This window comes from Paralichthys olivaceus, chromosome 20, assembly GCF_024713975.1.
Source record: "Paralichthys olivaceus isolate ysfri-2021 chromosome 20, ASM2471397v2, whole genome shotgun sequence".
In the NCBI taxonomy this organism is placed as follows: Eukaryota; Metazoa; Chordata; class Actinopteri; order Pleuronectiformes; family Paralichthyidae; genus Paralichthys; species Paralichthys olivaceus.
The window spans coordinates 3,095,748-3,342,649 of NC_091112.1; the positions used below are offsets into that span (position 1 = coordinate 3,095,748).

The following is a 246,902-nucleotide window of genomic DNA, read 5'->3' on the forward strand; positions in this document are numbered from 1 at the left end:
CTAGGGTTAGGGTTAGGGTTGTGATTAGGGTTAGGGTTAGGGTTGTGATTAGGGTTAGGGATGAATACCCATTGGAGATCAAGATATTCTTCCATAACTTTCTTTCTGAAGGTCATAGAGACTTGGAAGTTGGTTCCATCTCCACTAATGTGGCTATGCCCGATCCATTGGTACCACCCCCGAGCTTCTGCGACCTTTGGAAGGGTTAGGGTTAGGGTTGTGATGAGTGTTTGTTTTTTGGGTTGTGATTAGGGTTAGGGTTAGGGCTGAAAACCCATTGGAGATCCAGATATTCTTCAATAACTTTTTTTCTGAAGGTCATAGAGACTTGGAGGTGGGTTCCATCTCCACTAATGTGGCTATGCCCGATCCATTGGGACCACCCCCGAGCTTCTACGACCTTCGGAAATGGTGAAACCACCAAATCTAAAAATAAAAGTAGAAGATATTTTTGAATAACTTTTTTTCTGAAAGTCATAGAGACTTGGGCATTTCGGGGTTAATAAAGGGCAACCTGCCACGCAACCACACCAAATTTCAGCACGTTTCGAGCAAGCAGCGCGGAGTTATTCACCCTAATGTGAATTAGGGTTAGGGTTGCAATGAGGGTTAGGGTTAGGGTTGTGACTAGGGTTAGGGTTAGGGTTGTGATTAGGGTTAGGGTTAGGGTTGTGATTAGGGTTAGGGATGAATACCCATTGGAGATCAAGATATTCTTCCATAACTTTCTTTCTGAAGGTCATAGAGACTTGGAAGTTGGTTCCATCTCTACTAATGTGGCTATGCCCGATCCATTGGTACCACCCCCGAGCTTCTGCGACCTTTGGAAGGGTTAGGGTTAGGGTTGTGATGAGTGTTTGTTTTTTGGGTTGTGATTAGGGTTAGGGTTAGGGCTGAAAACCCATTGGAGATCCAGATATTCTTCAATAACTTTTTTTCTGAAGGTCATAGAGACTTGGAAGTGGGTTCCATCTCCACTAATGTGGCTATGCCCGATCCATTGGGACCACCCCCGAGCTTCTACGACCTTCGGAAATGGTGAAACCACCAAATCTAAAAAAAAAAGTACAAGATATTTTTGAATAACTTTTTTTCTGAAAGTCATAGAGACTTGGGCATTTCGGGGTTAATAAAGGGCAACCTGCCACGCAACCACACCGAATTTCAGCACGTTTCGAGCAAGCAGCGCGGAGTTATTCACCCTAATGTGAATTAGGGTTAGGGTTGCAATGAGGGTTAGGGTTAGGGTTGTGACTAGGGTTAGGGTTGTGATTAGGGTTAGGGTTAGGGTTGTGATTAGGGTTAGGGATGAATACCCATTGGAGATCAAGATATTCTTCCATAACTTTCTTTCTGAAGGTCTGGAGACTTGGAAGTTGGTTCCATCTCCACTAATGTGGCTATGCCCGATCCATTGGTACCACCCCCGAGCTTCTGCGACCTTTGGAAGGGTTAGGGTTAGGGTTGTGATGAGTGTTTGTTTTTTGGGTTGTGATTAGGGTTAGGGTTAGGGCTGAAAACCCATTGGAGATCCAGATATTCTTCAATAACTTTTTTTCTGAAGGTCATAGAGACTTGGAGGTGGGTTCCATCTCCACTAATGTGGCTATGCCCGATCCATTGGGACCACCCCCGAGCTTCTACGACCTTCGGAAATGGTGAAACCACCAAATCTAAAAAAAAAAGTACAAGATATTTTTGAATAACTTTTTTTCTGAAAGTCATAGAGACTTGGGCATTTCGGGGTTAATAAAGGGCAACCTGCCGCGCAACCACACCGAATTTCAGCACGTTTCGAGCAAGCAGCGCGGAGTTATTCACCCTAATGTGAATTAGGGTTAGGGTTGCAATGAGGGTTAGGGTTAGGGTTGTGACTAGGGTTAGGGTTAGGGTTGTGATTAGGGTTAGGGTTAGGGTTGTGATTAGGGTTAGGGATGAATACCCATTGGAGATCAAGATATTCTTCCATAACTTTCTTTCTGAAGGTCATAGAGACTTGGAAGTTGGTTCCATCTCCACTAATGTGGCTATGCCCGATCCATTGGTACCACCCCCGAGCTTCTGCGACCTTTGGAAGGGTTAGGGTTAGGGTTGTGATGAGTGTTTGTTTTTTGGGTTGTGATTAGGGTTAGGGTTAGGGCTGAAAACCCATTGGAGATCCAGATATTCTTCAATAACTTTTTTTCTGAAGGTCATAGAGACTTGGAGGTGGGTTCCATCTCCACTAATGTGGCTATGCCCGATCCATTGGGACCACCCCCGAGCTTCTACGACCTTCGGAAATGGTGAAACCACCAAATCTAAAAATAAAAGTAGAAGATATTTTTGAATAACTTTTTTTCTGAAAGTCATAGAGACTTGGGCATTTCGGGGTTAATAAAGGGCAACCTGCCACGCAACCACACCAAATTTCAGCACGTTTCGAGCAAGCAGCGCGGAGTTATTCACCCTAATGTGAATTAGGGTTAGGGTTGCAATGAGGGTTAGGGTTAGGGTTGTGACTAGGGTTAGGGTTAGGGTTGTGATTAGGGTTAGGGTTAGGGTTGTGATTAGGGTTAGGGATGAATACCCATTGGAGATCAAGATATTCTTCCATAACTTTCTTTCTGAAGGTCATAGAGACTTGGAAGTTGGTTCCATCTCTACTAATGTGGCTATGCCCGATCCATTGGTACCACCCCCGAGCTTCTGCGACCTTTGGAAGGGTTAGGGTTAGGGTTGTGATGAGTGTTTGTTTTTTGGGTTGTGATTAGGGTTAGGGTTAGGGCTGAAAACCCATTGGAGATCCAGATATTCTTCAATAACTTTTTTTCTGAAGGTCATAGAGACTTGGAAGTGGGTTCCATCTCCACTAATGTGGCTATGCCCGATCCATTGGGACCACCCCCGAGCTTCTACGACCTTCGGAAATGGTGAAACCACCAAATCTAAAAAAAAAAGTACAAGATATTTTTGAATAACTTTTTTTCTGAAAGTCATAGAGACTTGGGCATTTCGGGGTTAATAAAGGGCAACCTGCCACGCAACCACACCGAATTTCAGCACGTTTCGAGCAAGCAGCGCGGAGTTATTCACCCTAATGTGAATTAGGGTTAGGGTTGCAATGAGGGTTAGGGTTAGGGTTGTGACTAGGGTTAGGGTTGTGATTAGGGTTAGGGTTAGGGTTGTGATTAGGGTTAGGGATGAATACCCATTGGAGATCAAGATATTCTTCCATAACTTTCTTTCTGAAGGTCATAGAGACTTGGAAGTTGGTTCCATCTCCACTAATGTGGCTATGCCCGATCCATTGGTACCACCCCCGAGCTTCTGCGACCTTTGGAAGGGTTAGGGTTAGGGTTGTGATGAGTGTTTGTTTTTTGGGTTGTGATTAGGGTTAGGGTTAGGGCTGAAAACCCATTGGAGATCCAGATATTCTTCAATAACTTTTTTTCTGAAGGTCATAGAGACTTGGAAGTGGGTTCCATCTCCACTAATGTGGCTATGCCCGATCCATTGGTACCACCCCCGAGCTTCTGCGACCTTTGGAAGGGTTAGGGTTAGGGTTGTGATGAGTGTTTGTTTTTTGGGTTGTGATTAGGGTTAGGGTTAGGGCTGAAAACCCATTGGAGATCCAGATATTCTTCAATAACTTTTTTTCTGAAGGTCATAGAGACTTGGAAGTGGGTTCCATCTCCACTAATGTGGCTATGCCCGATCCATTGGGACCACCCCCGAGCTTCTACGACCTTCGGAAATGGTGAAACCACCAAATCTAAAAAAAAAAGTACAAGATATTTTTGAATAACTTTTTTTCTGAAAGTCATAGAGACTTGGGCATTTCGGGGTTAATAAAGGGCAACCTGCCACGCAACCACACCGAATTTCAGCACGTTTCGAGCAAGCAGCGCGGAGTTATTCACCCTAATGTGAATTAGGGTTAGGGTTGCAATGAGGGTTAGGGTTAGGGTTGTGACTAGGGTTAGGGTTAGGGTTGTGATTAGGGTTAGGGTTAGGGTTGTGATTAGGGTTAGGGATGAATACCCATTGGAGATCAAGATATTCTTCCATAACTTTCTTTCTGAAGGTCATAGAGACTTGGAAGTTGGTTCCATCTCCACTAATGTGGCTATGCCCGATCCATTGGTACCACCCCCGAGCTTCTGCGACCTTTGGAAGGGTTAGGGTTAGGGTTGTGATGAGTGTTTGTTTTTTGGGTTGTGATTAGGGTTAGGGTTAGGGCTGAAAACCCATTGGAGATCCAGATATTCTTCAATAACTTTTTTTTCTGAAGGTCATAGAGACTTGGAAGTGGGTTCCATCTCCACTAATGTGGCTATGCCCGATCCATTGGGACCACCCCCGAGCTTCTACGACCTTCGGAAATGGTGAAACCACCAAATCTAAAAATAAAAGTAGAAGATATTTTTGAATAACTTTTTTTCTGAAAGTCATAGAGACTTGGGCATTTCGGGGTTAATAAAGGGCAACCTGCCACGCAACCACACCGAATTTCAGCACGTTTCGAGCAAGCAGCGCGGAGTTATTCACCCTAATGTGAATTAGGGTTAGGGTTGCAATGAGGGTTAGGGTTAGGGTTGTGACTAGGGTTAGGGTTAGGGTTGTGATTAGGGTTAGGGTTAGGGTTGTGATTAGGGTTAGGGATGAATACCCATTGGAGATCAAGATATTCTTCCATAACTTTCTTTCTGAAGGTCATAGAGACTTGGAAGTTGGTTCCATCTCCACTAATGTGGCTATGCCCGATCCATTGGTACCACCCCCGAGCTTCTGCGACCTTTGGAAGGGTTAGGGTTAGGGTTGTGATGAGTGTTTGTTTTTTGGGTTGTGATTAGGGTTAGGGTTAGGGCTGAAAACCCATTGGAGATCCAGATATTCTTCAATAACTTTTTTTCTGAAGGTCATAGAGACTTGGAAGTGGGTTCCATCTCCACTAATGTGGCTATGCCCGATCCATTGGGACCACCCCCGAGCTTCTACGACCTTCGGAAATGGTGAAACCACCAAATCTAAAAATAAAAGTAGAAGATATTTTTGAATAACTTTTTTTCTGAAAGTCATAGAGACTTGGGCATTTCGGTGTTAATAAAGGGCAACCTGCCACGCAACCACACCAAATTTCAGCACGTTTCGAGCAAGCAGCGCGGAGTTATTCACCCTAATGTGAATTAGGGTTAGGGTTGCAATGAGGGTTAGGGTTAGGGTTGTGACTAGGGTTAGGGTTAGGGTTGTGATTAGGGTTAGGGTTAGGGTTGTGATTAGGGTTAGGGATGAATACCCATTGGAGATCAAGATATTCTTCCATAACTTTCTTTCTGAAGGTCATAGAGACTTGGAAGTTGGTTCCATCGCCACTAATGTGGCTATGCCCGATCCATTGGTACCACCCCCGAGCTTCTGCGACCTTTGGAAGGGTTAGGGTTAGGGTTGTGATGAGTGTTTGTTTTTTGGGTTGTGATTAGGGTTAGGGTTAGGGCTGAAAACCCATTGGAGATCCAGATATTCTTCAATAACTTTTTTTCTGAAGGTCATAGAGACTTGGAAGTGGGTTCCATCTCCACTAATGTGGCTATGCCCGATCCATTGGGACCACCCCAGAGCTTCTACGACCTTCGGAAATGGTGAAACCACCAAATCTAAAAAAAAAAGTAGAAGATATTTTTGAATAACTTTTTTTCTGAAAGTCATAGAGACTTGGGCATTTCGGGGTTAATAAAGGGCAACCTGCCACGCAACCACACCGAATTTCAGCACGTTTCGAGCAAGCAGCGCGGAGTTATTCACCCTAATGTGAATTAGGGTTAGGGTTGCAATGAGGGTTAGGGTTAGGGTTGTGACTAGGGTTAGGGTTAGGGTTGTGATTAGGGTTAGGGTTAGGGTTGTGATTAGGGTTAGGGATGAATACCCATTGGAGATCAAGATATTCTTCCATAACTTTCTTTCTGAAGGTCTGGAGACTTGGAAGTTGGTTCCATCTCCACTAATGTGGCTATGCCCGATCCATTGGTACCACCCCCGAGCTTCTGCGACCTTTGGAAGGGTTAGGGTTAGGGTTGTGATGAGTGTTTGTTTTTTGGGTTGTGATTAGGGTTAGGGTTAGGGCTGAAAACCCATTGGAGATCCAGATATTCTTCAATAACTTTTTTTCTGAAGGTCATAGAGACTTGGAAGTGGGTTCCATCTCCACTAATGTGGCTATGCCCGATCCATTGGGACCACCCCCGAGCTTCTGCGACCTTTGGAAGGGTTAGGGTTAGGGTTGTGATGAGTGTTTGTTTTTTGGGTTGTGATTAGGGTTAGGGTTAGGGCTGAAAACCCATTGGAGATCCAGATATTCTTCAATAACTCTTTTTCTGAAGGTCATAGAGACTTGGAAGTGGGTTCCATCTCCACTAATGTGGCTATGCCCGATCCATTGGGACCACCCCAGAGCTTCTACGACCTTCGGAAATGGTGAAACCACCAAATCTAAAAAAAAAAGTAGAAGATATTTTTGAATAACTTTTTTTCTGAAAGTCATAGAGACTTGGGCATTTCGGGGTTAATAAAGGGCAACCTGCCACGCAACCACACCGAATTTCAGCACGTTTCGAGCAAGCAGCGCGGAGTTATTCACCCTAATGTGAATTAGGGTTAGGGTTGCAATGAGGGTTAGGGTTAGGGTTGTGACTAGGGTTAGGGTTAGGGTTGTGATTAGGGTTAGGGTTAGGGTTGTGATTAGGGTTAGGGTTAGGGTTGTGATTAGGGTTAGGGATGAATACCCATTGGAGATCAAGATATTCTTCCATAACTTTCTTTCTGTAGGTCATAGAGACTTGGAAGTTGGTTCCATCTCCACTAATGTGGCTATGCCCGATCCATTGGTACCACCCCCGAGCTTCTGCGACCTTTGGAAGGGTTAGGGTTAGGGTTGTGATGAGTGTTTGTTTTTTGGGTTGTGATTAGGGTTAGGGTTAGGGCTGAAAACCCATTGGAGATCCAGATATTCTTCAATAACTTTTTTTCTGAAGGTCATAGAGACTTGGAGGTGGGTTCCATCTCCACTAATGTGGCTATGCCCGATCCATTGGGACCACCCCCGAGCTTCTACGACCTTCGGAAATGGTGAAACCACCAAATCTAAAAATAAAAGTAGAAGATATTTTTGAATAACTTTTTTTCTGAAAGTCATAGAGACTTGGGCATTTCGGGGTTAATAAAGGGCAACCTGCCACGCAACCACACCAAATTTCAGCACGTTTCGAGCAAGCAGCGCGGAGTTATTCACCCTAATGTGAATTAGGGTTAGGGTTGCAATGAGGGTTAGGGTTAGGGTTGTGACTAGGGTTAGGGTTAGGGTTGTGATTAGGGTTAGGGTTAGGGTTGTGATTAGGGTTAGGGATGAATACCCATTGGAGATCAAGATATTCTTCCATAACTTTCTTTCTGAAGGTCATAGAGACTTGGAAGTTGGTTCCATCTCCACTAATGTGGCTATGCCCGATCCATTGGTACCACCCCCGAGCTTCTGCGACCTTTGGAAGGGTTAGGGTTAGGGTTGTGATGAGTGTTTGTTTTTTGGGTTGTGATTAGGGTTAGGGTTAGGGCTGAAAACCCATTGGAGATCCAGATATTCTTCAATAACTTTTTTTCTGAAGGTCATAGAGACTTGGAAGTGGGTTCCATCTCCACTAATGTGGCTATGCCCGATCCATTGGGACCACCCCCGAGCTTCTGCGACCTTTGGAAGGGTTAGGGTTAGGGTTGTGATGAGTGTTTGTTTTTTGGGTTGTGATTAGGGTTAGGGTTAGGGCTGAAAACCCATTGGAGATCCAGATATTCTTCAATAACTTTTTTTCTGAAGGTCATAGAGACTTGGAAGTGGGTTCCATCTCCACTAATGTGGCTATGCCCGATCCATTGGGACCACCCCCGAGCTTCTACGACCTTTGGAAATGGTGAAACCACCAAATCTAAAAAAAAAAGTACAAGATATTTTTGAATAACTTTTTTTCTGAAAGTCATAGAGACTTGGGCATTTCGGGGTTAATAAAGGGCAACCTGCCACGCAACCACACCGAATTTCAGCACGTTTCGAGCAAGCAGCGCGGAGTTATTCACCCTAATGTGAATTAGGGTTAGGGTTGCAATGAGGGTTAGGGTTAGGGTTGTGACTAGGGTTAGGGTTAGGGTTGTGATTAGGGTTAGGGTTAGGGTTGTGATTAGGGTTAGGGATGAATACCCATTGGAGATCAAGATATTCTTCCATAACTTTCTTTCTGAAGGTCTGGAGACTTGGAAGTTGGTTCCATCTCCACTAATGTGGCTATGCCCGATCCATTGGTACCACCCCCGAGCTTCTGCGACCTTTGGAAGGGTTAGGGTTAGGGTTGTGATGAGTGTTTGTTTTTTGGGTTGTGATTAGGGTTAGGGTTAGGGCTGAAAACCCATTGGAGATCCAGATATTCTTCAATAACTTTTTTTCTGAAGGTCATAGAGACTTGGAGGTGGGTTCCATCTCCACTAATGTGGCTATGCCCGATCCATTGGGACCACCCCCGAGCTTCTACGACCTTCGGAAATGGTGAAACCACCAAATCTAAAAAAAAAAGTACAAGATATTTTTGAATAACTTTTTTTCTGAAAGTCATAGAGACTTGGGCATTTCGGGGTTAATAAAGGGCAACCTGCCGCGCAACCACACCGAATTTCAGCACGTTTCGAGCAAGCAGCGCGGAGTTATTCACCCTAATGTGAATTAGGGTTAGGGTTGCAATGAGGGTTAGGGTTAGGGTTGTGACTAGGGTTAGGGTTAGGGTTGTGATTAGGGTTAGGGTTAGGGTTGTGATTAGGGTTAGGGATGAATATCCATTGGGACCACCCCCGAGCTTCTACGACCTTCGGAAATGGTGAAACCACCAAATCTAAAAAAAAAAGTACAAGATATTTTTGAATAACTTTTTTTCTGAAAGTCATAGAGACTTGGGCATTTCGGGGTTAATAAAGGGCAACCTGCCACGCAACCACACCGAATTTCAGCACGTTTCGAGCAAGCAGCGCGGAGTTATTCACCCTAATGTGAATTAGGGTTAGGGTTGCAATGAGGGTTAGGGTTAGGGTTGTGACTAGGGTTAGGGTTAGGGTTGTGATTAGGGTTAGGGTTAGGGTTGTGATTAGGGTTAGGGATGAATACCCATTGGAGATCAAGATATTCTTCCATAACTTTCTTTCTGAAGGTCTGGAGACTTGGAAGTTGGTTCCATCTCCACTAATGTGGCTATGCCCGATCCATTGGTACCACCCCCGAGCTTCTGCGACCTTTGGAAGGGTTAGGGTTAGGGTTGTGATGAGTGTTTGTTTTTTGGGTTGTGATTAGGGTTAGGGTTAGGGCTGAAAACCCATTGGAGATCCAGATATTCTTCAATAACTTTTTTTCTGAAGGTCATAGAGACTTGGAGGTGGGTTCCATCTCCACTAATGTGGCTATGCCCGATCCATTGGGACCACCCCCGAGCTTCTACGACCTTCGGAAATGGTGAAACCACCAAATCTAAAAAAAAAAGTACAAGATATTTTTGAATAACTTTTTTTCTGAAAGTCATAGAGACTTGGGCATTTCGGGGTTAATAAAGGGCAACCTGCCGCGCAACCACACCGAATTTCAGCACGTTTCGAGCAAGCAGCGCGGAGTTATTCACCCTAATGTGAATTAGGGTTAGGGTTGCAATGAGGGTTAGGGTTAGGGTTGTGACTAGGGTTAGGGTTAGGGTTGTGATTAGGGTTAGGGTTAGGGTTGTGATTAGGGTTAGGGATGAATACCCATTGGAGATCAAGATATTCTTCCATAACTTTCTTTCTGAAGGTCATAGAGACTTGGAAGTTGGTTCCATCTCCACTAATGTGGCTATGCCCGATCCATTGGTACCACCCCCGAGCTTCTGCGACCTTTGGAAGGGTTAGGGTTAGGGTTGTGATGAGTGTTTGTTTTTTGGGTTGTGATTAGGGTTAGGGTTAGGGCTGAAAACCCATTGGAGATCCAGATATTCTTCAATAACTTTTTTTCTGAAGGTCATAGAGACTTGGAGGTGGGTTCCATCTCCACTAATGTGGCTATGCCCGATCCATTGGGACCACCCCCGAGCTTCTACGACCTTCGGAAATGGTGAAACCACCAAATCTAAAAATAAAAGTAGAAGATATTTTTGAATAACTTTTTTTCTGAAAGTCATAGAGACTTGGGCATTTCGGGGTTAATAAAGGGCAACCTGCCACGCAACCACACCGAATTTCAGCACGTTTCAGCAAGCAGCGCGGAGTTATTCACCCTAATGTGAATTAGGGTTAGGGTTGCAATGAGGGTTAGGGTTAGGGTTGTGACTAGGGTTAGGGTTGTGATTAGGGTTAGGGTTAGGGTTGTGATTAGGGTTAGGGATGAATACCCATTGGAGATCAAGATATTCTTCCATAACTTTCTTTCTGAAGGTCATAGAGACTTGGAAGTTGGTTCCATCTCCACTAATGTGGCTATGCCCGATCCATTGGTACCACCCCCGAGCTTCTGCGACCTTTGGAAGGGTTAGGGTTAGGGTTGTGATGAGTGTTTGTTTTTTGGGTTGTGATTAGGGTTAGGGTTAGGGCTGAAAACCCATTGGAGATCCAGATATTCTTCAATAACTTTTTTTCTGAAGGTCATAGAGACTTGGAAGTGGGTTCCATCTCCACTAATGTGGCTATGCCCGATCCATTGGTACCACCCCCGAGCTTCTGCGACCTTTGGAAGGGGTAGGGTTAGGGTTGTGATGAGTGTTTGTTTTTTGGGTTGTGATTAGGGTTAGGGTTAGGGCTGAAAACCCATTGGAGATCCAGATATTCTTCAATAACTTTTTTTCTGAAGGTCATAGAGACTTGGAAGTGGGTTCCATCTCCACTAATGTGGCTATGCCCGATCCATTGGGACCACCCCAGAGCTTCTACGACCTTCGGAAATGGTGAAACCACCAAATCTAAAAAAAAAAGTAGAAGATATTTTTGAATAACTTTTTTTCTGAAAGTCATAGAGACTTGGGCATTTCGGGGTTAATAAAGGGCAACCTGCCACGCAACCACACCGAATTTCAGCACGTTTCGAGCAAGCAGCGCGGAGTTATTCACCCTAATGTGAATTAGGGTTAGGGTTGCAATGAGGGTTAGGGTTAGGGTTGTGACTAGGGTTAGGGTTAGGGTTGTGATTAGGGTTAGGGTTAGGGTTGTGATTAGGGTTAGGGATGAATACCCATTGGAGATCAAGATATTCTTCCATAACTTTCTTTCTGAAGGTCTGGAGACTTGGAAGTTGGTTCCATCTCCACTAATGTGGCTATGCCCGATCCATTGGTACCACCCCCGAGCTTCTGCGACCTTTGGAAGGGTTAGGGTTAGGGTTGTGATGAGTGTTTGTTTTTTGGGTTGTGATTAGGGTTAGGGTTAGGGCTGAAAACCCATTGGAGATCCAGATATTCTTCAATAACTTTTTTTCTGAAGGTCATAGAGACTTGGAAGTGGGTTCCATCTCCACTAATGTGGCTATGCCCGATCCATTGGGACCACCCCCAAGCTTCTACGACCTTCGGAAATGGTGAAACCACCAAATCTAAAAAAAAAAGTAGAAGATATTTTTGAATAACTTTTTTTCTGAAAGTCATAGAGACTTGGGCATTTCGGTGTTAATAAAGGGCAACCTGCCACGCAACCACACCAAATTTCAGCACGTTTCGAGCAAGCAGCGCGGAGTTATTCACCCTAATGTGAATTAGGGTTAGGGTTGCAATGAGGGTTAGGGTTAGGGTTGTGACTAGGGTTAGGGTTAGGGTTGTGATTAGGGTTAGGGTTAGGGTTGTGATTAGGGTTAGGGATGAATACCCATTGGAGATCAAGATATTCTTCCATAACTTTCTTTCTGAAGGTCATAGAGACTTGGAAGTTGGTTCCATCGCCACTAATGTGGCTATGCCCGATCCATTGGTACCACCCCCGAGCTTCTGCGACCTTTGGAAGGGTTAGGGTTAGGGTTGTGATGAGTGTTTGTTTTTTGGGTTGTGATTAGGGTTAGGGTTAGGGCTGAAAACCCATTGGAGATCCAGATATTCTTCAATAACTTTTTTTCTGAAGGTCATAGAGACTTGGAAGTGGGTTCCATCTCCACTAATGTGGCTATGCCCGATCCATTGGGACCACCCCAGAGCTTCTACGACCTTCGGAAATGGTGAAACCACCAAATCTAAAAAAAAAAGTAGAAGATATTTTTGAATAACTTTTTTTCTGAAAGTCATAGAGACTTGGGCATTTCGGGGTTAATAAAGGGCAACCTGCCACGCAACCACACCGAATTTCAGCACGTTTCGAGCAAGCAGCGCGGAGTTATTCACCCTAATGTGAATTAGGGTTAGGGTTGCAATGAGGGTTAGGGTTAGGGTTGTGACTAGGGTTAGGGTTAGGGTTGTGATTAGGGTTAGGGTTAGGGTTGTGATTAGGGTTAGGGATGAATACCCATTGGAGATCAAGATATTCTTCCATAACTTTCTTTCTGAAGGTCTGGAGACTTGGAAGTTGGTTCCATCTCCACTAATGTGGCTATGCCCGATCCATTGGTACCACCCCCGAGCTTCTGCGACCTTTGGAAGGGTTAGGGTTAGGGTTGTGATGAGTGTTTGTTTTTTGGGTTGTGATTAGGGTTAGGGTTAGGGCTGAAAACCCATTGGAGATCCAGATATTCTTCAATAACTTTTTTTCTGAAGGTCATAGAGACTTGGAAGTGGGTTCCATCTCCACTAATGTGGCTATGCCCGATCCATTGGGACCACCCCCGAGCTTCTGCGACCTTTGGAAGGGTTAGGGTTAGGGTTGTGATGAGTGTTTGTTTTTTGGGTTGTGATTAGGGTTAGGGTTAGGGCTGAAAACCCATTGGAGATCCAGATATTCTTCAATAACTTTTTTTCTGAAGGTCATAGAGACTTGGAAGTGGGTTCCATCTCCACTAATGTGGCTATGCCCGATCCATTGGGACCACCCCAGAGCTTCTACGACCTTCGGAAATGGTGAAACCACCAAATCTAAAAAAAAAAGTAGAAGATATTTTTGAATAACTTTTTTTCTGAAAGTCATAGAGACTTGGGCATTTCGGGGTTAATAAAGGGCAACCTGCCACGCAACCACACCGAATTTCAGCACGTTTCGAGCAAGCAGCGCGGAGTTATTCACCCTAATGTGAATTAGGGTTAGGGTTGCAATGAGGGTTAGGGTTAGGGTTGTGACTAGGGTTAGGGTTAGGGTTGTGATTAGGGTTAGGGTTAGGGTTGTGATTAGGGTTAGGGATGAATACCCATTGGAGATCAAGATATTCTTCCATAACTTTCTTTCTGAAGGTCTGGAGACTTGGAAGTTGGTTCCATCTCCACTAATGTGGCTATGCCCGATCCATTGGTACCACCCCCGAGCTTCTGCGACCTTTGGAAGGGTTAGGGTTAGGGTTGTGATGAGTGTTTGTTTTTTGGGTTGTGATTAGGGTTAGGGTTAGGGCTGAAAACCCATTGGAGATCCAGATATTCTTCAATAACTTTTTTTCTGAAGGTCATAGAGACTTGGAAGTGGGTTCCATCTCCACTAATGTGGCTATGCCCGATCCATTGGGACCACCCCCAAGCTTCTACGACCTTCGGAAATGGTGAAACCACCAAATCTAAAAAAAAAAGTAGAAGATATTTTTGAATAACTTTTTTTCTGAAAGTCATAGAGACTTGGGCATTTCGGTGTTAATAAAGGGCAACCTGCCACGCAACCACACCAAATTTCAGCACGTTTCGAGCAAGCAGCGCGGAGTTATTCACCCTAATGTGAATTAGGGTTAGGGTTGCAATGAGGGTTAGGGTTAGGGTTGTGACTAGGGTTAGGGTTAGGGTTGTGATTAGGGTTAGGGTTAGGGTTGTGATTAGGGTTAGGGATGAATACCCATTGGAGATCAAGATATTCTTCCATAACTTTCTTTCTGAAGGTCATAGAGACTTGGAAGTTGGTTCCATCGCCACTAATGTGGCTATGCCCGATCCATTGGTACCACCCCCGAGCTTCTGCGACCTTTGGAAGGGTTAGGGTTAGGGTTGTGATGAGTGTTTGTTTTTTGGGTTGTGATTAGGGTTAGGGTTAGGGCTGAAAACCCATTGGAGATCCAGATATTCTTCAATAACTTTTTTTCTGAAGGTCATAGAGACTTGGAAGTGGGTTCCATCTCCACTAATGTGGCTATGCCCGATCCATTGGGACCACCCCAGAGCTTCTACGACCTTCGGAAATGGTGAAACCACCAAATCTAAAAAAAAAAGTAGAAGATATTTTTGAATAACTTTTTTTCTGAAAGTCATAGAGACTTGGGCATTTCGGGGTTAATAAAGGGCAACCTGCCACGCAACCACACCGAATTTCAGCACGTTTCGAGCAAGCAGCGCGGAGTTATTCACCCTAATGTGAATTAGGGTTAGGGTTGCAATGAGGGTTAGGGTTAGGGTTGTGACTAGGGTTAGGGTTAGGGTTGTGATTAGGGTTAGGGTTAGGGTTGTGATTAGGGTTAGGGATGAATACCCATTGGAGATCAAGATATTCTTCCATAACTTTCTTTCTGAAGGTCTGGAGACTTGGAAGTTGGTTCCATCTCCACTAATGTGGCTATGCCCGATCCATTGGTACCACCCCCGAGCTTCTGCGACCTTTGGAAGGGTTAGGGTTAGGGTTGTGATGAGTGTTTGTTTTTTGGGTTGTGATTAGGGTTAGGGTTAGGGCTGAAAACCCATTGGAGATCCAGATATTCTTCAATAACTTTTTTTCTGAAGGTCATAGAGACTTGGAAGTGGGTTCCATCTCCACTAATGTGGCTATGCCCGATCCATTGGGACCACCCCCGAGCTTCTGCGACCTTTGGAAGGGTTAGGGTTAGGGTTGTGATGAGTGTTTGTTTTTTGGGTTGTGATTAGGGTTAGGGTTAGGGCTGAAAACCCATTGGAGATCCAGATATTCTTCAATAACTTTTTTTCTGAAGGTCATAGAGACTTGGAAGTGGGTTCCATCTCCACTAATGTGGCTATGCCCGATCCATTGGGACCACCCCAGAGCTTCTACGACCTTCGGAAATGGTGAAACCACCAAATCTAAAAAAAAAAGTAGAAGATATTTTTGAATAACTTTTTTTCTGAAAGTCATAGAGACTTGGGCATTTCGGGGTTAATAAAGGGCAACCTGCCACGCAACCACACCGAATTTCAGCACGTTTCGAGCAAGCAGCGCGGAGTTATTCACCCTAATGTGAATTAGGGTTAGGGTTGCAATGAGGGTTAGGGTTAGGGTTGTGACTAGGGTTAGGGTTAGGGTTGTGATTAGGGTTAGGGTTAGGGTTGTGATTAGGGTTAGGGATGAATACCCATTGGAGATCAAGATATTCTTCCATAACTTTCTTTCTGAAGGTCATAGAGACTTGGAAGTTGGTTCCATCTCCACTAATGTGGCTATGCCCGATCCATTGGTACCACCCCCGAGCTTCTGCGACCTTTGGAAGGGTTAGGGTTAGGGTTGTGATGAGTGTTTGTTTTTTGGGTTGTGATTAGGGTTAGGGTTAGGGCTGAAAACCCATTGGAGATCCAGATATTCTTCAATAACTTTTTTTCTGAAAGTCATAGAGACTTGGAAGTGGGTTCCATCTCCACTAATGTGGCTATGCCCGATCCATTGGGACCACCCCAGAGCTTCTACGACCTTCGGAAATGGTGAAACCACCAAATCTAAAAAAAAAAGTAGAAGATATTTTTGAATAACTTTTTTTCTGAAAGTCATAGAGACTTGGGCATTTCGGGGTTAATAAAGGGCAACCTGCCACGCAACCACACCGAATTTCAGCACGTTTCGAGCAAGCAGCGCGGAGTTATTCACCCTAATGTGAATTAGGGTTAGGGTTGCAATGAGGGTTAGGGTTAGGGTTGTGACTAGGGTTAGGGTTAGGGTTGTGATTAGGGTTAGGGTTAGGGTTGTGATTAGGGTTAGGGATGAATACCCATTGGAGATCAAGATATTCTTCCATAACTTTCTTTCTGAAGGTCTGGAGACTTGGAAGTTGGTTCCATCTCCACTAATGTGGCTATGCCCGATCCATTGGTACCACCCCCGAGCTTCTGCGACCTTTGGAAGGGTTAGGGTTAGGGTTGTGATGAGTGTTTGTTTTTTGGGTTGTGATTAGGGTTAGGGTTAGGGCTGAAAACCCATTGGAGATCCAGATATTCTTCAATAACTTTTTTTCTGAAGGTCATAGAGACTTGGAAGTGGGTTCCATCTCCACTAATGTGGCTATGCCCGATCCATTGGGACCACCCCCGAGCTTCTGCAACCTTTGGAAGGGTTAGGGTTAGGGTTGTGATGAGTGTTTGTTTTTTGGGTTGTGATTAGGGTTAGGGTTAGGGCTGAAAACCCATTGGAGATCCAGATATTCTTCAATAACTTTTTTTCTGAAGGTCATAGAGACTTGGAAGTGGGTTCCATCTCCACTAATGTGGCTATGCCCGATCCATTGGGACCACCCCAGAGCTTCTACGACCTTCGGAAATGGTGAAACCACCAAATCTAAAAAAAAAAGTAGAAGATATTTTTGAATAACTTTTTTTCTGAAAGTCATAGAGACTTGGGCATTTCGGGGTTAATAAAGGGCAACCTGCCACGCAACCACACCGAATTTCAGCACGTTTCGAGCAAGCAGCGCGGAGTTATTCACCCTAATGTGAATTAGGGTTAGGGTTGCAATGAGGGTTAGGGTTAGGGTTGTGATTAGGGTTAGGGTTAGGGTTGTGATTAGGGTTAGGGATGAATACCCATTGGAGATCAAGATATTCTTCCATAACTTTCTTTCTGAAGGTCTGGAGACTTGGAAGTTGGTTCCATCTCCACTAATGTGGCTATGCCCGATCCATTGGTACCACCCCCGAGCTTCTGCGACCTTTGGAAGGGTTAGGGTTAGGGTTGTGATGAGTGTTTGTTTTTTGGGTTGTGATTAGGGTTAGGGCTGAAAACCCATTGGAGATCCAGATATTCTTCAATAACTTTTTTTCTGAAGGTCATAGAGACTTGGAAGTGGGTTCCATCTCCACTAATGTGGCTATGCCCGATCCATTGGGACCACCCCCGAGCTTCTACGACCTTCGGAAATGGTGAAACCACCAAATCTAAAAAAAAAAGTACAAGATATTTTTGAATAACTTTTTTTCTGAAAGTCATAGAGACTTGGGCATTTCGGGGTTAATAAAGGGCAACCTGCCACGCAACCACACCGAATTTCAGCACGTTTCGAGCAAGCAGCGCGGAGTTATTCACCCTAATGTGAATTAGGGTTAGGGTTGCAATGAGGGTTAGGGTTAGGGTTGTGACTAGGGTTAGGGTTAGGGTTGTGATTAGGGTTAGGGTTAGGGTTGTGATTAGGGTTAGGGATGAATACCCATTGGAGATCAAGATATTCTTCCATAACTTTCTTTCTGAAGGTCATAGAGACTTGGAAGTTGGTTCCATCTCCACTAATGTGGCTATGCCCGATCCATTGGTACCACCCCCGAGCTTCTGCGACCTTTGGAAGGGTTAGGGTTAGGGTTGTGATGAGTGTTTGTTTTTTGGGTTGTGATTAGGGTTAGGGTTAGGGCTGAAAACCCATTGGAGATCCAGATATTCTTCAATAACTTTTTTTCTGAAGGTCATAGAGACTTGGAAGTGGGTTCCATCTCCACTAATGTGGCTATGCCCGATCCATTGGGACCACCCCCGAGCTTCTACGACCTTCGGAAATGGTGAAACCACCAAATCTAAAAATAAAAGTAGAAGATATTTTTGAATAACTTTTTTTCTGAAAGTCATAGAGACTTGGGCATTTCGGGGTTAATAAAGGGCAACCTGCCACGCAACCACACCGAATTTCAGCACGTTTCGAGCAAGCAGCGCGGAGTTATTCACCCTAATGTGAATTAGGGTTAGGGTTGCAATGAGGGTTAGGGTTAGGGTTGTGACTAGGGTTAGGGTTAGGGTTGTGATTAGGGTTAGGGTTAGGGTTGTGATTAGGGTTAGGGATGAATACCCATTGGAGATCAAGATATTCTTCCATAACTTTCTTTCTGAAGGTCTGGAGACTTGGAAGTTGGTTCCATCTCCACTAATGTGGCTATGCCCGATCCATTGGTACCACCCCCGAGCTTCTGCGACCTTTGGAAGGGTTAGGGTTAGGGTTGTGATGAGTGTTTGTTTTTTGGGTTGTGATTAGGGTTAGGGTTAGGGCTGAAAACCCATTGGAGATCCAGATATTCTTCAATAACTTTTTTTCTGAAGGTCATAGAGACTTGGAAGTGGGTTCCATCTCCACTAATGTGGCTATGCCCGATCCATTGGGACCACCCCCGAGCTTCTGCGACCTTTGGAAGGGTTAGGGTTAGGGTTGTGATGAGTGTTTGTTTTTTGGGTTGTGATTAGGGTTAGGGTTAGGGCTGAAAACCCATTGGAGATCCAGATATTCTTCAATAACTTTTTTTCTGAAGGTCATAGAGACTTGGAAGTGGGTTCCATCTCCACTAATGTGGCTATGCCCGATCCATTGGGACCACCCCAGAGCTTCTACGACCTTCGGAAATGGTGAAACCACCAAATCTAAAAAAAAAAGTAGAAGATATTTTTGAATAACTTTTTTTCTGAAAGTCATAGAGACTTGGGCATTTCGGGGTTAATAAAGGGCAACCTGCCACGCAACCACACCGAATTTCAGCACGTTTCGAGCAAGCAGCGCGGAGTTATTCACCCTAATGTGAATTAGGGTTAGGGTTGCAATGAGGGTTAGGGTTAGGGTTGTGACTAGGGTTAGGGTTAGGGTTGTGATTAGGGTTAGGGTTAGGGTTGTGATTAGGGTTAGGGATGAATACCCATTGGAGATCAAGATATTCTTCCATAACTTTCTTTCTGAAGGTCATAGAGACTTGGAAGTTGGTTCCATCTCCACTAATGTGGCTATGCCCGATCCATTGGTACCACCCCCGAGCTTCTGCGACCTTTGGAAGGGTTAGGGTTAGGGTTGTGATGAGTGTTTGTTTTTTGGGTTGTGATTAGGGTTAGGGTTAGGGCTGAAAACCCATTGGAGATCCAGATATTCTTCAATAACTTTTTTTCTGAAAGTCATAGAGACTTGGAAGTGGGTTCCATCTCCACTAATGTGGCTATGCCCGATCCATTGGGACCACCCCAGAGCTTCTACGACCTTCGGAAATGGTGAAACCACCAAATCTAAAAAAAAAAGTACAAGATATTTTTGAATAACTTTTTTTCTGAAAGTCATAGAGACTTGGGCATTTCGGGGTTAATAAAGGGCAACCTGCCACGCAACCACACCGAATTTCAGCACGTTTCGAGCAAGCAGCGCGGAGTTATTCACCCTAATGTGAATTAGGGTTAGGGTTGCAATGAGGGTTAGGGTTAGGGTTGTGACTAGGGTTAGGGTTAGGGTTGTGATTAGGGTTAGGGTTAGGGTTGTGATTAGGGTTAGGGATGAATACCCATTGGAGATCAAGATATTCTTCCATAACTTTCTTTCTGAAGGTCTGGAGACTTGGAAGTTGGTTCCATCTCCACTAATGTGGCTATGCCCGATCCATTGGTACCACCCCCGAGCTTCTGCGACCTTTGGAAGGGTTAGGGTTAGGGTTGTGATGAGTGTTTGTTTTTTGGGTTGTGATTAGGGTTAGGGTTAGGGCTGAAAACCCATTGGAGATCCAGATATTCTTCAATAACTTTTTTTCTGAAGGTCATAGAGACTTGGAAGTGGGTTCCATCTCCACTAATGTGGCTATGCCCGATCCATTGGGACCACCCCCGAGCTTCTGCGACCTTTGGAAGGGTTAGGGTTAGGGTTGTGATGAGTGTTTGTTTTTTGGGTTGTGATTAGGGTTAGGGTTAGGGCTGAAAACCCATTGGAGATCCAGATATTCTTCAATAACTTTTTTTCTGAAGGTCATAGAGACTTGGAAGTGGGTTCCATCTCCACTAATGTGGCTATGCCCGATCCATTGGGACCACCCCAGAGCTTCTACGACCTTCGGAAATGGTGAAACCACCAAATCTAAAAAAAAAAGTAGAAGATATTTTTGAATAACTTTTTTTCTGAAAGTCATAGAGACTTGGGCATTTCGGGGTTAATAAAGGGCAACCTGCCACGCAACCACACCGAATTTCAGCACGTTTCGAGCAAGCAGCGCGGAGTTATTCACCCTAATGTGAATTAGGGTTAGGGTTGCAATGAGGGTTAGGGTTAGGGTTGTGATTAGGGTTAGGGTTAGGGTTGTGATTAGGGTTAGGGATGAATACCCATTGGAGATCAAGATATTCTTCCATAACTTTCTTTCTGAAGGTCTGGAGACTTGGAAGTTGGTTCCATCTCCACTAATGTGGCTATGCCCGATCCATTGGTACCACCCCCGAGCTTCTGCGACCTTTGGAAGGGTTAGGGTTAGGGTTGTGATGAGTGTTTGTTTTTTGGGTTGTGATTAGGGTTAGGGCTGAAAACCCATTGGAGATCCAGATATTCTTCAATAACTTTTTTTCTGAAGGTCATAGAGACTTGGAAGTGGGTTCCATCTCCACTAATGTGGCTATGCCCGATCCATTGGGACCACCCCCGAGCTTCTACGACCTTCGGAAATGGTGAAACCACCAAATCTAAAAAAAAAAGTACAAGATATTTTTGAATAACTTTTTTTCTGAAAGTCATAGAGACTTGGGCATTTCGGGGTTAATAAAGGGCAACCTGCCACGCAACCACACCGAATTTCAGCACGTTTCGAGCAAGCAGCGCGGAGTTATTCACCCTAATGTGAATTAGGGTTAGGGTTGCAATGAGGGTTAGGGTTAGGGTTGTGACTAGGGTTAGGGTTAGGGTTGTGATTAGGGTTAGGGTTAGGGTTGTGATTAGGGTTAGGGATGAATACCCATTGGAGATCAAGATATTCTTCCATAACTTTCTTTCTGAAGGTCATAGAGACTTGGAAGTTGGTTCCATCTCCACTAATGTGGCTATGCCCGATCCATTGGTACCACCCCCGAGCTTCTGCGACCTTTGGAAGGGTTAGGGTTAGGGTTGTGATGAGTGTTTGTTTTTTGGGTTGTGATTAGGGTTAGGGTTAGGGCTGAAAACCCATTGGAGATCCAGATATTCTTCAATAACTTTTTTTCTGAAGGTCATAGAGACTTGGAAGTGGGTTCCATCTCCACTAATGTGGCTATGCCCGATCCATTGGGACCACCCCCGAGCTTCTGCGACCTTTGGAAGGGTTAGGGTTAGGGTTGTGATGAGTGTTTGTTTTTTGGGTTGTGATTAGGGTTAGGGTTAGGGCTGAAAACCCATTGGAGATCCAGATATTCTTCAATAACTTTTTTTCTGAAGGTCATAGAGACTTGGAAGTGGGTTCCATCTCCACTAATGTGGCTATGCCCGATCCATTGGGACCACCCCCGAGCTTCTACGACCTTCGGAAATGGTGAAACCACCAAATCTAAAAAAAAAAGTACAAGATATTTTTGAATAACTTTTTTTCTGAAAGTCATAGAGACTTGGGCATTTCGGGGTTAATAAAGGGCAACCTGCCACGCAACCACACCGAATTTCAGCACGTTTCGAGCAAGCAGCGCGGAGTTATTCACCCTAATGTGAATTAGGGTTAGGGTTGCAATGAGGGTTAGGGTTAGGGTTGTGACTAGGGTTAGGGTTAGGGTTGTGATTAGGGTTAGGGTTAGGGTTGTGATTAGGGTTAGGGATGAATACCCATTGGAGATCAAGATATTCTTCCATAACTTTCTTTCTGAAGGTCATAGAGACTTGGAAGTTGGTTCCATCTCCACTAATGTGGCTATGCCCGATCCATTGGTACCACCCCCGAGCTTCTGCGACCTTTGGAAGGGTTAGGGTTAGGGTTGTGATGAGTGTTTGTTTTTTGGGTTGTGATTAGGGTTAGGGTTAGGGCTGAAAACCCATTGGAGATCCAGATATTCTTCAATAACTTTTTTTCTGAAGGTCATAGAGACTTGGAAGTGGGTTCCATCTCCACTAATGTGGCTATGCCCGATCCATTGGGACCACCCCCGAGCTTCTACGACCTTCGGAAATGGTGAAACCACCAAATCTAAAAAAAAAAGTAGAAGATATTTTTGAATAACTTTTTTTCTGAAAGTCATAGAGACTTGGGCATTTCGGGGTTAATAAAGGGCAACCTGCCACGCAACCACACCGAATTTCAGCACGTTTCGAGCAAGCAGCGCGGAGTTATTCACCCTAATGTGAATTAGGGTTAGGGTTGCAATGAGGGTTAGGGTTAGGGTTGTGACTAGGGTTAGGGTTAGGGTTGTGATTAGGGTTAGGGTTAGGGTTGTGATTAGGGTTAGGGATGAATACCCATTGGAGATCAAGATATTCTTCCATAACTTTCTTTCTGAAGGTCTGGAGACTTGGAAGTTGGTTCCATCTCCACTAATGTGGCTATGCCCGATCCATTGGTACCACCCCCGAGCTTCTGCGACCTTTGGAAGGGTTAGGGTTAGGGTTGTGATGAGTGTTTGTTTTTTGGGTTGTGATTAGGGTTAGGGTTAGGGCTGAAAACCCATTGGAGATCCAGATATTCTTCAATAACTTTTTTTCTGAAGGTCATAGAGACTTGGAAGTGGGTTCCATCTCCACTAATGTGGCTATGCCCGATCCATTGGGACCACCCCCGAGCTTCTGCGACCTTTGGAAGGGTTAGGGTTAGGGTTGTGATGAGTGTTTGTTTTTTGGGTTGTGATTAGGGTTAGGGTTAGGGCTGAAAACCCATTGGAGATCCAGATATTCTTCAATAACTTTTTTTCTGAAGGTCATAGAGACTTGGAAGTGGGTTCCATCTCCACTAATGTGGCTATGCCCGATCCATTGGGACCACCCCAGAGCTTCTACGACCTTCGGAAATGGTGAAACCACCAAATCTAAAAAAAAAAGTAGAAGATATTTTTGAATAACTTTTTTTCTGAAAGTCATAGAGACTTGGGCATTTCGGGGTTAATAAAGGGCAACCTGCCACGCAACCACACCGAATTTCAGCACGTTTCGAGCAAGCAGCGCGGAGTTATTCACCCTAATGTGAATTAGGGTTAGGGTTGCAATGAGGGTTAGGGTTAGGGTTGTGACTAGGGTTAGGGTTAGGGTTGTGATTAGGGTTAGGGTTAGGGTTGTGATTAGGGTTAGGGATGAATACCCATTGGAGATCAAGATATTCTTCCATAACTTTCTTTCTGAAGGTCATAGAGACTTGGAAGTTGGTTCCATCTCCACTAATGTGGCTATGCCCGATCCATTGGTACCACCCCCGAGCTTCTGCGACCTTTGGAAGGGTTAGGGTTAGGGTTGTGATGAGTGTTTGTTTTTTGGGTTGTGATTAGGGTTAGGGTTAGGGCTGAAAACCCATTGGAGATCCAGATATTCTTCAATAACTTTTTTTCTGAAAGTCATAGAGACTTGGAAGTGGGTTCCATCTCCACTAATGTGGCTATGCCCGATCCATTGGGACCACCCCAGAGCTTCTACGACCTTCGGAAATGGTGAAACCACCAAATCTAAAAAAAAAAGTACAAGATATTTTTGAATAACTTTTTTTCTGAAAGTCATAGAGACTTGGGCATTTCGGGGTTAATAAAGGGCAACCTGCCACGCAACCACACCGAATTTCAGCACGTTTCGAGCAAGCAGCGCGGAGTTATTCACCCTAATGTGAATTAGGGTTAGGGTTGCAATGAGGGTTAGGGTTAGGGTTGTGACTAGGGTTAGGGTTAGGGTTGTGATTAGGGTTAGGGTTAGGGTTGTGATTAGGGTTAGGGATGAATACCCATTGGAGATCAAGATATTCTTCCATAACTTTCTTTCTGAAGGTCTGGAGACTTGGAAGTTGGTTCCATCTCCACTAATGTGGCTATGCCCGATCCATTGGTACCACCCCCGAGCTTCTGCGACCTTTGGAAGGGTTAGGGTTAGGGTTGTGATGAGTGTTTGTTTTTTGGGTTGTGATTAGGGTTAGGGTTAGGGCTGAAAACCCATTGGAGATCCAGATATTCTTCAATAACTTTTTTTCTGAAGGTCATAGAGACTTGGAAGTGGGTTCCATCTCCACTAATGTGGCTATGCCCGATCCATTGGGACCACCCCCGAGCTTCTGCGACCTTTGGAAGGGTTAGGGTTAGGGTTGTGATGAGTGTTTGTTTTTTGGGTTGTGATTAGGGTTAGGGTTAGGGCTGAAAACCCATTGGAGATCCAGATATTCTTCAATAACTTTTTTTCTGAAGGTCATAGAGACTTGGAAGTGGGTTCCATCTCCACTAATGTGGCTATGCCCGATCCATTGGGACCACCCCAGAGCTTCTACGACCTTCGGAAATGGTGAAACCACCAAATCTAAAAAAAAAAGTAGAAGATATTTTTGAATAACTTTTTTTCTGAAAGTCATAGAGACTTGGGCATTTCGGGGTTAATAAAGGGCAACCTGCCACGCAACCACACCGAATTTCAGCACGTTTCGAGCAAGCAGCGCGGAGTTATTCACCCTAATGTGAATTAGGGTTAGGGTTGCAATGAGGGTTAGGGTTAGGGTTGTGATTAGGGTTAGGGTTAGGGTTGTGATTAGGGTTAGGGATGAATACCCATTGGAGATCAAGATATTCTTCCATAACTTTCTTTCTGAAGGTCTGGAGACTTGGAAGTTGGTTCCATCTCCACTAATGTGGCTATGCCCGATCCATTGGTACCACCCCCGAGCTTCTGCGACCTTTGGAAGGGTTAGGGTTAGGGTTGTGATGAGTGTTTGTTTTTTGGGTTGTGATTAGGGTTAGGGCTGAAAACCCATTGGAGATCCAGATATTCTTCAATAACTTTTTTTCTGAAGGTCATAGAGACTTGGAAGTGGGTTCCATCTCCACTAATGTGGCTATGCCCGATCCATTGGGACCACCCCCGAGCTTCTACGACCTTCGGAAATGGTGAAACCACCAAATCTAAAAAAAAAAGTACAAGATATTTTTGAATAACTTTTTTTCTGAAAGTCATAGAGACTTGGGCATTTCGGGGTTAATAAAGGGCAACCTGCCACGCAACCACACCGAATTTCAGCACGTTTCGAGCAAGCAGCGCGGAGTTATTCACCCTAATGTGAATTAGGGTTAGGGTTGCAATGAGGGTTAGGGTTAGGGTTGTGACTAGGGTTAGGGTTAGGGTTGTGATTAGGGTTAGGGTTAGGGTTGTGATTAGGGTTAGGGATGAATACCCATTGGAGATCAAGATATTCTTCCATAACTTTCTTTCTGAAGGTCATAGAGACTTGGAAGTTGGTTCCATCTCCACTAATGTGGCTATGCCCGATCCATTGGTACCACCCCCGAGCTTCTGCGACCTTTGGAAGGGTTAGGGTTAGGGTTGTGATGAGTGTTTGTTTTTTGGGTTGTGATTAGGGTTAGGGTTAGGGCTGAAAACCCATTGGAGATCCAGATATTCTTCAATAACTTTTTTTCTGAAGGTCATAGAGACTTGGAAGTGGGTTCCATCTCCACTAATGTGGCTATGCCCGATCCATTGGGACCACCCCCGAGCTTCTGCGACCTTTGGAAGGGTTAGGGTTAGGGTTGTGATGAGTGTTTGTTTTTTGGGTTGTGATTAGGGTTAGGGTTAGGGCTGAAAACCCATTGGAGATCCAGATATTCTTCAATAACTTTTTTTCTGAAGGTCATAGAGACTTGGAAGTGGGTTCCATCTCCACTAATGTGGCTATGCCCGATCCATTGGGACCACCCCCGAGCTTCTACGACCTTCGGAAATGGTGAAACCACCAAATCTAAAAATAAAAGTAGAAGATATTTTTGAATAACTTTTTTTCTGAAAGTCATAGAGACTTGGGCATTTCGGGGTTAATAAAGGGCAACCTGCCACGCAACCACACCAAATTTCAGCACGTTTCGAGCAAGCAGCGCGGAGTTATTCACCCTAATGTGAATTAGGGTTAGGGTTGCAATGAGGGTTAGGGTTAGGGTTGTGACTAGGGTTAGGGTTAGGGTTGTGATTAGGGTTAGGGTTAGGGTTGTGATTAGGGTTAGGGATGAATACCCATTGGAGATCAAGATATTCTTCCATAACTTTCTTTCTGAAGGTCATAGAGACTTGGAAGTTGGTTCCATCTCCACTAATGTGGCTATGCCCGATCCATTGGTACCACCCCCGAGCTTCTGCGACCTTTGGAAGGGTTAGGGTTAGGGTTGTGATGAGTGTTTGTTTTTTGGGTTGTGATTAGGGTTAGGGTTAGGGCTGAAAACCCATTGGAGATCCAGATATTCTTCAATAACTTTTTTTCTGAAGGTCATAGAGACTTGGAAGTGGGTTCCATCTCCACTAATGTGGCTATGCCCGATCCATTGGGACCACCCCCGAGCTTCTACGACCTTCGGAAATGGTGAAACCACCAAATCTAAAAAAAAAAGTAGAAGATATTTTTGAATAACTTTTTTTCTGAAAGTCATAGAGACTTGGGCATTTCGGGGTTAATAAAGGGCAACCTGCCACGCAACCACACCGAATTTCAGCACGTTTCGAGCAAGCAGCGCGGAGTTATTCACCCTAATGTGAATTAGGGTTAGGGTTGCAATGAGGGTTAGGGTTAGGGTTGTGACTAGGGTTAGGGTTAGGGTTGTGATTAGGGTTAGGGTTAGGGTTGTGATTAGGGTTAGGGATGAATACCCATTGGAGATCAAGATATTCTTCCATAACTTTCTTTCTGAAGGTCTGGAGACTTGGAAGTTGGTTCCATCTCCACTAATGTGGCTATGCCCGATCCATTGGTACCACCCCCGAGCTTCTGCGACCTTTGGAAGGGTTAGGGTTAGGGTTGTGATGAGTGTTTGTTTTTTGGGTTGTGATTAGGGTTAGGGTTAGGGCTGAAAACCCATTGGAGATCCAGATATTCTTCAATAACTTTTTTTCTGAAGGTCATAGAGACTTGGAAGTGGGTTCCATCTCCACTAATGTGGCTATGCCCGATCCATTGGGACCACCCCCGAGCTTCTGCGACCTTTGGAAGGGTTAGGGTTAGGGTTGTGATGAGTGTTTGTTTTTTGGGTTGTGATTAGGGTTAGGGTTAGGGCTGAAAACCCATTGGAGATCCAGATATTCTTCAATAACTTTTTTTCTGAAGGTCATAGAGACTTGGAAGTGGGTTCCATCTCCACTAATGTGGCTATGCCCGATCCATTGGGACCACCCCAGAGCTTCTACGACCTTCGGAAATGGTGAAACCACCAAATCTAAAAAAAAAAGTAGAAGATATTTTTGAATAACTTTTTTTCTGAAAGTCATAGAGACTTGGGCATTTCGGGGTTAATAAAGGGCAACCTGCCACGCAACCACACCGAATTTCAGCACGTTTCGAGCAAGCAGCGCGGAGTTATTCACCCTAATGTGAATTAGGGTTAGGGTTGCAATGAGGGTTAGGGTTAGGGTTGTGACTAGGGTTAGGGTTAGGGTTGTGATTAGGGTTAGGGTTAGGGTTGTGATTAGGGTTAGGGATGAATACCCATTGGAGATCAAGATATTCTTCCATAACTTTCTTTCTGAAGGTCTGGAGACTTGGAAGTTGGTTCCATCTCCACTAATGTGGCTATGCCCGATCCATTGGTACCACCCCCGAGCTTCTGCGACCTTTGGAAGGGTTAGGGTTAGGGTTGTGATGAGTGTTTGTTTTTTGGGTTGTGATTAGGGTTAGGGTTAGGGCTGAAAACCCATTGGAGATCCAGATATTCTTCAATAACTTTTTTTCTGAAGGTCATAGAGACTTGGAAGTGGGTTCCATCTCCACTAATGTGGCTATGCCCGATCCATTGGGACCACCCCCGAGCTTCTACGACCTTCGGAAATGGTGAAACCACCAAATCTAAAAAAAAAAGTACAAGATATTTTTGAATAACTTTTTTTCTGAAAGTCATAGAGACTTGGGCATTTCGGGGTTAATAAAGGGCAACCTGCCACGCAACCACACCGAATTTCAGCACGTTTCGAGCAAGCAGCGCGGAGTTATTCACCCTAATGTGAATTAGGGTTAGGGTTGCAATGAGGGTTAGGGTTAGGGTTGTGACTAGGGTTAGGGTTAGGGTTGTGATTAGGGTTAGGGTTAGGGTTGTGATTAGGGTTAGGGATGAATACCCATTGGAGATCAAGATATTCTTCCATAACTTTCTTTCTGAAGGTCATAGAGACTTGGAAGTTGGTTCCATCTCCACTAATGTGGCTATGCCCGATCCATTGGTACCACCCCCGAGCTTCTGCGACCTTTGGAAGGGTTAGGGTTAGGGTTGTGATGAGTGTTTGTTTTTTGGGTTGTGATTAGGGTTAGGGTTAGGGCTGAAAACCCATTGGAGATCCAGATATTCTTCAATAACTTTTTTTCTGAAGGTCATAGAGACTTGGAAGTGGGTTCCATCTCCACTAATGTGGCTATGCCCGATCCATTGGGACCACCCCCGAGCTTCTACGACCTTCGGAAATGGTGAAACCACCAAATCTAAAAAAAAAAGTACAAGATATTTTTGAATAACTTTTTTTCTGAAAGTCATAGAGACTTGGGCATTTCGGGGTTAATAAAGGGCAACCTGCCACGCAACCACACCGAATTTCAGCACGTTTCGAGCAAGCAGCGCGGAGTTATTCACCCTAATGTGAATTAGGGTTAGGGTTGCAATGAGGGTTAGGGTTAGGGTTGTGACTAGGGTTAGGGTTAGGGTTGTGATTAGGGTTAGGGTTAGGGTTGTGATTAGGGTTAGGGATGAATACCCATTGGAGATCAAGATATTCTTCCATAACTTTCTTTCTGAAGGTCATAGAGACTTGGAAGTTGGTTCCATCTCCACTAATGTGGCTATGCCCGATCCATTGGTACCACCCCCGAGCTTCTGCGACCTTTGGAAGGGTTAGGGTTAGGGTTGTGATGAGTGTTTGTTTTTTGGGTTGTGATTAGGGTTAGGGTTAGGGCTGAAAACCCATTGGAGATCCAGATATTCTTCAATAACTTTTTTTCTGAAGGTCATAAAGACTTGGAAGTGGGTTCCATCTCCACTAATGTGGCTATGCCCGATCCATTGGGACCACCCCCGAGCTTCTACGACCTTCGGAAATGGTGAAACCACCAAATCTAAAAAAAAAAGTACAAGATATTTTTGAATAACTTTTTTTCTGAAAGTCATAGAGACTTGGGCATTTCGGGGTTAATAAAGGGCAACCTGCCACGCAACCACACCGAATTTCAGCACGTTTCGAGCAAGCAGCGCGGAGTTATTCACCCTAATGTGAATTAGGGTTAGGGTTGCAATGAGGGTTAGGGTTAGGGTTGTGACTAGGGTTAGGGTTGTGATTAGGGTTAGGGTTAGGGTTGTGATTAGGGTTAGGGATGAATACCCATTGGAGATCAAGATATTCTTCCATAACTTTCTTTCTGAAGGTCATAGAGACTTGGAAGTTGGTTCCATCTCCACTAATGTGGCTATGCCCGATCCATTGGTACCACCCCCGAGCTTCTGCGACCTTTGGAAGGGTTAGGGTTAGGGTTGTGATGAGTGTTTGTTTTTTGGGTTGTGATTAGGGTTAGGGTTAGGGCTGAAAACCCATTGGAGATCCAGATATTCTTCAATAACTTTTTTTCTGAAGGTCATAGAGACTTGGAAGTGGGTTCCATCTCCACTAATGTGGCTATGCCCGATCCATTGGGACCACCCCCGAGCTTCTACGACCTTCGGAAATGGTGAAACCACCAAATCTAAAAAAAAAAGTAGAAGATATTTTTGAATAACTTTTTTTCTGAAAGTCATAGAGACTTGGGCATTTCGGGGTTAATAAAGGGCAACCTGCCACGCAACCACACCGAATTTCAGCACGTTTCGAGCAAGCAGCGCGGAGTTATTCACCCTAATGTGAATTAGGGTTAGGGTTGCAATGAGGGTTAGGGTTAGGGTTGTGACTAGGGTTAGGGTTAGGGTTGTGATTAGGGTTAGGGTTAGGGTTGTGATTAGGGTTAGGGATGAATACCCATTGGAGATCAAGATATTCTTCCATAACTTTCTTTCTGAAGGTCTGGAGACTTGGAAGTTGGTTCCATCTCCACTAATGTGGCTATGCCCGATCCATTGGTACCACCCCCGAGCTTCTGCGACCTTTGGAAGGGTTAGGGTTAGGGTTGTGATGAGTGTTTGTTTTTTGGGTTGTGATTAGGGTTAGGGTTAGGGCTGAAAACCCATTGGAGATCCAGATATTCTTCAATAACTTTTTTTCTGAAGGTCATAGAGACTTGGAAGTGGGTTCCATCTCCACTAATGTGGCTATGCCCGATCCATTGGGACCACCCCCGAGCTTCTGCGACCTTTGGAAGGGTTAGGGTTAGGGTTGTGATGAGTGTTTGTTTTTTGGGTTGTGATTAGGGTTAGGGTTAGGGCTGAAAACCCATTGGAGATCCAGATATTCTTCAATAACTTTTTTTCTGAAGGTCATAGAGACTTGGAAGTGGGTTCCATCTCCACTAATGTGGCTATGCCCGATCCATTGGGACCACCCCAGAGCTTCTACGACCTTCGGAAATGGTGAAACCACCAAATCTAAAAAAAAAAGTAGAAGATATTTTTGAATAACTTTTTTTCTGAAAGTCATAGAGACTTGGGCATTTCGGGGTTAATAAAGGGCAACCTGCCACGCAACCACACCGAATTTCAGCACGTTTCGAGCAAGCAGCGCGGAGTTATTCACCCTAATGTGAATTAGGGTTAGGGTTGCAATGAGGGTTAGGGTTAGGGTTGTGACTAGGGTTAGGGTTAGGGTTGTGATTAGGGTTAGGGTTAGGGTTGTGATTAGGGTTAGGGATGAATACCCATTGGAGATCAAGATATTCTTCCATAACTTTCTTTCTGAAGGTCTGGAGACTTGGAAGTTGGTTCCATCTCCACTAATGTGGCTATGCCCGATCCATTGGTACCACCCCCGAGCTTCTGCGACCTTTGGAAGGGTTAGGGTTAGGGTTGTGATGAGTGTTTGTTTTTTGGGTTGTGATTAGGGTTAGGGTTAGGGCTGAAAACCCATTGGAGATCCAGATATTCTTCAATAACTTTTTTTCTGAAGGTCATAGAGACTTGGAAGTGGGTTCCATCTCCACTAATGTGGCTATGCCCGATCCATTGGGACCACCCCCGAGCTTCTACGACCTTCGGAAATGGTGAAACCACCAAATCTAAAAAAAAAAGTACAAGATATTTTTGAATAACTTTTTTTCTGAAAGTCATAGAGACTTGGGCATTTCGGGGTTAATAAAGGGCAACCTGCCACGCAACCACACCGAATTTCAGCACGTTTCGAGCAAGCAGCGCGGAGTTATTCACCCTAATGTGAATTAGGGTTAGGGTTGCAATGAGGGTTAGGGTTAGGGTTGTGACTAGGGTTAGGGTTAGGGTTGTGATTAGGGTTAGGGTTAGGGTTGTGATTAGGGTTAGGGATGAATACCCATTGGAGATCAAGATATTCTTCCATAACTTTCTTTCTGAAGGTCATAGAGACTTGGAAGTTGGTTCCATCTCCACTAATGTGGCTATGCCCGATCCATTGGTACCACCCCCGAGCTTCTGCGACCTTTGGAAGGGTTAGGGTTAGGGTTGTGATGAGTGTTTGTTTTTTGGGTTGTGATTAGGGTTAGGGTTAGGGCTGAAAACCCATTGGAGATCCAGATATTCTTCAATAACTTTTTTTCTGAAGGTCATAGAGACTTGGAAGTGGGTTCCATCTCCACTAATGTGGCTATGCCCGATCCATTGGGACCACCCCCGAGCTTCTACGACCTTCGGAAATGGTGAAACCACCAAATCTAAAAAAAAAAGTAGAAGATATTTTTGAATAACTTTTTTTCTGAAAGTCATAGAGACTTGGGCATTTCGGGGTTAATAAAGGGCAACCTGCCACGCAACCACACCGAATTTCAGCACGTTTCGAGCAAGCAGCGCGGAGTTATTCACCCTAATGTGAATTAGGGTTAGGGTTGCAATGAGGGTTAGGGTTAGGGTTGTGACTAGGGTTAGGGTTAGGGTTGTGATTAGGGTTAGGGTTAGGGTTGTGATTAGGGTTAGGGATGAATACCCATTGGAGATCAAGATATTCTTCCATAACTTTCTTTCTGAAGGTCTGGAGACTTGGAAGTTGGTTCCATCTCCACTAATGTGGCTATGCCCGATCCATTGGTACCACCCCCGAGCTTCTGCGACCTTTGGAAGGGTTAGGGTTAGGGTTGTGATGAGTGTTTGTTTTTTGGGTTGTGATTAGGGTTAGGGTTAGGGCTGAAAACCCATTGGAGATCCAGATATTCTTCAATAACTTTTTTTCTGAAGGTCATAGAGACTTGGAAGTGGGTTCCATCTCCACTAATGTGGCTATGCCCGATCCATTGGGACCACCCCCGAGCTTCTGCGACCTTTGGAAGGGTTAGGGTTAGGGTTGTGATGAGTGTTTGTTTTTTGGGTTGTGATTAGGGTTAGGGTTAGGGCTGAAAACCCATTGGAGATCCAGATATTCTTCAATAACTTTTTTTCTGAAGGTCATAGAGACTTGGAAGTGGGTTCCATCTCCACTAATGTGGCTATGCCCGATCCATTGGGACCACCCCAGAGCTTCTACGACCTTCGGAAATGGTGAAACCACCAAATCTAAAAAAAAAAGTAGAAGATATTTTTGAATAACTTTTTTTCTGAAAGTCATAGAGACTTGGGCATTTCGGGGTTAATAAAGGGCAACCTGCCACGCAACCACACCGAATTTCAGCACGTTTCGAGCAAGCAGCGCGGAGTTATTCACCCTAATGTGAATTAGGGTTAGGGTTGCAATGAGGGTTAGGGTTAGGGTTGTGACTAGGGTTAGGGTTAGGGTTGTGATTAGGGTTAGGGTTAGGGTTGTGATTAGGGTTAGGGATGAATACCCATTGGAGATCAAGATATTCTTCCATAACTTTCTTTCTGAAGGTCTGGAGACTTGGAAGTTGGTTCCATCTCCACTAATGTGGCTATGCCCGATCCATTGGTACCACCCCCGAGCTTCTGCGACCTTTGGAAGGGTTAGGGTTAGGGTTGTGATGAGTGTTTGTTTTTTGGGTTGTGATTAGGGTTAGGGTTAGGGCTGAAAACCCATTGGAGATCCAGATATTCTTCAATAACTTTTTTTCTGAAGGTCATAGAGACTTGGAAGTGGGTTCCATCTCCACTAATGTGGCTATGCCAGATCCATTGGGACCACCCCCGAGCTTCTACGACCTTCGGAAATGGTGAAACCACCAAATCTAAAAAAAAAAGTACAAGATATTTTTGAATAACTTTTTTTCTGAAAGTCATAGAGACTTGGGCATTTCGGGGTTAATAAAGGGCAACCTGCCACGCAACCACACCGAATTTCAGCACGTTTCGAGCAAGCAGCGCGGAGTTATTCACCCTAATGTGAATTAGGGTTAGGGTTGCAATGAGGGTTAGGGTTAGGGTTGTGACTAGGGTTAGGGTTAGGGTTGTGATTAGGGTTAGGGTTAGGGTTGTGATTAGGGTTAGGGATGAATACCCATTGGAGATCAAGATATTCTTCCATAACTTTCTTTCTGAAGGTCATAGAGACTTGGAAGTTGGTTCCATCTCCACTAATGTGGCTATGCCCGATCCATTGGTACCACCCCCGAGCTTCTGCGACCTTTGGAAGGGTTAGGGTTAGGGTTGTGATGAGTGTTTGTTTTTTGGGTTGTGATTAGGGTTAGGGTTAGGGCTGAAAACCCATTGGAGATCCAGATATTCTTCAATAACTTTTTTTCTGAAGGTCATAGAGACTTGGAAGTGGGTTCCATCTCCACTAATGTGGCTATGCCCGATCCATTGGGACCACCCCCGAGCTTCTACGACCTTCGGAAATGGTGAAACCACCAAATCTAAAAAAAAAAGTACAAGATATTTTTGAATAACTTTTTTTCTGAAAGTCATAGAGACTTGGGCATTTCGGGGTTAATAAAGGGCAACCTGCCACGCAACCACACCGAATTTCAGCACGTTTCGAGCAAGCAGCGCGGAGTTATTCACCCTAATGTGAATTAGGGTTAGGGTTGCAATGAGGGTTAGGGTTAGGGTTGTGACTAGGGTTAGGGTTAGGGTTGTGATTAGGGTTAGGGTTAGGGTTGTGATTAGGGTTAGGGATGAATACCCATTGGAGATCAAGATATTCTTCCATAACTTTCTTTCTGAAGGTCATAGAGACTTGGAAGTTGGTTCCATCTCCACTAATGTGGCTATGCCCGATCCATTGGTACCACCCCCGAGCTTCTGCGACCTTTGGAAGGGTTAGGGTTAGGGTTGTGATGAGTGTTTGTTTTTTGGGTTGTGATTAGGGTTAGGGTTAGGGCTGAAAACCCATTGGAGATCCAGATATTCTTCAATAACTTTTTTTCTGAAGGTCATAAAGACTTGGAAGTGGGTTCCATCTCCACTAATGTGGCTATGCCCGATCCATTGGGACCACCCCCGAGCTTCTACGACCTTCGGAAATGGTGAAACCACCAAATCTAAAAAAAAAAGTACAAGATATTTTTGAATAACTTTTTTTCTGAAAGTCATAGAGACTTGGGCATTTCGGGGTTAATAAAGGGCAACCTGCCACGCAACCACACCGAATTTCAGCACGTTTCGAGCAAGCAGCGCGGAGTTATTCACCCTAATGTGAATTAGGGTTAGGGTTGCAATGAGGGTTAGGGTTAGGGTTGTGACTAGGGTTAGGGTTGTGATTAGGGTTAGGGTTAGGGTTGTGATTAGGGTTAGGGATGAATACCCATTGGAGATCAAGATATTCTTCCATAACTTTCTTTCTGAAGGTCATAGAGACTTGGAAGTTGGTTCCATCTCCACTAATGTGGCTATGCCCGATCCATTGGTACCACCCCCGAGCTTCTGCGACCTTTGGAAGGGTTAGGGTTAGGGTTGTGATGAGTGTTTGTTTTTTGGGTTGTGATTAGGGTTAGGGTTAGGGCTGAAAACCCATTGGAGATCCAGATATTCTTCAATAACTTTTTTTCTGAAGGTCATAGAGACTTGGAAGTCGGTTCCATCTCCACTAATGTGGCTATGCCCGATCCATTGGGACCACCCCCGAGCTTCTACGACCTTCGGAAATGGTGAAACCACCAAATCTAAAAAAAAAAGTACAAGATATTTTTGAATAACTTTTTTTCCGAAAGTCATAGAGACTTGGGCATTTCGGGGTTAATAAAGGGCAACCTGCCACGCAACCACACCGAATTTCAGCACGTTTCGAGCAAGCAGCGTGGAGTTATTCACCCTAATGTGAATTAGGGTTAGGGTTGCAATGAGGGTTAGGGTTAGGGTTGTGACTAGGGTTAGGGTTAGGGTTGTGATTAGGGTTAGGGATGAATACCCATTGGAGATCAAGATATTCTTCCATAACTTTCTTTCTGAAGGTCATAGAGACTTGGAAGTTGGTTCCATCTCCACTAATGTGGCTATGCCCAATCCATTGGTACCACCCCCGAGCTTCTGCGACCTTTGGAAGGGTTAGGGTTAGGGTTGTGATGAGTGTTTGTTTTTTGGGTTGTGATTAGGGTTAGGGTTAGGGCTGAAAACCCATTGGAGATCCAGATATTCTTCAATAACTTTTTTTCTGAAGGTCATAGAGACTTGGAAGTCGGTTCCATCTCCACTAATGTGGCTATGCCCGATCCATTGGGACCACCCCCGAGCTTCTACGACCTTCGGAAATGGTGAAACCACCAAATCTAAAAAAAAAAGTACAAGATATTTTTGAATAACTTTTTTTCCGAAAGTCATAGAGACTTGGGCATTTCGGAGTTAATAAAGGGCAACCTGCCACGCAACCACACCGAATTTCAGCACGTTTCGAGCAAGCAGCGTGGAGTTATTCACCCTAATGTGAATTAGGGTTAGGGTTGCAATGAGGGTTAGGGTTAGGGTTGTGACTAGGGTTAGGGTTAGGGTTGTGATTAGGGTTAGGGATGAATACCCATTGGAGATCAAGATATTCTTCCATAACTTTCTTTCTGAAGGTCATAGAGACTTGGAAGTTGGTTCCATCTCCACTAATGTGGCTATGCCCGATCCATTGGTACCACCCCCAAGCTTCTGCGACCTTTGGAAGGGTTAGGGTTAGGGTTGTGATGAGTGTTTGTTTTTTGGGTTGTGATTAGGGTTAGGGTTAGGGCTGAAAACCCATTGGAGATCCAGATATTCTTCAATAACTTTTTTTCTGAAGGTCATAGAGACTTGGAAGTCGGTTCCATATCAACTAATGTGGCTATGCCCGATCCATTGGGACCACCCCCGAGCTTCTACGACCTTCGGAAATGGTGAAACCACCAAATCTAAAAAAAAAAGTACAAGATATTTTTGAATAATTTTTTTTCGAAAGTCATAGAGACTTGGGCATTTCGGGGTTAATAAAGGGCAACCTGCCACGCAACCACACCGAATTTCAGCACGTTTCGAGCAAGCAGCGTGGAGTTATTCACCCTAATGTGAATTAGGGTTAGGGTTGCAATGAGGGTTAGGGTTAGGGTTGTGACTAGGGTTAGGGTTAGGGTTGTGATTAGGGTTAGGGTTAGGGTTGTGATTAGGGTTAGGGATGAATACCCATTGGAGATGAAGATATTCTTCCATAACTTTCTTTCTGAAGGTCATAGAGACTTGGAAGTTGGTTCCATCTCCACTAATGTGGCTATGCCCGATCCATTGGTACCACCCCCGAGCTTCTGCGACCTTTGGAAGGGTTAGGGTTAGGGTTGTGATGAGTGTTTGTTTTTTGGGTTGTGATTAGGGTTAGGGTTAGGGCTGAAAACCCATTGGAGATCCAGATATTCTTCAATAACTTTTTTTCTGAAGGTCATAGAGACTTGGAAGTCGGTTCCATCTCCACTAATGTGGCTATGCCCGATCCATTGGGACCACCCCCGAGCTTCTACGACCTTCGGAAATGGTGAAACCACCAAATCTAAAAAAAAAAGTACAAGATATTTTTGAATAACTTTTTTTCTGAAAGTCATAGAGACTTGGGCATTTCGGGGTTAATAAAGGGCAACCTGCCACGCAACCACACCGAATTTCAGCACATTTCGAGCAAGCAGCGCAGAGTTATTCACCCTAATGTGAATTAGGGTTAGGGTTGCAATGAGGGTTAGGGTTAGGGTTGTGACTAGGGTTAGGGTTAGGGTTGTGATTAGGGTTAGGGATGAATACCCATTGGAGATCAAGATATTCTTCCATAACTTTCTTTCTGAAGGTCATAGAGACTTGGAAGTTGGTTCCATCTCCACTAATGTGGCTATGCCCAATCCATTGGTACCACCCCCGAGCTTCTGCGACCTTTGGAAGGGTTAGGGTTAGGGTTGTGATGAGTGTTTGTTTTTTGGGTTGTGATTAGGGTTAGGGTTAGGGCTGAAAACCCATTGGAGATCCAGATATTCTTCAATAACTTTTTTTCTGAAGGTCATAGAGACTTGGAAGTGGGTTCCATCTCCACTAATGTGGCTATGCCCGATCCATTGGGACCACCCCCGAGCTTCTACGACCTTCGGAAATGGTGAAACCACCAAATCTAAAAAAAAAAGTACAAGATATTTTTGAATAACTTTTTTTCCGAAAGTCATAGAGACTTGGGCATTTCGGAGTTAATAAAGGGCAACCTGCCACGCAACCACACCGAATTTCAGCACGTTTCGAGCAAGCAGCGTGGAGTTATTCACCCTAATGTGAATTAGGGTTAGGGTTGCAATGAGGGTTAGGGTTAGGGTTGTGACTAGGGTTAGGGTTAGGGTTGTGATTAGGGTTAGGGATGAATACCCATTGGAGATCAAGATATTCTTCCATAACTTTCTTTCTGAAGGTCATAGAGACTTGGAAGTTGGTTCCATCTCCACTAATGTGGCTATGCCCGATCCATTGGTACCACCCCCAAGCTTCTGCGACCTTTGGAAGGGTTAGGGTTAGGGTTGTGATGAGTGTTTGTTTTTTGGGTTGTGATTAGGGTTAGGGTTAGGGCTGAAAACCCATTGGAGATCCAGATATTCTTCAATAACTTTTTTTCTGAAGGTCATAGAGACTTGGAAGTCGGTTCCATCTCCACTAATGTGGCTATGCCCGATCCATTGGGACCACCCCCGAGCTTCTACGACCTTCGGAAATGGTGAAACCACCAAATCTAAAAAAAAAAGTACAAGATATTTTTGAATAATTTTTTTTCGAAAGTCATAGAGACTTGGGCATTTCGGGGTTAATAAAGGGCAACCTGCCACGCAACCACACCGAATTTCAGCACGTTTCGAGCAAGCAGCGTGGAGTTATTCACCCTAATGTGAATTAGGGTTAGGGTTGCAATGAGGGTTAGGGTTAGGGTTGTGACTAGGGTTAGGGTTAGGGTTGTGATTAGGGTTAGGGTTAGGGTTGTGATTAGGGTTAGGGATGAATACCCATTGGAGATGAAGATATTCTTCCATAACTTTCTTTCTGAAGGTCATAGAGACTTGGAAGTTGGTTCCATCTCCACTAATGTGGCTATGCCCGATCCATTGGTACCACCCCCGAGCTTCTGCGACCTTTGGAAGGGTTAGGGTTAGGGTTGTGATGAGTGTTTGTTTTTTGGGTTGTGATTAGGGTTAGGGTTAGGGCTGAAAACCCATTGGAGATCCAGATATTCTTCAATAACTTTTTTTCTGAAGGTCATAGAGACTTGGAAGTCGGTTCCATCTCCACTAATGTGGCTATGCCCGATCCATTGGGACCACCCCCGAGCTTCTACGACCTTCGGAAATGGTGAAACCACCAAATCTAAAAAAAAAAGTACAAGATATTTTTGAATAACTTTTTTTCTGAAAGTCATAGAGACTTGGGCATTTCGGGGTTAATAAAGGGCAACCTGCCACGCAACCACACCGAATTTCAGCACATTTCGAGCAAGCAGCGCAGAGTTATTCACCCTAATGTGAATTAGGGTTAGGGTTGCAATGAGGGTTAGGGTTAGGGTTGTGACTAGGGTTAGGGTTAGGGTTGTGATTAGGGTTAGGGATGAATACCCATTGGAGATCAAGATATTCTTCCATAACTTTCTTTCTGAAGGTCATAGAGACTTGGAAGTTGGTTCCATCTCCACTAATGTGGCTATGCCCGATCCATTGGTACCACCCCCGAGCTTCTGCGACCTTTGGAAGGGTTAGGGTTAGGGTTGTGATGAGTGTTTGTTTTTTGGGTTGTGATTAGGGTTAGGGCTGAAAACCCATTGGAGATCCAGATATTCTTCAATAACTTTTTTTCTGAAGGTCATAGAGACTTGGAAGTGGGTTCCATCTCCACTAATGTGGCTATGCCCGATCCATTGGGACCACCCCCGAGCTTCTACGACCTTCGGAAATGGTGAAACCACCAAATCTAAAAAAAAAAGTAGAAGATATTTTTGAATAACTTTTTTTCTGAAAGTCATAGAGACTTGGGCATTTCGGGGTTAATAAAGGGCAACCTGCCACGCAACCACACCGAATTTCAGCACGTTTCGAGCAAGCAGCGCGGAGTTATTCACCCTAATGTGAATTAGGGTTAGGGTTGCAATGAGGGTTAGGGTTAGGGTTGTGACTAGGGTTAGGGTTAGGGTTGTGATTAGGGTTAGGGATGAATACCCATTGGAGATCAAGATATTCTTCCATAACTTTCTTTCTGAAGGTCATAGAGACTTGGAAGTTGGTTCCATCTCCACTAATGTGGCTATGCCCGATCCATTGGTACCACCCCCGAGCTTCTGCGACCTTTGGAAGGGTTAGGGTTAGGGTTGTGATGAGTGTTTGTTTTTTGGGTTGTGATTAGGGTTAGGGTTAGGGCTGAAAACCCATTGGAGATCCAGATATTCTTCAATAACTTTTTTTCTGAAGGTCATAGAGACTTGGAAGTCGGTTCCATCTCCACTAATGTGGCTATGCCCGATCCATTGGGACCACCCCCGAGCTTCTACGACCTTCGGAAATGGTGAAACCACCAAATCTAAAAAAAAAAGTACAAGATATTTTTGAATAACTTTTTTTCCGAAAGTCATAGAGACTTGGGCATTTCGGAGTTAATAAAGGGCAACCTGCCACGCAACCACACCGAATTTCAGCACGTTTCGAGCAAGCAGCGTGGAGTTATTCACCCTAATGTGAATTAGGGTTAGGGTTGCAATGAGGGTTAGGGTTAGGGTTGTGACTAGGGTTAGGGTTAGGGTTGTGATTAGGGTTAGGGATGAATACCCATTGGAGATCAAGATATTCTTCCATAACTTTCTTTCTGAAGGTCATAGAGACTTGGAAGTTGGTTCCATCTCCACTAATGTGGCTATGCCCGATCCATTGGTACCACCCCCAAGCTTCTGCGACCTTTGGAAGGGTTAGGGTTAGGGTTGTGATGAGTGTTTGTTTTTTGGGTTGTGATTAGGGTTAGGGTTAGGGCTGAAAACCCATTGGAGATCCAGATATTCTTCAATAACTTTTTTTCTGAAGGTCATAGAGACTTGGAAGTCGGTTCCATCTCCACTAATGTGGCTATGCCCGATCCATTGGGACCACCCCCGAGCTTCTACGACCTTCGGAAATGGTGAAACCACCAAATCTAAAAAAAAAAGTACAAGATATTTTTGAATAATTTTTTTTCGAAAGTCATAGAGACTTGGGCATTTCGGGGTTAATAAAGGGCAACCTGCCACGCAACCACACCGAATTTCAGCACGTTTCGAGCAAGCAGCGTGGAGTTATTCACCCTAATGTGAATTAGGGTTAGGGTTGCAATGAGGGTTAGGGTTAGGGTTGTGACTAGGGTTAGGGTTAGGGTTGTGATTAGGGTTAGGGATGAATACCCATTGGAGATCAAGATATTCTTCCATAACTTTCTTTCTGAAGGTCATAGAGACTTGGAAGTTGGTTCCATCTCCACTAATGTGGCTATGCCCGATCCATTGGTACCACCCCCGAGCTTCTGCGACCTTTGGAAGGGTTAGGGTTAGGGTTGTGATGAGTGTTTGTTTTTTGGGTTGTGATTAGGGTTAGGGTTAGGGCTGAAAACCCATTGGAGATCCAGATATTCTTCAATAACTTTTTTTCTGAAGGTCATAGAGACTTGGAAGTGGGTTCCATCTCCACTAATGTGGCTATGCCCGATCCATTGGTACCACCCCCAAGCTTCTGCGACCTTTGGAAGGGTTAGGGTTAGGGTTGTGATGAGTGTTTGTTTTTTGGGTTGTGATTAGGGTTAGGGTTAGGGCTGAAAACCCATTGGAGATCCAGATATTCTTCAATAACTTTTTTTCTGAAGGTCATAGAGACTTGGAAGTCGGTTCCATCTCCACTAATGTGGCTATGCCCGATCCATTGGGACCACCCCCGAGCTTCTACGACCTTCGGAAATGGTGAAACCACCAAATCTAAAAAAAAAAGTACAAGATATTTTTGAATAATTTTTTTTCGAAAGTCATAGAGACTTGGGCATTTCGGGGTTAATAAAGGGCAACCTGCCACGCAACCACACCGAATTTCAGCACGTTTCGAGCAAGCAGCGTGGAGTTATTCACCCTAATGTGAATTAGGGTTAGGGTTGCAATGAGGGTTAGGGTTAGGGTTGTGACTAGGGTTAGGGTTAGGGTTGTGATTAGGGTTAGGGATGAATACCCATTGGAGATCAAGATATTCTTCCATAACTTTCTTTCTGAAGGTCATAGAGACTTGGAAGTTGGTTCCATCTCCACTAATGTGGCTATGCCCGATCCATTGGTACCACCCCCGAGCTTCTGCGACCTTTGGAAGGGTTAGGGTTAGGGTTGTGATGAGTGTTTGTTTTTTGGGTTGTGATTAGGGTTAGGGTTAGGGCTGAAAACCCATTGGAGATCCAGATATTCTTCAATAACTTTTTTTCTGAAGGTCATAGAGACTTGGAAGTGGGTTCCATCTCCACTAATGTGGCTATGCCCGATCCATTGGGACCACCCCCGAGCTTCTACGACCTTCGGAAATGGTGAAACCACCAAATCTAAAAAAAAAAGTAGAAGATATTTTTGAATAACTTTTTTTCTGAAAGTCATAGAGACTTGGGCATTTCGGGGTTAATAAAGGGCAACCTGCCACGCAACCACACCGAATTTCAGCACGTTTCGAGCAAGCAGCGCGGAGTTATTCACCCTAATGTGAATTAGGGTTAGGGTTGCAATGAGGGTTAGGGTTAGGGTTGTGACTAGGGTTAGGGTTAGGGTTGTGATTAGGGTTAGGGATGAATACCCATTGGAGATCAAGATATTCTTCCATAACTTTCTTTCTGAAGGTCATAGAGACTTGGAAGTTGGTTCCATCTCCACTAATGTGGCTATGCCCGATCCATTGGTACCACCCCCGAGCTTCTGCGACCTTTGGAAGGGTTAGGGTTAGGGTTGTGATGAGTGTTTGTTTTTTGGGTTGTGATTAGGGTTAGGGTTAGGGCTGAAAACCCATTGGAGATCCAGATATTCTTCAATAACTTTTTTTCTGAAGGTCATAGAGACTTGGAAGTGGGTTCCATCTCCACTAATGTGGCTATGCCCGATCCATTGGGACCACCCCCGAGCTTCTACGACCTTCGGAAATGGTGAAACCACCAAATCTAAAAATAAAAGTAGAAGATATTTTTGAATAACTTTTTTTCTGAAAGTCATAGAGACTTGGGCATTTCGGGGTTAATAAAGGGCAACCTGCCACGCAACCACACCAAATTTCAGCACGTTTCGAGCAAGCAGCGCGGAGTTATTCACCCTAATGTGAATTAGGGTTAGGGTTGCAATGAGGGTTAGGGTTAGGGTTGTGACTAGGGTTAGGGTTAGGGTTGTGATTAGGGTTAGGGATGAATACCCATTGGAGATCAAGATATTCTTCCATAACTTTCTTTCTGAAGGTCATAGAGACTTGGAAGTTGGTTCCATCTCCACTAATGTGGCTATGCCCGATCCATTGGTACCACCCCCGAGCTTCTGCGACCTTTGGAAGGGTTAGGGTTAGGGTTGTGATGAGTGTTTGTTTTTTGGGTTGTGATTAGGGTTAGGGTTAGGGCTGAAAATCCATTGGAGATCCAGATATTCTTCAATAACTTTTTTTCTGAAGGTCATAGAGACTTGGAAGTGGGTTCCATCTCCACTAATGTGGCTATGCCCGATCCATTGGGACCACCCCCGAGCTTCTACGACCTTCGGAAATGGTGAAACCACCAAATCTAAAAAAAAAAAGTACAAGATATTTTTGAATAACTTTTTTTCTGAAAGCCATAGAGACTTGGGCATTTCGGGGTTAATAAAGGGCAACCTGCCACGCAACCACACCGAATTTCAGCACGTTTCGAGCAAGCAGCGCGGAGTTATTCACCCTAATGTGAATTAGGGTTAGGGTTGCAATGATCACGTGTTCTCTTGAACTTGACAGATCCTGGAGAGGGCCGGTCATCTGCCGTCAGCGGTTCCCTTGATCCCTTAATGTTTCTCCACAACAACAATCAACATCACTCGGCACAAACAAGAAACCTGAGTTCAAGTAAATCACTAACCAGATGTTCACACGTGTGGAAAAGTAAGATCCCTCACACGTTCGCTGATCTTTGTTGTTGTCGGATCAACAGGTGACGAAGACTCCCTCTACTCCCCGGTGAGTCCTGACTGAAACCCTTCATCTTCATCTCACGGTGGAGGAGACTCAACATCTCAGATCCAGACTGAAAAGAACATAAAGACACATCTGTGAAATCACACACTGTATTTACATTTAAAACCAAATATCTCACCCATTGGGCATGAATGTGGATTTTGTAAGTTAAATAAACTTGTGACTGTGATATTTGGGTGGAGTGTGGATTAACTTCTTAAGATAGATAGAAACATAATTCCAATGACAATATGTTAATATGTTAATATGAATTAATAAAAAAACGAAATAAAATGATTATTAATCGTAGCGGAGGTCAAAGTTTAAAATAATTGTGATATATATCCGAAGCTCTATCGCAAAAGCTTCCCGATGCTGAACTTTACAGAACAGTCCGAATTGCCATGGAAAGTTAATTTCACAAAACAAAGAAATTAAATTTAAAAAGACTAAAATAAAAACGGATGGTTTAATTATCTCTAGTAACTTTTATATATCTGATGCAATGATTGCTCAGAGGTTCAATTTAGGAGAAAGCATGCGTCCACATATTTTCGGCCGGATACTGTATTGAACTACTGTTCTCAAACCTGCTATGTTCTACCACTAGATGGCACTCGAGGCCTCCAAGTCACCAGAAGCTGACATCATGAAAACCACAGACACAGAAGAAAACTGTGAAACCATAAAATGTTTACCACCTCAGAGGTTCACAGGCGAGAACACTGCGGCAAATACGTATTTGTTGTGCGCGAGGGAGACGTTGTTTCTAATGCACTGTGGAAATGTTTGAGACGGGAACTCTGGCTCCTGATCAGGGGCCAACATAAACCATCAGTGCGTCCTGAAACCAGACCTGGCACGGCTCGTCCTGGTCCATTACATCTGCAGCAGCTGCAGAGCATCAACACTTCCTCCTGATCCAAAGCAATGCCCTGAATCAAAGTCACGTCCTGTTTCATAGAAGTAAATATGACAAACTGCCTCTGAGCTGCTATGAAACTTTCCGATGGGGGGGGGGTGGCGGTGGTGAAGACTGGGATAAACGTGGATTAGCTTCAGCTCAGTTAACAGAAGAGGTGGGAGCGATGATGCATTGGGCTGATAACCAGCAGAGTTGGGTGTTTTTACTGAATGGAAAGTATTTGGCAAGGGAGAGGATGAGTTGGGGTGAGGAGGGGTGAGGAGGGGTGAGGAGGGGTGAGGCCTCGGAGAAAGAGAGAAGTCGGCAAAGATGAAACGTGTCTGAGAGAATCATATATTTCACTCGAATTTAGTCCAGAGCCCTGCATCGAGATAAACAGGCGAATTAACGACCAGATCTCCTTATGAAACTCAATCTCTTTCACATGCCAGAGAATTCAGCACACACACACACACACACACACACACACACACACACACACACCACTTAACAGAGATTCCATCTTAAAGTATGCAGCATGATATATCACAGATCCTCCTCCAACAGTTTGCTTTTGTTTCGTTCTGCCCGGAAAGATTGATAAGTCAGAAACTAGAAATCTGTGGATTTACAGTCCTGATTAACATCAAGGGAGAGAACTGCGGTGCACTAGTATTTCAAGTAGCTTGTAGTATTTGAGGGATTAGAAGATCAACCCTCTGTTTTTACTTTGTTCATTAAATCAGTTACACACAAAGGATTACGGCTCCATAAGTCCGTAAGTTGCTTAAAGCGTCCCGACAACAGATCCTGCCCAAGTTTAAACTCTTGAACTCTGTTTGGTGCAGGATGCCCAGAGACCGTTGTACCCGCCTGCAAGACGACGCAGAGAACATACTAAAAACACGTGTCTGCTGCAGTTTTACGTTTGTCGTCATCAAGGGAAACTTTACATCAAGTATAAAACAATAAGAAGAGTTTGACCAGCACTTTTTTTGCACATGAGGCCAGAGTCCCTCCATCATTTGATATATTCTCCGATATATTCTTAGGTAAATGTTTGCTAATTAGCTTTTGACTGCGTGTCATGACCTTCTTCCGAGCGTGTGTCGCATAATTAAGGGTGATAATGACGACAAGTTGCAGAGAAAGTGATTTATCGAAGTCTGGTCACGCTGTAACTTTTTCTTTTTTTTTTTACCAAAATGCAGTTTTCCAGCGTCACAACCTTTTCAATGTCGGCCTCTGGATTAGTACAAATACTTCAAAGCAGGTTGAGACGTTGGGAGAAAAACACACTCTCACATGTGTAATTAGCGGGTTTTTTTTTTTACTTCACCGTGACCTTGAGGGTTCTGCTCTGGACTCGGCCTTTGTATTGGCACTGCTCTTTGACATGTTGCTGGATGGACGGCAGCCAGAGAAATGCGGTGAGGTCATCAGTTTAGGTAGAGCCCCACATGATTACAGACCTGAGAGAAAAATTCACTCCAGCTCATTAATCAAAAGTTTTTTTTTTTTTGTTTTTTTTTTCTTCCTCTGGTCAAGTAAAAGTCCTGAAGCCGTTAAATTCATCAGTGAATCTGCTGATTAGTCGCTCTCGGAGTGATTCAGCCTGTAGTCTGGCTGCTGCCGGGCTGAGGCTCGGCAGCGCTGGCGAGGCTCGGTAATAGTGTTGATTACTCGTCACTCATTAGGTTGCTCTCACTGCCGCTGCTAAGCCCTCATCAGGAGGCTTTTGGCTGAGCGGTCGAGTGGGGGCCCTGATCCAATTCACCTTTAGAGTTCAGTGGACCTGTCTGGTTGTCACGGGTCAGCGCGCCGCTCTCCATGCTGTGCTCTCCCAGAGAGGCCCTCATTACCTCATTTCCTGTCACTACTGTACCAGACGAGTGTTTGAATCTCATGGTTTAAAACTCTCGGATAAGACACTGAAGGCTCTGAGGAGAAAAACACGGGAACATATGGAATAAATACAACACAACGCAAACCAAACGTTTCAAAGAAAATGTAAATTGTGGCCCCTTTATGGCCCCTGTTTTAGAAAAATCCTGGATCCGCCACTGCTTTAAGTACATTTGTTTTACTTAAATATCTTTTTCATCGTGTTGTTGTTACTTTTACTCAAGTAATTTAATCTGATTACTTCTACCTTTAAACAGAACGCAGAATTGTTCCAGATTCACTTTTCTGATAAAGTATTATTCCATCTTCTTCTTCTTATTTTACGTTTTTCAGTTTGTTCTGTTCACGTTGTCGTGTTTCGCAGCTCGGAGCCGCTGCACGTTTCCCACATTTATTAGTCTGTATGGAGAAATGAATCCCCTCTTGAAAGCTGGACTGGCAGCGCAGCGTTTAGCTCATTAACCTTTTTTTTCTTCTTAGCACCTCGCTGCAGTTAACAGTCTGTGGCCTCTTCCCCACCAAGACACATTCATGTAGCTGCCAATCAGGTCAACGCTGCAATTAAGCTGCTTTAAACTTGTTCAGTGGTGCTTGGAGGCCGTAAAAATACTTCCGTTTGAGTGTCAATGGGAGCCTGTGGTGGTTAACGCTGCATTCATGGGAGAATACATTGTGTCTAGTTAATGTAAGTAGTCTGGTCAGTGGGTCAAAAGGTCGACATCACTGAGGGAGACGAGGAGGTGCAGTCGTTTCCATTTATTTGAGTCAAACACCACCAGTGTGATCATCCACATTCTCTGTGTGTGTGTGTGTGTGTGTGTTTTCTTATTTCCTCACTCGACTTACAGATTTCTCGAGCGACTAAGAATTTATGGACACGTTTCCTTGTTTGCCTCCGACCAGATGGACCGAGGTTTATGAGTGTGTGTGGTGCATGTTGGACAGCGGAGTTTTCTCTGCGAGCACCAGTCAGTCAGGACAGGCGTCATCAATCTTGGTCGTCGCTGAATGGCAGATTGGCTGCCATAAAGCGGGCCTGATTGCAGTGTGCTGTTCCCAGCGGAAGAGTTTTCAGTCCAAGGGAGGCATGGAAACAAAACCCCGCAGATACAAACAATGTGTGTGGGACAGTTTGAACCGTGCCACATTGTCAGATATCGTACACGTTTGCTTCAGGGCTGCACAGAAATGATTCATTTATTTATCTTTCTTGTCAATCAATGTGATCCTGTGACCATTTGTGATGGATTACACAATAAAGGTTTGAGACAGATGGATGAAGTTGGAGAATAATCAGAGAAAAAACACGGAAACTTTATGTACAGTTGAAGTTTGCTCTAAATCAAGGATATAAACACAGTTTAGGACACTGGGGTCTTGACCTCTTTATTCAGTTCTGGGGTTTTAAAGACTCAAGGGAGTTTGGTCGGTCATGGATATTTTATTACTTAAATATTACTTACTACAAATTAAAGTGGTTTAAATCTTCATGCTGCAAAGAAAATGTCACAGAAAATAAAAATGCATATTCAACACAATAAATTGAATAAAAAATTATGACAATTAACAGATTTTATTTGAGGTTTTAGGAAGGAGGAGCTGGATGATCTCAGTATTTTGATAATCCTTGTTTTATCAAATACAAGAACATGCACCCCAGTGTTGTTAATAAAACCCTAATCAATCTGATAACTGAGATAAAGAATGAATAAAATCTTGTTTGCAAAAACAAAATGCAGAAAAAGCAAAGCCAGAGTCGAAAAGACAGAAGCCTCACTGATGGTTTGCAGGTTGTACTCCAGCACCATGTGCCTAATTAACAAGATTAAACTTTTTAAAAAGCTCTCGGATCCATTGCTCAGAAACAATGAGCTGATGTCATTTGTTACTGGATGAAACCGTGGCGTCCGGTCAAAAATCCCTCAAGCGTGTAAACTGGAAACCAGAAAACTGTCAATTGGGCCGAGTGCGGTTCCAGCTGAGACACAAGAATGGAGTGGGTGAGGTCACCTTCGTATACCAGACAGCAGCTCATTGAACACAGACCTGTGTAAACTGTGTGTTCAGGTTGGTGCTGTTATTCTTCTGGTGAATGTTGTGTGGTTTTAAAAAAAGGCAGAGAGTGACGGGCCGAGCGTGTTTATTTTCCACAGTTGACTGTTTCGTTTTTTTCCCCCTCGGAGGACGTGGATTGATGGCACGGCGTACGTGATGGTGAGTGAGTGAGCTCAGACCGCCTCCAGTCGAGGAACCGTGTGTGTGTGTGTGTGTGTGTGTGTGTGTGTGTGTGTGTGTGTGTGTGTTTGTGTGTGTGTTTGTGTCCGGTCAGCCGCTCCATGCCACCAGCTTAACCCCTGGATTCCCCACATTCCAGCCCAAAGTCAGGCACAAGTCTCGCCGCTCGTCTGTTTAAGGTGATTGACATTATTTGCTACCATTAGGCACTACTATGTAATTGACCTTTGACCCCTCACAAGCGACCTGTTGAAACAGCTTTAAACCAGATCGTCTAATCTCCATGGGAAAAGCCCTCAATCTAGACTTAAGGCTCTAAAAGCAATCAACACCTAAAGGTGAAGGAGGGGAGCCAGGGTCACTGCCACCAGGTCGCTGTGATCCAGTCGGGGGTGGGGGGCGGGGGGGCGATGATGATCATTTTCTTGGTGAGCCACAAACGCACTTCATCAGATAAACAACTCAGGGCTTCACCTCCGTAATGATCCATGTGCACGTCCTAACACACCCGACATTTATAATTATTTATCGTCTGTGAAGCATCGACGGTCCAGACGAGCCATCGACGGAGTGAAAATCATCAGGTATTGAAATCTTAAACATTAAACACGTCACTGCTGAACAAAGTTAAAGTCATTTACATCTACAAGGATTTATACTTAAAGCCTCTTTCAGCCACTGCTCACAGACCGATGCAGTAGATTTCAAGATTCAAGAACTTTATTGTCACCGTGAGATCAGAGTTATGAGAGTGTTATAAAGATTCATATAAACATGAAAAAGTAAAGTAATGTTTTTCAATAAAATATAAGTGAACAGAAGTCGATGTGACGAGGATGCAAAGTGTCTGATGTAGATGAACGTGATAATATGAATATTATGTGTATTTAAGTGATTAGATTACAGTTACACAGTTTCCTCCAGAACTTCTGGAGCTGTTGTCGTGCTCTTCAGAAGTTTGGGTCACTGATGAAATTCGGATCGTTTCTGCGTAAACTGAAAGAAAAGTCTCCGCAGGCGTCTGAGTTCAGTCTGCTGCTGCTGCTACCATCGTGCGTTACATCACCAGCTCAGATTAGTGAGTCTGAAGACATGACACCAGCTCCTCCGTGCTCCACAGAAGAGCTTATCTCTCTCGCAGACCCTCTCTCTCTCTTCATCACTTAAAGGTTAATCTTCCATTTCATCAGCACATGAGACTTCACGCTGTGGCCTTTTGACTCCTACCGCTGATGAGTCGTCCACAGATCGTGGTCTGGCCTCTTTGTTTCTCTTCTTCGGGTAGGAAGACGTTTCTTGGGACACCTTCCTCAGCTGCTTGTTGTGGTTGTCCACTGTTCATAAAGATGGACGACATCGTCGCTTCACAAAGATTGAAGCCAAAGAATCTCATTCTGTTCCTGGAGGCCGCCTTCAGTATAAAACCAACCCCCTCCATGTTGGTGGATGGGACACTTTCATTTTATTCAGTTCTTGATGCATAAAAATGAGGTGAAACGTAATTGCTTATTTAGAGAATTATGTTATTTGGGTCAGTCAGTATCAGTATCAGACTGTAGATGTGAATATAACTCAAAGATACGTGGTAAAAATATAACCAGCCCTCGTCCGTAAGAAGCTAAGTCTCATTCTTGGTGGTGGCACAGTTACGTGAATATTTCAAAACACCTCGACACGTTGCATTTTTGGCCGCAGAGCCTCAGCGTGTGACTCCGGGCCACCTCTAAAATCCACTCTGGTCAAGTTTTTCCTCTGCAGATGTGATGCGAACTGACAGTTTTGGGCGGATTAACGGAGGTTTGACAACAAGACATTGTTTCAAATGATACTGATCAAAGTTCACTTTAATCCTGTTAATTAAAGCAAAGAATAACACTGAGCAAATCCACGACTTAAAAGAGAGGCTGGATAAAAGACTTCACGGAAGATTTTGATCTCAAAGTTCTCAGTTAATGCTTTAATTTCTGATTACATGATCTGCCGTCAGAAACGCTGCCGCTTCCAGCACGACTTCCAGAAATGTGCCACCGGCTGACAACCTTATCGAGGCCCGAGGAGCGAAGGAACTCGAGTAAACCTCCTTTATTAGATGAATGCACGCATGGTGGGAGGTCTGTCTGACTTGGTGTTAATGCCCACAAATGCTGACCTCTCCCATGCCATGTGCCTCCCAAATCCAGATATGAAAAGTGGCTTACATATCAAAATATGCTTTCATCACAGTGCTCACTGAGATAAAGGCAGAGTGAGCGAGAGGATGGAAAAGAATGACCTGATCTGTTCAGTGAAATCACAATGAGAATGGTGTGAACCACAGAAACTAGAAAAGAGACTCATTCACCTTTTCTTCACACAGCAGATGTGTGTCTGTGGGACACGATGTTTGTGAATGGAGTTACTGAGGGAAAGAGAAGTACAGTGGGATTAATGAGATTTATGAGAAAAGAAATCTGCGTCAATGAAAAGTAAAAAAAATACAACTTTTGTAAATCAACGATAAGAATGGTCGAATGGTTTAAAAGTAAAAAATGTGGTTGAAGACTGAATCCATTACAATTATTATTGTAAACAGCAAGTTTAATTTGCAAACATTCTAGGATCTGTGTTTACGTCTTTGTCGGACCCTTGACCTTTGACCTGTGTGCTCCTCAGCACTGATGCTCACTTTTTTAAAACACAACAAATGAGTTAAAATGTCTGAAAACCAGGAACCTTCCACATATTTGTGCTTCTGTTCGGGCCGCTGCTTGTTTTCCCATCAACGCTGCACATTTACAACCTCTTTGATTTCACTGCGTGCAGATACAACCCAGATCCAACAGTTTATTCCGTGTACAATGCTCCTCCATCAGGTCTGTGACATGTAAAATATTTCCTCTTGAAGTTACCACACATTTCCTCCAACTGCTCAAAAGCCATAATTAGAAACAGGCAGCTTTCTGTACGTCGGAGCCACAGTAGCCTGAAATATGTTTAAATCTTTATTGTTTTCTTTCGGGCTGCGTCCGGCGATGGGCATTTAGACTCTAATCAAAGCGCTCATGGGAAAAGCAATCTGGTAAATGTTGATTGGAGGGATCTGTCACTCTTCAGTCAGACCACGAGCTTCAGTTCAAACCGAATGTTTGTGTATGTGCTTCTTAAAGTATGCATGGGAAAGTGCCCCCGCTGCCGGCTCGGAGTGAACTGTGAATAAATTCATGAATTTATGACTCTCTGTGTGTGTGTGTGTGTGTGTGTGTGTGTCTGTGTGTGTGTGTGTGTGTGTGTGGCATGGCAGCGGGGCTTTTCCGTCTTGTCAATGGAAAACATTAGTGTCATGCCCCCACACACCCACCCGCCACCCCCCTCTCAGCCCCTCTCCCCCCCCCTTGTTTAATTCAGTCCATCAACACTTCCTCCTTTAGCCTGTTAGTGTCACACTGCATTTCCTCTCCGGCCTCAACCAGACCAGCTCACCACAATCGGCCCGGTTTTGGGTTTCCCTCAAACGGCGAAGGGCTTCAAAGTCTATAACTGCTTTTTTGATTTTTATTGACCCAAAGACTTGCTTCCCCCTCACCCGTGCCTCCCCCCCTCGCCCCCACGTTTCTTTAAGGGGAATAAATTACAGTAAGAATGGAGGTTTGAACGTGGTGTCGTCTTGCTGATTGCACCTGCAACTCATTTAGCAAGGTGTTGAAAAATGTCCAGCCGTCAGCGGCTCTGAGGATCCATGAATCTCACAGGAGCCGGGAAATTCTCCTCCTGAATAACCGGTCGATTTTTAAAGTTTGTTTGAGAAATTAAAACTCGATGAAGCCGAATGTCGAACGTTTTCCTGCCGTTTATGAACGCGTCTGACTGGAACAGTCTCCGGCTGCGTTCAGGCCAAACTCTGATCAGTTCAGTTTAAGATTACTGGACTCTAAGATTTCCTCGGTGGGAACTATTGAAGCTATTGAGTTGATTCAGCTCAACATCCTCTTACTTTCTCTGGACCTTGTCACGGAGATGGTTTATATCATGTGACCTCCATATGTGATTTTATGAAATACAGGTCTTTTATCTACAGTCATCTATCGTTTTTCTCTTGTAAAAGTCTTTTACTCTTAAAAAGGTCAACTTTTCAGGAACTTTGAAAAATACTGTTTCTTTTAGTTTCATGAGTTTTTATCTAAAAAGAAAATCTAGTATATAAAAACCTGTGTAAAACTCTTTCTGTCCCCATCCCCTCTCTCTTTCTTCTTTTGTTCTTCACTTGATCTGAAAGGATAAAACAAACACAGACACAAAGTTTTCACCAAAGAAAAAACTCAATTGTGGAAGCAACTTAACAATTGATTTAATCAGTAACATACAAATTAATTATGTTAGTTATAAAGATATCAGTTTATACCGATGATGGGAGGATTTTGTTAGTTTTGGTCAGGCTAACAGTTTCCCCCCGTTTCCAGTCTTTGTGCTAAGCTAAGCTAACTGACAGCTCGATATCTAACACACAGGTACGAGACAGTCTTTGCCAAATTCGATCCTGTAATTACATTCTGTGGCCACAGTCGGCGCTGCTCAGAAAAACTCTCACTTTACCTGACGGACGTGAACATGAAACATGGGTCCAGTGACAGATTCGGCGATGCACCGGATCAAATCGCTGCGACATTAAACCGTTCACCTCCACAAACTTTTATCACTGGGGCAGAATTTAAGAAACGAGGTTTTGTTTCACCGTATCGTCCCCCGCGGGTTTAAAGGCGGAGAAAGAACAGACAATCTGTCGGTAATAAAGCGCCCAATGACGGCCTCTGATCTTTTTGGGGAAATCGACTCACTAATGGCTCACCTTGTGTCCTGTGTCATTTCCTTTTGATGTGATCGGGCAGTGATGATCAGTGATCTGGCTGCGTGTAGTAAAGACTGCTCAGCAGGCACTTTTAATTACCGGGGGGGGGGGGGGGACAGGTTTTGGCCGAGGAACCCGCCGCGTCTGGTTTTTATTTCCAACTGCAGACTGACTGTAAAACAACACTACCAGCGCTGTCACCCAAAACCAAAGCGGCTCATGTACAAAAGCGGCCCGGGCCCTGATTATCATTCTGTGTCAGGAATGTGAGCGACAGTTTCTCTGTTTTTACTTACAGCCCCCCCCCCCCCACCTCTCCTCCCCTTCTCTCTTTCCTTTAAGTATCTTTCTGCACACATAAAAACTGATGTCAAGTGCACACGCTACATGCTCGATCTCAGACAAATCAGAGCCAGGTGTGTCCGGATGACAGAGTTCATATTAGAGAGATATTGCAAACATCTGTGTGTTCTGCGTGTCCTCATCATTTAGATCCCTGCATGACAGTAAAAGGCTGTGGAGAGGAGGAGAGGGGAACACCCGCTCGAAAGTAACTCTGCCGGTTTGTTCTGCTGCCAAAGGGCCTGACAGATGGGGCACTGCCGCAGGAGCCGACACGCAGACATGTGTTCCTACCATAGACTGTGGTTCCTACCCACCCAGCAGAGGACCGTCACACCACGACACCACGAGAGGACCAGTGAACGTTCAACTAAAACACACTTCTTCACAAATAACACGAGAGCAAAACACAAAACTACTACTACTTTTTAAAAATGGTCAAGTGGGGACTTGTAACCCTGGCTGATGTTCAAAGAGGGGACCTCCACTGTCTCTAACGAACAAACTGGGACATGAACACATTGACTTATTTCAAAAATAAGGTTAACGAGACTAATATTGTAAATTGAATGTTGCAATCTATCAGAGAAGCATTAACACCTGTAACTCAGAGCAGTATAGGAACAGGACACGCTGTCCCACTGCCAAAGGCTCCTTCTCTTCCCAAGCAATCTAACGATGCAGAGGTTAATTAGCTGTGCAGGTGGTTGAGCTGGAGACGGTGCAGTCTCCGTCCAGCTGGTGTTTCTGTCCCTGAACCTGTCCCCATCCTGAATAAAGATTCTTAAAACTGTGTGTGTGGATATTTGCAGCTCTTGGTCTGTATCTGCAGGATCTAAAAGCTGCACGGCTGCTCTCACATCGGCTGATTGAGCAGGTGCACAGGTGTTCCTCGTAAAGTGAGCGTCTCTTGATTACTCAACATGTCTCAGATACCAGGACACAAACATGGAGACCGCTCAGTGATGTTTGTTTGTCTTGACCATGAGCAGAGCTCCTCAGAAACAAACAAAAAGCGGTGAATATAAATACTGTAAATAAAACCCGGGCTCGTTACACGTAACAATCTGGAATAACTCACTGAGGGCACAGCTGTCAGTCAGAGGGAGAGCTGGGACTTCTCACTGAGTGATGCAGATAAAAGTCTGAGGTCCGTCAACAGCACTCAAACTGTAAACGATGAATAAACTGTAAACGATCACTCGCACACACATCCAGTGGAACCACTGGATTACTAACGAGGTGTTGATGGACTCGTGTGAGACATAGAACAACACAGAAACTGCTCTCAGCTGATCCAGGTTACAGCAAACAGCTGCGGGAAGTTTTACTGAAAAACATTTTCACTTGTTTGTCAAGTTCTAACATCCGAAACAGGGATTTTCCACCATCGCACTTTCACTGAGGTCCAGTTGCACAACACATGTTCGGTTTCCTGCCAGAGCAAAACTGAACACAACAGCCGAGACAAGAGTGTCTCTGTCAGCGCAACGGGGAAACTCAGGACGTGTCAGTTACCTGTGACAATTCTGATCACTGCAACACAACAACACAAGTCTGAAGATATTTTATCAATTCATTCAGTGAAGAAAGATTTTTAGAATTTAGATTTTCTCCTCTTGCAAATCTCAGGTTCCTTCTTTATTTAAACCAGCTGTTTTTTTTCAATTGTTTTGTCCACTCAATTTATATTTGCTCTGTAAACTATAATATATTTGAATATAACACAAACTGCAGCCTCCAAAATTACCATTAAGATGTATCAACTGCTCCAAGAACAGTTTCAATTAAAACTGAACATTAAAACCTTCATTCAGGAGGATTTACTGCAGAACTCTATCATCAGGCTGCATCGGATTTAACTGGATGTACCTAATAAACTGACACCCGAGAGTATGATTTGTTTTTTATTGATGGTAAAGTAATGAATGAGTTCCACCTGAGTCAGACACAACATAAAACTGTGAGAACATTTTATTAAAAAGTCAAAAGCGACATATTTATTGTTTTGATAGCATTTAATTGAAATGACATCACATACTAATAATTCCTAAATTGTTATTCCATAATAGCTTCATAGAAAATGTTACTTTTTATTCTTTGTTCATCCTGCAAATTAAATTGAATGGAAAAAAACCCAAAGGCTTTTTCTTGTTTGATTCAGTGTGACGGAGACTATTGGGGGTTTAAATGCTGGTGAAATCATAATTATATATTTTTAATGGTAATCAGGCTTTTAAAACTAAAACATTTGGAACTATTTTGATAAAAATAATAAAAAATAAAATTCAGTTAAACAGAGAGGATTCAGGGAAACTCAAAAAAAGAGGGAAAGTAGCATCAGATCAGTAGCAAACAAACTTAAAGAAAACTCTCTGTAAAGTTTACGTAACTAATCTGAGGAGTAACTTTCCTCGTGTCTGAGTCTCTGCGGAGTCACGGAGAGGATTTCCACTCTAAAGCCTCTCAGCTCGTGTTCACCAGAGCAAACACAGGGGTCGAGATGTCACGACGTCGCTTTTCCCTGCGACTACGAGCAAACAAGGGAGACGCGTTAGAATTATATCGTGTAAATACTGAGATTTCTTGGACACATACTCGTGCAAATGTTTCTGTGCTAATAGAAATCTAAATCTCGATCTCTGTCCCCGTATCCGATCCCTTCTTAGCCTTCCTCTCCTCCCGCCCGGACTCTGGACATGTGTGAAACATTTACAATCGCAGAAACACAAACAGAAAACCCAGAGCTCCCAGTTACCCCCCCTCCGCCGCCGCCCAAATCTAATAACCACGGCTGAATCCTGATCTCGATTTACACCCGTCTTTGTTTCCCCGGCAAATATTTTATCTCCATCTTGCAGCAAATCTGCCACAGAGGGACACAGCACAGAAACGCCTCCGAACGCCGCTATAGAGACGTCGCATTCCGGCCTTTTGTCCTCAGCTGGCTGCTCCGAGCAGCTGCTTCAAACCCGCCGCCCCTTTTTTATATCTCACCTTGTTGTTTGGGGAGCGACAGCGAGGCCCTCCGAGAGCATCGCACACATTCCTTCCCCTCCACCCTCCTCCTCCTCCTCCGCTGCCCTCCCCTTGATTGCGGCCCTTCTCTAAAAGGACGTGCACGTTGTTTAATGTCCACAGCCCCCGGAGACAATGGGCCACTTGACCTTTGACCCCGGTGAGGAAAGGACAGGTTTAATCTGATGTTGAGATCCTCGGATGCCATTGTCTGAGGGACAGGGGACCCAATGTGGCTCTCGACCAAAGGGGGGGGGGGGGTCACTACATCTGCCCACCAATTTGGTTGTCACATGGGGCACGAACCCCCCCACCCCCCCCCCCCGGCCCTCTCCGACCTCGGCCCACCCAGGGAAGATGGCGCTCTCCCTCCACTTGTCTGCTGACCCTGTGTTCACCCCGTCCCTCACCAGCGATGGAAACTATAACGACCTGACCACGTGTTGATATTGATTAAACTTCATTTCTTTACTCGGAGTCTCAGAGTTTTACTTTCTCACTAATGTTTGCTCTTGTTTCTAAAACTTCCTCTCTACGCCGACGAATGTTGTTTCTCTCTCTCTCTCTCTCTCTGCGCAGAGCTGCCTCTTAATCGACGAGCTCGTTCTTCGCATGCTAACCTCAGCTAGCATCAGCGTAACCAGATGGGGAAATGTTGAAGTGTCGCACCAAGGAGCAGGATCGATAAAATTTGAGACTGCAACAAGAAAATAAGGCTCAAAACATTTTTAATTTTTCCATTATTCTATTTTTTTTTTTTACAGTTTATAAGAATAGATTATTTTGGTTAAACAATTAAAAAAGGTGATTTTTACTCTGAAAAAAAAGTTACTAATTTACTTTTCTGCTGTAATAACGTGTCACGTTGTTTGACACTGGATAGCACAGAGACGATCACATCAAATCTAAACATGACACATAATCATTCATCCATCTTTCTGCATCAATCAGTATAATATATTATTTTCAGATTCCAGACCATAAAACAAAACAAAAAATGAAAAGGGTTAAAATGTGCTTCTAATGTTTAAAACAACAGCACAGCCTAGAAACGTGTTCGCCAAACACAAGCAACGTTATTTTTCCTTTGGCGATGAATTACTTCCTGTTTATAAGAACATGGACAACACTGATAAGACTCTAATATTTCACAGTCTGTGAGCAGAACATAGCTGTCACGTTTGGTTACAAAAACATTACCCACATGTGTTTATTTGAACCTGAACATCCAGATGTGTGACTCATGCCATCTGGAAGTTGTAACGGAACAAAGCGGACAATAAAAAAGCAATAACTTATTCATAGAACATAAATTATTTTCTTCCATATCAAATATTTACACATGGTACCTTTTTGAACATCAGTGCATTACAGACAAAATTATGTATCTCCTTCACAAAAAGAGGAAAAAAAAATAAAAAGATGATAAGTAACCTGGTGAGAAACCCTGCGGTGGAAATGTTCTGACGGAGGTTTTATCCAGGACGTTCCCTGAGTCAGAGGCCGCGTCAGGTGCGTGAAATCGGCTTTTAAATCTCGGCGGAGACGTCACTCAATGACGTCCGTTATGGGAGAAAAGCTGTTGATCTGAAGTTTATTTTAAAACGTTGGCTGCAAAAGTCTCATCAGTCAATTTATCTCGGTCCTAAATGTTGTAAATCTGTTTGAACGTAATGTGTAAAAGGATTTTTCACCATATTTGAGGTTTTAGTTGTATTTACTTCATATATTCTGACACATATTGTGTGAATTATAATTACGATGGTTCTAATTCATAAATCCATGTATTGCATACCCATATTAGTGATTTTTTTTTTACATAGTACTAGCAATTTAAAGGTAGTGCTAATGTCCTATGGGCAGAAAAGTAAAAATTCCTTGCATAGTTTTGTAAGAGCAGTTTCCTTTGTTTCAGCTAATGTGACTTATTTAAAGAAATCTAAGCATTTTGGGAAATTATTCTCGTCTTTCATTCAGTTGAGATTTAAATCTGGACGGTAATTATTTGAGACTTTTCTCCTTGAAAAGTCGACTTTGTGTTTCCTAAGACAGGAACATAAAGAAAAACCAAAATGTTTGAGGTATTAAGCACGACTGGTTTTTAAAAGATGCATCACGAGTTTTTCTTTGAGTCTCCACGTTGTTAAGTTCTGCTTCTTTCAGGTGCGGCCTGGCCACCGCACAGACTGTGATGCCGTTCGATTCCCACCAACCGGAGACGAACAGGAGACCGGTCAAGGTGAATCGCCCGTCGGCTCCACTACCTGCAGCCACAAGACTCCACGACCATGTCCTCGTACTGCTTGTAGACCACGTTGTTTCCTGAGTCGATGTAGAGGATGCTGATGGGGCTGAGTTTGGAGGGGGCGCAGCAGCTGGGCGGCATGTTGCTGGGGTTCATTGAATTCATCAGAGTCTGGATGATGGCGTGGTTGGTGGGCTCCAGGTGGGAGCGCAGGGGGAAGTCACAAACTCCCTCGCAGTGATACGCCTCGTAATCCAGCGGGGCGATGATCCAGTCGTCCCAGCCCAGATCTCTGAAGTTGACGTGCAGCGGCTTCTTGCTGCACCTGGATTTTGACTTTTTTCCGTGTCTTTTCCCGTGGCGGGTTTTGGACGCAGCCGTCCTCCTCCTCCTGCTGGCCTTGATGCCGGAGCCCCTCTCTTTGGCCTTCCTCTCCAGGCCCAGCAGCGCCCTCCCTTCCCTCCTCTCACTGAAGAGCGTCTGCCTCTTCTTCGACCGGGTGAACACCACCAGGATGGCCTTCTTCTGCTGCGGCCGGCTGTGCCTGTGCAAACCCAGAAGGTGCAGGTCCAGCTCCCTCTCGGGGTTGTCCAGCATGGCCCTGAGCTCCAGACAGAAGGGCTTCCCTGGGCTCAGGTGCTGGCGCTCTTTGAAAATTTCCCACACGTCCAACACCTCCCATTTCGGCCTGTGGGAATCCTGCAGGTCCAGCGTTCTGGAGTTGAGCAGCTGCTGGTCGTGGCAGGAGAGGAGCTGGATGTCGACAGGGTCTGTCTCGGATATCCTGAAATTCCCAGACACTTTGGTGTATATCCTGAGCTCGGCTCCCAGCACCTCTGCTTTTTCGGAGAGGGTTGAGACATCGAACAGATACTGCTGTCTCCTCAGAGGGGAGAGTGGGAGGTCATCTGTGGAAAGCATTAAAAAACGGCAGGGTCAGACGCATTCTCACGGAGATGATGTGCATACCACAGAATCTGACAGGAAAAAATCCCACTATTGTCTGCACTGAATTAATCTGGGAGAAACACTGAGTCATGGGTGTTAGGACGGCACTGCCAGCAAACACGCACACACACACACACACACACACACTGAGAGCTGAGAGAGTGTCCATCATTTCTGGACACGTCCAAAACTTCATAACTTTCCAGTGGTGCTCCACTGTCTGTCTTTAGAGGCAATTTAGCATCTGATCCTGGAACTGCTTCACCTGGGTTTTCCACAGTTTAGATCCCATCGCCTGCTTGTTGGTACAAAGATGTCTTTTTTGAAACCGTGGAAATCTGACTTTGACATTTGAGACGTGCTTGAAGGAGCTGATGGACATTTTGCACTTTGAAAGCCTGAGTTTCTCAAAATATGGAACCATGTGTCACACCAGGGGAACTTGTTTTTCTTCCAACTCGGAATGTTTAAGACTAATTATTCAATCATTTTTAGTTTCCTGGCTCATAAGCGTTCTTAATTTTCACGTCTTTTTATTTAACCATTCACCAACTCTGTCACTCACTGGTTGAATTGTCCCTTTTCATTTACTCCTGCGTAGTCAAATAGTTTGGCCCAGACTTGGCCCGCACCTCCAGTCCACAAACCCCGGTTTGCCAGATCTGGACCACAAGTGAACCAGAGCAACACCTCATGTCACCCAGAGGTGGTCAGCCTATTTCAGCCATATTCACTATTTACCACATTTAGCTTCCCATCCAGATTTCTCTTTGCCTGGAGCTCAGCTTGTTTGCCCCAAGAAAGGCCCAAGTTTGTTTTATGGTATTTGGGCCAGAAGAAGAAGGCCAGATAATCCGGATCAAGTGGCCCACATCTGTCTGCTAACCTGATTCAGACCGTTTTGTTTTCTCCTGCATGTAAAAGCACTAGAAATAAACATCTACACACACACACGTGTACAGTAGAGCTCCACGTACCTTGTCCACTGTCCACAAAACTTGCAATGGTGTTTGCGGCTTTTGAGGATCGAAAGAAACTCGCGTTCAGCCCCAGTTTCTCCGCCGTGGAGAAAGTTTTGTAAATAGACAACATGTAGTCGTGAGGCTCGATCAAATCTTTGTTCGTCGCTTTGTTGTGTCTGTCGATGGACGGCGGCGGCGGCGGCGCGTAAAACTCCTTGAAATACTTGGACGCCTCTTGTCCGTCAAAGATCTTCGTGACTTTGCTGCTCTTCTGCGCAGCGGGGGGGAAGATAGCCAGGGGCTGAACGCGGGGGGTCTCCCACACGAGCAGCAGAGCCCCGCAGAGACACGACCAGTGGAGGAGATCCATGCTCCCGCTCTGTGCGCTGGATCCGAGCCGGAGCCTGAGCTGTGGCCTGCGGGGGACCGACTCATCCACTCTGCATGCGCACAGTGCGCACAGCTCCGGGGGCGCAGGCGGTGCGAAAGTTTTAAAAGAAAAGGGGCCGAGAACACGCCCACATTGTGCTGTTATCGTTCGGGCTAAATGGAGGACGCAAATTAAGGCTGTAAAACTAATTGTTCCTCTGTCACCTCCTCCCTCCTCCTCCCTCCTCCTCCTCAGCTGGAGGAGGCAGATGTGCTGCTCAAAAGACGCGCATCATGGTGCAGCTGCGGACTCTTTATGTTTCTGCAAGAAAAGCAGCTTCTGCAAAAAAAAACTAAGAATCACGTCGATCCCTCGGTGATTGTTGTAGTTGTTGTGACTGTTCTGCAGAAGTTTGAAGCCTCTGAACAGAGACGGTGGATTTCCTGCGGTGTCTCGCGTCCTCTAGTGGAGGACAGAGCAACGAGAGGACACGACGAGCAGCCAATCGGCGTCCTTCAGCACCATGGACAGAGTCTGCATTAAAAAAATAATTAATCAACAAACACGGAAGTTACGTCACAACTAGTGACGAAACGAATCCTGATGGATAACGTCATGCTTTCAAGAAATCAATAAGCAATTAAATTCATAATTAAATCAACGATTCAATAAATAAATGATTTGTTTAAATGTCATATTTCTGACAAAGCAGAGAAGAGCCGAGCTGCATCTGTGTGGTTGTGAGCAGAGCAACAAAGACACTGAGGTATCACACACACACACACACACACACACGTGTTTAACGAGGAAAATTTGATTTTATTGAAAAGAAAATAGTTTTTAAAAAATCGTAAACAAAATGCAGACTTCACGTCTTCCTTCAGCTTGTTTGTGACTCAGGTCAGAACTATTGCACTTGTTTTAAAAGAGAAACGTTATATGGATCTTACACCTTTTTTTTTTTTTGTCACATAAAACACACACTCATATATACTGAAGAGAAATCACCCCCCCTTAAAAAAAACAGGTAATAAAATAAGGATTGTCAGGTACAGATAAAAAATAAAGATGCCTTCATATTTGCTTGTTTACCCCTAAATTTTAGATTTTACCTCACGTCAACCAATCATGTGATCATTCTGTTTAAATCTCATTATAAAAAAAGAAAACATCTTCATGTTAAAGTGAGTTTCCCTTCATCAAACCCTGTTAGCTGAGCAGCCCTCTCTCTCTCTCTCTCTCTCTCTCTAACATATGGGCGTCCCCTCGGAGCAGCATGCCACGGCGTAGATGACGCTGACCAGGCACAGGCTGCCGGCAGACACGGTGGGGCTGGAGCTGAAGATGCTGCCGTCTGTGGTGGTCTGTTCGGTTGTTGTGCTGCCGGTTGTTGTGGTGCCGGTTGTTGGCGTGGTGGCGTTGTTGCTGACTGTCGGGGTCTGAGTGGTCGGAGTTTCCTTGACAGAGAAGGCACGTGACTGAGCGCCCCACTCCTTCAGGGTGAAGACCATCGTCAGGTTCTCGCCTGCAGGAGGAATTAAAGAGGAGGCGTTTTCTTTAAAACAACCAAAACAAACAAAAAAAAAACAGTCAAGGACAGTTTTTAAAATTCCGGAAGTAAACGCACCGCTGTTGACGATGGACAGGTCGGTGAAGTTGGCCCAGCAGGAGCTGAACAGGATGGTGGTGTTGCCTTCAAGTCCGTCCACCCTGTTTCCACTTGCGTTCTTCAGACTGGCTGTAACGCTGAGAGTCGTCACTCCCACAGAGATACAGTTTCCCTGCAGACGACAACACACGTCAGCACTTACAAGATTTACAATATCTGTGTTTAAGTCACAGCATCAGATTTAACAGCAGCTGCTCAGTGAGATCGACGTCTCAGGTCCTCACCTCCTCGTCCACGGCCATCAGACTGGGCTGCTGGAGCAGAGGACCCACGAACTGCCCGGCGATCGGGTCCATCATCAGGAGCAGGTCGTTGACGGTGGACACGTAACTCACCTCAGGCTCTTTCCTCGTCACTTCCTTTGTGGCCTCCTGAGATTTAAAGCAGAGACGGAGCAGTGAGAAGACGTTTATCCAAACAGAGATTTATTTCATTGTAGATTTGTTACTTGAGCTTCACCTTATTCCAGTCGGGGTCAGATGATGGAGGCGGAGGAGGGACGACGCCCACCGAGGAGACGTTAAAGCCGATGGACCCACTGAGGTTTCCGGAAACTGCAGCTTGGCCGATATCATCAGCGATGTTCTTCAGCAGCTTAAAGTCCTCCTCATCTGAGACCACACAGACGACAGCAGAGGACAGGAGCATGAGGAAGAACGTTCATGTCAGGTAAGTGCATCAAACTTTGAGACTTGAATTTTGAATCTTCAGTTGGTTTTGTGGAAACTGTGGAAACTGTCTGGAAACGAACCATTGGTGCTGTTGGTGGTTTGCTGGACAGGAGGTTTCCTGATCTCCACCTCCACCTTCAGGCCAGTTGACCTCTTCCTGCGCCGGGAGCCCTCTCGGATGATGTTTGTGATCCGGATCATGTTTGGAGGAACTTTGAGGAAGGTGGCGAGGTTCTGGATCAGACTGTCTCCGAAGAACTCGTCATTAGTAATGGCGGGCAGCTCAAAGGAGAGGAAGAGAACCGGGGAAGTTCGGATCTCAGCCGGTTTGGAGCCTTTCAGTACGACCTTCAGCATCTTGTAATCTGCGTCAAAGTAGTTGGAGCCTTCGGTGGCGTTGAGCTGAGGGACGTATTGACCTGAAGAGATGAAAAGTAATTACACACAAATAAAAAAAACAATGAAAAGACACTGTTTGTCTTCACCGCTGGAAATGATTCAGTCACATTATCTGTGTGTGAACAGCTCGTACCTGCGGAGATGGGTTTCTTCAGGGTGTAGTCGGTGTTTTCAGCGTTCCACTTGGCGTTAGTTGGAGCCACGAGCTTGTTGTCGACGTACACATCCAAGCGCTGAGGTTTGGAGTAGAAGACTGACACCAGGACGCTCTGCACAGAGTGAAGAACAAAAAAAACTTAGATCCTGATTTGAGATAAACTGACTGAAGGAGTTGTATGAATACACAAATGAAAAAAGAGTCGATTTTCTAAGTGTCAATAAAAAGAAAACACAAATACAAAGGAGAAAATGTTCAATGTGCTGTGCTCTCTGACCTCGGTTGGATCTGCGTTGAGCAACATGAGGCGAAGCTTCTGGGGGCTGACGCTGGAGAAGAAGACGTCGAAGGAGTGACCAGTGGCCACGATGCTGTGGAAGAGCGACACTCTCTTCTGGCAGGTGTAGCCAGAACACCAGCCCTGATCCTGAGGGCCTGCAACACAGACGGACACACAACCGAACGTAAGACACATTCTCCCTGTTTCTTTTTTACTGATTTTAGAGAGATCACTGAGATTTTGCTCCGACCGTTGAGGAGATCCAGATATCCGCCTCCGAGCACGGCGACGGGGGACAGACGTCTGGTCTCTGTGTCGGCGTCAAGACTCTCAATCACCAGCATCTTGTAGTTCAGCCCTGAACACTTGTAGCTCTGCCAGGTGCTCATGTACTCACAGTCTTTCCTCATGACACCTGACGACAAATGAACATTTTAGAAACTAGATTATTTTCTAAAACATTTTCTCTTCCCAGCTGACGTCTAGTCGAGGAGTTTAATTTGGATTTGCATTTTCATTTTCCGTTACCTTTGTTGGGAGCGATCTGGTTCACAGGGATGCGGCTGCCGTTGAGGTACGTGAGCATGACCGTGGGGATGCGGTAGTCACCCAGTCCTCTCCGGGGATCCCCTCCCCACGCAAACTCAGAGTGAGGCACCACGGCTCCCACCTTCCCCAGGAACGAGCCGTCCAGGTCCTTCAGCAGGCTCTTCTTCTTGGCATCGCACTCCATGTCCACACAGTCCGAGGGGTTCACTTTACTGAGACACACACACACACACAGTGGTGATCCGATTGTCTGTAATACTTTGTTAAAACGGGTTCATCAGTTTAAATCACATATTAATGTAACAGTGAACTTGATAAACCTATTTTAATGATAATTTAGCATTTACTCATACATCTTACTGCTCGTTGCTAAGTGCAGCTAGCGTCAAAACACTTTTATGCTCAAATTAAAAACAGTTTTCCGTGATACTGATCATAAAACATTTTCTGTGTCTGTGTGTATAATTCCCTCACAGTGTTCTTGAGATATCATGTTCATGAGAGTGGGATGGACCCCCCTGAAAACATGCTGCATAAAATAATTCTCATTTACCCGAGATTTGCCCTGTGAATGAAAACCTTGGCGTTCTCTGTGCTGTCAATCATCTGAATGCCTGAAACCTGCACCGGGTGCTGCAGGTCCTCGTTGTTCGGGTTGGTCATGAACATGAAGTTCGTCTCACCGGAGCAGACGTTTCGGAAATTGACAAACATTGAGTCTGAAAGGAGAGAAAACAGACGACTGAAGCAGCACGTGATCACACACATAAATGATTTGAAAACGACTGCGAACCTTTGACCGTCATCAGCCCTTTGATGGCGTTGTAGTTGTTGTTGATGTCGTGCGGCTTCAGTGGAGCTTTGTTGTGTGAAGATCCAAACGTTGGCCAACAGACTCCAGATCTTCCACCTGCGCAGAGTCATGAAGGTAGAAGAAGATGATGATATACAAAGTTCATTCAAGACTTTTCAACGTCTGTAGAAACCTTTCGAACAGTTTGAACAGTTGTGTGTTTTGTCACACTGCACCTTTGAGAGGCCTGGGAGCTCGATGTGATTCACTGTTGGCGATGTTGTAGTCACTGACGGGCAAAGTGTCCGAGCAGTTGAAGTTCGGGCTGCTCCCGACAATCAAAGCATTCTGGGAAAAAGAGCAACATGCGGACTTGTCACAACAAATCTTTTAAATGATGCAGAGAAACAAATGCAAGAAAAACAAACTCTCACCTGGACTTGGGCCATTTTATCTGCGTACACGTGGGAGACGGAGGGAGGAGCAAAGATGAGCGGCATGATGCCCATCCCGTTGTCCACCAGGGTCACGTTGGAAATAACGACATTCATGATGGTCTGTGAGGAAGAGAGGGAGAAGAGGACGATGAGGAGGATCCACGCTTCAGAAGATTGTCTCTGGACGCATAAATCACACAGCGGACGTTCACTGTTCAAACCTGGAAGTAGATGGCGTAGTCATAGCTCCTCCAGATGAAGAAGCCCTGGATGAAGCTGCAGCCGGGCAGACCGTCTTTGTTCAGATAAACTCCGTACAAACCGCCGTGAGCCTCATTGTGAAGCCACTTCTCATTGTCATTCACGTTTCCTGCGCAGGCGGAAGAGAGTAAATCAGCTGGAATAAAAACTGGCATGATGGTTTTTACTGATCGATGAGAAGCTGAATTCACAAAGCCAGCACAGACACCGTGGTGTGAAACATCTGTGAGCTGTTACCTGGACACGGTTCCCCGTCGATGCGGTACGCCACCCTCTCGTAACCCGCCACGATGTTGTACTGCAGCACGACATTTGTCCCCTTGTTGACCTGCGAGAAAATAAAGACCAGGTCAAAAAAAACAGGAAAACACTTTAAAAAAAATGTTTTTTCTTATATTCTGAGAAGACGCACCTCGATGGCGGCGCTCCATTCGAAGTTGAAGGGCTCCTCTCGGTCCTGGTAGGATCCGGGCCACAGCGACATGGTCACCAGGTTCCTCCTCACTGTTATCTTATTCCCCCAGATTCTGATTGCTGCAAACGAAGACGTGTTAAAAAGCTCCTGGCGTCATGTTGAGTGTAAGTGCTATAAACTGTATTCGGTAACATATCATTCACCTTCTCCGACCGTGTGGTGGACGATGTTATCGTCAACGTTCAGCTCCTCTGTCTCAAAGACTCCGATGGCCGGAGAGAAGCCGTCGTGGAACGCACAACCCTGAATGTACGAGTCATTTCCTGTAACCTTTAAACACAGACAGAAACAACATTCGTTTTTCATATCAATCAATCAATTCAGTTTTATTTGTAAAGCCCATATTCACAAATAACAATTTGTCTCACAGGGCTTAACAAGGTGTAACATCCTGTGTGTGTGTGTGTGTGTGTGTGTGTGTGTGTGTGTGTGTGTGTGTGTGTGTGTGTGTGCGTGCTGCTCTACCTTCCCCAGGTTCAGGAAGGACACTGAGTAGCGAGGGTCGGTGGAGTCGGTCCATCCTTCCTGACCCGAGCGGAAGAACTCTACATTCCTGATCTGAGCTTTGCCTTCAGGAAGAAAAATATAAATTTAATAAGATTTAAAAAATCCAAAAACTGCATCTATATATATAATCTATAAATGTTTTTACGGACCTTTATAGTCGATTCCAGCCCAGGAGTAAGTACCAACCAGCAGTCTGGCCCCAAACGAGTCCTTCATCATGTCCGGGTACTCCTGACCGATGATCTTGATGTTTCGGGTCAGGAGGCCGACGTCAGCAGCCAGAGTGTAGGAGCGAGATGTTCCTGAGACTGAGTGAGTCTCACCTGTGCAGAGATGATAAACACAGAGTCAGTATTTTAATGTTTTAAAAACAGTTCAGCTTGTTTCAATGAAATCTAATAAAAATACAAATCTATGAAATCAGAGCCCTCACAAAGAGATGTTGATTAAATCCAGTGGAAATATGGAGGCAGCTAAATCTACAAATGTAAGTAAATAAGATTTATTAAAATAAACACTGCTCAGCTACTTGTTTGGTATTTGTGTGTTTTGGTTTTACTATTTCAAATAAAGTTTAGTCTGCAACCAATAAACATGTAAATGACAGGTTATCAGTTTGTGTAGCGCTCTCTGACCGATGTGAGTGTGGGTCAAAGAGTTGTTCAGGGTCAGGGTGCGTCCGTCTGGTGACACGGCGCTGATGTGACGTTTTTCCGTCTCCCAGGCGCTGTAGCTGGTGGTGGAGATGAGAACCTCGTCTCCGACCTGCAGAGGGACACAGAGGAACACGTGTGAATAAATCACAACACATTAAAAAGAGATTAAACTGTGATTGAATTCTCTCTTATGAAAGCACACAGACCTGCCAGTCGACGGACTGCGACAGTGTCAGCGTGTTGGATCCAGCCGACGCAGTGGCGGCGAGTTTTGTGTGATAAACATTATGAGGTTGTCCATAAAGCTCCAGTGTTCCAAACACACCTGATGCAGGATAAACACAGTCAGCTCCGACACGTTAATAAACCTTTTTTAAATGATCGACAATTACAGGTATTTATAAATGTGTGATGCACATATTTTTAACAAAGCTCGATCAGAGTTTCTGTTAGTTCAGGTGAGAAGTTGGTCCTGATGCTGATTTCTTACCCAGGACTTTGGATCCCTGGTTGGGTCCGTTGGGCAGAGGCCAGTCTGGAGTGCGGTGGTTCCCTCTCAGTTTAAAGTGCAGCTCCCCTCTGAATGGTTTGTCGTCCCATCCAGCGATCAGCCGCCCCCCCTGAAACAGCAGCAGACGTCACCTCGCTGAACACACGTTTTGACTGCACTGTAGGTGGCGCTCTCTCCCTTTCCTTCTAAGTCATGGTGAACCTGGTACTTGTTCTGCACCTGGATATCAACTAAAGCGTCTTCTGCTGCTACAGGCACATGAAACTCTCCAAACAGGAAACACAAAGGCCTCCAGGAACTTGCACATTAGGCGTTAGATCAGAAATAAAGATTATTGATGACACCGACCTGGATGGAGATGTAGACGGCGTCGATCACCAAGGTGCTGTACACTGGTGTGGATCGAGAAGTTCTGGTGGACGAGCTGTTCATGCTGTCGGGGATCTCGAGAACCCCGATGACCGTCAGCTTGTTGAGTTTCGGAGTGTCGCTGTCCAGAACCACCCACTTCCCTGTGGAGTGACGTCAACAATACGAGCATGAGAGCTGCCTCAAACAAACTTATTTTAGAGAGTCACTTGAATTCCCAGTCACTGACTCGTCAAACTTATCGCCAGACAAGACTGAAAGTGGGTTTAAAGGTCAATCGTATGTCCCTGCGTCCCTGAGAAGGACATCCTGACATTAAACTGCTCAGGTGGATGAAACGATGAACATCTCTTCAGCAGTTGTCTTTTCTTTTGGTTTATAGAAAATGAATTTTGTTTTCCTCTGGATGTATATTTACCTGCTGGGATGACCACATCAGCGCCATCTGCTGGTGCGGTGAAGTTATTTTCAGCTGAACTTCCCCAGAAGGAGGCGTTTGACCATCGACTGGAGAGAAACACACACAGAGACGCAACGTGTCACACAACAGAGACCAAACCACTGTCAACACAATCAGCGAAATTTAAAGAAGTTTTTAACTGCTCCAGCGATAAAAAGGTTTTCAGTGACTCTATATTATCGTAAAAAACCTTTTTCAGATCACATGAGATGCTTCAACCTGGTGCTGAGAATGTCTGATGGCTTCATCATTTATAAAAGTTCAAGAGGGGGTTAAACATACATGAAGTCGTCCGGCCGGCCGGTGGGCAGGGGGGCCAGTGTGGCTGGAGGCGCTGGAGTCGGTGGGATGCAGTTGGGGTAGAAGCAGCGGTAGACGGCAAAGTTGACCGCCACATCAAGCATGGAGCGGTCAACGCTGTTACGACGCCTGCGGCCGCTCTTCTTGCCGGACACTGAGAGGAAAGAGCAAAGATGCCTGATCTGTTAATTAACAACGACAACACTGCTAATTAAAACAATAACTTGTGTCTTTATATCCTGCACGATGCATTTGTCAACATACAAATCAGTGAATATTTCTAATGATAGTGTTACGTGATGACTCGATGTTTAAAATGAGCACTGTACCCAAATAGTAGAGGTTGTTGGAGCTTTCATCGAAGTACCAGTCTCCGTTGCTGTTGTTGCCGAAGCTCAGCGGCGCCGTTGATCCGTTCCTCCTATCGATTATATGGAAGCTGTCCGGACTCTGGGTGAAGTTGTGGTTGATGATCAGATATTGATCAGCCTGTGGGGAGACGTACGAGAAGATATGGAAGTGTAAGTCGGCAGAAAGACGTGATGCGTGTTGACGGAACTCATAGGAACTTGGATGTTTCATCACCTTGAAGCCGTAGAATTTGGACTGATACGTGATGTTGGTGATTTGGTCCATGTTATCGAAGTAAAAGTTGTATGTTTGCTGGGACGGCAGCAGAGCCATCCAGCCGAGCTTATGAGTCATTCTCTTCTTCAGATAGGGGACCACACTGGTGCCTGTAATAGTGAGCGCACACATTTACTGCAGTTTTCACAAACCACCAGCAGGGGTCAACAAAGATAACAGATATAGTAAGTCACCGCTCCTGTGGGTTTCAATACCGTGTGAGTTCGTGAAGATGGCGTCCTTGGCCTTCAGAGAGGTGGGCGTGGGATTGTTGAATGCCAAGCGATGGAACTGGACGGTGTGGTCGCACACTGCACCGGGGAACCCCACGCTCCACTCGGCACTCTGGGTGCAGTGAGCAGGGTCCAGCAAGGGGCTCATGGGAACGACTTTCTGGTTGATGGTTCCTGGAAGAGACGCATGGTCGTGATGGGAGTAAACAGCACGTGAGATCATTTATTAAGACATCTAGAGAACAAAACTTTTATTAATCTGTTACTGAATTAAGTCCAAATGATTTGCTGTATGATTAACTTAAGCTCAAACATACAGTCACAGACATGCTGGGAAGGAGTAGAATCATTTTCTGTAAGTTTGCACAAAGAGAATAAAAACAGACCTGTGAGGGAGCCGTCAGTGTCCTGCAGCTGCACCTCGTGCTCCCATCTGAAGCTGGCCTTGTTGGGTGAGTTAAAATATTGGATGCCTTTAAAGTTGACGCTCCAGCCGCCACAGCGATCCGCACATGTCCCGTCGATTTTGGTTACTCCGATGGCGGCACAGGAGCTGCGGTCAAAGTTGATGAACTTGGTGTTAAGGACACTCATGCCGTCGTCAAATGGCGTGATGACACCTCGGTGCGTGCAGTAATTGCTTCCCATTCCGAGCTCATCCACATGACCCACAATGGTGCTGTTGGACACTGTCGCCCCTCCATCTTCTCCAAAAGCAGACACTGCCCATCGCATGATCCGCTTGGCTTCAATGCCGGCTTTCTCATTGTTGGCCATGCGGAAGTCACTGAACTGCACGGCGCCCACGTTGACCCACTCAGCACCCTTCTCACAGTTCCAGGTGGTGAGGGACTTGAAGACTGCAGGTTCGGGGGTAGAGGAGCGGCAGCCTCCATTTTTCATGGGGAAGTAGTCGGCAAAGATCCAGATGCCGAACCAGCCCTGAGAGTGCACGGTGTTGTTGAAGAACTCCCCGAGGGGAACCCTCTTCTGGCAGATGTTTGGGTCGTAGGACGGGCCGTCAGGGTGCTCATGCATGCGGTACCAGAAACCAAAGTGGGTGCCCCCCGCAGCGGCATTGTGGCGGACGATGTTGTTGGGATTGGTGACCCAGTAGGCGGCGGGAGTGACGTCGTCGTTCAGCAGGCTGGTGCTTTGTTTGACGAACACAGCCAGGTTGTACTGCAGGATGTTCTCCGTCTCTATGCCGTCCTCGATGAAGAAGGCCCCCCCCATGATGTCGTAGATGACGTTGCGCTCCACCAGCAGCCGGTGAGTGTTGTGGATGGTTATGGCCCTGTTGTAAGTCTGATGGATCGCACAACCCTTCACGTACGACTTGTAGTCGACGTTTCCCATCAAATGCCAGTGGATGGGGTAACGTCCCAGCCTGAAGGCCTGTCCTGCGTTGTAGATCTGTGGCACGAGAGCATAAAGACTTTAAAAGTTAATGTTTGAATGTTAAGAAAAATAAAAGTATTCTGATCAATATAATTCGCTGCATGTAAAGAAGTTTTAGCAGGAAAAACATTTCACCTGAACATGTGCGAGTCTGCCGATCGCAAGATTCTTATTGGGTACGGGTGCGTGGAACATGATGGCGCCTCCAAACTGATCGCTGCCGACCTCCTCCCCAAACCGTCCTTGGAAACAGGTTTGAGTGGCAAATTCACCTGCAGCACAAGAGAAAGACGGACAATGTTGTTGTTATCCCACACGCATCCCTCTTAAATTAATTCTTGAATTTGAAAAGCTTCAAATTTCTGTTTATGAAACTGAAGTAGAGCCGAAATAACTGACAAAACTGATTTATCGACAAACACATATCATTTTTAAGCAAAATCTGTTTTCTGGTTCCAGTTAAAATATCATTATTTGATTTGATAACAACGAATGTTTCTAACTGGAAAATATCCAAACTAAATGCTGCTGATTGTGAAAGTTACTGTGAAAAACATTTTTGTGGAAAAAAAAATAAAAAGCCTCAGCACCTGTGTTGAAGCCTTCGGGACATGCTTCGATCTTGTCCTTCCACTCCTGGTGTTCAGCTCCTCGCACCACAACGTTCCTGGTGAGGAGACCCACCTCAGCTCGGCCCTCGATCACCGAGCCGTCCGGCAGCGTGACGGTCACTCCGAGATGAGTGTACTCCAGAGGTTTGGTCAGGGTCAGCGTCGTTTGATCAGCTGACACTGAGGCGATGTGTCTCACCTCGTTTTCTCTCTGACTGTGCCTGGAAACAAAAGATAAACGACGATATAGAGTATAATAAAATAAATATCATGGCCCTTCACAAAGCTTTAAACACAAGACAAGAGACAAGTGAACTTTATTGGGTGAATCATGTGTCGTCATGTGTTTGAGACTCTACCTGTCCCCGGTTGAGGCGATGACGATCATGTCTCCAGTTTTCCAGGTCACCGCCTTCATCAGGGTCAACGTGTTGGATCCCTTGGTGGCAGTCTGGGCCAAGTGGGTCCAGGTAACAGGAACATGGATACCTGGAGAAACAGGTTGTCAACAATGACTTGCTTCTATGGGGGCGCGTGAGGTGTCACTAATACTAACATTGCTGCGGGACGCACAACTCAAATTACTCCGTCATCTTTACATTACGGGACTTTGTGACATGTTATCTGGGTTTTGGAACATTTGGGTCACTGATTCTAACTAATTCATTTTTTTTTTTAAACAGCTCAGTCAGTGTTGTGTCTGCTTCTGGAAACAACATATATATATAAAAGATGAAGTGTCTGAACACTAATGTGTTTGTGTGTGTTTATACCATGGAGGTCCAGGATTCCCTCTCTGACACCCAGCGTCTTGGTGCCGTAAACAGGAAGTTCAGGTGAGCGCTGGTTTCCGTGCAGCGTGATGATGGCTTTATGCTGAAAAGGCGCATCCTCTGTTCCAATCTGCAGCCGCCCGCCGTCTGTGATGAGGATGTTTTCTGCCTGCAGCTCAAGGTCCGCTTCATCAAACACCAACGTTCCTCCTGAGAACAAAGAAACGTCACAGAACAAATAATGAGACAACAATGGCAGAGTGTTGTCTGGTGTCTGAGCAGATACATGTCTGCATATGTGATCATATATTATCTCACTGCACCAGTTACAACAAAACAGAATTCAGAAAATGCTCCCACAACAAACTGATCTAAAGTTAATTTCACTTCCGAGATGAGGAAAAGGAAAAACACATCTGACATCAAATCAGAATTTAACATAACTTCCGTCTGTCATTGCAAATCCATGATAGAAAGTGAATACCTTTGATAAGAAGCATTTTCAGCACAGGGGTGTTGGTGTCCAGAAGGATGGTCTGGCCTTTAGTGATGACGGCGAACGAGCCCCTCTCTGGTGGAGACAGACCGCCCCACGTGAACCTGGACGACCACACGTCGATGTAGAAGAAATCAGCGTTGTCCTGAAGAAAGAGACAGACATCAGACGAGACGCAGTGTCGATGTAGACACGAAGCAGACATGATGTGACGCCGGGTCTTCTCTCACCATCCTGGCGATGCCTTGGTCTCCGACGCTGACTCGGACTTTGGTTTCCTGGGACTGTCCCTGGGAGTTGGTCACACAGATGATGTGCGTGTTGTTCGTGGACTGGACGTCACACACGGACCCCGCGATGGTCACGGTGACTTCATTCATGTTTGTGCTGTAAGATGAGATTCAAAGAGGAGTTTAATTACAGATCAATGTTGCACAGATACATCATAGTGTGTTATTTTATTGTATGGATTTACTACATTATCATCTATAAAATTACATGTTATAATATTAGTTGTTCATTATAGTTTTATGTGCTATAGATATAATATATAATATAATGCTGTCATATGCAGGATTGTAATATACTTGAATAAAATAGAATGACATTTTTTAAAATAAACTCTGATTGTTTTATATTATATTGTGTATTTATTAGATTGTGTCTGTGTAGAACCACCTACAGGCCTGTACATACATTTCACTTTATTTAATTTATTTCAATGTTAATTTATCTGAAAGTAATAAATCAACCGATAAAGAATAAAGTGTTAATTGTTGGGTAATTATGTTTGCATGTATAACATTGTGCGTTGTAGTTTTTACACGATTGTTCTAATTACTTTGTAAATGTAATTATATGTCCTCACAATAAACCCACTTAGAGAAAAACATTCTGTGACACAAGAGGAATTGTGTTACGCAACTTAAGCATTTAATTCTGGGTGTGTCCATTGTATCGTGGAGGAGCAGCTCCTCTACCGCACCTGAAACCCGAGCCAGTGATTGTGAGTCGCGTGCCCCCGGCTGTGCCTCCTCTGCCAGGAGAAACCTCGGTGATCACCGGCGTCAGCTGAGATTTGTAAATGAAGCCGTCTGATACGTTGACGGCATCCAGCTGATTTATGACAGCAACCACGCAGCTCAGCTCTGACTGTGTGCCTGACAGGAGATGAGACACCCGCACGCAAACAGAAAGACAGAAAGACAGACAGACACATGCCACAACAAAACAATAGGAAGAGTTAAGATGCGTGCACAGAGATAACCGCCTGTCACATTCCTACAGGACATAGTCTGTCTCCATCGGAGCAGGTTTCATTCAGCTCGAACAAGACCTTGTCACTGTAGCCTAAAATGTGACAAACCAGTAAGAACACATTCTTTGTGAATGTACCCTCGGCTCTAACCTCTTAACCCTCAACTTCAAAAGAGTTCTAGCTCTGCGTAGATTTGGATGTGTCACACTTCTAAGAAAGTTCTTATCTGCCTCACTGGTCCTGTTGTGCAGCCCCCGAGTTAATCATTATAAATCATTTAACCAGCAACAGTTCGATACGTTTAAATCCTCTTATGGTTTGTTTTGTCTGGGTAAAATAAAGACGACTAGAAAGACTAAACTCACTGTTGTTGAACGGAGACCGGCAGTAGAGACGTGTGGATGTCGACACGTTTCTGTCGACGTCACACTGCTCCTCGCAGATCGTCACGGTGGAGTTGCGCGGGTCAAAGCCGGAGCCCTGGATGCTCAGCCGAGCTCCGCCACCAAAACTGCCTGATAACAGATGAGAGATTCGATTCGAGAAAGATTGACGGTGCATCAAAGCTTACGGCCTTTCAAAACAGGATTTCAACTTTTCAAAGAAGATAAATAACGACAGACGAGCAGTTTGCACTTTGTCACATTCGTGGACACGATGGACGTCACAGGAAACTACTGAGAGAAATGTTTGTTTTGCTTTGTGCTTTTGTTTTCATATTATTCTCAGATAGCCCATGACACTTGAGATGAATTATTGTAATAGAGTTTGTTCTTTATCTTTTATATTCTAAAAAAATGAGAGATTAAATCGCTGCAGTGAAGAAAACAAGAAATACATGGAAACATGTTTGGATGATGTGGGACCTGAAAAGAAAGAAATTCGGAAAATGGAGCAATGGTGTTTTTTCCTGTGTCTCTGCTTACCCTGACTGGGCTGCACGCTGCTGAGAGTCAGCTCGTACGTGAACATGACCTCTGACAGGGCGTGACCTTTGACCTGGTGATGCAGCGTGACCCCGTACGTCCCCCCGGGGTTGTCCCCCGCGGTGCACTGAACCTGTGTGTCGGAGACCGCGGACACATTGCAGGCCACGTGGTTTATGGTGACAGCGATGAGCTGAGAGTCGTTTCCAAACCCTGAACCGGTCAGAGTGACGACTGAACCGCTCGGCCCTGTGGGAAATAAACGGTGTAGTCAAGTTAATGAGTGGATTAGCTTCCTGTACTGCAGCCCCTGTTTATTGAACTAGAATGATCTCTCCACAGCACATGAAGAGGAGGAGGAGAATTACCGGTGGTGGGGCTGACGGAGCTGATGTTGGGCGTGTGGGCTGCAGAGTATGTGAAGCTGAGTGGAGGATACTCCACTGAGAGGACCTGGATGTTGACGGCCACCTGGCCCTCGCTGTGAGGAGGCGTCAGACAGCGAAGAACACCCGGCGTCACCTCCTCAATCTTGCAGTGTTTGCCGCCAACCGTCACGCTGGTGTTCCCCGGAGCGAAGCCGTTTCCCGTGAGGACAAGACGAGTTCCTCCTGCCATGCTGCCCTCGCTGGGGCTCAGGACGGCCTGGGCACTGCTGCTCAGGGTGGGCTGACCGGAGGCAAGGCCTTTGCTCCTCACAATGACCTTGACTGGGTGGTCGCCTGCGGGGAGAGCATCGACTCGTACCGTTACGTTGCTGTCTGACACGGCGGTGACTGCCAGGGCGATGCTGCTGGCGAAAACGACCACATCGTCCACACGGCTGCCGAACCCTGAGCCGGAGATGTTTACAGTCGTGAGGCCGCTGATGGTGTCGGGGGAAACGCTGGTGACGGTGGGAGTGATGGAGGAAGAGTACATGAAGAAGCAGTTTGAGTGACAGGAGCTTTGGATCTTGCCCGTCTGGAAGGTGACATCACCGGTGTGCGGCTGAGAGGGAGCGGTGTCGCAGACGATATGGGTGTAATTGACCGACACAAACACACAGGCCTCGCTGGCAACGGTCACTTGTCCCGCAGAGAAGCCGGAGCCACGGATGGAGAGTCTGGTGTGGCCCGTGGTGCTGCCGACAGGGGGCGAGACAGAGTCGACCACAGGCAGAACAACAAAGCGGCGGCCGAGCTCGTTGGGCACATTAATGATGGCACTGCCCAGGTTGTTGACTCTGACCGATACGGGGAGAGCGACACCGACGGCGAGCTCGCTGCTGGGGCTGAGCTGGCAGAAGATTGCAGAGTGCGAGCTGTTGATCACCTGACAGGGCTGATCTCCCACCGTCACCTGCAGGACGCACAATTACTCACTTTAATACCGAGGGACTGAACTCAAAGCTGAGAACACAATACAAGTCAAAATGATTTGGACTATTTTAATCATTTTAGAATGAAATTAACTTCAATTTAGTTTTAAATGTTCTCATTTGGAAAATGTTTTCATTTTATATTTATGTTCCTAATAATGTGTGATCTTCAAATCGCTTTTAACAGGCTGCTATTGTTTGTACTTCAATACTTTATAAATAATACTTAAAATATTATAATCATTATTATTGAAAAACAAGAGTCCTGAGAGGTCTTTATGTTTCATTATTTATTCTATCTCTATCTTAACATTTTATTTAACTTTATTTTAAACTGAAATGTACTGATTGCTATAAAAATCACCACAAAAATCTGCTTGTGTGGTTTAATTCAATAAATCACACTAATTACATAACATTTTGCTGTGAGCAAAAAAAAAACACAAAAAAAACAAAAACACTGCTAACCTCATTAGCGCAGGCGATGTCGCTGAGGCCGCTGCCCTGGATGTGGATGACCTGGTGATACGAGCCCTGGTTGGGGGAGATGGAGGTGACTGTGGGGGTGGAGCAGGTGGAGGTGCTGAAAGAAAGACCGCCCGCACTCTGATTGGTCCCCGGGCACTGGGGCGTGGCCACACACTGAGGGGCATCTCTGGCAACACGACGGGAACCTGGAGGGGAGACGTTTCATAATCTTTTAGTTTGAAATAAATATCTAAATTTAGCACAGTCACACCTTTGCTTTATTTTGTATTTTCAGTTTTACAGGAGGATAAGCAACTTTAATTTTATTCACATGTGAATATTTACCTCCCATCACGTGTCTGGCTTCTATCCCTCCCACGCTGACGGAGGCCTTGCTGCTCCTCTGCTGCCGAGGCTCGACCTTCACGACTCCCTGCAGCAGCTTGGTGTTAGCACCGTCTATGTAGCCGCTGCTGTAGTAATACACGCCGGGGGCAGTGAAGCGGTAGCCAAAGTACCCTGAAGAATGAGAGAGGGAGAGAAAGACTGTAATTATCTCACATCAAGTCATGAAGCATACTCGAACATGTGAATTTCTATAAAAGGTGTGACACACGATGAAGCACACATCAAATTCCTCGCGTGTCACTTATCTCGTTTGTCACGGCAAATGTTAAAGTGCTTTTTGATAATAGCATCTATGTGAAATGAGCCGTCAACTGTCAACAAGGCGAGGTCACGTTTCAACCGCAGCTACGGTGCAGATGGACCACAATGCATTGCAACTTAGTGTGAGCCGCATGTACGATAAAGCTTCACTGTTATTTCATCTCGTTTCTTATTCAGTTTCTGAATCATCCACAAAGGAAATGTGAAATGAGAATTACAAATAAAAGGCTTATAAATTAAATTCAAACTCGAGCACTAACTCGACCAGGTTCATCAGTAAAATGCCGCTTTATGTCATCAAAATTATTTCATCCCGGCTTCTTCATCGGTCTTTAATCGTTTTTAATCCCCCTAATTTCAGTTGTTCTACCTTTGCTGGTTTTGGTGTCTCCGCTGGTGAATGGTCCCCCTTCGTAAGTTGTGCCACTGGGGCTGGAAACACTGAAAACCCTGTATCCCACCTTCTGGAAGGCCGGCGCCTCCCAACGCCACATCACTGTGTCCCCGACGAACACTGTGACTGAGGCAGGACTCCACGCGTATCCCTGTCCGTAAGCTGCAACACGCAGACACATTTCAAGTTACTGACAGACGGATCAACACACATGAGAGATTTCATTATTTGAGCTTCAGCAAGGTGTCATTTAAACACAGTAAATCCGTTTTGAAATGTGGCTTATGATGGAAAAACACAGCTCGGACTGGTTTTTAAAAATAGGTGCCGTCACACTAAAGCTGCAGGTGACAGCTTCCTTGCTCGCAGCAGTTTTCTGTAAATAATCCTCGACCTGTTGTGCTCGATTTTCGTCTGCTCAGATTTAGTTTGACGGGCGAACAATGGATGGAAATGTAGACGTACCGCTGTGGGATCCCTGATTGGTGACGGTGTGGGTCTTCTCCTCTGACTGCATCACACACTGCAGCTCGTTGGCAGAGGCGACCTTCACTTCACACACGGCTTCTCCTGTCACACCGCGAACAAACAGAAAACATGTGTGAGCTGCTAAACAAAAACAGTTTTCCATATAAAGAGACATCACTGTAAAGTAGCTCTCATAGTTTCCCCTTCAGCCATAATTCTGATATCCAGTTCCACTGTTGTCCCACTTGCTGGTGTGGATTATTACCGTGTGCATTTTAATTACTGGGCTTCATGTTGCTCACCAATAGACACTTTGTTGTCAGACGTGCTGTTACTGAAACCAGAGCCAGAGACGGTGAGCCGGGTCCCTCCCATCAAGGAGCCAAACACCGGGGTGATGCTGTAGACCTCCAGGATGTACTCAATGGTGCCATTCGTGCTGTTGCTATGAGACAAAAAACAAAAAAAAGAGTACAGAAGAGACGCAAATGAAAGTATTTGTTCTGCTTTTCTGCAGATACTATGTGAGAGTATTTCTAAATCCCTAACCGTGGACATGTCTTTCTCGGGTATCTTTACCTTATCTGTGCAAAGCCCAAATTCTTGACCTGTAACTCCACCTTGTACAGACCAGGCGGCAGCACAGGCAGATGACAGCTGATGTTGTTTGCGGCCCAGTGCACGGGGACACACTCCTTTCCGCCTACGTACACGGCGCTTGCATTATCTCCGCTTCCCAGGGAGGAACCCTGGATGGTGAGAAGTCGGCGTTCTACAAACCGGAGCCAAACGACATCAACACGTTATCGCGTGGAAAAAGCTTCTACAGCTCAACTGGCAACATAATGATCACTTGTCACTCGACTAAATCCCCTTTGTTTCTTGAGCAACGCTCCACTGTTTGTTCTGTAGGTTTACACCTTGTCTGCGTTCTCCTGTATTGTCTGTTATAATTACAAGTGTCCTCAGCTCAGATTCTCAAGGTTTTTACAAAAGCAACGGAAGAAACAGAGAAAACCTGTGACTCAACATTACACAACTCGAGAAGCAAACTCTGGAGGTGCAAGCGACAACAAAAGATTTTGACACTTGACAACACTTTAAGCTCCTGGCGACACATGCAATTACAATTTCATTGTACACCCTGTTCAATGACAGTAAAGGCATTCTTATTCTCATTCTGATTGATGTAATGTTAGAGAGACATTTCACATGCGGGCTGATAACAACCGAACACTTCAGATTAATAGAGTGCTTGATTTTTAACATTATGAGCAACGTTACAGACAAAAACACAAAAATACTCTATATTCTTTAACATAGTTTAGTTGTATAGACTGAGTGTTTTGTTTTGTGAGAGAAGAACAGGAAATGACATCCTGTTCTTTTCATAAACAAAGGCCAAGCAGAGCACAAACTGCATCACATGCAGACAGATACAGTTTCCATTGACCTTCAAGAACAAAACCCATCCTGCCCACTAAACTCAAACTTCCATTTAAGTGAATAAAAAAGAAGAACATCCCAGTAATCTTCTGAGTTCACTCATCCCTACAACCACTTACTGCGTGATGATCTCACCTCACCGGGAGTTCATTACACATTTGACTCAACTCACCGAACACCGTGGACGTGAGCAGACTCAGGCCTGTGACAGTAGGAGTGAGCAAAGCGTCGTAGTTGAAGGAGCCGTTGGCCGTCTCACTCATGTTTCCCACCGTCACTGTCACCAGGTTTGATGGAGCAAGACCCTGGAAAAAGAAAATAATAAGCAAATATCCTTATTTAGAGCCGAAGTTCTTTGCAAACATTGAACCTTTAGCTTGATAAGATTTGGTCACACTGGTCTGAGATGTTAGGTAATGCAGAAGTATAACGTTCGTTAGGAAGCAGTGGTTTGGAGTCTGAACACGTACTGGTGGTGTTCTGCATTTCAGCTCAGTGTTACTGGTGTGAACCAGCGTGCACTTGACACTGCCGACGGTCACGGTGGTGTTCTGACTGAAGCCGAAGCCTTTCACCGTCAGCAGAGTGCCTCCTAGAAAAAAAACATTTGATGAAAAAGTGTGTAACATCATAATTTGTGGGTATTTATTTCAGTGCAGCTGGGTTTTTTTTCGGAGCTGTGACGTACCTCCTAAACTTCCAGACAGTGGAGAGAAAGACGACACAATGAGCCGGTAGGTGAAGTGGGTGATGTTGCTGTCTGCGTAGCGGGAGTTCCCCAGCGAGGGGAAGGTGACAGACACAGGGTAGGTTCCAGCGCTGGCACTGCCCAGCCTGCACACCTGAGAGGTTGCTGAAATAAAAAATTGATTTTATTTAAAGCTGGCTCATAATAATAATAATAATAATAATAACAACCTGAAGTTGTCACCTCTCAAAACGTGTCTCATTTACCTGTGGTCTGTTCAACATGGCACCTGACCTGTCCCACCATGATGGAGGCATTTTCGTTGGCGAAGTTCATCCCAGTAACAGTCAGAAGAGTCCCCATTGATCCTGAAATTCATAACCACATAGATACAGTACTCGGAGGAGGCCTGAGATATTTTACTGACATTTTTCTTCAATTATTAAATATTCAAGTGACACATTTATCATTTTTATTGAGAAAAAGCAACAAAAAAAGACAAAATTGTAAATCACCAAGCACAAATGTATTTAAAAACACATACGACCATAAAAAGTGACATATTTATGAACCTGCACTAGAAGTTTTTCAATATAGTATTTTGCGCTAAATCCTCCTCAAGTAGATTTTTTGGGGACCATTACATTTAAATGATTTATTGCGAAATAATTTTTACACAATAAATAATCAATCATTACCCAATAAAGCCGCACACATGTTCAAAGTTCACCTTGAGATGGGCTGATTCCAGTCACCACTGGAGTCTTCTCCTCGGACCATTCGAATCCACAGTCACCAGAACACTTTGAGGGAATTCCATTGATGGACACCTCCACCTGTGAAGATCACCGAGTACAATCAAGGACAGAATGTGAACCTGATACAAGAGTCATTAGAACAGTGCAGCTGTCAATCACTTCAACACAAAGAAAGTGGAATGAAATCCTGCCCGGAGGCACAAAATAAAAACGACAGCAAACAGAAAACCACGGGACTTGCTCTGCAGCATTTATAGAAGACAAACACAAGTAAAGTGAATGTGGTCAGACCGCGCAGTTGACAGGTGAATAAAGGCCAAACTAAAATCCACATGTGCCAGAGGCTGTTTGAATCATAGTTTTACCTGAGGTTTGGGTTCCCAGACACGGAAGAAATCTCCTCCCAGGCTTTTGATGTGCAGTCCTCCATTTGTCTTCGCTTGAGCTTTAATAGCTGCATTTTGACCCACGACTGAGGAGCTGTTGATCTGTAATGAGTGTACGACACAATCTGACCAAGCTGCTGCTGAAACATGTTAAATGATCAGCACAGGGGAATAAACACTGCAAATAAACAATATTCACATTCATATTTACACGTATTTAATGCTACAGGCACTGCAGCTTCTGCATTACTACTTCCACTGATACTGATAAAGGAATTACTAGTACTTTTACTGGTGTTCTGACCTGAATCAAAGGCTGGCCTCCAGGGTTTGTGAGCCACTTAACCCTCCACTTGGGCTGTCTGCAGGTTCTCTGGTACGTGACGCTGACCTGTCCCATCCCCGCAATTCCCTCCAGAGCGTACTTCAGGTCCTCCTCGCTGATGTCCACGGACAGACCTGAGAACGAGCACTGTTTGTGTTAGACACCTCCCTGCAGAAGTCACTCTGACACATGTTCTGCATGAAGGTAGAAGTGGAGGGATACGTGGGACTTGGAATCTTTAATACATGTTTTGCTGTCCCAATAAAGTGTTTTGGCACAAATACCACGAGTATCACATCCTACATAGTGAATTTTCTTCCTATGAATGATGCAGGACAGTTTCAGGTGTCACAGTCTGATCTACCTTCAGCTCTTCCCCCATAAATCTCCACATCAAATGTGCCGTTCAGAGGAGGCGAGGCTCTGTGCAGCCGAGTGATGGTGACGTTGGCCGCTCCCTCCCTGAACTCAGCCGTGTCCTCGCTGCTGTTAGACATCTTTGACATGGGGGAAAAAAAGAAACGGAGTTACAAAAGACACCTCTACCATTTGTGCTGTGAACAACCTTGTGTAGTTTTGTGTACTTGTTTAAAGGTTAATATAAGAAAGGACACTGCAAACTAGCTTAGGATGTAAAAGCTGAACTGGTCCGTACTTACTACTATGAAATTTAATCAAGAAATATTTAATCTTGTTTTTCAGCCCAGTTGAAATTCTATTTAGTATTTTCATGGGGAAGAAGTCAATGTTTATAGATACTGCAGAATGAGGTAAGGATGGACTGACTGTCATAGCAGTCGTCCCTGATTCTGTTGTAATCTTTTAGGATGATGACTGTTCAGGCTGTTGAGACATGACACACAACACAGGGTCATTGTGGCGCCTCTCCGAACCGCGAGTTATATCACATGGTGTGGCGCGCTGACTCATATTGGATTTTATTTCCCAAGACACAAAAGATTAGGCCAATTACAGACTCCACATTGTTGCTCCATCACACTCTGCACCAGAGTGAATGGGAAAGACCCGATCTTCTGTCACATACTTAACTCTTTTATTCAGTTTTTTTCCCCCCAAGGTTTGGAAAAAAAAAGAGGATTTCAACAGCTAAACTTTTATTCATGTGTAAGTTACTGAAATTTAAAAAAATATATTTTATCACATTGAGAAACAGACAATTAATCTACGTTTTTCCTGTGGTCGACTATTGCTCCAATGCAGGAATCTGCAGGCGACAAATCATTCATCTGACCCTGTTTCTCTCAATATGTCCGTTAATCCGTTACCTGCAGGAAGGCGACTTCTAGCATCTGGAAATCAAAGGCACACTCCACTGGTGTGGCTTTAATATTGTAGCTGATCTGTGCAGCAGCTGACGTGACTTTGGAAACAGAGATCGCACTGAAGAAACGTCCAAAGTGCTCGAACGGTGGAGGCCTCCTCCTGAGGGGAACAGCTGAGGGGAACAACACAGATCCGCAAAGTTAATTGTTGAACATTTATTGTGATGGTAACAAAAATATGTAATTGGATGCTGTTTCCTGGCCTGTGTGATTTCTCTTTGTTAATCTCCACTTTTGCACAGTCGACTGGGACGCTAAATAAAACTACTGTGGAGCTTTGTACCATTTTCATTAGTTGTGGTCGGTCTCTTTCCGATGTGAACGGCGTCCACGTAGAAATCTGCACCAGAGGCGTCTTGGTAGAGGTAGAACTCCAGCAGTTGGTATCTGCTGCCAATGTATTCAGTCTGCAGAGAACTCAGCATGTCCATGCACTTGTAACTCCATCTGTGGAGAAAGAAAAACCGACCTCATCAAAGGAGGGTCTTAACACAGTGTTAATGACAAATCAAAGTCATTTTTATGGTTTTTAACTGACTTTTGGCTTTTAGTGAAGACTGTGCGGATCTTTGCGGTTTGTGTCGCCGTTTGCCCTTGGCTGTTGCGATACGAGAATCTCATTCCAACTTCATCCTTCAACGTTCCCTTGTAGGCGAAACAAAGCTGGAACAAAAGGCGGAGATTTCACGTTTAATGATAAAAGTTCAACAGCAGTTCAACGGCAGTACATGAAGCAGTTGTGTGTTTTACCGTGGGATATGTGTCCAATGAAACTTGTCCATATTTGTCCCCGGACGCTTGAGTGTAGCTTTCCTTGAAAAGATCCTGAGCGTTCTTCAGTGACCACTGGCCACAGAAACCAGAGTGTTTCTCAGGAGTCCCTTCCCTTCCAGTATCAAACTGGTGAGGAAACAAACACGCACATTTAGTTGGTGTGTGCTCAGCCACTTGAGCTTGACCTGAAAGTGTTTGTTGCATTTCTCATTTTATTTGACAGTTAAAGAAAACAGAGATTTTTCTTCTTGGCTTCGCCGACCTGAGAGTTGTCGTCTTCGAAATCTTTGAAGTATTTCACGTCGGGGCCTTCGGTGGTCAGGATCTCAGCGGGACACTCGGCTTTCATCATGTCCTCCAGAGCCGACTGCACCTGTTCACGATCACACCAGGTGGACGTTAGTATTGTTTCTGAATAAACTGCACATCCACTCGAGGAGTCATTATATCACGATCATTTTTAGTTTAGAGAGAGTTTGTAGATTTGGGGGATTCTGAATTTCCGGTAAAACAAAAACCCCTCAAACATTCATCAAACATTAAACATCGTCGATATGAGAACACTGAGATCTACTGTTCCAAGATGTTTTTTTCGTGACAGACCTGAACGTCAGTTGCGTTATAGGCGATGGGTTTTGTTGGGACTCCCCCCCAGAGCAGAGTGAATGTCGTCATGTTGCTCCTCCCCTTGGTGACCTCCGCAACAGAGACGTTAGTGTCCGAGCCAAAAACCTCATAGTGAAGAGGTTTGAAATCACCTGCAGTCAAAAAGTCAGACATTATGTGTTGCAGACATCGATCCTCTTCCCTCCCAGACGTGTTTTTCTGTCTCTTCTTACCTCTGTCAGAATTGAATGTGACTAAGTAGTGGGATCCTTGGCTGAAATCCTGCTTTGTGACCTGAACCGTGTCCGGTTTGATGGACCAAAGGCTGTTCAAGGCTTTTTCCACCATATCTGCTGAGGCTCTGACTGGGATTGGAGCTGAAGAAGACAAACACAGAGCTGAATGTGGTTTCATGAGATGAGTCCTAAAGGGTTTTACTTCTGACTAATGCTGAACTGCCATAGTTTGTACAGTTAGTCAAGTGATTCACATCGTACCAGTCTTGGCGTTGCCGTAGCCCAGGTTGAAGAAGACGCTGCCACAGAGATGGCTGGCACAGCCGCTGCTGACGCTCACCTTCTGAACCTCTTTGACTGCGGTAGAGCTGCTCGGCCACGGGTCAAAGGAAACCACCTGAGGGACAGTGAAAATGAACTTTAGAGGTGTATCATGAGTCATAACGTGGAATTATTAAAAGGATGGGGATCATTTAGAATTTAAAATTGTATATTATGTGCTGTTTAACACCATCTTATTATTTCCCTCACACCCAGCCCCCCTCGTCCTCCGTGTGTAGAATCAAATTTGTTGTTTAATGTGTTCTGCCAAGTTTCCAGCCTTTATGCTGAGCTGAGGAAATCATCTCATAGCTAAGAGCTTTAGCTTAGCATTTAGCATAAAGATAAGAGCGCAGTATGAGTTCTCTCACCTAAAAAAAAAAGGACTAGCTCCCTGTTTCCAGTATTTATGCTAAGCTAAGCTAATAATCTCTTAGCGATTGGACGTAACATTCAGCGTACAGATAAAAGAGCAGAATTAAAAAACCTTTGATCTATTTATTTTTTCTATTTTCAGAAATCTGGAACACATTTTTTTAGAGGTGGTTCGTTTTGTGCTTTACTGGTTATGGCGAGTTATTTAACCTCCGCAGGTCAGGTAGGTTAGCATCAGGTGAGGCAACACACACACACCTGTTCTTCGTCGAACACGTCATATCGACCCACGATATCCTGGATCTCGTTGATGGCATCCTTTGTTTGGTATTGTGTATAATGACTCTTCTCACTGAACAAGCCAATATTCAAACCCGCTGGACCGCCATACTGCTGTTGTAGTACTTCTATGTAGTAGCTAAAGAAAAGTGAGATTTGTTGTTATTGTCGTGCATTTGTTCTCAGCCACAGTAAGGAAACACGATGGATGAGTGATTTGTGGGCCGCACTTACGGTGTTCCTTTCTCGAGAACCATCAATTTGGACATGGTGTAGGAGCTTTGATACCTAGGCTGGCTCAATAATTTGACCTAAAGTGGAGCATGTACAAAAATGAATTTATATCATATATATATTTAAGAAATAAATGTATCATGTTATTTTTTTCAGGTTGAACTAAACTCTCTTGTCATACTTTGTCTTCTGGGCGACTGGAGTTGCCAAAGTAGAGCTCACATCGGTCATCACACTGGATGGTTATCCTGTAGTTACCCGTGGTCGGAGGGACAATGAAGCCTCTGGATCGTGAGCAGAAATTAGTCAAAGTTGTAGGGAAGTCATGCTGCATGGAATCGATCCACCGTGACCAGTATCCAGTCGTGTTCTCATTGTAGTTCCAGATGTCGGTCAAGTATCTGGGTCTTGTGTTGTTCCACACTTCTGTCTTGAACCCTCGGCTACCTGGACGTACATGTGACGAGACGAGGCCATCAGGTAACAGATTTAGATCTTAACTAAAGAATGCAAATGAATGCAGACACAAGCAATGAACAGTACATTCATAGTACTTTGTCTTTAAAACAAATTCCTAAAGCCAAGGCTTTTAACCAAACACCTTCAACCATGAGACTGCACATTTCTTTGATTTGGTTGTTGATGTTGGTGCTACGGAAAAATCTATAAAAATATTTTAATTATAAAAGCGGAAGGAATCGGTCTTGTTTTGTTTCAAGCGGCGAAGATGAGTCACAACACTCTGTCGGAACATTTTGTTTGATGCGTGAATAAAAACATTCTTTCATCTCGTTAAGACGACGAATTATCTTCTTATAGCACAAAGCGAATCAAAGGCTGGCGAAGTGATGGGACGAGATCAACATCTTCACGACAACGGGTGTGCTGGCAGATGCTTTAGATTCTTCCACTGATCAAGACGACAACGGATGTTCGGGCACTGAACCAACAATGACACAGCAAAAAATAAGGCAGGCAATCACATCACAAGACGAAGAAAGAGACGGCATGTTCCCACCTGGGTAGACGCTCATGTTGTTCATCTGGTGCTCGGCAGTTCTGCACGTTATTCTGTCATCGGACACACTCTGGATTTCACAAGGCAGACCTGAAGAAAGAAAAATGTCCCGTGAATGAAAGCACGAAATAACTTTCCTCCGCCACGACTTTATCTTTGAAGTCAAGTTTCGGTCGAGTGTCTTCTTACTGTAAATACAATTAAGAGCAACTTTCAACCCTTTGACTTCAAGACACTTGTACATTTAGTACTGTGCTGTGCTTGAATATGCTTAAATACGGTTTTGAGGTACTTTATTGACATTTTTTACTTAATAGTTTTAGTTCACTGTAATAATAATAATTGTTATTAATAATAATACGTTCATAGGATCAATTTCAACACGTTTTTAACTTTTCATATTGAGGTATTACTAATTTTACTTAATAAGCACAAGTTTTACAGTTTCCTATTTTTTCCACTTTTACTTACTTTATTATAGTGTATTTTGTCCCAAGTACCTTTACTTTCAGTGCTAGATTTAGATGCTCATAATCTACTCTATATAGTTTTCTGTTTATGAGTTATTTGTCTTTCTTACATCTTTTTATTGTTGTGAAATTCCAGTTTACACGATGACAGATTAAAGTATCTGTGTTTGTGGACAGATTAAAAAAAACAACATGTCAAGTGTTTTATTATTATTATTCAAATTGTGAATGTTTGTTTGACTTGGACCATAAAATTAATCTTAAAGTTCATTGTCATCAGATTTTAGCTGTGATTGAGAAAGAACAACTTCCTATACAAATGTGTCAAGTGTATCTCAAAGTCAACAGCTTGATAAATGACTCATGCAATATTGTGAAAGACCGTCATGGTCTACTGTCTCTTAATATTTCACTTCTATCGTGCAGGAATTCCTGCACAGGTTTTCTTTTGTTGTAAAGTATGTGCACATTGTGTGGTGTTGAAAAGGATTACTACCGCTGCACGACAACGGGCCCCAACCATGTGTAGGGTTTGTTTGGTGGAGACGCACCACAGCAATGCAAAATACTTTCATGTCGTGTAAAACAATTTGTTGAAGCAGTCAGTGCTGGAAACTTGGCGACAGCAGTTGAGTTTTTGTTTAAAGTTTCCCAAAACTGTGATTAAGATTAAGATTACCTCCAACGAGAACACGAGCCGGCTGATCGGTTTGGTCGAAGAAGCGGCCGTGGACGGTCAGCAGGGTTCCGCCCGTGACGCTGCCCTTGGATGGAGACACTCCTGTCACCTCTGCTCGAGAAAAAGCGACAAACACATCATCGTAACGAGACTTACTTGAACATTTACTGTGAATAAATGTCTGTCTGAAGTACCTGCATAGCTCTGGAACATGGAAAGTTTGCCCACAGATGAAACCCTGAACAGCTTAAAATCTGGAAGACTCCTATAGTAAAGGAAAGATAAACATTATTAGTGTTGCTGTGTGTGTAGCATCAGTTCATTTCACTTTATCTGGGTCTTCAGAGGTTGTAATCTGAGCAGATCTTAATTTGAAGTTAAAATCTAAACACTTGTAGACACAAGTTGGAGTTGGCACAATGTTTTACCTTCCAAAGTCAGAATCCAGAATGTAACTCAAGTTGTGATGCCCTTTTGGAGATAAAACATAATAAATGAAATGTTCGGACAACTTAAAAATACACATATTAAAAGCAGCTATAACCGTGAACCAAACCAGCTTACCAATATATGTTCCCGTCATTTTGCAGCTCATGTATCCCCAGTAGGAATTTTCTGAATCCAGTCGCAGGTTATATCTTAAGAAATGTGAATGATACATTTACTACTTAAATTGCTAAGAAACATTTCTGAACTGTCATTGTGCTGCATTTTCACTTTGATTTCATTTCTAAACTGAATCCACATGTAGTAGAAAAGCCACTTACAGTTCATCTGACTGTGGTTTGAGCATCTCACACGGCATACCGCCCATGTAGGACCTGCAAGAGGAACAAGATAGGATCAACAGACTGCAGTTAAATGTATATACGTTTTCACACAGCATGAAAAATAAACCTCTTCTTTAAAGTAACTTTAAATTTTAACGTTACATATAATTTCGGCAAGAGAATAAATGGATAAAAGAACAATATTTATAGCTGGAACATTATCTAAGGGTCCTTCTATCTTCGTACCTCACAAATCTGGTATTGAGGCCATTCGAGCTCACGGCCGTGTTGCTTCCATACACGTCCGTGAAGATCAGGCCTCGCAGTGTCACTACTGTGCCTGCAGTGACATTGAAGTTGAATTAGTTTAAAAAGTTCGAACTGGACTGAAGTCACCACGTGCTGTGGAGCTGGGGACTGTACCTGGGAGGCCGCTGACCGGAACAACATTTGTGATGGTGGGGGTGCGATACCAAAGAGTCTGAGGAGAGACAGGAACAAAAGAAGCGTGTGCGGAGAATTCAAACTTGACAGCAGGGGACGATCAGATGAAAAAGTTAAACCGTAGAACTTACATTAATGCCACAATTGCGTAGATTGCCGCGGCATATTTGGTTGTCAGGAATGGCAACACCATCCACCCTAACGTGGGCCACGTACAAGTCACGGGGCATCGGCCTGTGATGGAAACAAGGGACAGTTTCCGCTGAAGTGGCATGAATACATTTTTTTTTCTGTGTCGAAAGTCCCCTCGGCCTGAAGCGTACCTGGTGTAACACATGATCTGGTTGCCATGTGTTGAGTCTCTCTCCACATCGCAGGGGATCGACAAGGTACCTGACACCAGGGTCACATGGTTACCAAAGGTGTCGTTTTTTGGATTCAGCTGGAACTGTCCCTCCTGGGAAAAACCTGGAAACGAAATGAAATTACAACAAGGATCAATTTTTAAAACGTCAATCTGCGACGCTTTGGACTTTTTAAACCAATATTAAATCAGTTTTATGCCTCGTGAACAGTTTAAAGTTCCGCAACTGGAATGAACAATAACATTCACACTTATTGAATCAGCATCATTTTAAATCAGATGTTACCATTGACAAAACTGTGAAAACTATCGAGGATTCAACATAGATTAAAAAAAAACTTGATGATTATCACGATAAATTATTATTTCATTATATGATTATTGAAAGTTTGAAGACTGATTTGTTTCATCTGAGTGAAGGTTGTGGTTTTAAACTCTTCTCAATGAGACTGACAAACACTTGATAAACAGTAAACACTGATTTATATGTTATATCACCTAAGGCACTTACACAATGAATCAGCAATACATCTCTATATATTGAGCCTTAACTGCTATGGATGAAAATGATATTAGATAATTAGTCATATAGTTTTATTACCCGCTCTTTAATTCAACTCTCACCTGATCCTGTAATTGTGAGTCGTGTTCCTCCGTTGTAGCTTCCTCGACGTGGACTTATGCTGGAAATGTATTGAGCACCTGAAGTAAACAGATGTTTGGTTTTTTTACAATATCAGGGGGAATTTTTCTCACAAACAAAATGCACAAAACCAACACTATGCAATGTTAAACAGCTGCATGAATGAAAAAGTATAACGATCCGTGTGTGAACTTACTGCAGCAGCACCAGAGTGTGAGCAGAAGAGCCGCCGGTTTCAAAACCGACTCCATCTTGGGGTTTTCCCCGAGTCCTCCGGTGCCTCAGCGGCAGGGTTTGGTTCAGGAGCAGCTCAGAGGAAATGCTGGATCACTTTACTTAAAAAAAACAAAAAAATGAACTATGCTATTTTACAATTTTAATATATGAAGGATTTGAAAGAATTCACACAAAAGAAGAGTTTGTTGTTTGAATTGCAGTGATAATTGATAATATAGTGATAATACAATCAGTGAGGATGTTACTGGATCAGAATGTTATTTAAGAGTGAATGAAATCTCACCTGTGGTCGGTTAGAAAAGCAGTTCACCTGTCAGCTGAGTCAGTTGTAGAGAGAGAGAGAGAGAGAGGCAGAGAGACACTGGCTGTGAAATGCTCTGAGCCTTTATGCTGCTGCTCATTGTTCCGCCTCTCACCTGAGACATGGGAGGTGACCGCAGACATCACATCACATCAGGGACACGAAGCTCAGACTCAGTCTGAGGATCACACCGAACCCAACGTGCAGAGAGAGTCACACACGGGTCAGATGAGAGGAAGACGATGAGTAAACAGACGAGAAATGAAGTCAGACGTTTGTGAAGAGGAAGAAGTTATAAAAAGCTCAAAGTGAAATCATCGAGGGGCTGTTCAAGTTAAAATGACTGGAAATAAACTGCATTAGAAACATGTCCTGAGTTTAAATGGAAACTTTAACCAAAGCAAAATCTGAACAACATGATGAAATCCAACACAACAACACATGAATAAATACTGTATCACCTTCAGTCTTTTTTTATTCTATTCTTTCAAGCCGCTGTGTGTATGTCTTTCCCTAACAGTGTTAATTATGCCTATGGTTAATATTTAATTACACAAAACAGTGAAAACCAAATGTCTTTGTCCCGGGGCTGTTGTCCTTAACTTATCAGAATCAGAATGGGTTTTTATTGCAAATGTAAAATTTAGAATGTGCACCTCTATATTTGTTTTGTTTGGTTTTTTTTACGGTTACAAATGTAAATAATTAATTTTGCTTTGTGTTAATCTGGAGGAACGTTTTCATGACTGAATAAAAAGATATTGAAGCATGTGCACACAAACTTTACTTTTCTATGTGTACGGACTTAATTTATCTACACAGCATTGTGTCATATTGACAGATACTTCTGGTTTTGCCCCCACCCTCTGTGTACACATCAGGATTGTGGAACAACACACAATTCCTCTCCTCTCCTTTGTCGGACAACAAGAAAGTTCATGTTACCAAAGTGTCATTGTCTTCCACTGCGACTTTTTGTACGTACTGTTTGCAGGTGCTAAACTGTGAACTACGAGGAGTCACATGTAGATTCTTGTCAATTAGAATGTCGACACTGCAGCGGATGAAGCTTCACACGCTTGTCATCAAATCACAAATGTCAGCAACAACCCTGGAGCACACTGAAGAGAGGAGTGACTTTCCATACTGCTTGAATCCTCGGTTTATTTTTAGTCTGTGAAAGAGTCAGTCTTTGTCATGTGTGTCATCATGTTTTCACCCATACCCCCCCCCCCCCCCACATACTGGAAAAAGTTGCATGATAACAAGAATAACATATTTTCTTCAGAAATAATTGTGATATAAGCTGCTGGGTAAAGCCGGGGGGGGGGCATCATAACCCTTCAAGAGGAAAATAAAATCTAGAAGTCTCATGACACAACAGAACAAAGTCATCTGTCTATTTTTATCCAGCTGATTTCAATCTGTCCGGTGTGTAACAACTGTTTGGAGTCTCACAGAAGCAGGGACGTGGCTGCGGACTCCTTCAAACCACAAAGTGAGATCAAGAGCATAAAAAAGACGGACAGAAATCTGATCAGCTGATGAGTAAGAGAACATCTTTGCAGTGTTAGCAGCCTCAAGTGGTACAAAGATATAACTTTGTGGGGTTTTACAAAGTCAGGTTATCAATTATTGCCCGTAAATCACGCGCTGTAACATCCTCACTCCTCTCATTTGCTTGTTTGGATCTGGAAACATGAGATGAATGAATATGTTTGTGTGGAAACTGACATTTTTTTGCCAATTTTTCTTTTTTATATGAACTTTTAACAAACACATACTGAAAATCACATTTACATAATCTTATTAACAGTGAGTCTGTTTTTTATGCTTCTATAATATATATATATATATTTGTCTCTGGCATTCTCAAATATAAAAACTCTTTTTATCACATTCATGTACAACCAATCATTTATTCACACGTGACAAATGCCAACCCTGTGAATTATTATTTATGAACTAAAACAAAAACAAATGAACTCTAATAATAAATAGAGTGTTTTATTAGATGTTTTAAATCCATCATGGCAGATTTAATACACTGATAAAGAGGCAGATTTCTGAACATAATAAATTTGGCATTTGGTCTTTTTCAGCGCTTCATTACTACAAGTAGAGCGATAGGTTACGTATTCATAAGCGGATAATGTTTAGTGCCAAATTGTGGAGGAACTATGGAAAACTGCAACACCATGAGAATCCAACAAACACCCACTGGAGCTCTGACACTGCCCACGCACAAGAAAATTCTTAAAGTAAAAACAAACCCTGTCAGTGTCTTGTTATTCGAGAACTGTACAATTTCAACATGTGTGAGTCTCAAACAGAAGCAGCGATGCCGTCAAGCAGGTTCAATGAAAGCTGTGAGTCCATCACGCTGAAGTTCCTCTGAACCGAAAACACAATTCCAGAAAGAGACAATTGTGCAACTGATGCTCTGTTGCGTCATGTCTGGTAAGTGTCTGACAGCAGCAGTGGGTTGGACACATTAATGCTATAAATTGTTAATTGTCTACATTAGAAACACCGACACTTATCTGCTTGTGCAAAATAGAAATATTTAAAATTTGTTTTACACATGTACGACCCAACAGTAAGTAAATTCAACAGTGTAACGAATATTAGAAGTAATCACCCCAGAAAATGGCTCCTTCTCACACTGATTCCTAAAAAACTCAAGAGACATTAACATTTCTACCCTCACTGTTTAGAATGTTAGCAAACATCACTGATCTTATTCATGAGATAAAAAGATGGAAAACAAGAAGAAAACAGATTCAACAGATCTTCGGTGACGATACAATAAAGGACAGGACCTCGAGTGACTAAAATAGGCATGACTTTATTTTCATTTTTCCAAAACTGCTGCATAACAAACTAAAATCAATATGAAAACACACAATACAAAATAAAAACAACACCTCAGCAATGCTCACAATGAGAACAAACAGTCTGACTTGTGGATTTACAGTGAGTAAAAAAATGTCTCGTCGTCTCATTCACAAGGTTGCGTGTTGAGCCAGAAAAGCTCGGATTCTCTGCAGGAGCTCTTTCTTCACGCTGTCCGGTACAAGAGCTGCAGACAGGAGGGGAAAAAAATAAATAAATCATGTGAGCACGTCAGAGCAGTGACCGGGAAGATTTAAACATCTGTGTGATACAGTAGAAATCAACAGTCCTGCATTGAATAACTATTTATTCTTATATTGTGACATTGAAGAAAGACTTCTGGATTAGCAGAGAGTTCTATTACTCTTTTCGAGGGATTAATCATAACGTTATAATAATTATGCCCTCGGCCCTCGAGCAACACTCTCAAGTTTGGCATCTATAGAAACGTAACACCAGAATAGAAGTACAAAGGGTTTAACCAAAGTTTGACTGCGTGGTGAAGTGATTTTCTGCGATTGTTTCTCTGCTGTCGCATTTGTAATATGAACATGTGAACTTCACCTCTTCCTTTTGGTGTGACTTCTGTGACCAGGTCCTCCACTGTCACATGCTCCAGGCCCTTTTCTCTGATCACATCTGGATACGAGACATACACAAGTGTATCCTTCTTAAATATTGACTTCCATTCATTGTGGACAGCCTAACCGAAACCTTATCCCATGACCAATTCATGCCTAACTAACTAACTTTAACCCCCCCCCCCCCCACACACACACTTCACATGTCAGGGCTTACGGACACACGTTACTTCAATTGTATTAGATTCGGCTGCAACGCTGTTCACCCCTGAAACTCCTAAAGTGTTTAGTGGACTCAAACACTTAAACCCACCCGTCCATCAGCATGGTGGTGAGTAGATGATGAGTGCATTTTATTTTTTGGGGTCGAACTATCCCTGTGACCTAAACACTGAAACCTGTCTTCACCTTTAACTTAATGGTTTACGTCACAAACACACACACACACTCTCACACACTCTCACACACACTCTCACACACTCTCACACACACTCTCACACACACTCTCTCTCTCTCACTCTCTCTCTCTCACTCTCTCTCACACACACACACACACACACACACACACACACACACACACACACACACACACACACACTCACACACACTCTCACACACACTCTCTCTCTCTCACTCTCTCTCTCACACACACACACACACACACACACACACACACACTCTCTCTCTCTCTCTCTCTCACAATCACACACACACACACACACACACACACACACACACACAGTACCTTTGCATTGTGCCTTCAGCTGATCCTTCCATCCACACTCCACCAGCTTGGCCCTGAGCAACTCTTTCAACCTGCGGCCACACATTGATTAAACATCACATCACATCACATTACATTACACACGCGCGGTGAACGAACAGTGACACGACAGAAGCTGAGGATCCTCCACAGACACAGACTCACCGCTCCCGCTCCCCCATCTCTATCAGCTTCTGGTTGATCGCAGCCCTCATCTGTGAGTCTTTGCTCATGGTCCGTTCAAACACAAATGGCGGCCGGTGTCGGTTCAGCTGCGACGAGCCGAAGAAGAAACCCAGGGAGCTGTTGTTTCGTCCAGGGAACAGTCAGAGAGACGCCGCCTTCACTAGCCGGGATGGATCAGCTGGGGGACACACTGTCCATTCGCGCGAGCGGACCGTGTGAAAACAATCGCGCGTCGATGGTTCCGCTTTTGGCCGCGGTGGCATCGCTTCAAACCAGAAACCGATTAACTGCGATGAATCTGGATTAATAACGACTTCAATCTTATTTCGTTGTGTTTTTTTTGTTCGTAAAGGTTAAAATAATAATTAAAATCGAAGGGGGAGGAACCCCACTTCCCACGAGCAGGTCGAGTCCGCTGGGGAAATGGCTCCGTGTTGCACAAGCTGGTAAACAGCGTGTGTCCCGTCTCGTTCCCCGCTTCCTGTCCCGCCGCTCACCTGGGGACCAGCCGGCTCGTGCTCATCAGACATGGCCGCCTCTAACTACTCCCTGAGAGTCAACAGAGAGCTGCTGGACCCCAGCTTCGAAAGCTACAGGTTGTCCCTGGACGCCATCCCCACCTACAACGTGGAGCTGGATGCTGGTGAGAGAAACTCAGAGCACAGCTAGCGCGAGTGCTAGCTTAGCCCTGGTGCCAGACGTGACCGATTTAAAGGTCCAGCGTGGAAGATTGAGGTGAAAGGGAACTATTGGGAGACATTTTAATGTGGAATAATCCTCATGGTGTTTTCACGAGTTCGTTTCACCTAAATTATATGAATTGTAGTTTCCTTTACCCCAGAAAAGGCCCTTTATATTTAAATACTTTATATTTACATGGAGTGGACCCTCTCTACGGAGGCCGCCATGTTTTTTTACAGTCCACCAGACCGGACAAACTAAACACCTTTCGAGTTTTTATGACAACTGAAGCTACCACAGGTTCTCTGTCATGTTTGGAAGTGGAGGGTGAGGTGAGGGGGTGTTCAGCTGCAACGTGAAACTTCAACACCAGATATCACAAAATTCTACACACTGTACCTTTAATGAAATACACACATGTTAACAGTATGTTGATGAACATGTGTAAAGTAACATGGAGACGCATGTAGCTGTGAGCCAGTGGATTTAAAATGAGGTGGACTGATGAAGGGGTCCCTAATAAAATGACCTGCTATGTTTACTCCATTAATCAATTAGTCAATGTGCAGTATTTTGAGTGGAAGCTATATCGATAGTATATTGAATATTTTGTGTTTCCAGCCTTATTGAAGTTCCTCTTTGTAAAACACGACAACATGACCTGAATATCTCCAGTGTGTGGGTCCTTGGTCGAACAATATTTGACATTAGAGGTCCTCACTTTTTGCTGTGGAAAAATATTCGAATTTTCAGTCTTACCGACGTCTCACAGAGAAAACTGGTTTATTGTTTTATTGTTTAAACTATATTCAGACTAACTGATAATGACAATAATCATTAGTTGCAGCCTTAGATTGAAATCATTATTGAAATCAATTATTGAAATAATGATTCAGATTCAGGCGACCTAATTGATCCCAAGGACGACAATTCATCGATCCAATATGATACGTGTCAACAAACAAACCAACGTCAGCAGCACATCTAGATAATGATCATAATGCAAATATATAGTACTGTATATATACAGTGTACATAACTTACATTGCTCAGTGAAGAACTTTATCAGCCCCAGTGTCTTTGACTTCACCACACAACACAAGACAAGCACATAAAGCTGGTGATAACAAAAGAATGCTCACTTATAACATTGTGTATCTCTGTTTTGTATAAAAAAACGGTTTCACTAATTGTAGGTTCAAATGTTGTTGACTAAAAACTGATGTCTTATCTAACATGATACTTTTTCATTTGCATCCCAGTTGTGGAGGAAGTTAAGCTGAAGGATACTCAGTACACCCTGGAACACATGCGTGCCTTTGGCATGTACAATTACCTGCACTTAGATCCCTGGTATGAAGACAGCGTTTTGTTTGTGGACTGCAAAGGACGAGTTCTCAGTCTCACCGTCACTCTGGTAAGCTTCTAAATGCTCCCGGTTTTTCTTGATGGACCTTGTTCCTCGTAGGTATTTGACATATTTGTGTTGCAGCAACATGTGCGTGTATGTATTTTTAGTTTGTTGTTGTCACTATGGCCTTCAATATCCGTAAGGCAAATTCCTTTGTAGTTATTGTTCATGTCAAATGAAATGGTTATGACTGTGATGTTGTGGGAATATTGGTGCATCCGATGCACCAGTAGGTGGTGATCAAATACTTGTGAAACAGCAGCATCAGCCAACAATGTATTTCTGGCAGGTGTTGTCAAGAGAATTAGTCTATTATCTATATCTATTATTAACAAGCCAAATTATAATTTCAAAATCCCTTCCATTAATGAGGCTCATTAAAATCTACCTTACTTAGAATGTTCTTGCTTGAGATCATTTCAAGACTGAGAACATTTAAAAAGAAAATCCTTTGTTCATCGTATGAATTTAGCACAGTGATAAAGTTTTGGATGAGCCGTCTGTGGGTAATCACAGTGTTATGTGCATAAATGACTCTAAGTATTGATCCAGCTTTGTTACCCAGCACCAAGACACTGAGACGAGGAGCAAAATCAGCCCAATGACCTTTTCAACTGAGATCTCCTTAATGTCTAAGACATTAGCGACCATGATTAGAGATAATTGGTGTCACTTTGGTGTCTAAACTGGCCTGAATAATGGTCATCAGACTATAATCCTGTCCGGCTTTCAGTGGCGTCATTAAATGACTCTTTATGGAAATGTGTTGCTCAAATTCTAATTACAATCATCACATGGTAATTATCGTCCCTGGCAGGGCCCTTTGTGTACATTTGTGGGGAAGTGTCACCTTGCACATTGTGCAGATGTGGATCACTCTCTCTTTGGGCACTAACGGCAGCGATGGTGGAGAAAATGATCTCAAAGGTTGCATGATACATTACGGGCCGATATAATACACAGTGTCATGCACCATGGCAACAGCGCGGCAGCTGCTGTACAGTCCTTTTGATACACTGTTATTTCACGCTGTGAGTAATTGATGCTCATGTGGTGGCATATCTGTCTATTACTAAGACCGAGAGTCGTGAATCACTGCCAGGTCACATGGGCGGCCACATGACAGTTGGTAACTTCTTCTCTTTGTGATGAGTCCATGTTGTTGAGGGTGTATGTTGTAGGAATCATCCTGCTGCTATTTTATAAAAACAACATTATGGTAATCATCTTCCACTCAGTGTTTCTCATTTCAGGTTTTAATCGCAGAGTTTTTCTTTTGGGATTAAAGTGCCTGGTTTGAAATGAAGGAAGAAGTTCAAAGCTGCTCTGATGAAGTGTCTCTATTGGAGTCTTAGTGAGTCTTGACTGGACTGTTTAAAGAAAGTCATTTGGTTGGATGGGAGCTGTAACAGATACATGTCACCCATTCTACATTAGTCTGCAAATATGTTAGGGAAGTTTTGTGTGTTTCTTGGCTAGTTAGATTACACATAAACAAACTTTTGGTGCAGGGACGAGGGATGAGTCAGGGAAGACCTCATTCGATTCTGGTGCAGCTCTTTAAAAAAAAAAAAAAAAAAACCATTGTGAGAGTATTTTTCAACATTTTCTCAGTTTTTTCACAGAATTATGAAATTTGGTGCAGCTTGATTGTGCAGACTGAGTGTTGGGCCGTGGCTGACTGACATGTGTGTTGTAAATCCAGGACACTGCCCTCGGGAAGCCGAGAGAGATCTTCTGTACGACCGCTGAATCAAGCGAGTGTGAGAATCGTCTCTGTGCCTCCCTCAGCTTTACCTCCGCGACCTGGGCTGCTCTCTCTGACGGCACCGGCCGACTCTACCTCCTCCGCACCGGCAAGAGAGGAGATGGTTCCCATTCGAAGTGGGAAGTGAGTACATTAGCAAAAGACTCTGTTTTAAATAGTTTTGTGTGTTTGTATTATATAGAAATCTACCATAGAAAATAAAGTATATCAGAAGTGATAATTCATTACCTTTTAGTGACCTCTGACTTAACTCTCTCAAAAATCCAAAGGCAAGTAGCCAAACAGACATTCTGTCTGAGGCATGTCTCCGTGTAATCCTGTAATAGCAGTGCTGGTTGTCAACTGCTTTATTTGTTTGACACCATAATTTGATAGCAGTGTTCTTGTAATGCCATTTGCTCATTCCTGAGCACTGGGGGGAATGTGCAGGTGTTTTGAATGTCAATGAATGTCTACAAACATAGTTACAAAGAGTAAATTATGTTCTTGTATCGGAAGAGTCCAATTATTCTACAGAAAAAAACCTCAAAAGCATTTTTGGACAGTTATGTAAATTCAAGCCTCAGAAGCAGTTTGAGAAAAAAGCTCAGACGGCCGTTGGTAATTGGCTTGTAGTAGTGAGGAATGTTTTTTATAGGACGGGTCTTTGTGCACTTTATCCTGTTAACAAGCAGGCAATGGGGATTGGTTACAACTGAGAGTTCACTCCTGTGAACAAGCACACTCCATGTTATTCTAAAAGCCAAGTTCAAGACTGGAATTCGTAATGAAGATTTAATTAGTATTTGAATTTGTAAAGAAGATTTAAGCCACTCTGCCTCCACATGAGCTTTTCTTCATTTTATTTCGGCATTTTCCCCATTATCAACAGTAATCCTGCAAAAAATGACTGTATTTGCTGCGTCTGTGTCTGTAGCCATTGTTCAGTGAAGACCTGGGGGAACCTTTCACCATCCTCCACAGTGTCTCACATGTCCAGGCTGGACTCCACTCCATGGAGGTCCTGCTGCTCCGCATCCAGAAAGACCTGCAGGACACCAAGGGAAGTGGATACTCGGTGTCTCTGGAGTGGCTCACAGTCGCCAACGCTGCAGCACAGGGTGGGTGGTGCAGTGTTTATAAGAAAAGTCTGACATAAACAGTTCTGAGTCAGGGTATAAATGTCTGTACTTATCTTACTTTTGGGTATTTTCATTGTTTTTATATCGAGTAGAACACAGATATCCTCATTAATTAATAAATTAACACATACAAGGAAGTAAGTTTGACTTTAATTATCATGTCCCACATGAGATTAGTGTAAGCAAACATTGGTGAGAAGGATTTTCATTGAAGTTCTGAGCACGTGGTGCTAAAGACGGACACTCTGACTAATGAGTCAAAGATGAAGTAGACAAATACAAAAACAGAAGCAGCCTTTTGAGACTCCCCTCCTCATTTAGTCAGATTTAAAGATGCAGCATTTTGATTTCTGCGAGCCGGAGAAACCTCTTTTGTTTGTTGTCTCAATAATATACAAAGAAAATGGTGTAAAAAAATAAACTACTGTCAGGGTAAAATCCTCTCAAGTGGTATATGAGCTTTAGTAACAATAACTTCACAAGATCGTGCTATAGCACAGTTTGATTTATAGAACATTTGATTTATAAAACAGACGCACATTATGCACAACTTGATGTCATTTGAGAAGCAAAATCCTAAACACAGTATTTTCATAAAAGCTGGTATGACGGGTAGATTTTGTTCATTGAGACAATTCCTGTGAAAAGCTGTATGAAGATAGAATAAAAATTCATATATTGACTGGAAGGCAGTTAAAACCTTTGCTCATTGTGTAAGGAGTGATGGGAATCCAGTGAAATAACTCTGACATGAGGGTTGATGCTGTTTCTCCTGCTCACTGTCAGAGTTTAATAGAAAACAAAATTACATTCCTGGTTCTCATAACCGTATCATTTGGTTTCCACATGCAGGTCAGGAGAAGAAGTATGAGGTGAGGAAGAGGAGAGTCCTTCGGGGGAAGTCGGTGCCTCACTACGCAGCTGTGGAGCCGCAGGGGAAGGGACTCATGGTGGCCTCGGAAAAACCGTTTGTCTTCACGCACGTGGACGGTTGTGCTGTGGAGCAGAACGACTCGGAGCCCATGGAGGTGGAGAAGACAGGTGGGTCAGAGGTGCTTCTGGGAAATACTGCCAGTCAGTACAATAGTAGAAAGTTATTAGTGTGACTAAAGACGAAACAGCTCAGCCACATATTTTTAAATAATTGTTATCTACTACTACCTGTTGTTTTTCCATGTTAGAGATAACAGCAGATAACTGTGTTTTTAAAATACTACTATACTTCTTCCTGAGCATTCTGTCCGCGTTCTGGGGGTTTTAGAGAATATCCAGAAATAATATATATGTAATATATATAAATATTTTATTGTGTGAATTGCTTTTTAGCCAAATTAGTCATTTTACAGCTGCAGAAATACTTTGTCCTTTTATCAAATGAGGCGAAAGGATCAAGAACATGACAAAGAGTCATTACTAGTTTAATGTTATGTGTCAGTAAAATTTCAGAAATCAGAGTTTATTGCTCGTGGAACGAGAGAGTTTTTACTTTTATTGCACAGTCGTAAATCTCCCGGCCTGAAGGAAGGGTTTCAAACTAACAACTGTGACTCAGCAGATTCCATATCAAGTAATCAAAGAGAAGCTTCCATATGATTCACTTCCTTCACCAGCTGGTGGGGAACTTTGTGCACTGGGCTGGTTCTATGTTACAAATCTTCATTTGTGTTGTTGTTATTATATAAAATACTGATGAGTTGATTTTAATGTGACCAGTGACCTAATGCACAAAAAAAAAAACTGCTCCCATGCCTTTAAGTGGGTGGTTAAAAAGCCTTAAATTAAAAATGCACTGCGTCATGATAAAAATACACCTACGCTCACAGGAACACTTGAACTCCAATTTCACGCATGAGTTTTAAGAACACTTGTACTCACAGTGTTGTTCGAGCTTTTGCAAATAATTAAATTCTGCTATTTTTGGTTCACCATCATTTGTAATGAAATGAAATTTCCTCGTACAGTTGCATTTGCTTGTTTTTCCATCAAGCTACATTTACTTCTGCTTATTACCTGGGAGAGGTCGAGAAGACAAATCGTCATAGAAACGCCTCAGGAGAAGGTTATCAATAAACTACTGATAATGATTTTGACAAGAGAAGACATCGAGGGCTTCTTTCAGGAGTAATGATGCTTTGTTTCACAGCTACACTGGATTCTTGTCTTGGCTCTGAAACTCTATAACCACATCACAGAGATGTTTGTCTCACCAACACAACTTTTCTACACAAAATGTTCAGCGACTGTCTGAACAAAAGAAACCTGAACGTTCATATGCAACTGGTTTTTATCCCTTTTTGCAGCTTTTGCACTCAGACATGGCAGCGTGTGTGTGTGTGTGTGTCAGTCACCGGTGCAGAAGCAGAATAATGGTGGCTTTTTAGCCAATCCTTTTATCAGCGCTCTGCCTCTCTCCTTTTAAAGAGGAAGAAGTGGATTAGATGGTGAGAGAAGAGACTTCTTCAAAGACACTTGGAAGTAATGAGGGAGGAAATACTAAGGAGGCCGGACAGATGGAGGTGACTTGATGCTGTGCTGTGCAGGAGAAGTGCAGATATCCACATAAAATACTGTATGGATCCAAATAAACGGTTGGAAAAGCAAATAAAAAAACTGTCACGATGGATCATTCATACAAGTGGATGGTTTGAAAATACATGTCTGTTCAAACCGACAAGTTTAAAAGAGCTGAACTCCGGAGAAAGCAGAATAATATTGGGAACTGAAGTGAAAAGAAAATTTGGCAGTTCACGTCTCTCCTTCTCATTAGGTTCTTTGTTGATTCAGTCGAAAAACAAAAGGTGATAATGAACACGTCTCCGTTCCTCACGTTCCTGCCAGATATGGATCGGGTCTCATCACAACTGGACCGGTTTAGTGCTCAGGCTTTGCCAGTAATCACAGAGTGGTGTCGATACAGTTCACACACACAGATCTCTCCAGAGGTTGTAGAAGAGGAAATTGGCAAAGAGTCGTCTGTATATGAAGATTAAACTGATTCAGCACAGACTTTACTCTCTCTCCTCTATCATAATATGCTTCATCATTCTTTTTAACTTTAAAAGTTTGCTCTAACACTAGCCTGAATTTAAAAAGTTTCTTTAACTTATTGCTGACTGTGTTTTTACTCTTTTTAGAATTAGAGCACAACAGGATTTTTTCAGACTGAATGCAAAAAGTGTGAATGATCCTCAGCCGCCTCTCACGTCTGTAGTTTGCATTAAAGTCCTTCAGCTTTTCTTAGCTGGTGTGATCCCTCTTAGAAAATATTAAGCTGATTGTTCCTGATTTAAATTTGGTGTTTCCTGCACTGTTGAGCTACGGTCACTGTGCTTTGCTCCTCTTGAAATTTTGAGCAGCTACTTTTCATCCTATAGGCCAAAACCCCAGAAGCTGTAGCCTGAAAGAAAATAATGCATGAATCCCCCTTCAGATCAGAAATGGATGAAAAGGGCTTTGTTGATAAAAGATGGACTCAATGGGACTAAACTTTATAAATATTTATCAGAGAACAACCTTTCTCCTGTTCAGAGGAAGCAGACATGCAGCCACTGTATTTGTGATTTAAGTTTTCAAGTGCCACCTGAACTGTCCCTCAATTTATTAAACTGCAGTTATGGACTTCCTACGAAAACCCACCTTCTCCAATGCTGCTCAAGCTTTTCAAATTCTTTGAGTTATTATTTATTTCTCTCGGACTCGAAACACTCATGCAGAAGTCACTGACGACGATGGCGGACGTACGTGCCATGCAGATTTTAATTCCAGCTGATGAGAAATAGCCCTGTTTACCATCGCAATGTTGAGCGATGCTTTTAATGAAAATCTCCAGTCAGCACCTGGACTGGATCCACGTCGAAACCAGCTAATGTGTTTCTTGGCCTGTGGCCCGAACATGGCTCTAAATTTGATTGAAATGTTTTAAGTGGTGTTGGAGAGCTCGTTCTCACCAGCAGGTAAACACTGAATCACAGAAGGTCATGGGTTCGTTCTCAGCAGAGGCAACAAGGAAAAAAAAAAAAACCGAATCAATGATTTGTTACAGCGGCTGTGAGATCCATTAAACTGTGTCACATTTACAGTTATTTAGTGTTTTTGTAATAGACTTCCATCTGCTGTAGAGTTGTCTGTATGTTTACTGATTTAAAAATGTTTATTTCCTTAATGCAAGTTTTATATATTTGGTTTTATTAGATAAAATGTAAAATATTATTATTATTATTAATATCATGAGGGTTTCAATGACGTCTTAAGAATCATTGCCACTTTTTGTAATGTGCATATTAGATGATACATGGAACATTTTCCAATTCCCTAATATCTGCATCTGCTGAAGATTCAACTGTATTTCCATTTAATTCTTCGTGTTATTAGATGTTTTATGTGTGACTCAGTCACAGCTGGTGCAGGTCTGTCTTTAACTTAATCATCATACATTTCTCTCCCATTTGAACTCAGATCCCATTTACTTCTGGCAGCAGACCGGGGAGGACATCACGGTGTGTGTGCGAACGCCCGAGGGCGTCACCAAAGAGGAGGTGCAGTTCACACTGACGGCGGACAACATCAGCATCGGAGTCCAGGGTTTCTCTCCTTTACTGGAGGGCCAGATGTTTGCATCTGTTGACCCTGAAGCCAGCGCCTGGATCATCAGAGACGACAAAAGGTTCGCAGCCTGGACTCTACACAGTTGTTGTTCTTGAGTTGTTCTTTGTTTGCAGCAGTGACAAAGGAAACCTCACACTTTTTTCACTGGCGTTCTCAGTCTGTTATCAAAACCATACATTTCACGTACTGTAAAGAATCTGCACACCTCCTACTCACAGATTTACCCTCTACATGTGTAGGGACTGGGAAACTTTTATTGACGATCACCCGAGGAAAAACTTCTTTCTAAAGTGCCACCTCGTCTCATCTTGCTGTGACCCTGGTCACCGCGTTTTCAGCGCCAGTCGCTCCTCATAGGTTTAAGTGAATTGGCTCCTCACAGCAGCCTCGCGTAGACCAGTGCGTTGGCTCTGCATCAATCCTACGCAGAAGTATAAACTGCTCCCCACTGTGAGATGTGGGGATGAGATTCTATCTCACACTGTGTGATGCACTCGCCTCCCCAGCGTTTACCAAGAATGTATTTTAATGAAGTGTGTGTGAAGGTGACGGTGTTCAGGTTGTGGACCAACTGTCTGTCCACTTTTTAAATTACATCCAGTGTGATGGCAAAGCTATAAAAAAAAAAAAAAAGAATGGAGGGAGTTTTCATAAGCACTGAATCTGTCCAGTCGTCAATACGAGTTGAGTCATATCTCCTAATTATAGTCCTTTCACCTTCTGTTTCAGCTCTCCATCTCTGCTTCCTGTTCCTTCAATAGGAGTCCTTCAATGCTCCATTCAGTGTAAAAACATGTTACATAGTCTGTTTCTGATCATTCTTGAAAAGTTTGAAGGTTGTCGTGTGTCTGAGAAAGAGAGAGGACACCTGCGTCACTTCGTCTGTCTCGTTTAAGAGAACAGGACAATAATCTATAACTGACTGTGAAGTGGACACAAGTGTTTATCCTGGAAGCATTATTTTTTACCTCCGCCAAGGAGGTCATGTTCTGTTTGTTGGTTCCACGAGCTGGGTTGAAGGATGAGACATTAACCAGGAAAAAAAAAAATGAAAATCCAGATCTAGTTCATTCAGATGTGCTTTCCTGAAGGGACTGTTGGGCCTTGGCGGAGTTATGTGCTCTGCTTTGTGCCATTCCAGTTTATTTTGTATTATTTAAACTCATCCCTGCTAATCTACCAAAGATACATTTTGACCATCATGCAGCATTTAGTGGATGATGAAGCCGGTGAGACTTTCTCTCTGTCTGTGTATCTTCTGTTTCATGTCCATCTAGATGTTCTCTTCAGCTGTGAATATCTCAACGAAATCACACGTTCATTCTGGGTGTTGACTGTGTTCTTTCAAGGAAACACAAAGGACATTATGGCCCCCAGCAAAATGCAGATTACTAGATTAATTCCAAGTGTTGAAAAAATGAAATCGAGTAGGTTTGTCTCATCTGTGCATCGTGTCTGCAGACGTGTAGCATCTGGACGTTCATTTACAATGTAAATATCTTCATTGTGCATGTTTTTCAACACTAATGAGTTCTGCTCTTTATAGATCAGACGCTGAGCTCCATCATGCTCTCCTTTGTCCTGAGCCGAATTAACAAGCTGCCCATTGTGTGTCTTTCATATCTTCTTATATTGCACACATGGACTATTACACACTTTCTCTCTGTATAATAGAGGAGGGTTGATTCTGAGCATTTGGCTGACTATTTTTATACTTGGCAAAAAAAAAATCTTGTTTTACGAGGTGATGAAAAATAAATAATCAAAAAAAATTGTATGAATTACCAGGGAAGGGTTCTGATCCGGTTGGCAAAATATATTTTTTTTTATCTTTAGTAAAGAGCAACGAAGACAACATTTAGGTATCTTCTCAGGCCTTCTCATTTTGAAATGTCTCAATATTTTCTGTTTACAAATGACAATGATTATGTTCATTGGCTGAGTAAAAACATTTTGTGATGAATCCAGTAACAAATAACAGGATAAAGCATAATTCAGTATGTTCTCCTCTTAACAATGGGAAAACGTGTGACGTTCACAAAATGCATAAACGCAAACATTATAACAAAGAAGATAATGTCATTCAAATGTTATTCTAATTCATTCTCATTCCTTGAATCTATACACAATGACCTTCATTAACATCTTTGGGTGAAACCCTGAGAATTAATGACCAGGGTCGCGTGTCCCTGTGATGAATCTAGGCACACACGGCCCATTCTAACCCGTTCATGGAAAAAATCTGTAAATCCTCACATCTGAGAGCCTGCAGCTATCACTTCCATGGAATGTTTGCCTGAATGAATAATTGTATAACTGCTGCAGCGCCAATCAAAACACATTTTACTTCTAAATTTCATAACAACAATAAGTAAGTGATGTACGAGGCCAGATGTCGGGCAATTTCCTGAAATTGTGGAAAGCTGAGATTCTGGCTCTCCAACTGATCACTAGCACTTTGAATGATAGAGGACATGTGACTGTGTCCTCAGCCTGGAGGTGACCCTGCAGAAACGCAGCGAGGGACCCATGTGGCCGGAGCTGGTGATGGGGGACAGGAGAGGGGAGTACGTGATGAGTGACGAGCAGGCCGCCCTTATCCACGAAAGACTGACACACCTCACCTCCGAAGACCTGGTGAGGACACAAACAACTTCAGTGTGCCCGGAACTACCTCAAATGACAGAAACCATTATTTGACCCACAGGGATTAATAAAGTGTTTCTGATTCTGATACTGCAGCCAATCACCAGGGGGCGATCAAGATGATTCGGCTTCACTTTTGGGTGCTTTCATCTTTCTTCTTCTACATGAATAAATAAAAACAATGTATGAGAAGAAAAACTTTAATGACCAAACAAACCCTGTTTGAAAATATCCGCAGCTTTGTCCTCACTTTTGTTTTCTAAGGAGTTTTCCTCCTCACGTTCCACACGGTTTTTATTAAGTCCATCCCTTCCTCCTCCTCCTCCTCCTCCTGCGTGGCCCCTCACCTCTGTCTCTCTCCTCTTCAGCTGCTCTGAGCCTCTTCTTCCTGACGTCTTGTACACAGCGTCCCCAGAGTCGCTCCCAGTCTAACTTTGGGTGGCATTTTTATCCGCTTCCTTTCTCACCCTCACCCTCCATTAGTATCATCCAGGCCCACTCGGGGCCTTCAGTTCAAATCAAGCCTTTTACATGCTAATAAATGCAAAGCAAGTGTAACTGAAGCCTCTGACTTGTTCTCCTGTTCCTCCTTTTTTGTACAGAACGGAAACCCAGACAAGGACAAGCCCCCTTGTAACTCCCAAGAGCTGGAGGATTGTGATGTGTTCCCAGAAGACAGCTCCAGCCTTACACACTTTGACGCAGAATCGCTCAAGCCCACTCGGGTGGTGAGTAACATCTCCCCTCCTTCCCCTTGTGAACGCTTTGTTTTTCCAATCCTTTGAGCTCAAGCGCTCCTGTTTAACATTTTGAGTCATTTCTGTCGCCTCTTCCCATCGGTCATTCCCCTCAAGTGTGCCGTTTGATACCTGATGCTCGCCGCCTCGATAAGAGCGTGTTTTTATTCCGCCCAGCTCGCAGTGAGTGAGCCACCGCTGGCCTTGACCTTAACAAGCCACTTCACCAGAGAGCTCCACCGAAGCCTAGTAAAGAAAGAACAGGCTTACCCACTTCATTAGCAGCACATGTCCTCGTGTCTTGAATCGCAAGAAGTCGCACAATAGTAGCCGATGTCTATTTTCATCAATTCCCATGAAAGATTACGTTTGTGCAACATGTCACTTTGCAGTTATTTGAGCGGTTAAACAACAAGTCCTGCACCTGAAAAGTTTCTTTTCGGTTGTTGATGCAACAAAAGTTAGATTTGCTTTGAAATGGGATTCATCATCCATGTTTATATGCAGTCTATGACACTAACAAAGAAGTGTTGGCGTTTGCTGTTGTGTGTTAACATTTCCATCCACAGGATCCGACTGCTAACACGGCTCAGAGGCTCATATCTGAAGGAAAACACATTTGATTTCCAGTTTGAGTGAAGAACGTGTTTTTTCAGAGTAAAAGCAAAAGCATATTCTCAGGGTAACAAACAAGGAACTCGTCTTTTCCATTATCACACGCTTGTTATGTAAGCTTTCATTTCATTTCACATTTTATCGCTCTGTAAACCTTGTTTTTTTTACCTGGTGAACATTCATGAGGTTTCACAACAGGTGACCTTCAGGGGAAGCTGTGGTTGGAAGGAGGTTTGCAAACATTTAATCTGAAATGCTACCATGAAATTCCAGCCTTGTTTTTCTTCTTTTTTTTTTTTTTTTCATCACTATTATTTTTCAACATGTCTTAGCAGTTGGAAGGTTTTGTGCTTAAGAAGAGAAATGATTGAGGCCGGTGGAAGCCTGTCTTCGATCTCCATCTGGAAAAATGGCCACATGCGTCCTTCTCTCGCCATTGTTGTTTGCCCCAAGGTTAAAAACACATGTATCACGTGTTTCAGATTTTATTGAAGACAGGAAAACATGTGTTCCTTAGATGGAAGCGATACATGACACTTTGTACATAAACATAAATTCTCTTACATATGTATTTTGTTTGAAGCAGCTCAACCTCTGTATTATGTTGAAAATGCCAAATAATGAGCATAAGTGAAGATTTTTCTTTTCCCACACAGTTTTCAAAAGCTTCAGTCTTTTTTGGACATTAGTCTGTGTCCGTTCTCTTTCTGTTTCATTTGCACAAAATGATCTTTGTGTTTATGGTTATGAATTCTCCATCATGAAAACTCTCGTCCTTTCATAATGTAATGAAAGGCTAATGAGTGTTCTGTGGTGATGAACAGCTGGACGTGTATAAAAAGCCTTTTATGTTTCTTCCCTCTGCAGAAAGTACAGACAGACACGCAGCTGCCATTATGATCATATCCGTATACCGTTAGCCATTTGAAGGGCAGTCGGGTCTGTTTGTTCTGCATGTGTGTGAACATGTGAGTGTCTACAGGTGTGTACACGTGCGTGTGCGTGTTTGTCTGTATCCAGGAAGGTGTTTCTTCACTTCCTACCCACGCTGAATCCCCTTTAATGCTTCCGTTGCTCACTGACCAGTAGGACACTTGCTGAGCTTTTATTCAGTTTATAACTTTGGTACTTCTATCAATTTGTGTTTCTCTTTGGTTCCGATCCGAGTTGAAAAGACGTCAAATGGGTTTACGCGTGTTCTCCAGAGGGAAGTTGTTATTCATACCATCCATGTCTGAAAAACCTTTTATAATGGACTCTGTCTGTAGACCTGGTAACTGTAGTTTCTGCTTTGGCTCTGGAAATATGAGTCCACGGATGCTCATATTTGTGTTTTCTTGAAATCTTTGAAATCATGTATAATTACTTATAGCACAAAATCTAAACTAAATATTTACCAATGTTAATTCTTTAAGTTGAGGACACTTTTAATAAAGTTACTCCTATTTTTTTTTTAACATGCTGTTTGTCTGCAGGTGTCTGTATTTGACTCCGGGCTGCAGATCTCTTTTGGTTTGAAGAAGAAATAACTTGAGTAACTTTGATGTGTTTTCAGCGTGTTGGTAAATAAATGATGTAGGCGATCTCCTCAGGTCGGTTTCAGGCAGGAAGCTATCGCATCGAGCGCTGTAGCTCTTGAAAACTACAGGAATGAATCCGAACGTAACACTGCTTTGGAATGGTGGGATCATTTCTATGCAGCACCAGTATGTAATCCCTTCATGAATATACTTACACATACACAGGTCTCACATATTTTTAGATAGGTCTTAATTATGTTAACATTCATTAGAAGCTACTTTTTTAGGCAGCATGTAAACTTTATGTAATGACTCTGTGAGTTACTTAGGTACAGATATTAACACGCTGTAATAAAACTGATCTTCTACAAACACTGACAGAATTTATCTCGCTTCACTCGGCTTCGCTGTTGGAAAGATAATGGACACTGTCTCTGTCTGTGATTGATAAAACCTGTATCTCTGCAGTGCCAAGAAAAATCATCATAGATTTCAGACACAAACATGGTGTGAAACCTGTGCTGGTGGCAACCAGGACGTCTACGACCCCACAAGGTTTTTAAATCTAATATCGCCTGGTTTTTCTCAGGCACCCTGATATTTTATTTCCACATTCATGATCACGTCAGACCGGATGACAGGAAGCTTTCACTTGATGCAATTTATTTAACAGTTGAACTTTGGCTGTTTTTTTTAAAGGAAAAAAAAAAAAACGTTGTCCAGCATCTCGAGCACGAGAAAATTCTTGAGTAAACAACTGTGTGTCCTTTGTACGTGAAGGCGAGCGAGCTGCAGAATCACAGGGACATGTCGGCCGCAATGACGGAGAGTTGACATTTCAGCTGTTATTAAAGACATCTGGCCTCCGTGTGCAGGTGCATTTGCTTTTGATTTCTTAATGTCAGATTCTCATTTCCTGTCCTCCGGCTACAAAGCCTGTAAATCCCTTTGATGAGAAGAAACAAGCATTCGCTAAAAGCTTTTCCAGCCTGAGTCACACAGATACAGTTATTTATTCTCAGTGCTCGTCTCTGCTGCATCTAATTGTAGTATTTATGTTGCGTACATATATACATAAAGTGCAGTACTGGAAGACGAGATTTATTTGAAAGAAAATAAGTATGTCTTTGCAGTCAAGTTAGTGATGCTGCGGAAATAAGACCGTCACAGTCAGTGTCATTATAGCGTGTGAGAATAATCATTTGTGTTTTAAGCCCTTTCTTAAAACGTACCTACACCAGATTGTTCATTTAAATTAAATCTTTCTTAGTATTGATTTGTAACACTGGAATCAGCGGGAAGCTATTTTCTGGATTCCAGAGGTGAGTCTGTCGCTCTGTTCTGCTACAGTTCACTCCTCTTCATTCAATCCGCTTCACTCCGCTTTTATTCTCTCGTCACTTTCGCCGTGTTTACTTTTTTGTGAGGGTTTTGATTGCAGTGGGTTATAAAGAAAGACGTGAACCCTCATACCTGGGAGAGTGAGCAGGCCAGAGGCTGCTGGAAAAGGTTTTGCTCGACAATAGTTTAGAAAAAGCCTCATGGTTGGATTTTAACTTTTTTTTTATTAATTTTTTTTCAATGAATCTCAGAGGAAATGGTTTAACTTTGCAAGACTCTCACCAGCAGACGTCAACAGAGTCATGTATTAGTCAGAGTAACACTGCTGAGTCACTGACTTTGAAAAGGTGGGAAAGTCTCAATGAAGGAAAAATGATTTTAGAGCGAATCCTGAAATTACGTGTGTGTGTGAGAGAGAATTTTTAATAATGGTGGCACAGAGATGACTTCGCTGTTTCTATACGTCTTTATCAAACAATAAGTTTGAAGTCACAGCCCACGCTCACACCCAGAAACAGCAGAAGCTGATTTCATCGATTGATGATATCCTTCGGTACCGAACAGGAACCAAGCGTCGAAGTCGCTGTCTCGACACTGACTGATGAAACCTGTTTGTAACTACACAGGTCTGATGAGCCATTTCCCCGTTTCATTCTGAAAACTTCCTCAGTAAGAAGAAATTAATGACGTGCAAGTTTTAAAGCAAACATTTCCGATTCTTTTTAAAAGTCTGTGCAGCACAACAACAAAAGAAGAAGTGAAATCACAGAAAGTATCTCATCACTCCCACCGAGGCATCGGTTTACTTCTACGTTTGTTTGTTAGTTTGTTAGTTAGCAGGATTACGAAGGATGAGGGAAAGAATCAGGCATGTTTAGATACGTGTTCGTGTGAAATCTGGTGCAGATCCAAACAATAATCTGGATCCAGTGAATTTAAATGAGGAGGAGATCAGGGGCTTCGACCCCTGAATTGGAACAAAGCTCATCAGTCTGTGGTCCAGTCACATTTTATATCAAATTTAAAATAAACAAAACACTTTCTTTAATTGTTTTAGCTCAAATGTCCATGAAACACAAATCAAACATGTGTATGAAGCTGTTAATGAGACATTCCTTTGCCCTCCACGACATCAACTCCTGATCTGAGTCAAGCTGGATCATCTTTATTGAAGGACCTTGTCAGAAACCGACATCATCGTCAATCAACAGGCTGCCCTGAAGTTCGGAGCCATCGTCTGTTATCATCTTGCGCCAAATCAAACACAAGTGGCAAGAAAAATGGGTTTTGGAGTGGAGGAGTGATGGCTCGCTAAACGGCCTGTCATCACGCGCAACATCAACCCCCAACATGCAAGGCTGGTTTATGCAGAGTTTTCAATGCCTGTCAAGTGCGTGTTGAGATGGGCGGGCCCGCGCTGCCTGACAGACACGTTGGCAGTCGGCTCCGCAGGATGTGGGCCGACAGCCGAGCGAGGGATCGGTGTGAGGAGCCAGATGTCGAGGAGAGATCGTGTCACAGCAATGATCGTTTTCTGTCCAAAACAAATCGGACCAGAATAGCAGCAAAGCGCACACAGGCCATTACGTCAAGCTCATTCATCGGCCTGAGCCATCTGGGCTGCAAATAGAAGGTTGTGATCACACACTGTTCAAAATACCAAAATAATCGCCCATCGAGGCCACGGTGAATTTTAAAATGAGATCAGCTACAGGCAGGAATCTGAATTTTGATAATCCAGGTTTTTACTCTCAAACTACTTCACGTGTCCAGAGTCTCGCACTTCAAGTCCTCAAATCGATGAGTCACAGAGAATAAACTTCAGTTGACCGAAGTTTCAGCTCCTTGTGTCTGTTTCCCTCCTCTCTCCCTCTCTCCAGGTGAATCTAGGCAGCCACCAGTACCTGTTCACCGTGGACGTGAACCCCTCTGAAATGCCGTGCCTCTGCCTGCGACACGACGTGGACGCCCTGGTGTGGCAGCCGCGTCCTGACCAGCCCAGTAACATGTGGGAGCACGTCGCCACGTTCAACGCTTTGGGTGAGTATACGTGAAAACCCTCAGAGAAAAAATTTTCACTGTGAGGAACAGTGTGTGAATCGTAAGAGATGCACAATATATGAGGTGCAGTGAGAATATGAAATAAACACAGACCAGAAATACAAAAACAAAAAAAAAAAAGACAGATCGATATGTTTCAGCTGCTGGAATCACACGGCAAACAAGTGAAGACGCTTGTTTGGACGAGCTCACAAATACTGAAATTAAAGGTTAATTTTCATCGTGAATCAATCGCTCATGTCCTTGGTATTTGCTGTGAGCTTCTGGAGTCTGACCCGCGTGAGAGAAACTAGATTTTATTCATATATATCTATCTACTCTGTGGTTGTCTGAGGTCTGAGCAGGAAAACTCAGACCTGCCTTGTAGCATGAACACACAAATAAATATGTGAAGAGCATCATTCACAGAAACAGAATATAAACCATTCGAATCTCTCTGGACAGTAAAACTTGCGCCTCGTAGCTTTAACATTGTCTGATGTCGTGAGACTTGTTGCGTTAATTTAACACCACGTCTCGAATCCTTCGTGTCTCGAGCCCCGTCTCTGTCTCTTTGTCTCATTCATCTACTCCTCTCTCTCGTTAGTCAACAACAGCTTCTGTGTTTTATTTCAATTTTCCTCTCTGAGAGGTTTGACATCTTCACTCGTCTGTTTTTAACACCGTCTGCATCAACCAGTTTTAGAGCGCAGATGGATCCCGGGTGATATTTTCAGAGGGAGTCGAAATTAGGCTTCCGAGGAAAAGGTTCATCGTGTGTTCCTAAAAATCAAGCTTGTTAAAACGCAATAAAAAAGGACTCCACATGAATGAGTGTCTGTTAAAGTGGCTTTTAGAGGATCATTAAAAGTTTGTATGTACTAGAAAACTGTTATTCTGCTAGAAGCTCGGATAATGAAGCTTTTAGTGAAGGAATGTTTTTGAGAGATAATGAAACAAAGTAATGGGTTTTGTTGTTGACTGTGCTGCTGAGGCTTTAAGAGGTCACATTATGTTTTCAAACTGGCTTTGGTAAAACTTTGTTCTGCTTATCGGCATCCGCAAATACACGAGGATCCGGTATTATCTGTGCGATGACCCGACAGTTCAGAACACAAATACTTCAAATTACAAATGCGAGGACGTGAGGATCTGATTTAAAGCCCTCCTCACGTTTATTCAAGTCACCTGTGGAATGAGCGAAGACGAGGCCAAAGGAAAAGCACGAAACACAGAAACGGTTTCTCAGTGTGGACACTTTTTTAACTGATTAAAAAAAAAAAGATCCTCTCTGTCTGAATCACGCTTTTCTGTTTTTTTTCTCGCAGGCTACGTTCAGGCATCCAAACGGGATAAAAAGTTTGCGACCTGTGCTCCAAACTTTTCCTACGCTTCGCTGTGCGAGTGTCTCCGCCGCGCGTTCATCTACCGGCAGCCGGCGCCAGTGGAGACGGTGCTCTTCAACCGGAAGCAGGGTCGGCAGATAGGACAGGTTGCCAAGCAACAGGTGGCCAGTCTGGACTCCGACAAACCCATCCTGGGATTCAGAGCGACCAATGAGAGACTGTTCATCCTGACCTCCGGTAACCTCTTTGTTCTAAAGGTCAATAATAATTAGATCCCCTTGGAGTGGATATCTCATTACGCTCTTAGAGTCAGATCATTCCAAACTGAAGATGTTTTATCTGCGACATCTGAAAAACAAAACGTCCTTATTTGTAAATTTGTTCTTCACGTGTCGGCGATGAGATCGATTTCCTCGTGTTTCACATTTTAAGTCTGTGTCAGAAAAATGTCTGAGATCAACAAACTGAACTGACAAATTGTGGTGATTATCATTCACAAGCTGAGGTTTTCAAAATAAACTTCCATGAGACATGTGTTACTTTGCCACAGTGTTTTAAAATGTTTTTTTTTTTTTTGTGGATCTGAAAGTTCTGCGAAGTGAAACAGCGTTACATCACGATACCCCACATTTTCATTATGCGCTCCAGCAGCTAGTCTGGCACAAACACAACCGGGTGAATCGAGAGCGGAAGCCGACTCACGCAACAGAGTCGCCCAGCCAATCAGAGGGGGGGGGGGGGCCTAAAGAGGCAGCAGCGGACAGAATGAGGATAGGGATGTGTTTCCTGAATATATAGAAAATAAAATAAAATGATCTCATAACTCCCATTTTCTGATAATGGATCATTCACAAACATTTTCAGTTTTATGAAATCCAGTGTAGAAAAACTGTACAACTGTATAAATGTGTCTGTAAGGAACGGCTGTGTGTGTTACAGTCTCCATCATCAGTTGTAGTAACTTGTTGGGGGGGGAGACGAGGAGGAAATCCTTTTTTTTTTTTTTTTTTTACAATCATCACTGTGGGAATATGAAAGAAACAAAGCTGCATTTCCATTAATTTGCATAAACATGATCACAAATCCCACCGGCTCTTTTTGCATTAAACTCCATCTTGAAGGAAACAGTCGGACTTGAAGCTTTAAATCTCAAGAGGTCTGAACATTCAATCACGTCTTTTCTTAATGTGGTTTTTCTTCTCTTTATTCTGGTGGTGATGGTTATTTGAAAGGAAGAGCTACTCGCTCGCAGTACGTCTATAAATACTCAGATGGATACTGATGCGCTTTTTCTCCGGGCTTTTATACCAGAGTGCATCTGCTACTTGGAAACCTGGGATTCAAAATAGACAAAAGTTCACGTTTTAAACTTTTCTACTTCCCCTCCATGGAAACCGCAGCTCGTGAATCCTCATCCTCCACATCTTGAGCCAAACTGCAGCTCGTAAACAAACGTCTCTACTTTGCCGCTTTCTATTTTCTATTTAAAGAAGAAGCCCACTCATCCTGTCCACCCAACAGAAACCAAAAGAGATGCTAATGGACTTTTTTTGTAGAAATAAATAGAAGCTCCACTTCCTCTTCTTTGTGTTTTCTTTGAATGAACAGGGATCAATTCTTTTTAGATTAAAAGGGACTAGAGTTTAAACACAACATCGGCTCATCAGTGTTTCTTCGTGTTGAATCAAAGGCAACGACAAACAGGAGCCAGCCGGTCGGTCGGGGATTGATATTCAGAAATTATAGGGGGAGCTGCTCGAACTGCTCAAATTGCCAGTGATGTGTGAACTGGAACATTAAGTAACGACGCACATTGTCTTGTCCCAGTCGAAGGCAGCTTCACAATTCAATAGTCTTCATCAGGATGGGCAATTTTGTGTCCTCAGTTCCCCCGAGTCCTGCCCCTCTCTGAGGAGACTGCTAAAGCCACAACACAGTGCGGGTAAACAGCCGTATCTCTTTACTCTGTGTTTGTTTTGTTCTGGAAAATCCAGTTTACTCTCAGTTTTATCCAATTAGTGATCTACAATTAAATTAGGCCAGACTGTTTGTTTTTATTAGCTGCAGCAGCATCCCAGAATTACTTGAAGGCGACCTGTCAGAGCCACTGATGTCCCCGAGGATCAGCTCCGCTTACTCAGAGACAGAGAGGAAAGAAAAACTGGTTATCGAGCCTCCTGACCACAGAGAATTGAATTGAGAATTGTTACCGCTCGACCGTCTGCGTTTCCCAACCCTCCGAACCACAGCTTTGAACAAACTGAATTAAACGAGCGTGTCTAAGATTGACGGCCTTGTATGGTTTTTATTTAATCAGCTCCTCTGAGTGAGTTCCATTGGCCGCAGGGTCAGGAGAGTGGATCTGGATCTAAATCCAAATGAAGATTCCTGGTTTGACAGCGACAAACAGCTGCATCATATTTCAGGACCACAATGAAAATAAAGGTTTAGATTCGGGTGCGTTTACTAATGCGTGAGTCATATTAGATTTCACATGCTGCTTTGAGGAAGTTAATCAAATGTAATGAATTTATTTTATAAGTTGGTTCATTTTGATATCAGGTCTCCTGTAATATCAGTCAGGCAGATTCATCAGTATTGGGGTTGTGACCGACCTTGATAAACTATCAGCGACGTGAACGACCCACAGGAAAAAAAACCAAAAAACTTTCTTTGTCATTGTCAAAATGTCAAATTCTGGGTTTCCACTGAAAATCACACTCACAATGATCCCGGGATTCATATCAGCCATCTTGAAGTAATCTCCACTGTGAGGTCACAGATGTGATATAAGCTGATACAGGATCAGTATTCATGATATCATGGAAAGTAAACATTATGCTAAGCAGCAGGCTAACCTGATAAAGTATGAAATCAATTGGCCGTGGAGCTTTTTACGGAACAAACCTTTTCCCCAGTAAATAAAGACCACTGTCAAGAGAGAAAACAAGAATCGGTGCTCGATAAGAGAAAAACCCCGAGTTCCTGAGAGAGAAAGGTCGATCGGTTCATCTCCATAAAAAGAAACCCTTTAATCCATGTTCCATCCAGTGAATCTCTCAGCCGAGGCCCAGCAGCCTCCCTCATGAAACCACATTTAAATTCTCTGGTTTTATTTGGATCTGTGCTGAATTGTACACACTCCGAAAAATCTGAACTGAGAGACCTTTAAAAAAAAAAAAAAAAAAAAAAAATCATTGGTTTGTGATTAAACCTGCGTCTCTCTCTGCAGATGTAATTGACACCTTGAAAATGACGGAACAATTAAAGTAAACAAACCCACGTATTCCTGCAGTCGCAGAATCACACACGTCAATCCAGACCCAGCTGATTGCACATTCTTCTGTAATGAACCCCCCCCCCGATGTCATCAGCAGAACTGAAGCAGAGTAATTCGTCGTACCTGCACGGTCACGTCTGCACATACAAAGTGGGAACATCTTCAAATCACATTCATGCAGCATTTCTATCTGGAAAAAACCCGTCCACCCAGAAGAGAATCTACATTTTGTCCTTTTCCCCAATAGGACCAGCACAATCTGGATGTTCCTGTGAATGTGTGGTCTCATTATCTCAGACTGAATCCATCAGAGAACTTTCATTAATTAAGTTGCATGAAATTTAAAAACTGTAATTTTCCGTCAGGCCCTTTTTTTTATTTAAACAGCCGCTCGCCACGCTGCGTTCTCGTCCACGTGTAATTACTCATAAAAGCTGAGGCTGCTCCCTGGTTGCAGTAGAGCTGTAATTACCCCGCCCCTCGTCTCCGTCCGTGGTGTCACAGCATGTGTCACACATCCATTATCACAGAACAAGCGTTTTTTATTGAGCTGAAACACATTGATTTCACAGCTAATGAGCCAGAAAGTTTCTTGTCTCTTCACCTGAATAACGTTCCTCTCTCGGCTCATCCTCCCTCGTCCTCCTCTTCTCTCTGAGCGAGCCACGCCTCCTCGTAGTGACTGTTTGTCGCCCTCCCTCCGAACTTTACCTTCTCCTCTCCGCTTCCTTCTCTGCACCTCGTCTGTTTTGACACCTGATTAATCTCAGTTCAGGCACGTTGATGTTACAGCACCGTTATTTAAGGGGCAGCGATGTGATTCATAATTCAGGGCCTGCGTCCTGCACACTTCCTCTTAATTACACCCTGTCATACAAGAACTGAATTTTAAATTGTAATCACCACTTTTTCTTTTCTTTTAATTTTCTTGCTCGTTGCTAATAGATAATTGCCCTGGAATCTTTTATTCATTTCCCAGAAAGCACCTGTCAATCACAGCGGAGTAATGTATGTGTGTTTTAATGGATTTTTCTGGTGATGAAGTTTATTTGAGGAATAAAATAACTTAGTCAGGTTAAAAAGTTTGCATTTACGTGGAATTAGTTTCGAAATAAATTTTAAATTAATGTTCCGTGATGAAGGACGAGGAGGAAACAATCCTGGGAATTTGGTGTAAATGTAAAAAAATCTAAATCTTAAATCTAAATCCTGGATCCTCTGCAAAGTTTTTCAGGTTTCTTCTTGCTCCATTAAGTTAAATCAAGCTGCAACAAATCACACACTCACAGATATTACGGCATGAACGGACGAGCGGTTTCTCTAAAGGCTCAGTTCCTGTGATGTCTCCGCTCGGCAGCCTTGAGCTGCTTTCCCACCAAATGAAAAGCTCATATCAAACTTGTTGAGAGCATTCGTTGGACCGCCTGCATCACCTGTAACCACAGTAACGGCTTCTTCAGTGGAAAAACACTGCTGCTCACTTTTTGTCAGTGAAGTGTTGAATTCAGGTCCAGACTGAAACACCTCTGGGAGCTCAGTGTGACACTTTGTGCAAACGTTTCTCCTCAGAAGATGAATCCTCGTGATCCTCCAGCGTCTTCGGTTTTTGATCGAAAGGTCTGAAACAACTTGAACTGATAAAGATACTCGACGTCTCTAAAGACATCATCAGGCTTCATTTTGCTGCTGTTCTGATTTATTTTATGAAATAAATCATTTAAATCCTAAACAATCTCATTCTCTGTTTACAGCTTGTAATCTGTAACATACGTGAAAGGTTCACGTTTCATTCTGCCGGCTGCTGTTCAGAGTCGCTACGAGCTCTACAAACACCTAGAAGGACAGAGAGAGAGAGAGAGAGAGACCTTCACCAAGGCTAACTCTCTATTTCACCATGTTAAAGAAAAAGATACGTGTGTTTATCCGTATCCACTCCAAAATTAAACGAGTTGGAGGCTCCAGGGAAACCGTATGAAGCCTTTTGAAATTCCACTCACGCAGTTTTCAGGCCTGTGATGGCTGTAAATTAGCAGTTAAGTGAAACTGCTCTCAGGGAGAGCAGACGAGGGGATGCTCCACAGACATGACGGCTCAATTTCAGAATCCCATGTACGAGTGGCGGGTCTGAACGGCGGGCGTGTTATTGTTGGATGAGCTGCAGTGATGGGAGCTGTGGTGACACATTCACAAACTAGACATCGAGTTCTGTTCCTCTGTCAGAACAATAAACTGGAGAGCGACAAGGACAAGAAAGGACTGAACCGTTCTGCAAACTGCTCATATCAAACGTCCGCTCAGTCATGGAGCTGAAAGGAAAGAACAGGTCGCGCCCGAAAATATTTATTTTGATTCACAAAATCAGGATCTTCATCAGGAATCTACAGCCAGGATTCATTTTTGATTGAACTTTTTCAATCTTCTAATCAGTGAGAGGGACCTGATGGACTGTGAGACGAGCACAAGTGGAAGATTTTTTCTACCAGCAGAACAGAAAATGTGACGTCCGCCAAAATGTGAAATAATCACAAAAAAAACAAGGCAAAAAAAAAAACAACAAACAATCTAATTCCAGAAAGATCTTTATTCAGAACATAAAGATAAAATGTACAAATGAAGTGTTTCTGGACGAACATCAAAATATTCACAGCTTCACATTTATCTGAAAAGTGAGACCAAAGCAGCAGCTTCCACAGAGAACATCACAAAATGATATTTCTAGTGTTTTAATGGACAATAAATAAAGAATAAAGAAAACTTCACACATTTCTCTTTACTTCAGCCTTGAACTAGATCTTGCACTTGCCCGCACGTTTCTTTTAAATCCCATTTTAACAATTAAAATCTGTTCTTTACATGAATTACATTTGTTTTTATTTTTATCTATATCGTATGAAAAGCACTTTGAGCTGCATCTCTTGTATGAAAGCTGCTTTATTATTAGTATTATTATTAATAATGAAAGTCAGAGTGGTGTAAAAATATTCAGCAAACAGAGGAGTTAGCATAAACAACAGTAAATGCACAGATACTGATACTCGAGGCTTTTACAGTATTGGTACAATCATGAAAGAGGCTGTCGCTGTTATTTGTTCCATCTACAGTAATAAATGAAGCTTGTTCCAGAGCGACAGTTTCATCTGCTGCCCAAATATATCATGTGCGACAGCCGATGCTCTGATCCGGCAGAAAACACCACACGACATCAGTCAGGCGTCCACGCAACTAAAAATACGAGACGAGCGAAGCGACCATTTGTCAAATCCACAGTTCCAACAATACAAAACCCAAAGTTCACTCTACTTCGGCTTGAAATCACAAACACTGACGATTAGATGTCATCTACAGTGACTTGAATCACGTTGCACTCTCTGTGACAATATATACAGACTTTCACACTGTAAACAAATAAAACAGGATTCATGAGCTCTCGCAACAAGGCGTCTTTTTAAAGGGTTATAAGTTGTGACCGGTTTTGTTAAAGTAACAGTTTAACATGAACACGATCATGAGACGTCAGGAATCAATGGTTATAACTAACCAGTTGTTGAAAATGTAATTTGTTCGAGGAGTCACATTGTCGGAAAAGTTGAATTTGTGTTTGACCAAAGTCTTTTTTTTGTTTGTAGGAAAAATGAGAACGTCTGGTAAGTAAAACAGAATTACGCCTTATTTGCACAGTTTCTTCTAAATCCTGGATTAATGATGTTGAGTCCTCTGTAGGACACGTTTTCCTGGGGACTAATTATCTGCAGGACAACACATCGATTAAAAAGCAAATGTCGACATCGTGCTCCGGGTTATTGGTCGCAGACATTTGACTCCATGGTCTGAAAAAGAATATTCCTTTGAACGGCTGCATGAGAAAAAAGCACCGAGAACCCAAAGCTTGTTCCGACAGTTCTTACCTAGAAATAAAATCATAGAACACAACTTATAACCCGTTTATAAAGAAACGCCACAGCGGCAAATATCTAACTTCTTTTTTTGGCACTTTTTAAATTTGAGTAACAAAGTTCTTTGTACACGCTCGTTCTCAGACCTTGGACGAAATTAACTCCGGCCTCCGGAGCCGTCGGCACGGTCTCTGCTGGTTCGTGCTCAAGGCTGCGTACACGACTTTCACAATAAAACAAGGGCCTGTTGTGTGAGTGAAGGTTCCGGTGTGACTCAAAACCCGAAAACGGTGGGACAGCAGGATATTTTTGAGAAAAACGATAAATTTACTGGTGGAAAATGTTGCAGCAAATGTATCCGGGTCAGACGCGTCGGCATCGATCCGTTTGGTTGTGTCATGTTTTTGGTTTCCTGTGGCGTTAAGGCCTCGCTGACCGGTTATCACTTAACGCGTCGTGAACAGTTCACTGACGCAACATTTCTTTGTGTTGAAGTTCACATGATGTCAATCGCCGCTCCTCGGATCTGCCGACGTGAGAAGTGACTCTGTGACACAACAACACATATCTGAGGTGAGAGTGATGCATTTGTTGGCGGTTACGTTTTGTTGGCTCATTTACAGAAGATCACGAGGTCGGGTACGAGATGAGACGACGGCCGTGCAATGGAGAGCACTTATCTGCCCACGTTTGAGTCTTTACAACGTCCGGGGTCGTTCTCGATGGAGAGCGTTTGGCTTTGTGCCTCGAAGACTGTCTTCATGCATCAGTGTCTTTGTTTGCGACTCTAGCTACAGCGAGCCGCCTTTCAAAAGGTCAGCAGGCTCTCAAGGAACAATACTCCCACTGAACGGACTCCATCAAGGGACATTTTCATGGTCGGTGGATCCTTAGAATCGTCTCTCTGGTCTCCAACGAGCCTCAGGCGTCGCTGAAGTTCACCTTCCCGTACACGCAGGGGTTGGGAAACATCATCTTCTGATCTGAGAGCAGGTCGTCCATGACGGTGAGCTCCTCCAGCTCCGTGGTGAAGTGGTCGGTGCTCTCCACCATCGACGTGTCCTTGACGGCGCTGTAGGTGAGGGCCATGCTGTAGGCGGCGGGTTTGTCGGAGCCCTTGCTCCTGCAGCGGCAGATCTTGCGGAAAGCAGCGCGGAACTTCTGCGACATGGCGTTGTAGATGACCGGGTTGATGGCGCTGTTGAGGTAGATGCAGATCCGGCAGAAGAGCAGGAACCAGGTGTCCAGGTAGGCCGGGTCCAGGAAGGAGTTGACCACCACCAGGGTGCGATACGGCATCCAGAGCGTGGCGAACAGGATCACCACCACCGCGAGCATCTTTGTCACCTGTAGGGGGCGACAGACATATTTTAAATACATAGAAATAACAGATATGGAGCCAAACGTACCGAAGAGCAGAGAATTAAACTTTTTCTAGCATATTCACTTTTAGCTCTTTTACTCCGTGAACATCTTGGGAGGCTCTTTATAATATTTTTTTATTTCATATCTCGTACACTTTGTCTTGTTCGTCTTTAACGAAGTTCTTACTTCAAGCTCTCGCTCTGTAGCGTCAGTGGTGTCGATCAGCTGTGAGTCAATTTGAAGAAAAGCATCTAACACACGAGTAAATGTTAAAATGAATCAGCAACTATTTTGATTATTGATTTTTAAAAACATTTTGCAGGATCTTAAATGTGAATATTTGCTATTTTCTTCATGATAGAAAACTAAAATATCTTTGGATTTCTCTCGTGTTGGTTGAGAACAATCACTGATTCATCAATTCATTCTTTTGTAATTTGCTGTTTTCTTTTAAAGACTAAATTTAAGATGCGTATAAACAGAAATTTAAGGACTTCACCATGAGATTTAAACAAGCATTGATCTCAGGATACTCGGTTCGGTTTTGACTCTAACAGGCTTATTGTTTCCATTACTGTCTTCAATTCAGTGACTTATATTTAATATATTTAATCTGTGTGTATTAATTCTCACCTCTCTCCCACATTGTAATTGTTCCGTCATCAGCATGAGTTTAAAGTATTACTGGAAAAAGCCCTTCTGTATGTTTTATGGTTTATATTGATGTACTATTTAGAAGTACAGTTGTAGAGTACATTTGTAGTATTTGTAATACTTTTGTGTGCGTTATTAAATAATAACAAGCTTATATATTTTATACATTAGAATAAAGTAACAAGAACTACAGGTGTTAGGCGGGTGTGGGGGGAAAGTTAATGATATCACCCTCTGAAGTGGAGCATCTTATTCCCTTGTTTAGAATAAAACATGTGATTTCCAGACTTTTCTTTTTGCCTGGTTTGAGAGCAAAGGGCTCTAGATGCCTGAGGGCTCCTCCGGGCTCCTCCGGGCTCCTCTCACCTGTCTGCGGGAGGTGGCGGTGGAGCTGGAGTGTCTGGAGTTCTTGCAGCTGACGCTCTTGTGGTTGTTGTGTCCGTTCTTCTTCTTTTCTTTGGGGTCTGAGGGCAGCGGGTTGAGGAACAGGATCCGGGCGATGAGTCCGTACAGAACCGCAGAGAGCAGCAGCGGCAGCACGAAGAAGACGCCGAAGTCGAAGAAGTAAATGGGCAGGTAGAACTTCCTGGGCACCCTGTAGCCGCAGGTGGTGATGGTGATGTTGTCGTACACCAGCTCCTGGATGTCCGACAGGTAGAACCACATGACGCAGTACAGGGAAGTGAAAGCCCAGACGCACAGGATGATCTTTTTGGCTCTGGACAAAGTGCAGAGGAACTGGGCTTTGATGGGGTGGCAGATGGCGATGTACCTCTCGATGGTGAAGGCTGTGATGGAGCAGGAGGACGCGTTGATGCCGAGGTACTGGAAGTAGGTGATGCAGAGGCAGCCGTAGTGACCGAACACCCAGGATCCGAACACACTGTCCGTGATGGTGGGTAAACCGGCCGCTGTGAGCACCATCAGATCCGCCACGGCCAAGCTCACCAGGTAGCAGTTAGTGGGGGTCCTCATGTGTTTGGTGGTGAGCACCACCAGGATCACCATCACGTTCCCAACGATTCCAAGAAGACAGATGAGGAGAAGCAACAAACTGCTCGTCACTTTGTACTGGAGGCTGTAGTCCGTCCAAACCCCTAAAGTTTGGTTCATCTCCGGAGATGCTGTAAATGTCCCCATCTTCTTTTTATCCGCTCAAATATCCGAGATGGAAGAAGAAGAAAAAAGTCGTTTCCCTGCGCGCCAGATTTTGGTTTTACGCGCGGCAGAAGCGAGGGATCATCCTGCTCTGGAGGTCTGGAAACCTGTGAGTCCACCTCGAAGTGAATGAAGATGTACGTCACACATCAAACCGTCACACGGTGACAAAGAGCCGCTCGGACTCTGGAGGAGTTTCACGGTGGCGCTGTGCGTAAAAAGGCGATGCGTCGTCGTGCGCTCGCCAGAACAAACTGTGGCGCGGACAGATGGCGCTTTGGTTTTGAGCCTTTAACGCAAGCTCGCTTCACGCATGCGGGGGGGATTAAACCATTATTACATTTTCGGAAGCAGACCTCCCCCAGTCCACAAACCCAGCTGGTCACACATTAGAATGTGGCAGCATGAATGAATCTGTTGTAATTTTATTTCTCAGAAACAGACTGAAGATGTTCTGCTTGTGAAGACGAGTTAAACATGCAGATGTTTCTTATTCAGTCTTATTGAATTTACTGACTGAAGCAGAATTCAGTTTGTAAGATTTAAAGAACGTGACACCTGAATAAACTGGTGTTTGTTGGATGGAGTTGACAGTTTTGGCTGAGAGCCATAGAGATATTGTACAATTTCTCATATCTAATCTAAAATTAGATGTTTTTGAAAACTGGCAGAATGTCCTCCACACACGATGGGTTTGCAAAAACAGGTGAACTTTCAATTGATCTGATGATTTCTTGGTGGCTGCTGATTGATGTTGTCGTCATTCTAAGATCAATGGGCAAACCTGTCTTGTAACAAATCTCTCCACCATCTGCAAATAAAATCATGGCGATCGCCCACATTTCAGAAATCCACAGGTTGTGAGTCGAAATTCACAGCAACACTTTTAATATGACACCAAAAATACAAATAAAACACTACTACTACAAACTACGTTTTGCTGGAGAAATACTGGAGCCTTAATTTACTGGCCAAAACAAAATGATGAAATCAGCTCATGAAATAGTGTCAGGTTGTGATTGGATGAGAAGAGAGAACGAGCTGGTGGAGTTCAGAGGTGGCAGGATCTGTGTATGCAGCCTAATACGTGCACTTTCTAAAACCCACTGTGGTCAGACATATTTTAAAAAATGACATAAAATGCACATAAAGTATCATCCGGTGCTCGAATGTCATCTCATACTTCACATTTAAAGACGCTCTAATGACATTTCTAGTGAAGTTAAGAACCTCTTCCATTCCCTCTGTGCTGCAGTGATTTGTCAGCACCACTGTACATTTCATTTGACGAGAGGCTGATACGGTAGATTTGATTAAATATTGTTCTTAAGATGATAACAACCCTGGATTTTTTTTCTCTCTATTGTAAAGCCAACATGAAAAGCACAAAAAGACAGATCTGCAGTGACCTGTATCAGCTGTCTTCTGTCCAACAACATGGGAAATGTGCAGTTGCTTGTTCTCAACACTGTGGAGGTGGGAATCTCTCCTCCACACCAACTGTGCTCGTTCTGCCAGAGCCGAGCCGAGGATGCTGACGCCAACACTCCACTTTTAATCATGAGATTATTGTGCAGCGAGCTCTGAAGTCGCCAGCCGTCCATCCCGAGCAACAGGTGGACCAGGACAACGGGGAATTACATAACAGCCCGTTCCATTCTTTATTTTTCTCCCCATGATTCCCACGAGAATATGTGAAGACTCAGTTCCAGCTCTGCTTCTTCTCCATAGTTTCACAGATCTGCTGTGATTAGAGAACTGGTTTATTCTCTGCAGCAGGTCCACACCATGAGTTTTTATGCCTTTTCTTTCACTCAGTTTGAACATTTACTGCTCTTACCTCAGTGTGGACGTTAGAATGACTCATATCTGCAACTCTGAGACAAAAGAAATGCTCATTGCTTTCCGTCCAAAAACCATCCTGCCACAGCACTGACCTTCATCGGTGGCACAGTTGTGGAAACAAGATTTTTGGGGTATTTTAGCCGAGCAGAGAAGACACGCAGCAAAATGTCAGAACCGAACTTGAACCTGAGACTCCCATCTGCACAAAGGCCAATCAGAGGCGGTTAACTTCAACAAGACACTGACTTGAACAACCTCAGCCATGTTTATGAAGTCGAGCCGCTCAGAGGGCAAAGGTCATTTTGTCATCAAGGACGATGTAGAGATTCATAAGTACAAATCTTCCTCTTGTTTGAATTGAAGGGGACTGTTGTCCACTCTTCTATTTTATTGCAATGTCAAAGTGATAACTCTCACCGTCCGTCTAAAGTATTTATTATTATTCTATAATGTGATCCTTAGTGTTGAACCCCTGATGTAAATCAAATTGCTCCTTCCATCCTCAGAAACCTCTAGAATCTGAAATGATCAGAGGTTAGATATTCTTCTGTTTCCTGCTCTCACTCATTTAGAGCAGGAGGCAAAAAAAAATCATCTGAAGGAAAATAAGTGACAGAGTTTCACTGCCACCTACAGGACGAACCTGCCCAGCACCAGACACGAGAGCAAACAGACTAAAGAGGTTTCTGTTATTTCCACATTTCAGTTTTTCTACTCTCACGACATCATGGAGCTGCTCTACTGACGTTAATGACGTTACACTGGATGTGTAGACGTCAATACACCAGATCATGCTCTTTTTAATTCACCAGAAATGAACCTGTTGTCCTCTACAGGCCCAAACCTCCTGAATCAGACTATTCCCCTTTTGAAGGCAGCAGCTGGAACACGTGTGACTTCACAGCTGGAGCACGAGATGATCTCTGGCTCCGAACACAGTGACCTGTCACAGTGACAGAAAACCTGTGGTGGTGAAACATGAATAGCTAAAAGAAAGGATTATAATCTCCTCTGTGGAAATGTGGATAGACGGATTCTATCTTCTGCTGCATGTTTCCCTTCATCTGTTCCCAAACACATCTGTAAACCTTAGTCAGTGTGTGAAATCTGGTGCAGGCCCCGAATACTGTAAAAATCAGGATGTGGTGGTTTCATGAGGGGACTGTCGAACCTGGAGCTGCTGCACTGAGTGACGTTCTAGTTCTGCTGCTGTTACACAATGTGCACAGCAGTTGAACAGATAATCGTGTGCGTATGTCGTTCAGAAAATCAATATTATCAAATATATGTATTTGTTGGCAGAAGAAGAAGATTGCATTAGCATTTCTCTCCCACACGTCGAGCATTAGAACTCAACACAGGAGCAACAGTGGTTTAAAATCTTAACACGACCTTTGACTGTTGTGATTTACTGAGACGGTGGCAGGTCATTTTACAGGAAATCAGATCGAGTCGACTGGGATCCATGAGGCTGTCGACGTCTCACACACACACACACACACACACACACACACACACACACACGCACCCCCACACCCCCACCCCCACACACCCCGGAGGCCCATGACTCAAGGCCGACCATAAACAAGCTGCCCACTGCTCCACCCTGACCTCCCTCTGTTCATAGTAAGAACACTGTGGGTCCAGTCTATAACCTGCACTGACAGGAGGCATCACTCCTGCACAGAAAACGACTGCGTTTTCTTCACCTCCCACAATGCAACACCTCCCAGCCTGCACCGTTAGTATTCCTGTGTACGACACACAGACACAGGCACATGCAGAGTTTATTCAGGCCACCCTCCAGGTGGAAATGTGAGGCGATGTGTGGGAGTCAAAAATCACATTCATAATTCATAAAACTCAAACTGAGATTTGAAAAGTTGGAAAAGTTTTCACTGAGAGATTTCAGAAGAGAGAATCTCAAACCGAGGATGTCATGACTTTATTTTTCATGCAACATAATATTTTGAACGGATGTGTATGAAAGAAAAACATGACCAGTGTCTCGATCCTGGGGGGCAACGTGTCCGTTGTCCTCAGACAGATTTTGAGAGAATAACCACATAAGAAACTCAAGCGACTGATGGGTGAACTCGTGTGTGTTTTGCCCGTGGACGGACATGTTTGTCCTAAACGGATTAAGTGATGTGGGGGACGAGAGGAAGTGAAGTCGGCCCTCCGGCTCCATCTTGTGCCTGGAATTTCGGTTCAGCAGCTCAACAGTGTGTTTGATGTCTGTGGTTTTTTTTCGTGATTTACCTGCTTGAACTTCGTCCAAAATATCGTCTGAGTTGTGCTGAGTGAGAGCGGAGAGAGAAACCAGACGACTCAGCTGGGTTTTAAATCGCAGCTTGACTCAGCTCTTATGCCACAGGACACGAGGCAGATGTGTGTGTGTGTGTGTGTGTGTGTGTGTGTCCAGTCGAAGACATCCTCCCCACCCTGAGGCTCAGTTGTGTCTTCCTGTCCTGGTCTAACCTTGGACCGGCGTCTTCTTCGCCTCTGCTGCTGCTCCTGGCTTCCCATCAGCTATTCATAGCTTCACTTGTACTCTGGCTTCACTGCAGATCCGTCAGAGTAAAATGCCACACTTGGCCGGATGGCGTAAATAAAACAGGCCTGCTGGTCGAGAGCATCTCTGGAGGAAATGACAAATCACTTTAGATCATAAACAACGGAGCGGTGGCATTACTAGAACAGTGTGCTGGTTTTCTCAGGGACCGGCCCTCGTCTCAATACGTCTCCGTGGTTAGTTTTAATGTCACTGCAGCGCTGCACTTAAAGTCCTAGTTAGACAGATGAATCATTCCCTTTCTTTCTATTTACTATCTGGTGGCTGGAGGCTGCAGGTACTCACATCCCAGGAGACACGTCACTGACTCCACACGATGCTGTCACACTCTGAGAGGCTCCAGCTGCTGGCTGACGAGCTCGTGGGCACTGGTGGCACTTTGTGCGGTTGTCGTGACTGCAGCGACAGTTTGTCTCCTTTTTAATTTGATTAGTGCAATTAATTAATAAATATGTTTGATGTCCCTCAAGCACAAAATACATGTGCATGAAAACTAGTTGGTATTTAATATGGACCTTTATATATACAGGACCTGTGTTACACTCCACAAATATTCAACAGGAACTGATCACTGATTTATTCTGATATTCACATACTTGTTTTTTAATTAATCACTTTACACGATGAATGAATGAAATGATTACTCGTATTATTTGAGAGTGTGGATCACCTCTCAACACAAAATAGGAAATTAAATATTAGAAAATTAATTGTTAAATCTCAATTTAGATGTTTTTGCAGCAGATTTTCACAGACATGAACCATGTGATTATCTTTATGGTCAGAATGTTTATAAAAACACAAACTCTTTATTTTCCTGTCTTTCGAAGAGCTGCAGGACGATGATGGGTAAACAATGAGCAGACTGTGGGCTGCGTGCGCTGCTCAGCAAATGAAGAGAGAAACTTTGACTGCATCAGTCAGGAATGGCCCAGAGTGGTGCATCCAACCTTGGTTTATCGCCCACATCGGTGTGACCATGTCGACTTAATTGAGTGAGGAGAAGGCGTGTGTGCACGGAGCTGATGTCAGACACCCTCCGTCTCCAGGCTGAAACTAACTGTTGTGAAGAGGTGGAGCGTGTGGAGGGAGATAAAGAAAGGAGATGAGAGGAGACAAAGAAACTCTGGGATCCACCGAATCAAACGCACCTTTAGTCTTCAAACTAAAAGATTACGAGCCCTGCTCATTGGCTTTAGGATTGTTGTTGCTGTGGACTAACATATTTCTCGGGGGGCCCTCGGCAACTGCCTGCTTTGCCTGCCCTGTAGAAAAGGCCCCCCCTGACAGGAGCACACGCATGCATCATCTGCACTGCTCATCCTCTGAGGGAGGCAGGAGGTCTAATCCCGGCTGACTCTCGGTGAGAGGCGGACGTTCAGAGACAAACAACCAGTCACACTCAGAGTCCCACCCACAGGGAATTAAGAGTCTCTGATCAACCTGCATGTGTTTGGACTGTGGGAGGACGCTGGACCAAGAGAAAACCCACAGAGACATGAGCAGATCATGATAACTCCACACACGAGGACCATGGTCAGCCGCCTGGTTCCAACCCAGTTGTTGGAAATTTTCATTACAACTTAAAAGAGACAAACGCTGTCTCCCAGATGGAGGTACTCTAAATATTTACTTAAAAAATAAAGTCATATGTGCGATAAGGAATCATCAGCGAACAGCAGGGTTCCACATGAAGTTTGAAAGTGTCACTAATTCAAATCTGCTGCTGCTGGACCTTCTGCAGAAACATGCTGTGAAATCTGTCTCTTTAAACATGTCTCTCTTCCGCATCCCTGGTCAGAAATGCTAAAACCCCCCTCAAGCATGTCGCCTTTGCTCTGCTCACCCCCGACCACTAAATGTGCAGCGAGCAAAGAGCATCACCCACAAGCACCGGGGTGGTTGGCCTCTGTAATCAGGAGGAATGAACTTTAATGGTGGAGCGCTGAAGCGTTTTGTAATTGTGACCTTTGGCTATCCACAGCCCACATATGCTCCAGTGGCCTGCAGAGACAGGAGGGGGGGGGGGCATTCAGGTGCCACCAGGAGGATTTCTGTAAGAGGCTCAGCAAGTGGAAGACCCCGTCTCCGTGAGTTTGTCGAGCCACGTTATTTGCTTTATGTTAGTTTCATTCCTTAAAAGATTTCTGGAGGTAAAATGCTCCTCTGCTCGCTTTGAAATTTGCAGTTATCAGAGGAAAAGCTGTGTTTCCTGTGAATTAGACGTGTTCCTGAATGCATCGTGGTGAAGATGATGTCTTTGTTAAGTTCCTGAGAAGCTGCCAGTTTGGAGAAATGAGCTTTTCCAGCCAGCGCTGCCTGTATGGGATTCGACACGGTTTAGATTGAATAGAAAAGCGGGACTTTTCTTCCTGCTCCTCTGAAAATGGGCCAAACAGGAGAACGCTTAGCAGTGCGCTCGATTTCCAAACAAGAAGAATCCCTCCTTCTTCTGTGTGTCTCTTTGTCGCAGTGATATTGTTTGAATGCGTTTTGATAAAGATCACATGTTGAATATGCACACAGAGGAAAAGGAAGCACGCTGCAGTGGTTAATGAGGCAGGTTTGTGGAGGACAATGATTTCCTGTCGTGCTGAAGTGCTGTTGAGCCCCGCCTCCTATAAACTGCAGGAACAAACAATGCCAGCTGTTATTTTATTTCTGGGTAATTTGGTAGTTTATATTCAGATGAATTATTCACCATCTTAGATATCGCGCAGAGTTAGATGAGAAGATGGACTCCGCTCTCATGTTGTTTTATATAACGCTGAGCAGCAGCTGGTTTTATCTGCAGGACTTGTTAACCCAGCTGCAGCTTCTGTTTTCCGGCTGACCTCTGACCTCACACTTCTCCCTCAGGGATCGATAAAGAATAAATCACATTTTTGTCGTGTCCCTTAAGGCCGTCGCTCAAAAATGAGCTAATTTCCTCCGAGCACAAGTGACACATGCAGTCGTTTGGGAGTAAATCATATAAGACTTGATTAATCTAATGGAAATATCCAGATCCTATGTATTCTGCTTTGTATTTGTTTTTCCCTGCGCTTATTCTCACCTCATGCATCTGAGAGTAGTTTAAAGAAATGAAATGGAAATCGCCACCACATTTCCAGGTTGTGAGAAATCCCTCGGACTTGTGTTTGTATATTCGCAGGAGAACAATTGTTACCTCAGCCAACGACGTCATCTTTTTGTCCGTCAGTTTGCAGGATTACACAAAAACTATACTGAGCAGATTATCAGGATCAGTTGGTCGGAGACGAACCCATTTATTTTCACATCCAGAGTGAAAAATGTAGAAATAAAAGAAAATGATCACAGATATTTATGGCGCCAAGAGGATCAAACCATAACGACCCCCTGATTTTCATTTCATCTCACCAGCAGGTCAAAGTTTTTATAACCAGAGAAAATGTCTCATCGAATTCTAAGAACCCTAATTCTATTTTTATACATTCATGCTTCCCAAAGGATGAACCATAATGACTTTATACCAGTGGGTCAAAGATGTATATCCAGGCAAATCATCTTCTAAATGTACTGACTCTAAATGTTATTTATTACATGTCATCTTCTTGTTTATATTTGTTTCTTAGTGATGTGTCTCAACAAGACAGATTCATGTTCCCCTGAGGATGAATTTAACTCACTTAATTGCTCCCTCAACTTTCCATCAACTAATTGGATGACCAATTAAGTATGATGGATTCCTCGCGACCCACAAAGTTGCTCCTGATTATTAATGTCTCATAACGAGTGAACCGGTTATTAATCAGGTATTGGTTTGTCTGCACACAAAGAGAGAAAGTAGTGCTGTAATCTGGAATGTCCCTGCTCACTCCGCCGCCTCCTGCCCCTCGTCTGATTAATGTGCATGTGCCGGGGAACACTGAGGCTGCGGCTCGGTAACAAGCACCGGGGTCTGATGCGCTCTGCCAGGGCTCAGTCCGTGGGAGGGAGGGGTCGGCCGGAGCTTTCTCTCTAATTGGCCAGGGAGCAGCAGCAGCAGCAGCAGCAGCCGGGGATGCGAGCGGCCACAGACGGAGGTACAGCCAACTCAGCAAAGCGCGTTTTGTTGCTTAATAAGCCATTATTGAAACGCATTAGGTGGAATTGGATCCATTAGCGCACCTCATGCTTTACTAAGTGTTTTTTGGGGGGGGGAAAGCTATTATGGAGAGAGCGCAGGAGCCAGAGAGGGCAAAAGATGAAGTGTCAATGAGTGAGGGTATTTCATTGTGTTTGCATTGTGGCTTTGCGGGATTCATTTAAGACCTCTGTGCGTAATTGTACTTTAAATGAAATGCTTGCGGTGCAGCCAGTAGAGGACGATGCGTAGATTAGATTTTCTTTGTGCAGATACTTCGGGTGCAGGTTTGAAGTGTTGTGCATTGACAAAGAAAGCAAAAACCTAAAGTTGCGGACTCATATTCAGGCTTCTGCGTTTCTGCTCTGCGTGTTTTTTTTGTTTTTTTGCAGACAGGAGCGGACGTATGGGCTTGAGAGACCCATGTTCAAATGGCTGATCTGGAACTGTTTAAGTTTGAAGGACCCGATCCGAGAGACGCGTCCGTGGGGTTGAGTTATAAGCAACGTGTCCTGGAGGTCTGCAGCGGCGGAGGAGAGACGCTCGATCCCGGCGGAGGAGAGGGTCCATGGACAGAGCTCCAGAGCGCAGCGCGTCCGGAGGAGGAAACAGAGACATCCTTCACGTGCAAACACGGAGGTGATGGAGACACTGTCCAGCTGAGAGGGACTCAAACCTGCACACAGACTCACTGCTCCTCACTGTACGAGGAGGAGGAGGAGGAGGTGATGGAGGAGGAGGAAGAGGAGGAGGAGGACATCCCGGAACTTTTCTTGCTGTCCGACGACGACCTCTCCTCCGAGGGCTCGGGGAAGTCGGTGGATTACGGCTTCATCACCGCCGTCACCTGCCTGGTGACCGGCATCTCTCTGGTCGCCATTTCCTACACGGTGCCCAGGGACGTGCGCGTGGACCCGGACACCGTGTCCGCCCGGGAGATGGAGCGCCTGGAGCGGGAGAAATCCCGGGTCGGGGCCCACCTGGACCGGTGCGTCATAGCCGGACTGTGCCTGCTCACGCTCGGGGGCGTGCTGCTCTCCACCCTGCTCATGGTCTCCATGTGGAAGGGGGAGATGATGCGGAGGAAAGCCTTCGCCTACTCCAAACACGCAGCCAACTTGTACGGATCCATCAGCTTGAGAGCAGCGTCCAGTCCGACTCGGGACTCCGGCTCACGTCTGTCAGCGGCTGATGAGGATCTAGAAGTGCTCAGCTGAATTTATGGACCTGACAGGAGGTGCAGACTCTGAAAACTTCCCCAGTGCTGCCCCTTCACCCGGGACGTGGTGGAGGTTTACTGTCTTTTTATTCATGACAGCTGAGGAAACTTCTTTCTGGCTGATCTTTGTTATAGGTTCACATTTTTTCCAAGTCAGCCCTCACATGCACTTCTGAGTTCTTGGTCGTTGGAATGGTTCCTTCTGTCTGTGCAGAGACAAGACAAGATACGATGAGACAAGATAAGACAATACTTTATTAATCCTGACTCCCAGTTTGCTCCAAGATTATAGTATCACAATATATTTTGGAGTACACTGAGTAACACAATACAGTATTATGTCACAAAATAAGTGAAAATTAAAGTATAAAGTGTATATAGAGTAATTCAGAACTTAGCACCTAATAGAAATAACAGAAATGAGAATTAAATAAGTATACTACTAAACAAAAGTAATGATTTTGAATATTGCAAATGATAATTGGAGGAAAATGTGATATTACACTCATGGTACTAGTAATATTACACATTAAAAAACATAGTAATGTTGTTCCTCTGTAGTCTGCAGTTATTTCCAAGAGTCTGATTATTCACCCTGCAGAAGGAGGATGAGTTGAATCTGAGTTATAAGATATAAAATCCAGAATTTAGGCTCAAGCTGAAGATTCATCAGAGTTCAGACCGAACACAGATCACAGTGTAAAAACAGCTCTCAGATCAGTTTGAGTAAGAGATTCTTACATTTGAAGAATCGTGAGCCAAACAGCTGCACAGATGTTTCATAACACTCCCAGATGGGATTTCACGTCCCTGGTTATCGTGGCAGTAATCACTTTATCTTTCGCAGCAGATCCTGCAGCTTTGGCATCTTTGTTTTGTCCTCATTCAAATGAACCTTTTCTCTTTCTCCATGCAGGACTAAAGTTGGTCTGAGTGAGGCCTCAAATCTGAAATCTGAAAGTTAAAATTTTTTGGTTGAGAGTTCCGTCCTCATGTTGACATCTCACCACCACAAACTGATAAAAACATCTGCTTTATTTATTTAAGAAATTCTAAATGGTCGGTTTTTATGTAGTTTCTATAGGCTTGGTTTCGAGCTCTTTACAGTTCTGCCATTCACCCATTCACACAAACACACACCTTCAGTACGTGGAACGGGATTGAACAGTCGACATTCTGGTTGGTGGACAACCCACTCTGCCTCCCGAGCCCTGAAAGCAGCCTACAGTATAAAGTACTTGATTTTCCTGTGTTCTAAAACTTCATATGTAAGTAAAGTCAAGTTACTTTTCCACCTCTTTCTCGTCAAGTGTTTGATTTATTTCACAGTTTCAAATGTTTATTTTGAAATAAAACCCGAGGAAACAGAGAGACTCGATCTTAAAGACAGAGACCGTGAAAGCAAAGCATTGATGGTTAAAATGTCTTTGTCTAACACAGAACAAACAGTGAGAAATGTTCCTGCTTCTAGATTTAGACCAGGATGGAGGAAGCAGAAGCTTTGACGTGTGTGTTATCAGAATTATATAAATGTAGCCTTGAAAAAAATGTGAACCAATCAGAACGGGTCGTGCATCGAATGTTTGTTTCATTAAAGGTAAAATATGAAATGTGCTTTTCTGAAATGTGAATCAATCGCTGTTGATGATACGATGACCTCTGACCCAGCGTTTTGTTCACCACAGCATCACAGCCTCTAATGACGCTGCAATCAGTGACTTCATGTTCTGGAAGGAAGCTCAGAGTTGAACCGGTGGCTGCAGAAACAGTTCTGGTTTCCACCTCATCAGAAGCAAAGCAAATCCACTGAATTGCTGCTTGTACGTATCCGTGCAGATAAAACATTAAATGCATGAATCCACGTTGAACCCCAAAGACATTCTGTTCAATACGATTGTGACAAGTGTTGCTCGTGTTTGCTCAGATTTCTCCAAAAGCAAATAATAATACCACAGGAGGTGTAATTAGATTTTGTGGTTGAGTGCCAGCGTATAGAGGAGGCTCGGTTTGAATAAACTCGGGGGGGTTCGACTGCAGATGTTCGCACAGAGAGAGAGAAAGTCAACGAACCCCTGGAGGAACGCTCTCCTGGTAATTGGTGTTACTTAATTGCTCATGGGAGGCCTGTGAATCAGCGAGGCGGAAAAAAAGAACAGGAACGACTGACTCAAGCGAACCTTCCTGGCTGCGGTGTCGGAGAGAAGTGTTGCAGCAACATCCACAGGGAGGGGATGGATCTCCTGCTCCGACAGAAGATGTGTGAGTCAACACTCGTGTCTCTTTGTGTCCGGCAGGATCATTATCCTCCACGTGACCTCGGCTCGCTCTCAACTCGTTAACGTGATTTTAAAATGGTGGAATCCGACGACCTCTCGATGAAACATTACCTTCACCTCTCGTGCTAATCCGTCCTCACTCAGAGTAACAGCTCACATCTGGATGGTGTTTCTCTTTGCTCACCTCTTTCTCTCTCTCTCTCCCTCTCCTCTGCCTGACTCATCTGCTTTAGTTGCTGATTTCTTACTTTTCCCTGATTGACTTTTTTTCGACAGTCGCCGGAGGAACAGCTGCGAGCTTGTTGAGTCAACCGACCGAGCGGTACAGTTAAAGCAAAGTGAGTGGGTTTCCACAAACATGAAGGTCGTCTTTCTGAATCAAAACAAAACCGAGTGTGCTCTGGACCATTGAGGCTTCATGTCTGCAGAGATATCAGCCTTTCCATCGCTCGCTCGGTACAATGGATTTCTCCCTGTTGACATTTATTCAAAATGATTCGGTCCACAGAGACGATGTTGCTCCTCATTTCCGAGCTGCCGACGTCAGTACTTGACATTTGCTGCTGAAGTGTTAGATACTTGAAGAGTTGTCTGTTACCGTGCTGGAAATGTCTAACTCTGACATCCCATCATCCGTGTAGAGGAGAATTAAATGGCCCTGGAAATAAAAGGAGCTTCAGCGACCATTGATTATAAAAAGGTTTTAAAGCAGAAAGCTCAGTTTAGCGGCAGCAGCAGTCATCTGTTCAACCTCAGCTTGTTGTGCTGTCGGGTGATTTTTGTTTGTCAGATTGAAAAGTAAGATCACATTGGAGACTTTTGGAATCTTCTTCTTAAAAATGATTTGAATGAGACACATTCTGCTCATATTCAGGTTCATCAGTGATTTGTGTTATAACTTGAAAATGTTTACGCGCTCTGATGTTCAGAAAACTTTGTTTTCAGCCTCTGTCTGAAACACACTGTCTCTCTAAGACAACTCCTCCACTTTTTACATTTGCAGAACTTTTACAGTCACCAATATTTACAGGAGGAAAGAAAAACTGAAAAAGCATTGTGAGTATTGGAGTATTCTTGATTTCTGGGAGTTGGGCAGGTATTTTGATGTCTGACTGTGTGGGTTTGATCAGGTGGCAAACAATCCGACAACTGCCACCAGGATTCGAAATGATGTGCGACACACCTTCAAACTGATCAAACACGAGGAGATCATCGGTGTTTTCATGTCAGGCCCCGTCGTTTGGATGCGATTGAGGAAATAACTGAGGTGAAGACGAGGAGGGTTGAAGCTGCTCGTCTCCACAGGCACATCATTAGTGATGTTAAGGCCCGGGGACGCTGCAGCAGCTTTAATTAGTGTCTCTGGGTTTGTTTCACCGGGGAACTCCGCTGGACACAAAATCAAACCTGTGGTTAAAAAACGAGGGACACACACACACACACACACACACACACTCTATGAAAATATGTGCCTGTTGCAAAAACTGACAGACTGTTGGAGAAACCCTTTCAATTGGCACACAAACGTACACACACACACAAACTACCAAAACAAAACCATGAATCGCTCAAGCTGGTGCAGAAAATCTGAGCCTGTTGCAAAAACTGACAGATCAATGGACCCACACACACACACACACACACACACACACACACACACACACACACACACACACACACACACACACGCAAACACACACACACACACACATACACACAGCAATATATAACCCTGGAGTTAGAGTAATGACTCAGGGCAGCTGGCAGCAGGAAATGGAATTGAATTGCCAAAGGGGTCACTCGGGGTCTTTAGCCGGGGTGTGGCTGTGGACGCTGGGGAGCAGGAAGAAGAAAAGCCTCAGCGGCGGTGCCTTACATCAGCGTCTGGCAGCCACTTCTCTTCAGCTGTCATAACCACTCATCACACTGAGCGACACACTGAGCACTGCACTGAAAGTCTCTCCGGGTATCACACCGCGGTTTGATGCACTTTGTTTTGTTGGCTTAATAAACTAGGAATACGATCGTGTCTGAAATGCCTCTCGCCTTAAGTTAATGACTTATTCAATGATGACTCTCGTTACTCCGATTGTCGCATAGCAACGGTGCATGGGCAGATTCAGTCACAGCTCCGAGGAAGAAGGGAGAGAGCAGAGCTTCAGCTAAGAGGGGGGGAAGAAAAAAAAAAGGGAGGGAGTCGAGGAACAAGTGGGAAATAAAATCACCATCCACATCATTTATCAGCTTGAGAGGATTTAAAACCCAAATCCTCACAAACTGACACCCCCCTCCCTCTGCAGCCCCAGGAGGATATATATACCTGTGTGTGGGGGGAGAGAAGTCAAACTATCTGCAGCTAATAGCCCATCACTTTCCCTCTTAAGGCTAAATCATCTATGTTGAACTCGCAGTGACCCCCTTAACTCGGTGCACCGCTGAGCAGACGCATCAGACTCAGGAATTCCTTGGTCCTTTATTCCAAGACTCACATTTATCACCTGACGCTCTCTTGCTTTGCTTCGTCGGAGGTGATTCGGTTGAAACCACCTGCTGCAGGTTGAGCAGCGCCCACGTGCCCATGCACACCCCCGTCCGCCCTTTTCTCTTTTCTCTTGCCGTCGTTGTCCAGGAAGAACAGCAGAAGGGACACCATAACCATAGAAACGGGGTCAGCCTGTTGCTACGGAGAAATGTCTGTTTACCAGAGTGGCTCAGTCGTCTGAGCGAGTTAAAAGACGTTCTTCTTTTGATTTGTCCCTCTGATGGCAGCCGCAGTGTGTGTGTGGAAACTGACGCGTTCCCTCCCGTTATATATACCTGCTTCTGAAGAGGCTTTTTTGAACCACACGTTCTCATTCGAGCAGACGTGTCAGATGCTGTCTCCGCATGTTTCCTGTCAAACGTGCTGCTCCTCAGAAAGAAGAAGATGCTTCCTCACGTTGCTCAGATCAAACACAGGAGTCCGGGACGCTGTTTTCACGGTAGCACAGCGTTTTTCAGGCAAAGTTTTCATTATGCAAACTGACACATGACCATTCCACTCAGCTTCTTCTCTCTCATTCTCCTGTGACCTGACGTACTCTTTATGTATTTTATACTATTTTATTTATATGTATGTGAGTCTCTCGTGTGGTGATGGAAGCTGTTGTGTTATTTCTTCTGTTGTTTGCTGTGAAACAAGCCAATCAACAATAAAAAGAAAAGACTTGGACTTGGAATAACAACTGCAACAGCCCTCAGATTCCTGTCTCAGTCCATTTGAATACATTTGGGTGTACAGCGTGTACAAACGTAACCAGTGAGCCAAATAAAGCATATGTGTTTTTACAGTCGTACAGATGCGTCCTCCCAGGGACACACTGTAGTGTCCACCTCCAGTGCTTGTGTGCAGGACAGTGCAAGAACACACACAAATCAATACATGCAGACAGGCGGTGTGATTACAGCACACGCCCGTGGCAAAGACACGCAACACAAAAATAGAAATACAAAGCAAAAGTATTTTAGGTCTACATGTGTGACACATATCTCATCCACAAAACAAAAGTCTTTGTCGAAGATTTTGCCAACAGACGTTTCTGCTGCAGGGATGAGAGCAGACGTTGCCTCAGGAGGATGTTTCCATCCAACCATCTATACATTTCTGTATATATGTACACACACGCACTCTTATCTGGATGTACATTTAAAATATTCTCATTTAAATTGGTACACATATATTATATTATTCCAAAATAGTATGTTTTTATAGATCGCCGGTGATTGAGATGTTTCTGGATGTGCAGCAGTGTAAGATATTTAATTACAGAGCTGAAACAACATTGAAACCAACCGAATTATCAATTTATGAGTTTAACTGACAGAATAAATGGGAAATCTGTTCAGATCTCCACAGACAGTTCACACCGGACATTTTGATCTTGGAAAAACACTGATCCGTCAAATCAAGATTCATCGAGACGGGAACATTTGCAAGAGAGAGAAAAAAAAACCCCGATCTGATCTGTCTGTGATTCGACTGAACAGATATTTCAACACTTGGGGGGGTGAAGTGAAGGGAGCTGGGTAAATAAATCTCACAGCCGGACAGCTTTGCTTACCTCCGCTCTGATTTATGCTGCGATTTGTCCCGAGTGCCAGGTTTTCAAATCTAAACAGAAAGTACCTGAGCAGGAACATAAAAGGTTTCTGCAGAATACTAATTCCATCTAAGTTGTTCGTTTAAGAATGAAGTAAAAATCTTAAAGGAGGCTCAGACGTCACCCCTGGAGGTTGAAGGACTCAGAGGCTTTTCTCAGAAACAGGCCCAGAGAAAAGCCTTGCACAGCTTTATTTGGACTCAATCAATTGAGTGCAATCTTTCAGTATCAAACACAGAAACATTGATCGTGTCTGGTGTTTTTGTGAAGCTCTGTCAGAATCAATGTTTTTATATTTTCTGACTGAGGAATGTAACAATGTCTAAGCGGCTTTTCTTGTCTTCCACTGCAACGACGTTCAATTACCAGAAAAGCTAAAGAGTTTGTATTGAATTCAGGGACATTTAGTCTTTATGTCCATAATTGGATCTAAATAAAGTAAACAAAGTGTTGAAAGTAGATTTTAATCGCAGGCATCATGTGTTTTCTTCACTTTTCTAACAGAACTGAATAGAAAATAAATCAATCAATCTGCGGACGATCCACAGACGTCACCGTGAACTGTTTTTACAAAGGAATCAATTTCCCCTGAAGAAATAGTCTCTGTTGTGAAGACAGGGAGAATGTTTTAGAAGTTTTATAAAAGTGATTCATTTTCTTTAGGTGCAGTCGGAAAAAACACAAATGAAAATTCTTTCAACTCCGTAATAACAGGGTGGAGACAGAAATCTCAAAACTTACAAACAAATGACATAACACAAGATTTTGAGAGTTGGATGGATGGATAGATAGATAGATAGATAGATAGATAGATAGATAGATAGATAGATAGATAGATAGATAGGTAGGTAGGTAGGTAGGTAGGTAGGTAGGTAGGTAGGTAGGTAGGTAGATAGATAGATAGATAGATAGATAGATAGATAGATAGATAGATAGATAGATAGATAGATAGATAGATAGATAGATAGATAGATAGATAGATAGATAGATAGATAGATAGATAGGTAGATAGACTCTTTTAATTGAGATTCTTGAGTGGAAATATTTCAGGTTGCAAATCCAGAAACAAACAAACAACCATCACAACAGATTCTCTGTCGTTCGGGGTGAACTGTGCCGCCTGTCTTTCAAACCAGATCAAACTGAGGTATTTCACATCTGCACCGTGAACAAACACAAGGCGAGAGCAGCGAAAAAAGAGACGAGTGCTTACAAACACTGCTCTTTGTTTCTTCCTTTTTTTTTTTTTGCCGTGTGCTGAAAAATAACGAGCATTCACGCTGAGCATGAAGCTTCACAGACCTCACTCGGTCCCAGGTTCCTGCCTTTAAGTCTCTCGTACTGCAGATGACAACTCTGCACTCCCTGCTCGCTCTGATCTGCATCCTCCAGCAGCGTAATTGCCCAAAAAAAAAAAAAAAAAGAAAGAATGTTTTTTTATTCTATTTAAATTGAGTGAAGTCGACTTTAGCTTCTGTATATTTAAAATCTTTTCCATGAGGATTCCTGTCAAGTCTATTGACACACATGGCTAATTTGAGTTAAGGTTTTATTTCAGATATGTAAACAAGCTGCACTTGGATTTTCACAACCTTCCTCTCCACAAGTGACTTGCTGTACAGATAAAGCTTATTATCATTATGATTATGATTGTGATGTATTTTTGTTTGAGGTCACAAATGAACTTGCAGATTCATCTAAAACTATTTGTTTTGCTCAGAAACGGAACTTTTCTTTTTTGGTTGTTTATGTTTTCTCTTACATTTTTTCTTGCTGTTCCACTTTTTTCCAAAACAACAGATTTCACCTATTGTTCTAGTTTTTTCTGTCTCCTGTCTGCAGCTGAGCACACCACCCTATATAATGTTTAATGTCCTTCCCTCCACGTCTCTACATACAATATTCATATGCTCATCGAATGGGGACGTCTACATATAGAACATTAGCATCACGGTATTGATTTTCATTAGTGTAATTAAGTCCATTATTGAGAATATGGTCGGTTCTTTATGGCCTCGGCTCTGCAGTCGAATCTGGCTCAGATTTTACAGGAAATCTGTGAGATGACACACCCTTCAACCACAAATGGAGCCAAAGCTTTCAGAGTTCAAGAGTTTCCCAGGAGGAAGATTCACTTCCAACCTGTGTTTTTTTCTTCTTCGGCATAAAGAAATAAAAGGAAGCAAGAAGAGAGCAACACCAAAGCAGCAGCTCTTTGAACGGGGCTGACGAGTAGCGGCGACAGCTAACGTGGTGTTTGTGTCACGCTTCACAGGAAAAGGGTTTTAATTTTGTGAAACGCTGGCACTGTGCTCAGGTTTCATTAGGATTTCATTCAACTTACAGATGCATGTTCCAAATACAAGAATACAAATAAACAGAAAACTAAATTACATGAATTAATCATGCAACCAAAATAAACTTCAATTTAAAGCAGACATAGAGAGTTGTGAGGAGGTTAATGAATGCAAACAAGTTTCAGAAGCCTTTTAAAAACACACTTAACAATATTCTTCCAAAGGTTTAGGAGCAACAACCTCAGACGCTCGGTCGCCTCTCGATTTTAACCAGAATGATTGATGCGATTTGCATAATTGACGATGACATGTGTAGGTCTGTCCTTGTTTATTTGCTTAAAATAAGAAACTAACTCCATTTTCAACGAGAGGGAAGGAAGTCTCACCGTGTTACATTTTTTTGTGACTTAAGGTTTGTCATCTCAGGGCCATGAGAGAAAGTGTCTCAACACCGTTGCCTGGTGACTGCAGCTCTGCACCTAACAAGCCACAAGACATCACTGGTCCTTTGCAGCTTTGCAAAGATCATCCGACTGCAGGGAAGATGGTCAGAACCTGAATGAGACGTTAACGTTTGGGGGTTTGAGGAAGGAATCTCCAGGACAAGCTGCTGCTCCTGCTGCTTCATTTCCACCTCTTCGCTGTCAGAGCGTGAAAATTAATTTACTTTGACACACCGTGGTTCAGGAAACCACCTGGTAGAGAGAACCGCACACTAACCTGAAGACATTCAATTAAAATCGTCACCAACAGAGGACGTTAAACGCAGGATTGCATCTATTAACCGATGTTGCTCTTTGTCATTAATCAGTTTCATGCGTGTTTCTTGCCTTCGTGTCTTTATTACACCCCTGGCTTCTTCTCGAGCTGTTTCACATCCAACTGGCTCTTGTTCTTGTTCTCATAAAGCGAAGTGGAAGTGGACGGCAGCCAACCGCTGAGACTGAGTTAGGGATTTGTCCTGGATGGACAGCGAGAGGGCGAGAGCGGGAACGTGGACGTGTGCCAGCGAAAAAGGACGTTCTCTCCTGTCTGGGTTATTTACTGCGCTGGTGAATAAGTTCTTCAATGGAGGTTACATGAGGGACTTCATTGCCTCATAGTTATTCAAAAAAATGAAAGCGATGTCCACACTCGACCGAGAAAACACAAAGTGATGAGGGAGCAGTTTTTTGAAAGTTAAACTATGCAGTTTTTCATGAGTTACTGCCTCGATTTAACTCTTGAATGCACCAAGATCAGTAGAGCTCACACTTCCTCCAAGGCCCAACAGTCCCCTTAAGTTCAACCGAGCTGCACCAAATAACACACACACGCACACACACACACACACACACACACACAGTGACATTTTCAGAGCAGTTTAGGTTTTACTCTGTGATGCTCCTTGTTCACAACAACACACCGCATTAATCTCTTGACCATATATTTAATTAAGCAAAGTAAATTCAAATAAACTTTAGTGACTGTGTCTCTTGCTGCCTGATTGCTTTTTTAAATTTGATTGGTTATTTAATTTTTATTGTACATTTGTTCAGAAAGTTGATATGCTCAGCTTTGTAGACAAATATAAAGTTTATTCTAATAAATTATATATAACAGTAAATGATGATGCTTATTATTGTTCTTATAATCATTGTAATAATAATAATAATAATAAATGTGATAATTACTTTAATAATAATAATAATAATAATAATAATAACAATAATAATAATAATAATAAAAACATTAAATGTTGTTAATACCTTGTTTTGAAGGAAAGAGTGATGACGTATGTGTACCAGCTGACGACGCTGCCATGGGCGTTCCTGTGCTTGTCAATAAAGTTCCGTCTTTGAATCCAGCCAAGATGGCGGACCACGACCTGACAACCGGGATCGCTCACTTTCTGGACCGGCATCTGGTTTTCCCTCTGCTGGAGTTCCTGTCGGTGAAGGAGGTGAGACACTGTTCGCTTCTGCCGACGACCGAACGCGATGTCGCTGAATGTCAGCGGAGATTTATACCCGAGAAACCCGGTGGTTCACCTCAGCCGGTCAGCCACCTGCTAGCAGCCACGTTAGCCGGGGCACCAACAGTTTGTTGTCACTTGACAGTTTGAGATAAGTTTCCACGCGTTGAATAAACTGCGAGGACAGAAACGTGTTCATGTTGTCTCTGCAGGGTTTGTGCAGCCTGGTTCTTCTTCGTGTTGCCGGACGTGTTAGCCTTTAGCTTAGCTGCCAGACTCCTCACAGAAGCAGCATCCATCTGTGCTGAGGAGTGAAGATCTAACATTTGGAAAAACCTGCTCGGTTTGAATAAAACATTTATATTCAATGACATTAAAGCGCTAAAAACAGGTCGAGGGGACTTAGTTTAGTTTCTTAGGGGTTTTATTTTATTATCCTAAATGTTTGTAGTCACCTTCCAGCTGTTCTGTTCATTTAACTTCATGTTTTAAAGTTCAGATAATTCGATTAACATAATATTTTTTTTTAATTCTAACAGATCTACAATGAGAAGGAACTTCTTCAGGGAAAGCTGGACCTCCTCAGCGAGACAAACATGGTGGACTTCGCCATGGATGTCTACAAAAACCTGTACCCGGACAAGGAAATCCCACACTGTGAGTAAGACTGTGGTTTAGCACACACGTTTTATTTATGGCAGCTTGTTGTGTTACACTGTGTGAACATCGTAGGCACTGAAATGAAAGGTTAGCTGCTTTCAAAGGTGCCTGATGATGGACTGTGTGGTGGATAAGAATGTATTCATGGAAAGTGCCTTAAACTTTGCTTCGTACTTTAATTAGTATATTTGACATCATGGTCGTAGGTTTGAATCCTTCACTAAACTGACAAATTAAATGTTCAATTTGCTAAAACGTAGGTTTCAGCTTCTTAAATATAATTTTTTACCGATTCTCCTCTATGATGAAAACACGAAAATCTGAGTTTGAGACTGAAGGTCAGTCTAACAAGCAATTTGAAGACTGGTCGGTTTTGTGTCGGACATCTTGGAGACCAATCGATTAACTGAAGTTTTGCTTTCTCTGATCAATTGATAAATTATATAATTATAAGTTGCAGCTGCTTAATTAATCAGTAAATCTGAACAGAGTAGTAACATCATCTGAACATCAGCTGGTGAATGGTTGGAGTAGAAGTGCTGTTAGCAGCTGCTGCACGAGTTTTACCAGCATATGGTCGGTTAGTTAACCATGTGTAGATTCTCAGGTTTGAGATCGTTTCTTTTGAGCTGCACGTAATGGAAATGAAAAATGTGTGATGGTGAATCTCATGTCGTAGCCTTGAGGGAGAAGAGGAGCACTGTGGTGGCTCAACTGAAGCAGCTCCAGTCAGAGACAGAACCTATCGTCAAGATGTTTGAAGATCCAGAGACCACGCGACAGATGCAGTCCACAAGGTCTGATCAGCTGTTTCTCTCAAATACTCTGCAGCCTTTATATCGTAGTACTGACAGTATTAAAATACCTCTGATTGTTTTGTAAAGTCTGTGTACTCGACCGAGACATCTATTGATTTTTTTTTTTTTTCTGTACCAGAGACGGGAGGATGCTGTTTGACTACCTGTCAGAGAAACACAATGTAAGATTGAGATGTTAACAGTGTGTTCACACTGTTTGTCTTGTCGAAGAAGAACTGGACTGCTTTTTAATCCTGCGAGGTGGGAGGGACAATGTGTGTTTTTGTTTCCATGACAACCAGCTGCCACTGAGCGCCAGCAGGGCTGTTTTCCAAATCTCAGAATCCTAAAACGTCCAGCTACTCCCACCCGTCTGCTCATTACTCACTTTGTGAGTAACTCATTGCAACTTTTCTACCAGTAGTCACTTTATTTTACCTTTCACTCCTCGTTTGGGATTAGTCGGTGTATAAAAACATTATCCACGCTGTGTGCTCTGAGCTTTGTTGATGGCTTTAAAAAAAACCCACATATTTTCTTTTTCTTTTTTTTTTTTGCCTAACATGAGAGATGCTGCACATTCACTCATCAACCACATTGTGTCGTCGCTGCAGCTTCTCCCATGCAGCTTTATTTCGGGGGGAAAAGCAAAGACACCAGCAGTTTTAAAAAACAGTGGATTAGTACAGCTGCACTCCGGCTGTAGATTCTTTTAAAGAACTGCTCATTGACTGGATCTTTACTGAGCTGCTAGAAGAAGAGAACATGTCACTTTCTTCAGTGTTATTGTTCACTGGTGAGATTTGAACCTTGTTCAGTGTTTTTATATTCAACTTCTCGTCACCCTTGTCTTTGTTTCTTAGTTTCGTCAAGAATACCTGGACACACTGTACAGGTACGCCAAATTTCAATACGAGTGTGGTAACTACTCCGGGGCTGCTGAGTACCTGTACTTCTTCCGCGTCTTGGTGAGAGTAAACACATTTGAATAGAGAAAAGTAATAAATACAGAAATTCAATCTGTCTGCGTTGTTCACAGTGTTTTGTATTTATTGCTCTTTGCTCAGGTTCCATCGACGGACAGGAACGCCCTGAGCTCTCTGTGGGGGAAACTGGCTTCTGAGATCCTGATGCAGAACTGGGAAGCAGCCATGGAGGACCTCACTCGACTCAGGGAGACTATTGACAACAATGTGAGAAAGTGACACACACACACACACACACACACACACACACACACACACACACACACACACACCTGCTTGCTTGCAGAGAATTTCATGCCTGTTGCAGTAACAAGCACACGTAATGCCAGTGTTCTGCAGAGCTAGCGCTTCAGGACAATACTGTCAGCCGCCCGGAGGTGTGGTGGGATTTCATAGCTGAGCTTGGACCAAGATGTCAGATTTATGTCTGTGTGAAGAGAGGCACCAAACACGTCCGTACACGGTTCTGCCATATAATAGATTTTTTCTCTCATCTTGTTTTCTATGTACGTTTTGTTGTGTTGTGAGTTTAAAAGCTTAACTCAGGAGCAAAAATCTTTAACCTTAACTAATGTGAACATTTATATCATAATATACTTTTTGTCCGTCCCATCCACCCTTTACCACACGCAGCATCTCGACTTGCCTCAATATTTATATTGTAAACTCACTTTCTGACCATTTCCCTGTAGTTAAAATAAAAGCTGATGGATCATTTTCTCCTTCTAGTCGGTGAGCTCTCCGCTCCAGTCACTCCAGCAGAGGACCTGGCTCATCCACTGGTCCCTCTTCGTCTTCTTCAACCATCCCAAAGGCAGAGACAATATCATCGAGCTCTTCCTCTACCAGCCTCAGTGAGTCGACATTTTTTTCAATACAGCAAAGTAATATATTATATTGAATTCTCGGTTGGTCAAGGACACAGGCTGAGGACAGTGTTTGGTGGCCTTCCATGTAGCTGGGCTTTTTTAATAATGTTCCATTTAGTTTTCTTTACCTGAACATATTTTGTTATAAAATTTCAGGTATTTAACAAAATGTATGAATTAATTTATTTCTCAGTTCCTGTGTGGAAAAACTTTTATTATTCTTTTGTTTTGGAGTAAAAACACTGACACCCAACTCCGTTGTGATGGCAACCAATGATGGCACCTATTATGTTTTCCAGATACCTGAATGCCATCCAGACAATGTGCCCACACATCCTGCGATACCTCACAACGGCAGTCATCACCAACAAAGACGTACGAAAGCGCAGGCAAGTCCTCAAGGACTTGGTAAAAGTCATTCAACAGGTAAAATCAACAATCGTTAGAGGAACTATGATGATCTCATAGCCTCAACGATTCAGTCGACCTCTGATTCATGGTTTCTGTCTCCCTCCCGCAGGAGTCGTACACGTACAAGGACCCGATCACAGAGTTTGTCGAGTGTCTCTATGTGAACTTCGACTTTGACAGCGCCCAGAAGAAGCTCAGGGAGTGTGAGTCGGTAAGTTTCTCCCCCTTCAGCGTTATCGCTTGACAGTGTGCGTTTGTCACGGTTCACGGGCTTGAATCACCCCACACAAGTTAGCCGTCTCCTGGGACTGAAGGGTAATATGAGGCCTCCCTTAGCCATGGTGCTCTGATCTCCTGAGTCCCACACATTTCACTTTGCAGCTATTCAGCCTCAGCAAATCCATGTGTGGCCTGATTTGCTGCCTCTCGCTTTTATTCCAGTTTGATTTTCAAAGCAGAGGAGCTGTCAGATTTTGAAGCTCTGTTGCCTCCTCTTTGGAAACCCTTGACTGCAGTTTTGTTTTGGAGTTGTGCTTGGGGACCACTTTGCTCATTCGCTCAACACACTCATCAATTGGCTTTTACTCCCCCTGTATAAATTGTTCAGTGTGGCGGGGGGGCCCTCAGCTATGCTGTCAGTGACAGAGTGTGAGCACGTTGATGGAAGTCGTTCTGTCGTCATGGATTCTGCTGTGTTTTTATCGCCAAGGGAATTAAAATGTACACGTTCTTTCCTCCGGAGACCAACAACTTATTTTAATTTCTGTCCAAACACTGACGTGAAGCACTCATTTGTTAAATATAAATATCAGCGACGGATTGTCTTGATCTCAAGTTGTGAAAAATAATTACCCATGGAGTATTTCTGGATTATTGTGGCACCTTGTGTTTACCACAGCAAGGCAGGGCATAATTGGATATCTCACACAAAAACGACTCCTTTATGAAATAATGGTGCCGCATCGCCTGTCAGATCCCCAGACACTAATGTATTCATACATTTAAGCTCTTCTGGAGATTTAAGGGCCAAACATCCTATTTGATGTTGCTGTGATCACTGCTGTTAAAAACCGCAGGTAGAGACTTCACAGTATAATCTGCGACGAAACACTCACATGTTATGTGACAGCTCATATTAATGCGTGTATTAAAACAGTATTGAATACTGAGCAGTATGTTCGGCCTTAATCATTTTGTTTCAATGCAATATTTTCATAAAACTTAATATTTATGCAAATCAGGTAATGATAGGTTTTTATTTCCTCCGCAGAGGAGCTTATGTTTTCATCTTTGTTTTTTTGTTTGCCTGTTAGTGAGGTGGAAGAACGATGACGCATGAGTCAGGGAAGAAATTGAATTTGGGTGTGGATCTGGATCAGGGCTGAGATTCAGGATTTTTTTTTTTTTTCTTTCTTTAATAAAATTAGTTTTTCAACCTTTTTAATTAAAAGAATAATTAATGGATCTTGAGGCTTGTTTGTTTGAGTGTTTAAGCGACTTGTTAGAGATCCAAATAAAATGTAGTGAATTTAAATGTGGTTTCTTTAGTGGACTGTTGGACCTTGACGGAGGTATTTGCTCTACTTTGCCATTCTAATGTTTTCTGTAATTCCATAGCAACGATTTTGTTTTCTTCTTTTCATCAAAAAAACTCGACACGTGTACATGATGCAACCGTCACACCACAGCTGGTTCCTCATATCGAGCACATAACTGGAATAGATTCGGAAGGAAGTGTAAAATAAGCATTTTGATTCAAAAAACGTCTCCTTAAATTCAACAAGCTGCACCAAATTTCACACACTCGTAGATCGGTCTCTTAAATGCGTCCCAAATTGTTGTTGGAAAAAAAACAAAAGCATGATCCGCCCCTGATCTGGACGCTTGTCAAAATTGAAATGGCTCTTTCTTGTCTCAACCTTTCACCAAGTTTTGTGGAAATCCGTTCGATTTTGCGTAATCCTGCTGACAAACAAACCCACACGTGGACTGAGGTGAGAGCAGAACTTCCTTGTCCTGGACATTTTAGTGTTTGGTGGATGAAGCAGTGGCTGAAATGTCTCCCTGATTGGTGAATTAAAACAACCAAACCATAGGGTACAGTTGCCAGCGCATCACATGCGGTCGTTGTGTGGTGCTGTTGTGTCCTCAAGTAAACTTACAAAAGACGTATCGTTCCAGTAAATCGTGGCTGTGGTTAGAAATCACAGCGACCGTCTGAGTGATGGAATTATAGAGTGTTGTTTCATCACAAGCGTTTGAAATATAAAGACGTTTGTTTACTGGAAAATCTGCTTCGTGCCGGCAGAGGAACTGGACTCTCTAACTGTGGGAACCTTTGACCTGTTCTTTCGTCTGTCTACACTTTGTGTGTGTGTGTGTGTGTGTGTGTGTGTGTGTGTGTGTGTGTGTGTGTGTGTGTGTGTGTGTGTGTGTGTGTGTGTGTGTGTGTGTGTGTGTGTGTGTGTGTGTGTGTGTGTGTGTGTGTGTGTGTGTGTGTGTGTGTGTAAATGAATGATCTTTTTCCTTCAGGTTCTCGTGAATGACTTCTTTCTGGTCGCCTGCCTTGAGGACTTCATTGAGAACGCCCGCCTCTTCATCTTCGAGACCTTCTGTCGGATTCATCAGTGCATCAGCATCAGGTAGACGTCTCGGAAATAGACTTGTGTGTCAGAACCGCTGTGTGCCGGGCCTTTTTATTTGTGAATGGACTGATGAGAGAGAGAGAGAGAGTGAGAGAGAAGGAATCGAAAGATGTTTTAACTTGTTTACTCAGACGATTGATTTTGTGCTTTGATTTTACTTCTCCGTGCTTTTACTCATGTCCTCTTAGAGCTTTTCAAATGTAGTCGTCAGCGTCTTTAAATTCTCTCAAAGAAAATGTTCTGAACTGAAACGCCCCGCTCCTCTGTTCCTCTCAGCATGCTGGCAGACAAGCTCAACATGACGCCCGAGGAGGCGGAGAGGTGGATCGTCGACCTCATCCGTAACGCCAGACTTGATGCCAAGATCGACTCCAAGCTGGTGAGGCTCTGCATTCACCGATCCAAGTCAGACGAGCTTCAAGTCACTGATCCCAACACAAACAAATCTCACTAGACGACTGGTTTTTGTGTAACAGCTTTGTCACTTTTATCCACTTCGTTCTTGTTAGACTCAGAAAAGCAAATAAGACCTGTCGGGATTAACCAGGCAGTAAAATACTTCAACGTCAGTCTTTCAGATTAATAATTTAAACGTTAATTTAATGTTTCCCAGGGTCATGTGGTGATGGGCAACAACGCGGTGTCGCCGTACCAGCAGGTGATCGAGAAGACAAAGAGTCTGTCGTTCCGTAGCCAGATGTTGGCAATGAACATTGAGAAGCGGGCGGCTCACAACAACAGGAACGAGGTAAAGTGAGAACCAAACGCAGCACATGGAAGTGAACACTTCTCACTGTGTTTACTGTTGAGGGACAGAGGATCGTTCAATATTGAATGTATGTTTGTTTGTTTTTGAGTTGACAACTCAAGGTTTCATTGTAAACACGTAGTCGGGTCACACGTCCATCAGCCGTCTGATGACGACCAGTTCAACGCTTGATTTATTTTCATTTCAGTCATTTTTCAGGCGTCAGTTCATTCTGTTTTTAATTATACTTTATTTTCCATGTTTTCCAGCAGCGCTTCTAAACTTTTCTGTTTTAGTGGCTTGACAGCAGGCGTAACCGTAGCAACAGTGATGTGTTTTAAAAGCAAGCTTTGTCATGTAGCTCGAGATTAAACTCCTCATCTCCCCCTGTAGCAGATCGCAACTGTCACCGATGAATTTCAGTTCATAAATTTACTATTGGTAAAAAAAGGGATCTTGAATTTAATTTGCGGAGCTGAAAAATGTGTAGTTAGTCTTTTATTTCGTCCGTTTTCAGTCGGAGGACGTTTATTTTAAGTAACACATCTCTGTTCATCTTCTTTATAAAGTAGTTTGAACTTTTCTTCTGACGCTTCTTCTGATGTCTGTTCCTCAGACACCAAACTGGGCCGCGCAAGACTCCGGCTTCTACTGAAATGGAAATCAGCGTCAGGAGGATGCAGATGCTTTCAGTATGTTACTGAGGCTTTTTATTGCATTTAAGAGTTTATTTGTTATTATAGATTATTTATTATAGTTTATTTTTACTTATCCACTTGTTATTTATATTATTATTTAACTGCCAGTTTAACTTATGCAGTAAAAAGCACTGGAGAGGAGGCAGCTAGGTTTCATTGTTAACTAATTGTCATTCATGATGCTTCATTCACATATGGAGATGTTTACATTGTCACTCTCTTCAGAATCTATTGGAAATCCGTAAAATGTTTTTGAGACTCTTCGGAAGCAACAATAAATTATCATTAAACACAAATTTGCTCCTAAAGAGAAACTGATTTGACTGTTCTTCCTTTACTTCACCACTAGATGGCGTAGTTGGCTCATTTTTATTTATATATATATATATATTTTTTTTTTTTTGGGGGCAGACAGTCTGAGCTTTCTTCTTTGACTTTGATGTTTAGAATCTCCAGAAAACCTGCAGAGACACAGAGAAAACACAAAACTCCACACAGACAGGATTCAGAAATTCAGTGTCTGAAAATGGTGCTGGGATGATTTTTCTTTCATCGAGGTCCATGAATTATTACGAAAGTGAAAATACAATTCTGGATCCACACCATCATTTAACGGGTCCCTGCCTGACCCAAACCACATCCTACCACCAGGTTCCATCGACGTCCGCTCAGTTGTTTTTGTGCAATTCTGCTGACAAAGAAACGCACAGGGGTGAAAACATAACCTCTCTTGACAGACGGACATAAAACTGATTTATACATGAAATGAAAAACACTTTTGAAAGTAGACACTGACGTTGACTGTCCTCCGTCCTTGATCTGATAATTGAAAGAAAAGAATTGGATCAAAACTCACAAGACACACATTTTTAATCAGTCACACTTGGATAATTTTTTTTCTGTCTTTTTTTTACTGTAGCTCTGTTTGTTGAAAATGTTTTTTTTCCTGCTTGCACAGTTAATGTTCAACTACACTTCTGCAAATTCAGCGACGCTGCAGCGACGACTGCATTTCTGCAAATATTTAACTTGTGACAGCAGCGAGCAGGATGCGCACCTACAAACCGGTTCTGGGTCAATTGAAGCTAAGTAGAATCTCAGTGTTGTCGTCTTGTGTGTAATTTGGACCTGAAGGTGTAGCTGGAGTTTTTGTTTTTAGACAGTTTAATCCTTTAATGATGACAGTGAAGGAATGACAGGCATGAGCACACCTTTACAATGCAGCTGTGTTGAGAGACGTCTGAACGTCTGTTTCTGCCGCTACACAAAATTACAGCCGGCGGGTGTTTGAGTGAAGACGGGGGGGGGGGGGGATGTGCCCCAGGTGCATTTCTGAGTTGCCCCTCAACATTTCAGCTCCTCATTGTGAGGATTCCTCCTGATGTTCAGCCTGGGAGTGGCTGGAGGTTTGTACCAGCCGCTGTAACTCTGAGCCACTCCTCCAGACTGTTTCCTTACACACACACACACATAAACACACACACACATAAACACACACACACTTTTCCAGTAAAATACAACATACACACATGCTTACACACACTCAGAGCTGACGTGGGCTGAGGTCTGAGCAGCGCTGCGTCTGGAACAGCTGGTATCCATCTGTGGTTGCTGTTGCTCTGGCTGCTGCCTCTTCCTGCCGCTGTACGCACCGTGGCTTCTCTCCCCCCCCCCCCCCCGACAGGACGCAAACCGACCCACTGCGACCCGTTCATGTGCTGCAGTCCCACCGTGGACGTCAGACTGACTAGATACAGCGAGGCTCGAGCAGCGTGCTGAGCAGCCTTCAGCATGGACCTCCTGACAGCTGTCACCAACCCGGCTGTGGCCCGGCTCCTCTGGGTCCTCGCTCTGGTGCTGGCCACCCTCCTGGTCTGGCTCCTCTTCTTCTGCTGCTACAGCTGGAACCAGAGCTCCTCGTCCTCCCTGGAGAAATACCTGGCAGGTAGGTGCCACCCCCCCTGCCCCCCCCCCCCCTCTGCTCTGCCCTGTGGAGGCCTGTGATAAACTCACAGAAGAAACTTCTCACTGGAGCTTTAGCTGAAAGTCAGGCTCTGTTTTTAGCAGCAGGAACACTCAGTGGAAATGCTTTTTTTTTTTCTTTTTTTTTTCCAACTCCGGTTGTTAAAATTGTTGGTTTCCTTTCCAAGACTCGACTGCAGGATCCGCTTTTTCCAGAAACTGCCGGCTCGTGTTGGCTCTGCCTCCGTTTTGTGGTCTGAGCAGCCACTGTTTAAATGTGCCGTTACCCATGTGAGAGGAAAACAATGGCTCTTTCATACTCCTGAGTACAATAAAACATTTTATTTGTTCGAGAGGCTGCTGTCAGCCAACGTGCTACTTTTCCGTCAAACTGCAAATGTGAATTTACACTTTGACGCCGCACCAAACTCCAGAATCTGAGCCGAGAGATGTACATCAGCTATAACCTGATGATGTGACGTCATGGCTCACAATGCAGAGTCATGGCAGCCGGCACATCACTGCAAGACAACATGTGGATACAGTGAACCGTGACTCAACAGTTTTTACAGCAGTTTTACCACTTACGAACATCATCTAATATATTTTTGTGTCTTCAAGAATAATGTGTTAAAATAAAACTTCTCATATCTATTATTAGTAAGTTTTTGTTTGTATTTTAAAAGACAGGACAGGGACACTTCAGGGGCCAATCAGATTTCAGCTGGGTCCTGTTCCCGCCCCTGGATCCGTCCCCTGATGATGTCCCCCCCCACATTTTCTCATGACCTCTGTTAATTGTGTTGCTAAACAGTTTTTTCCCTCGTTGATTGAAATGTGTTTGTTTCCACACAGTGATGACAAAACGCTCCAAATCCAAAGCTCCAACTCAGGTGAGGAAACTCATCCCATCAGAATAACTGACTTTCAACAGGATCCTCAAGAAAAGTAGAAAAATGTGATAAATTCCTGTTTGACCATGTTGAAGTCTTCAAAATTCTTCTGTCTGCTTTCAATATCACTCTGACAGCGTTCAGATCAGCTTGTTATGCCCACTTCGGCCTTTAGAGGTCCTCATTCACTTGCAATTACCTAAATGCTACAGGGTGAGGAACAGGGAGCTGGAATAAATCCACTGAACTGAGCAAAGAAACAGGTCTTTAAACCTCAAACCTGCTGCACATCATGGTCGACCGCTCTGGATGTTTGTGTGATTTCAAGTCGCAAATAAACTTCTGGGAAATTCACCCAAACAGTAGTTGAGACATTTCACTGAAAACCACAAATCTCTGTGTAGTCAGGGGACCAACACAAGCACTGGGACTTTCTGTGATGGTCAGAGCAACTTTTCAGCTCACGACAATCCAGCACGAGATGTCACAGCCCGGACCGTGGAGGAGAACAAGCTGAGAGTCGCTCTGCTAGCGTGACTTGAACAACTCGATGCTGATGATTCGTGTTCGCTCACCACTGACTCATCCTGCAGCATATCCTGTTTTTACAGTAGATTTTGTTCCTCGGTAATATGAGGAAGTGATGCACTTAATGTTTCCAGACTATCGTGAACACAAGAGGAACTGACTTCAGTGAGGCTGCAGAAAACGACACACATGCATCTGCAGTTTGCATAACATACAAATCAAACGCTGCATTAAATCTAAATGCATTACCCCCATGTAACAGGCTCTGTCCCGCTTCAGCCCAATAATCTATGTAATACAACCGCTCAGCAGCTGCAGCTTCATCATGTGGCAATTCCACGACTAAGTATAGGCCTTCAGAGAGTGGGCTTGAGTTTTCCTGAGAGCTCAGCGACTCGCTCTGTGTGTTTTGGCACCGTCAGTATGAGTGTTGTCGCACAGAGGAGGAGCACTGTGCAGTCATTGTCAGAGATAAGTTGGAGAGGCTCTTTGAAATGAGTGCTCCTCTTTGTCTGGTTGGCACTGACACGCCAACGAGGTCCAGTTCCCTCTGCAGCAGCACAAAGAGACATGTGAGCGTCTCCGTCTGCAGAACAGAGACACACACACACCAGACCAGAAGTTATCAGGCTGTCGGGCGATGTTTGGAAATCATAACGCACAAACACTGAAGGGGAAAAACATAGAGTCGATGTGCTGGTGATAAAAGCCGCACAATGTGTTTGCACCTCCATCCTGTGAGCGAGCAGGTGTGTGAGGGATCAGACAGGATCAAGGAAACGTTCCAACACCTCCAGAGAACAATAAAGAGGCCGTGAACATTCCCAGCGCGATGTGCGTCAGCTGGAGGGTCAGAGGTCAAACCCCAGCATCTCTGCCTTTCACTGCTCTGTAAAAATGTGAATGATTCCATCACGATCGCATGTGATTTCCAGCTCAATGAAAGAGGCTTGTGTGTTTTTTGGACAATGAAAATGTCACACAGGTCGTCGGCCAGTTTGAATCTATAGAACAGACTGAACAGTGAGAGAATCTGTGTGCACCACAAACCTGCTCTTTTATCATTTTCTTTTACATCTGAGATTAAATAGTGAAGTTTTCCTGAAATCAAACTAACAGCATTTCATTTCAGAGGAAGAAAAAGCCCAAAGAGAAGCCGACAACTTCTGTCCAGTCAGAGAAGGAGAAGGAGGAGGAGGAGGAGGAGGTGGTGGTGGTGGTGGTGAAGGAATCTGTGGTCGTTGGACAAGAGCCACCTCGTCCAGCGGTGAGGAAACGGAAGAGACGACCTCTGAAGGCCGGGATGGAAACTGTGACTGCAGCGAGACAAACACAGAAGGTGAGGAACGTTTCTCCGCTGAGTGTCGTCAAAAGATTTGGGTTTAATAAGTTAAAGTTTGGAATCTTTACAATGTGTGATGCTCTCTGTTCATTTGGAAAACAGCACCTTTTACAGTGTTGTTGCTTTTTCAGTGACAGTTTTTACGTTTGAGCTGTTCGTTCTTTAACAAACTCGTTGAAGTTGCATTAAGTGGGACAATAGTGACTTCCACTGGTTGTCAGTTGTATGAATGGATGCCTGGAGAAATACAAAAGACAGAATATTTAATTTAAAAAGCACCTTTTTCTCTTTATACTTATTATAACTCCAATCTATCCTACATATGTAGATATTGAATGTTTTGGAAAAAGCTAATTTCTTGAGCTGTTTAAAAGCCAAAATGTGATGTAAATGTATGTGATGTAGTTTTTAAGAGTGAACACATCTTAACGATCCAATTTGTAGGATTTATTTTGTCACTATGATGCCTGAGGATCGTGGGTATTGTAGTACTTCTCCTTGGCATTGGGAGTAAAACACATTTTTCTCAAAATGCAGTTGATATAATTAAGACTTGTGGCTTTCACTGGAGCAGATAGCATCATTTCACCGTCTCGCGTCTTGTGGTCTATACCTGGGGTGGTTCCAATATTATGGCTGATAATCAAAATCTCCTTTGAGAAAAATGATTGGATTTTTACACCGTTGAGCTCCATTCACCTCAAGTAACCAGAAGTTAAAGAGCGGAGAGCTGGGCTGACGTATTGTGCATATAAAAATGATTTACGTTTATTGCCAGTGTAAGTAAACATGTCTGAACTGACCTGGAGTCACCTTCACCTGCCTCGCTGCTCCGCTTCTCTCTCATGAAGCACTCGAGCGATGAGAGTAAACCTTCAGGACAAAGGGCCACAGAGCTGGCACAGCCGCTGGAGCTCAGGACTGAAGGCACGCATCTTTTATGGACACAAGAGTGGACTTAGTGTCCCCCCGGCCCTCGGCCCCCTGACTCCTCCGAGCCCACAGATTCATTCACCGAGTGGGGGACTAATCATGTCAGGCCACACAAACAGTCGGTCTATCATTCATGCTGCTCTGATTATGTAACAGCTCAGCAGGACAGTTTTTAATTTGACTGTACAACTCGGCCAACACGACTCCTGAAAAACACGAATCAGAATAGATTAGTCACAAGAGCAAAAGAGAATACATCGATCAGATTTCCTGATCGACAGCGGATCGTCTTTATGACACCAGAGGTCAGGCTGGGGTCAGGAATCAGAACAGGACTGAATCTGAATGAAATGTTGAACTGACCCTTTAATTACAAAATATTTTTATACAGCGTCACTGTCAACACTTTTCTCTATGTTTAAGAGTTGATTGATTGTTCATAGGTGCATTAATCTGCTCAGTCGTCAGTATAAACAGGAGCCACATCGGAAAAACAGCCGACTATTTGGTTCGTTTATTGTTTTTAGGCATTATTATGACAGTTTGTTATAGTTAGTTCTGATCATTTTTGGGAACCCCTGATCTAAAGGACGACAAACTGACAGTACAAAAGTAAAAGAACTAATGAATAGACAAAAATGTAGAAGTAGCACAATAACTTAGTACTTGCTTTTAAATGTACTCAAAGTTTTAAAACAAAAAGAACTCACAGAGTGAAGCTTATTATGCAGCGGTCACTAACATACCCGATGCATATTTAGTTTAATAGAAGAAGAATACAGACTCTGTCATATTAAAAAAGAATCTGCACGTGATGCTACTGATGTTTTCATATTAACTAATGGCTTTGATTGGATCAGTGGACAAGTTCCCCTCTTGCTATTGGTAACAAATATAAAAACTGTGTGAGCATGTGGAGTAGGAAGTTTAAATATTTTCTGATATATATATGTATTGTAAAAATACCCCAGAATAAATAAGAATAAAAGTACAGTAAATGCACATTAAAAAGTACTTAATTACTGCAGTAACAAAGTAAATATACTTCGTTACATGTTATTGTAAATAACCCCCCCCCCCACACACCGAATCATAAAAAGTGCAGCGCGTGTTTTCACATGCATGCGCACCGCGAGCACGCATATCCCTCTCATCTCCATCCCGGTGCGTGTCGCTGGAGCAGAGGGAGCGCGCACATCCTGCAGCCCGGATCAGTCCAGCCCAGGTCGGACCGGATCAACACAAGCGGGACGCTGCGGAGGAGGAAGAGGAGGAGGATGAAGAGGAGGATGGTGTCTCTCCAAGTTTGATCTGTGGAGAATCTGTCGCTGCTAAGAATCGGACATCAACGCTTGTTTTTTCCTCGAACCGAAATCTGCAGCAGCCCTGGATCCCACCGTCGTGAGTACCGAGGGTTTCTAATGCACGTTTCTGCCGCATCGCTGACGCTGCTCATCACATGATGTGCTGTCGTTACCGAAAGATAAAAATTTAAAAAAGCTGCAGACCGGAGGTAAATGTGCAGAGGTGAAGGCATCGAACCTGTGACGGAGGAGGTGCAGGTGTGTCCTGACTGCAGCGGAGGTCAAACTCTGCCTCCGCTGATGCGGAGCAGAGGGAGTTTCCTGCAGCTTTGTATCCGTCAGCTCATGAACTGAAGGTCCAAGTGAAGAAGGAGTGCATGAGTCTGGAGGAGGAGGAGAGTCAGGGTCTTTTCTCACACACACACACACACACACACACACACACACACACACACACACACACACACACACACACACACACACACACACACACACACACACAAACTTAACTTTCTTCCAGGTCCAGTGAGTTTCAACAGCATGCTCTCTAAAGCCCCTCAGGGTTGCCCGGTAACAGCAGCCCGCCCTGACGCTTTCAACCAGCTCAGATAAAGGCCACACACAGAACCTCCGCCTCTGCAGAGTACTAGGTTAGACACACAAGTACACAAGTCACTGTGTATTGGCTCTGCAGAGTACTAGGTTAGACACACAAGTACACAAGTCACCGTGTATTAGTATGAAAGCAGCAATAATAATAATAATTGACTTTATTTATTTAGCACCTTAAAGTAGAGTTACAAGGAGCTTTATGAGTTTAAAATGGGAAATTTGAAGGTGAACAATGGGAAGAAGTTAAAAATAGACATGTTACAGATGTGCAATGAAATATTTATGAAATGAATAAGACCTTTAAGTTTGCCAGATGGATTTAATTGTTCCAAAGAGTAGAGTGGGGGGGTGGGGCGCTCTAACAGAAACGCTCCTCAAACAGGACTGTGGACACGTGAGGTGTCAAAACATCTGAACTGAGGTGCACGTCCACAACGAACATTAAAAGTCGAACAATAGTTTTGGACGAGCTGTAGTTTCACTTGTCATCTGATTGTGTTACTGAGCAGATCAGTGCAGAGAGCTGACGATGAGCCCACTCTTAGCGTATAGCTTTCAAAGATGCCTCGGGGCGATCGTCTCTCCCTCTCTGCTGTGTGCCGGCCTATTTTAGAAGCTCTACATTTTTAACATGACTCCCTTATTGCACGTGGCTCTAACCTTTCAAACGGCCCGGCCTGACTTTTCCTGAAGTATTTATATTTATACTGCATCTTTTCTCGCACATGCATCCTGGAGGCCAAACTGCTAAAACACGGGAGTTCGCTGACCCGTCAAATAGTGGCCAAATGCCCGTGATTCCATTTGGATCAGTCAATGAACAGGAGCATGAATCTAATGTGTCCCTGCTCCACGTTTAGAGGTAAACACAGTTATGAGTTTGACATGCGGAGCTTTAGCTGAACTCAAACTGGCAAATCACAAGTTTCCCTGTGGAGACTTCCTCAGTGCTGCAGTAAAGATGTGTAATAATGTCACAAAACGACTGGGGTCACACTTCAGCTAAATGTTGGGATCTTGTTGCTTGTTTCTAAGATTTTATTTAATTGAACTGTTGCAGCATCACACTCACACATCCTGAGCACTGATGTCAGCCAACCGGATGCTTCTGTGATGAGATCTCAAAGAAAGTGGGGAGCGGGCCTTAGCAGCGGCTGCAGCTAATCTCTGGAACAACTTAATTACCAGCCTAATATTATAATTCCCAAATACTTATGGTCTTTGTTTAATTGCTTTTTGATTCTCTATTTATTCTCTATGTTTTGGAGTCTAGTGTCAGCACCTTTGTAAATGAGCTGTGGATCGTCTCCTTGGATTTTATAAGGGTTTAATTATTCAAGAATTAAAACGGTGCTGCGGCGCCGCAGTCACAGCAACATAGGGAGATATCTGCATTCCGCTCAATCATAACCTGAATGTGAACTGTAGCTGATGCACTGAAGACGTCCCTCCTGGGACTTTGGTCCTGTCGGCTGCCGTCCAATCAGAGAGGCGGTGGCGGCGCAGCCAGCGCCCCTGTGGAGGAGAGCATCCTGTGAGCTGGATGGTGACTCAGCAGGAGAGGAGGCAGGAGCGCTGTGACGTTGCAGCAGCTCCTGCTCCTCCTGCTCCTCCTGCTCGCCGAATGAGTCAGGTCCTCTCCGCACAGCACTGAGCCTGCACTCACTGTAATCTGCTCCAGAGGAAATCTTGTTATTCCTCTGTGTATTCTGAGAGCTGTACTTAAAAAAACTTTGCACGTGAGTCAGTCTCAGCTGTCAATCAAGACGTTTCTTATAGAACTAATGTCCCTCTGGACATTCAAACTACCTGAAACTCATCTTTTTAAGTTATTGTTATAGGTTTTTAGATTTATTATTATTATTATTTCTTAAAATGACAGAGGCCATCTTTAGGTACATTTATTTCACGTGTACTTTGACCCTTTAGTTTGGCCCATGTCTCATCTGCTAACATGGAGGAGGAAGAGTTTCCAACCTATACTGCTACTACTTGCGGTTAGACTTCCAATGATTGTAGAGTAATCTGTTTTAAAATTACTTAACGATGAAGTCGTCTTTCATTGTTTAAACTTTGAGAGCTGCTGTGAGTTCATGTCAGTTCTTTTCTTCTCCTCGTGTCTTCCAGACGATGGACGAGGTGAAGGACAAGCCCAAGCGGAAGCCTCTGGTCAGGGCTGCGTCGGAGGAGGGCTCCAGCGACCTGAGCTCCATCAACTTCTCTCCGTCCCGCGGGGACACGCTGCCCTGGAACCTGCCCAAGCATCATCGCATGAAGAGATCCAAGTCGGCCTCTGGAGATGTGCTGGACCCGGCGGAGAGGGCCGTCTTCCGCATCGCAGGTGTGTTCCCACAATCCACTGCTGCTGCTCGCGTAGCATTTCATAATGAAGCTCTCCTGTCAACACTGAGTCATTTTGTAAATCCTGGTAATTGTGATCGTTGGGTCTGGTCTGTGGTTTGAGAGTCGACATGATTGTTTTCATGTGCTCAGCAGATTCATGTGTTTCCCTGTTGTTTTTGGCGTCGTGGCTTTTGTTACACACAAGTCTCCTCAGTGCACTTTGTCAGAGAAATATTTACTCAGACGTAATGGGATTATAATTTGTCTTTGTTTCATAATAACATCTTAACTGTTGAGCTCCTGCTCTGTCACCCTCACCGCCAACATTAAACTTATAACAATCAATAACTTCTGCTTATAAACAGCACAGCGACATTTAAATGTTCAATATGTAACTTCGGCCACAGGGGTCTCCCAATCAAAACGATAACAAAAGACGTAATTTGATGTTGTAGTGAAGCAGCGTAGGATCATGGGAGTTGTTGGCTTCGCCGCCATCATCGAACTTACGAGCTGCATCTTTTTTTTTTTTAATCTGCCCGAGACCCTCTCTTAGTTCTGCAGCCGCTCCACCTCTGTTCACTGCCTGAACACATCACTTCCTGTGGTGTCGGGTTCCGATCGTCTCTTTGGAACCACAAACAGAAACACTGACCTCACCCCCCCCGCCCCTCCTCGCTGGTTGTCTCTATTGATTTGATGGGGTGGGGTACTGCAGTAGTGACTCTAGTGTTATTGTCTCTGCAGGCAGCAGCCCGACTGTCTGACCATCCCCATATCTGTATCTGATTTATTTATTTATACATGTGGACGTTTTCAGTCTAAATGTTCTTGACGTGATGATTGAAGGCGAGCGTATCGGTGTTGTGTCACTGGACCGCTGCCATGACGCCGCCGGCCTGATTCATTATCCTTGTGAGACACGTTCAAGGTCTGAGCTGATGGAGACAGGACCGTCCATTATCAGGCTGATGACTATTTGAGAGGCTCCGAATGAGACGTCACTGAATCGTCCACTGGTCAGATTTTGGTGAAAGGATCTGTCGGCAGAAATTTATTATAAAATAAACCCAGTGATGTTTTCACTGGTGTGTTTCATCTGAATTAAGAATAGTTGTTTTCTTTACCCTAGAATGGTCCCTTTATATTCAAATACTTCATATCTACATCAGGAGCGGGTCCTCTCTACGGAGGCCGCCATGTTTTCTACGGAGGCCAGACTGGACAACTGAAGGTTTCCACAGGGTGACGTGAGGGGTGTTCAGCTGCAACATGCAGCTTCACCACTAGATGTCGCTAAATTCCACACACTGAACCTTTAAGCAGTTTTACAGAAAATTAGAGAAAAATTGGGTCCGTACATTTTTCAATGCAACTTAATATTCCATTCTCTGTTCTTTAAATTTGAATTTATGTTTTTCAGCTGTTTCTAAATGATGAATATTGTTTCCATAGTGAACAGATGAAACGTATCCAGCTGCAGAAACACACACACTTTATGTTAGTGATTACACTCATGACCCAGGACAGTGGAGTTTGTGTAGTAATCACTGCTGGACACTAGAGGACAGTATCAAGGTTACGGTGCAGTGGAGCTTTCTGATTGTGTTTCCATTCATTTCACTCCATATTGAAGACGCTCATGTTTTGTCTGTTACCACAGTGACAGTGATTACTGACACAGTCGTTTGAATTTACTGTCTGGTTGAAAAAATAATGACAGTGATAACTTTACAACACATTGTCCCTGCGCTGTTGAATACATTAGTATTCAGGATACCAACCTGTAAGGAAGTAACCAGGCGAGCTCACAAATCAGTGACGACACATTAACAGTGAGTAAATAGTGAAGGGGGGGAGGACGTGTCCTGAGACATGTCGTTGTTTCTCTTCATTACAGCAGAGAACATGAAGTTTAGTGTGGTGAGGGAGGGGGGGGGGGGGGGGGGTGGCACCACAGCCACTGGAGCCAAAGGCAGAGAAACAAAAGTGAGGCTGTAACTCTGAGAGACACCATCTAGTGGTCGGCCCTGAGAAAACAGTGGGATGGTTGGACTTGATCTAAATACATTTGTGCCATGTGCTTCGATTTTTCAATTAGATGCCTCAGTGTTAAATTGATGTTATGAAATCTTCTTATTGGATAATTTCAGTCTCTCAAAATATGGTAGATTGATGGAGTTTTAAAAAAACCAGCTGGAAACGCTGGAGCTGCTGGAATCTGATCCCTTCCAGGTCGTAACTCACTGGTTGAGAAACACTGGTCTTCATTAAAGTTTCGACGCTGTGCTTAATTATTCCAAGTGACTCAGTGTTGAAATACTTGTTCACATTCTTGATGTGAAAGATTTATTATTTCAGATTTAGCAAGTTGCAGTTTTTCGGCTCGTGAGATATTCTCCTGATTGCTGAGTAAACACGAACTCCCTGTGGTATGAGAAAACGATAACACACACAACAACACAGGCTGTGACCTTTTCTCATTTCAAGCAGTGAGCGTGTGGTGCATAGCTGCTGTGTCAGGCCTGAATTCATGGTAATAAAATATAAAGTCCCTGTATAGATACTGTGTACTGCACAGTACAAGTACTTTAAAGCTGCACTCAGTAAATCTGCTCTTATCAACACTGGAGAGAAACTTGGTGTAGGTCTGTCAGGTCGGCTGTGGCTCGGGAGATAGAGCGTGCTGTCCATATACCTGAGGGTCGGTGGTTTGATCCCTGACGCCTGTGTCAGCAGTGTGTGAGTCTGACGCACTGGATGAATGTGTGTGAATCAAGAGAAGAAGAGCTCAATTTTAACACGTTTACTGAAATAGGCTAATTCAGAGCTCAGTGAACATTTACGTTAGCTCACCTGTCAGATTATCCAAAGGTGACTTACAGTTGATTGACAGCACTTCCACGCTCAAGAAGACGAAGTGTCGGGTGAAGAGATGAACCGTAAGATGCAGGTTTGGGTTTTAACGGTGTCAGGAGGTGTAGGAGGAGATTCAACACATACAGCTCGTTACAGCACCAAGAGAACCAGAAACAAGACGAGCCGGAACAGTGGTCGTCTAGTATTTATAAATATATACACGGATAGAAGAAAATGTACATGCAGAATTTTTTATTGTGAAATAAAAACTGTAGCGATCAAAGTTTGTCTTCATATTTTCGTGAAGTTGTGTTTGAGATGTTTGGATTAAGAGTTTTCACGTCTTCGGGCCTCGGGCTGTTTGACCCAGCTCTGAGGGGGTGTGGTCCTCTGGCCTTAAAAACGTGAAAATCTGTCGTCATTCCGTTTTGGGAATTTCACTCGGACTGAGAAGAGGAGGGAGTCGTGAATATCACAGGATCCAGTCAGTGCGTCTTGCCCCAGTTTCTCCAGCAGCAGGAACTCAAATAACCCCACACAGCTCTGTCATTTGTTTTTTCATGGAGGTGGCCATGTGTGTCTCTATCTGGGTGGAGTCGGCCTGAGCGAGCGAGTGTGTGTTTGGTGTGTGTGTGTGTGAGATCTGCTGCTCTGCCTCCATCTGTATCTATCTTTGTGGTGTATGTTGGCCTCTGTGCCTTTAAGAGGAGGGTCGGATATGTGTGTGGGTATTTCTCAAGCAGAGGAGGGGAGTGGTGGTGGTGGTGGTGGTCTGGAATCAAACCCACAGCTTTAGAGGGAATACTGTGACTCAACGTGGGTGAGGGCGAAGGTGGGGACAGACGGATATAGGTGGACAGACAGCCAGGAGGGGTTTTATCAGTCAGACAGTCAGAGAGGGGGGGAGCACGGTGCCAGTGGAAAGTTAGAAAGAAAGTTTGCAGAGAACAGAGAGAGAGAGAGGAAGGTGCCCAGACCCTGACTCAGAATCAGCCATGTCCATGTTTGCCCCAGGTCAGCGGCTGCCAGAGGAGCAGGACTATGTGCAAGCCTATGAGAACGTCAGAGAGAAGTATAAAGGTAACGGCACCGCTGCTCTTCTTTGACTGCACCGTGGTGAGAGCGTGTTTGAATGGGAGGTGGGCGTGTGAGCTTCATGTGTTCTAAACCTGCACGAGTTATTGGTTCCATGTGGATTCACACGCATGTTCTTTGGGAGATGTCGGAACAGGAAGCGAAAGGTGGAAAGAAAAGGCACGGTGGTGAGGTCAGATGTGGTCGGACATCTGGAGACGTATCATAACATTCACCCTGAGGTCTTTGTTATTATTAGAGTCCGACCGATAAAGACTTTTAGGGGCCGATATTGGAGAGTTCTGATTTATCGGCCGATATCTATCTACTGATTCCAGATATCTCTCTCTGTCTGTCTGTGGCTCTCATATTTCGGTTTCACACTTTACATGTGTTTTGTTAAGGCCCAAAGGAAGTGCAGTGTTGAATTTGGTGCGATCTGGACATGTGATACATTCAATATTCAAACACACAGTTTATGTGAGGTGGTTCGGGCCTCTATGCCTCCTGGCTGCCCTCCTTTAGAGGTTTTACCGGTAATGCCCAATAGGGATGAGACTGCGGGGTCGACCCAGAACTCACTAGATGGACTACATTTCCCATCAGGCCAGGGGACGCCGCCCAGAGAGAGCTGGAAAGCGTGGCCAGGGAGAGAGACGTCTGGGATACCCTGCTTCTGTGACCTGAGCCTGGATAAGTGGAAGATGATGGATAAACAGGTGTCCAGTAGCTGTAGCAGCAGCTGGGACTCAAGTGACATTGACGATCATGACAACAAACATCAGTGAACTTTGAATGAACAGCAAGTTGTGCAGCAGCGGGGGCTTCAGGGTTTTGCAGATCTTTTCTGTATCGTTAATAAAACTTCTCTTATCGGCAAACACAGGCTGAAACCCACATGACTGTGAAAGGCTCATATCGTCCAACTGATGAGTCGGTCGGGGTCTAGTTATTATTATACTTGGAGCTGTTGGAAGCTTGGTCTGGTTTGACAGATTGTAAAGGAAAGGAGATTTTCTAAAGGTTGATGACTGATGACCTTTGTGTCAGAGGTTTGTTTTTCTCCTCAGTTTTTTGGACCTGACAGACTTTTCTGCGTGCGGGGGGGATTTGCTGGACAGCGTGGACACAGAGAAACGAGACATTTGGCCTTTGGTTGGATGTCACAGGTCCAACAGAGCAGCGTGAACGAGAGGAGCTGCGAGCCAACAGTGAGGCACATGGGAAGAACATGCACCTGACCGTGTCTGCGCCAACACTAACATGATGTGATGGTGTTTATTCATTTCAGAAAACACTGCCGAGTTGAATCAGGCCGCACAAAGACGTTCCCGCTCATTCACTCACTTATTTAAGAGTCTTATTTTGACCAATGCACGTGCAGCGAGAAGCACCAGGTTGAAAATAGAAAATAAAAATAGATCAGAAGGAAAAGGAGCATCATATCAGAACCTCAGTTTGGACGACTGGGCAGGATCTTGGTCTCCGCGTGGTGGGAACAGTTTCGAGTCGAGTCATTTTCTTCCCATGCGGTTGCCCACTGTGCCTGTCACTGTGCAGGGCAGCGTTCCTGCTGTGTCTCTGGCACCGGCCCGAAGCTCCACACCCATGTCCACGTCTGCCAAGTTCTCACTTCCTGTTTCTCTTTGTTTTAATTGGTTTTTTAGACGAGAAGCTGTTTGGTTTGGATGATTGTGCCTCCTGGGTAAAGTCTGGACATAATCTGGGTGAAGAAAGGATCTGAAAGTTTGTTTTTTCATCTGCTGTTTCTCATGATGTGAAGCTGAAGATTGAATATTTGAATGCGACAGACTGTGTTTGTCATATTGAAAGAAGAAAATCAGTTCGACGATAACATGAAATTTATTTTTTAAAGCTTCCACTGGTAGTTTAATAAATGAATAATAAAAAAAAAACCATTATAATACATAATAACCTGGAACTTATACTTCTCTTTAATGAGAATGGGCTAATTTTCAATATATATATATAATTAATATAATTATAATACAATTGTTACGGCCTTGGTCTGCAGTGACTGATTCTCTTCTCGACCAATATAATATAATTAGCATCTACTCCTCTAACTGTATCTCATATGGAACATATCTAACAAACTCGTTATTCCTGTGAAGACCATCTGAATAAGTTATAGCAGCAGGTGTGTGAATGATAAAGTGTTAATCTCTGTGTTTGTATAGAAGCTGAACACATCTATTAGAGTTAAACACGCAGCTCAACTTAAAATACTCTCTGCAAAGTTGTCTCTGGAGGCTTCAAGTTATTCCTGATGCAAGACTTCTGACATTTAGCGTGTTTATGATGTTGCCTTAACGGCTGCAATAAGTACCGTCATGAAAATGTCACACTTCACCAGTGTTTGATTTCTCTCTGTGGAAATCTCTCCTGAGGTTTTCATATTATTGTTATCGATGTTCGACTGCAGCGTGCGTCTGAAATAACGAGGCAGGAACATTACAGGGTAGAGACTCCCACAGATACAGAACAACACCTACACTCAACAGCAACTCACCCTTCACTCAGGGGATCTCAACCTCGAGCAGGAATTCTTTTAAGGTTAGTCAGTGGTTTCACTGTGTCACTAGTGTAAAGTAAAACTGAGAGAGAGCTTGAGCTCAACATCACTTCAGTTGTATAACTGAAAGAAAAGAAAATGGAACAGCGCAGGTGAAAAGATGGAAATTCTTCAATGATTCAAGAGGGGAGTTCCCAAAGTTATCCTGCAAATACATTCAAAGTGAACTGAGATTGAAACTATTCTGTCGACCGGCAGAACTCATTCCTCCTCCAGTCTCCTCGTGAAACCACATTTAAATTCACTGGATCCTGATTCCTGACATTTCAAACACTCATGAATATCAGTCCCCTGAACATGAGTGATTGTTTTTTATCATTAAGAGCCGTGAATGTTCAGACTCTCAGAAGATTTCTGTCAGGTTTCAACCACAGTCTTTGTTTGAGCTGATCTCATCTGTTTGCTCTTTCTGTGATAACAGGTGGATTTGAAATGTATTCACTGTCCCACTCCCTTTTTTTAAACACATCAGGAATCCTGCAGCGACAGCAGACCCTGTCTTTGCACCTGAACTCTGCCGTGTGTGTGTGTGTGTGTGTTCATGGGGACTTGTCTTTCCAATGAGGAGAAAAAAGCAAATCTACATAATGATTCATACATTTTTAGGGTTTAAGGGTTAATTTTTGAAAAGTTGGAGTTCTGGTAGAGTGGTTAGAGTAAATATCAGTCGTTATGGAGACATGACTGTGTGTCTGTGTGTGTCTGTGCGTGCGTGTGTACATACCCACAGGGTTCACTTCTAAAAGAGAAGCGATAAGTTTGTCATGCGAATCGCTGCTGAGGTCGGAGCGTCCACAGACAAACCCCTTCCACACTTCACTTCCAGTGCTTCTGCATCAGATCAGTTTCATGCAACTTGACCTCAAATTCAAAAATAGTAAACGTCCTGAAGGTATGCACGCACCTTGTGCACGCAGAAAGTCCCACATACACACAGATGAGAGGAGTTATTCCATTTAACTTCAGCCTACGAGTTGTGAAATTGAAATTTGTCCAGTGTGTGAACTCCTTGTTGTCTCTTTGTCTGTATCCCTGAACACGGCCTCACTGTGAGCTGTCAGTCATCTGGTAAACTGATTAGTAAACCTGCAGAACAAGTAAACGACCATTTAATACGAATTAGACAAATGAATCTGTTAAACATAAATTGTGTGATTTGAAGTTTGATTCATTGATTCGTGAGCTGCAGTTGGAGTTGCAGTTCAATGTGTTTGTGGCTCCAGAGGAAAGTTTCACTCATGGAATATTATGAATCAATGGACTGAGACATGAACAGAGTTATTATAGAGAGAAAACTTGTTCCCTGAAGGCGTCTCGTGTTTTCTGAATGAAGACAATGTCGTTTTTAATCATGAGGGGTTTTCTTAGTTTACTTCAAACATGTGAATGACTAAAAATCGACGAGGTCATTTACAGTCTGTGTGTCTCAGGGTCTCTCAGTGTGTCTGAAGGTCTCTCAGTGTGTCTGATGGTCTCTCAGTGTGTCTGATGGTCTCTCAGTGTGTCTGAGGGTCTCTCAGTGTGTCTCAGGGTCTCTCAGTGTGTCTGAAGGTCTCTCAGTGTGTCTGAAGGTCTCTCAGGGTCTCTCAGTGTGTCTGATGGTCTCTCAGTGTGTCTGATGGTCTCTCAGTGTGTCTGAAGGTCTCTCAGTGTGTCTGATGGTCTCTCAGTGTGTCTGATGGTCTCTCAGTGTGTCTGAGGGTCTCTCAGTGTGTCTCAATCTCTCAGTGTGTCTCAATCTCTCAGCGTGTCTCAATCTCTCAGCGTGATAACCTCCACTGACAGAGGACATGCTCATTTATTATCTCCACATATGTTCACACCTTCTCTCTGTCCCACAGTTCACTGCCAACAGGACTGAACATGATCCAGTCCTCTCACCTGTCTGCTACTTCGCATGAATCTGTCAGACGACCTCCGTTTGTTCACATGTGCAGCTGAAACATACTGAGTACATGCTGTGTGTGTGTGTGTGTGTGTGTGTGTGTGTGTGTGTGTGTGTGTGTGTGTGTGTGTGTGTGTGTGTGTGTGTGTGTGTGTGTGTGTGTGTGTGTGTGTGTGTGTGTGTGTGTGTGTGTATCCCACAGTTTTCGTCTTTTAGAAACGTTCTCATAAGGGGTGTTTTGGTTTTTTGACTTACAATAATTGAATTGATCTTAAAACAAGAGTTTAAGTCTCGTGTCCGTTTGAGAACATTCAACGTTTGCAAAACTTCACGGGAGGGCGTCCTGTAGTTGTTGAAACATTCTTAAATTTAAACAGTGGTGGACCAACACAAGAGTTCCCAAACCTTTCATCCTCGAGCCGTATTTATATAAAATAATAATTTTTACCTTGAGTTGGTTTGAAAGCAGAGAAGTTGTGATCAGTAATTTTCAATTTATTACTTTAACATGATCGTTATCAGGATTATTTCATTCTGTCAGATGATGAATCTCACATGATTCCTCTCCTCCTGATGGAATCCCCTGATTTGGCTCAGACTTTCATCTCCGTGTCCGTTGGTCATGCCACTTTTATTTGGCAGCAACAGACGAGTCCACATTCTTTCACCGAGTCAAAATCCCCTTTGATGAAAACGATGTCGTCGATGTGTCCCGGGTTTCTTGTGTGAAACCGTTTCAACTCTACAGAGAACTTTTAAATTCTGACCCTGAACCAGTGAGTCTGAAAAGTGCGAACTGGACGGGGAGGACCCAGCGGAGGTGTTGTAACTGAGATGGGATTTGAGTTCAAGCGGAGGATTAGTGTCAAGAACAGCTGACGTTAATTATGTTACCACACTGGAACATATTCATTCTACTGAGGGAGTTTAATCTGAAACTGGATCTGAAGAGTTTGTTACCTCCGTCCTCAATAGTTTGTCACTGATTGGACATCTGATCAAATGAATGAATAAATTGAAAACAAATGTAATAATAATAATTGAAGATATGATTCCCAACTCCTCCTGCTGTTTTAAACCTTTTTATTTTTATCACATTAACATCCTGATGTCAGTGTTTACTTTCCCACAGTGTTCAGAGATCACAGAGTTCACAGTTTGTCCAGCAGGATGTTGACTGATTGCAGTGACACTATGAACGATGAAACTGTGAGGATGATGTCACCTGCAGAGATTTCAATCTCCAGCATTCCGTCAAATACAAATGGTCCCTTTATCCCACCTGACCCCTCAAACCATCGATCCATCAATGAGCTGTAGACGGAAATAACTTTGTAGGTTCTATATGTCCAAGTGTGGTCGTTTAATTATGGATCAGATGTTTATTGATCAGCACCGATCATCAGTCTGACCTGAGATCTGTCTCTGGTGCTGGCATGTGGAACAACAGTGCTAACACCCGGGTCCTGGCACGCTGCAGTGAGCCACACTAAATGCCAGGAATGTCAGTGGTGAGCTGGTTGGCACAGAGTCTGGTTTTCAGGAGGGTTTGAGAAGTGACATTGTCCACGAACCCGCTGCCGCTCCCACTTTTTAGTAAAACTCACAGAGGGACGAGCAGTTGATCTGTAGTTCTTAAAACAGTCAAAACAGATTTTTGAACCTGAAAACATTTGTTCAGGTCGACTGAACCTCGAGTTCTGTAAATGTTTGTTTTGGAGTAAAGAAATTCTGATATCAATATATCGGCCGAGATTGAATCTGAAGACATTGTTACCAAACTCTTATGAAATATGAATAAAAAGAAAATACAAATACAACCTTTAACAATTCCAAGCATTTATGTAATACATTTAAATGTGATTATACTTTTAAATTGTTTAAATACTGAAAATAAATGAATAGTCCACAGAATGGACTTGTTGACAAACTGTTCTTCCTCTCATAGATCTGTCCCTTAAAAAAGCCAAAGAGATGTCCTGAATGTCTTAGATCTGGACGGTAGCGGCCTCCCAGAGCATTTTTCATCATGACACGTTCTGTGAATTCCTCTGGTGCTGGTGTCTTCCTCACAACTGATCTCTTTCTTCTGTCTGACGGTGCCCGAGAGAAGACGCCCACAAACCAACCAGTCCTGTTTGTTCATTGTTCGTTCTACTTGTTAACAAACCACCCCGGATGTGTTGAACAACCAAAACGGCTAATTAAGGACAATGTAAGCGGCTACAAGCTTTAGCTGTGTGGCTAACCATAGAGGAATGATGTGTAAACACTCCCAAGTCTGACGAACGGGAGGTTTTCCTCTTCTTTCCATTGTGACACCACCAGTGAGATGTAGGGTGGGTGGGTTGGTTTTGTGCAGCAGGAAACCTCACACAGTTCTAGTGCACAAATAAACCTCTGTTTTAAATATCTGTGGAAGTAATTCACTCTGCAAGTATTCATAACAACCAGAGCTTCAATGATCAAATCCACTCAATCAACGAGAGAAGCAAGTTAGACACTATTTTGATCATTTGGTAATTTCAGAGTAAAAATCATTTGATAGTTCGGACATTTCAAGCCTTCACCTCGAATAAACAGTTTTTAAAAATGGACGCAGAAAGTGAAGCCAATGTGCAAAGTGCCTTAAACGTGTATTCTTATGAATCACCAGCAGAGGGCGAATCCACTGGTTGTTTCTAAGTCTGAGAAAATCTTTCTCACTTGATTTATATAACCGTACCTGCACTGGGGCGTGGATTCCATTTGATTGGCAGCTACTACCATCCAATGGGTGCAGGTGACAGGTGTGAGTGGGCGTGCAGTGGCTCCGCCCCTGAATCCTCCAAATGTGGTTTTCAAAAAGCCAAAAATGACAGCAGCTCGTGAACTCGTGTTTGAGCGCCGGGTGTCTGAAGCTGTGAGAGTCCGTTTTTGGATGTTTTCTAACAGGGCGTGGTAACAGCTTATTTTTATCTCCGGACAGCTGAGGTTTGTTGTTTACGTGCAGATGAGCTCGAACAACTGCACATGGAGTTTGATATCACTTTAATGAATATAGACAGCAGGGGGATGGCCCTCACCGTTATCACCCTCCTCCAGGGGGCTCTCTGATGGTGTGTCATGCCTGAGATCCAGCTCACCCCCCCCCCACCCCGTCACCCTCGGTTCTGGTCCCAGTCCAACTTCTAAATGTCTGAGCTCCACTGTTGGGAAGAAGCACATCCCTGAGAGGGGTGGGGCGGGGGAGTATCAGGTCCTCCACCTCCGATTAAGACGGACATGAGACTTTGGCTGCGTCTCAGCCCGAGTGTTGACACCGTAGCTCGGAGCAGCTGCGTGGAAACAGAAACATCAGCTCGGAGGGGCGAGGAGTCAGGTGGCCTCTGATGCCACGTAATGACATTTAGCAAAGAAACTTAATTTCTCAAACAGTCGCAGTTTATTATGTGGCTTTGAGAGAAACTTGGTATTTTTGGAATCAATTCCTGTGTAAAAATATCTGAACGTTCAATTGAATCTGGTTGTGTAACAGTGAGACTCAAACATGAATCATTACTTGATGTGTAACTCGTACATTTCTCACTCGTGTATCAGGGCGAGCTGGGAATTCTTAAGGTGTTACGCAAGGTTTGGTTTTGCACAGTTACAGATTTCACAAGTGTGGACCGTAGATTTTAAACTAATTGAAGATTTATTTATAAAAGGCAGATTCAGAGCTGCCCGTGTGCTGTTGTTATGTTTTAATTATAGACTGTGATATCTTTCCTAAGGTGACGTTTCAGGTGCGGCCTGCCAGCTGGTGTGTAATGTGCAAATCTCCTGTCATCACCACAGGATTCATTTCTCTGTAATGAGTGCTGAGGCTGCTGGATCTTTACGGGTGTTTAATGAACGTACCATCAGAAAGTGATAAACTGAGAGGAGGAGGGTCCAATTTTAAAATCTATCCTGTCTGTCGCTATCTGACCTGGTCACCTGTGTGCACCCTGTCCGTGCTCTCGCTGTGCACGATGGGGGGGGGGGGGCATTCAGATTACCAACCCCGGCTTTAATGATGCTGCCGTCTGTGCAGCTGCTTCTTCCAGGGCTATAATGTGAAGTTATTGATCCACTGCCACAGCTCAAACTCAAAGATCCATCACTGTTGTTATTAGTGACAGATTGTCCGAAAGTCTCGCTGTGCAACCTGCGATATGAGAATTACATACGTTACCCACGTGGATTATATTTCTATAGCAGCGTTTACTGATGTTTACTGACCACAAATTAAATTGCTCTGAGCTCCCAGTCTCTACGTTTGGACCATTATTGGATTAAGAAACAGTCGATCGGAGGAGAAAGGATTTGAACAGCGTCTGAGAGGAAGCACGTCCCGTCTCCTCTGTGAGTCAAAACAACGAGAAATATTAGATTAAGACGAAAAGAAAGTGATTTAGGAAAAACTGGATGTTTTGTTGAATAATTTGTTTTCGTGCTTTGGAGGCTGCGTTACGTAAAGACGCCTACCAGCCTATAAAAAGGGAATATTTGAATAATTTAATAGACTTTGATGCACCGGGTTTTTCTCCTCGCTGCCGCTGTCGTCGCTGAAACTGGAGCTGATCTTCCTTCCTACAACAATCCATTGATTATATATTGATTGGAAGAGAAGAGTCGTTACAGCTCCTGAATCACTTCCTGCCTACAGGGCCGTAACACACCCACGACATTAAGATGCCATTCGTTATGTTGTCTTCTGTTTTCTCACTCTTGACCTCATTATTCCGCAGCTCAGTCGGGCACAGGGACAAGACGGAGGATCAGTGTGTGAGCGAGTGCAAGGTCAGAGGTGTTGAATTCAACATCTCTGTGTGAGGACACACAGTAGATTTCTTGTTCAGCTGACGTTTTCCTTTTCTGATTTTACATTATATCTGCTCTTGCCTCTCCTCACATGAGCTGAATGATTTCCCGTTGGTATTTGACAGATTTCTTACTTAACTTCAGTTGTTTAGCGTAATTTATGTCTCATGTTTTTCGATTTGCGCCACAAAGGGAGCTTGTTTTGTCTCGGAACATTTCTAAATTCTGTTATCGTGATATGTGAAAGATTTCAGCATTTTGAACCACGTTACAAAAAGCAGCTGTTACAAATATGCTCTTTGGATCAGTGGAGCAGCACAGAGAACATTATCATGATCGACTGTAGTAGATGCTTTTAAGTAGTCGAACCACTGATTACTTCACTCGGAGGACAAACTGTCTGACACCACCTTATGTAGACATGTCTCAATCTATTGAACACTTAGATGTTAGCATCTGCCATTGATCTAGTTCAGGTTCGGGTTTTTTCCAGTTGGAACATCCTACAAAAGGTTGACATGAGTCATAATCAGACAAGTGTAAGCCTATTAGCAAAAACAATGCCTTCACTGACTCAGTGCATTGTGACGTGGGTGATCTGTGCTGCTGAGATTCAGACAGGCATCTTGTATTGTCTTGGATTTCACCTGTAGCTGATCCAGCTTTTCTCCATATCTTTACCAGACTCTTGTCACCTCGTTTTGATGCTTCAGCTCCTCTGTTTACCTCGAGTGTTCAGGGATGAAACTCAGAATGGTTTTCGTCTGTTGACATTTTCTACTTTGCCAAAACTATCAATTTACAAAAACTGCTTCTTTGCAGCGATGCAGAAATCCGAGACGAGACTGTGGAGAAGTTGACAATATCAACAAACACAGGCCACGTGTCGTCTCCACCTCTGCTCAGAGTGTTATCGATGGATTCATATCTCCTGTCACTCTGCTCGTGCTGAAGAAAAATAGCTTTGTCGGTTTTTTATGCTGACTTAAGACAAAGCAGAGAAGCATCAGCCAGTCACTGGAGGCCCGAGGAAACTGCTGAGTCAGAGTTAGAATAACCTTGACTGTCATCTTATATTATTCAGCCCAGGCTCTAACGGTACAAACCCGTTACGAGACTTGTTTTATTGACAATAATCACTAAGAACTTTCCTTTATATTTAACTAAGCTGCAACATATTTCATGACTGAAGCACTTTTTCTAAACAGTAGCAGAGTCATTGTTCCGTCTGTGGTTTAGGCAACACAAGTATGATGGTTATGGTTAAAGAAAGCCTGAGGTTTGGGTTAAACATAAATAAACATGTTGTGTCTTCACTGTGGACTGAATTGAACTCGGTCTGTCCCAACTCTAAACGTAATGTGAGAGTCTGAAGATAATCATTTATTGTTTTAACGTGTGTGTGTTTGTGTTCAGAATGCATGGACAGACTTTCCCCAAACTTGGTGTGAATATCATTCGGTATCTCCAGAGGTTTTTCTGTTGAAGCTGAGGTTTACACTGAATCCTGCCTGCAGAGGTCGGTAAAAACGTTCTGGATGTTTTAAACCGACACTTCTCTTGGTTCTGCTGATTCACAGTCTGCGTGTGTGTGTGTGTGTGTGTGTGTGTGCGTGCATCATTCTGTCCATTATTATCAGCGTATTTGCAAACTGTCAAATATGTAAATGTAAAAACAATAATCAAATTACAGTTTGTAGTTCAGTGACACAGATGTTTTTTCTGGGACACAGGTTTGTCTGCAGTGACTCTGGGTTAAGAGAGGCTCCTCTTGTGCTGTGGCAGCAGTGGAGTAGTTCAGGACATAATGCTGAGTCACGCTTGTCCTGATGGAGTTTTCTTAGATTCCCACTATCAGAGCATTTCAATCTTTATTGAGACAAAACATGTGTGACTTCACGCTCTCTGTATCGTCTGCTTGAAACCAGTGCTCCGTTGTAATGTGACGGTGGAGCGTGACTGTTATTGGTCGGGGCGCCTCCCCGTGAATCACCACGAGGATAAGACGGGTCGACATCAGGGAGGGGTCGGAGGTGGATTTTCTTTCTTTTAGTTTCTCTGCTGACAGGATTTGTGTGTGAGAGGGCAGCAGAAAGAGAGAGAAAAAGAGAGAGAGAGAGGGAGTGAACAAAAACACTGAGCTGCCAACTCAGGCAGAGCAGAGAGAGAGAGAGAGAGAGAGAGAGAGAGAGAGGGAGGGATAGAAGGAGCCTGCTGGTAGAGAGAGACGTTTGCATCCTTCAGTGTTGTGGTGCTGAGCTGAACTGACCTTGCAGAGCTGTGACTCGACTGTTCGGAGCCTCGGGCAGGAGTGCAGACTGTGAGCATGGATCCTGGGAGGTCTATCCAGCACGAGATCAGCTCTCTCAAAGGTACTCCTCTCCTCTTTTCTCTGATTCTGCCTCCTCACACTCTTGTCATCACCATCATATGCTTTCAGGACCGCCTTGTTTTCCCACAATGCCTCCCTGGCGAGGACTCCCTCATCGTATAGATGCAGGCGGAGGAAAAAGTTTGAAGGTTTCAGGGCTGCAGAGGAAAATTGTAATCCTCGCTCGCTCTGCATGTTTTTGTGGATAAGAGGGATGAAAAGCCCCTTTATGTCCGGAGGCGAACAGGGGGTTGGTCCAGGGGTCAGGGGGAACCATTGTGCTGAGACGCTGTGTTTTTATGAGGTGCAGTGGGAGGCTGCTGCTGCTGCATGCGGAACATTAAATGCGTCTGCGCCAGGAGATGCAGAACGGCTGCTGCATCGCCGCGGTAACAGCAGTGATACAGCCAAGTGGTGCCCTGCCCATCAGTCAGGGACGGGATGAGACTGCTGCTGCAGAAACATCAGTGTGTGCCATACAACCGGGTCTCTGTGTGTCGGTGCGGCTGCAGCGTGGTTTCATGTTTGCTTACATTAGTGTTTACATCAGCGAAGTTTGTTCCTCCCACCGTCTTCACTTAAAGGAGTCTCACCACTTTGCTTCAGCGTCACAGAAATGAGAAATACTGAAATGCAAACACCTCAGAGTTATTTCTGTGTGCAAACCTCGGTCCAGAGTTATTTCCCTAAAAAAGACCTTCATATCATTTTATCAATGTTTTGTCAAATTAAAAAAATGATTTTTAGGATAAAAGTTATTATTGCTGAGGGTGAAAGTTTGTCACGTTGGTGCTGTAACTAAACTTTACTCATTAGTAAGCTAGCGTTTTATCTGGGCATGTTAAAGAAAGTGAACATTTCCCCCCTGCATTTGTAGTTTTAACATAATCCTGCCAACAGACAGTCAAATAATAAATACAACCTCCTAAACTGCATTATTACTTTTATTAATAGCTCCACTTGCAAATTCAAACATCCTTTAGGCTTTTCATGAACACTGTACTCAGACAAACTAAGTAGGGTGCATGTTTTTAATTTGCATTCCCTTAATTAGTCTGTGTCCAACAGGCATCTTAATGAATTCCACTGTGCCACCCTGCAGGTATCACAGTCTGCATGGTTGGTGTAGATTCATCTATTCAGACCATGGAGAGTGAGCTTCACACTCTCTTTATCAATGTTCTCCATCTAAACTTCACTGAGCGAAGGATTGAAGCGTCCTGACGGACATTTATAAGGACAGAAAGCCTTAAATCTGCAGAGAGCGGAGCCAACAGGCCGGTGAAACTGACTCAGAGCCCTTTTTAAAAACAGCTCCTCTGGTTTGTCTGGAGGATTCTGGCCCGGACAGAATGTGGTAACACGTCGGAGGAGCGTTTAAATGATCCTGGAGCTGGATCTGAAGGAGCCCTGCCCACTCGGAGAGGCTGAGAATGTTTTCCTCTGGGATACGGAGACAAAAGCTCCCTCGCTTCACTGAGCGCTCCCAATGGAGTTACTTAATATGTTGGACCCTGGTGCAGACTCAGTTCATTTGTAAGCCTGTCGTCACCTCGACACCACTGATCCCATTGTCCATTCTTGTCAGTTATTTTCATGCACTTGGTGCAGAATCAGCTCTCGAACACTGAAGCCTCCTGTATGTGTCGGGACACGTAAAACCTCCGTTGATCTGTGACATGTCGCTGACTGAAGTGTTCAAGCAGCTTGGTGTTCCTGCTCAAAGACCTGACCCAGATAGATTCAGCTCATTTCAGGCTTCTGCACTTTTCTGAAAAAGCTTTTAGGAAGGATTGGGAAAAGCTGCATTTGGCTGCTGAACAGTTGGATCAGAAATATTTCACTGGCAGAGGATGATGAAACTCTGCTTCTCCGTTTTACTGACACCCAGAGGTTGTGTCTGCTCCCCTGTCTGTTTGTCTGTTTGTCTGTTAGTCAGCAGGATTATGCAAAAAATACTGAACTCATTTCTACAAAACTTAGTGGGAGGATAAAACATGAGCCAAGAAAGAACCATTTAAATGTTCCCAAGATGCCACAGTGCTGTGTCTCTTGCTGTGTTGTGGATCTCAGATGATGGATTGTTTGTTTTTTTGCTTGCATGAAATTTTTGACATCGGATATAAATATTTCATTGTCACTCAACAAGCGGATGATAAAACGTTGCCTCAGCAAGAAGTCAAATTAACACCAGAACAACATGAAGACAAAATCTAACCGGCTTTAACCTTCAGCCTTTGTGTAACTCTGTTATTTAATTGTGTGTTTGAACTCTCCCTCCACTCCAGGGTTTTCTGTTTAGCCCTCATCAGACTGTTGTCACTAAAACACTGGCTGCTGTCTGAAGGTCACGTGCCGGGGAAAGAAAACATGTCGGGACCTTTTAAGCTGAGCAGCAAAGCTGTGATATCCAGTTCAAAAGGAGCTGAGGTCGGGGGTCGCTGCACTTGACCACTCGGAGGTTTCGTTTTGCAGAGAGGCAAAGTAGCTTTTTCTGACATTTGGCAGCTTCACATCTTCGGATCTGATTTACACTAAACCAAGTAATTACAGCGTCAGCATATTTTATATTGTAAGAGAAAAAGTAAAGCTCATATCTGCCCCCTGATAAATTATTCAGCTCTGCTAAACATCATGACAGGAATATGATGTGGTTCAATATCGAATTATCCAGGAGAACGTTTCATTAGATAAACTGATCATTGATCAGCTTCTGTTGTTGGAACAGAACTGGGGAGTTCATAGTTTAAACAAATACTCTCATGAATGTATTACGTCGTGTAGGTTTGTAAAACCTACATGTTTATGGGCTGTATTTCTCTTCAGTTGTAAGTATCACGTGTCGTCATTCATCTGGTGTGTGTGCGATGTTGCCGATGCACATCCTGTGTCTATATTTCATGCTGGGAGATGAACGGCTCGTGTGTCACTCTCCCAGTCTGTGCAGCAGCAGCAGAATATATCCAGTAGCTCTCAGATGCTTCAGCTGCTACTTGAGCTGCAGGAATCGGTCGATGACTTCACATTCCTCACGTGTTTCTGTGCAGCGCAGCCGTGTGATTCGCTCCAGATGGGAGAGCTACAGTCAAAGGGTGTTCACCTTCAACCAGATTCACACATCTAGGTAGATGTTAATTAATAAATTAATGAATCAAGTATTACAGGATATAAATATACTAAAATTACCCAGCCCTTATGTTTTAATCATCTTGATGAGTTATAGAAACTCCAGCCCTGGTTCAGGACTTTTATTTTATGATAAATTAATCTCTAAGTATTTTCGAAATCACACTTAATAAATCACTGAATTAATTATTTTTGGTACATAAAACACCAGAAAACAGTAAAAATCACAATTTCCTTTATATTTATATTCCTACCAACAAACCCCCCAAAATATTTAATTTACTGTCCTGTTGAAAAAAAGGGAGATTCACGTTAGAGAATATGAAACCATGACAAAAGCTGATTAACTGATAATCACCATACAGCTTCCTCCTGATATAAGAGAAGAGTTTTTATGAGATGAATAATTCAGTCTGAGAACGTCTGTTTGTCTCCGAGTGTGTATTTGTCAGTAATAGTCGGTGTAATCCTGTTAGCTGTCGGGGAGTCTGTCAGTCATGCTGCTTGTTGAGTCCGGACATGATCCTTCCACGGAGCGGCCTCTGATCTTAGCTGCTGTGATCACTTGATGTCATTAACCTCAGGTTTCCTGTGATTCACGAGGCCGAGCGCCTCCGTAATTTGACACATCCTCTCTAATCATCCTCCTGCTGCTGAGACGTGATCACACGTTTGTTTTCTCAGGACAAAGAGGAATCAGGTGGATCTGAAATCTCTTGGAAGTTTAAAATCACTCTTTCAGTTTGAGCTCTCCCTGAAGCGGCCAGTAGGTGGCACTGGTAGTAAAGCAACTGCAGTCCAGTAGAAATGAGCAGAATTGAGTTTTAATGAGTTCGACTGAGCAGAAAAGTTATTTCCACAGTTTCTGGGCTTTATTTACTTTATTACATTCTTAAAAAGGTCCGGTGGTCGACAAGAAAATAACAATTAGAGGCATTTTCTCAAATGACCCTGTTTCTGTTCGATGTATTAACAATCGCTGCTATTCTTGTTTGTGTTTAACTTCTCCAGCTTTTTTTAAAATGCTGTTCTTTCCATTTTTACTGCCAGTTAAATTTTAAAGACTGTTTTTGAATGGTGCGTGTTTCACTTTGGAATGAACTCGACTTCACTAACTCTGTTTTCTTCTTGCTCTTGTGCTTTTTTTTTTTCCTTCCAGGTAAGTGGCTGTTGGTGACGTCAGTACTGTTTGTGGGTTTGAGTGGATGAGGTCCAGCGGAGGCCGTCAGGTGGCACAGGAAAGGGTGAGCTCCTCCTGAGGGATCAGACCCAGTTCAGACCTGGTTTTAACGTCCGTCCTGAGATGGTCAGCGTCCTGTGATCCGACCACATCCAGTGGTGGTGTGAGACATTCAAATGTGTCCTGGGTCACGAACATCTGACCTGCTGCAGTTTCACAATTAGCCCATACACACACACACACACACACACACACACACACACACACACACACACAGCTCTAAATGTTAATCATCTGGAGATTCCCTACCGAATAAAACGTCAACAAAGTTTGGTGTAAATCTGTCCAATGCATTCCTGAGTAAATTTGTTCACACACATCGGACACATCTGTAAACTGGCATCTGGCTAAAATCCTCATCACTTTGTCTTCATGAACGGAAATGACTGATGACTATTTGCACACAGAGCGGCGGAGTGAGATCCGGTCACATGTGGTCACAGACGCATGTTAAAACCAGGTCTGGACTGAGCTGCCGTCTGCTCCTCTCTCTTTGTTTTGCTCTTCAGTCGTGTGGTTTCAGTGAATCCAGTGGTTTTTCCTCAGACAACAGAGTTTGATGCTACTTTGGTTCTTGTCCCTGTTTGATCCAAATTCAGTTTGTTACCCACACATACACACACACACACACACACACCACTACTTGTTACCCGCCCGCTTTGTGTTTGACCTGATTCGAAATGAATGCAGCCTTTTATCCGACACAATAATGATAATAGCTGCCGAGACTGAGCTGCTGGTGTTTGTGGCATTAGAGGCTTTGAGATGTTTGTCATCCTGACGTAGACTTCGCTCTGAAGCCAAGTGAATCAAATGGATGTGATCTGAAGCTCGAGGCTACGTCTCAGTCAGGGCTTCTGTCTCTCGTCTGCTTTTTAACCCCTGGATGACGGGAAGAAATCTGTGAGGGCCGAAAGTAAAGCTTGTTTTTAATTCAAGTCATCAGCCGCGTCTCAGTTCAGGGGCCGCATCCTTACGAGGCTGCATTTTGACGGAAGACTTTATTTTGAAATGTTGGCACAACAAAAAAAACAAAACAACGTATTTTTAGCGTTTCTAATCAAAAGAAGAACCTTCTCATCAATAGCTCGGTTGCTAGGCGACGACTGTAAGTGGCCGGACAAGCCTACAGCTCGGCCGACACGCTCTTTATGCTGTTTTCTATCTTTGTGCTATGTTGCCAGTGGTTATATTCCAGCAACAGAACTACTCGTACTCTTACACTTTTTGAATCCCTCCCACTGACATTTGGTTCTGTCAGTAATTGTAAGTTTTAAAGCCCTCACTCACCCTTGTGCCATTTCCAGAGCCTCCATGGCATGAAGTTATATGAAGTTATAAAAGCTGCAGGGGCTGTTTGTTCGCCAGCCCTCACCGCAAACAAAACAGCCAACAACAGCCAGCGAGACGCCGTGTGAGAAAAGAAACCTGCTCTGAGGCGTCTTTGCTACTGCAGACACTTCGTTGTTGCCATCATGAATTTCACACCGTCAGCTTTGGGGTTTATAAAGAGGACAAGCTGATATATAGGACTCTGCTAATGGCATCCAACATACATCACCCTGACAAAGTGGAATCAGGCTCTTTCCTGAACCTGTCGCTGTTCCAGGCTTTCATCCAGGACTTAGCCAGAGCTCATCCGGCAGTCAAACACACTATTGTTGCACCACGGTGGATAAATTTCCTCACAGGGACAAAGTTTCCTATTCAGCTGGTAGTTAGTTAGTAACTCTGAGGACAGTAATTTAAGTCTGACAGTTAGGGCACTTTAATGAGCCATTACTGAATCCCCAACAGAAATGAAAACACAGGAGCTGCCTGACTGAAGCCATGCGGCCTCCGTGGAGAAAAAGTCACTCGAGTGTAATTATGTGAGCTGCTGTCAAACACCGGGGCCGACGGAAGCACAAAGAAGGACGCACATCTGGGTTTATGTTGGAGGAGCGAGGGGAGTTTGTTTGAAAGGAACAGGATCGTATCTGTTCTGTTTCTGAGAGTCGGTCAAAGGGAACAGTTATTCAAAACAAGAAAACCTCTCAAAGCTTATTAAAGAGCACTGAATCATTCTCACACCACTCCCGCATCATACTCCGTTTATCTGCTGTCAGCTGGAATGTTCAGTATGTTGTCAACAATCCCGTCTTTGCCAATAAATCACAAAACAACGTTACCTCCATTGAAGCCTGTGAGAAAAGCGCGATGATGCAGAAGTTGTGTATTTACACACGGATCAGCAGCAGCTTCTCAAAAACCAGATTATTAGTGGAATGTGTGCAGGTCGATGTTCTCCCGCCCAGGAATGTGTTTTGCTCTCAGGTTTTATAGACTGAGGATGAAAATGTTAAAAACCCGCCTGTACTCTCTTCATCCTGCCAGTTCCACCGTCTCCATCCTGCTTTTATCACCGGGGAGGTTTTGAAGGTCAGTCCAGGGTCACGAGGTTCATCGCCACTAATCTGAAAAACAATTTAATCGGCGTGATCGAATCATTTTTGAAGTTTTTGAGGTGTTTGTGTTTGTGCGGTGATGAACCACAGAGTGACTCTCACTTCCAGGAAGCTTCAGTTTGTTTGTTCTGTTGCCAGTAGCAACGATATGGCCTCTGACCACTGCTCTGGCCTTTTAATACACGTACTCATATTTCTCTGGTGTGTCACGTTACTATGGTTACTATGACATTCCTGGCCAGCCCCGCCCTGCCGTTGGTTGTTGATGAGTCATAATCAAACAGTAACCATCGTTTTTTTTCTTCCTCCTCTGTTGCCGCGGTTCAGTTCCTCTTAATCACATGATGCTCCTCTGATCTGATTTGGCAAAGTGGCGAAGTGCATCAGACATCAGCCATTTTCCAGGTCGACCATTTTAGATCTGTGCTCTTTTTGGACAAAAATAGGTTCTATTGTATAACATCATCCTGTCGATGCTGCTGGTTTTCTCGTATAACGGCTCAGGGGTTTTTGCCAAGTCACGGCGAGCAGCCCCGGGGGGGCGTCCATTAGCCTCTCAGAGTGTCGGCCATTTCAGCTCAGGGCAGCTCATGTTCCAGTGATTTTATACTGAACATTTGTAGCTGAGTGTTTCTGCAACTGAAACTTTTATCCAATGGTTTGTGCTGCTTTGCTTCGTCATTTCCAAAGTTATTTTAAAGATTGAGTTTAAGACAAATCTTCCTCATTCCCAAAATATAGAACATCTCATTAGTTTTGCAGATTAAAGTAGAATCAGTGGAGTTCAGACTTTAGCTCTGCCACTCTGTTTGGCAAGGTTAAAGAAAGGGACAAAAAAAAAAATCCAGGATACTTTTTGCAGATCGATGCTAAAATTGAAAGTGTCTTTCTTGGCCCATGTCTCATCCTAACACCAACTTCCATGGAATCCAGTCTGTCGTTGTTTGCGTGATTCTGCTGACAAAGAAAACAAGGCGTTGAATGCGTCTTTCCATGCACAAATTTTCCGCTCGCATGCAACTGATTCCGAGTGACAGGTACACAGACTTAAGGGTGAAAGAGAGAGAACTGCATTGCAGTGCTGCGTTTGAACTGCTGCTCACAGCTATACACACAGCAACCGAGCAAAACACCAAGTGAGGGATCTCTTTTCTTTTAGTATGAGCAGTGAGGCTTGAATAAAGTCAGATACAAAGAAAAGAAAATCCAAGAATCGCAATCTACTGAAATTCGTTCAGTGATTTTTTTTTCATAATCCTGCTGACAAACAAACTGACAGTGTTGAAATCAAAACCTCCTCGGCAGAGAAATACATTTTTGTGAAACTGTACGAAGTTGACTTCTTGCTCAAGAGCAATCTGCAGTCATGAAGCTGTGAACCCAGGTCAGTGACCATCAGCAGAATGGCTTCAGTTGTGCATTGAGCCACATTTTGAATGTTTGAGTGTGAGAGTTTATCACCACATGTGAATTGTTGAAGCGACACTCCCTCCAGGATTTTTCCCCACTGCTTTGTATCCAAAAGCCAAAAATGCAGAGTTGCGTTTAACAATTTGGAAGTCGACCATTTAGCTTAAATTACTGTCTATAAAAGTATGTCCTGGAATTCAGAGAACACTTCGTGTGCCAGCACAGTTGAATGGGTTTGTTTAACAGCAGCCACCATCACCTTGAGCTGTCCACATTCTCTCGTCCTCTGCCACCTCCACCATGGAGATGAGCTTTCATCGCGGCTCAAGGAGGGACTCACACAACGTATTTTATTTATACCCGGTCAAAGGCCGAGGGTGCAGGCTGTGTTTCGTGGAGACTCACGTTCACAGGGGAGCTGCTCGGGATAATTAACGGCGATTCGAGGCTACGATCGAGGACTCTTTGAGTGTAGCGTGAAGGGGGGAGATTTCTCTGCAGGTTCATGTTGTTTTATTTCTCGTTCCTGTGTTTTGGCGATAGAACCCAACAATAGTCTGTTGCTGCGGCTGTTTTTGGTTTGATTTGGAGCCACGGGACAGGTAATGGAGAGCACATGGTGATAACTTATGTGAACCAACTCAACACAGACATCAAGGTTTAAGATGAATATGAAAGAAAAAACACTGGATTCTTTTGTTTTTTGCGAGAGAGGTTTTGTTCTCCCACACGTGATTTTATCTGGAGTCATATATCAAGACGTTATTGCTACACAGGCAGGAGTTTAGCCATGTTTATGATTTGTGATTCCCTCTCCCAGATAATCTTCTCTTACCGCTGCAGTAGATCATTTTCCAATTCTATCATGACAGGCTGTGAAAATACCAGGGAACTGGCAGCACATTGTTCTCCTGGTATGATCTGCAGTGGAGCCTCGCCTGGTGCCAAAGTTATCCGCCGGGATTGTTCCACCGTTGACGGGCGTCAGAAGGGTGGGGCGATCTCTGCGTGTAAAGTTTAAGTTGTCAGTCACAGAAAAAAAAGTTAAAGCACCTTCAAATACATCCTATTTATAGCCTGTAAAACAAGATGGCGGATGCGTCTCCATTGCGCGTCTTGGAGCCGTTGCTGGATTTTCTTCTTTATGTCCTACGGCTGTCTCGCTTGAACTACCCTGCCCCCTACGATTTCCTGTGGTACTGACCCATTTCCTTTGTTTCATCCATTTCGTCCATTCCCCAGTATAGGTATTTAATGTTGAGCATCCATTAACACGGAGGAGGCAGAATTTATGACCTATCCTGCAGCCAGCCAGCAGGTGGCGATCAGGACGATTTGGCCCTCACGTTTGCGGACTTATCGTGTCATCCCTCTTTATAGACAGACTAGGATCTTACTGTATTCGTACGCAGGGGTATGATGCAGTCGAAAGTTCCCTTTAACCCAGACATGCAGGAGTCGTTACCAAACCTACGGCCTCCCCTGTGTGCTGCTCCTCCCGCCCTTATAAAATACTGCTCCCACTAGAGAAGGAATCTGCCTCACATTCGTCCCGTTGACAAGTAAACAGGCCAGCGGTGATTTTAGTTGAGAGGATTCGAAATGTTATGTGGGATGAATTATTGCAGCCGTGACTGATGGAAACAGAAGAGTGACACCAGATGTGTCTCATATCTGAGAAACATGCGTGAGATTTATCCTGATTTTAAAATGTTGTGAGGGTGCAGCTGTCAGCGGCTTACTTAAACGCAAATGGAGAAAAAATCTCAAACAGTTTCCAGATCTCCTGTTTGTAGTTTCACCTCCTCTGACAGGCGTGGTCGTCCCGGACTCCTTTAGCTTTCCAGTGTCGCTCGGCCTCAGCTGAGGTTTAGAAACAGAGACTCAAACACAGGAACAATTGTCTTCTCTTAAAGGAAAGAAATGACTTGATGGCTTTTCCATTGAAGGACTGCAGAGTTGGCTGCAGGGATGTGGTAGAGATTATGGACGCCAACCTTTAGGTTTGTTCTTTCCAAACGAAATACAAACACACCAGTTTAGTTTTTATCAGGTACGTGTTAAATACGGCCAATCGCTCGTTATACTCGCTACAGCTGCTCCTGCTGTGCTTCGTGAGGATGATGGTTTTAATCTTTTTCGGATAAGTTACCCATAGATTACGAACAAAAGCTCCGTTTAGCCAGATATTGTCTGTCTGGACGACCTGCTTCATCTCAGTCCAGCTCCAGAGATCCGGTCAATGTGCAGCCTTATCTCTGAAATCCATCAGGTCACTTACAGCTGGCTCTGTTTTCTGTACTGTTGTGAATTATGTCATTATTTATATTGGAGGATGCATCGTGTCGTCAGAAATATAATATTTATTGCTTCCACTTTTGCATGTACGCAGTTAAACATGTATAAATGTAAACAAACCGTGTGAGGGCTTTGTTGAATTTACCTTTTTTTTACTCCATTTTATATTTTTTGATGCATTACTTACTATATATTAGATCCTTATATAGATATATTTCTCCTATTTATCTAATTTATTTATTTTTTGGTTACGCTTTAAATATCATAGACTGCAAATATATATTTATATTTGCATTTAAATGGCGGATGAAGGTAATTCTGCCATCTGCTGGGTAAAATAAATGCCATTTATATTCACATCCAGCTTCTTTTGACGCAGAACACCCAGTCACCTGATTTTGTCCATGTCACAGAACATGCAGCACATTTAAATCCAACATACGTGAGATGTCAGCTCGATGAAGATCAGTCCTCATATTAAACTGTCAGGTTTAACCTTAATACACATCCTGAGTGGAAACTTTCCGTCGTCGGGGCTGAAATGTGACTAAGCAGCGGCCGGGAAATGTGAGTTCAATTAAGCCACACTCAGCTTTTCCTGCCTGTGCCTCCACGAGGAGGGCGAAGCTCCGAGCCGTCCAGACCATGTTGCCACCTTTCATCTGCCCTTCAGTGTTTTAGCCCAGCCTGCAATGAACATAAAGACCTCACTTATATTTGAATGGAAAAGCCACGGCAGCGCATAGAGCAAGCAACCTGCTGTCTCACAGCTCAGATTAACATTTAACACGTGCCACAGAGAAATCTGCAAGAAAAACCAGTTGAGCTGCGATGGAAGTGAATTATTCCAAAGACTTCATGGAGGCTTTGATCCAACACGGCCAAGGTAGGAAGCTTTGGTTGTTGGAACAGTTCTGTCTTCTTACCAAAAGGTGTCAGCACAGAAGAACTTTACGTTGAGTCTCCTCTCGCGTGTCGGAGCATAGATGATGAGAGAGGTTTGGGTGTGTCTCTCTCTCCGGCAGCGTCTCAGATAACGGTCCAGGACAGAGCTTTGTGTTTATGATCAGATAGATTCTCTAGTTTATTTTTTATTTAATTTTTCCGATGTTTGTCTGATTAATTCCACATGTACACAAGTCTTTATTTAGAGATTTCAAAAGTGAAGCAGATTATTGTTCATAACTTTCCACTAATGACCTTGTGTCAGATCCCACCCACGCTGCCCGGCTGTGTCTGGGATCGTGTTCCCTGCTGTTAAATCATGGGGGGGGTGTGAGCAGGAGGAAGGTTCCTGACTGGCTCCCCCATGTCTCCCCCACGTCTCCCCCACACGAGATAAGTTATGAGACAAAGCAAATGATCTTAAAACGTATCGTTGGGACCAGAATCAAGTTATTTCCTTATCAATTAAATTGGTATCTTCTTGGAGTAATTAAATAAAAGTCTCTTTATTTATAAAGCGTCTATATCAAGAACCCGATTGTGAAATTGTCAAACTGTTTGTTTTGTCTGAGGAATATCCAAACGCTCACGGACATTCAACTTAGTCTGATAATTGAGTTCATGTGAAACCTCCTGTTTGATAAGCTGGTACCAGGGAGAGCTTGTGAGATAAATGACTCAAGTAATCAAGACTCTTTCAGCACAGTTGGTTCTCAGTGTGTCACAAGTGTTCGAAAGTTCATAGTTTGAAGACATTTAAGTCATGAGAAGAGTTTTTAACAAGCCTGGAAAGAAGCACAGAACATTTCTTTGAAGCTTCTCCAATACAGAAGTGTATTGATGTGACTAATATGTCAGATAATATCATGGAGCTGTGTTAATATTCCAGCTGATTGTTCCATCTTGTTTGGTTTAAAAATCAAACGCACCGTAGTGGTCGTACGTTATGATTCACATCCTGTGGATACGAGGACGTTTGCTGCAGCTCTTTTCTTTATGGCTTCCACAGAGAAGTCTTTGTTATGGTAGCTCTTTGGCAAAAATTTATGTTTTCCGCTCTTTGTCTAAATCCTGTCCTAAAACGTGAATGTGTCCCTGGGACTTTCTGCAGCCCTGCGCATGGATCCCGTCCAGTGGTGCTCGTCAGAACCCACCACGCATGAGATGCTGTTTCCACTGAGGAAAGCCTCGCAAATTAAATCAAACTCTCTGTGGTGTTTTTGCTCCCCAGCCGAGCCTCCGCTTTTCTCTCTCTCTCCCTGCCTCCCTCTCTCTCCCTCTTTCAGTTTTTTTCCTGCTTTTTCAACACGCCCCTCCGGTTTTGATCCGAACACAATGTCGTGGGGTCAGATCTGACTCCTTGGCAGTTCAGTGTTTTCTCTAAAAGTTGTGAAGACACTGAGGGGAGATGGACTTGTGCTGCTGTTTCTGTCCTGGACGACCAGACGGTAGGCTTGATTTTTACAGAAGTGTCTCATTTTAGAATTAGACGTTTGTCTCCGTGCAGTTAGTGAGGCCACAACAGGATGTGGATTTTAGATTCTTGCATTTTGCATGCCCTGTGAGGACAGTGCCACTCCCAGCATCTGCATGTGGATTTAAAACATTCCTTGCACTGCTCACCTCAGCTCACCTTCACTGTCAGGGAAATCTTTGGATGATTTATTCAGGCATTAACTGAAATCCAAAGGGTTTTTTTACTTAACGACTGCACCGTGTATGTGAATCTTGATTGTATACGTGTGGGTATGCGGAGCATGCATCACAATATGGGAATCATTGAGCAAACACATGGCATGTGAGGAGAGTGGGAGTGGGCTGACTCCTCCCCTGGATTTTATTCCAGACATCTGTACGGCTCCTCTGGATTCATTCTCCTCGCTCAGTCTTCACCGTAACTCATTTGCCAGTTTGAGCTGCCAGCCTCTGAGACTTCTGGGATTTATTTGACATTTTCAGACTGAGATAATTTAAGGTTTCGCCCAGAAACGAGCTGCCAGCTCTTCAGAGCAACATGACTCAGACACAATAACCCTTTCTTCTCTGCTGCCAGTGGACTTCTGCTTCTCACTTCAACTACCGGCTCTTCGGAGGCACTTACATCTGTTCTTCCATTAAACTTAACTGTGAAATTGTTGAATGGTCATATGACTGCGTGACACGGCCACAAATTAAATCAAGTTAAAAAAAAATGTCATATCAGTTGAAGAGTTTGCTGAAAATGTTCGAAAGGAACAAACTGAAGTAGTTTTTCAAAGTTTTGTGTTCAAGCAGCATCTTTATTAACAACAACATTCACGTTGCAGACGGCCTCAGCTGAAGAAGAAGTTTCTGTTTCAATGAAAACTTGTGAATGAGAGATCAATACAGCCACAGGTCAACAAATCCAATGTCAACACAACTGAGTAACAAAGCTTTCACAGAATACAGACACAACTTTACAGGGTCAAAGAAGGTAAAAGCAGAGTTCCACCATAAAAACAAAACAGACAAAACAAACACACACTAAAAAGAATGACAGAGTCAAGTACAGCACACAGAGAGACAGACCTGGTTCACGTATAACACAAACTCTTTATGTTTAGTGCGCATCGATCCTAAACATCTGAGAGTCTTCACAAAATACCTGTTTAATTCAGTTTGGCTGCAGCGGATGCTAACAGTTGTTAGCTCTGGCTACATTATGTAATCACAGTATCACAACCCGTCAGGAATTTTATCATCAGTTTCATCATTTCCATGTCGGTCGATATTTATCACGATAAATGTCACGTTGTTATTTCTTTCTTTTTTAAGACAACTGTATTGTGATACTTGATCTAGTGCCATCCCCCGAGGCCTCGCGTGTCTACGGCCCGTACGTACCAGAGAGTTCTGAATTCTCCTCCGTATATAAAGTGACCCTGCGCTCATGCCCGCGGTGTCGTGAGGTCTAGGTTGCGTCTATTTCTGCTTGTTTTATGGAGCCGGGTTTGTCGCGTGGCATCACGTTGCCATCGGTGTGTGATCGTGACACTGGTCCTGGTGTCGGGTTTCTGCGCGGCTATAGGTCTGAAAGTCACACCGGCTCCGCTGCCGCGCTAACGGCTGCACAATGTCCTGACAACAGAGACACCGGCAGCGGCGACGCTTTGATGTCTCATCAGTGATGTCAGCAGGTGTTGTGTGTGAATGTTTGCACCTTCAAAGTCTATACTGTGATGTAACACTGAAAACAAAAGGCGTTAAACACTTAGAGGTATTTTCTTGTGATCCCACTGTGACGGCTGTAAGGTGTAATTTGGGCTGATTGACAGGTTTGAAGTTTAAAGAAGAGGTTTCAGGCTCGTCAAAGGAGACATTTTCCCTCAGCGCTGCTTAATAACAGAGTCTGTCCAGAGGGAAAATCAAAACCCACTTTGTGATTTAAGGGTTAAATGAAGAACTTGGTATTTTGGAGATTATGAAACAGTAGGTAGTGAAAAAAAAACGCAGTTAAATAAGTTTCTGGGAGGCTTAAAGGCCCTGGTGGTGCTCTCCAAGTGTATGGAAGCAATTAGGGAAACATACTGAAGTTGCATAATGGGAATGAATTGATAGCGAGTGGGCGGTTTTTGTGAGCGGAAAAATAAAGCGGGGGAGTCGTGGTTTCAGTTTAAACATTTGGAACAAGGAGGAATGGGATGTTCTTGGATGATCTCTGAATCGTAAAACCACGATGGAAAATAACTGCAACGAGCTTCAGTGGGTAAAACACAATCCTATGGAATGAATGAGCTGGAAAGTTCGACGCTGACTCGAGGAGTTTTGCTTCTTATCAGGGCTGAGCCGAGTCTGAGTGTGTGTGTTTGTGAATGTGTGTGTGTGTGTGACACAAACCGCCTCATATATTATTAACTCCTGCAGACAGGCAGCAGCAGGAGCGTGGAGGCAAAACCAGCAGAATCACCCGAGCCCCGGGAGAGGATACAACTTCTGTTGAACCACTGCAAAGTGCAGGGAGAATCAGAGCCCATTTTAAAATAAGTGCAAAGTTAAACAAAAGAGAAGTGAAGAGAAGAAAGAGAGTTATTGTAAAGTACAGTGGAAAAAAGGGGGAGGGAGGGAGGGAGGCAGGGAGGGAGATTGGCCACCTCTGCCAGAGCACTGAGTCACAGGGAAGAGAGGAGGAGAGGGAGGGGTGCTCTTTCCTTCTACTCTCTATCGTTAAAGTCGCGGACAACTTGGCTGCAGCGCTCGTTTAAAGGTCCGAGATGGCACCACACCCCTAGGCGCTGCCCCCCCCCCCCTACGTCTACTCCCCCTTCACCTCTGACCCCTCCCCTGCCCGGCCCACCTGTCTGCTCAGCCCTGGGACTCTCCACTTTGAAAACAGGCCCGATGCCGGCAAGCCCCCCTGGAAATGCGTTCCCGGCCCTGGTGGTTGTGGGCCACATTGTTACCTTGATCGCGGTGTGGCAGTGGAGAGTGCGCCAGAAGCAAGGTAAGAGGAGCAGGCTCCCTCCAGGAGGAGGTGACTGCGGGGGGAAAGAGAGGAGAAAGAAGTTTCTCTCCGGCCGTCCTCTTGCATCGTCTCTCTTGTCCTCTGCCTGTTTTTGTGGTGCACACTCCTTCTCGCTCTTCCTCGCTCCCCCCTCCTCCTCCTCTCTCCCCCTCACACGTCTCAGTTTCCTGTGGAATGGAGATGTTGCTGTTAACCCTGTAAATGCTGACTGCAGAGTGGTGACGTCGGAGCTGGAGCTCTGTCAGGGGCTTTTTGGCTTCGTCAGAGGTTTTCGTGTGCAGACCTCAGCACCTCCTCTGCTGGGGTTTTATCCTCCAGGCTGTGTCTCTGCAGAGACCTGACTCGTGTCCCAGGGCACTTTAAGGTGACTTGATACGAGTTTGCGTCTGTAATCAGAGTGTTATCTTGGGCTTGGGTTAATCCTGTGTAGTTAATGGGCTTGTTCTGCCGGTTTCCTCTTAACCCTTTTAAAGTTAGCAACCCTTCACGTGCTTGCCAGTGGAAAAAGAATTAGCTGAATCTGATGAGCCTGAAGGGAAACTTCAGGCATCTGTGGCTCTTTAATGTCACCAGACACACCTCGCTGACTTTTCTGTTGACATGACTTGTCACATGTTGGCTGCTGGCCACTCCTCTGCCGGCCACACTGCCGCAGGCAAATGAAGAGATGGTGGTTGCCAACCTGCAGGTGCCGATAAGGAAAACTTGTTTTTCTCTGGCTCTGAGGAACCAGTTTGTCCACGATGGACTCAGACAATTCAGTAAATCCACAATAGACAATGAAGCGTCCTAAAACTATGAATTACCTTTGAACCGCATTATAAACTGCATGGGACAGGGAGTGTAAAATGTTACTAAGGCTGCAACTATTCGACTGTGTTTTCCCCTTCCATTCTAACTCGCCTGAAAACTATAATAGTGCAAAATGAACAGTTGTATCTTTAAATCTTTAAATACAGATTTTAACTGCAATACAGCTTTTAAGGTCTCCGCTGGTTGTTTGATAGGAGCCGGACAAATCAGCAAATTTGAAAGAGTTGTGTGGACGTCAGAAGTGTCTGTAGCTGAGTTTTCAAATGAAAACAAAGAAATGTGGATGCAGCCTGAAAGGAAGCACACCTTCTATAAATGTGTTCTATTGCTGAGGTGAAGCTGATACTGTACTTAAACATTATCTCTCCCAGTCGTCAACCAGATGTCATAAATTCTCCAGGAAGTGGAGGGGGACACACCTTGAGCAGATAAGATGTTTTCTCAACAATGACTTGTCAGAGTTATTTACGACAGGTTGAGTGACTCTCATCTCAATCGCTTCCTCCTGCACATGCCGATCACGGAGCGAAAAACAGAGAACCAACAGAAAAGATATTTAACTCAAACGTTCCGACTGTAGCTGCAGCTCACGTCCGACTGTGTGTTGTTGTGTAAACTGTACACGCCTGGTGCTCTGGTCAAATGAACGTTTCCTGGGAGACTCATTTCACTGGGAAATCGAGGGCAAACATTGCATCGCAAACCTTAGCTGCATGTTATCTCTACCGTCTGTGAATAATCAACCTTTTAGCATTTGACGGGATCTGCTTTCAGCTGGGAACTTGCCGCAGTGCGGACGGAGACGCTCTACTTCAGCAGCTCGTATTCCCTCTTCCCAGCATCTTTCTTAAATGATGTGATTTCTAAAGAGGAGGGAGGCGTCGCCATTGATTGTGTTGAAGTGTGGTCATTGTTTACATTCCACGTCCATTGCAAACCTCGCATCTGCGGAGTCACATGTCGTACGCACCCACCCAGGGTGTGTGGAGTAGGACGTTTGGTCTGCCGGTGCATCAAGGTGCCTTTGACACAGTGGGAAGGTGGAAGTAGGTTAAAAGTGATTTTACCCAGAGCCAGGTTTAAAAAAAGCACAGGAGCGCCACACATGTCGTCCGGCTGATGGTAGTGAACTCGACACTGGGGACGGGGGGGGGGGGGGCTGTGTTTCCTGGATACGCTCAAAACAAACTGGAGGGGGGGGGGATTCACGCAGATCCTCGGGCCCCTTTAAAAGAATTTGATCTCTGTGTGGGCGCACTGATAAAGAGCCATTTACACAAAGTCATTATGATTCTCTATAAACCATAAACAGATACGACTTCCACTGAAGACGTCTGTAGATCCTGAACACGTGTGACGTCGTCCCTCTTTGTGTCCCTGGCAGATTTCCTTTATGCTTTTGTCTCTGTGAAGACTCAAGACTTCACGGCACCGGCCTTTAACGCCGATTTTTGTCCAATCCATTTCGGAAGCCACACCCAAGAAAACTCAGTCTGCCTAAACCACATATGCCACATACAGCGTGCTGCAGGATTGGGTTTAGGTCTCGGCACGCGGTGCACAGCTGTGACTCACTTTCCTGTCTACTTTCACTGTGGCAGTAATGACACACTTGAGGAGGGAGGTCCAACCAATCCCCCCCCCACCCCACCCCCCACCCCCACCCACTTTAACTGAAAAGTGAGAAAAAGAACATGCCACTGTCCAGGGACTCGTCAAACACAGAGAACAATGCCGTACGCCCACCGTGTCCCAGCATGCCCTGCAGAATAATGAGCGTAACATGAAACACATTAGTGATGAGCCTCTCTCGCAGTCAGGCTTGTCAACTGGCACAGTACAAACACACAGTACAAACACACGGTACAGTACAGACACCAAGGTCATCAGATAATTACACAGATCAGATATCACTCGTGAATGTGTTCTGGAGAAGAACGGTTTCTTTTCACCAACAACTTCCAATATATTTCAAACTTGAGCTTAAACTACTTCAGTTCCTTTATTTTGTACGGGAGGAGATGAACTTTTAAGAATAAATCAAGCTGCTTAATATATGCGACTCCACAAAAACTCCTCGTGAGGTTTTAATAACAAGGGGAATCTTTCTCCTTTAGCACACGAACAGTGTGATAATCAGATTCTGCTGAAAACTGTTCAGAAGAGAAGTTGACTTAATTAACGGAAAAATTCTTCCCCCTTTCCTTCCTTTTTTTTTTTTTTGCATGGCCTCAAATACTTTTCCATAATTTTGTTCGCTAAACAGTTAAAGACAAACAACTGAGACTTAATGACAAACATGTGCTGCATTGTACGTGAGCAGATGCGATAAACTTTAGTCTCGCAAACTAATTCTTAAACAGCTTCTATGGGTTTACTCTTGATATATCAAGTTGTGCTTTTGTGACGTAGACATTCAGTCTGTTTTTTAAGTTTTGAATCGGCTTGTTCTCACTGGAAATGTACAGATACACCCACTGAGTGTTTCCACTTCAGTGTCAGAGCCAGGTAGGTATATAAAAACCACTCCCTCACCGTAGATGACATTTTTGCTGCCATGACATCAAACCTAATTGCTGTCACGTTGTTGTTTGTTCCTCCTTGAAAATGAGCCAGTACCTGCTCATGAATGTGAAACACGCAGAAGGAGACAGAGAGAAAACAAGGCTCCGTGGTTTTTTAACACCTGCAGCTGCTGTGGATGTGGGAGGAAGGTGATGAGTTATTGTACCTGCTCTGTGCCTGCTCCCTGGGAACTGTCCCTACGGCCTCGGAGACAGTTTTAAAAACCAGTCTCTCGATGCTGGTTATAACCACATCCAACTGGAGTTGCTCTGTTTTGAGTTAAGGGGCCGGGGGGCGTTATGTAATCCTGGGAGAGGCTCGCACATCACATGCAAAAATAGCGTGCACGACTCTTAAGTTGTGCACATACCCCCCGCGGTGTGAGTATTTCGGGGATGTCCCTCCCTTGTGCGCTTTAATGGCACAAATCATTTTTACGCACGGCGCACGGAGCAAACAGCGGTGGAGGACACAGCAGCAGCTCTCCGGCAGACAAAACAAAAGGGGGCTGGGCTTGTGACAAAGTGTCTGCAATCTGACACGACCCCGGGTTTTCTCTTCTCCTCCATGTGGCTTCGGTAGAGGAGAGGGAAAAAGTTTCGACTGCTCGTTCCTCACACGAGAATTACGCGAGAGCGAGGGGCGTTTCCGAGACAACTGTGGCGCGCCGTGCCTTTTACGCGCGGCACAAACGCACACCGGGATGGCCGGAGTGGAGGAGAAGACGCACGCCGCCGCCGCCGTGGCCGTCGCGCCGTCCTGGAGCGGAGGCTCGGACTGGGCGATGCAATACCGACGGTTCAACTACATCCACGAAATGAGCTGTGGAGAAGTGGGTGCGCATCTGTACAGCCGCATGTGCTGCGCAGGTAGGTCCGAGCGCTCAGCCGCCGTCTCCATCTCTCAGTAACAGGAGGAGGGAGGGGAGGGGAGGGGAGGAGCAGCTGGTGGTGACGGTGTTAACCTTTTCCACTCCTCCATCAGAGGACGACAAGGGGGGGAGAGGATTGGGCGTCCACCAGCCAACTTTTATTATTATTACTCTGTTGTTAGACTTTTGTAATATATTATATTATATATATTACTATAATAATAAATAATGTGGAGGTGCATTGATCTGTAAATTGTTTGAGTAACAGTTTAGACCATAATTCAGCTTCTCAGACGATAAACTGAAAATGTCTTTGGTCACAAATCAAACTGATATAAGACTTTTTATAATAGAAATGATTTATGGATTCACTTTTTCCAGACCTCCCCAACTGTACAGCAAGAGTGATCAGACTTTTGTAACAAAGAAAATAAAAATGATAATAATAATAATAATAATCATGTAGACCAGAGATGATTCAATTATTATTTTTGTAAAAAGTTTCCTGATCAGTGAATTGTTTAAAATACATTTTTCTGCAATTTCTGCAAATTGTGTAAATTTTTGGCCAAAACTAATGATTTGAATATGTCAACAAAAGTATTTTCATCATTTTTTGACTGAATAGATTTTTTTTTTTAAATATAATTGGCAGCCGAGTTGATAATGAAAAGCTACATAAACGTTTTGGCTGCAGATGATCTGAAGAGGATCTGAAGAGGATCTGAAGATGATCTTGTGAAGTGAGCCTCTCAGTATTTCACCAGTGACTCAACCTGAACCTGCAAACTAAAGTAAACACCGCTCTCTGTTTACCCTCTCGAGTATTTGACAGACATTATCTGACGTCTCTCAGATCCGGGTCTAAGTGCTGTGAGGAATCTTGTTGTAGATTCCTCTTGAGGTTTGAGGCCAGAGCTGCTTTTCTGGAAACTGGCAGAGTCCGTGTGTTTCTGCTGCTTTGTCATAGCAACCACTCTCACAAATAACATTTCTTCCCACAACCAGAAGTGACTCATCTGTAAACACGAGCCGACTCTGCAGGGCCCAGACTGACCCTGGACTTTCCTCACAGTAGCCTCAGCTCTGATTACAGATGAAACGTTTCTTGGCTACTGGTTAAACAATGAAAAACCTTTCTCCTGTACTGAAGCCTTTCCAACAGTAGAGGGAGACAAACGAGCATTGAGCAATTAGCTCTTTAATTGCTCTTGGTGCTGTCCCATCTGTTCGTCATAAATCCAGCAAATATCCAGTCTCATATTTTCGTAATCAGACGACTGGAAACACCACGTGGGGCTGATTATGTGCTGTTTTGTTTCGCACGCTGCCTGGAAATGATTTTCATATTGTGAAAGAAAGATGGATTCATAAGTTCTTTTTAATTATGGAGGGAGGATCTGATGTGGGCAACTTAAAGGAGAAACTTCAAATGGCATCATTGCCCCAATGAATCCCTCAGTGTTGTTGGAGTTCACTTGAGTTTATTGTCCATCTGCATCCATTTCCATGTTTTCCTTCTCGTCTCACGACTTGTTTTTGGACTAAATTCCTCACAGTGATAACAGCAGACAGATCTTTGTCTTCTTCCAAAGATACGTGCGTTCCTGCCCCCTCCGCTGCCAGCTTCAGGCTGGATCTGCCCCCACAATGCCCTGCGGTGCCTCCATTCCTCACCATGTCAAAGTTCCCTCTCTGAACCATCCATCCTTCATACACCCTCATCCCTCCGTCTTAAATCCCATCAGTGTTGGTTCTGTGTTGGTCAGAGGGGCTGACGCTGCGTGTTGTCACTTGTGCAGATGAACAGTGAGAGTTCTGGGGCCGGGTCGGTGTTATCGCAGAAAGGCGGCTCCCCCTGTCTGCGAGCAGGGAGGGCGCACCCTGTGCAGGAATGCATAGACGAGCATGCTTTGCTGTCATTGTAAAAACTCCTATCAGCTCACTCAGGTTTATCACTGCGTGTTATCAGCAGCAGGGAAAGGAGAACTGCCCACACAATACTTCTCTGTGTTTCTGATAACGGTTGAAAGGACTTTTTTTTTTAAATAACATAGAGGTTTTGTTTTGGTCCGGACGACATCACAGCAAAGCTAGAAATGCAAGAATAAGCAGCAGCAAGTAAATATTTGCTATTTGCCGTCAGTAAACATTTGCACAAATTCTCTCAGCCGTAAAAATGTCTGCAGCCTTTTTGCATGCATGTTAAGATTTTTGCAAAAATATATATATTTAAAATTCTAGGGTTTCATATTGGGTTTATTTGCAGCCTGCAGGGTTGAGGTCTGGTGAACCTCGTAACATCGGCAGCTTTCATTTCTCAAGCCCTGACAAGCCACCTCCCTCTGCTGGCATCCCAAAAATCTCTCCTTTACGGTCTGATGTCAGTGTCTGCACGGAAAATTGATGCTCCCAAGGGTGAAAGGTGTTGCAGGTATTCAGGTGCCTCAGGAAATGTATGTGGTAGCGTGGAGGTGCTAGTTCAGAGCCCCTGAACATCTAAAGCTTGCTTCCAAAACAGAGCGAAGTGTGTTTGGATTTAGTCAGAGACGATGTTTTTGCAGAACATCTAGTTTTTTTTTTAATTTGTTTATTGCAGAAGAATGCACATGTAAGAATCCTGCTGTTCTTCTTGCTCTCATGCACACAGACGCTCACTGTTGTCTACGTCCACACTGAGCCACAATAGCTGCTTTGTGTCGGGATCATTCTCTGCAGCAGTGTGGTTACTCCATTAAGACTCTTTTTGAAAGCATAGACGTGCTGTTTCTTTTGTCTTTATTTGTGCATTTGTGGCGTAGAACTCTTCCACACAGAAGCTTTTATACTGGACTGGAAACAGATCTCAAGAAAAAATAATCCAAACCTGATGCTTCGCTCTGAAGTTCAGTCTGACAGATTGTTCTCATTAGAAACAAAACCCTCGGTGCTTGTTTGTCTTTATCTTTGTCCTGATGTGAAGTTTTCTCGTGGTTCCTGAAAGCCAAGGTCGTTGTTTCCACTCCTCGTTCTGCCGCCTCCTCGCAGGGTCTCTGTGTTCAGGCTCATCACAGAGACTCTTGACCAGGCATCCGGCCTCAGACCGCACACGTGGATTCGAGTTAGTTTAGGTGTCTTTATATTGTTTGGAAAGTAATTTGTTTGTAAACAGTTTTGAGCCGTAACAGCCCCGATGGCCTCTGGGAAAGCGTTGCGTTCACAAGCACATTTTAAAGTGAAATGCAGGATTTGTCTGCTCCGTTAAAAACACTGAAATCCTGTAAATCAGAGAATCCTTGCACATATCAAGCCTGCAACTTAATTATCCTGCAGCAATTAATAGGAGAATAAAATGTTTGTTATGATGGATTAAATGTCTCAAACCAATGGCAATGAAAATAAATAAATAGTAAAACTAAAAGAAACATTGGAAAATGGAAATGAAATGTAATTTGTAAGCTGATTAAAGATCCCTTCTTTCTTCTCTTTGGATTTTAGTTGCTCATCACAACCACAGTGACTAAAAATAAACGTGTAATCATGATAATAACAATCTTAGAGACACACGAATGTAATTTAATGTTCGTACATTTAGATGTTGACAGAGCAGAGGTGTGTTCACTCTGAAGGTCTTTACTGTGGTGCTACATAACAGTTCGGAGTCCTGCCTCTCGCTCTGGTGAGTGACATCCTCTGACATTGACATTGCCCGCAGGCAGGCATTTTGCAAGAGCTGGTGAAAAAAAACAAAAGTGAATGTCAGGGAGAGCGAATGGAGAAAAAAGGGAGGAAGACTTGTGTTTCAGCAGCCGAACTGGTGCCTGGGACACACCCACGTAACGACAGGGTCCTCCAGTGTGGAGCTCAGGAGATCAGAGAAGTCTCATACAGGAGACGACGTGGCCCCCGGACCTGCACAGGCTGGTTTTAGGTTTTGATTGTGATCGCTGAGTTTACGGCAGCGTGACGATGGAGCCGAGGTTCAGGAACTACTCCTCTGACAGCGTGGGCAGTGACGGGGTCTTCTTAGAGGACGCGTACTACCAGGGGAAGCTCAGGGCCATGGATCACAGGAAAGGTAGAGTCGCTCACAGTGTTCACTTCGTCTCAGAGCTTCTAAAGGTCGGTTCTGTCCTGGTGGAGTCTTAGATTAGGAAAAACTGCAGGGGGTCAGTTACAAGTTCAGTTTGTTGATATGTTTCTTGTTCTCGTTTTCCCTCTGACTGTTTTTTATTCAGGAGAAAAATATATATATAAAGTCAATTTAACTTGCACTGAGGACATTTTTGTCTGTGGTCGTCTGCTGCCTCCCTTTAATCAAATGGACCACACCCCTCCATGTGTCGCACATGTTCCTCTTTTTATTGGTCGACTCTGCTGACACTCGTTTAAAAAGGAAGAGCAGCAGAAATCTGTTTTTGCAGTCGAATGAAAAAAGTTTGCATTAAAAAAATGAGATGTTAGAAATCACAGCTTCGTTCCTGCAGGCAGGATTTTGTCAGTATCATGCAGCCGCAGTGCAGTGAGCACACGCTGCTCCGTCAGGACACCTGATACATGTCACCTCATCCGAAACACTTTCATCCACAGCTCTGTGGCTCCAGGCTGCAGGAGGGATCAGTGAAGTTTGCTTCACAGTGTTTCGTGTGATTCACAGGTTTGAGTCTTGGATCGTGAAGAGCAGCGTTCAGCCTCTGACCTCGATTCCTCTTGTTGTTTTCAGAAGCAGCTGTGTCCTGATTTAACAGTTTCCCTTTTCCATCATATCGCTTTGATCTCGCTCAGAAAACTTAATCAGCCTCCTCATGTTGTGTGACGAGGAAGAGAGTCACGCACGACGTCTTCTTCCAGCGTCTCATCAGACAGGAAATCCATATTCTTTTGAATCTTGATCCCTCTTGATCGGACGCAGCTTAGTTTTCTGCTCTCATCACTTCATTGAAGCTCGACGTTGAAGAGGCTGAAGAGTGAAGTCTCGCCACAGTTGCTGAAATGTGGTTGATCACATTTCTGGAAAACATGTTGTAAACAATAATCAGGCTGTGAAATCAAAACCGCTAGAGCAGTGTTCCCCGCAGGACAGGACATGTTCCTGTAGTAGGTGATTTACTGGTGTTCCTCCGACGTGTACAACATTTTCTGTTTTGGGTTTGATGGACAGGTTCCCTCCTGAGTCAGGGGCCGCACCTTCAGCAGTGTGAGATCTGGAGGAACTGTTAATTTCACAAACTAAAAGATTTAATTATCTTTTCGCCTTTTGTTCCCTTACAAATGTTAAAATATACAATATACCAACGGAAACCATGGGGTGACTGGAGCTGTGAGACAAGCAGGAACACAAAGTTAAGCAGTGGAGCACGGAGAGCTTCTGTTTTACCACGTTATTCATGTTTCATGTTTTTTCTGTCTTTCTCCAGATGAACGGGACCGAGTTCAGAAGAAGACTTTCACAAAATGGGTCAACAAACACCTGATGAAGGTCAGAGTCAACTTCAACTACACTCACTCACACAAACACTTTAACATTTGGCCGGATTGTAAAACCCAGACACGATGATATAATATTTGCTTTACTTAACTCTGGGGTACACTTCAAAATAGAAACTCCAGATGTCCCAAAACGACCCTGAAGCTTTTTCTGTTCCTGTCGAATTCCAGCGGATTCTTTTACATCACATCTGGTTACAACACATTCAATTACTCAACAAAGTCTCCAGAGGTTCTCGAACGTCTGACGTCTGCAAGATAATCTGCAAACAGGCGTCACAACAAAATCAGATTTGAATTTCCTGCAGCTGGAAAAACGTCTGACGAAGGTGAAAAAAACGTCGTAACAAATCACGTTCTTCGCACATTAACTGTCGGGGGGGTGAGTCACCAACACCTGGTCTCACTTTAACCGCGGTGCCGTGGGCCGGCCTCGCTCCGGTTTCACATCTGGGCTCCAGAGCGGCAGCGCGGCTCTGCAGGGGAACAGGAAGCTTCCAGAGCCGAACTCCTGCACCGATACATGTCTGCAGTCATGAATAATGTAAAGCAATACCTGTCAGGCACTCTGGCCCGGGACCCTTCAAACAAAGAAACCATTCTTATGTGTGATATTCAGGCGTCTGAGCCGCGAGGTGTAGAATACAGAGACTCAGAGAGAAATTCTAGAAGATAAGGAAAAAAGCTAAATGAGACGCGACAGTGTTTGAAGACATCGCCCCGATCAGAGGTGGTGATTGGTGTTGATTTGATTAATCAATGGATTAATCAACAACAAGATTGGTCACTGTTTGCAGATCGTCATGTTTCTTCTCTGTGTTTTCAAATCAAATAATCACGTCACATACAAAGATCGAGAGTTTCAGGTAAAATCAGCTGACGAGCAACCGTCTGATGATTTCACTAAATAATCAGCTGTCAAAGTTATCAGTTAGTCGTTGGCTGCCACCGTTTGATTCTCGTGATCACGAAAGATATGAACACCTGCAGAGCTGTAGTAGCAGACGTCACCTGGAGCGTGTTGGCTGCTCCTCAGATCCAAGTCCACGATTTTTTAGTTTTCACACGGGAACTGATGCTTGTTGAAAGCTGAGGAATGTCGCCCGCGTGCGTCCTGTGACACGGCGCTCTGTCCGAGATGACTCACAGGCTTTGTCTCCGTCTCTTGTCGGGAAAATCCCTCAGATCTGGATCCAAAACACTCGAGCGGGTTTTGGACTCGTGGTCACAACGGTCACGGGATCAAAGTGCGAGGTCTTGATGCTTCGTGGTCGGCTCGCTCTCATTGCTTCTTGCAATGAAACCCAGACATTTACTCTGTTTTATTTAAGCTGTTTGAACGTAACGCTGCAGAACAAGTGTTTTTGTTTAGTTCCAAAGATGAATTTAATCAAACTGTCTTTGTGCAACATCTGTAAACCAGCGTGTTTTCCTTCTGTCCCTCTGTTCTGTCCCTGCTCTTTCACATCTTCTCACATGAATCTGTTTCTTCTTTCCATCCTTCATCCGTCCACCAGCACTGGAAGGGAGAGGTAGGTGTCTGTCTGTGAGCAGAGTGCTGAGTGGACACACGTTCAGTTCGTCCTGCATGTTAACATTCGTTCCCTCTTTTGTGTTTTTAAAAAAAAATCTAACTGCTGTAAAAAAAAAAAACTTGTCTGCAGTGCAACTTGTGTTTTTATGTTGTGTAACTTCATTTTTAACAGTTGAAATACAGACAGTGCAGCAAATACTACAAATACACAGTAGTAATATAAAGTACAGGAGGTCAAAGTCTTGGTCGTGGATCTCATTAGTTTTTAAGTGAAGGATTTCAGCCGACGTGTCGCTCGAACACGTTCTCACCTCTCGAAATAAAGATGAACGACTTCTTCTTCCCACAAATGAAGCTTAACTATCCTGGAGCCGCCATCTTGTACCTACGACGTATTTCGGAGTCTCATCGATACAAGCGCTCGACCATCTTCGTGTAAAATGTATTTAACGTGTACTTTTTTTAATTTGGTCCACGCCACATCCACTAACATGGTGGAGGCGGTGTTTTGGGGGGGGGCTGCCATATCGTCCGTCTTTATTTGCAGACGCCCTGATTATTAAATGAAAGTAAATATTTGTTTGCAGCTTCTAACCGCTCACGTTCACGTTATAAACCTGACGAGCCAAAAGAAACCAAACACAATAACAACGATCGACCAAACTACGAGAATAACAACCAACTTGTATTTCACTTTTATCAAGTCGCTGTTTTGTGTCTTCATCCCCCCCCCCCCCCCCTTTTTGAGTTCCAAGCCCTTTGTTGAGATTTCAGTTGTTAAGTCAAACCTCATTGTGCTGCTCTGGATCTTCTTGCTGAGATCAGGAGCCGTTTGTATTTTTTGTGCGAATACAAAAGCAGTGATTGAACCCTGATGCTGACGCGATGGGACGCTGAACGAATCCACCTTCACGAATCAATAAATCATGTTCTTCCCTTCTCGTCCGTCCAGGCCCAGAGACACATCACCGACCTGTACGAGGACCTCAGAGATGGACACAACCTCATCTCCCTGCTGGAGGTTCTCTCCGGAGAGACACTGGTGAGCTTTACCTTGACCTTTGACCTTCAGACCTCAGGACAAGCCGTGACCCCGTGTCCCGTCCAAACCTTTCTCCCGAGCGACCCATTTTATTTGCTGTCCTATTTGTTCCGGTGTGTTTGTCGTAACTGTTCAGTGTTCAGTCGGATATTGTCCCGCTGGTCCTCTCCAACCTTGCATGTGTTGAATTCTTCAGGACATGCTGAGGTCATGCGCACTCTTTTACTTTACTTACCTTAGCGCTGGTCTTTGCGGCGCACATCGTCTGGTGCCGTAGCCTTAAAACACTAATTTTCATTATTTGCTTCCATCTCGTAACCTTTCTGCACTGACTCGTTTGACCCCTGGTTTTTTCCTTTTTCTAATTCCTGTTTGCTGACCTCTGCCCTGACATTTCCCCCTCTGCCTCTGCCTTCCTCTCTCTTGCGATGCTCTCGCTGATTGTAGCCGAGGGAACGTGACGTTGTGAGGAACGTGCGGTTGGTGAGTGGCGCCTGGACCGTGGCTGGCCGCCTCCTCGGGCGTGGCATGTGTCACCACCCCAGGTGGCTGCTGGGTTGTGCATGATGACTGTCACACTCCCCGTTTATTGTGTCATTGTCCTTCCATTTTGTCTGGGATAAACCTTCTCAGGAGTCATGAATAAGTGTGAGCTGGTTTTAGGATCAGTGTTGGAAACAGATGCATGTAGATTCTACTCTTGTTACTTTCGGGAAGTCTAGTGAGGAATCCGTCAGATATATTTTACGTCTTAAATTTGTGCAGAAGAAGTTAAAGGACCATATTTCACATCCATGTCGAATCCAGTGTTGTCTGCATAAAGACAAACTTTTCAAATTTAAGTTTTCTTATCACATTATTTGTTTCCTGGGTTTAAATCACCAACAACACGATACAGTAGTTTATGAATGAGAAATAAAAATGAAATAAAAAAGTTTCTGGGAGCAAAAGTTGACGATCATTAGAGAAACACAGAAGAATATGTGATGAGCTCAAAATGCTCATCCTAGATCACAGAAGCTTCAGACACAGTGTGACCGCAGCTAAGAGCCGAGGCTACAAACCAACCAATCAGGATCAAGGACGAAACGACACTGAACGCACCACTTTATTGAAAAACATGCACTTTCCCAACGTTTACCTTTAATGAGTCGTTGAAAAATAAGAGGAAATGGTTAGTTGTTGATATAAAACATGCACAGTCACTGGGTGTGGTCCTGTGAAACTGAACGTTCTCTGCACTGCGAGCTGCTAAATGTTAAAAACAAAGCTTGACAACGGCTGAAAGCTTAACATGTGGAGCACTGATGCATGTCACAGCCATCACTGCTGGTTTAACTCCGTCCTGCACGGAAACGCTTCTTGGAATCCGCTCGATTCGAATCTAAGACACTGTAGAAGTTTCTGAAGTTGAGCGAAGGGGTTTGAGACTGACGTTCCCTGAGTTTATCATTCATCCTCATGCTTTCACCTGCAGACATCCTGGCTGGATCTCTAATGCATCTCTGGGTCTCTGAGGGTCAGATCTGACTCTGAACGCTTCGATCACAGCCACGCAGAATTTGAATCACACTTCAAATTTGCCACGTTCTGGGTTTAAGCTTCAAAGCCCATGGCTGTAGAGCTTGTTTATCCAGTAGAGTAGATCACAGGAGGTGTTGCTGGACTCTGAAACACCTCTTCCCTCAGTCATTTGCTTTGTCTGTTGATCACTCTGGAACCTCGTGCGTTTGTCTCTGACTGATGTTTGGTGTCGTCTCGTCTCTCGCAGCCGCGGGAGAAAGGACGGATGCGCTTCCACAAGCTGCAGAATGTACAGATCGCTCTGGACTTTCTCAAACACAGACAGGTCGGTGCAGAAAACCATAGTTGAGCAATAAGTACAAATACACCAGCAACTACTTGAATAACTGTGTCGGTATTCACACACCTTCAGGTCAAGCTGGTCAACATCAGGAACGATGACATTGCAGATGGAAACCCTAAGCTGACCCTGGGTCTGATATGGACCATCATCCTTCACTTCCAGGTAATACACGATTCTCTCTACAGAATTAATTTTTAATATTTAATATGTACATCAGCCAATATATCTGTATTTTTACTCCTACGATTTGAAACGACCCCCAGAAATCGATCAGGCTCGACTTTTTCTATAAATTCCTTAAATCACGTCAGTGAACCTAAACTGGGAAACTAAATTAAAATAACACTATTTAAATTGCATTTGCGGACTGAGGCCTGATGGAAACAAATGAAGCAGATTTCTTCTTTTTCACATGTTTTTCTTTCCAACTTCACTTTGGCACCGAATTCCATTAAATCAGATTCTTCCATCGTTTGTCTTTTTTTTAAATGGTTTACGTTGTGATTAGTTTGTTTCTGCAGCGGTGATGAGAATCAAAGTGCTTTTCTGTGAGCGGACTTTAATCATCAGCCTCATGTTGACTCAGCAGTTACAGAACAGTGGAGTCCAGCTGCCAGTCATTTCCAAATGGGCCGTATTGGACATTTGGCAGCACTTATCCTCTCATACACAAATACCTCCGCTGCTGCAGCCCTCGACTGCACCGAGACTAAACACTGAAGAAAGACATTCATTCAACTCTTGAAAGGATTTCCACGTCCATTCGTTTGCTCTGTTTTCTCAGTTTCCGTGTGAGGCTCGATACGCAGAAACATGACTCCTCATCCTCAAACGTAAACAATATGAAATCTGGGGGAAAGCGTTCGTCAGTCGGTGTTTCTGATGAGATGGATTTCCGCTCGGCAGATGGTTCTGTAGATTTTTTGGGAAAACGCGTGGGAGGACATGATGCCTCTCTGATGCTATAATGATTATGATGGTTATGTTGGGATGTGGGATGGTTTTACTCATCCCTCAGTGTGACTCAGTGATTCCCACGAGAAAGCTGGCAGGAGACGTGGGACGGCACAGCCCCGGAGGAAGTCTAACTTTGTAGAAAACTCTTTTTGTGTGTGTTAAACTTCTCTGTAGTTTGATTTCTAACCTGGATTAAGTGTTTTTCTGTCGCTGTTTGAGTAATAAAAACCAAAAACGTCCCTGTAGATCTGCACTCAGTCACCAGGCAGCTTTTATATCCTCAGAATAAACCCATAATCTCTTTGTGTTGGCACAAACAATGGTTCATTTCCTCTGAGCTCCTGCAGGTGCAGCTCACAGTTTTGCTTATACGCAGGTGAATGGTGGAAATAATGTGCTGCTTCGAGCTGGGATTCTCTCAGCGCCTAAAAAACGAGGCGCAGGGCGGAGGTCCTCTTTCCATTCGGCTTCTGACTCACATGTTGCCCACGTCCACAGCAAAGCACCGGGGTTTCCCTTCGAGAAGTAAAATAGCAGAAGGAACAAATGCCGCCTTTTTTCCCTCCTCCACCCTTTCCTGCAGAAATGATTAGTTCTGCTGTGACTCATCAACGAACCCACACTGAAAATAGTGCATAGTTGTATTAATGCAGCTTTTACTTGTTCCAGTGAAAGAAATGCATCAGGCTTCATTTGACAATACATCAGCAGCAGCTAATGTGCCGTAGATGTAGCGATGCATGGAGGAGCGAGGATGGAGAGGGTGGTCGACCGTGTGGTGGTTCAGAGGTTCAAACTGAACGCGGCTTTACAGATTCAAACTCAGGAGCCGCCCTCCTTTGATTACAGGGTGTTAAGCATTGGCCCTGCAAGGTTAAGATGGTTTGAAACACCAGGTGGCGCTATGAATCATATTCATCCCATAAATGTGGATGTGTTTTATTAAATTTGAGGAAAAGTGGGATTTTCAAACCGGTGTTTATATATTTCATCGAATAACAGTTTAGTTTGCAGACGGGTCTGCAGAATCACCTCTGAGCTTTCCTGTGATTGTTGCTTGTTCTTACATCGTGTGCCTCGTTCAGAGAGCTCCACCCTCCTGGTACAGCAAGTCACCCAAAACAAACACCAACCCCTACTCATCCGGCTCATCTGATTATAGACACGACACAGACGGCCACTCCTGGGTGGTGGGTTCGTGCAAAAGAAGAACTCAGTGTCACTCAGCTGCAAAATCAAACCAGTAAAACTCATGTCGACCTCCTCCGAGTCAACACACTTTACCTTAAAGACATTTGTATTGATTAGAATCTGCTGTTTGTTTTGTGGTCGCACACAAGAGTTTCAGTTCTGTGTTCTCGTGACTCACAGCTCGGTCTCGCGGCTCTTAAGAAAAGTAGGAATTCGCCCCGTATGACTTCTTGTTGCACAGTCCAACATTCATTCACAGCAGCCGAGGTTTTTTTAACGTTCAGTATAATTTAGTGACTCACAGACGGTTTCACTCCGATCACTTCTTTTTCTGCTTCTCTGAGGTCGATGGATTTCATGTGGCCTTCGGGGATAAAGTGGCGGTTTGTTATTTGGAGGTTTTGAATGTGACTCATATGAAGTCCAGAAAAAAAACACTTCAATTATATTCAACGTACAAAGAAAAAGTCGTGTGCCACTGTGAATAAATCTAACATTTCAGTAAACGTACAGTTTTATATTTGACATTTAGGAAGAATTCAGCTTTGCTTGTTGTTTTATTTGAAAACTACCCTAATATACATTTACTCTCTGGTTTGAATCTGTATTATTTGCTTACGTCCTCTCCGTCAGATCTCGGACATCCAGGTGAACGGTCAGTCGGACGACATGACGGCCAAAGAGAAGCTGCTGCTGTGGTCCCAGAGGATGGTGGAGGGATACCAGGGCCTGCGCTGCGACAACTTCACCACCAACTGGAGGGACGGGAAGCTCTTCAACGCCATCATACACAAACACAGGTGAGACACACACCAAGGTGAGGGGGCGTGGAAGACCTGGTTATTATAGTGGACCATACGGGGGGTCGGGTTCAAATGGAAACCTGGAAAAACATGGAAGGAAGGAAAGGACTAAAAAGAAGGTGATAATGATGTGAAACTGATTAAACACAACTTCACAACAGCAGTGGCACAAAGGGTTTTCTGAAATGGATGTCACTGTGGCAGTCACTATGGATCCTCGATACTTGAAAGATAACGTGGTGTTTCCAGGATTATTACTCCACCGTATATTCACTTACCAGGAAGTGTAAATAACTTTTGGACTCGTACTTGACACAGGAATAAAATTTCATCCATTACGAGCTGAAAAAGTCTTAAATTCAACTTGTTGAAACCTGCAGAAACTGTTTGATTCATGGTGTTTGCAGGTTTTCACTGCAGATAAAGTTTATATTGAAGCTTCATAAACTTCTCCACCCTTCCACTGTGAGTCTGCGTCATAATAACAATGATAGTTGCAGATTTGTGTCCGAAACTTATAGTTTTACAGAAGTGGTTTGAAAAGTGAAAAGAGTTTTTCCTCTGTCTAAGAACTGACATGAATCCAAGCTCAGTTCTTCTCAGTGAGGAAAGTCAAACTTTGGAACAGCCCGAGAGGAGGCGGCTGTTTCAGAGTCATTATATTTTGGGTGGAGTGCCACTTGTAGTCTTTGTGTGTGTGCACAGAGAAAACCGCCCCTGCAGCCTCGCTCACCACACGACACAGAAACTCCATGTAGAGCGGCTGCAGCTGTCATCGCTCCGTGTGAGAAGACGGGGCGTTTTCAGTGTGGGTGTATCACACAGGTTTGAGAAAAGGTTGCCCTGAAGGTGTGCTCACTGGAGGCTCGGCAGGTTGCAGCAAAACGCAGGTACGCCATCCATAGATTCATTCTGGGTGGAGGAAGAACGATACGCGGCGAGCTGCAGGACCCACACAGACGTTTGGCTGGCGAGGACTTTAATTTTAATTCAAGGATGAAATCATTATTTCCGTCTGACCCTCAAAAGATTTTGTAACTTCGGATTTTGCCAAGTAAAGTCCTGGAAACCTTTTCCTGCTTTTTATCGTGACCATTGCAACCATGTTGAAGCTGAAGCGAAAGTTCCACTCCAAGCGGCGCCTGAACAGCACGTCCAGCAGCACGGCGGGCTCCGTCAGCGACCTGGAGGACAGGGTGGTCATGCTGTGCGAGGACATCCCGGTCGAAAACTCCTTCGACTCGGGCCAAGGCTCCCACAGCTTCGGGGCCCGCTCAAGTCGAGGGTCCCACAGCGAGGAGCACGAAGCGGGAGCGGAGCCTCACGTCTTCCACCTGAGCCGGGACAGATTGTCCTACAGGCAGGCGAGCTACGTGGACAGAGAACCAGCACAGCCGTATAAAGAATACTACATCCAGAGGGTGGTGGAAGTGTACGCCGAGCTTTTAACTGTGCTAAATTTACTCAGTATTCTGTGAGATCTTTTTAATAACATGTACTTAAATGTTATTTAACTGCACTCATCCTTCCAGCAAAGTAATTGTTTTGTGTGTATGAAAAGGTTGGGGAATTTTAAATCTTCTACGCGAGTGAGGACTCTTGTTTTTTCTTGCCCTCTCTGGTATTAGTGGAGACGTCCCATGAACAACCTGCCTCCAGCAACATGAAACCTAAAATATGTAAGATAGCGTTTCAAACCTGTCAGCTGTCGATGTGCAATTATGGCTGGCAGGTCATAAAAAACTGAAATGTTCAGGGGCTAAAGTCAGAAAAGATAATTAACGAGTTTCTTCTCAATGGTCACGTGTTTTTTGGATCTGACAGCATGACGACCTATTCCTAGTCCGACTCTTCTGGTTTGTGTCCGCAGGCCCACGCTCATCGACATGGATCAAGTTTACCGACAGAGCAACCAGGAGAATCTGGAGCAGGCCTTCAGCGTGGCGGAGAGAGAGCTGGGCGTCACCAGACTTCTGGACCCTGAGGGTGAGACCTGTCGACTTCAGAAACGATAAAAGCTTCAGGGATTATTTGAGCTTATTTATTTGCTTCTTGAGGAACATTAACAAAAAACAGTGATGGCCTCTGATGACAACAGATGACAGTTCAGGATGAACGATTTTCTTTCCTACACTACAATGCACAAATCTAAATACCAGCAAACCAAAAATAATTTTTTCTTTTTCCTCTCTTTCCAGATGTTGACGTGCCTCATCCAGATGAGAAGTCCCTCATCACGTATGTGTCCTCGCTGTATGACGTCATGCCCAGGGTGCCTGACGTTCAGGACGGCGTTAAAGCCAACGTGAGTCGTCTTCTTCCACGGCATCAAACCGTCTTCACATCATGTTGAAGCAACAGAGACAAATATTGTTTATTTTAAACACGATGCCGTTGATCAGCTTAATATTCGACTGTGTAGTTTTGTGGATGCTCTTATTTAGAGACGTGTGTTTGTATCTTCAGGAGCTGGAGCTGCGTTGGCAGGAGTATTACGAGGTGGTCACCGTGCTGCTGCAGTGGATCAGACACCACATCCTCGTCTTCGAGGAGAGGAAGTTCCCCAACAGCTACGAGGAGATCGAGGTGAGCGGGTCAAACAGGTGAAAACAGAGTAAACAGATGAACACGTGGAGCTGACTCCTCTCTCTCCTGATCTGCAGGTTCTTTGGCGTCAGTTTCTGAAGTTCAAGGAAACAGAACTTCCTGCGAAGGAGGCGGACAAGAACCGCTCCAAACACATCTTCAAGTCTTTTGAGGTGAGCTCTCATGAATCTGTCAGTCACATCATAACTGTTAACTTGAAAAAAAGTGAAAGTGTGGATGAAACAAAAGTAAAAGATGAAGATGCAGTAAAAGACAAACGAGATAAAAGTAAATGAGATTCAAGAATCATGAGAAAAAATCTGACCGAACCAAAACATTTGATTTAAAATGAGCAGAAACAGAGAAAAGATCAGCGATTGAAAAAAGTTGTGAGCAAAATACCCGAGTGCCGCAGTTTTCTAACGACAACAAATAAACGTTCTCATGTTTCAGGGTGCAGTCCAGGCCGGTCACGTCAAAGTGCCGCCGAGCTACCATCCCTTCGACGTGGAGAAGGAGTGGGGTCGTCTGCACGTTGCCATTCTAGAGCGAGAGCGTCTCCTCCGGACAGAATTTGAGAGGTGAGTCAGCCACGAAGTGAAACTCATCACATGCTCTCCGCTACCTTGTTTTTCTATAAATATTAGAAAAACCACCAGAGAGTCTCTCTGGCTGTGTGACCATGAGGATGACTCATCCCCGGATGATTGGGTCCACTTTTGTAAAAAACCACACTGAGTTGGCTTTGTGGGGCGGAAAGAAGAAAGAAAAACTCACATTAGGGCAAACGCATGACAAATTTGTCGTTGCCACGGCAACAGTATCACAATAACACGGTCGTTTGATCGTCACCGATGAGCTTCTTTTTTTTTTTTTTAAATCACATGGTAGGCGGGGCGCAGCTTTTTATTTTGGTTCTTGCAACACTTAAGAAAGTTTTGTTTTAGAAAGTATCTTCTGTACTTCAGTGCACACACAGAGCTCCATCATGGCTTTCATGCAACAGGGATACGATTTTAAGTTTGTATTCCGCCAAAGGACGGAGTGAGTGTTTCCCTTTTTTTCCACTTAAATCTATTAATTCAGTTTTTAATTACATGTGGGAGATGGTTTTGCTTCGGTTGATCTAATCAGAGCAGCAATGCAACAAAGGATCATTTGACTCTCAGGTTATTTACTGTGTTTAAACATGTTTGACCTCCTCCCTCCCTCCCTCCCTCCCTCCCTCTCTCTTTCTCTCCCTCTCCCTCTGCAGGCTGGAGCGACTGCAGAGGGTCGTCAGTAAGGTCCAGATGGAGTCAGGGGTGTGTGAGGAGCAGCTCAACCAGGTGGAAACGCTGCTGCAGACGGTGAGACACAAACAGACCAAATAAAGAATCTGTCACAGACACGAATGTGGCCACACGCAGCGCTAACTCCTGTGTGTGTGTGTGTGTGTGTGTGTGTGTGTGTGTGTGTGTGTGTGTGTGTGTGTGTGTGTGTGTGTGTGTGTGTGTGTGTGTGTGTGTGTGTGTGTGTGTGTGTGTGTTGCAGGATGTGAGGATGATGAGCTCGGGGAAACCTGCTCAGCACACAGCCGAGATGGAGGCGGATCTGGAGAAAGCGGAGGGAATGATTCGCTTCCTCTTCAATGACGTTCAGCTGCTCAAAGATGGACGCCACCTGCAAGCCGAGCAGATGTATCGCAGGTGCTTAAGAAACAAACTGTTGATTTTTCTTTTTTATTTATTTTATCAAGTTGTTTTGTCCTTTAAAACCTAATAAACGACCTTAAACCTGTGAAGTAGTTACAACTTAATGTGTGAAACCTGAATTAAACGACTAAACAAATATAATAATCGTTGTTAATTAATGTTCAAACTCTTCAGCACTAACTGAAAGTCTTTACTCTAGAGTGTACCGTCTCCACGAGCGTCTGGTGAACCTCCGCAGCGAGTACAACCTGCGCCTCAAGTCCGGCGTCACCGTCACCCAGATCCCCATGACCCAGATCCACACGACGCAGATCCACGCAGCCCAGGTCCTGCAGCAGGCCCCCATGAGGGTGCGGCCCGAGCTGGATGAAGTCACCCTCCGCTACATCCAGGACCTGCTGGGCTGGGTGGACGAGAACCAGCGGCGCGTGGACGACGGAGAGTGGGGATCCGACCTGCCCACTGTGGAGTCGCAGCTGGGCAGCCACCGAGGCCTCCACCAGTCTGTGGAGGAGTTCCGCTCCAAGATCGAGAGGGCGAAGGCTGACGAGGTCCGAACAGAGAACATGTTGTTATAATAATAATAATGATGATTTTTTGTTTATGGATCTATCTGACCTGTGACCTCTCCTCTTCTCCAGAGTCAGATCTCTCCTGCCAGTAAAGCTGCGTACCGCGAGTATCTGGGAAAACTGGAGCTACAGTACGGGAAGCTCCTGGTAAGTTACCGAAACTGAAGAGAAACCCTCACATTAGAGATAAAACGACTCTTGTCTGTGTGTTTCCTAACGTGTGTTCTGCTGCAGAACTCCTCGAAGGCCCGCCTGCGCTACCTGGACCAGCTCCACGCCTTCGTCACCGCAGCGACCAAAGAGCTGATGTGGCTGAACGAGAAAGAGGAGGAGGAGGTCAACTACGACTGGAGCGACCGCAACACCAACATGGCGGCCAAGAAAGATAACTACTCGGTACAGTAACAGGCTGATGACGGTTTTCACACAGCGACATGATTCTGGTTCCTGGTGTAACAGCTGTATGTTGTTGTTGTGACCAGGGTTTGATGAGGGACCTGGAGCTCAGGGAGAAGAGGGTGAACACGGTCCAGACCACAGGAGACAAGCTGCTGAGAGACGGACACCCTGCCAAGCAGACTGTGGAGGTTAGAAAGATTATCAGGATTTAAGACGCTTAGTTACGTGAAATTAAATTGTGAAACAAATAATAAAAGATTCAGCAGAAGCAGCATGTTTTAAACCAGGTGTGTGTCAAGTGTGATAATGTGTTAATTACCATCTAGATTCAATGCAACCTGTTCTTTATTGTCCTCTTCATCAGTTCACTGCTCCTCTTCCCTCCTCAGGCGTTTACTGCAGCTCTGCAGACTCAGTGGAGTTGGATCCTTCAGCTGTGCTGCTGCATCGAAACCCACCTGAAAGAAAATACGTCCTACTTCCAGGTGAGTTCACTGACCTTGTGACTTATCAACTCTCTTATCACCAACTTCATATGATCATTGTATCTGTAAAGAGCTCAAGAGCTCATCAGGGAATCTGGAATCTGTTCGTGCAGATTTTTTACAGTAAAATTTAATTCCTCAAATTCTTTTCCCCCAGTTTTTCTCTGACGTGAAGGAGGCAGAGGAGCGGATTAAAAAGATGCAGGACACGATGAAGAGGAAGTACACGTGTGAACGGAACATCACGGTCACGCGGCTGGAAGACCTGCTGCAGGACGCAGCTGTGGGTTCATTCATCACTCCGAGTTCACCTTAAACACATTAATGTTATTAGTAATTATTATTATTATTATTATTGTTGTTATTTCAACTGCTGATTTAAATAGCGGACGCTAAAAGTGACGATGATGAAATATATCTACAGACTTCACATCCTAACTTCAGAGCAACTTCACAACGACTTATGAGATCGTGTTTGTATTCATTTCATTTTCAATAGGATGAGAAAGAGCAACTGACAGAGTTCAAGACTCACCTGGAGGGTTTGAAGCGAAGAGCCAAGACCATCGTCCTGCTGAAACCACGGAACCCCACCACACCCTTAAAGGGCAAACTGCCCATCCAGGCTGTTTGTGACTTCAAACAGATGGAGGTAAGAACCACACATGGACACTGAGGTTTGTTTAAATGCAAGATTAAAAAAAGATTACGCAAAGAAAAAAATGATTTTCACTAAACTTGGTGAAAGGATGTGAAATGAGTCCGGAAAGAACTTTCTGGTTAGGATCTGGATCAGAGGACAAAGTGTCTTTCAACAACATTTCCCCAGAGAATACAAATAAAGCATATTTTGGGAGCTGATATTTATGAGTGTGGGAAATTTGGTTCTCTGCTGAGTGGGATTCTAGTTTACAGTGCATGGAAACATTTCAGAATGTGTAAACAGTTACCAAAGTCCGGCTTTTGATTAACGTCTAATAAAGAAATGTACGGGACGCTCTGAATGCAGACACTTTACAGGACTTCACATTATCAGGTTTATGTTTGTTGGACGTCAGCGTGTGTTTATTTTCCTCCAGATCACCGTCCACAGAGGAGACGAATGTGCTCTGCTGAACAACTCACAGCCTCATAAGTGGAAGGTGCTGAACGATAAAGGCTGCGAGTCGTCCGTACCGTCCATCTGCTTCCTGGTTCCGCCCACCAACAAGGAAGCGGTGAACAGCGTTGCCGGGTGAGCTCCGTTAGATCAGAACGTGAATTCACACCCTCGCAGAAAGCACGTGTGTAACGTTCACGCTACCTTCCTCAGACTGGACGGGAACCTCCAGAGGCTGCAGACGATGTGGCAGACGATGTTCGTGGACATGAAGAGTCTGTTGTCGTGGCAATACCTGATGAGAGACATCCACATCATCAAAACCTGGAACATCACCATGGTAACAACAGAGCACCTGAGAAGCTAATACACATTTTAAGTTTCTATGAAAAGTCTGAAGAGCAGCAGCTTCTTGTTTTCCTAACACACACATCACTCGTTCATTTACTGTAACCCTGCCTCTTGTGGAGTTTATATAAATATGTCAATTTGATATAAATACAGTTTATAATCACTTAATATTGTATCTTGCTATCTTCTTTATTCAAATGTTTTTGTGTAGAACAAGTGTTTTCATGATGTTTGATTCCCCCCCCCGCAGTTTAAGACCCTGAGGGTGGAGGAGTACCGGCTGGCTTTGAGAAACCTGGAGCAGCACTACCAGGACTTCCTGCGCGACAGCCAGGACTCCCAGATGTTTGGTGCCGAGGACCGAATGCAAGTGGAGTCCAACTACAACAAGGCCAACCAGCACTACAACACAATGGTCAGCTCCGCAGAGCAAGGTGCGTACTGTTTGGTTTTTAAAGCTCATGTGGCAGAAAACAGTTTTTATTCTCATTGAATCATTTGTGTTGACATCCATTCGTGGTCATCGGTGTGTGTGTTGACTGTCGGGTTCATGTTACAGGAAATGTGCCAGCCAGGACAGGTGAGGTGCTTCAGATGTGTAACAGGAGCTTCTGATTGTGTGTGTGTGTGTGTGTGTGTGTGTGTGTGTGTGTAACACGGGCTGTGTTTCTGTCATGTCTCACTTTCTTCATTAACTCAATCAGCTTCGTCATCCTGACTGATGTATTGTTTTGAATTCTCCTCTAACTTCTCTCAGTGTTGCCTTCTTGTCTCCGTGCATGTGTATCAGTGAATGATTTAATTAATTAACCACGATAACAGAAAATCAATGTGGCACCAATCACGCATGAAGAAGCACATTTACTGTGTTCGATAGCACAGATAGTAGTTCTAGTTTTATCACATTGTTTGTTTCAAGTATTTGAGAGTACTTCAGATTTTAAACACAATATAAATAATAATAATCTTATAACTAATACTAAATCTTTTCAGACTTTTTATGCATTTGATTGTTGACTAAATTTGATCTTGCATGCAAAACCTGACTTGAACTAATCACCAGCTCTTTGCAAACAGATTCAATATGTTTACAGATATAAAAATATCTTCTAAACACGTTATTCTGAATCAACCAGGTGAGCAAGACGAGTCCATGTGCAAGACTTACCTGACAAAGATCAAGGACCTCCGCCTGATGCTGGAGGGGTGCGAGAATCGAACGGTGACACGCCTTCGTCAGCCCGTGGACAAGGAGCCGCTGAAGGCTTGTGCCCTGAAGACCGCAGAGCAAATGGTAAATCACGACCAGCAGGAAACAGATGAATCTGAATGAAACACGGACTGTTTAATAAAGATGGACGACGTGACAGGTCGAGGCTGGGGCCAAAGCGTCTTGATCGCCCCCTGGTGGCTGGCTGCAGTATTAGCCTTAACCTCCACCTCCTCCATGTAGGACAACAAGTTGTCAAAGTACATGTTAAATAACATTTTCTCGAAGATGGTGTTGACAAGTTATCTGATGACATGATTGAAAGCTGAGACTGGGAGGAAGTGGAAATATGACGGCCATCTTTATTTACAGTCTATAGTTTAAGTTTTCCTTTATCGAACATATCCTATAAACAGTACTTGATTTGAATACCAGTAATATATAAATGTTACTGGCTGAAATACTGAATATTTTCATGCTTGGTGGCAGAAAGTGCAGTCTGAGTTGGAGGGCTTGAAGAAGGACTTGAACTCCATCGCTGAGAAGACAGAGGAGGTTCTGGTGTCTCCTCAGCAGTCGAGCTCTGCCCCAATGCTGCGCTCGGAACTGGACGTCACCCTGAGGAAGATGGACCACGTCTACGGCCTCTCGTCCGTCTACCTGGACAAGTGAGGCTCCTGGACTCTCTGAGCGTCTCCTTGAGAATGAATTTACAGCTGTGACTTTGCTTTTTTTTTTGACACAACGTGAACTGTTTGATTTCAGGCTGAAGACCATCGACGTTGTGATCAGAAACACCAAAGATGCTGAGGACACGCTGAAGAACTATGAGACTCGTCTGCGTGACGTCAGTAACGTGCCCGCGGAGGAGAAGGAGGTGGAGGACCATCGCACTCAGCTGAAGGCATGTCCTCTTTTTTTCATTCATATCTAAAATCACATGAAGGAACTCGTCGCATCAGCCTTGTTTTAGTGTGAAGGTGACGACTTTGTTCTTCTCTCTGACAGACCATGCGTGATGAAGCCGAGGCCGACCAGGCGGTGTTTGACCGCCTGCAGGACGAGCTCAGGAGAGCTACAACCATCAACGACAAGATGACGAGGATCCACAGCGAGCGTGACGCCGAGCTGGAGCATTACCGTCAGCTGGTCAGCAGCCTCCTGGAGCGCTGGCAGGCCGTGTTTGCTCAGGTGGAGCTGAGACTGAGGGAGCTCGACCTCCTCGGGCGCCACATGACCTCCTACCGCAGGAGCTACGAGTGGCTCATCCGCTGGCTCGGAGAGGCGAGGCAGAGGCAGGAGAAGATCCAAGCTCTGCCAGTCGGGGACAGCAAGGCTCTCAAGGAGCAACTGGCAGAGGAGAAGGTACTAGAGGAGAAAAGCTGTTACCCCCCCCTGGTGGTCAGACTGGCAGAACAGATTATCTGTCTGTGCATCGATTCCTTTGAGTTCATGTGTCAAAAGCTTTGCAGCTGCAGCTTTCTCTTTTTGTTGGAAAAAATAATTGAACGATGTTTTCATTTTTACTTAGAAACTCCTGGAAGAGATCGAGAAAAACAAGGACAAGATTGAAAACTGCCATAAAGATGCCAAAGCGTACATTGACTCAGTGAAGGTTCGTACTAATATCTTCAGCTTTACAAGGAATTTTATTTCCTGGTTCGACTTTAGGTTTTTTTTTTGGCCTGACATCATTTCTTTTTCATCCCTTTCTAGGATTATGAGTTCCAGGTTTTGACCTACAAAGCCCTGCAAGATCCAATCGCATCTCCACTCAAGAAACCCAAAATGGAGTGTGCGTCTGACAACATCATCCAAGAGGTGGGTTTGTCTTTCCAATGATGACAACACATCTATGAAATGCCTCTAACAGTTCTGTACATAATCCTGTTCACTGAATCTACTTAAAGAATAATAGAAAGTGAAAGTTTAAAAATGATCCTGTTCATTTCTTTCAGTACGTCACTCTGAGAACACGCTACAGCGAACTCACGACTCTCACCAACCAGTACATTAAATTCATCATTGATACACAGCGCCGCCTGGAGGATGATGAGGTAATTACACTTACCAAAGGCTAGCTTCACTAACCACCACTGCCTGTTTGAACTGTACGGGAAATCATTTGTCATTGAATACGTACTGAATATTGACACTCAAATGTTCGACTGCGAGGCCGATGAGAGCAAACAGTGGTGAAGCAAACTGTTTCATGTTGCAGCGCATCACATCCCCACTATGATATTTGTCTCTCATTCCCCGACTCTGTGTATTTTAGTCAAATCATGTCACGTAGTTTGTACAGTCAGATTCAGTCACATTTTTCTAACTGCTCAGCTGCTTGTCCAACTATTTTAATTTGGTATCTGCTTCTTTATTTCCTCTTGAAATCACTTGTGATTTGAAGGTTTCGGCTCGGCTCCTTTTCAATCTACACCTCTACCGTTCTTTTCTCCCTTTTCTTCTTTTCTAACTTTCTGTTGTGTTTGATCCTTTTGACCTGCTCGCCAGTGCTTTGTCATGACGAATGTTAATCACGAGCTTAAGAGATGAAGCACCAGGTATTTAACAGAAGACCCTCTCAGTTTTATCACATCATTCGTCTCGACATCAGACCCTTGTGTGTATTGGAGAGGAAGGTTCAGGACCATTTTCAGTTTCTGTCCTGATTTTTTCTTTGCTTTTTAAACTTTAAAAAACGTTTTTTTGAAAGATATTCATGCTGTCTTAACTGAAAGGACTCACTGTTGAGCACCTCAACTACCAATTATTTCTATTATTCATTAGTCTGCAGAATTCTTTTATTTTTAATTTGTCAATCTTTTAATGTGTAAAACATGAAGGTTGCTACTCAAAACAGTTGCTGATTAACAACGATGTCCCAAAAAAACCTCAATTTTAAATCAACATAGGTTTTGAAAATCCTGAACCTTCCTTAAACTCAACTCTTGCTGTTTATCTGTCGTCAGAGTTGATCTTGGATTCATGTCTCGTCGCTGACACTGAATCTGAGCTTCCTTTGTGTCGTGTGTTGACATGACATCAGGTTGTGTTTGCTGCATCACTATGCTTATCTTCATAATGTGGCTATTCCGGTTCTTACACCTCAAATTCTTGCTGTGATGTAAATCCATACAAACTGTCACTGTGCTGTTTCGTAAGTTCTTTGTTCGGTCGTGGTATATTTCACTATGAGCTTTATACTTTTTGCATGCTGACTATTATCTATTCCCTTAATCCTCTTGATTATTTTACTGAATGAAAGATGCTGACTCAACAAATTGTATGAACCATATCGGTACAAGATTGAAATATAAATTTTAAAATTTTTTCGCCTTTGCAAATATTACATGCACAAAATTTGCTGTTATTTGAAATAATTCCACCTTGAACAATGTGTAAAATAGGATAAAGCCTAATTTGCGCCGTATCTGTTTAGATCTTTGATCAATTAAAATGCCTCAACTGCATGAAATCACAGTATAGTGTTATGCTGTGTTGTGAAGTAAAGTGTTGTTCTTTGTGCCATACACTGATTAAACATGAAAGACATTTCCCAATACTGTATTTACCCCTAGTTTAAATTATATTTCCTGTTGCTGTAACATAATCTCATGTATTTACATTTTTATGTACCTACATGTTTTATTAACTGCTTTAACGCAGATTTATTCAATAGTCTAGCAACTCTAACATGCTCTCAATTCTCTTTGCTCCCTCTTTGCTTCTACTAATACAGAAAGCCTCTGAGAAACTAAAAGAAGAGGAGAGGAGAAGGCTGGCAGAAATACAGGCCGAGTTAGAGAAGCAGAAACAGTTGGCTGAGGCTCACGCTAAATCTGTGGCCAAAGCAGAGCAAGAGGCGCAGGAGCTGAAGCTGAAGATGAAGGAGGAGGCCGGCAAGAGGCAGGACGTGGCTGTGGACGCTGAGAAACAGAAGCAAAACATACAGCAAGAGCTGCATCACCTGAAGAGTCTGTCAGAGCAGGAGATCAAGTCCAAGAATCAGCAGCTAGAGGAGGCGCTGGTCAGCCGCAGGAAGATTGAGGAGGAAATCCACATAATTAGACTCCAGTTAGAGACGACAATAACACAGAAGACAACATCCGAGTCCGAGTTACAGAAGCTCAGAGACAAGGCTGCTGAGGCTGAGAAGCTCAGGAAAGCTGCTCAGGAGGAGGCAGAGCGGCTTCGCAAGCAGGTAACCGAAGAGACTCAGAAGAAGAAAAATGCTGAGGATGAGCTGAAGCGTAAATCTGACGCAGAAAAAGAAGCTGCCAAGCAAAAGCAGAAGGCGATGGATGACCTGCAGAAATTCAAACTGCAAGCAGAGGAGGCCGAGAGGCGAATGAAACAGGCCGAGGAGGAGAAAATAAGGCAGATTAAGGTCGTGGAGGAGGTGGCACAGAAGAGTGCTGCCACACATTTGCAAACCACATCCATGTCATTCACTGAAAAGACAACAAAGCTCGAGGAATCCCTCAAGAAAGAGCAGGGCACTGTAATGAAGTTGCAGGAGGAAGCTGAAAAACTTCGTAAACAACAAGAGGAGGCAAACAAAGCCAGGGAGCAAGCAGAGAAGGAGCTTGAAACATGGAGGCAAAAGGCCAATGAAGCTCTCCGCTTGAGGCTCCAAGCCGAGGAGGAAGCCCAGAAGAAGAGTCAGGCTCAGGAGGAGGCAGAGAAGCAGAAGCTTGAGGCTGAGCGAGACGCCAAGAAACGGGGTAAAGCTGAAGAAGCTGCCCTTAAGCAGAAGGAGAATGCAGAGATAGAGTTGGAAAAACAGAGGAAATTTGCAGAACAAATAGCTCAGCACAAGCTGTCTGCGGAACAAGAGTGCATCCGTTTGAAGGCCGACTTTGAACATGCTGAACAGCAGAGGGGCCTGTTGGATAATGAGCTCCAGCGCCTGAAAAACGAGGTGAACGCTGCTGAAAACCAGAGGAAACAACTGGAGGACGAGCTGGCTAAAGTCAGGAGTGAAATGGATGCCCTGCTGCACATGAAGATTCAAGCGGAGAAGGAGACGTTGTCAAAAACAGAGAAGAGCAAACAGCTTCTCGAGTCTGAGGCGCTGAAAATGAAACAACTTGCTGAGGAAGCAACCAGGCTGAGATCGGTTGCTGAAGAAGCAAAGAAGCAGAGGCAGATCGCCGAGGAAGAGGCGGCGCGGCAAAGAGCAGAGGCTGAAAAAATACTCAAGGAAAAACTGGCTGCCATTAATGAGGCGACACGTCTGAAGACTGAGGCAGAGATGGCTCTAAAAGCTAAAGAGGCAGAGAATGAAAGACTCAAAAGAAAAGCTGAGGATGAAGCTTATCAGAGGAAGATGCTGGAGGATCAAGCTGCTCAGCACAAACAAGACATTGAGGAGAAGATCACACACCTGAAGAGCTCGTCTGTTTCTGAGTTAGGGCGACAGAAGACCATTGTGGAAGAAACGCTGAGGCAAAAGAAGGTGGTTGAAGAAGAAATTCACATCATAAAGATCAACTTTGAGAAAGCATCAAAAGAGAAGTCCGATTTAGAGTCGGAATTGAAGAAACTGAAGGGTATCGCAGATGAAACACAGAAAAGCAAACTCAAAGCTGAAGCTGAGGCAGAGAAACTGAAAAAGCTCTCAGCAGAGGAGGAGAAGAAAAGGAAAGAAGCTGAGGAGAAGGTGAAAAGAATCACTGCCGCAGAAGAAGAGGCAGCAAGACAATGCAAAGCCGCTCAGGAGGAAGTCCAACGCCTCAAAAAGAAAGCTGCCGAGGCGAATAAACAGAAAGACAAGGCAGAGAAAGATGCAGAGAAGCAGGTGGTTCTGGCCAAAGAAGCCGCACAGAAATGCACGGCTGCAGAACAGAAAGCTCAAGATGTTCTCAGCAAGAATAAGGAAGACACTCTCGCTCAGGAAAAGCTGAGAGACGAGTTTGAGAACGCCAAGAAACTTGCACAAGCGGCTGAGAAGGCCAAAGAGAAGGCAGAGAAAGAGGCGGCCCTGCTGCGTCAAAAAGCCGAGGAGGCTGAAAAACTGAAAAAAGCAGCTGAGGATGAAGCTGCTAAACAGGCCAAAGCACAAAAAGACACAGAGAAACTGAGGAAAGAGGCGCAGGAGGAGGCCTCGAAGAGAGCAGCAGCTGAGGCAGCCGCTCTGAAGCAGAAGAAGCAGGCGGATGCAGAGATGGCCAAGCACAAAAAAGAAGCAGAACAAGCACTTAAACAGAAGTCTCAGGTGGAAAAGGAACTTACAGTGGTCAAACTGCAACTGGATGAGACAGATAAGCAGAAAGCTTTGTTGGATGAGGAGCTTCAGAGAGTGAAAGGTGAAGTAAATGATGCCGTCAAACAAAAGGCCCAGGTGGAGGATGAACTCGCCAAAGTTAAGATCCAGATGGACGAGCTCCTGAAGCTCAAGCTCAAAATCGAGGAGGAAAATCGCCGCCTCATGAAGAAGGACAAAGATAACACACAGAAAGTTCTTGCAGAGGAAGCAGAGAAAATGAAGAGCTTGGCAGAAGAAGCTGCGAGACTCAGTGTGGAGGCTGAAGAAACAGCCCGACAGAGGAAGATGGCTGAGTCCGACCTGGCTGAGCAGAGGGCACTTGCAGAGAAGATACTGAAGGAGAAAATGCAGGCCATCCAAGAGGCTACCAAACTGAAAGCCCAGGCAGAGGAGCTCCAGAAACAAAAGAACCAGGCGCAAGAAAAGGCTAAAAAACTTCAGGAGGACAAACAACAGATCCAGCAGCGTCTCGATAAGGAGACAGAGGGTTTCCAAAAATCTTTGGAGGCTGAGCGAAAGAGGCAGCTGGAAGTTGCAGCCGAGGCAGAGAAGCTGAGATTGAGGGTGAAGGAGCTCAGTGACGCTCAGGCAAAAGCCGATGAGGATGCAAAGAAATTCAAGAAACAAGCCGAAGAGGCAAAAGCTCAGCTTCAAGCGGCCGAGAAGCAAACTACAGAAACTGTTGTGCACAAGTTGGAGACACAGAGGCTCCAGAGCACCAGAGAGGCTGATGACCTGAAGAAAGCCATCGCTGACCTTGAGAAGGAGCGAGAGAAACTGAAAAAAGAGGCAGAGGTGCTTCAGAACAAATCTAAAGAGGTATTGTGGCATGATGTTATCAGTTTATAGAACCCCTGCTAAACACACTAACCACAGAATAGTGTTGGAGGAAGCACACGGAACATTTCATGTAAATTGCAGTGTCTTTAATTAACAGCCAGCAATTTATATGAATGTCATTCAAAACACAATAGTACATAACTCAAATGTGTATTTACTTTCTCGCTGAGATGAAATGATTGATACTCGTCTAATTTCTGTATGCTAAATATGCAGCTATCCCCAGGGAATGGTTAGCTTAGCATAAAGATTGTTAACTGGAGGAAACAGTTTTTGCCCATTCATTTATTTTCTTTGCTGATAAAACTGGAACTGGAATTATTAGCCAGGCTAGCCATTTCCTACTGTTTACAGTCTTTATGCTAAGCTAAGCAAACCATCTCCTGGGTCCAGCCTCATATTTACTGCGCAGTCATGTGAGTCATCAATCAAAGCTTTTTCTAAAATTGTTGCACTATTTAAATATTTCTTTGAGATGATGGAATGATTTGGGTTTCAGGTCATAAACATTTTATTGATTTTCTTTCTTCTTTTTTTCCAAACAGATGGCAAATGCCCAACAAGAACAAATTGAGCAACAGAAGGTCAAACTTCAGCAGACTTTCCTCACAGAAAAGGAAGTATTGTTGAAAAGAGAAAAGGCGGTCGAAGATGAGAAAAAGAAGTTTGAGAAACAGCTCGAGGATGAAATGAACAAAGCCAAAGCTCTGAAAGATGAACAAGAACGTCAGCGGAAGCTAATGGAAGAAGAGAAGAAGAAACTTAAGGCCATAATGGATGAAGCGGTAAAGAAACAGAAGGATGCTGAAGCAGAGATGAAAAACAAGCAGAAGGAAATGGAAGTGCTTGAGAAGAAAAGGCTTGAACAAGAAAAGCTGTTAGGAGAAGAAAACAAAAAGCTCAGAGAGAAACTTCAGAATCTGGAGGTTGCCTCGAAACAGGCTGAAGCCCAAACAAAGGATACTGAAGTCCAGACTGATAAAGTCCCAGAGGAGCAGTTAGTTGCCATGACCATGGTGGGAACAACAAAGAGTGTTTTCAATGGTTCTGTTGAAGTGGACGGAGCGAAGAAAGATGGACAATCACCTTTATCATTTGAGGGAATAAGAGAGAAAGTTCCTGCTGAGAGGCTCCATGACATTGGTGTTTTAACCAAAAAGGAGTTTGACAAATTGAAAAAGGGCAAAGTATCTGTGCAAGACCTTCAAAACACTGATAAAGTGAAATCATGTCTTAAGGGTCAGAACAGTGTTGGAGGTGTCTTGACTCCATCCAAAGAGAAAATGAGTGTCTATCAGGCCATGACCGAGAACAGGATTACTCCTAGCACTGCCACAATGCTCCTGGAGGCTCAGGCAGCTTCTGGTTACATCGTTGATCCAGTGAGAAATAAACTTCTCTCTGTAGATGAGGCTGTTAAGGATGAGGTAATTGGACCTGAGTTCCATGACAGGATGCTCTCTGCAGAGAGAGCAGCCACTGGCTTCAAAGATCCATATACTGGAGCCAAAATCTCTCTCTTTGAGGCCATGAAAAAGGGGCTTATTGACAAGGAGCAGGCCACCAAATACCTAGATGTACAGCTGGCAACTGGTGGCGTCATTGACCCCATCAACAGTCACAGAGTGCCCCTCCAGACTGCCTACAAGCAAGGTCAGTTTGATGCAGACATGAATAAGAAACTTGCCGATCCCAGTGATGATTGCAAGTTATTCATCGACCCCAGCACTCAGGAGCAACTCACTTACAAACAGTTACTGGAGAAATGTACCAAAGATGCAGAGACGGGCCTGCTGATATTACCAGTCACCGAAACAGCTGCTCAAAGTGAAAGATACACAGATGTGGAGGCAAAGGAGATGTTCAGCAAGGCTCACGTTGATGTGCCATTTGGAAGATTTAAGGGAAAAACTGTCACCATATGGGAAGTCATCAATTCAGAATATTTCACAGAGGAGCAAAGGCGTCAACTGATTCGCCAGTACAAGACAGGCAAGATCACAGTGGAGAAGATTATTAAAATAGTAATCACTGTTATGGAAGACAAGGACAAAAATAATGAAAATGTGTTTAATGGATTGAGGGCTCCAGTCTCTGCCAATGAATTATTAGAGTCTAAGGTTATAAACAAAGACTTGTTCAACAAGTTGAGTAATGGCAAGATAACAGTTAAAGAGATCTCTGAGATGGAGCCTGTAAAGAAAGCACTTCAAGGAACTCCAAGCATTGCTGGGCTGTTGAATGAACAAACCAAGGAGAAAATGCCTTTCTATCAAGCTATGAAGAAAGAGTTACTGTCACCAGAAACTGCACTGAACCTTCTAGAAGCTCAAGCAGCGACAGGGTTTGTAATGGATCCCGTCAAAAATGAGAGGGTCCCTGTAGATGAAGCTGTAAAATCGGGTCTTGTAGGTCCAGAACTGCATGAACGACTTCTGTCTGCTGAGAGAGCTGTCAACGGCTACAGAGATCCATACACAGGACAGAAGGTGTCTCTGTTTGAGGCGATGAACAAAGGCCTTATTAAGAAAGATCATGGCATTCGTCTGCTTGAGGCACAACTCTCAACCGGTGGAATCATTGACCCTGTTAAAAGCTATCGCATCCCACATGAGGTTGCCTGCAAGCGTGGATATTTTGATGAGGAAATCTCCAAGACCCTAAACAAGAGCACTGATGAAACAAAAGTCTTTTATGATCCTAACTCACAAGAGGATGCAACCTACACACAGCTCATGAACAAATGTGTTACTGATAAAGACACTGGACTTCCATTGCTCTCCCTCTCAAAGAAGGCTGCAAAGCCAAAACAAGACAAACAGATTACAGAGGCTAAGACAAAGGATGCTCTAAATCAGTCAACTATGGAGCTGGAGTATGGACCTTTTAAAGGAAGAAAGGTCACAATTTGGGAGATCATACACTCTGAATACATCACTGAGGAGCAAAGAATAGAGCTTATCCGACAGTACAGAATAGGGCAGGTGACAATTGAGAAGTTGATAAAGATTGTAGTAACGATGGTTGACGAAAAGGAGGACAAAACAAAGGAAGGCGTCTATTTTGAAGGCCTCAGGGCACCAGTCGCTGCCAGCTCATTACTTGATTCCAACATCATTGATAAGGCGACATTTGATCAACTCGAACAGGGTAAAAAGACACCTAAAGCAGTCAGTGAAAGTGACAAAGTCAGAAAGTACTTGCAGGGCACAGACCGCATTGATGGTGTCACTATGGAAGATTCAAATGAGAAGCTAAGCATATATCAAGCAATGAAAAAGAATGCTTTGCAACAAAACACTGGGCTCGCACTGCTAGAGGCACAAGCTGGAACTGGTTTCATAACTGATCCAGTCAAAAATTTGAAATACTCCGTGGATGATGCTGTGAAGGTTGGAGTTGTTGGCCCAGAGCTTCATGAGAAACTTCTCTCAGCTGAAAAGGCAGTGACAGGATACAAAGATCCATATACAGGCAACACAATTTCTCTATTCCAAGCCATGAAGAAAGAACTTGTTCTAAGGGAGCATGCTATTCCTCTTCTGGAAGCTCAGATTACTACAGGAGGGATCATTGATCCAGTCTGCAGCCACCGTGTTCCCAATGATGTGGCCATTCAGCGTGGATACTTCAGTAAACAAATGGCAAAGTCCTTCAATGAACCTTCAGGTGACATTAAAGGCTTCACCAATCCCAACACCAATGAAAATGTTACTTACAAGCAGTTGCTGGAGAAATGTGCAAGAGATCCCAACTCTGGTTTGTGCTACCTGCCGCTGTCTAAAGTCGAGGCTCCTGTTCCCGTGGAGAAATCATATCAGTACACAGAAGAACAAGCTCAAACAGATCTAGCCAACACTCAAATTGAGATCCCTCATAAGAATTTTGCAGGAAAGAGTATGACCATTTGGGAAGTCATGAATTCCAATATGCTTCCAGAAAAAGAGAGGCTGCGCCTCATGGAGCAGTATCGTTTGGGGCAAATCACAAGAGACAGAATGCTTGTCATCATCATTGAAATCATTGAACACAGAGAGACAATGAAGTCAGATCAGAGCATGTCCTGTGATGTCATCAGAAGAAGAGTTACTATTGAGGAACTTTACAGTGCTCGAATTATTGACTTGCAGACATACAACCTCCTCAAGCAAGAAAAGATGAGTATTCGTGAAGTCATGGAAATGGAATCAGTCAAACAATACCTCTTTGGCACTGGTTGTATTGCTGGAATTATGTCTGACAGTCCACCAAAGATCAGCATTTACCAGGCCATGAAGAGTGGACAAATTAAACCTGAAGTTGCTTTGAATCTCCTTGAGGCCCAAGCAGCAACCGGATTCATGATTGATCCAGTCAAGGATGAGCTTCTAACTGTTGATGAGGCTGTGCGCAAAGGGCTTGTGGGCCCTGAACTCCATGACAAACTTCTCTCTGCTGAGAGAGCAGTCACAGGTTACAAGGATCCGTACACTGGCAAAGTAATTTCTCTCTTCCAAGCGATGAAAAAAGACCTGATTCCTGAGGATTATGCCTTGAGGCTTTTGGAGGCCCAGAATGCCACTGGTGGATTAATGGATCCTGAATACTACTTCCACCTCCCCACAGACGTAGCTATGCAACGTGGATACATCAACAAAGAGACACTTGACAGAATTTCTGAACCTACCGGGGATGTGCGTGGATACACTGATCCAACAGCAGACGAGAAACAGTCCTATGCCCAGCTCCTGAAAAGATGCAGAGTTGACAAAGGAAGTGGTTTGAGGCTGCTTTCTCTGGCAGACAGAAAACTCCTCTTCAAGGGTCTGAGAAAGCAAATCACTGTGGATGAGCTGCTCCGTTCACAGATTATCAACCAAAAGACATACAACGACCTCACTGAAGGTGTCATTACAGTGGAGGAAGTCAGCAGAGAAGTGAAGAAATACCTTGAGGGTACCAGTTGTATTGCTGGAGTGTATGTAGAATCTAGCAAAGATCGGCTGTCTATTTATCAAGCAATGAAGAAGAACATGATCAGACCAGGGACCGCCTTTGAGCTCCTTGAGGCTCAAGCTGCCACAGGATATGTAATTGATCCTATCAAGAACCTTAAACTAAATGTCACAGAGGCTGTGAAACTGGGTGTTGTTGGCCAAGAGTTTAAAGATAAACTCGTCTCAGCTGAACGAGCTGTCACAGGCTACAAGGACCCTTATTCTGGCAAAGTCATCTCTCTATTCCAGGCAATGAAAAAGGGCCTCATTCTCAAAGACCATGGCATTCGTCTGCTCGAGGCTCAGATCGCTACTGGTGGAATCATTGATCCACAGGAGAGCCATCGACTGCCAGTTGAATCGGCATATGAACGTGGCCTCTTTGATGAGGAAATGAATGAAATCCTCACTGACCCGTCTGATGACACAAAGGGCTTCTTTGACCCCAACACTGAGGAAAATCTCACCTACCTACAGCTGATGGAGAGATGTATGATAGACCCAACAACAGGCCTTGCTCTTCTGCTGTTGAAAGAGAAGAAGCGCGAGAGGAAGACATCATCCAAGTCATCTGTTCGTAAACGTAGGGTCGTTATTGTCGATCCAGAGACAAGTAAAGAAATGTCTGTGTATGAGGCATACCAGAAAGGACTTATTGACCACCAGACATATCTTGAGCTTGCAGAGCAGGAGTGTGAATGGGAGGAAATCACCATCACCTCATCTGATGGAGTTGTGAAATCCATAATCACTGACAGACGGTCTGGTCAGCAGTATGACATAGATGATGCAATCTCACGCGGTCTGATTGACAAGTCAGCTCTGGATCAATACAGAGCAGGAACTCTGTCCATCACAGAGTTCGCAGACATGTTGTCTGGGAACACGAGTGGTTCCAGATCACGTTCTTCCTCCTTTGGCTCCTCTTCTTCCTACCCCATGAGCCCAGCACCTTCCATAAAAACACCAGCAACTACTTGGGTTGATCCCACAGAGGAAACTGGCCCTGTAGCCGGAATCTTAGACACAGAAACACTGGAGAAGGTGTCCGTCACAGAGGCCATTCACAGAAACCTTGTGGACAATATAACCGGTCAGAGGTTGCTGGAAGCTCAGGCCTGCACAGGAGGCATCCTTGACCCAAGTACTGGAGAGAAATTTTCTATTGCAGATGCAATGAACAAAGGGCTGGTGGATAAGATTATGGTGGACCGCATCGCTCTAGCACAGAAGGCCTACAGTGGATTTGAAGATCCAAGAACAAAATCCAAAATGTCAGCAGCTCAAGCTCTGAAGAAAGGCTGGCTGTACTATGAGGCCGGGCAGCGATTCCTGGAGGTCCAGTATCTTACTGGTGGTTTAATTGAACCAGATGCTACCAGCAGAGTATCCATAGATGAGGCAGTGAAGAAAGGCTACTTAGATGCACGCACTGCACAGAAGTTGCGAGATGTTAGTGCATACTCAAAATATCTTACATGCCCTAAAACCAAGCTCAAGATCTCTTACAAGGATGCTATGGAAAGAAGCATGATAGAGGAGGGCACCGGTCTAAGACTACTTGAAGCATCCTCTCAGTCTAGCAAAGGCCTTTACAGTCCCTATAGCATCAGTGGGTCAGGCTCCGCTAGTGGGTCACGCTCTGGTTCAAGAACTGGATCCAGGTCGGGCTCCAGAAGAGGCAGCTTTGATGCCACAGGATCAAGTTTCACCACAACCACCTTCTCTTCTTCCTACAGTTCACCAAGTTACACTCGTCGATACTGATGAAAGAAGAATACACTATAAAACCACAGTGCTCACAAGATGCCTAAATCAGTGGAATACAGACTCCTTATATTCTGCTCTGCATGTGGTTGTTGCAATACTTTTAATATTTAATTTTTTTACAAGTTGCATAATTTAGATTTTTGTATATTTCCCATTTACTTCTAGTTATGTTTATGCTTCTTTATGAGATGTTGGTTTTACTGCAAGATTATGTAACATGGGTTATTATATCCAATATCTATCACAAACATTTTTAAGTATATATTTTATGGTTTAATATAACAAGCATACATTTTTCCACAAACATGGATTCAATGAACCAAATTAAGTGTACAGATAAACAGATTTTCTTTGTACATGCAGTTTTTTCTGAATTTTAAAAGAAAGATAAAATCAACTCTGCAGAGCAGAATTAGGAGTCTCTCCCGAAGATGAATGACACTTAGTGTCTGCTTTAAGAATGTCAAGCTTCAAGATCTGTTCTCGCCTGGGCCACACTGCCACATATACTCTGCCAGTATCGGAACTCCAGTGCATTCCCAACGGTGTGTCGTCAAAACCTGGAGTTGCAGCAACATGCAAACCTTGTGAAATTAACTCCCAAACAACAAACTCCTACAAATGCAACAAATATGCAGCCTGATATGACCATTAACGCCATCCTGGACATCCAACCTCAAGACAAACACATGATAGTCCCAGCCTTTTGGACCCTTTAAGATAGGTGTGTAAAGAGAGAATTTACTCTTAAATCGAATGTTGTTTTTCTATGTTTGTGTCATTTGTCCTGAAGTCTAATGTTTTTGTTCCATGTTTTTCTGGTCCAGGTATTGTCTCCGCAGTTCATCATGTCTCCAGCTCCTCTCAGAAGTCTTCCACAGACCAGAGGCTGTAATTTGGACTGTGCCCTTTGCTGTAATAGATCATTTTATGCAACACTCCAGAGAAAAACTGACTCAAACCGTGTTCCATTGGTTTATTTTTTACTGTGCAACCATTTTGAACCTATAGCATCTACTCTTGAACTCATTTAAAGGCCTAAACCATGCTTTGTAAGTGCCTGCGTTTAAAATCCTGTCTAACACTGCACTGCGTGGTTGAATAGTATCAGGTGGTTAGACTGGAAACTGATTCGTGCATGACTGAAGGAGCAATGCTACTCATAGTTACTGTGTTATCAGGTAAGGCTTTTTACAGTATGTCACAATCTGACTTTAAAGTACTAACAGTCTGTTTAGTGTAGTCACACAGGGCTAAAATGTATGGTTCGAATGTTCAGTGGCTTAGATTTGAATATTTTTCTTTCACAGACAGGTAATGTATGTACTGTATATCGATGATGATATAAAGGACTATTGCTGAAAGCCATGAATTAACATTTCTCTGAGAAAGATCTCTAAGCTTTGCCACCAGACCCAGTATTTTCATTTTCCACCACATGTACTTGTTTTGAATTAAAATTCTTCTTTGTAAAGCAGCACATTTGATCTATATCATATTATTTTCGTACTTTATCGTGTATTTCTGCTTTGCATGATTTACTAACATTTACAAGGAGCGGAAACGACATAGTTGTATTCATTTAAGCATTTGTTTTATTGCTACGTTTCAAAAGGATTTTAATCAGGGTCGTCAAGCCTTGTTAAAAATGGTGTATTTATAATAAAATGGTGACAAGGAATTTTATTGTAACAGCCTATGCTATGTAAATAAAGATGGAAATTACATGTTTTGTGTTTGTATTCATTACAACTTTAACCAATCGTGTATTTCGATCATTCCCATATTAATTAGCGAGTGAATCAAAGTTTTCTTCTTCGTCACTGTATTTCTGATTGATACTGTTTCTGATGGTTGGATCTGAATGGATGTTTGGTGTCCGACGATTGTTATGAGCCAATTAAAATTTAATTTCACAATTTAAACAGAAGGATGAAGTTGGGTCATGTACCTGCAGAGTGAGAGAAACGTGACCTCCCAGAGTTTAACTTACCACCAGTTACCATCGTGTGTATTCACATTTACTTCAACCACTAACACCACCATGATTCTCCACCACATCAGTGTTCAGCTATTGATTATTTATTCACCTGTAACAATGATCACCAGTTATATGATTATTGATTTATCTGAAAAATGAGTAAATGAGGAGCATAAAGTGGCAGAGAACTTTAAATCAATTCATTTCCACTTGTGGTTAGTGCAGAAACGTATCATCAGTTATTAGTTACCATTAGTTACCATCAGTTATTATCAGTTATTACCATTAGTTACCATCAGTTACCATCATCTGTCTTCATCTGTCCTCATCTATCTTCATCTGTCCTCATCTATCTTCATCTGTCTTCATCTGTCCTCATCTGTCCTCATCTGTCTTCATCTGTCCTCATCTCTCAGACTGATGTCTTCGACCAATCCTCGACGCAGGGAACTGAAGTGTCCCCGCTGCCGGCAGCACGGCATCATCACCCCGCTGAGGAACCACCAGAGGTTGTGCCCGTTTCTCTGGTGCGACTGCTTGAAGTGTTTCCAGATCTCTCTGAGGGACCGGGTCAGTTCTGCCCAGCGAAGGAGACGTGAGCCCCAGGATCCGGAGCAGCGACCCGGTGCCCCCAGCACCCCGGCCGCCCCCAGAGAGGCTCCCCCCTCGGCCGCATCTCCCGGACCCGCAGCGGCTCCGTGGAGCTCCGCCGACGCAGGAGTGGCCCTGGATCTCCGCGCCAGAGCCCCCCGCAGAGAGGACCGTGTGACCCGGCAGGAGAGGAGAGAGGAGCGGCCCATCACTCCCACCGCAGCTATCAGTGAGTATCAGGATTATAAAGATGTATAAACATTCAAAATAAGAAGATAAATATTCAGGTTTATATTAATTTATATTCGTTACCATTACATCTAAGTGCTTCATATTATATGAGCCAATATGAATAGTAAAATATGTACCAAGCACAATTTATTCATTGGGTCAGAAACAGATCAAATGAATGATATGTTAAAACAATGAGGTACATTTTGTCAGAATTAGAAAATATAGTATTTATGAAACACCTCAAATAATAATAATAATAATAATGTGAAAGAATTGAAAAGAAGTCTTTTGTTATTTAACATTCAAATGTACATGTGGCTCATCTTGTTTCCATGTTTTCTTTCAGATGCTCAGGTCCATCACTTCCCCTACAGGATGCCAGCTCATTACCCAGCATCCTTTCCTCCACATCCAAACTTCTACTTCTACCCCCTGTGGATACCATCTGTGCCTGCTGCCATTTACAACTGCGGCCTCCCTGGACCAAACGCCCATTGCACATCTCCACCAGGGGCCGGACCTCTGGCTGTGAGTGGCTGTTTCTCAGATTGAATATTAAAACATTATTCATGTCTTGTGATATCGTCATTGTCGTCCTCCTGTTCGTGTGTCAGCTCTGCAGCCAGTTCCTCTTCATCCCTTCACCTCCAGAGGTCCCCTACACTCCTCCACCCTTAGAGGCCATGCTGACCCCTCTGTCAGAAGAACCTGAGCTCATCATAGAGGAGGTGGATTAAAGAGTGAGTCTGTGACAATAAGAGGCGGCGGATCACAGACGACTTGTTTCCTGTTTGTTTAAAGCCCGGCACGTTCTGCTGAGTGTTCCCATCAGTGTTCTGCACACTGTTTCCTGTTAATGTGCTGATAAAGGCCGGACGCTTTGTTTGACTAAAGCAGAATTTATTAAATGATTTAGTATTTTCATAAATGCTAATAAATGCAGTTTGCTTTAGACTTTTATAGTTTGAGTTATTTACTTAATGATTAATGACTTACACCACCGTGTGATTTTATTCTGTAATATTAATCTGAAAAATGAATAACCAAAAAAATGAGGAGCAGAAGTTTAAAGTGGCAGAAAACAGAATTATTATTGAATACCATAAATAATTACTTTCCACTATTGGTTAGTGCAGGAATGTGCAATTTGCACTATTGTCCACCAGGGAGAGCAAAAGCTTTACTCCCCCAAACCAACACTTGCACGTCTGTCTGAATGCATGGACTCTGGACTGATCTCTGCTCTGCAAACACATCAAACATCAAGTGAGAGATAAGTAAGTATTTCACACATTCATATTTTATTCTTTGCAGTTTTACAGATGTTTTAAACTCAGACACACGGTGCTGTGTGTGAATCTGTAAAGTTGCTCCTCATGTTATATGTTGATTAGCCTGAGAATTCTGAAGCTGTGGCACAAAGTCAGATGCATGTTCGTGATCACAGGTTTGGATCAGAGGAGGTGTCATACTAAGCCCTGGATGCACAACAAAGTTAAGTACAGATGCAGTGAGTATATCTCCCATCACACTCACTCTGTGCTGGTTTAATCCTGGTTACTGATATTTATTGTGACAGCTATTGGATCTTTTTCTGAATTCCAGGAGGAGGCGTTCAGGGCCTCGCCCCTATGGCTTCACCAGGCTGGTGGGATTTTCATCAGAATGATTCATGTTGGCGTCGGCAGCTTCTGACGGTTCAGTAAGTGAAGCTGCGGAGAAATGAGGACTGTGTGCTGTGTTTGATATCTGACAGTTTAACCACAAACTTTATCATAAGTTAAAATAATTTAATAAATCAACACAAATACAAAAAAATGTATAAAACTTGAATTCAAGAATCTTATAGGAAGTAAAAGAAAAAATCGAATGAATTAAAAATGAAAATATGTCAATGAAAGGCAGGAACCACCAGATCATAAAATAAAATAAAAAAATGTATTGGAAAATTGATATAGTACCTTTCGTAGGTTAGTGAGAAGGAGTAAAAGTGAAAGATTTTCACATTTCTTTTGCATCTTGACCAACACAGAGTCAGTATTCTTCTAATAAAGAGTCGGAGCAGGAACATGAGGTTCAGGACAACTCCCTGATAGTTTTCAGAACAAAGCACAAAGACAAGAACTCACTTCAGTCAACACAAACCAAACATTCCACACACCAGCTCAACACTGGTGCTGCAGAACAACTCCCCCTGTTGAACCGTAGGAATGAAGCATGGAACCCTCCCTGGCCTGCCCCCGTCCTGACCTGAAACTATTTTATAACTTCAAACATCTGGAATCTGTAAGAGACTGAACTCAGATCAGAGAAACAGTTTTTTCATTTCACCACCAGCTGAATCTACTGTGATACGCGTGAAAAGAAAATCTCCTCTGTTCCAACTTCACCTTTATTCCTGTAGACATTGAACCATTGGCAGCTTCAGTCCGCCTGAGCTCATCCCTGCCCACCAAGTCTCTCTCATCAAAATATATTATTACAATGTGATAAGAGATAACACATCCTGTTTGAGTTAAAGACAACACAGGCATCGCCCCTTTGAGGATTTAGATTAGCATTTGGATGTAGCCAGGCAAGTATAGCAACATTGTTTTGGTCCTGTCTCGGCTCATATAGCGAGTGGAATGATGGCACTCGGGTGTTGTTTGCCTGATCTGGGCTACAAGTGAGCCATAGCAATACTGCGTATCAACCAAAGGTGCTAGAGCTCAAATTCTATTTCTGCTATTTGGGCCATATTCACTATTTACCCCAAGGGCCACTTCAGGTTAAAACCCAGATTGCACCTTACCACACCACATATTTGCCAAAGAAAGGCCAATATTTGTTTTGGGATATTTGGGCCATGTTTGCTATTTTAGTAAAAAAAAAAAAAAAAAAAAGCTAATCTGAGCCAACCAACTGCTGGTTGCAGCTTTATAGTAACTGAGTCAAGAGCAGTTATCTGCAGTTATCTGCTCATCTAACGCATAACGAAAGTGTTCATCAAAACTGCTGAACTATACAACTCTGGAAAAGATTAACAGACCACTGCAAGATTATCAGTGTCTCTGGTTTTACTTTTGTTATGTGTTGGAAAAAGATTCAAGATTCTTTACTGTCATATGCACATTTCTAGTCTTCCAGTGGCAACAGAAATAAGGATGAATCATGAAAACAGAGGTTGAACACAAGACTTGCTCACTATACGTGTGTTTTGTGCAAAGAGCAGCCACAGTATTGCACAGGTCATATTGTGTATATTCATGTGTAGCTGCAGATTTAAGACAAAACTGTGATTAACATACATCTGCACAACGGCCATATTAATTCCTTATCTGATCTTCTGCTGCTTTTAATTGCAATGAACTGAGAAACTCTGGATTTTCCACCTGTATGAAAAACTCCAGACAGTATTCATATATCTGTCATCTCCGTCTTGGTGGCGAGACAGATTTAGAGAAGCAGCAGCAGTAGTAATAGTTTTACAATTGTTCCCCACACACACCTGCTTGCTGCTCATGTCACATGCCAGAAAAGCTGACGTGTTATTAGCAGCGAACAAACAGGTCAGTGCCAGGGGAGAAAAGCTGCAAGGATATTTGTTAACTAAAGGATGGGTGTGTCTGAGATAACACTGGCTGATGAAACTTGTCTCATGTGGTCGTGGAATGCAGATGGCAGCGCAGCGTATCATCTAAAACCAACTCGCCAGGATTAAGAAACTAACATCTCAACAGACGACAAGTTTTTCTTAGGATTATGAACATAGAAATGATCTGTAGCAGATGATCTCTTAATCCACGTCCAGGACGTTTATCCGAGTGTGTTTCATTTTCAGATTTAGCTTTTAGAGTTGCAGAGTCACACTTCTGTGCAGCCTGAGCTCCCACTTCTTTAATGGGCAGCTTTCAGATTGTGGCTATATTAAATTTAGGATTAAAGAAAAGAGAAAGAGAGGATGTTTAGCCCTGTGAGACAAATTGTAATTTGTGAATTTGCGCAACATAAATTAAATTTGATGGATTGATTGAATGAAAACACATTATCAGATCAAATCTATTCCTAAGACACTTCCAAAGAAAAGCAGAGAGAGACTAATGAAGCGAGGCCGACCGGCGCTGGGTGTGGGGCCTGGCAAGAACCGACAATGGAAACATTCCGGGTTCAGAGGAGTCGCTGCAGGCGGACCGAGGGACGTCCTGAGCAATATCCTGCAGGACCTTTAACAATGTGGAGAAATCTTTTGATCGTAAGTGGGCAACGAAAGAAATATGAGGAGGTTTAAACAGAGTCAACTGAAATGAGAGGAGCATCTTTCTGTGCCTTGATTTTTAGATGAATGTATTTTTTTTTTAAATGCAGAGGTGGATCTAGAACGCGTCCTCTGAAGGATGCAGCCCCTGAATTGAGACACAGCTTTTGGTTCAGACACTGATGGGACAGGGGCACTTCAGGAGCCAATCAGATCCCAGAGAAGCTTTTTTTCTCCTTCAGTTTAATTTCTTGAAGCTCCAGCATCGTTTTCCACTCCTGAAATAAAAATCTTTTTATTGCTGTGATTTCCAAACTCACAGCTCTTTCTCTAACGGTGAAACTTGTTTTCACACATGCCAGGTTCGAAGCAGAGCGGAAAAGTTACGAAACTGGCAAGCGCATAACTGCTACCCCACCCCACCCACCCCCTCTTGGGTCACCCTCTGTCAGGCTGAAAAACACTGCAGGGAGAATAAAGGCCTCTCTGTGTGGAAGGTTGGTGCAGCTGTTTTAGTTTCAGCACAGAACTTTTCGAAACGTCTTTCAGAGTAAAGTTCTCAGGAAAAAGCAATTTAAACGAAAAAGGTTAAATTCATCAACAAACCTCCAGAGCTGCTGCTCTTTTGCGTTGAAATGAGCCAGTTGAGTTGGGTCAGGCATTTTCTCAGGACGCCTCTGAGGCTCCTTCCATTGGGGGGGGGGGGGGGGGGGTTTCTGAACCCACCCAACTGGGAGAAGAGTCCTGGTTAGACCCGGAACTGGAGCTGGAAAGTTCCACCACCACCTCAGATAAGCTGAGGTGAATGAACGAAAGGTGGATCAACAAATCCAACTGTTGCTCAGTGCCTCAGTTTTAAACAGAAGTAGGTGCACGATGATGTCTGAGGTCAGGATTTGAAGAATCATCTACATTCTGCAGATTTGATCTGGAGCTTGTGTCTGATAAACATGAAACCTTGTTGATAGCTGTGTTTGAGAGTTTACTGGAAGATAAAAGTGAAAACACATTTGTTAACAAACGGGCAGTTACACAAACCTGCTCAGAGTCATTAAAGCGCTGCGATGGGTCATGTGTCTAAAACAACCAACATGTGATATCTTGCCTCGGTGAGATAAGGCACTTTGTTTCTTAGGAAGCAGAACGATTAACAGATGAAAAACTTCACCCCTCAGTTTTTTAAAAAACATGGTGGCCTCCGTAGAGAGGAGCCCCTCTCTGTAAATATTAAGTATTTAAATATAAAAGGCTCATACACTTCATACAATTGCACTAAAGGCTGATTTCACCTCACTTGTCACCTGCCTCATCTTAATTGTTTTTGACTGACTCTGGGTGTGTCCTCTACTTTAGTTTTAGTTTTTTGTGTTTATCCACCGATCTCTCACTTAACTAAGTCAGTCTTAATCGGGACAGACACTGCGACTTCTTAAGAATTTGTCAGTCTGGTTCCAAGTCACGCAGAGGTGAGTCTCTACTTTAACTTATCTATAACAACTCTTCCTGATAACCTCATAATTGCTCCTTTCTTCAGAAAGCTGCCTCAGCCACACCCAGCGTCAGTCAGAGTGGATGATGTGAAAGTGACGGGGGAAATCATCCCAAATATTTAATGACTTCATCTGATTTCAGGGTGTGTAAATGAATCACTGCACATTTGATTGTCAGTTGATCTTTTAGAACATTTCATCATCTGTGGGAAGTCTTGGCTTCCTATCTTATTATTTCATTATTATTATTATTATTATTATTATTGTTGTCATGTCTCGTTCTTATTATATATAAAAAGTGCCTTGAGATAGAAAAAAATTACATTACCAGTTAAAGGTGTTGGAACTCTTAAGGCTATGTTTTCCATTACGTCTGTTTCTTTGCTTGTTAATAATTAATAAGACCTCTACGAGTTTCAACAAAACTGTGGAATCAAGGATGGGACATTATATTCCGGAAAAAGGTGTGGATCAAGAACATTTATTTTATCTGGTGGGTAGAATTTACAAAAATACATTTTTGTCGTATTTCCTGAAAATGTATCTATGATCCAGCCTTGAGGCAGAAAACTACAGCTTCAATTCAAGCTGCACCAAATTTCACACACTCGCAGAAACAGTCTGATAAAAATACGTCTGATTGTTTTGATCAAGATTCATGAATTATTTCTTTAATGTTGAAAAATAGCCTCTGATCTCACAAAGTTAAAGAAAAAATCAGCCCTGTGATCTGGATCTGCACCAAAATTAAAAAAACACCACATCCTTTCATCAAGTTATGTGGAAATCAGTTTGCTTGTTGTTGTGCAATTCTGCAAACTTGTTTTTTTCGTGTCGTGTTTTGTCACTTGTAAAGATGTAGTCTCCCTGTTGTCTTTTGGTGCTCGGGCTAATCTCCTGTGCAGGAAGCGGCTTGGGAAAAATAAGGGTAAGTGTCTGGAACCTGTCCAATTTCTCCTGTTCTCTTCCTCTCTCATGTCCTTGCTCATGTCTTAAGCTTTAACACAGATATGGAGTTTTTTTATTTTTTTATTTTTTTAACATTTTCACTGAATAATTCATTGATTTTAATAAAAGAAGCTCAAGCGTTGTGTTTAAGGGACTGGTATTTATGAGTGTGTAGAATAAAAGAGACCTGAATGTAGTGGATTTAAATGTATCAGGTTGGAAACCTGTGACTAATGATGTCGTGTCGCTGAGATAATGTGGCTTTGATAATGCGGCTTTGATAAAGCTTGTTTGAAATGAAGGCATCTGTCGGGCCTTGGCAGAGGAAGCCGCTCCACTGAGGGACTTTCCAGCTTTTCCAGTAATTACTGAAATTTAAGAAGCTCTAGTCCAGTGAATAACTTTAAATCGAACACTATACAGAACTTTAATACTTTCCTCGTCACCTACTGAAGCTTTCAGGTTCACAAAGTGTTTCCAAACTGTTTCCAGCGACACATTAGTCACAGACAACGTTAGACATCAACGTTGTCATTAAATCGTGACTAATGTCTCTGCATCCGTCTCATTGCAGCTAACAGCAGCTGCTCTCTGTACCCGGTCTTGTTTTGTGACGCAGGGAGTTTTTACTTTATTATTAATGCAAGCCCCCGCCTGACCCGAGCCAGCCTCTGATATTCTCTGCTGAAAACCTGCCAAACCTGAGGGAAGCTCCTCCACAGAGACAAAGCCCGTCTCAGCTTGTCTCACACTGACTGGTTAGATAAGCTGGATAAGAGTTTTCTTGCTCTCATTAAAGTTGTTTAGGGAAAAGAAAGGCGACAAATTAAAGGAAAATTACGAGAATGCCCCCCCCGTCCATACAGCGGTCACGTGAGGGGTCTTTGGGGGATTTGGAAATGATGTGATTCATGTGCTGTGTCCTTTATTTATGGAGAAACATCACATTTAACTGGGTTATACACTCAACATGTACAAGTGTTGATACTTGAAACAGCTTAAATCAGACATCTCACCTGACTGGTTGAAATGTTTCATTCAATTTATCAAACATTTCAATAGAGTCGCCTGTTATTTGAGGCCTCAGCAATTCGAGGAACTTTTGGTTTATTTCCCCCAGAACGACCTTCATTTGTTTAATTTAGCTTGTTTCTTTTTTTACATGTATTTATTGTTTCATGTACTTTGGGTTTTGTGGGGGTGGGGGTGATCATTTGGAATAATGACTTGCATTGTAGCACAAACTTGTTGAATCAATCCTGAGCTGAACTGAAGATAATTTGCCGCCTCCCTGTACAATGTAAAAAGAGAAATAATTAACCAAACATCATTAAAAGACAAAAAAAAAAAAGGTTTCATGTT

At 43.8% G+C, this 246,902-nt stretch overlaps 10 protein-coding genes across 48 annotated transcripts in view; 6 read left to right on the forward strand and 4 right to left on the reverse strand.

The window, feature by feature from the left end:
• Positions 1–43,974, forward strand: part of LOC109640555 (T-cell differentiation antigen CD6-like) — a 286,517-nt gene extending 242,543 nt beyond the window's left edge. For 2 of the 4 annotated variants that reach the window (XM_069516815.1, XM_069516818.1), the window contains 2 exons: positions 43,569–43,676; positions 43,762–43,974. In XM_069516815.1, the coding sequence (XP_069372916.1) occupies positions 43,569–43,676; positions 43,762–43,802 (149 nt within the window). In that variant the 3' untranslated portion in view covers positions 43,803–43,974. The remainder of the gene's footprint in view (positions 1–43,568; positions 43,677–43,761) is intronic. The other 2 variants (XM_069516817.1, XM_069516819.1) reach the window with 1 other exon arrangement.
• Positions 43,975–57,721: 13,747 nt separating this feature from the next.
• Positions 57,722–61,980, reverse strand: gdf6b (growth differentiation factor 6b). The gene is made up of 2 exons (XM_020109060.2): positions 61,181–61,980; positions 57,722–60,163 (listed from the first exon to the last, which is right to left on the reverse strand). The coding sequence occupies exons 1-2, from the start codon at positions 61,533–61,535 to the stop codon at positions 59,271–59,273; spliced, it is 1,248 nt and encodes a 415-aa protein (XP_019964619.2). The 5' UTR covers positions 61,536–61,980; the 3' UTR covers positions 57,722–59,270.
• Positions 61,981–62,333: 353 nt separating this feature from the next.
• Positions 62,334–92,642, reverse strand: pkhd1l1.1 (PKHD1 like 1, tandem duplicate 1). Of its 2 annotated transcripts, XM_069516626.1 has the most exons (78): positions 92,526–92,642; positions 92,393–92,426; positions 92,069–92,207; positions 91,854–91,931; positions 91,189–91,333; positions 90,997–91,099; positions 90,845–90,902; positions 90,668–90,761; positions 90,419–90,472; positions 90,216–90,289; positions 90,080–90,122; positions 89,846–89,916; positions 89,652–89,762; positions 88,503–88,592; positions 87,666–87,931; positions 87,485–87,561; positions 87,230–87,389; positions 86,537–86,672; positions 86,273–86,416; positions 86,037–86,191; positions 85,696–85,806; positions 85,410–85,559; positions 85,198–85,322; positions 84,943–85,106; positions 84,603–84,772; positions 83,681–83,813; positions 83,296–83,450; positions 82,971–83,093; positions 82,578–82,683; positions 82,114–82,215; positions 81,848–82,012; positions 81,630–81,751; positions 81,332–81,464; positions 80,293–80,485; positions 80,016–80,158; positions 79,711–79,815; positions 79,222–79,407; positions 78,528–78,701; positions 78,183–78,388; positions 76,723–77,695; positions 76,355–76,603; positions 75,794–75,943; positions 75,156–75,330; positions 74,401–74,557; positions 74,159–74,315; positions 73,675–73,884; positions 73,261–73,390; positions 72,881–73,122; positions 72,426–72,562; positions 71,276–72,305; positions 70,872–71,063; positions 70,615–70,766; positions 70,359–70,518; positions 70,012–70,183; positions 69,688–69,776; positions 69,249–69,412; positions 68,880–69,009; positions 68,596–68,714; positions 68,369–68,498; positions 67,883–68,056; positions 67,692–67,795; positions 67,370–67,496; positions 67,164–67,285; positions 66,989–67,079; positions 66,712–66,860; positions 66,488–66,610; positions 66,290–66,401; positions 66,054–66,170; positions 65,814–65,979; positions 65,240–65,472; positions 64,962–65,126; positions 64,709–64,866; positions 64,408–64,543; positions 63,956–64,294; positions 63,664–63,815; positions 63,429–63,575; positions 63,163–63,316; positions 62,334–63,060 (listed from the first exon to the last, which is right to left on the reverse strand). In XM_069516626.1, the coding sequence occupies exons 3-78, from the start codon at positions 92,121–92,123 to the stop codon at positions 62,783–62,785; spliced, it is 12,645 nt and encodes a 4,214-aa protein (XP_069372727.1). In that variant the 5' UTR covers positions 92,124–92,207; positions 92,393–92,426; positions 92,526–92,642; the 3' UTR covers positions 62,334–62,782. The 2 variants fall into 2 exon arrangements, with proteins under 2 accessions (XP_069372727.1, XP_069372728.1); XM_069516627.1 differs by lacking the exon at positions 92,526–92,642 and having other exon boundaries at positions 92,069–92,202; positions 92,393–92,507.
• Positions 92,643–95,238: 2,596 nt separating this feature from the next.
• LOC109640417 (transcription and mRNA export factor ENY2-2-like) lies at positions 95,239–96,948 on the reverse strand. The gene is made up of 4 exons (XM_020104413.2): positions 96,815–96,948; positions 96,632–96,702; positions 95,870–95,944; positions 95,239–95,492 (listed from the first exon to the last, which is right to left on the reverse strand). Exons 1-4 carry the CDS (start codon positions 96,880–96,882, stop codon positions 95,416–95,418), a joined length of 291 nt encoding a protein of 96 aa, XP_019959972.1. The 5' UTR covers positions 96,883–96,948; the 3' UTR covers positions 95,239–95,415.
• Positions 96,949–97,342: 394 nt separating this feature from the next.
• nudcd1 (NudC domain containing 1) lies at positions 97,343–117,209 on the forward strand. The gene is made up of 10 exons (XM_020104411.2): positions 97,343–97,478; positions 98,779–98,933; positions 100,633–100,818; positions 101,612–101,795; positions 102,669–102,857; positions 106,272–106,479; positions 108,914–109,058; positions 109,670–109,795; positions 115,161–115,320; positions 116,649–117,209. Exons 1-10 carry the CDS (start codon positions 97,364–97,366, stop codon positions 116,936–116,938), a joined length of 1,758 nt encoding a protein of 585 aa, XP_019959970.2. The 5' UTR covers positions 97,343–97,363; the 3' UTR covers positions 116,939–117,209.
• A 5,306-nt stretch (positions 117,210–122,515) lies between these two features.
• trhrb (thyrotropin-releasing hormone receptor b) lies at positions 122,516–128,129 on the reverse strand. The gene is made up of 2 exons (XM_020104388.2): positions 126,225–128,129; positions 122,516–125,186 (listed from the first exon to the last, which is right to left on the reverse strand). The coding sequence occupies exons 1-2, from the start codon at positions 126,996–126,998 to the stop codon at positions 124,761–124,763; spliced, it is 1,200 nt and encodes a 399-aa protein (XP_019959947.2). The 5' UTR covers positions 126,999–128,129; the 3' UTR covers positions 122,516–124,760.
• A 4,027-nt stretch (positions 128,130–132,156) lies between these two features.
• On the forward strand, positions 132,157–139,535 carry LOC109640403 (transmembrane protein 74). Of its 3 annotated transcripts, none has more exons than XM_069516812.1 (2): positions 132,157–133,526; positions 135,916–139,535. In XM_069516812.1, the coding sequence occupies exon 2, from the start codon at positions 135,955–135,957 to the stop codon at positions 136,738–136,740; it is 786 nt and encodes a 261-aa protein (XP_069372913.1). In that variant the 5' UTR covers positions 132,157–133,526; positions 135,916–135,954; the 3' UTR covers positions 136,741–139,535. The 3 variants fall into 3 exon arrangements, with proteins under 3 accessions (XP_069372913.1, XP_019959945.2, XP_019959946.2); XM_020104386.2 differs by lacking the exon at positions 132,157–133,526 and adding an exon at positions 133,564–135,482 and having other exon boundaries at positions 135,916–139,533; XM_020104387.2 differs by lacking the exon at positions 132,157–133,526 and adding an exon at positions 135,489–135,658.
• A 7,728-nt stretch (positions 139,536–147,263) lies between these two features.
• Positions 147,264–155,536, forward strand: eif3eb (eukaryotic translation initiation factor 3, subunit E, b). The gene is made up of 13 exons (XM_020104385.2): positions 147,264–147,396; positions 147,948–148,065; positions 148,748–148,865; positions 149,005–149,047; positions 149,729–149,833; positions 149,933–150,058; positions 150,581–150,705; positions 151,020–151,146; positions 151,241–151,342; positions 153,664–153,773; positions 154,053–154,155; positions 154,390–154,524; positions 155,141–155,536. The coding sequence occupies exons 1-13, from the start codon at positions 147,307–147,309 to the stop codon at positions 155,177–155,179; spliced, it is 1,341 nt and encodes a 446-aa protein (XP_019959944.1). The 5' UTR covers positions 147,264–147,306; the 3' UTR covers positions 155,180–155,536.
• Positions 155,537–156,998: 1,462 nt separating this feature from the next.
• On the forward strand, positions 156,999–237,786 carry pleca (plectin a). 33 transcript variants are annotated; one of them, XM_069516404.1, is made up of 39 exons: positions 156,999–157,167; positions 158,040–158,077; positions 159,738–159,944; positions 164,924–165,137; positions 206,346–206,407; positions 207,933–207,947; positions 208,902–208,991; positions 209,439–209,474; positions 210,763–210,840; positions 210,928–211,020; positions 213,640–213,806; positions 215,680–215,795; positions 216,008–216,114; positions 216,276–216,395; positions 216,473–216,568; positions 216,849–216,976; positions 217,651–217,744; positions 217,929–218,083; positions 218,289–218,640; positions 218,731–218,808; positions 218,896–219,057; positions 219,144–219,248; positions 219,450–219,545; positions 219,703–219,828; positions 220,045–220,197; positions 220,625–220,779; positions 220,858–220,984; positions 221,246–221,429; positions 221,555–221,575; positions 222,132–222,289; positions 222,695–222,873; positions 222,971–223,109; positions 223,214–223,570; positions 223,737–223,820; positions 223,922–224,026; positions 224,164–224,262; positions 225,945–229,292; positions 229,859–236,783; positions 236,887–237,786. In XM_069516404.1, exons 1-38 carry the CDS (start codon positions 157,014–157,016, stop codon positions 236,054–236,056), a joined length of 14,196 nt encoding a protein of 4,731 aa, XP_069372505.1. In that variant the 5' UTR covers positions 156,999–157,013; the 3' UTR covers positions 236,057–236,783; positions 236,887–237,786. The 33 variants fall into 33 exon arrangements, with proteins under 33 accessions (XP_069372505.1, XP_069372538.1, XP_069372507.1 ...); XM_069516437.1 differs by lacking the exon at positions 225,945–229,292; XM_069516406.1 differs by lacking the exon at positions 221,555–221,575.
• Positions 237,787–238,460: 674 nt separating this feature from the next.
• On the forward strand, positions 238,461–239,825 carry LOC109640400 (doublesex and mab-3 related transcription factor 1-like). Its single transcript, XM_020104384.2, has 3 exons — positions 238,461–238,860; positions 239,212–239,393; positions 239,480–239,825. Exons 1-3 carry the CDS (start codon positions 238,461–238,463, stop codon positions 239,600–239,602), a joined length of 705 nt encoding a protein of 234 aa, XP_019959943.2. The 3' UTR covers positions 239,603–239,825.
• The last annotated feature ends 7,077 nt before the right edge of the window (positions 239,826–246,902 follow it).

Bases quoted from the DNA above. Each gene is read 5' to 3' on its own strand.
- gdf6b (XM_020109060.2), bottom strand. From the start codon at position 61,535: ATGGATCTCCTCCACTGGTCGTGTCTCTGCGGGGCTCTGCTGCTCGTG. The intron at 60,164-61,180 runs GTACGTGGAGCT...TGCTTTCCACAG, and splicing joins TTTTGTGGACAGTGGACAAG to ATGACCTCCCACTCTCCCCT.
- pkhd1l1.1 (XM_069516626.1), bottom strand. From the start codon at position 92,123: ATGGAGTCGGTTTTGAAACCGGCGGCTCTTCTGCTCACACTCTGGTGC. The intron at 82,216-82,577 runs GTGAACTTTGAA...TATGAATTTCAG, and splicing joins TGGAATCAGCCCATCTCAAG to GATCAATGGGGACTCTTCTG. The intron at 63,317-63,428 runs GTGAGGACCTGA...TGTCGTCTGCAG, and splicing joins TGATGGCCGTGGACGAGGAG to GGAAACTGTATCTCTGTGGG.
- LOC109640417 (XM_020104413.2), bottom strand. From the start codon at position 96,882: ATGAGCAAAGACTCACAGATGAGGGCTGCGATCAACCAGAAGCTGATA. The intron at 95,945-96,631 runs GTACTGTGTGTG...TCTCGTATCCAG, and splicing joins GCTGAAGGCACAATGCAAAG to ATGTGATCAGAGAAAAGGGC. The intron at 95,493-95,869 runs GTGAAGTTCACA...TCCTGTCTGCAG, and splicing joins AGTCACACCAAAAGGAAGAG to CTCTTGTACCGGACAGCGTG.
- nudcd1 (XM_020104411.2), top strand. From the start codon at position 97,364: ATGGCCGCCTCTAACTACTCCCTGAGAGTCAACAGAGAGCTGCTGGAC. The intron at 102,858-106,271 runs GTGGGTCAGAGG...ATTTGAACTCAG, and splicing joins CATGGAGGTGGAGAAGACAG to ATCCCATTTACTTCTGGCAG. The intron at 115,321-116,648 runs GTGAGTATACGT...TTTTTCTCGCAG, and splicing joins CGCCACGTTCAACGCTTTGG to GCTACGTTCAGGCATCCAAA.
- trhrb (XM_020104388.2), bottom strand. From the start codon at position 126,998: ATGGGGACATTTACAGCATCTCCGGAGATGAACCAAACTTTAGGGGTT. The intron at 125,187-126,224 runs GTGAGAGGAGCC...CGCCCCCTACAG, and splicing joins CCGCCACCTCCCGCAGACAG to GTGACAAAGATGCTCGCGGT.
- LOC109640403 (XM_069516812.1), top strand. From the start codon at position 135,955: ATGGCTGATCTGGAACTGTTTAAGTTTGAAGGACCCGATCCGAGAGAC.
- eif3eb (XM_020104385.2), top strand. From the start codon at position 147,307: ATGGCGGACCACGACCTGACAACCGGGATCGCTCACTTTCTGGACCGG. The intron at 147,397-147,947 runs GTGAGACACTGT...TAATTCTAACAG, and splicing joins AGTTCCTGTCGGTGAAGGAG to ATCTACAATGAGAAGGAACT. The intron at 154,156-154,389 runs GTGAGGCTCTGC...AATGTTTCCCAG, and splicing joins CCAAGATCGACTCCAAGCTG to GGTCATGTGGTGATGGGCAA.
- pleca (XM_069516404.1), top strand. From the start codon at position 157,014: ATGGACCTCCTGACAGCTGTCACCAACCCGGCTGTGGCCCGGCTCCTC. The intron at 158,078-159,737 runs GTGAGGAAACTC...ATTTCATTTCAG, and splicing joins AATCCAAAGCTCCAACTCAG to AGGAAGAAAAAGCCCAAAGA. The intron at 218,641-218,730 runs GTCCGAACAGAG...CCTCTTCTCCAG, and splicing joins AGAGGGCGAAGGCTGACGAG to AGTCAGATCTCTCCTGCCAG.
- LOC109640400 (XM_020104384.2), top strand. From the start codon at position 238,461: ATGTCTTCGACCAATCCTCGACGCAGGGAACTGAAGTGTCCCCGCTGC. The intron at 238,861-239,211 runs GTGAGTATCAGG...GTTTTCTTTCAG, and splicing joins CACTCCCACCGCAGCTATCA to ATGCTCAGGTCCATCACTTC. The intron at 239,394-239,479 runs GTGAGTGGCTGT...TTCGTGTGTCAG, and splicing joins CAGGGGCCGGACCTCTGGCT to CTCTGCAGCCAGTTCCTCTT.